The sequence below is a fragment of the Podarcis raffonei genome, chromosome 10 (genome assembly GCF_027172205.1).
Source record: "Podarcis raffonei isolate rPodRaf1 chromosome 10, rPodRaf1.pri, whole genome shotgun sequence".
Lineage (NCBI taxonomy): Eukaryota > Metazoa > Chordata > Lepidosauria > Squamata > Lacertidae > Podarcis > Podarcis raffonei.
The window spans coordinates 31015250-31303607 of NC_070611.1; the positions used below are offsets into that span (position 1 = coordinate 31015250).

A 288358-nucleotide genomic window follows, 5' to 3' on the forward strand; every position below is an offset into this window, starting at 1 on the left:
TGTGCAACTTGTTCAGAGGCGATCCTTGTAAGTTGATAAGCTGCAGAAAAAAAGTATCACTGTTGGTCAAAGCAAATGGTTGTGTACTGTTCCTTCCATTGTGTCAAAGAAAGTACCGTAATGTCATGTACAACAATATGATAAAATTCACACACACACACACACACACACACACACACACACACACACTTAATTAGAAGTACTTCAAATTAATCCAAATGGATGTTGTATGTTTACATGCAACTTGTGGCTCTAGCTGCCATAAGTGAAGCTATGCAGAGCATAGTTCCGCACAGTTAGTCATCACATTGCAACCAATACTTCAGGATCCCCTTCCCCCATTTCTGTGTTTTGCTTCTGTTTCTGTGCTTATACATGTTGCAGGTTTGCTTGCGTCTTGTATGTCATCCTTCGGGGTTTGTTTTAATTGTTATACTATTTGTGTGGTACAGGAATGCAGCAAATGATACACAAATACACCAGTCAGTTGATAAAATGTTCAATTTGGGGAATTTAGAGTGTGGACTTCAATGTGATTCTTTGTTTTGAAGGGAAAACTGTCTCATCTTTGAATTAGTACATTTGTTCATGCAGTTATATTAATGGTGATACGTGTGCACCAACTCTTGAGTCTTTAGTGCAGATAGTTGATAATAGATGAAAGCCTGATATACAGTAAAACAGTTTATGTATATACTAATCAATTGCCTCGTATCCAAAATTAGCTGCATGGTGTGAGCAGTCTGGGTAGAGGGCTTTGATAGTGCAAGGACCTGTCAAGGGTTTAGTGCATCTGAATGCATTCTGCATATTACACTCCTTTCTTCATTCCTGATCCACTGCTGTAAATGGACCCTGTTTTGACTACACCTTGCCTCTTAGGAAGTTGTGTTGTGGGACGTCTGGAAGCGATGCCTTGGCATGTGTGTATTCTGGAATTTATTTATTGCTTTTTCAACTGAAGCTGCCAAGAGCACTATGACCATTGTCAGTAAAATCAAAGCCTGCAAAAATAATAAAAGTAGAGTTATAAAGCTAGCTTCTGAAAAAAGCACTGGAAAAAAATAGTTTTCCATATGGACTTGGTACCTGGCTAACCATCGTGGAGAAGCTGTTCGGAGCTGGAGTGTCATGACAGAGAAAGTGCTGTCTTAACCCACCTTGCTAATGGTAGCAACAGAACAAGAAGGCTTTCATTAGGAAAGTGTTCCATAACTTTTTCTGCTATGACACCCAAACTCTGAATACTGTCCCCAGGATGGTTTGCCTGGGTTCAAGTCCATTGTATTTTAGGCTTCAGATGAAGATGGACCAATGTAGTACAGTCATACCTTGGAAATCGAATGGAATCCGTTCCGGAAGTCCGTTCAACTTCCAAAACGTTCGGAAACCAAAGCACAGCTTCTGATCGGCTGCAGAAGGCTCCTGCAGCAAATTGGAACCCGCGGAAGCTTGTGAGATGTTTGGCTTCCCAAAATAGTTTGCAAACTGGAACAGTCACTTCCTGGGTTTGTGGCGTTCGGGAGCCAAAACATTCGAGAACTAAGCTGTTCGAAAACCAAGGTACAACTGTAGTTTTAAAACTGGTGTTTTGTGTTCTATTCTCTTGCTCCTAGTTAATAATTTTGCTTCTATATTTTGAATGAACTCCAGTTTTTAATTGTCCCAGTTAAATGGAGTTCATTCAAAATATTGCCACCCCTCTCCCGTTACCTCTAGTATTATCAAGCAGTTAACGTCAACTACCATATTTTCTCAGCTCAATTCATGACAGTCAAAGCTGCATAAGAAATCATTCAGAGCTTTATTGTGCATGCATTAAATATGGGAAGCATGTTCTTCTACTATTTCTAAATCAAACTATCTATGCAGCCTGCATCTTTATAGACCTCCCCCCAAAAGGTTTCCAAAGATACAGAAGTAAAGCAAAATTCTGTTGCTAAGGGGGCAGAAGCAATTGTTAGTGGGGGAAAAATCATTTCCCACTTGATCACTAGATGCCACTATTGGTCTACACACAAACCACTTTGCAGTTGCAGAATGCTGGTGTTTGTTTGCAGAGATATGATGGAAGCTCCAAGAACATTTTCTATATGAGTTTAATCTATCTCAGGTGTATTCATGTGCTGCTATGAAAAGAGCTGGCTATCTTGAAAATTACCATACAGTGTTCATTCTTTCGTCTTTAATGGAAACAGTACGGTGAGACATTCCTTTGTATTGGATTCAAATGTGTCGGGGTGAAGGTGTTGGCTTCACTGTTCATGCAAACTTTTTAAAGGACCTCACAAAATATTGGGGGGGATATCATTCCATTGAGGCTGCAGGTTGTTGTGTTGCATGCTAAACACTTGTGGAGTGTGTGTGCTACAATTTTTCAAAAAAAAATTTTAAACTGTTGTAGCTCCTGCAATGTAGTTCCTTAAACAAGAAAGAAGAAGCTGTTATTGTTTACCCAAACTCCAAACATGCAATTAAAGTGCCTTCCACACTAGATTATTAGCTCCTAAAACTGGGTAGGAAAGATCATTTTCACTTTGAGAAACCTGCTTAGGCTGGGTGACGAGCAATATTAAGCAGCTCAAGCTGCTTCTAATAATTGTAGCAATGGAAAAAGCTTAACTTTCTCTTCCACTACATCCTTCTGTGTTAGACACTGCAGACTTTCTGCCAATTGACAGTACTCTGATGGGCTAAAGTAGATACCCTAAACACATTTAGTGGTGAGTAAGCCCCATTGCCATAATAGGGCATGTCAATGTAAATACACATAGGATTGTACTGTCAGTCTACGGTATTTTCCTTTAAAACCTTGTAGCGTAATCCTAAGCACGTTTACTCAGCTGTAAGCACTGAGATCAACAAGATTTTAACAATGTAATCCTAACATGCTTCCTCTGAAGTAAATGCCACTGATTTCTGAGAGTGGGAAACACAGACAGACCTGACTAATAGAATGTTTCTGCACTTTTTCAAGACTTGGAATCATAGAATTGCAGAGTTGGAAGGGACTATGGGTCATCTAGTCCAACCCCCTGCATTCAATGGGGCTTATTCCCACGTAAGTATGCATAGGATTGCAAACTAAAATATAGAATTGCAGCTATAATCTAAGCCACAAGGACTAATAATACATATAATAATTCATCATTTTATTATATATTCTGTCTTATCTGCAATGACACCTGCAATATTTAAGAACATTAAACTATTTTGACACACAAGAACCTAGCATTGGAACAAAACTGATCCATTAATTTCATTGAGTCTACTCAGCGCAACATTGGCTGGATGCACAACCCAATTAAAAGCATCACCATACCTCTGTAAGAAGTCACCAAATGAAAACCCCTTACAGTTCTGCCTAGAAATGTTTCTGGGCTTGGCCCCACATGACTTTCTTAGGTAGGTGTTCCACAGCTGCAAAGCTACTGCCAAGGGCCAGGTAGATGCCTTATTCACTACCCACCCTGACAGATGGTGAAATCCTTTTTGGGATGGCTGTTCTGACATTAAAGGAGCATAGGGCTGCCATATTTCAAAAAGTGAAAATCCGGACACAATAGCTGTTGAGGTTTTTTTGTGGGGGGTGGGGGTGGTAAGCAGGCAAAGTTGTCAAGCTTTTGTTTTTAAAGAGTTTTGCGCTGTGGGTTAAACCACAGAGCTTAGGGCTTGCCGATCAGAAGGTTGGTGGTTCGAATCCCCGCAACGGGGTGAGCTCCCGTTGCTCAGTCCCAGCTCCTGCCAACCTAGCAGTTCGAAAGCATGTCAAAGTGCAAGTAGATAAATAGGCACCACTCCAGCGGGAAGGTAAACTGTGTTTCCATGCGCTGCTCTGGTTTGCCAGAAGCGGCTTAGTCATGCTGGCCACATGACCCGGAAGCTGTACACCGGCTCCCTCGGCCAATAAAGCTAGATGAGCGCCGCAACCCCAGAGTCGGTCACGACTGGACTTAATGGTCAGGGTTCCCTTTACCTTTTTATAGCCTAGAGGTTAGGATCAGTAGCCCGAACAGGACCAGCGCTAGACCATGGTGGTAAAGGATGCAAGCAATTGAGTGCAGGTTTGGACCTACACAACCTTGCAAAGACCCCTTATAGAAATAGATGAGAACTGGAAAACCACAAACATTTTTTCCGCAGTGCAGAGGCAGTGGGTTTCTACTGCAGAAAAAGCATGAAAGTAGCAAAACAAAGGCCCTGCTTTCCTGCATGTGGTCTGTGTAAGTGAAGATATTTGAGAAAGCACCAGATAGTGAATTCAAGGAAATGGAATTTACTTCCATGTGTAATCATTCTCAGATTCTCTCTCTCGGTCTCCCCGCATCCCAAACCCCCCACCCCAGATGAGTCAGTATCTCTTTTAACGTTCCCGAGTGCCTCGGTGAAACACAGTGTTTATCTAAGTTCCCAATCCAAATCGGGGGGCCTCCCCCGCCAAACCAGAATGGCTCAGCCACGGATGTGATCTGTTCTATAATAAATGAAATGTCGAGCTGACACACTTGCAGAAACCACACCAAGATGAGAAGTGACTTCTCGCCTACTCCACCCAATACAAAAATGTCCGACCTATTATTCTAGTATATTTTTACCATATGTATGTGTGCCTGTATCTTTCGCTGCTGCCTGTTATTGCCATCTGTGATTCAGGCTGAGAGCAATAATATGCACTCTCTTATGTCAGTGGGTTGGTGGGAGCGTGGAAAAGAAATTAACATGTGGCCAGTTGCTATATCTAGAGACACGGGGACATATGTATTTGTGCCTCATTCCTTCTTTTGTCTTGCTCTGTGCCTGCAGACAGCTCTACCGTTAGGCAGAGTTGAGGCAGCCGCCTCAGGCGGCAGGTTTGGGGTATCATGAAAGGGCAGTGCATTGTTAGTTAATGTGCTATCATTGTATTTTGCATTGTAGCATTGCAGGGGAGAGACAGTTGTGCTTGTGGGATAGAAAGGTGACATGATAAAACTAGGCATGGCACAGAGAAAATGGATAGAGGGATGTTTTTCTCTGACAACACTAGAACTTGCGAACATCTAATGAAGCTGAATGTTGGACAGACAAAAGAAAGTACTTCACTTAAATAAACTACAGAATTCACTCCCAGAAGAGGCAGTGGTGCCCACCAACATGGATGCTTTAAAGGAGAATTGGAGAAATCCATGGAGCATAAGACTATCAATGGCTGCTAGCCATGACGGTTATTCTCTCTCCACTGTCGGGGCAATATACTTTTGAATGCCAATTTCTGGGACTTAAGGGAAGAGTGCTCTTGTGCTTGGGTCCTTCTTGCAGACTTCCCATAGGCATCTGGTTGTCCACTGTGAGACCAGGATGCTGAACTAGATGGGCCACAGTAGTAGTAGTAGTAGTAGTAGTAGTAGTAGTAGTAGTAGTAGTAATTATTATTATTATTATTATTATTATTATTATTATTATTATTATTTATTTATACCCAGCCCATCTGGCTGGGTTCCCCCAGCCACTCTGGGTGGCTTCCAACAAAACACTAAAATACAATAACCTATTAAACATTAAAAGCTTCTCTAAACAGGGCTGCCTTTAGATGTCTTCTAAAAGTTTGGTAGTTATTTTTCTCTTTGACATCTGGTGGGAGGGCGTTCCACAGGGAAGGCACCACTACCGAGAAGGCCCTCTGCCTGGTTCCCTGTAACTTGGCTTCTCGCAGCGAGGGAACCACCAGAAGGCCCTCGGCGCTGGACCTCAGTGTCCAGGCAGAACGATGGAAGTGGAGACGCTCCTTCAGGTATACTGGACCGAGGCCTGATCCGTCAGGTTCTTCGTAGTTTCTGCCTCAGGTGGCGAAATGTCTTAGGCTGTCCTTGTTGTTTATGCCTACATCACCACATGCCAAACAAAACAAACTGTGCCATTTAAAATATGTTCCTTTGTATATGTATCCCCTCAAAATTTAATTTCAGGGGCCATTTAAAGTAGACAGTGTATAAACAAGCCCTTATTTATGCCCCCATAACAGTATTCTCAACATTGGAAAGACTGAGATAGCTATTGTTACCACTAAATTGCTATTATGCTACTTGGACTTAATGTTTTTGATCCTGTCTTCTTTTTCACAGATGGTAGGCAGGTCTATGGATCCAGGGGCATGTGAGACGAGCAGAAACATCATGCCCACATCCATGGGGGAGGAGCCGTAGCTAAGCATAGAGCACATGCTTTTTACCTCCTTATATATTCAGGCAAGGCTGTGAAATACTTTGTCCTGAAAGCTGAGAACACCACTGCCAGCCAGTCAATGAAATATTGTGTCTAGATTCCACACGCACTATACCTTTAAAGCACATTATAAGCACACTTTCTCCCCTCAAAGTATCCTGGATATTGCAATTTATCCCTCACAGAATTGCCATTCCTAGCATCCCTTAACAAACTACAGTGCCCAGAATTCCTTGTGCTTTAAATGTATAGTGCGTACACAGCCCTAGGTGGTCTGACTTGGCGTAAAGGAACTTCCTGTGAAGCTATAGAACCCACAGATAAACAAACCCACCTGAAGGGTAAGTTGTTCTTCAGTTAGTGCTTCAGTTTTAAAGTTTTAGTTGTGAGAGCTTCAACCTAGAAAGTAGCATTATGGTAGTTGCCTAAGCTCCAAGTGTCCCGATTTTCCAGGGACAGTCCCGGAATTAGGAAAGCCACCCTGGCTTCTGATTTGATCCTGGAACGGCTCTATTTCCTCCATCTGTGCTGCCGCCACTGGACTTGGGGAGGAGGATGAGCTGGCATTGTCCCAATCGACAACGATGGTTGCTGCAGCGTCTGTGGGGCAGCATCCTGTTGCCTCTCCCTGGCCACCGCTACCGGCCTCCTCCCTTGGGCCACTCATAGCTGTCCTTGGAGACTGGGTGAGGAGAATGAGAGCCTGCCACACCCCTGAGGCCCAGCCCCAAGCAACACACTGGCTCTGAGGGGCACGCAGAGGGCAGGGGAGCCTTGGGCGTGAAAAAAGGGGAGCAGAGCGCAAACCATCTTGATTATTAAAAAGAAAAATGCTTTGTGCACCCGCGTCTAATTTTGCCTCTTTCTATGGGGAGTGTGTGTGTTTTGTAAATCTAGGTAAAGGTAAAGGACCATTAGGTCCAGTCGTGACTGACTCTGGGGTTCAGTGCTCATCTCGCTTTATTGGCTGAGGGAGCCGGCATACAGCTTCCAGGTCATGTGGCCAGCATGACTAAGCTGCTTCTGGTGAACCAGAGCAGGGCATGGAAACACCGTTTACCTTCTCGCTGGAGTGGTACCTATTTATCTACTAGCACTTTGACATGCTTTCGAACTGCTAGGTTGGCAGGAGCAGGGACCGAGCAACAGGAGCTCACCCCGTTGCGGGGATTCGAACCGCCAACCTTCTGATCGGCAAGTCCTAGGCTCTGTGGTTTAACCCACAGTGCCACCCACATCCCTTTTGTAAATCTACCAAAGAATTAAAACAATAAAACCAGGATTAAGGGGTTTTCTCAGAACGTTGGAGCGTATGTGCGCTGTGTCCCATTGATGAAGTGGTGGCGGCACTCACCCTTCTTTTGATAGAAAATGTTCTGTTTGGGGGGGGACACACAAAAATGTGGGGAGGGTTGAGCAGAGTCATTGGATTAGGGATGAGAAATGTCCTGAGGAACTGTGGAGGGCCTGTCGTTGCAATGCATTGTGGGAAAAGTGCTCAGCAAGTGTGGTTCTAGGGACACACATTTTGGATGCCCAAAATGAATGAGCTCAGAAACATAGCATGGTGGCATGTCATCTAGGCCTCCTAAGCTGCTGACGTTAGCCGCCTCTGGTTTAGATTACAGAACAGTTTTTTTCTGAGCCAGTTCACATTGTGGCAGAACCAACTGTACTTCCATTTCCATAAAGCTACGGGGAGAGAAGGCCTTGTTGCATACCAAAGAGCCACGAACTCGGAGGAAGTAAAGATTTAATGAGATGAATAGGGAATTGGCTGTGAAATACAAAATACAGGGGTTTTGCCGGCCAGGTATGTAATTCTCAGATCCAAAACTTCCCCTTGGAAAAGTAGCAATCATTAAAATGGCATGCTCTTGTGAGTAATTTAAAGATGATGAAAATTGCCAATGTACAAAGCTAAAAGCACAAAAAAGGAGGTGTGCGTGTCTGTGGGGAAGCCCTTTCATGTTCTTATTTCCTAGCACAATTCAAAGAGAGATTAAAAAAACTGTACACAGTGTTGATCTTGCTATATTAAACTTCATATGGCGTTACCATATAAAAAGGACACTTTTGAGTTGTAGTTTTTGATCAGAATATCAGACTCAGATGAAAAACAACAAGGCTGCATGTGAGATAGAGCACGAGATTAGGAGATAGTGCTCTATTTTTTCATGTCTAAAAGCAAATGCTTCTATTTGGCCCCATCTTTCCACCACAAACCATTGTGAAAGGAAATCGTCTTATGCCAACCACTTGCCATGACTTCAACACAAAACAATCTCATTTTCTTTTATGTACACATGCCTCTGGTATTCAGTGGATTATGCTTCTGACTAGAATCCAAGTATTTGTGCAGTTTAGTGCAAATTCCTGATGTGATTCAATATTTCACAATGGCATCAAAGGAAAATTCCCCAGTTAATGATTCCTCCCAATTAATAGGGAGATGGGAATTGCCCTAAAAGGCTACTGCAAATAATGGGCACCGAACAGACGGCAAAGATCAGATAGGCTTAAGACAGAGGAGGTAGCCTGATTCAAAGGCCTAGGGCAGGAAAAGGGGAATGAATTATAAACAAAGGCCACCACTGATTGTTAAAAGTAAAGGCTGTCATTAATGAAAAATTCAAAAATTCCTTGTTATATACGAGAGCCAAATTGCTCCCCATGTAAGTGTGTTCTTCAGCTTCAATCCCGCTGTTTTAAAATTCCTTCCTCTTACACCTCAAGGTAAATACTCATACCCCCCAATTAATCAGTGGAACATCTTGCTGAATATCTTGCTGCTTCTTTCTACATTTCAGTTTACAGTGGTACCTCGCAAGACGAAATTAATTCGTTCTGCGAGTTTTTTCGTCTTGCGAAGCACGGATTCCCTGGGTATTAACGGTTTTAAGAAAAAGGAAACGTTTTCATCTTGTGAAGCAAGCCCATAGGGAAATTCGTCTTGCGAAGCAACTCAAAAAATGAAAAACTCTTTCGTCTTGCGAGTATTTCGTCTTACGAGGCATTCGTCTTGCGAGGTACCACTGTATTATCATCAATCTTGATTGGATTTCTGTTTGGGCATGTGGGCTGCTTATTTTAATATATATGTTTATATCAGGACTGATGAACTATTCTTATTGTCAATGTTGGCTGCTGTTGTTGTTGTTTTCATTCAAAGAGAGAGAGGAACCCCCCCCCTTATTAATATGGGTAAATGCTGTGAGGAGAACCCCTCCACTATATTGTAGGTGACTGAAATGGTATCCTATGTACACTTGGGACTTACTTCTGAGTAGTCGACGGTACCTGGAGATACACAGAACTGAATCTGGGATCTACTGCATTCAAAAGATACCCCAGAGCCATTGGCTTTTCCCTGTAGCAGAAACAAGTCCACCAAAGCTTATAGCATAATGAATGTCCTAATCTTCAAAGTGCCAAAATAATCTTTGGTGTCTTATTTTTTTACTGCTCCCCATTGTTGGAAAAACCACAGCCCAGTTGTTGCTCATATGTATCCCATACATAACAGCAACACACACAGGTTCCTGGTTAGGTAGAGGAATAAAAAGAAACATGGCACGTTATGTATTAGCAAAGCTGCAGGTGAATTTTGGGTTGTATACTAAGTATAAGAATCGATTGAAGCCCAAAATGAAGAAACTATTGACAGCCAGTAGTATAGTGTCATCAGTGGTTGGAGGAGATGTAACTCTGAAACTCCCATTCCACATTGAGAACAATATACGTATAAAAAAATAAAACTGGGGAGATATTCAGGGGAATAATAGAACCATAGAATTGTAGAGTTGGAAGGGACCACAAGGTCTTCAAGTCCAACCCCCTACAATGCAGAAGTCTTTCACCCAATGTGGGGCTCAAACCCACAACCTTGAGATTTAAGAGTCTCGTGTTCTACTGACTGAGAAAGGGATGGTTTTCTAGCCAGATTTTGATAGACATGTTTTTACTCAGCTGAAATCCAAAAACACTGCGTTGGACTTTCTGAAAACTGAGAGTGATTCCACAACCTTGAAAGGAAGAAGATCAGCTTATTAGCCAGTACATGTAGTTGTCACATGTTTTCAGTTACATTAAGCTCTAAGGGTAGCCGGGGCTCCTTCTTTCCCACATCAAAAGAGATCCTGTTTCATATTATGGAGACAAACCTGATATGGAATGATAGATCTAACGGGATTTTTCTCTCCTCCCCCCCAAGATAGTGAAAATGAATTCCTAGTAAGTTTCACGTTGTTCAAGTGCCACTCTTGGGCACTGCAGTGATGACAGGTGCAGCGACTTGAGGGAATCTCTGTTGGAATGATTAAGCCCAATGGCATTTGCCAAATTGTATGTGTGTCTTTTGAGTTCTTTTAACCCTTGCCTTGGTAGCTACTATAAGCATACTGTTCACATACATAATTTCTTCCTGAGGCATGAAGCAAGCAGCAAAATATTCACTGTCGCCACCATAGGGTGGCTAGGGGCAAAAGAGGACCAGGCTCCTGGACCTTAAAAAAAAAAGGTAATCTTGTTAATTTTATAGTAAAATAAATTCCAACAAAACCAGGAACATGTGTATATCAGTCACTTTAAGAAAAAAACTGAGTGATGACACGGCCAGATAACTGAATCGTTGAATTATAATAATAATAATTTATTATTTATTCCCCGCCCATCTGGCTGGGTTTTCCAGCCACTCTGGGCGGCTCCCAACAGATTAGTAGTAATAATAATAATAATAATAATAATAATAATAATAATAATAATAATAAAGCAACAAAATATCAAACATTAAAAACTTCCCTAAACAAGGCTGCCTTCAGATGTCTTCTAAAAGTCAGATAGTTGTTTATTTCCTTGACATCTGGTGGGAGGGCGTTCCACAGGGCGGGCGCCACTATCGAGAAGGCCCTCTGCCTGCTTCCCTGCAACTTTGCTTCTCACAGAGAGAGAACTGCCAAAAGGCCCTCGGAGCTGGACCTCAGAGTCCAGGCTGAACAATGGGGTATACTGGGCTGAGGCCGTTTAGGATTAAGAGAGCTTGGACAGTAAACTGCCCTGATAAGTATGCCTCCATCACCACTGTGCCAGCAGAGTCTCGCCAAATCCAGCCTGCTTGCTTGCTTGCCTAGTCCTGTGGCTCAGGATATCAACTGCGTGAATTACTGTGCCTGTCCTTCGGAAGTATGTAAGGCATTAGGACCATGTCTTATCTTATGCCTAGCCATGTATCTGAGAAACTTACTGTGACTGCTGGTTTGCATACCCTGCAGACCAACTTACCTTTTATGGCACAGTAGAGAGTTCTGGAATAAAGCTTCCAACACCAAGAATTCGGATTCTGAGTCTGATAGTGGGAGCCAGGAAAATAAGTTAACCTACAAAAGTTTGCAGAGTGAAAGTTTCTTGCAGCCTTGTCTGTCTTGCAGTCACCTGCGCTCCCTCCCTCTCTGGAGGGTCCGTCCTGAAAAATATGAGACAGAACATGAGGCAGGAAGGATAAATCCAGAATCAGACTTGGCTCCTAAGAGCGCTTAAGGCACTTCACCAAAGGCACATTTCTGGTCCTCTCCTCTCCCCAGCAGCCCCTCCCATCCTGATGGGAAATTTTCTTTCCATAAACTTCCTCAAGTTAATTTAAAGTAGGTTTTAAACCTTGATGTTGATCCTGGATCACCCTGGGATAGAATTTCCCCCTTGGCAGAATTAGCATGCCACAATTTTGCCACAGTATTGGGAAAGGAAGTGAGAGTTTTATGAGAAGTAGCATCTGCTACTTCACTTAACATTTCCCACTCTTTAATAATATTTGGGCAATCCCGTATCACATGTCAATACTCATTTTTTCTCCCTGCATGCATCTCCACCATAAATCTCTTGCTATAATCTATCTCAACCCTTTGTAGTTCAAGCAGCACCAAGACGATTCTTCTCACCACCATTAAAGCGGAAAATATTTCCGCTTGTGCCTTTTTGTTGCTAGTTCCGTTCCGCATAGCTGCAAATGTTTATCGCATTTCTTTCCTGCAGAATGCGGCCAGATTTTAATCCCAGCTGAATTTATGAGACTCCTCACCACCCTTAAAAGTAAAAAGGTCTGAACATTTTTATGATCTAAGAACAAACTTTTTTGCTCCAATTCATATAGCAGATGTGATATTTTTAACACTCCATTTCTTGGGTGTGCAGCAAATTTCCTGTTGGTGCCAATGGGCATCATATGAAAGAAGTACTTTCCACTGAGCTTTCATGGAGTTAGAAAAATATAAGAGGTTCCTTTGACAAATAGAGATAAACTTTCATACAGCCTATAGAAAGGTATGAACATGTATAAACAAGTCATGAATTTCAATAGCAGGCATGGAAAGTTTTCTCTACAGAGTCAATAAACTGGTCAGATAGAAGAAATAAATTTTATTAATCCTGTTTATCATGAAACACTTCATCAGACTTACAACAAAACTGAACAAAAACGGTTCTAGTGCTCTCGGGTTTTGTTTTGTTTTTAGTGCCAAGCAACATTCCAATGTATTTGGGGGGAAATAAAATGTTCCAAAACCAAACCAAAGTGTAGAGTCACAAGAAGTCTGCTTTCCTGGATCCGTTTTTGTTTGAAAATCAACATGGGGCATTTTTCTACTAATACATTAAGACTGGCCAGCACACACATGCACAAACGCACAGCAAAATAAAATTTATTCAGGTTTATTTATTTATTTATTGTCCCAGGCTCTTGCGGGTTCACAAAAACACTCTATATATGTGCTTAAATTTGAATCATTGGAATGGTTTTTCATGGGCTCCACACCCCCCCCCCAGTATATTAAGATGGGCTATGACAAAAAAGTATATCAATGACAAAGTCAATACACTTCTTGAGGTAACTTTTTTAGTTCCAGGCAGTTTCTGTACATTTTTTCAGCTAGTGGTTGAAACTGGTGGACATTGTTGTTTATGTATTAATTACATTTATATCTCCCCCCCCCCTTCCTTTAAGGAGCTCGAAGTGGGATGCATGGTTATTCTCTTCCACATTTTCTCCTCATAACATCCCTATGATGTTAGAATGAGTGGTGGAAGACTGGCCCAAAGTCATCCAGTGAGTTTCATGGCTGAATAGGGATTTGAAACCCAATCTCCCTGGTTTATCTATTTATTTGGACATTTCATATATATTTAAACAACACACCCAGTAGTTTACAACATAGGTTAAAACATTTTAAACTTGAACAGCAAGTACAAAAAGTACAAAAAGAAAATTTCTGCTCCTGTACAGGCATAAATGTACTAGAAGAATTACACTGTAGGTCTATGATTCTATGTACTTACTTTATTTTATTACGGTCATAGACCAGCAGAAGCAAAACATCTAAATAAATAGCGTAACGGTATGAATCTAAGCGAATAATTATTAAATAAATAGGAGCAAAAACCAATCTTAGATTTAAACATATACATAGAATACTTAATTAAGCATAGATAATGGGTGAGTAAAAATTTATAAGAAAAATTAAAAGATTGGTTAACACAGCTATATGGGGTGGGCTTCAGAAGTGCGGATCTAACAATATGTGTCTTCAGTTTAGGATTGAATTGTAGCATCGACTATTCTTTGTTGAATATGATTCTATGTAAATTGTGCAGTGGAAAGTGCACTGGTGATATAATTTCACCTCAGGGTCTGAGTCAGGGTGTCTCATTCATATATATATATATATATATATATATATATATATATATCCTTTAATGCAGAAGCCAAGCATAATTTTGTTAAGCATCTGAAGCCTAGTTGACCAGTCAGATATACCAAAATATAATCCAACAGACAAAAAACCCCACTAACTAATAAATATAGAAATCTTCCACTGTTGCTCCTATTAGCGTAGTCACTTAAAGAATGCAGACAGAGCCCAGAGACAAAAGAAATCCTGATAATACTTTACTGAGGAATCTGAACAAAAAAGTGTATAATTGAGTGGAAAGGAAAATAGAGGTTTTGTTTTTCATACTTTAGGTCGTGTGCATAGCAAGTATTCAACCAAACATACAGAGGAAAAACTCCCCCAAATTTACACAGCCAATCAGAGCACATGCAACTTCAGCCAAGATCATGTCACTCTGCCTGGTTGCTAAGCAACACCTCCATTGCCATGACCCCCACTTGGATAGTTGACTGAAAACAGAATTAACTCTTTAAGTTATGCTTTCCACTTCTGCAGTTTCAACAGTCCCAACTTCCTTAGCTAATACTCTGAAAACTGCACTAATTTGACCACATTGAACTGATGTATATGGCTGAAGTAACATTCAGTGGCAGAAAGTGCTATGTGAAAAATCCATTTGTTTATTAGAAGCAGAGTGGGACACAGAAAATGTTCCACATTACCTGTGCTTTGTACATGTTCCTACTTAAATTCTCATTTCTTCATGTTCCATATAACGTTTCCATCTGCAGAATGTCTTTTGGAATAATTCCCACAATTACATATATCCTACAAGGGGAAATATTTTGTCAGAATGGGTCTGCAACATAATTCACTGAATGGTGATGATGATGAGGCAACTCTCATGGCCGTTTCTTTGAAGAAGCTGCATGGTGACAGATTCAGATGTTGACCCCTTCCAGAAACGTTTAGTACCAAAACCTTTTCCGCAGTAAGGGCAGATTAGGGGGTCAAGGACAGTCCATGTAGCAGCAGAGGCGAAGGGTTCTGGGGCTCAAGAGGAGCAGCCAAAAGCTTCTTCCTCCCCAGTAACTGACATCTAAGGCACTTGCCTCACTCTGCCCACTGCCAGCCACTCTCAAGAATCTGCTTCACCTCAGGAGGCCATGCCAACTGTCTGCCTTGGGCTCACTCGGACTTCCTGCAGGGAAGGGGAACTAGAAATTCCACTTAAAATTCCAGCCCGACTTGCCTCTGTGATTGACAACTCTGAGGAATTCCAGATGGCCCCGTCCATGCTTTTGAACAGATCGTTTGATCTCATTTGAATTTCCTCCTTGGTTCACCTGTTCCATGTTTATTGAATGGAGACTGGGCAGGTGGGCATATCAAGCTTCTTGCCATCGGGTTAAAATAGCTTACAGGAAATTGGTATACACAGCTGGAATAACTATAAATGGAATGATTCAGGATTTACGAGCGAGTGAAGTGATACAGAGTTTAATTACGCGAATTACAATGCAAAACAAAAAACAAAAAACCCACTCATGGCTGTTTGTAATGAAATTATCAACCCCCAAACCACCTTATTTATCTGCAATGTATATGTATTAAATATTTCATAAACTATGGAGTTTTACATGGCTACGTCCTTTGATCTAAAAAACCTACCTTGTAATTCTTACAAAGACAGAAGAGTCAGTGCAACGTATTAGATTCCATCCACACCTATTTCTCATTAATACTGCTTTCTTTTCCCTGTCAAAGTTTTATGAAATCTGTCTTTTGGTTGTTCTCTGTAAGCTCTGAGAAAAATAAGCACTTGATCACCTGGAAATATGTTTTAAAAGGTTGCATCAAATCATACTGAAGAAACAATAGCAGAAAACCATGGAAGTGCACTTAAAACTTTATTATCCAGGCAACCACAAACCAAATCGGTGTTTTGAGCTCACTGGATGTCTGTCCAGCAGAACTCTTTTTAAATGTACAAAAAACGCTTGATCAGTTGCCAATATTAGGCTGTAATCCTAACCCCATGTGCTGGGAAGCAAGCCCTAGTGACTTATTTCTGTCGGTTGCAAATAAAAATAGGTATATGAAAAGGACAATTCCTGGATACCAAGATTCAAGTTTGGGGGCAAGTACTCATTGGCGACAGAGGGACATGGGTGGTGCTGTGGTCTAAACCGCAGAGCCTAGGGCTTGCCAATCAGAAGGTCGGCGGTTCGCATCCCCACAATGGGGTGAGCTCCCGTTGTTCAGTCCCAGCTCCTGCCAACCTAGCAGTTCGAAAGCACGTCAAAGTGCAAGTAGATAAATAGGTACCGCTCCAGCGGGAAGGTAAACGGCGTTTCCATGTGCTGCTCTGGTTCGCCAGAAGTGGCTTAGTCATGCTGGCCACATGACCCAGAAGCTGTCTGCAGACAAACGCCGGCTCACTCGGCCTATAGAGCAAGATGAGCGTGCAACCCCAGAGTCGTCTGCGACTGGACCTAATGGTCAGGGGTCCCTTTACCTTTATACTCATTGGCGAAAGCTGCCCAGCAGAGATTTAAAGTCACAAAATAGGCAGTAAAGTAAACAGCAGTTTTGATTTACTCAGTTGGAGCTAACCAGAAGGGTCTTAAGACAGCAATCCTTTGGGACTCCACTGCAATGCAAGGAAGTTCATCAAGAGCAAAACTGCTGGGCAGCACCCATTCATTTCAGCAACGCTTGTTCTGAACTAGCTTACAATTGTGGTATGGGCTTTACCCTTTTACTACAATTTCTCCGTCTCTCTCTAAAGCATAATTGAACATATATTGGAGATGTGTCCCCCTACTGAGACTGCTAAAGTAAATTGTCTGAAATGTCAGCATTACTTAACCCTAGGAAAATAACAATAATAAGGGATCTTGAAATATAAGCAAACCACACGGCTGCATTTTGTTGTGTCAATTACTCTTTGGCAAACTGGGACATGAGCATGTAGAACTGTCTGCTGCAGCTTAACATAAACGTAGACTTTCATTATCCTGCCCTCATCTGTCTAAATTCACTTTGTGGACTGTTTAGTCCATGAGTTATTTACAGAGCAACCTTATGCACATCTGCTTAGAAGTAAAGTCCCATTGACTTTTATGGGCCAAGGAAGTACTATAGGGCTTGTAATTTTATTTTGGGGCTCAATCCAACCAAGTCCCATTGACCTCAACACCTAGGAGTTGGTGCCCTCACCCAAGACACATACATAAGCTGGTTGGATTGGCAGTTGAATCTTACTCCAATACCAATGAAAGTATATTTCACTGCATTTGAGGGAAGCCAGCTATTGTTGGGGGTATAGGGCAGGCTACATGGAACTCACAGCTCTGTCCTCTCCCCTCCCCTCAGCAACTACCACCTGAGGCAGCTGCTTCACTCTGGCTCATCGTAGGGCTGGGCCTGCCAGCCCCAAGGGAAAAGAAATGTCCCTGTTGCCCTTTAAGAGAGCTCTTAAAATGTTTTTTTGTTTGACCTGCTTTTAATTAATTGTCACATTTTGATTAATTGCTACTGTTTGTTTTAAAAGAGCCATAGCATGGTTTTAATCTGCGGTTTTATATATTATTGAAAGAGAGGCTGTTATAACTCTCTTGTATTCTATCATACACTGCTTTGTGAGGTCATTGTGCCCTGAAACACAGTTTTACAAACCCTCTTTAACAAAATAAATATAAACATATTTATTGAATGAAACCAGTCTTTTCCATAGCCCCCAGCTCAACGCCCATTCCCTTCCATTTTTGGCAGGGTGATGATCCCTCACATCTGCTTTCCCACAAACCTTTAGGTGTTCTTCAGATTCCTTATCCACTACAGCTGAAGGAAAATTTGCCTGCTCCTGGCCTTAGATGCAAAGTTGGTGGGGCTGACAAAGTAGCTATAGAATTTCTGACTAGAAAGTACTGTTAGCATCAGTTACTTGTGAAAGTGTCCCTAAAACATTGTAGTGTTTGCAGGCTCTAACAGCAACCCCAGACAGCTTATTTATTGAACATTCATCCTGATTGGCTTGTACAAAGTTCACATGGAGAGGTTTGATTGTGGCTGTGTACACAGCATACCTCTAAAATGCACATTCTTCCCTCAAAGAATTCTGGGCACTGTAGTTAACCCCTCACAGAGTTAAAAGTCATAGCAACCCTTAACAGATTTACTCTGGCTAGAATTCTCTGAGGGAAGAACTCTGCTTTGAATGTGCTTTAAAGGCATCTTGTGTATTGTTGGCACCTCGAGAGACAATGGAGTGTGCCTCCAGGGGTGAAGTAAAACTAGCAGTACTGAAGTGACTTCCCCGGGCCGCAAGCCTAGGGCAGTATGTAGGGAGTGTCCTGCGCTGCCCAGTCGACAACATTCGTCTTTTGGCCTTCCAAAGGAAAGCAGAGCAATACGTTTGGCACCAGCTTGGCTGCAGGAATTGCTGGAAGGAGGCATATAAGGCACCATCCAACCATCTTAAAAAGAGAATGTCTCAGACCTTGGTAGAAATGTATTTATTCACTGATTCCACTCTTCCTTTGCGGAAGGCAGAGCAGGCGACTCCCATGCAGCTTGTTAAAGAGCCGCTTTGTTTTAGTAGGTCGGGTCCTATTCGGAATAAGGGAATTTCCCTTTAAAAAAGGGAAACGTTGACAGCTATGTCCATCATGGAGGGCACGTGTTGTGGTGAGATCACCAGAAACTGCCTCCTTGTTGTGGGGCAGGACCATTTGGATGGCCACAACACCCCATTGGTTGCCCCTCTGTTGCTGGGGCAGAAATTTGGTCAGTTGGGTTGGCTATTGGCTGCTGAGGGGCTACTTAAGCTGCTGCACGTCGCTGGAGAGTTTCACTTTCTTGCGACGTGCAGCGGATCACCCGCCCTCCTCTCCCTATATTTTGGGTGGTTCTTATGGCCTTGCTATGCCTGTCTAGGGGCCATCTGTTTTGGAGCAGGGACCCAGTAGGAATTTTGCCATATGGCTGATTGGCTGGTGCTGCTTGGTTTTTGCGTACCGTGTAGCAAATCATCACAACTTTGTAAGGTTGGTGGTTAGGCATTTGGTTCAATGTTTTGGGGAGGGGACGTGGTTGGCTGTGCCTGCCCCTCCATTGCTGCTGTTAGGAAATTCCATTAAAGGAATCCAGGGCTTGCCTTGCTTTTGTCCGAACCCTGTCAAGGGCTAGGGCCACACCAGAGCCCCTGGGAGCATCTGGGGTGAGCTGTGAGATCGAAGGAGTTTTCGCTCCCCCAGGATGCTTTCCCTTACTGACATACGGTGGTGCCCAGTGTCAGTCCTGTTCCTGCCACTGTGCAGGTTCAGGTAGTCTGGAACCAATGCCTAAGCAACCACTCAAATGCTGCAATCAATAAAGTTGTGCCCAAAATTTAATGCCAAAAACCTTAAACTAAAATCTGTGTCTATTGTGTCTTCATTTGAGGGTAGTTTTGGGGGTCTTCACACGCACTGTAATATAATTGTGTGGTCATCCTTGGACCGTTTTTTTGGTTTGCAAATGTGCAGGATAAAACTTAGCTAAAGAGAAAGTACCCAGAGCAAACTATTCCTTCCTTGCTTGCTTTCAAGCTGCATTCGAGCACTTGTGAAACTGCAGTTTCCATGCCAAAGGAACGGTTTGCCAAAGGAATTGCCTCAGCGTCCTGTCAAAATCGTAGTAATTCGGGCTTTTCTCTGTGCTCATTTTAATTAGCAACATAATTTTAGTCTTGGCAGGGAAGCCAGCATCTTCTGTTTTCTCGGCAGAACTGCCTTCGCTCGCCCCCACTCCCTGAATAAAATCTCCCGCACTTATTTCGATGTCAAGGTAGAATACCGACTTTTGTCCTGCGTTTATCACTGGCCTGTGCTTGGTCTGCCCTGGGCTGAAGTTAGATTGCAGCCGACCTGCTGCAGTGCCTGCCTTGGAAACATCTGGGGATAAGTATAAACAGCGCTGGAAAGCGTGTTTGCACAGTTCAAGGTGTCCCACTTTGAAGAGGGGCAGATGTTCCTGAGAACAGCTAACGAGGCACACAAATATTTAGAGATGGAAGTTCTGAGCTAATCCCATTTTTGGCGCTTGCGGCTTCCAGGCAGGGGCTGAGCTGCTTGCTCCACTCCTTCCACGGCCTTTATCTTTTCTGTCCTGGCCCAAGCTACAACTGTGTATATTGGGGGAGCTTATTTCCCAACTGCTTTGGGTGGGCTTCTTTCCTTTGTGCTCTTCCCCCCTCAACAGCTTGTGGCGGTGGGGAGAAAGGCCATTGAAAGAGCTTGAGGATATGGACATTATTTAGTTACTGAATTTATATCCCGCCCTTCCTCTCCAAAGACCCTGAGCATAGCTTTCTGAGTTACATAAGCAGGGGTGTGAAACCTTGGGCCCAACAGCTCAATATTTATTTTGTTTCTTTATTAAATCTGTATACCACCCTTCAGCTGAAGATCACAGGGCAGTTTGCAATATAAATATGGCCCACCAGACCTCTGGCCCTCAGAATGCCCCCCCGGCCACTCCCCACATTGACCTTGCTTTGCACCCCAAGTGTTTTTCCCTTGAACTCTGGTAACACCTCTCATCTGGATGGAGTGTGTGTGTGTGTGTGTGTGTGTGTGTGCGCGTGTGTGTGTGGTAGTTAGTCTTGTGTACACTTTTACTTCTGCCCCATCCTGCCCACCTTAGCACATGGCCTCTGGAATGTTGCCACAAAGAGAGAGCAGCCCTCAGTCTCAGGATGTGCTGGGCCTGGGGGTTAACCCGAGCAACATGGTCCACGTCCAGTCCCAAATCCAAGGATTCCACGAGGAGTCAGTCTAACAGGGCCAAGGCAGGAAACCAGGCTAGGTCAGGCACAGGGTAACAGGCAGGTTTCAGCAAGCAGCAATGTTGCTCCCGCAACCTGGGGTGGGGTCCGACAGCCTTTTATCTCTGACAGGGTAACGGCTGGTCCTGATCCCCTGGTGACTCACCTCCCTGTTTCGCCCGAAGGCGAGCACTCCTCCTGCAAGTACTCGGGTCTCTCCTTCTCTCAGACCTTAGTCTCTGCAGCTTGGGAGATGTCGGTGGGTTACTAGACCCAGAGGCTACCTCAGCCTCTCCTGACCCAACTGGTAGTGGAGCAGCTATAAGTGATTGTCCAGCTGAAGGCAACAAGGTAATCCCTGCATCTGGAGCCAGGGCAGGCTCAGGCCCCTGACTCGGCCCAGCTGGTGCTTGTTGCAGGCGAACCTGTGCAGACTGGGGCTCTTCAGAATCAGGCCCCAGACTCGGTTCAGATGCCATCTGAGGCAGAGGATCCAGTGCGGAACAAGACTCCTCCGGTTCTGAGCCTGAGTCCCAGGCCATCACACAGGAAATGTATCCCATCCCGGTAGCTTAAAAGCTATTAAAAGAATATCCAATTTCTGGGAGCACTCTTTCTGAGGTCACATCCACCCAGTGCCAGATTTACGTATAAGCTAAACAAGCTATAGCTTAGGGCCCCACTCTCTTGCCCCCCCATTTAAAGGGGAAAAAACCACCTGGATGTACATTTCCAAAATATAAAATAAAAAACAAATAAAATAAAACCTTCATACAGCAACAGTGTTTTGTGTTGTGTAGGCTCCTATGATGTAAGTAATGGGCCCCGCCTGCTAGCCTGCCCCTAATATATCACTGCTTAGATACCTGTTAGGCCCATAAATTACCATATAGCATATATTCAACACACACAAAAACAGCGACAATTTGTTGTTGACAAAGGACAGCTAGACATATAAAGGGCCGCATTACCTTCAGTAGCTTAGGGCCTCATCAAACCTAAATCTGGCCCTGCTCCCCCCCTTCATTTAAAGCTGTGGTTCCCAACGTGGGGGCAGATGCCCCACATGGGGGCAAGTTTATTTTTAAGGGGGGCAATTTGGAAGCACGTTTAGACCAAGTTTAATGGCCTTTCAGGCTTCCTCCACGTGAATACGAGTTCACTTTTTGAATAAACCACAGTTCCCTGGGTTCTTTAGGGAAGCAACAAGAGTCATGATCCCGAATGAGAATTCTGTTCTGGCTTGCATTAAAGAGACCTGATTGCACCAAGGTGGCTTAGGAGAGAGAGCGTGTGCTTCATCTAGCTTTGCCTTCCTGGATTCTCTTTGTCGCATCGGCACAAGAAAGCTGGTGGTGTGGAGCTGCAGCTGCCTGTCGTGATTCCATCTCCCTGACGGTGTGTCCCACCCAGCAGGCTCCTACTTTTGTGCATCTGTTCTTGAAAGCAGACGCTCAGGACAGAATGTACCCCCCTCTGCCCAACAGTTTCCTGATCTAGCTGGGGACTTGACAGTGATGTTGACGTTTGCCATGTCTCTCTCAGGGACTGCGCTAAGGAGGGCTGCATAGATGAGGGCTGCACAGATCAGGAATGGTGGGAGCCTCCCCCTCCCCCACTCCTGATCAAGATCCTGAATCTTCCCAGAAGCAGTGGGACAGTATAGATTTGGAACAGTATAGATGTGGAGCAGAGGGACATAGTTCAGAAGACAAAAGTTGGGAAGAACTGGGTGGTGAACAGCTAGGAGAAGAAGAACCGGGAGAGAGAGAGTTAACAGACTCCAGTTCACTGGAAAGTGTCCAGCCAATTTGTCCAAGGCAGGCATAGGCAAACTCGGCCCTCCAAATGTTTTAGGACTACAACTCCCATCATCCCTGACCACTGGTCCTCTTAGCTAGGGATGATGGGAGTTGTAGTCCCAAAATATTTGGAGGGCCGAGTTTGCCTATGCCTGGTCCAAGGTCACGGAGATTAGATAAAGTAGCTGCGCAGAAGGCACAGTGGTTGCGAGATCAGGTTGCAAGACGAGGAAGTGACAAGGGTGACTCGGGGGAAAGTGGGTGTCAACCTTAACTGGGAGCACCTTTACTCTGAGAAACGACTCTTTGTTCTGTCGTTGTAATCATTAAATCTCTTTAAATGGTAAGAGACTATTTTTGCTTGGTTCTGCTTATCCACGGCCAAAGAGAGGGAAGAAGCCGCTTCCTGGAAGCCTGACAGTCTCATTTATGCATTTTGACATGTAAGTAGTATATAATTTATTATGACTACTATGCAAATCACTGAGATATCTACCACTAGATCCTGGTCCTTTTGTCCCTGACATAGCCCTGCCTACATTGCCTCTTCTACACAATTCTCTCTTTTTTTAAATGAAGTTTTATTAACACTTTTCACAATACAATAAAAGGACAAGCTGATCTACACAAAGAATAATGAAAAGAAAGAAAATATAAAAAGAAAAGAGACAGAAGAGATGGAAGAATACAAGATCATCCCTCACAAATATATCTTAACTTTTGTCCCATACAGAAAAATATGTCTCCTCCTCCCAGGTCTTACCTGGGGGCACCCCTGTTTTCTCCCAGCCTCTCACCCTAAGAGATGTCCCCTTCCCTGTCTCTCACACAGGGTCCTTCAGACCGTACATCACCTTCACCTGCATGTAATTCTTACCCAAATACAGCAAGAAACAATATTAAGAGAAATGATAATAGAATAACACCTCTTCTACGCAGTTCTTAAAGCCATAGGAGTCCTGTCTGTTGCATCTATTCACCCTAGTAGCACTGAGACTGTTCTCTCTACAGTATAGTGTTTTTTCTACCCCCAAGAAATGCCAAATCCTTTGAGAAGAATGGGGAGAGCGGGCGATGCTATTTCATTAAAGGAAATCTTGATGGCTCCAAAACGATAACTTTAATTCGAGTCTGCCAAAAAGGCTATCATCTTAAACATTCCAGACATGTTTTGGGTTCTTATTCTGGGAAGGGTTCGGTTGATCTGAGTGGAAGAGAGCAATTACATTCCCCCACGGACCCCGCCAACCAACACTGTCATTAAAAAAAATGGGACAAAATTTTGTTTACCATCCGAGGCCACACTCAAAGCTTTGCAGCATATATTGTAGTAGATATCTATTTTTGTACTAAAATAAAAAAGCTCTTACCACAAAACATGTTTTGACATTTTGTATACGACACCGTGACAGACTCTTAGTCTTCTTTATTTCACTATTTGCCCCGTCAAACCCAAGGAGGTTCAACAGCAGAGAAGAATGGAAGTTGGACTCAGATAACGGTACAATTTTTTTGCCATCTGATAAAAGTTCGTGAAACTACAAAGATATACCCTCCAACATACCCTCTGATGAAAATAGGGACGTTCTATCAAACCCTCCAACATCTGAACAATTTTTTTCTCTTGGGACTTTTCTGAGCATATGTGCTGCTGAGTACCATACAGGAGATTCAGAACACAATTGTGTCCCCCCCCCAGCAAAATTCTCCACCCAAAATATTCTTAATGGATAGATCACAAAGAGGGCTGGGGAAAACTTTGTTCTGTTCTCGTTCTTGCACACACACACACACACACACACACACAGCCATAACATTCCTATCCAGGCAGAATAAATCCTTCAGCAGCATTCTTTATCCATGGCTGTTTGATGTAGTTCCAGCAACTTCAAACACAAGAACCATCCAGACTGCTTAAAGTCAAAATGGCTGAGATTCCACTGTCAAGGGAACCGGCAATTGTGACAATGCAGCCTGCCTGACTGTCATGAGTAAAGTTGGAAGGGAAATGCGTCCAGCACAAACTAGCTATAGAGGCTCCCTCCCTGGCCTTTCTGCTTTTCAGCGGGCCTTGAGGCATCTTTTGTAAATCTGTTACCAACTAAACAAGAGAGAAAGAAGGGCGCAGGGCGGTGGGGCAAAGGGGGAGGGGAGACACCCTGAATAGCTTTACCGCTGTGTGAAAAGCAACGTAATGGGAACAGGAGCTCAGTGCAAGACCCACAAGTAAACTTCAAGGAGGGTCTGAATGAGAGGCTGAAAACAACAGCACGGTTTTGTGGAGGGGGTTTGGCTGCACTGAAGGATTTCACAGCCCTCGTTTTCAGCGCTGGAACTGCCTCACGGCTTCCATATGCCTGAAGGCCTAGCTAGTTCCTGAAGTAAACCTAAAGGCCAACTGCCCTCCAACATCTTGAGTCCCCCAACTGGGACGTGCATCTTCCCACCATGAGCCACACAACCCATGCGAGATCACGGATCCCCAAAGACTTGGGGTTTTTTCTAGGCCATGCTCACACGGCACCCAAAAATGTGCATTTTGGGGTGTCACATGAGATTGCAGCACCGGAAAAAAACTTTTTGGGGGGGAGAACACTTTTTGGGACGAGAACTTAGTGTGAAATTTCGCATGAGAAAATGGGTTGTCGTGGTCCCCCCCCCCACACTTTTGGGGTATGTTGCTCAGGCAATTTAGAGGCAGATCCCGTCATAAAAGCAACATTGTCCTGAAAACAAGACAAGGATCATTCATCTCTACATGACTTTCCTCTCTCAACCAACTCCCACAACCAGAGAGACAAACCACCGGGCACAGACCACCAGCTCCAGCCACTCTGGGCTTTGTAGTCCTCTGCACCCGTGAATGTACCACCTTGCTAAATTCTTGAGCATTTTTCCACACTGACAGGTGTGCTACCCAGCAGGCAAATCACTGAAGAAATGAAGGACAAACAAAAGGCTTGTGTGTGGCATAACCCTACTGCCAATTATTTCTCCTACAGCTGTGAATAACTACTGGAACTGGAGATTATGGCTTAAGTTGTATCCTTGGCATTATCATAATCGACAATGGAAAATACGTAGTGTTTTTTCAAGTGTTCCAAGATCTTCACATTACTTCAGTACAGCAGTTGTTGGCATCCATCAGTCTCAAGAGACAATGGCGTTTGCCTTTGGGGATGAAGTCAAACTGCACCAAAGTGACCTCCCCAGGGCGCAAGCCTGGGTAGTATGTATGGAGGTATTGGGATCTTAAAAAGATCCCCCTCTCGGCCTCTCTGATGTGGTCCAAAGGAAAGCACATGCGTTGGGCACCAGCTTGGCTACAGAAGTTGCTGGAAGGAGGCGTATAATCTTCACATTTTAAAACTTCATATTTTATGTGATCTTTCATACAATGCAAAAGCCGCTTCTGGAAATCTAGCGGAATCTAGCTGAAACTTAGTGCTTATTGCTAGCTTAATTATTTCCAGGAAAAAAATCATCATTGGCAGAACTTTGAATTGAAATTTCCCCAAGGTGTACACGAACACATCACTGCCACTCATGTGATGACATTTGGGGTGGCACATGGCTCTTTCCTGCCACTGAAAATTTAGCATGCCATGGTAGTGATCGAATAGATACAGTTCTATCATGCAACAGGCACTGCTGCGTGAAAGGAATGTTAGAAATCGGGACAGATGTGCTAGCATTATAACCAGGAAAACTAACGCAATAAACCCCACGCTTGAATTCCTAATCATAATCTAACCTCTGTGTAAGCTATGTGCAAGCAAATCAGCATGAATGCTTATTGGGGGGTACCCCAAAAGGAATTGGAGAAAGAGGAAAGATGACAAATCTCAGATAAACTTCTCAGTACCATCAGAGTTAGAAAAAATCCAGTTTAAGACCTTGTTGAAAACTGAATAGGTTGTACTTATTACATGTGGTTGCACTGGTCCAATAATGTCAAAAAAATGGCACGGCGTAGTGAATATATTGCAATACTCTCTGTTTTTGTTTGTGGTTTAGCCATCACACTTTCCAGGGTCTAGTTAAGTGATTTACTATACAGCTTAATGCCTTTCAGCTGTCAGTCAGATAAAAGAGATCCCCTGGAGCAAGCTGCCAATGAAGAAAAAAAGCTAATATTTTTCCAAGCGCAGACTTAGGAGAACAGTGGAAAACCCAGTTTGGCAGAAGACATAAGAAGGATCACATTAAGCTCTTCACGCCACACATAGTACACAGTACCAAAAAGAGAAAGGTCTGCCTGTTATTCTCAGACTTCCTTCCTACCCACCTAGGGATGGGAGGGAAATGTGATTCAGTTTGCATTTAAAGACCTATCGAGCTCACGATTTCTGAACCAAAACTCAGGTATCCATTGAAGTGTGCAGTTCTCCAACCAAATAATGTGTACAAAATGCATAAGGTAAAGGGACCCCTGACCAGTCGTGACCGACTCTGGAGTTGCGGCGCTCATCTCGCTTTATTGGCCGAGGGAGCCGGTGTACAGCTTCCGGGTCATGTGGCCAGCATGACTAAGCTGCTTCTGGCAAACCAGAGCAGCACATGGAAATGCCGTTTACCTTTCCACCGGAGCGGTACCTATTTATCTACTTGCACTTTGACATGCTTTTGAACTGCTAGGTTGGCAGGAGCTGGGACTGAGCAACGGGAGCTCACCCCGTTGTGGTGATTCGAACTGCTGACCTTCTGATCAGCAAGTCCTAGGCTCTGTGGTTTAACCCACAGCACCACCCGCGTCCCACAACGTGCATATATGGGGGTAAAATGCCCCTAAAATGCATATATTGGCGGAAATGCTGTTGCCGGTGGTAGGGGTTCTCATCGGCTTGGCATGCAGTCGCAATCGCCAGCATCTCCACATAGGGCTAGGAGATGCCGCTTGCCTGAAACCCTGGAGGGCTGCTGCCAGTCAGTGTAGACATTACTGAGCTAAAGTCAGAATTATATGACTTGATAGAAAACAGCTTCCCAAGTTCTCTGTTCCCTATGAAAGGGACAATTATTTTAGGGGCAATTGCTTTGCAAAAAAATAAATAAAAATGCTTTGCACACCGACATGCGAATATTGGGCCAAATTTGCACTCAAAGCAGTTGAGCTTTCGCTACGATTTTTCTAAAAGATAGCAAATTGATGTGGAAATATGGACAGCTAAACTTAAGCTTGGGATAATTAGAAACACAGGAAGATGGAAACTGACAGGTCTGTCCATCCTTTTACCCCACCTCAGTCTTAATTGAGAGCCAGTGTGGTGTAGTGGTTAAGAGCGGTGGACTCGTAATCTGGTGAACCGGGTTCGCTTCCCCGCTCCTCCACATGCAGCTGCTGGGTGACCTTGGGCTAGTCACACTTCTCTGAAGTCTCTCAGCCTCACTCACCTCACAGAGTGTTTGTTATGGGGGAAGGAAGGGAAAGGAGAATGTTAGCTGCTTTGAGACTCCTTCGGGTAGTGATAAAGCAGGATATCAAATCCAAACTCCTCCTCTTCTTCTTCTTCTTCTTCTTCTTCTTCTTCTTCTTCTTCTTCTTCTTCTTCTTCTTCAAATTGGTGTTTGTTCTCATTCTGCACCCAGCACTCAAGCCCAGACCAATAGGCGGAGGCCAGGATAGCTCCCCCTCACATTCCAAATACAGAAGCCGAAGAGACTGGCAGCTGAATCCGACTTCAGCACTGGCCGCGGGACAGCATCCTCCAGCACACCTGTGGGCAGCAGGCTACCTTAGGAGGTGTAGGACAGGCTTGTGTGGCTCCCAGAGCTTTGTGCTCTTTGTTGTGCAGATTGACATCAGCTCCAGCAAGTCCTTCTCTCTCTTCCTATACAGTGGTACCTCGGGTTACATACGCTTCAGGTTACAGACTCCGCTAACCCAGAAATAGTGCTTCAGGTTAAGAACTTTGCTTCAGGATAAGAACAGAAATTGTGCTCAAGTGGCACGGCACAGCAGCAGGAGGCCCCATTAAAGTGGTGCTTCAGGTTAAGAACAGTTTCAGGTTAAGAACAGACCTCCGGAACGAATTAAGTACTTAACCCAAGGTACCACTGTAGTACGTATCCAGAGAAAACTCTGCCCCACTGGTCCTCTCCATTCCAACCGGTTTCCATTACGCTTGCTATATTCATGCTTTACTTTGAAACCAAGCACTTCCTGGCTCTGAGGTTTCTGCCATTAGCATATAAACACCTACAGACAGTGTTTCTTTCCTAATCTCTTTGGCATGTTGTGCATATTGCCCTACGGCGTCTTCAGCAAATACCCACAAAAGCAAACAAAAAATTAAGCAGAGATAAATGTATCCAGCTATACCTTTTCCAAGACTGTTTCTCTAACAAAGTCCATGTTTCTCTGTTGGCATCCCTCACTTCAGTTTTTTTTTTGGGGGGGTCCATTTGTGGTCTTCTCTCTGCTTTTTCCTCCTGTGCTCTCTATCACTTTCCCACTTGTTCCAATTCTCTTCAAATGGTTCAGCCCTAGGACCTCCAAATATATCTGGAATCCCACCAGTCCCAGCCAGCTTGGTCGATCATGAGGGATGATGGGAGTTGCAGTCAAGCAGTGTCTAGAGGGCCCCAGGCTACTTAGTGGTACCATCTACTGAGTTCGCTCAGTGACATTTCATTCCACACTCCAGTCTTGAATGCTTTTTCCTGACATGCTCACTGACAGCATCGTTCTTCCTGGCAGGTACAAGCCCTCCTTTTATACAGCATTTACACACTTGACATTGAGTTACTGCACACCCGAGAATGTAAGGCCTAGTCAGGTTTTCCCAAACTTGGCTCTCCAGCTGTTGTTGGACTACAACTACCATCATCCCTAGCTAGCAGGACCAGTGGTCAGGGCTGCTGAGAACTGTAGTCCAAAAACAGTTTGGTATACCCTGGCCTAGATGATAGCCTAGACAGCATCTTAAAAAGCAGAGACATCACCTTGCCAACAAAGGTCCGTATAGTTAAAGCTATGGTTTTCCCAGTAGTGATGTACGGAAGTGAGAGCTGGACCATAAAGAAGGCTGATCGCCGAAGAATTGATGCTTTTGAATTGTGGTGCTGGAGGAGACTCTTGAGAGTCCCATGGACTGCAAGAAGATCAAACCTATCCATTCTGAAGGAAATCAGCCCTGAGTGCTCACTGGAAGGACAGATCATGAAGCTGAGACTCCAATACTTTGGCCACCTCATGAGAAGAGAAGACTCCCTGGAAAAGACCCTGATGTTGGGAAAGATGGAGGGCACAAGGAGAAGGGGAGGACAGAGGACGAGATGGTTGGACAGTGTTCTCGAAGCTATCAACATGAGTTTGACCAAACTGCGGGAGGCAGTGGAAGACAGGAGTGCCTGGCGTGCTCTGGTCCATGGGGTCACGAAGAGTCGGACACCACTAAACGACTAAACAACAACAACAACAACAGATGATAGCTCAGGTGATTCAAATAGTACATTACATTTAGTGAGAAGAATCATGAGCTGACAGTGCGGTCGGTTTCAGAGAATTAAGGAGATTTCTCCTTACCTCATGCCCTGATTCGTTCCCATATTGCCTTTTGCTGTTGCCTAGAATTCGGCAACAAGATGCTGACAGCATCTCTTTTTAGTTACATCCACGTCTTTGACTTTAATTATTTACCTCTGCTTTTGCTAATTAAAAAGAACCCCAGAGGGGCCGCATAAGGAACAAATAATGTTTTGTTACAAAAGCAAGGGCAATCAAAAACAAATGGCACGATGAGCTCTGATTAAAGTTTCCATTAGGATAGTGTGCCTCCCATTTGCTTTTCTGTTTTTGAAGATTCCTTTTTAAAAAGCCAAAACCTCTTGAAATGAGTAGGCAGAGTTCGGAGCTAAAATTTCAGTCTCTTCCTCGTGTTAAATGAGGATATTTCCTAGTCACTTAGCGAGTGAACATTTGTCCAAATATTTAATAAGCCATGTGCTCTGTCCTTGTCTTTTCTCCGCTTAATGCGTGTCTCCCTTTGATTTAGATGTTTGTTTTTTCGTTTGCTGCCAGAGAAAATTGATTGGTCCTTCTCAAGCAAAACAGAACTGTCTGAGTGATCAAAAGGAGTTTCAGTCTAAATACAAAGAAATAAACTGTTTTCGTATTGTTTCTCAAATCCTCAAGATACTGTGCAGGCTTAGCATAACTCATCTCTCTTGGTCTGTGGGTGGTCTCAAGAGATACTCCAACAAGTTTCGGTGGAAAGGAAAGACATCACCCGGAGAAAGACAGAGCAAAAGAATTTGCGGCTCCAGTACTGAATGTGTTCCCTTAATGAGCTGCAAAGTCTTGGACTGAGTTTTTCCTCCGTAAACAGAAAAAAGCCTTTCCCGTGTTTTTATAGAGTCTGTTCATGCACCTATCATGCCACTATCTAGTCATTTACTGAAGTCCCCCCCCCACACACTTGTGTTAACAATAAGGTAAAGGGACCCCTGACCATTAGGTCCAGTCGTGACCGACTCTGGGGTTGCGGCGCTCATCTCACTTTATTGGTCAAGGGAGCTTCCGGGTCATGTGGCCAGCATGACTAAGCCGCTTCTGGTGAACCAGAGCAGCGCACGGAAAACGCCGTTTACCTTCCTGCCAGAGGGGCACCTCTTTATCTACTTGCACTGGCGTGCTTTCGAACTGCTAGGTTGGCAGGAGCAGGGACTGAACAACGGGAGCTCACCCCGTTGCGGGGATTCGAACCGCCGACCTTCTGATTGGCAAGTCCTAGGCTCTGTGGTTTAACCCACAGCACTACCCGCATCCCTCTATGTGTTAACAATAGATTGTGCAATATATAATACATATACAGTACTTTAAAAAGCAAACAAACGCAATTTCAAAAGCCTGCTGTCTCTGAAGTAAAGGAACAGTCTCTCTCTCTCTCTCTCTCTCTCCCTCTCTCTCTCTCTCTCTCTCTGTGTGTGTGTGTGTGAGAGAGAGAGAGAGAGAGAGAGAGAGAGAGAGAGAGAGAGCGAGACAGACAGACAGACAGACAGACAGACAGACTGCCTGCAAGTATGGTGGGTGTGTCCATGCTACCTGTGCAATGGCTTCTGAACTAGCAGAGGTGTCCACTAATCAAACAGAAAGGGAAGATGGTTTTTGCCAGTTCCCTGATCCTCTTGCACTCCGTCTGTTCCAGGGGCCTGCCATAGTAGCGTGGATGCAAGAGGCTGCAGCGGGGAAGGAGAACTGGCCAAAATGGCCTCTCCTTCTCTTATGTTACATGACGTCTCTGCTAGAACAGATATCACCCCATAATGCACTCCACCTATTGACCCATTTACAACAATACCCACATAGAATTAACTATAGCACAAAATCTGTGTTAGACCACTGCCGTGTTTGTTATTTGTTTCATATAATTCGATAGATCTCGGTAAACTTACAAATTGTAATGCAGGAGATTAAATATGTGCTGTTCCATAAAACCTCCCCACAATCTGCTGGAATCCTGCTACTGTGGACACAGATTTTTGGAATAGTTTGCTGTCTAAGCCTAGCTGAGCAATGATTCCCCACTAGTGGCTAAGATCCCAGCAGTGGCTCATGGGAGTTTTGTGGCGAGATTACTCAATTGCCAGCGTTAGGAAGCCTAGAAATGAGGAAGCTTTTAGTCAAAAACACAGGACTGACTCACCGGCCTCAAACAAACCTAACAATTTGAGAGTTCATAGTATAGCAGTTTGGAAACCATTGACGCAGTCCACCAACGATGTTTGTTCCAGAGTACTCTGAGGAAGTGTTGTCAAGAACAGATGGTGGTTGGCTGCAGAATTTTCGTTAATGGTTTAATTCTCTTAGTGGAAGCGGAAGCATGGGGCTCAATAATGTGTTTTAGTGTGAGGTCATAAACCTCATGGCTTTTCAGCCATGGACCATGGGGCATTTTCGCCTCCCCTCTTCTATGACAGATAGTTAGTTTTTGGTGTATAGGTATCCATTGTCACTTGCGTGCCACTTCCTGTAACTACCAACACATAGTCCTATCTATGAAAACCACAGGGTACGTACACACTGTGCGATAATGTGCATTCAGTGTTGGATGCTGGCACCTTTTGGGGGTGCCGTACGCACAGTGTCATCCCCAGTGTTGCCCCTGTCCCACATTGTTAACTGAAGTTCATTCGGGGGGGGGGATATAATACATTTTGTACCAAGAATGCACTTCTCAAGTACCTGCTGTTTACTTGCTTTCTCAGGTCACCTCCTACTCATGTTGCAGAGCTGTGCCACTGTATTTACCTTGCCTATAAATGAAATAGGCAAAATAGGAAGTGGTATGGTACAGTGGTGTAACGTGGGTTGCCAGTGCCTGTGACCATGCAGAGGAGAGGGAAACGGACAAGAGTATGTATACACATTCAACTCCACATTCCCCAGGATATCACAGCTGCAGGGGTAAGGAAAGAAGAGTCACTCCAATGTCTGGAGAGCTCACTTCCTGGTTTGCATGGAGAAGCCGTTTTCAATGGAGCACAGCAACGGAAGCACGTAGCTGTATTCAGTACTATTTTTCTAGAAAAAGAGGTGATAGAATTCACCATGTGCACCTCCCCTGTTCTCTCAGAATGGCAATGGCGCCCACCTCAGAGATGCTGGAACTGAGCTCCAGTGAAAAAAACCACGGCTGTATTGAGGCAGCACCAGGTGTTGAAATTTTGCACACCTAACAAATGTTCACCCAGGACAATCATCCCTGTGCCTGAATACACCTAAGAAGTTTTTAAAAATAGGGGGTCTATTGTAATAATGAACTACTCTGTTCCCCATTGATTATGACTAACTTGTTCCATTGGTTTCAGTGGACCACCTATGACTCTATACTATACAGGTATTCTTGGAAATATTCCCCAATTAGTTCAATTGGTCTTATTTCCTTGTAAGGCATAGAATCTCAGCCTTACTCAAGGCTAACTGGGAGCAGGAACCACCATCTCAAAATACAGAAACAGGACGCATGGGTGCCTTTATTGCACAGGTGTAAATGCTTTCCACATAACTTCAAAAACATAAGCCTTAACAAGGGGGGGGGATTGCCTTATGGTATGTGTTAGAAGCTCAGTCTGGCAGCTCATCAGTTATAAAAGAGAACAAGACATTAAAATAAACAGAAAAAGAGCTGCTGGATAATCATGACTCAGAACAAACCAGAGCACAAATCACTCATACAGTAGCCAAGTTTGCTCCATAAAATGTGGCAGCCAACTCTCTGGGAAGGGAAAGGAATGCCAAGCCTCAGTTCCACCAGTGCCAAGTGTTAAGTAGCCATGTTAAGAACCACCATGTTAGAATGCAGAATGCCAGATGCAGAGCAGTGAATTCTGTGGCAAAAGTGATGCTCATCCTGTGAGGCTCAGTTCAAATATATGCAGGCAGATTGAGGCCCAGGTTTGTGGATTCCTCAGCAAAGTGTCCTGTGTTCAGCCCTAAATTGTTTCAATTGGCAACCCAATGAGTCTAACTGGTGGCAGTGGCGGAGGTCATAAGCACTTCAGTGGAGCTATCCTTTACATTTCTCACCACATAGCATCATTCCAGGGCATTGTGGGAAATAAAAATGGTGGATCATCCAGGAACCCAATGCAGAAAAACAAAACAACAAAAGTTTGAAGGAAAGCCCGTCAGTGATAAGTCCTACCAAGACACAAGGACTTTTGTTCAGGTATGATGCATGCCAATGTTGGGCCTATATCCATATTCACAGTCCAAGCCCCAATTTCATTTAAATCCACTCAACCTCTCACCAAAGCCGTGAGTTCACAAAATGGTCTTAGAGAAGTCACTGCCCTCTCTTCCAATACTGACCGCTATTTAGGAATAAAAATGTTGACATGTTTTACAGGATGCTATTTGAATGTTCTTATGCGAAGTCTTTGGCCACATCTTCACCACACATTTTAAAAGCACTTGGTTTCCCCCAAATAATCCTGGGAACTGAAGTTTGTTAAGGCTGCTGAGAGGTGGTGGAGACCCCTATTCCCTTCGCAGAATTACAATTCTCAGAGCGGTTTACCAATCGATTCCCCTTTCCCTGGGAACTCTGGGAAATGCAGCTCTGTGAGGGGGAAAGGAGTCCCCCAAGAACCCAGAACAACTGGCAGTTATCACATATGACAGGATTAGGGAACCTCTACCCCGTGGCTCAAATGCAGCCCTCCTGGTTGCTCAGCCTAGTCCTGGGGAGGCTTCCTCAACAGCCTTACTCTGCTCTCTCCTCAAGAACTTTTGTTTTGTTTTGAAAGTTTTATTGAACTAGCTGGAGCAGGGGGAGACTTTGATAATATGACATCCTGAGTGAGGACAAAATTTGCCCTGCCCCCAAATATTTCTTAGTCTCATGCCTCCCTCCCATGTCTTGCCTTCCATTCTGTGCAGTGCCAAATTTACGTATAAGCTAAACAAGCTATAACTTAGGGTGCCCTCCCCCCAAAAAAATTAAAGGAGAAAGAAACTGGGTGTACATTTCCAAAATATAAGATTAAAAAAACACAAATGAAATAAAACCTACATACAGCGGCAGTGTTTTGTGTTGTGTAGATACCTATGAGTAATGGGCCCAGCCTGCTAGCCTGCTCCCTAAAATATCACTAGTTTGCTCATTTCTATATACAGTGGTACCTCGGGTTACATACGCTTCAGGTTACAGACTCCGCTAATCCAGAAATATTACCTCTGGTTAAGAACTTTGCTTCAGGATGAGAACAGAAATCGTGCAGCAGCGGTGCAGCGGCAGCAGGAGGCTCCATTAGCTAAAGTGGTGCTTCAGGTTAAGAACAGTTTCAGGTTAAGAACAGACCTCCAGAACGAATTAAGTTCTTAACCCAAGGTACCACTGTATAGTGTGCCTACATTCTGCATGGACTGGTTGCATGGCAACAGGTTCAAATGGCTTTAGATACCTGTTAGGTCCACAAATTACCATATAGCATATATTCAACACAAAAAACAGGGGCAATTTGTTGTTGGCAAAGGACAGCTGGACATATAAAGGGCCCCATTACCTTCAGTAGCTTAGGACCTCATCAAACCTAAATCCGGCCCTGATTCTGTGCATGCTCTAACTTTGAGTAGCTAAAAAAGGGTTTAAAAAAACCCACAACCTATTATTTTGCACCCCCTTGGTTTGGCACCCTGTGAGGAGGAACTGGCCACACCACCCTTAAACTGGCACTGACTGGAAGTGCTGGACTGGGGAGGGAGACCTGGATTGCCAACCTTCCCCGCCACACAAACTCACCTCAGAGCTCCTGTGTCCATCAATGTCTCACCAAAATTTTTATTTCATTCAGAATAGGGACCTTGTGGCAAATATAAAATATGCTGGTTTTGTTTTGTTTTCATTTCAGTGAGTGTCCCATTGTGCTGTGTGATCATATCCTTTTCCATGGTATGGAAGTGTATGGAGAGTTCTCCTCATTTGTTGCTAATTTGAATACAAAAAAAATAAAATAAATCCTCCCCATATAGGGTAGGTGCAGTAGCACTTGGCAAAGAAATAAATTGTAATTAAATTTTGCATGAGAATCTTATATTTTTTGTTCCTAAAATGTCTCTGGGCAAATTGGCACTATGGTACCATAACGTACAAGATAACACATTTTTGAGAATGTACGTGGGAATGTTTTTTTGTTTTTGTTTTAAGCCACACTCTCATTTATATATAGCCAGCCTATTACAATCATTGGATGATGCCCATCAGGAAATACAGTGAGATAGGTGTTTATATCAAATTGTTTTGACGAAGCAGCACAATGGAGAAAAAGGCCCTTTTAATTGCTCTGTTGCACTAAAAAATCATACAAAGGCTGTTATCATTCTTTTCGGGTTCGATCAGCCACTGCAAGTTAGTTGCACTTAATGGGGTTTTTAGTTCTGGCTAGTTTTGCATATTGATTTCAGTAATTTCATGAGCATATGACTTACCGGTACTTGCTTAGGATCCAACCCCTTGTATTTACCCAGTAGTAACACTGACGTGTCTAAACTTATCCAAAGACCTTTAAGATCTTTCTCCATCCAAACATACAAATTTGCTTCCAGATTTGCTCTGCCTGTTGCACTGCATAGTTGCACAGCCAAAAAAGTTGGACAAGTTCCATGTGTTCAGTTAAAGGGGTGAGGGTGGGTTGCTTCTCTGTTGATATTTGCTGCCATTTACTTTCCAAGCAGCTAAACCAAATAGGTCAATAAACAGAGCTTTTGGAGTAATTTTAATATTACTCTAATTGTTAGATTTATCTACTTATTTAAATTTTTTATAGCTGCAATTGAAGGCAAGATCCTGCTCTCCAGGTAACATATAGTAAAATAACCTCCCACCTTGAAGAAAAACACATCATAATCAATTTTTAAAAAACAGCATGAAGATACTGCTGGATGCTAGCTGGTGTGGATTATAGGTATATTATATATGAAAATCTCTAATATATTAGATTGGTGCTACTTTGACAACTGCTGCAAACATGCCCACCATTTCTGCTGTTCACAGAGCCAGAGAGCAATGGTTCATAACTGGAATTTCCTGGCACACTCTTGCACCAATGTGAGGCAACCAAGGCTAACCTTTTGTATGCCAGTGAGGAATGGGTTGGCACATCTTCCACGTTAATAAAATGTCTTGGCGACTCTACAAAAATTTGTAGCCCTGCTCCTACCTGGACTAGTCAGATCTATAAAATCCACAGAACTATCTAGACATTTCATAGGTCTATGGTGCTACTGAGACTATAAATCTATAGGGGTGTGTTTTTTTTTTAATCTATAAGTCAGGGCAAGTCATATTGGGCAATTAAACATGGTGGGTGACCATCATGAGTGGCACCTGAGCATGGCTTCCATTCAAAAAGCAGGAGTTCTGCCTGTACACAGCTCAAATGACTCTTGGGCATGACAAGGAGGGTGGTGAGTGGCAGCCTGGAGAGAAGAGAAGTGGTAGTGTTGCTGCCCCTGCAGACAGTGGTGAGCAGGACAGATGTCCTGCACTGGTTGGAGGGGGTGTTGGGGGCAGAGCAGCCAGGCAGAGGGGATATGTGTGATGGCAGGCATGGGATCTGCCTTGGTTGGGTGGGTGACCCATCCATGGTGCAGGGCTGTGGGTCTCTTGAAGTTTGGCACTGACCATCCTGGGGAAAAACCTGTTCTTTAGTGCTCAATCGGAGCTAGCAGGAATCTGGGTTTCCCCCAGATTGCCATTTGTTCTGCTATATCACTGAAGAGTGGGTTTTCCCTTGGAAGGGAGTGGGGCAAGGGGAAAACTCATTGGACCTGTTATGTACTGAAGTTCTCACCCTGCGCCAGCAGGGGGATACTGTAGATAGTTTTCACTCAGGTCCACATATGCAAATAAGGAATTGAAAGTGACGTTCAGTGATTGGATAGTTACAGAAAGTTGTTACTGTTGCTTTGCAGTTGAGCTCTATATAAGCAGGTTGGCTGAACCCCTCAGTTCAGTTCTGTTCTGGCCTGAGCACTGTGAAGCCTAGTATCTTAGAACCACAGAGTGAGAAGGGCCTTGTAAGCCATCCCACCCAACTCTTTTCTTGATGCAGAAGTTCCTGAGCTACAGCATCTTCCGACAGTTATAAGATCAGTGCATCTCCTTCAGATAACATCTCAAGCATCTCAACACACACAAAACTAAAGCAGCATCTTTATTTCATACATAACAATCAGTATAAAAATGTTTATTACATAAGAGCTGTTTTGTGTACACAATATATTATATTGCTATAAGCCGATGCAAAGACTGCGCTCATACTTCATAGTTCCACTTTGTTTCCAATATATTATATTGTTTCAATGCCACAACTACACCGTATTCAATAGAGCATGCTGCAGAAATGGGAATTGGCTTTAAATTAAAAAAAGCTTTTGCCTTTATTAAACGGGACATGTAAGACTGCATCGTGCCAAAATAAAAAATAAAAATTTGTTTTTAAGGTATGTAGACACAAATCCAGGAAAAACTGTGGGTTCCAGGCCAGCGTTTTCAAAATCTCTCCCCAATTTTGGATAATCAATTTGTTCTGAGGAATTTCTTACAAGGAAAGGGGGGGGGAAACACTCCAAGTCAATAAAGAATTGAAATATAGTACAAAAAAGAAACCGGTCCAAAAAGCACTGAAAACAAGAAGCCTATATAACTGTGCTAGAGAAGTAAAACTTAAAAGGAATAGTAAATATCAGCTCAGTGGTTTATAACGAAGCTAGTAAAATTCAGGCCAGTAATCTTAAAATGTAATGAACAGCGTTTTAACATTCAACACATGAAAGGTTAATGAAGGCTATGAACTTTGTGTAACATAAAACGTTTCAGATGTTGGAGTTCACCAGATATAATTGGATTCAGGGAGCGCTTGCTTCTCCTCGGCCCTTTTCGGTGAAGGCGTGTACTGCCTGTGCTTGGTGCCTGTGGGCCTCAGGCCATTTGTCAGGTTGGCTCCGTACCCTGAAAAATGACCCAGTTCAAGAGTAAGGAAACTACAAATGCAGCCCCCCCCCCTTTTCACTGTGAATGTTTGACATGGAAATTTCAATATGGACTTCGCACCGGACTTCACACAGTACTACCATGAGACAAACATTTATTTCTGAAAGGTGATTTTTCTCGTTATATTTATGGATCTGCCTTAACATGTGTACCCTGCAGTAAGGTAAAGGTAAAGGGACCCCTGACCATTAGGTCCAGATGTGGCCGACTCTGGGGTTGCGGCGCTCATCTTGCTTTATTGGCCAAGGGAGCCGGTGTACAGCTTCCAGGTCATGTGGCCAGCGTGACTAAGCCACTTCTGGTGAACCAGAGCAGCGCATGGAAACACTGTTTACCTTCCTGCCAAAGCGGTACCTATTTATCTAATTGCTCTTTGACGGGCTTTCGAACTGCTAGGTTGGCAGGAGCTGGGACCGAGCAACGGGAGCTCACCCCGTTGCGGGGATTCAAACTGCCGACCTTCTGATTGGCAAGCCCAAGAGGCTCAGTGGTTTAACCCAGAGCGCCACCCATGTCCCTGTACCCTGCAGTACTTGGTCACAAATCTGCAGACAAGTAATCAAGAGGCAATTTGCTTGATTACCGCATTGGCCTGAATATAAGCCTCACTTTCCCCCCAAATTCTGACCGTGAAAAGTTAAAGTGCGACTTATATTCGCGACCTTACGGTATGCAGCCAGGAGCATGGGGCAAACAGCGCCAGGAGTGTGGCAAAGCAGTGCCTGACCCATGCGTAGGCCCCTGTCCTCTCCCCCAAGGCTGGGAAGGGAGAGAGCGAAGAAGGGAAACGCGTCAGCAATGCAGCGCAGCTCCCCTCCCCCCAATATGCAGCCAGGAGCAGAGAAGAATGGAGTGGCTGATATTTGGGTATTTTTCTCCCCCCCCCCAATTTTAAAGGTGCAGCTTATATTCGGGTGCGGCTTATATTTGGGCCAATACAGTATTCTACAGGGTTGCCAACTAGAATAAAATATTGGGGGATCCCAGGTCAGCCCCTCCCTGCATAATCAATCACATGATTGATTATCACTGCAATGTGCTCAAATGCACCTTTGAAGGTGGCCCGGAAACTATAACTAATCCAGAATGTGGAACTAGACTGGTGACTGGGAGCGGCCGCCGAGACCACATAACATCGGTCTTGAAAGACCTACACCGGCTCCCAGTACGTTTCCGAGCACAATTCAAGCTCACATAAAAAGCGGAAATTATCAGGTAAGGAAATGGGTGGATTAAGTGCTGTCTAAACGCAGCCAGAGTCTGCTAAATCATCTTGGATCTGAGTACACAGTGCCTAGTAGCAACCCTGTGCAATGGGATTGGTGGGGAAAGGATGTCAATAAACCCATTCCACAGAGATTGCATATTTTATGGAGGCAAAGAGTCATATTTTGTCAATGCCACTTACTTTTATTGCAGTGCCTTCCATGCCAGCCTTCTCGACACTGGCATGTGTTAGGTTCAATACAGATCCCATATGATCCACAACCAGGTTCACATACGGCTGCAATAAGACACCTACAGTTAATATCTAAACCAAGTATTTCCTTTTGTTTTAGGATCTTCCACAGCGGCACACTAACGCATACCCACTGTTTAGCACGAACGTTACAAAATCCCGAATCTGCTGCAAAAGCTTTTTTAGGAAAAGGTCGAGTTGATTGAGCACTTACGCTTTGAACAGAGATCTCCTTGGTAGCCTTTGGAACACTTGCATTTATTTTTACCAGTACATTTGCCTCCATTTCTACACGGCTGATGGCATTTGCCTAGAAATGATTAAAAAAAAAGGATGATAGCACTGCCTTTATTGCCTTAAGTGAAATCTGGCCCAGCCCCATTAGAGTTGATTACAGATTTAACAGCAGTTATTACCTATGAGATGCAAATGGGACCACCACCGTGATAAACAAATACTGACAACCCACACTCAATAGACTTCGTACCCAGAATAGAGGCCTGGCTTGCACATTATATTTATACCACAGCTTTGCAGGAGTGTGAGGGCTCCAAGAAAAGAGATCATGGCTGCTTTGCTCTTCCCCAGGTCATTCAGCATCAATTTGTCCTTATCCCATGACTTCTGTATCCTTAGTAAACACCCATCCACAAACCAACACACCAGACACCAGGCAGCCCGGTGTTGTGAAATCTAAAGCTCATTTCGGCTGCCTGTACCATCTTTTGGGAGTTAGGAACCTCAAGAAGAATCTTTTCAGTCTGCTGAAAATGGCATAATGGCAAAAAACTCACTGATTTCACACTGATCCCCCTCAAGTCCTGCAGGACAAATACATTTTCCTGGATAAAAACATGTCCCTCCATTGAAGCAGGTCGTTGTGCAGTTTGCTGGGGAAGACAAAGCAAAAGTATGAGACTGGATATGTAGGCTTTCACCACCAGAAATGGATAGCTTTGGCAAGGTGCAACAAAGTTTGGGGTCTTTTCAAAAGCCAATTAAACCAAAGACCCAAGGAAAGGGTAATATTCTGATTTAATGCACTCAAATGTGGATTCGTAGGTACAGCATCTCTTTCACATGCAAGAAACTGCCATGTTCAATAAAAGGACAGCCTTGAACGAACTGTTCATCAGATCCATAACTGTGATGGCAGGAAAATATAATTTTTGGTGCTAGGAGTGGTGCTCAGCCTTCGCTGAGGCTGGCATCCTAAAGGGCAAACGACAAGAAAAATGAAACTGTCCCAGAATCATTGGGGCACATTCTAAGGTTATGCTTTGCTGAGACTCAGGTAGGATGTGCTAATCAATTCTGGTTTCTCTCAGTTTTTCATTTTTCCAACCTTAATTTCAGTTCTCCATGTTTCTCCATCAGTTTGAGATTATTATTTTTTAAGTCCTCATGAAAATTCAGCAGGATTTTAATGTGAATTTCTCCTAATATACACATTTTTGTATGCAATCTTCTTTCCCTGCTATACTGCATTTTTTGTATGTTATTTTCATGAACGTATGCATTTTAATGCACATTTTTTCTGAGTATATGCATTTTTTTTTCCAGGCTAGAGAACAGTATCGCGGAAATCAGAGAAGCGCAGATTCCGAAAAATGGCTGTGTTTCCAGCTCACATATTGTTTGGGTTGGGCAGAGCTGCCTTTAAATGCTAACTGAATCAAATTCCTCCCCGTCCCTACACTGTCAGCTAGGCTGTGCTATCTGTTCTTCACTTTTCCTGCTCAAATTTTCTTGTTTGCAGTTCTCCCAATTAACTGGAGGTGATGGTTGTTTTTTTTTAATCTGCTGTGAAAGCTTTGGTGGCTTAGCCTACTGAGTGAATGGTTAAAGCTCACAGGTCTCATTGTAATCCTTTTTTTAAAGCATACCTTTGTCGCAGTTGATGCCATAGAAACCAGGTGGGCAAATACACAATCCAGGCATGACGCAGAGTCCACCATTCATGCAGTGAGGAGTACACAGAGCTGAATGGAGGGAATCAACACTATAGTGAGATGTTGGCACTGATGCAGAGAGGAAAAACCTTCAAAGCATAAAGCACATTTTATCTTGCAACTCATACGATTCCTTAAGATGAACTGTCTCTTCTGCAGGCAAAATGAACTCAGCAGTAGTAGAAGGTGCCTGAAATCTGGTGTAATAAAACCCTTGAGCTTTGATTTTCAGACACCTATTTCTGAAAATTACATTTATATATATATATATATATATATAAATTTGTATTGAAGATTTCTTAGTTTACAAAAATACACGCATTGTCACTTTTTTCACGTTGTGTTTTCTACAGATCAGTTACGTTTGTTGTGAGACATTAGTGTTGCATGCAGTATTAGGTTGGGAAGAAAAGAGGGAGAAAGAGGGGAATGGTGATTGGGGTGGGGTGGCAATGCTTTTATTTTTCTACGTAGCGTATGTGTGGGGTCAGCGTCACTTGTGTGGGTTCTCTTTCTATTTGCTTGTTATATTTCCTTGGTGGTGAGAGAGGTTGGGGGTAGCCTAGTGTTAAGTTGTGGGAGAACATATCAGACGACACAGTGATTCTTCAAACAGCTCTTGTTTATTCACAGGCCAGAATAGAACGGAACTGAAGGGTTCAGCCAGCCTGCTTATATAGAGCTCTAGTACAATGCAACTGTAACAACTTTCTGTAACTATCCAATCATTGAATGTCACTTTCAATCCCTTATTTGCATATGTGGACCTGAGTGAAAACTATCTACAGTATCCCCCTGCTGGCCCAGGATGAGAACTTCAGTACATAACACCTAGGGTGTGGTTGGTTGTCTTTGGTTGGCTGTAGTGAGATTTGTTTATGTGTGTGAGGAGGTAGCCATATTGATTTGTATGCTGTCATGCAAATAGCATTTTAGGCATCATGCTGCCACGGAAGAAAACTATGGGCTATATCCAATGTTAGCTGCTCACTAACGCGAAGGCTAACAGGTGAGTTTAAATGTTGCTCCACAGGGGAATCCAATGCAGCAAGTTTGCCAGCGGAAACTCATTGCTCAACAGATGGCACCGTTTACCGTGCAACCAAGTTACTCCCAACCTGCTTGTGCATTTTATTGTGTGACTATGTCTTGCAGGCACAAAACCTTTCACCAGAGGAACAAGTATACCACTAATTGACTTTAACTTAGCACTGCATTGGATATAAACTGGTAAATTCATAATCTCCAACACCACGACAGCAAAAACTGGTACATCATCTTCCTGGATACCACCTTCTCATTTTCCTCACTGGACATTTAGGGAGCCATGATTTTGCACCACGATTTGTTTTTTTTTGGGGGGGGTCATGGAGCCGCAAAACAGGCATTTTGGGATGGCGCATAAGATCGCAGTCCACTCAAAAGCACTTTTTCATGGGGGAAATTGCATCGTGAAATTGAGCAAGATCACAGCTCCCCAAATGGCTGCTGTTCCCTTGTGAGAGAAAAACAGGACATCCCATTCCTTCCCCCGCCCCCCGGACACTTGCGGGTTGTGTAAATTTGCTAATCCTTGTGCCTAAACACAACCACACCCAAATGGGAGAAGAGACTACCGGTCCCCAATGCATAGATACCAATGGGCTGTGAAGAGGAGACCTTTCTCATTATCATCACAAAGACCATCTATCTGGAATTTTTAGCTATGAATCCTGGGCCCCTTCCAACTCTACAATTCAATTATTCCCTATAGTTGCTGGGAATCGTGGTCAGTGAGTGTGGGCAGGTTTGGGGCAAGTGTAGTAGGTGTGATTCTACTTCCCCCTTCTGGCATGTAAATAATGTGTGAGGGAGTATGTGGGTCCAGCCAGGTTGCCCTGAGTCTATAGTGACATGGGCCTGGGCATGGTTAATCTTTTCATTTTCATTTCATTTACATATTTACACCCTGCTTACAGTCTCAAAGGCAAACCACTTCAGCCTCTAATAACGATGGAAGAATAACTCTAGGTGCACGAGTGCTTCACCTAAAATAAATAAATATCGAGATACCCAGAAATGCCTGCCAAAAGCAAAACAGGGACAAATTACAGGCAGGGATTTACTAGGCACAGATCTGAGGAAATCCGAACTGATTGTGGCAAACAGGGCCCGCTGGAAAGGAGAAAAGGCTATTGCGCTCTCTCTCCCAGGCAGACTGTGCCTCCGCACAGATGGAGACGCTTTCATGATCAAATTGGGACATTCTCTTCAGCAACAATAGCTGAGTAAAATAACTGTGGTACTTTTACAGCTAGTGTTCATTAGCAACAGCCTTTTACTTAATGTTTTGCCAGATGGACGCTCATTCAGTTGTTGGTCAGCCCTGTTCCGTCCTTTAAACCATTCAGCGGAGACTTCTTTATCTTTTTGTGTAAACAATCTATGTTTTCTGAGAAGCCACAGCTCGTAAAATATTTTTCTTATGCGTTTAGATTTAATTTTTGGAAGGGGCCTAAGCCACATCTGAAAATCTCTACAAAACAATATTTTGAAAGGCAGCGACTGCTTGGCTGTTCTCGCAGTGTAAATAAAAGCGCATGAAATAATTGAAGCCTTTCGATTACCTTTTTCGCAGTGAGGACCATAAAATCCATCTGGACATTCGCATACATGCCTTTCATTGCAAAACCCGCCGTTCCTGCATCCTCCAGGACATTCAGCTTCAAAGAAGATGGTAATAATTATTGGATGAATTGAATATGTGTTGTGTGAACAGTCTGATTACAGTCTGAGGTAAGAGCATCGTAGTCTGCTGGAGATGGAACAGTGGGAAATGCCCAGAAAGTTAATCCCAGTGTCCAAATGATGGACATTTTGGTAGTATACATTGACTGAGATGCTCAAATAAAATGTACAAGAAAACTAGATATTCACAGGCTCGGATTCTGAGGCAGAAGTCCTAAAGGAGGAGAACTGAAGGCAAATGAGCTGCCACACCGAACATCCTGCTGGGCTCTTTGACAGGGTAGACGTGAAAGGAGAGTAGGCTTTTATTTTCTCTTTAACGATTTTCTCTTTAACGATTCTCCTCACATTGGAATGCCCTGATCCATTCCCTTTTTGCCCCACCAATGTAGGAGTTCAGATATTGATGAAGCTAGGGCCAGTGATGGGATTTCAAACTGTGTGAGACCAAAATTCGGGTGCCCCCTGCTTCTCATCTTCTGCTCTAAGTCATTGCTGTGGCACCTCCTGTGGCAACCCTCTCAGCTTGGTGCCCAGTGTGGGTGAACTGGTTGCACTTACCTAAATTTGCCTCTGCTAGAGCCAGAGATGTTTCCATGGAATGGGATCTACAAAGTCAGATTACTCTCAAAGAGGACGGTCTGATCTATTCTATTGCTCCGGCAGGGCCCACTGCCCATGAGGTGAGCTGAGGCAGTGCCCCTGAAGGTGCCACAGCTGCTCCACCATCTCCAGTGGTGAGGAGAAGTGGTGGTAGCAGTGGTGGCAGCTTCTGGCGAGATTTCACCAAAATCTCACAAAATTTTGCTGGAACCCACCGCTGCCTTTGGGGGAGGGGTGGAGTGGAGGAACCTTCCTATGAAGCCTCTGGCTGCCCCGGACCTCCCGAGATGCCCTCCTAAAGACCGTAGAATTGTAGCACTGAGGAACTTCCCACCTTTCCTCCCTCATCCCTGTAACCCTCCCCAAAAAACCTCTCATCCTCATCTGTATTCATAGTAGAAATGGCGTCTCAGCTTGTTTCTGGTCTGACAAATGTGACCTGCTATTCCCCAGATGTGTGAGGACAATGACAAGACAGACAAACTTCCCTTCCAAGGGCAGGTTCTGGTTACCTTGCTGACAAGTCTTAAAGAAGATGGCGTTCTGTGGCGTTTGGAGTATGGTATTGCCTTCTGAATTCATGATAATGACTGTCACCTCAAATGCTGCCACGCCATCTTGTTTCCCAAGGCAGGGAAATCCAACCTGGACAACTAAAAAAAAGGGAAGGGGAGAAAGTGTGAAGAAAATAAAAGACGGTCTTACTGATTATCTGTGAAATCCAGAAATTTTTAAAAAAGACATTCCACACCAATGATAATCTACCGATAAATAAGCAAAACAAGCACAGTACTATGATCATATTGCAAAAGTGCTACAGTAGGTGCTAATGATTCAATTATCTTGTCCAATGCACTGTGGTACCCTGGTGATTTTTGAGTCAAACAAGCTGCATCTACACAATTCACGGAACTTCTGTCTCCGTCCGTCCCCCAACTAATTGTGCCAAGGGATGTCAGTTATCAACAAGGCATGTGAGGGTAGTGGCACTGCTTTTAGGCACTGTTTTTGTGGCACTTATGTGCTGCTTATGTACACCTAACCAGTGTCAGAAACAGGTATCGGTCTGATCAAGGAGAGCTTTCCTTGTGTTCTTATGACTGCCTTGTGCACCAGTGTGAGCAAACCTTGGAAGTTACAATCAATAGGGTAACCCTATAACTGGATAAATGGATTCTTGCTGCCCACCATTAAATTATTCTGAGTTCATATTCCCATTCCTAAAATAAAGAAATGGACCGGTCAAGTCTCCTTTTAAAAATAACATTTTCAACAACACTGACAAAATTCTTCACACTCTGCACTCATTGAGCGAATGATCTTAGCCTTCCATGTCGGGACATTTCCAATCTTGTTTGCAGCTGGGACTTGTCTTTGGCTGTGGCTGACAGATCATTTTCTTTTGCTCTGAGTGATGCTTAAAGAGAATTGGTCAGGGCTGCAACATCAGATCCCTCCTATGTCCCCGGATAAGCAGGCAGCTCTGTCACACGTGGATATAGATGTTTTCTAAAGTACAATCCTATACGTATCAGAAGAAAGTTCCATTGAGTTCAATGGAATATATTCCCATTGAAGTTTGCAACTTTCGTTTCTTCAGTGCAACCATGGCTGCAGGGCAATGGTTTGAAGATGCAGGATGCAGCCACTGGCAGAAGAAGAGGAGTGCGGGGGGAGCACACCGCCCCCAGCAGCGCAATCCTGATGGGGTGCCATCGTGACTGCCCCCCCATGCTGGGCGCCATGCCCCCGCAGGCAGCATGCCACAGCCCTGCCTGCTCTCCACCCCCAACCCCGGTGCTGGAGCATGAATCTCCACCACTGGATGCAGCAAACCTTGCTGAAACTAAGCAGGTCTGACCAGTCTGACACCAGGATGGTACATAGCCTAGAAATCCTTTGTATGATGCCCTGGGTTGCATCATGGAAAAATAAATGCAGTAACATAATCCACACTTTGCTTTAAATGTAAATATCAATGTAATAAAAGCAATAATAATAATAACAATAAGGGGACGCGGGGGGCGCTGTGAGTTAAACCACAGAGCCTAGAGCTTGCCGATTGGAAGGTCGGAGGTTCGAATCCCCGCGATGGGGTGAGCTCCCGTTGCTCGGTCCCTGCTCCTGCCAACCTAGCAGTTTGAAAGCACGTCAAAGTGCAAGTAGATAAATAGGTACCGCTCCAGCGGGAAGGTAAACGGTGTTTCCGTGCGCTGCTCTGGTTTGCCAGAAGCGGCTTAGTCATGCTGGCCACATGACCCGGAAGCTGTACGCCAGCTCCCTCGGCCAATAAAGCAAGATGAGTGCTGCAACCCCAGAGTCAGCCACGACTGGACCTAATGGTCAGGCGTCCCTTTACCTTTTTAATAATAACAACAACAATAATAACAATAATAATTTTATTATTTATACCCTGCTCACTCTGGGCAGCTCCCAACAGAACACCAAAAACAGAATAAAACTTCAAACGTTAAAAACTTTTCTAAACAGGACTGCCTTCAGATGCCTACTAAAAGTCAGATAGTTGTTTATTTCCTTGACATCTGATAGGGCGTTCCACAGGGCAGGCGTCACTACCGAGAAGGCCTTCTGCCTGGTTCCCTGTAACCTCACTTCTCTCAGTGAGGGAACTTCCACAATGTTAACAGAGAAGAAGCAGCAGTGAAGTCTAAATGTTTCTATTTGTATTCGTATCTTTTAGCAAAAAAATGGCTACGTTAAGTGATAGTTCTGTCATTTCCCCAAGGAATTGGAGAGAAAAACCATAAAAGATACCGATTTAAACCAAAGGTGTTAAGTGTTCTAAATGCAACAAATAGATGGGGATGGCTGCCTTTAATGCAAACTTTCTTTTAACTACAAAGAGCCAATGGAAGGCAGTAAATCTGGAGTATTTTAATGAGGAGAAAAGCCTGGTAACCCCAAAGCCTTGGAATGCTGTTTTGTGGTTGTTTCATTTGAACGCTGCTTGAGATTAATAGTGACATTTATCTGCTTTCTTTATGACCAGCTTCTCATTGATGCTTTTTGGAACTGCACCTATTAGGTCCCCCTCCCTCCTTACAGCACATTTTGAGGATTTTACTGCAAAATACTCTGCTAATAAAGATATTCTGCTAGTAAACACCAATCTATTTTGGGGGGCGTGATCAGCTCACTGTTTCTGCAAACAAATTCTAATCGCAAACAGACACAATAGCATCATCATACGAAACATAAACCGTTCTTCATTATAGATGCCATTGTCTATCAGTTCCATGTCATACTTTTATTTGGCTCAAAGGAGCCATGAGGTAAAGTGGTCATAGCTGTCAAATCCTTGGGTGTTTCTTTCCCACTCATAGGCAACAGAAACCTTATTTGCTGAGCTGCATTGTTTCAGAATAACCGGCTCCGCTGAGACCTGAATTACTAATGTGTCATGTTGATGCACACACATACATTTCAAACTCAGCTTACTGAATAATACTACTGCAAGCCATATGTATTAACTTAGCGGGCGCTTATTATGCAGCGCAGCCTGTAAGTATATTTGTATGTCTGCACATGCTCGCCATATGGAAACAAAGTCTACATCTCCAAAGCAGTCTTGGAACTCAAGTCACCAGAACTACAATTATAGCGAGCCTACTTTCATTCCATTCAGACCTCCCAAAAGGAGAGGAACAAGGAACCCCTTTCCTAGACTGGATGAGGAAGAGAGCTGAGACTGAGCACTGGGCTTCAGCATTCCAAAATGGTCAGTTGCTGAAGCAACTTCAGAACGCACAAAACCTGATCCTTCCACAAGTCTTGCCCGATTTGCATGGGAAATCGTGTTTCACAGCTCCGTGATTTTGCTGCTCTGCAGGCCTGAAGCTCCCTCGCTCCTTCTTTCATCCCTTTCAGATGTGGAACATGAGATAACTTTGACAGCAAAAGTTCAAGAGCTTTTTGCGGTTACCAAGCTATCAGATCATCTGACACAAACAAGCTTGTGGGGGTAGATGCAGCAACGGCAAACGACCTTTCCCATATGTATCTCTCTCGATAAACTTGCAATTTGGGGGAAGGCGTGCAGTCTACACAAACAAACCAGCACTGTATGGATGCATGCAATGGTTGCAACGCCAAGTTAATGGCTTGCATGTGGGGAAAGGGCTCTGGCAGATCCGACACCAGACACAGACCTTTCCCAGAATCCCAGACACAAAGATTCGCAACTGGAGGCAGTTCCCACATTCAGCTGAGAGCCATTAAGTGATATAAATCATGGAGCGATGCAGTTTTAAGCGATAAACATGTATGTGTGAATCAGCCCTTGTGGGATGGCCATCAAGTGGGAATCTGCCAGATTCCTCCTGAGGGGGCAACAATTCTATGTAGCAGCTGCAACATATGAGATTCGAGATGTGGGTTGTCTCCATTGCAGATACACTTTTGGCCTCAGTGCAAGATGCATTGTAACCTCTGCGCATGGCAACTTCGCAGAAGCATAGCCAGTATTGCACTAGTGCAGTCTGCAGGTTATGTGCCTCACCAGTATTGCTGTTGTATTTTTGTATTTCATTTTAGATCTTGTTGTGATTTATGTGGAAATTCTTCAATTTGGTTGTGTAATTTAAAAAAATGTTTTATTCACTATTTATGACTCCTTTTGTTTTGTTGTAGTTACGTATTTTATTCATGTTCTAAGCCACCTTGAGTATGGTTTGAACCAGGGCTGGATTTAGGTTTGATGAGGCCCTAAGCTACTGAAGGTAATGGGGCCCTTTATATCTCCAGCTGTCCTTTGTCAACAACAAGTTGTTGCTGTTTTTTGTGTTGAATATGTGCTATATGGCAATTTATGGACCCAATAGGTATCTAAAGCCATTTGCACATAACAAATAGGAGCCTACACAACACAAAATACTGTTGCTGTATGTAGGTTTTTTATCTTATATTTTGGAAATGTACATCCAGTTTTTTCCCCTTTAATATTTTAGCTTGTTTAGCTTATACGTAAATATGGCACTGGTTTGAACTGGGGAAAGTTGGCATGCAAATAAAATTGTGTCTATTTGTGTGTATTTCCCTTCATTCACTTGCTCTGCCTGCTGTTGTCAGTGTGATCATTTGTTTTTCTTACAAAAATACTATACAGTAAGAAAACTAAACTTTTCCCTTGAGCACTCCCCCCCCCCCTGGGCCCATGAAGAACCTTATTGGTTGCCAAAGTTTACTTGTTACTGCCTTTTTAAAGTTTGAGGTCTTTGCCACCTGGCAATTAAATACTTAATCACTAATTTTGAAACACCCACACCCACACACCCTTTTCAGTCTGGTACATCAGTAAAGTGGATAGAAACCACCTTGAAAACCATTTTGCTCCCGTCATCGTTCACGTCCGCTGACTGGAACCACCAACTGTTATTTGGCTACTGCTACGGAGATGCCGAAAACTCATAATAGTAACGCCTTTGTAAGCATTGATAGTAGGAGTCACATTTAACATACATATATTTTATGCTTTGCACTTTGGACTGGCTTTTGCTAGACTGCACCCATGAGCAATACTAACAAGGTGAGCTTGTACGGAGAAAATACATAAAAGATGCTATTCATTAGCTATTTCAGAGGAGAAGTTACATTCTCTTGATCACATATTATTTATACAGAATAAATATTCAGCTTTATAGCAAACCTTTCCCCTTACAGATCAGTTTGTCCTATAATATTATTTTTTATTCATTATGAACTGTAAAATTACCATATTTACTCGAATTTAATGCGACCTTTTTTGGCCAAATTACGTCATGGAAAAAAAAGGGTGCACGTTAGATTTGATGGCTCTTTAGATTTATGTAAATATGGTATTTCCTTGCAAAACCTCCCCCCCCCCGCACAATCTTTGAACTCATAAATGCATACAGATCCACAAACCTGACGCCTGATGAGGTATTGTTCCAAGCAGAGGGATGTTCACAGTTGGGTCAGCCATTATGCCTTTATCCAATGAGCGCAAGGACAGGAATTCATAAAAGTATTCAGCCTGCAAGAAAACGAATGCATAAGAGAGGTTAATTTTTATCACATCGGGCTATTTGTTCGTCATGTTCGTCTAAGGCGAACAATACAACTAATGCTTGCAATCGTATGTATCAGCGAGTAAGCTCCAATGAACATAGGAAGACGTACCTCTGAGTAATAGAATTGGAGATTGAACGTGAGTAATAGAATTGGAGATTGAACATTGGATTGGATTTTTGGCTATTTACAGATATTGTAATTTATTTATTTTTTTGCATTTCTACTGTATTGTTGTTGTTTTTTTTAAATCACACCATTTAAAGTAAGAGTACAAAGGAACAGAAGAACACTTATGCGAAGGAAACTACTTTGTTCATCACAAATTATATTCAGCCAAGTCCTTCCCAGACTAGACCCTTTGAAATCAACAAACCTAAGTTAGTCATGTTGGTCATGAATGTTTTGTTAAGTGAACTTGTAATGTCAGTGGAGACATCAATCCTCAGTTGTTGTTGTTTTTGGTAGATCTGAAACAGATACTTGAAGGGTCTTAAGAGACTGAGGGGTCCATCACTGCATCTGTAGCCCCATGCCAGCCGGGGCAGAAGGCAGGGACAGGTAAATCATTCAGGAGCTGTGCAACAGGGCCCAAATCGGGTCCCAAGCCATCCAATGATGCCAGTGGGGCCACCTCAGAATCCAGCAGATCCCAGGCAGACTCAGACCTCCCCATCCCCATCCCCAGAATGCCATTCATATATTGAATAAAGTACTTCGAAATTTTAACGAGACATTTCCTTCCTCAAAAAAAGATTTTTTTTCATTCACCCTTCATTGTTGTTATTTTGGTAGGGATCAAATAAGAAATCTGATAAGCTGACAACTGTCAGAGGCTGCAATCCAAATCCCTTGTGCTGGGCAGTAGCAGCACCAGAATAAAACGGGGTGGGGCACAGAAGGAGCAAAGTATATTTCTAAGCTAAATGTAAAAGTAGAGGACCCCTCGACGGTTAACTCCAGTCAAAGGCGACTATGGTGTTGCAGCGCTCATCTCGTTTTCAGGCCGAGGGAGCCGGCGTTTGTCCACAGATAGCTTTCTGGCTCATGTGGCCAGCATGACTAAACCGCTTCTGGCGCAACGGAACACCGTGATGGAAACCAAAGCTCACGGAAACACTGTCTACCTTCCCACCACAGTGGTATCTATTTATCTACTTGTAGTGGTATGCTTTCGAACTGCTAGGTTGGCAGGAGCTGGGACAGAGGAACGGGAGCTCACCCCGTAATGGGCATTCGAACCGCTGACCTTCTGATCGGCAAGCCCAAGAGGCTCAGTGGTATAGACCACAGCGCCACTTGTGTCCCTATAGTATATTTCTAGGACCCAGGTGGTCGAGAAAGAAAACAAGGGCAAATGTTAACGACAGGAGTTCAGACATGAGGGGGAAGCAGGGAAAGCTCATTGTTTGGTATGGCACTCTGGTAAAGGAGAACTAGACTGGACAGGGGTGTCCCTCTGTGCATCCCTGCAGGCTTCTACCCATGAAGCTACGCTGCCCCAGAGCTCCTATTCCACCAAATGTTGGGTGGGAAGAAATACTGCTAATGGGGTCCCTGCTGCTGGCAATACACATCTAAACAGGACATTCTGGGGGTGGGGATGGGGATGGGGAAGGTTGAGTCTGCTTGAGGTCTGCTGGATTCTAAGCTGGCCCCACTGGCATCATTAGATGGCTTCGGACCCAATTTTGGCCCTGCTGCACAGCTCCCGACTGATTTACCCACCCCTGCCTTCTGCCCCAGCTGGCATGAGTCTACAGACACAATGGTGGACCCTCAGTCTCTTAAGCCCCTCTGCTTCCTGGCTGGTGTGTGGATTGCAGTGAAAATGTCACCAAATGCCAACTATTAAGTACTGTTGAATTTCAACCATCAGATGTTAAATATTGGTTGGTGTCCCACCAAGTCATGCTCAGAATGGCTGAAGTCCACTGATTTCAATAGGTCTACTCTAAGTATAATCATCAGTTACTGAAATACCAGATATTCAATATCTGGTGAATAGTTGGCAAGCAAACTGCAGAGGGATTTAAAAACTATACAGAAAAATTGGCACATATTGAAGTGGAAAAGGGAAATAGAAAAATAAAAACTGTCAATTGTCCCTCACTCAAAAGATCTACTCTTTTGCCCCTCTGTGTGGCACTGAAGCCCTTAAACTTTTTGGTACTTGGTAAGCAAGTGAGAATTTGCCTAATGGAGGAAGAATGCTCCACTCAATAAAGGACATTTGAGAGAAATACAGTGCAGAATAGAAAGGTAGCAAAACAGGAGATAAGAGGTGAAAACTACAGCTAAATTTCAGGGTAGGTTTTAATAAAAGGCATGCAGTTTTTCCATGCAATGTGGAATAAGCAAACTATCCAAATGGTCTGTACAACTTTGTTTATGAACACTTGTTTTAAAAACAAAATAGTCTGCTCAGAAGAAAAATAATTGTTTTGTTTCCTGACGATCCCTACGAAGCCATGGCATCAGAGCTACGGCCGTACTGTCTGTTTCTCATTGTTTCAGCTTTGATGTTTTAATTATATCAAAACCCAGGTTATAATGGGCTTTGTGATTAAAACAATGTGTTCTTCATCGTTTGAAAACAACAATTGGTGAGTCAAACCAGCAGCTCTCTGCTCGCCTCTCCATCTTAGCGCTGCTTTCCACTGTGTAATTCTGCCGTCGCATTTTGGAAGGTAGCTGGGAATCCCAACATAAAATAGGCGAAGATCCAGGCTGAGTCATTCTTAAGGGAGAGCCGTGGGACTCATCCTAAGTTGCCAAGCTTATCTGTACAACAACCCTGTGAGGTAGGTTACACTGAGAGCTAGGGTAAAAGGATGATGAGTTTCAAGGCTGAGTGGGGATCTGAACCCAGGTCTCTGTAGTCCTAGTAGTCCTAAGGGAATGCAGCCCTCAACAGAAAAAAAGTTTGCCCACCTCTGTAGCTTGGGCTAGGGGGTTAGCTCAGCAATTGCTTTATTCCACGCTTGTGGCTATTGTTACCCAGCTGTAAGAGGAATGGTGCAAGGATCTTCCTGCTCCAGACTATGGCCAGTAGATTCTTTCCACCTCAGAGGCCCGTACTGCAAATCAGGAGATGCTGTTTTCTGAATATACCCACAGCCACTTGTTGTTCCTTTCAGGCCAATTGGGAGTGTATGCACTACAGATGTCTACAAGCAGGTTTGAGATGTTGTTGGGAATTAGTGCCATGCCTGCTGATATCACAGTAGTATTGAAGGCAGAAGTATTGAAGGCTGCCTCACAGAGTTTTCATTCTACACAATTCTTAAGATAGAGGAACATCGGAAGCTGCCTTATAATGAGTTAGACCATTAGCAAAGCAGCGTCTGCACTGACTGGTGGCATCTCTGGAGGGTTTCCCAACAGGATTTCCCCAAGTCCTACCTGGAGTTGCCGGGACTTGAACCTGGCATCTTCTGCTTGCAAAGCAGATTGTCAGTCCCTGAGCTATGGCCCTTGAAAAATAAAGGAGTTGCCTCCTCCATCAAAGTTTGAAGGTTTCTCACACACAATTAAACTATCACTTCTTTTGCACATTCCAGATTTTCTTCCGACTAGGTGTGCCAATAAAACAGTAAAAGAGGGAAAGGACAGACTCATAGGCACACAGAACATTTTTTTTCTGGGAGCGTACCAAATTGCAGTTTTATTTTGAAGAACAAAAATACACATAGAGATTTTATTCTGAAAGGCAGGAGAGATCATATTGGGGGATTGCAGCTGGGAAGTAGTTTATTACTAAACAAGCACATGCCTGTCTACTCAGATGTGAATCCCATTTATTACCACAAGGCTTACTCCCAGGCAAATATAGCCTTAAGGATTGTAGCCTTAAGCCAGCAATGTTACTTGAAGAAGATGATGTGCAAAACCCAAAAGATGGATTCTCACCTATTTATTTATACTTTTTCTCTGCTGCGGAGAAAAACAAATCATGTCAAGCCTGCTGCAATTTTCTTTTCATTTGCAAGATTAAAGGGAACGAGCCTTTGGGGCAAAATAAATAAACACGTCTTTAGAACCGTGTGTAAATATACAGGCTTCCGAGTGGCATCACTGTAAATTAAAAATGTATACTTAAAGATTTTCATCTGTCAGAGGCAGAAGTTTACCTGATGTGATGAGAGAAGAGTTCACAGCCGATGGAGAGGAGCCCCGACCCCTTTGAATGGTAGGAAGCACGAATTGAACATGCAAGGTCATTTTGGCCATGCTTCAAACTAGGGAGGCCTTTGTTCTTAAGGCTCAGAAGACAGCTTTGAAGTTTGGGATAAAACTCCTCTAGCACACCATTACCAAAGAACAACCTTTTGATTATGATCTCATGAAAGTATAATCAATAACTTACATAAGTGAAAAGTGTGGCTAGAAGCAAAGGTTTTGTAATTGGACCTTTATTGGTCCCACGTGCTGCCCTACAGCTTGCTGCCTTGCACTGCTTTATAATAAATAAATATCTACCTCCCACCCCTTGCAATTTTTCTTTTAAACTCTCTTTAAAATGATGAAACTTCAGCAGCTACTGTCAGCCTTGAACATATCCAGGCCATAAGTGCAAGGCGCTTTTTTTTTAGATGTGAAATACCCTTGTCGAAATCTAACCTAGAGTAGATAAATAAAAAGCAAAATGTGGGTACCGTATTTTTTGCTCTATAAGACTTACTTTTTCCCTCCTAAAAAGTAAGGGGAAATGTGTGTGCGTCTTACGGAGTGAATGCAGGCTGCGCAGCTATCCCTGAAGCCAGAACAGCAAGAGGGATTGTTGCTTTCACTGCACAGCGATCCCTCTTGCTGTTCTGGCTTCTGAGATTCAGAATATTTTTCTTCTTGTTTTCCTCCTCCAAAAACTAGGTGCGTCTTCTGGTCTGGTGCGTCTTATAGAGCGAAAAATACGGTGTTTTCTCCCAAACATTGGCCATGTATTATGTCACTGAAGAGGTGCTCTTGTTTCGTGAACAGACATTTCGATAGATATTATGGGCATGATCCAGTCCAGCATGAGCACAGCACGCATGCATGGAGGATCCTGTTGCCTCAGGAGAGCCTCCCTCTTCCCTTTACTCCACCTACAGGTAGACAGACAGCATGGGGGGGGGGTCATCCATCTAATAAGGAAGCAATGGCAGGTAGCTCAGCAGGAGGAGGAAGTGGCGGATGGAGCAGTGCAACGTGGGAAATGGAGTCAAAAACATGAACCAGAGGTAAAATAGTCTTGTTAGGATGGAAAAGAGCAGAGAAATCAGGGAGATGAAGGACAATGGACCAGGGAGACAAGGTGAGGGAGGCTGAAGAAAGGTAGCAAACCTTGAGGTCCAGAGAGTTGCATGCTATTTTGCAACTGAGTTTCAAGCCTGCACCAAAATCAAAGGAGGCTGCATATGTGAGACTAGTGGAGAGGTGAAGAGCTATTTTTGAGAAGTTGTTCATCTCTTCCTTCTCTTTCGACACCTTTTCTCGACTGTGCCCTGTTTCGTTTTTCTTGTTTACAGTTGCCGCCATGGTCTTAGACAGCACTGATTCAATCCACACGGCCAGTTGAGGTGGTAGCTGCTCTTGCTGTAATTTTAATCCTTCCCCAAGAAATAGGAATGATAAGCATCTCGCTTGATCAGCTCACCTCCATTACTCTGAAAGTTAATGAGCAATAACCATTTCACACACCCAAACAACACCCTGAACTCAGCTAGCAATATTGTGAATCTGTCCAGCCACACAGGCAGAAGAGCCTTTCTTTCACGGGGACCTGCCCTTCTGCCTTACTTAATCTACACCTATGGTGCAATTCTGTGGTGACTTAAGAGGGTTTTCTCCATTGTCTAGGACTCAATGAGTATTTCTTTCATGATACCGACCAGTGCATCAGCACACAGCCACAATCTTCCCTGCCCACTGCCATAGACTGCACTGACTACACAACAAACATGAATTCTGAATGGATGTCTTCCAGTTAGGGGTTCATCACTATGTGGATGATACCCAGCCCAACTCTCGTTCCAATTGGAACCAGTGAAGGCGGTGAAGGTCCTGTGTGAGTGTCTGGAGGTGGTTGGAGGATGGATGGCAGCTAACAGATTGAGGTTGAATCCTGACAAGACAGAAGTACTGTTTTTGGGGGACAGGAGGCGGGCAGGTGTGGAGGACTCCCAGGTCCAGAATGGGGTAACTGCGCCCCTGAAGGACCAGGAACGCAGCCTGGGAGTCATTTTGGACTCACAGCTGTCCATGGAGGCGCAGATCCATTCTGTGTCCAGGGCAGCTGTCTACCAGCTCCATCTGGTACCCAGGCTGAGACCCTATCTGCCCGCGGACTGTCTCGCCGGAGTGGTGCATGCTCTAGTCATCTCCCGCTTGGACTACTGCAATGCGCTCTATGTGGGGCTACCTTTGAAGGTGACCTGGAAACTACAACTAATCCAGAATGCGGCAGCTAGACTGGTGGCTGGGAGTGGCCGCCGAGACCATATAACACCAGTCTTGAAAGACCTACATTGGCTCCCAGTATGTTTCTGAGCACAATTCAAAGTGTTGGTGCTGACCTTTAAAGCCCTAAACAGCTTTGGCCCAGTATACCTGAAGAAGCATCTCCACCCACATCATTCTGCCTGGACACTGAGGTCCAGCTCCGAGGTGTTAGGATATTTCCGTTCCACCTTAAAAGGGAGCAGGATGTTTGTATAACAGCCTGCGTAAGTTCCTGTCTCACAGGATGTTTATGTTGTAAGTTCGTTTCGTTTTTGGCTGTTTTTGCCTGAGCAGTCAGAGCAGACGGTCATGCCTTCTCATGTTCTGACCTACGCCAAATAAAACCTGTAAATATGCTGTTCATGCTCTCATGCTTGTGCAACTTCTTGCTGCGTGAATTCTGCTGTTATAGTGTGCACTAAGCCTGAGGCTTAGTGTCGCTGAAATGCTGATATTGCCTGACTACGGGAGGTCGATGGATCGTCCGGCACCGAGCTTGGGGGCTCAGATGGACTTTATCTCCCTGGCAGTATCCCAACAACAGGTTATGGGCCCAGATTCACGGCACTTGCAGAAGAGTAAGACAGCGACAGACTGCAAAAAGGTATGTGCTGGAAAAGCAAAAGCAGAGGCTTTTCTGAATGCCGGCAAGAGCCTTTGATGTCCGGCAAAACTAATTGGCCTGGGAGCCGAGCCAGAGGCATCGTGATTTATGAGCTGCCGAGATAAGAAGTCTTAGAAGGCAATAAAGGCTAACGGCTCACGTAAAAAGCCGGAATGGAGTTTTTCCAAGCTTCAGAGGCCACTGAGTGCCCAAAGTTAAATCGGCACAACTATCAGACCTGGGCAAAATGGTGTGAGAGTTTGCTGCGTCAGTTTGGAGTCTGGCATACTGTATCTCAAGCCACTCCAGTTCCTCGGACAGAGAAATGGCAGGGCCAGAATTTGAAGGCCGTGGATATTATTGTCTTATCCGTCTCTCTGGAGGAAATAAAGACGCTTGCTGGAAATCTCACGGCACGTGACATGTGGGATGCTTTGAAAAAGGCCCACCAGCCAATAATCCCAGCCCAGTGTTTGAATGCATCGGAGGTCCTGGCTGTTTCCCAGAATGCTAGTGAATGCAGGGATGCTGAGGGCACCGGTTGCAAGCTGCAGGGGGAGAAGACTGCCACGTCATCCCAGGCAGCATTCCAGCCTCCAGGGAATGCTGCTGAGAGCTCTGTTTCTCGTGAGAACCAAGGTCAGAGTCTTTGCAGAGGCCGGAAGACCAGATGTAAACAGAGCAAGATGCTTGCAGGTGGCCAGGAGCGGGGGGGCAAGTTGCAAAAGCCCACGCCAGTGGAAAACAAGGCTATGTTTGCTGGCACAGCTCCACCAAAGGCTAAAGGCACGTCTGATGGCCAGGAGCAGGGGGGCAAGTTGCATAAGCCCTCGCCAGTGGAAAACAAGGCTATGTTTGCTGGCACAGCTTCACCAAAGGCTAAAGGCAAGCTGCAAAAGCCCACGCCGGTGGGAAACAAGGCCAAGGCCAGGTTTGTAATTGACTCAGGTTGCACGCGCCATCTCAGCAAAGACCGCCATCTGTTCATCTCCTTCACACATCAAGATGGAGAGGTCCAGCTGGCTGATGGAAGGACTTTGCAAGCTACAGGAGTTGGAACTGTGAAACTTGCAAGTCTGAATACGACCATTAGCAATGTACTTTTTGTTCCAGGAGCTGCGGACAATTTGATTAGTGTACCACAGCTGACTGGGCGTGGTTTTGAGGTTTCCTTCAAGAGGACTGTCTGTGTCATCAGAAAAGGCAAAGAGGACATGTGGCATGCAAAGTTGATGGATGGTTTGTTCAGTCTAACTTATGATGACAATGCTGTTATATCTAATGCTGATACTTGTTGTGTTGCACAAACTAACAAGGTTCTTCATGCAGGATGCATTCATGATGCACATCGCAGATTTTGTCACCTCTCTTGGCAAGCGCTAGCCAAGATGCCTGAGTTGGTTGAAGGTTTGGACATCAAACCTTGCAAATTTCACATGAAATGTGTATCTTGTGCAGAGAACAAGGTGAAGGTTGCTCCAAAAGGCAAGGAGTCTAGCAGGCAGGCTTCCAAACCCTACCAGCTAGTTCACGCAGACCTGGTAGGTCCTCTAGCGCCCTCTTTGGGTAGAGCAAGGTACTTCATGGTTCTAATTGATTCTTTTTCCAGGTACATTCATGTGTTTATGCTCGAGCAGAAATCGCAAGCATTTCCTAAGTTCAAGGCATTCTGTGCTTGGTTGGAGAATGCTCACGGTAAACGTATTGGTTGTCTGTTTACTGATCGGGGCGGGGAGTTCACTTCTCAGCAGTTTGAAGCTTTCCTGACTGAGAAGGGAATCCAGCATGACTTGTCAACGCCTAGATCGCCATGGATGAATGGGCTTGCGGAGAAAGCAAATCAAACGTTGCTGCAAGGGATAAAAACCTTGTTGCATGATGCCAATCTCCCTGAGAAGTTTTGGGGGGAGGCTTTGGCAAATTTTGTTTATACTTTTAACAGGAGACTGTCATCACCTATTGGCTGCACTCCCTATGAGAAAATGTTTGGTAAGCAACCTAATGTCAAACACATGAGAATCTTTGGTTCTGACATGTGGGTACACACCCCACAAAGCAACAAGCTTGGGAAGCGTGGGGCACATGGTCTGTTCATGGGGTACGAAAAAGGTGCATACAGGGTATGGATGACTAACTCTAAATCCATAAAGTTCACAAGGAGTGTTGAGTACAATCCTAAGTGGGGGGAAAATGTGGGAATTTTCCAGAGTTACCCAGAGGAGGATGAAGGTGATGTGAAGAAAGCAGATCATGCTGAGAAAGCTGAGGAAACTGAGGAGGAGGATGATGATGATGATGATGATGATCAGAGTTCGGATTCCAGTTCAGTGAGCGGCGCTGCTGCTGCTGTCAGTGACAGTGATGACACAGCAGACTACAAGAGCGCAAAGGCCTCAGTCAGACCATCTGATGAGTCTGACAATGAACTGGAAGAACCACTGTTCACCATTGGTCGTTTTTCTCCTAAGAAGGAGGAGATGAGTCCAGAAGACTTGCGTCTGGTTCGCAGGTCTGAAAGGGCGACCAAAGGCAAACCTCCAAAGAGATTTGCTGATGAGTTTGCTAAGACGGCAACTGCTGTTCTTAGTAGCTCAGAGAAGGTGTGGGAACCTTCAAGCTTCAAAGAGGTCCAGGAGTTAACCTCTAAAGATGCTGAGCCTTGGCTTAATGCCATGAAGGCTGAAGTTGATTCCTTGAACAGGAACCAAACTTGGGAGCTGGTACCGGTAGTCCCAGGGATGAGACTGGTTGGCAGCAAATGGGTCTTCAAGGCCAAGACAGACCAGAATGGCAAGGTTGTCAGACACAAAGCCAGATTGGTTGCCAGAGGTTTTTCACAGGTACCAGGGCAGGATTACCACGAGACCTACTCACCCACGGTCAAATATGAGAGCATTCGGCTGATGCTCAAGATCGCTGCGGAGGAGAAAATGCATGTTTCCCATCATGACATTAATACAGCTTTTTTGTACGGGATTTTGGGGGAGGAGCTGTACATGCTTCCACCTGATGGAATGCAGATACAGAAGGGAATGGTCTGTAAACTGCGGAAATCCTTATATGGTCTCAAGCAGAGTGCCAGGTGTTGGAACACAAAACTCACTGAAACGTTGCTTTCTCTAGGTTTTCACCAGGGCAAAGCTGATCCATGTGTGTTTGTCAAGGAGGAGGGGCAAAACAAACTGTATTGTTTATGTTTTGTTGATGATCTTCTGATGTTTTGGAAGAATCAGGCTTTTTACCAAAGCACCCTAGCTCAGCTGAAGGAGCACTTTGACATGAAGGATCTTGGTGAGGTATCCAACTATCTTTCTCTGCAGGTGGAGAGGGACCAAGCAGGTAATTTTCTGGTACACCAAACACAGAAAATTGCTGATGTATTAACCAGGTTGAATTTGGTTGATGCAAACCCAGCAGACACACCGATGGTGACAGGTTACCAGGTAGATAGTACTGCTGAAGCGTTTTCTGACACAACGCTGTACAGATGCATTCTAGGCAAGTTGAATTTCATTGCTAGATGTTCGAGACCTGACATTGCTGTAAGCACTAACCTGCTTAGCAGACATGCTAACAATCCTACTGTTCAGGATTGGAAAGCTCTGAAGCGCATAGCCCGGTATTTGAAAGGGACTATGCACTACAGGCTGAGGTTCACCAGTCAGAAGACTGGAGGTCTTGAAATCTTTGCAGATGCAAGTTTTGGAAGTGACACCACGGATGGTACAAGCACTTCTGGAGTATGCTACATGTACAACCACTGCCTGTTTGACTGGTTGTGCAAAAAGCAGACAACAGTTAGCCTAAGTTCCTGTGAAGCAGAACTCAATGCTCTGTCATTTTCACTCATGGATTGTGAATGGTTGATGCAACTGTTTAAGGACATTGGGGTTTCTGTGAAATGTCCTATACAAGTGTATCAAGACAATAGATCTTGTTTGGCTTTGCTGAACTCGGAGAGTTGCAAGCAAAGGACCAAGTACTTGCAGATTAAGCTACATCGTGCAAGAGAGTGTATTCAGAAAGGACTCATTCAGGTGTCCTACATGCCAGGAAATGAAATTCCTGCTGATCTGTTGTCTAAGGTTGTTAACAGAGAACAACTGAAGGTTTACGCACAAAGGTTGCAATTGGGTTGAACCACAGGTACTACAGGTTACACGGAAAGGGGGAGGATGTTAGGATATTTCCGTTCCACCTTAAAAGGGAGCAGGATGTTTGTATAACAGCCTGCGTAAGTTCCTGTCTCACAGGATGTTTATGTTGTAAGTTCGTTTCGTTTTTGGCTGTTTTTGCCTGAGCAGTCAGAGCAGACGGTCATGCCTTCTCATGTTCTGACCTACGCCAAATAAAACCTGTAAATATGCTGTTCATGCTCTCATGCTTGTGCAACTTCTTGCTGCGTGAATTCTGCTGTTATAGTGTGCACTAAGCCTGAGGCTTAGTGTCGCTGAAATGCTGATATTGCCTGACTACGGGAGGTCGATGGATCGTCCGGCACCGAGCTTGGGGGCTCAGATGGACTTTATCTCCCTGGCACTGAAACACGAGGGCCTTTCAGTTCCCTCACTGCAAGAAGCAAAGTTAAAGGGAACCAGGCAGGGGGCCTTCTCAGTTGTGGCACCTAACCTGTGTAACGCCCTCCCACCAGATGTCAAGGAAATAAACAACTATTGACTTTTAGAAGACATCTGAAGGCAGCCCTGTTTAGGGAAGTTTTTAATGACTGATGTTTTAATGTATTTTTAATCTTTTGTTGGAAGCCGCCCAGAATGGCTGGGGAAACCCAACCTGATGGGTGGGGTATAAATAATAAATTGTTGTTGTTGTTGTTGTTGTTGTTGTTGTTGTTGTTGTTGTTGTTGTTGTGATTCGGTTTTTACAGACAGTGTTTCAGCCACCACACTGAAACTGAGGTAATCATCAATCAGCATCATTTACCACATAGTCTCAGTCATGCAAAGTATGATGCCACACACAGCCTCCAAAAGAATACTTTTGTCATAGTTAAAAAGACCAGCAAAGGAGACTCTGTCATCACTGGGAACAAATCCGACTACATACAGGAGGATGAGGAGAAGCTCTTCACCACATTTTACAGGGCCCTTGTCCCCAAGAGTAACTGAGGGAACTCCACAATGTCCTTCTACATTCTACACAGGACAAATCTGACATCAGAAATCACAACATTCTTTCTCCAGTGGCGGAACATTTCAACCTTCTCAAAGATTCTGCAAGTGACATTTAAGCGGCCATCCTGGAACAAAGAAACTTCAAAAGGGAACTTCAAAATGAAACCACTGAATTACAATGCACACAGGGGTTTAGTGCTATCACTTGTAGACAGAACTGAGGCAAAGGATTTTCAGCACATTGTATGTGTTAATTGTCTTACCAATGCCAGACTGTTTATGGCAGGCATGTCCAACAGGTAGATCGTGATGCACTGGTAGATTTTGGGGTGTTCCTGGTATATCTTGGTATATCTTTGGCCCCTCAGTGATCTCCCCCCAAAAAGGGGGGGGGACAACTGTGGCTTCCTTAAAAAAGCACAACAATTTTGCCTTTCCCCAAAATGCTCAACAACCTTGGTCCATCCAATGACAATGGGTAGATCACTGCCAGTTTTTTTATACTGTGAGTAGATCGCAGTCTATTGGGAGTTGGATGTCCCTGGTCTATGGCATCAATAACGGGTGGCGCTGTGGGTTAAACCACAGAACCACAGGACTTGCCGATCAGAAGGTCGGTGGTTCGAATCCCCACGACAGGGTGAGCTCCCGTTGCTCGGTCCCTGCTCCTGCCAACCTAGCAGTTCGAAAGCACGTCAAAGTGCAAGTAGATAAATAGGTACCGCTCCAGTGGGAAGGTAAACAGCGTTTCTGTGCGCTGCTCTGGTTCGCTAGAAGCGGCTTAGTCATGCTGGCCACATGACCCAGAAGCTGTATGCCAGCTCCCTCAGCCAATAAAGCGAGAGTCGGTCATGACTGGACCTAATGGTCAGGGGTTCCTTTACCTTTACCTTTAAGTATCTAATTATCACTGTTTGTACTACTGAGTATTTCATTTTCCTCTGACACACCCTAACCATGCATGCATATACAGTACCTGCAACTCAGAATAATGTTTCATACATCTGATAAAGAGGACAGTAATCCACAAAAGCTTGTGTCATAGCAAATGTGACAAGACTTTAAGGTGTCACGAGGCTCTTTGTTGTTTATGACAGCTGTAGTCAGCACTCAACAAACATGATTGTGGGAAGTGGCTCTTAGAGCAGAGATAGGCAACCAATTGTGGTTGATCTACAGCTCTCACCAGTGCCAGCCAGTATTGCCCAATGGTCAGGAATTAGAGCAGTTACAGCAGAGTAACATCTGGAGAGCCACATGTTCCCCATCCTTGCCTTCGAGGCAACAATCCCATAAGCCAGCCTTCCCCCGCCCCCAGGCTAAATATAATAGTCAAATCCAGAAACAAGCTGCGTTTCAGCCAATGATCTCAAAGATGGAAAAAGCCTGTTTCTCAAGGTGAAAACTCCAGACATGGAGGAATGAATGTGCATTTGAAAAGGAAGACCATTTATTTCGTGCCAAAAAACGAACTTTTGAAATATGCCAACTAGTCTGGATACTGCATGTTTCTGTCTGCTTGCGAGTCGGAAGAAAATTGAGGAGAGGATACGGAGACTCAAAATCATTGCAAGCTCCTCAGCGTTTCGTGAGACTTTAAAGAGCTTCTGATAGCACTAGAAGACTGAAAGGACCTGTGAGTAAATAGGCACTGAAGTGTAATCCTTTTCATGAATGGATAGATGAAAACCTGCCCTATTCTAGGATTCTACATTCCATTCCCCTCCCTCCCTCCACCCTTGCCAGTTTTCTGGTCTCCCCCAACATTCAGCCAGCATTCCATGCCCCCCTGAGCATCCTCACTGAACTATTTTGAGGTTTCCACCAAAGAGGGGCAGTTCTGAAGATGCCTTACTTTGGCGTTTTTCCAAGCCTGCTGGCGTTTCCATTCCCTTGTGCATGGATGTTGCCCATAGCTGTCAACTATGAAAATAAGGTACCAGCAGCCTCGAAAATAAGGGATCAGCAGCCAAAATAAGGGATTTTCCAAACACAGGTATGTTCAACTTCTGAGCCCCTCCGAGCCCAAGGCAGAAAGCCCAGCCAGCAGCCAAACGAAGCCTCAAGAGGTGGTTCCCACAGCGTAGCAACCCGGCAAAGGGGATGCACCAAGGAAAAACACTGTCACCTCTCCACTAGGAAGTGCTGAGCAAAGGCGAGTCCCCAGGCAACGCGGCCGATTTGATTGGCACAAGGCATGCAAGCTCCACCCCCCAGTTGTTCTTAGACTCCTTATTGGGTGACCAACGCAGCCAAGCAACACAGCTGGAGCCTTCCTCCTCCCTGGCCGGCAGGGAGGGAGGGAGAGGAGCTGCTTCCTTTGAAACCCGGGAAATTTAAGGGACATCATCAATAAGGGGCAGCAGCAGGACACAGCGCTGGGATAAGGGACTTTTCCGCCAAATAAGGGACGGTTGACAGCTATGATGTTGCCATTTTGGCTGCATAAGAATGGGCAGTTGGAGAACGGAGATCACGGCTAGTATATATTCTGGAGCAACCAACATGGAGCTCTCTGAATGTTGTGGGATTGCAACTCCCATCAGCCACAAGCTCACTTGATTGGAGAACAGCTGTGAGTGTTGAAAATGGAGTCAGACCGCAGAAATAAGTTGATGTTTATGTGAAGCCCCCTGCCCCATTTCCCCACCCCCACCCCCACTGCTTGACTGATCTGGGAAAGGGCAGGTTTATGGGCCATGAAAGTGGGCCAGAAAAAGCCCAGGGAACAAAGACCATACCTTCTGAGCAGGAAATAGAGAAAAGGCATTGAAATCATGGAGTTCGAGGAAGGAACATGCAGGGATTGAACCTGTAACCTTGACGTTATCAGCACTACACTCTAACCAAATGGGCTACCCATGCAGGGCAGGTTTCTTAGTGACTATGCACAATGACTGGAGAATTTGCACATTGCCTGGAGAATTCAGCAGATCTAATAGGCATATTCCCCAAGGCCTGCCAGAGGTTATGCATTTTCACCAGGAAATGTGCACAATTCCTTCTTTGTGGAAGGGTTTTTTGCACATTCTCTATGAGGCCTGGTGAACGTGTACAATGGATAGTTGTGGTGCACATTATACACTCAATTTGCACACACCCCTAACTATATATAGTATGGGTTTTTTATATATATGCACATTTACACACAGAGGGAAATTACATTTGTGCTTTGCATAGAATTGCCAGGGAGGGAAGCTATAAAGATTTAAGCAGGACATTATTATGAAGAGGTGTTTGGGATATTTTTTTAAGCACTAAATAAACTATGCACTTGGGAAAACAGCAAAAGTTCTATCCATTTGTCTTCGATACATTCATCGTAAAAGCTACTTTATTATCATTCTTATTGATATTTGAACACAAAAAGTCAGTTTAGGGTTCTCGTAAACATTCAAATAACTAAAAACTTGTATCAAGCTACCATTTGACAAATCTACACGGATGGGGTTTTGTTTTTTAAATAGAACTATATTTATTCTCTGTTCATTTAAGATGATGAAACAGTGGTTCTTGTCTGACTCAAGCTTGGAGTTTTTGATGTATATATTTTAATCCATGTGGTATACATTCTGCAGATGAAATGTGTGGGAGATCAAACTCCATTATCACAGCCCACGACTATGAGAGGGCAGGGGGATGAATTGTTAGGATTACTGGGTAGTAAACCATAAATTACCCCACTAAACCCATAGCAGAGGGGGTGGATTTTGAAATGACAACTAGACTGGCGCTGCCTTTTCTCTCTCAGTACCTAGTCTTCAGAACTCTTTTGACAATAAGATAGTAGTCCTTCAAATTTTGGGATGCAAATTCAGGAGGGGCTTATGTAAATATGTTTAGGATTAATTGCTGGTATCCAAATTATAATATCCATTTTATGTGGCTCACACTATATTGCTTCTGTTTAGTTTTTGCACTAACTGCGTGATATTAACTACAGTATAAGCTTCAATTGTGCTACAACTACTATTCGTTTTCCATTGTGTGATTTGTAACATTCGCACACCTGTTATCAGAGGAAGTACTGCCACAGCAGAGTACAATTTTACAAAATGCTATTACAAACTATTTTTAAAATGGGTATATGCTGGGGGGGGGGGAATCATTTGAAAACTAAATGGATTTTTCTCTCTCAAAAAACTGAAGGGACAAATGAAGGGAAAAGAACCTACAATCACATAGAGAAAAACTGCAAAAAACAAAAAAACAAAGCAATCATTTTGCATTTAGTATTTCTAAGTGAGGTACATAAAAAATAAATCATATGGAAAACGAGGCACTAAAACTGAACATAAACCAAAACACTATCATGAAATGCCTGCTGGAATAAGAAAATATTTTCCTCGTGCCTGAAATTCATCACAGATTAATATAGAAATGAGCTGGAATGGGTTTGTGAATCAACACATTCAAAATTTACACAGAACAGAGGTAGACTGATCCTCCATCCCTACAGAAGTCACTTATGGTTGCCATGGCAGCTGCAAGCAGGTGACCTCCTATGTGCCACACAATGAGTACCACAAGAAGTCACCTCAGTAGGACATCCTAACGGCCTCTTGGTACTTTGGAAAGTTGCATGTGCTATAATAATAATAATAATAATAATAATAATAATAATAATAATAATAATTATTATTATTATTATTATTATTATTTATTATTTATACTCCGCACATCTGGCTGGGTTTCCCCAGCCACTCTGGGCGGCTTCCAACAAAACACTAAAATACAATAAAAGCTTCCCTAAACAGGGCTGCCTTCAGATGTCTTCTAAAAGTTTGGTAGTTATTTTTCTCTTTGGAAATCTGGTGGGAGGGTGTTCCACAGGGCGGGTGCCACTACCAAGAAGGCCCTCTGCCTGGTTCCCTGTAACTTGGCTTCTCGCAGCAAGGGAACTGCCAGAAGACCCTCGGCGCTGGACCTCAGTGTCCGGGCAGAACGATGTGCTAATGCAATGATGCACCTTGGTCTGCCAATGGTATTAAAGAAGGAATTGTGTTTGTAGCATATGCAAAGCACAGGAGGCTGTGTTCAATGTGGCAGCCACACCACCTCTCACTTGCGCCGGTACGGCTACCCCTCATACCATTTTCTCCCGTGGCTGCAAGCCTTGAAATCTAAATGTTACCAAAACAAGAAAAGCAACTACACCCTCCCCACCGCCAGGTTTAAGCACTTTCCCCCATTGGTTTGGGAAATGCGCCCGCCAAAAAAAGCCTAAATCTCACTGAAGCCGGTATTTGCCAAAAGTTTATGTTACCGTGAAGAAGGAGGGTAATTCTGCAGTTTACAGATATGCCATGTAAATGACTGTGCGAACCAGATGTAGCTTACAAGGTACCTAGTAACTCATCTCTGCTGAGCAATAAAGCTTTTCTGGCAAAAGTTTGAGAAATTTACTGCTGTTTTCTGTCAGCAGCTACAACAGATGGCGGGCACATGCCTGCCTTGCTAAATGAAGTGGGATCTCTACAGCACGATGCTTTGATCTCCGGTGGCAGGTCCACAACACCGAAATGCAAAATACCACAGCAGAAGCAGAATCTAAATATTAGAGGTTCAGAGCTTCGCTTTTGATACAAAGACCCTCGTTTCTTTCTTCCCTTTTTAATTGTGTCCATAAGCATGTTCACATTCCACGTTGCCGCTCAAGTATGGAAGTCAGAAAAGATTATATTTTTTTCTCCCTGTCTAGTGACAGGAAAACGGTGAACATACCATTCAGGCACAACTGCCCCTGCCATAACTGTCTGTGTGTAGCTGCCCGAGTTGGCTGTTGGATAAATGGTGGCAGAAAAATGCAAGGAATAAATATGAAACATTGAGGGAAATGTTATGAACGAAAGGGTGGCTTCAGAAAGGAAGGACTCCTATGCCAAATCCACTCAAGGAGGAGGGTGGCTTATGTTCGTTCACACTTCCTTTGGAACAAATATTTGAATCGAAGCCCACTGCCACACTTTTGTTTAAATGTTAACAGCACCTCTGGATGAAATTTTTAAAAATGGAGAGGGGGAACAACGGCCTTTTGTGCCAACAGTGCATTATAATAAACAATCCCTTTACCTTTGTGAGGGAGGCTAGGATAAAAGGAGTCAACAGTGGCAGTCAAAATTCCTTTCTTCTCCTCAAACTGATTTCTGATCTAAATAATGTACACGTCCATAGAAACTCAAGTCGGGCGACATTTGTTACACACTTGTTGAAAGTTGGGTTTGTTTAGCCTAGGTAAGAAAAGTTCGGTGGCAGGCATGATAGCTGCCTTCAAGTATCTGATGGGCTGTCAAGAAGAAGATGGAACAGATGTATTCTCTGTTGCTTGAGAGGGCAGAACTGGAACCAATGGATGGAAATAGCAGAGAAGCTGCTCATTTAGGGTGGAAGGATCTGTCCATTTTGGATCTCTCCTATAATTTTAAATATGCCTAAACTGACAAATGTCTCAACTGTGCTGCATTATCTTCAGTGGTGTGCTGTCAGTGGGCTAGGGGGAATAGGCCAGTCCCCTAAATATTCCTGGTAAATTAGAGCATTAAAGTATTAAAGTCTGGCACCTCCTTTTTTTTATTTATGTATGCCACTATTGTGGCCCGTGTTTTGTTAGCCCCAAAATGGAAAGCGAGCGAGGCCCCAACCAAAGAAGAATGGCAACTTAAGTTGACAGAATATGCACAGCTTGCAGACTTAACATATAGAATAAGAGAACAAGAAGAACATACATTTAGAGAAGATTGGAAAACGTCTATTGAATATATGGGAAATAACTGTGTATAGCTGAAAAGGCTGGCAGCGTTAAGATAAATTCCAACAGTGTAACTAAGTTTTGATGGATGTAACAATGGATTACTGAATGGTATAGTTTTTGCAAAATATGCAGGGATTTATGATATGCAAAATGAACCATGGAAAGAGAAGAAGGGGAGTCATTGATATCTTAAGGATGTAAAAACGAGTACTTTAAATTGTAAAACAGAAAAATTAATAAAAATTATATATACATATACATATATATATATATACATACACACACACACACACACACATATATATATATAAGCTTCTGCCCAGCTTAGGGAGGGAGGCGGAATGCTAAGACTGAGCCCAAGAGCTCTCTTGTCACCTTCCCAAAGCCCACCCTGCTTTGGGAAGCTGGCAGGAGGGCTCCTGCATTCTGTCAGAGACCTGGTGCCTCCTCCCCAAAACCTAGTTTAGGGAGGGCAGCACTATGCCCATGGACATGCTGTTGGCCCCCCACATTTGCCCCTGGCCCTAACTGGCGCCTCTGGCCCTAATTGTTTCCCTACGAGAGATTTCACCGCATGCTAATGATTATCTTCCTTGGATGAAAAAGTGAGAGAGGCTTTGCAGCAAAGAGAGCCTCATGCTCTTGACCCAGGGACAGGGAGCTCCCCAGGCTGGTAGGAACAGACGCTTGCAGGAGACAGGATACGCTCTTTTCCTCCCGGTACGGCTAAGCACAAGACAGTTCAAGCTTGAGTTGGGGCACCTGAGTGATGTTTGTGGTTGGGCAGTCAGACCGGTACCTCAAATATATACAGTGGTACCTCACGTTAAGTACTTAATTGGTTCCAGAGGTCTGTACTTAACCTGAAACTGTTCTTAACCTGAAGCACCACTGGGTCAAGAGCTAATGGGGCCTCCCACTGCTGCCGCGTCACCGGAGCACAATTTCTGTTCTCATCCTGAAGCAAAGTTCTTAACCCGAGGTAATATTTCTGGGTTAGCGGGGTCTGTAACCTGAAGCGTATGTAACCTGAAGTGTATGTAACCCGAGGTACCACTGTAGTTGTTATGTACTGAGTTGAATAGGATTCAAACTGCAGCAGTCTGATTGGTCCTAGAACAATAGGATCCAAAAGGCAGCAGTCTGATTGGTCCTAGAACAATAGGATTCAGAATGCAGCAGTCTGATTGGTCCTAGAACAATGCAGCAGTATGATTGGTTGGCAGGAACCACCCAATCATGCTCCAGATAGAAGTGAATCCACAACCTGATTGGCTTACAGTAGAATTCCGGAATTAGCCAATCATGTGCAGCCCATTGTGTAAAGAATGTATGTAAAGGAGATACTTTGAGGGGACATTCATTCATTCCTCCTCACCACTATGAGCTGAATAAAGAGCATAAAATCACTTTGCAACTCGGAGTATATTTCAGTAGTCAAGAAGAGAGAGGTGTTCCATTCATCCCGCACACATATCTATCCCAGATGTTCATTTGATTAAGAGATGGGGAACCTCAGGCCTGGAGGCCAAATGTAGTCCTACAGGCCTCACTACCTGACCAGAGGAGCATCCCCTAGGCTGGGATATTTCCTTTGGGGACTCACCTGTCCAGCTCTGGATTCTCTTAAACCCACCCAACAAGAACACCGCAAGTACTAGGACCCAGTGACAGAGAGAAGCTAGCAGCAGTAGGTCACACTTTGAAGGAGGTATCATTATCTGTCTCTACAAGGAGAACTTCAGATCATATTTCTAACCACGTTTAATGGAACTCTTTGAAATAAACACCATCCCTGAAGTACCTCGGCCAATTATCTGCAATAAGCAAAATCATACATGAGAAAAACTATCATTCAAAATGCTTCAGAATTCTAAGAATAAACAAGAATTGCAGCCAGTAAAATAGATGATTGAACTTGTGTACCTTCATAAGTGGGATCAAACAGTATATAGAGTCATAAAATGATAGAATTATAGATTTGGAAGGTACCCTGAATGTCATCTAGCTCAATGCAGGAATATCAACTAAAGACATCCAGTCTCTGCTAAAAACGGAGGGACTCTGAGGGAGTCCTTTCCACAGTTAAACACCTCTTACTGTCAGACATTTCTTCCTGAGGTTCAGTCAGAATCTCCTTTCTTGTAACTTGAATCCATCGGTTTGGGGATCCTACCCTCTGGAGCAGGAGAAAAAAAGCTTGCTCCATCTTCCATGTGACAGCCCTTTAGATATTTGAGGATGGCTGTCATATCTCCTCTCAGTCTCCTTTATTCAGACTAAACATACCCAACTCCCTCATTAGGCTTGGTTTCCAGACTCTTTAGCATTTTGGTTGCCCCTCTCTGCACAAGCTACTAAGGAGCCAATGTGAATACTAGCAAAATTGGAAACTAGAAAACTAAAAGTATCTTCTCAAAGATGAACTGAACATGTAACAGACTTCTAAACTTTCATGTGGGAACTTAAGGAGGAGCAAAAGTAGAAACTAGTTCCATGAATCACATACACAATATCAAAAATGGCACAAGAAATAGCACAACAATTTCAGTGATTCTACCATGATCTTTACTCATCACACAATCCTTCTGAAGCAGTAATTAATAGGTTTTTCACTGCAGTCTAGCTACCAAAATATAACCGTACCAGATTAACAATTCTAGAAGCTCCATTTACAGAAGATGATGTAATTAGAACCTCAAAACATGAGGACCTGATAGCTTCACCACAGAATTTTACAATAAGTTTAAAGAGTAGTTAAAGACAAGTAGAATAAATGAATTACTTAACCTAAAAATCAAAGACAGACGCGTAGATAGTAGAAATGATTCACACTACCCTGCGCCTAACATCTAATATCACTCATCAACCAGGACTTTAAAATATGGACAATTATCACTGGAAAATTTAAAGAATAATATACCATATGGACTAAGACCAAGCATCTTTATTAAAAACAGAAAGACTTATAAATTGTATCGCGATAAGCCCATTTGCATCACAAGCAATTTCGGGTGACAAAAAAACACACCTTTGATTAAGTGGAATGCAGTTTTTGATACAGAACCTAGGAATAATTTAATCATAGAATTGTAGAGTTGGAAAGGACCCCAAGGAATCACATCTAAGGAATCCCTAAGAGATAGCCGTCCAACCTTTGCTTAAAAGCCTGCAATGAAGAGGAGTCCACAAACCTACTGATGAAGCCTGTTCCGTTGCCAAACAGCTTACTGCCAAAAAGTTCTCCATCATTCTTAAGGCAGAATTTCCTTTCTTGAAATTTGAATCCTTTGGTTTGGGTCCTACCCTCTGCACCAGCAGAAAACAAAGTTGCTCCATCCTCCATGTGACAGCCCTTCAGTTATTTGAAAATGGCTCGAATAATAATAATAATAATAATAATAATAATAATAATAATAATAATTTATTTATACCCCACCCATCTGAGATATCACATCTCATTCTTCTCTTCTTCAGGCTAAGCATACCCAACCCCCTCAACCATTCCTCATAAGGCTTCTTTTCCATATCCTTTAGAATCTTAGTCACTCTGCTCTGCACATGTTCCAGTTTGTCCATATCCTTATTTTAAACAGTGGTGCCCAGAACTAGACACAGTAACTCTGTTTTTAAATTATCCCTCCCCAGTTCATTTCTCAAGCACCCTAATTATGTCAACATATCAAGCAATATTATATTGAAAGTATTTTGTAGTGCTTGTCTGATAGTATCAGAAAATGATTAATTGAACAACGCATTTCTATGCAGTCTCCATTGTAATAACGTTGTAATGTTACTCAGTCTCTTAATGTTATTTGCCTTTGAACTTAATAAAAATGGAAAATAGGACAATGGCATTTTAGGGGAAACTTCTCAAAGCTAATATAGTTTAAACCACAGTGTTCAATACGTAAGTCTATAGTCAACAGCACTAAAGCCCTGAATTATCACTGCTTATCTTGGTAATATTTAAGACGTGAATAAAAAAAACCAACCTCATCACAATGTATGAGAGGTTTTTTCAGTTTCACATCAAAAAATGATTTTATCAATCTACAGGTGGATTATCAATGGTCATGTAATCACAATGATCTTGTTATTCTGCTGGAAGGTTAGCGGTAGTCTTTCAAATTTGGCACATTGTTATACATTTGATAACTAAACGCAGCCACCTTCATGAAAAGCCAGTGATAAAGAACTGTATTATCAACCCTAATACTAAAAGACTGGTCCATAAAATGTTTGGTTTTCTATCTGACAAAAAGAACTGGATCACAAGCAAACATCTTTGCCGAAAAAATGTGGGAAAGACCCAAAGAGTCTAAGCTTTATGGGAAAACAAGAACGGAATTGATTGCTCAATAATGTCCCATCAGCATTAATAATGACAAACCAGAGGAAAACTGTTTTAAAATATCTACCAGTGGCACCGCATTCTGTGTAAACGAAGCAAAATGTATCACTCAGCCTCAGATTTATGCTGTTGATGGCAAGCATCAAAGGCAGATTGCATGCATATTTTTGGGACAAAATTTTTCAACTATTATACAAGAGGTTACAAGTTACCATTTTATACCCAATCTCAAAGTGGCTCTTCTGTGTTATTTAAAAACCAAAATTTTACAAGCCGGTGCACCTTTTGTTTTATGTTTAATCATTAGTAGCTATGGACAATATTAGAAAGTATCAGAGAATAATTAAAGAAAGTTTGGGAAACTGCTTCGTTAACAAAAACCCCATTCTTCTTCATGGCCAGGTGAAACATATAAAATTCACAAGACAACAATTTGACTGAAGAAATGGTCTTTATTGTAAATTACTGGAACAACAAATTTCAGGACAATTTACAACTGTCTGTCTTTTCTTTCCTGTGTTTTGATGACCTTGCCTTTTACACAACTATTTCTCATATTTCTCTATGCTAGCATCAGTCTGATCAAACTCACATGATCTCTGTGCCCAACATTTTCTATTTTTTCATTACCAAACTCTCACTTTTAAAGAGTTACTGTATTCATGTATGTGAGTATATTTTTCTGTTTCTACTGCTTACACTCTAAGATCCTGTAAATTTTCTGCATTTTTGAAATAATATAAATATACTTAAAATTATTTATAAAAATAGAAAATAAAACCTACAAACTAACACAACAAATTACAGCAACATTCAAACAGGGAGATTAAACTGTTCTTATTTAAGAGCCTGGGAAAACAGAAAATGTTTTGGACTGGTCCCTAAATTATAATCACGAGAGCATTGGGTGGGCATGGGAGACCCAAGTGATAACCCATAAACATTTTTGCAAACCGCTTGGAGGTTTTATTACAATTAAGTGGTATGTAAATGGGATGCAAGTGGCGCTGTGGGTTAAACCACAGAGCCTAGGACTTGCCGATCAGAAGGTTGGCAGTTCGAATCCCCGCTACGGGGTGAGCTCCCATTGCTCGGTCCCTGCTCCTTCCCCCCTAGCAGTTCAAAAGCACGTCAAAGTGCAAGTAGATAAATAGGTACCGCTCTGGTGGGAAGGTAAACGGTGTTTCCGTGCATTGCGCTGGTTTGCCAGAAGCGGCTTAGTCATGCTGGCCACATGACCCGGAAGCTGTACACCGGCTCCCTCGGCCAATAAAGCGAGATGAGCGCCGCAACCCCAGAGTCGGTCACGACTGGACCTAATGGTCAGGGGTCCCTTTACCTTTACCTAAATGTTGTGAAATTAAGAAAGAGCACGAAGTAGGGCTCCTTCTCAACAGACTTCTAAGGGTCCTCACCAGATTGTGGAAATGAAGCAGAAAAATACTCATTCGTGGGAAACTTAGAAATGTGATAGGAATGATCCTAGACAGCAGTCTCATTCAAAGATGAGGCGAGCAGCTTTAGTGCAGTGGTGAGAACATCTGCTTGGCATGTAGAATTCAATTCCCAGCATCTTGAGATAGGCTGGAAAGGACTCCTGCCTACCACCCTGGAGAGCTGCTGCCACTTATAGAATTGTAGAGTCGGAAGGGACCAGAGGCTCATCAGCTCCAACATCTTGCAATGCAGGAAAATGTAGCTGTTCCATAGGGGGTTCAAACCTGCAACCTTGGTATTATTAGCACCATGCCCTACCCAACTGAGCTACCTCCTTGTAGGATGTGCAGGCCATTTGGCCTCACTCCTGGCACTCTGTGTGCTAAGAGACCCTCTCCTGGCATTTGCATGGATAGCTGTTCATGCAAATATTTTCCCTACAGACATTTATGCTATGTGCACAGATGGCAGGGACATGGCTTCCCAGTATGCACGGCATGGGGGGGTAGCAGCTCAACATGGCATAGCTTCCATGTTGCACAAAATGTTAGAGGGCAAAGGAGAAGGAAGATGGTGATGGGGAGAGCAATTACGTCTGCAACGAGTATCTGAAATTGCCAGAAATGGCTCGTGCTTTTCAACGCTCACAAAAATTGAACATGAATCGAGGCAGTTCCAAAAATAAACGTGCTGTTCCTCAACCTAGCTAGTCTTCATCTAATGCTCTTGTGTGTCCAAGCCCACTGACGTGTGAATCCATCGAATCAACTTGATGGACATTTGGCAAGGGATCCACATGAAAAAGTGAGCTTAGAGCAGAACGCTATAGAAGAACTATGAGAATTATGTCACACCCCGTTGAAATGGATGGTGATATCAGAATGCATGAAATCTCACGGAGATGGTTGCTCATTTGCTTTAGAGGAATCATAAAAGCATGAGAGTGCTTAAAAGGGAATGAGATAAATGCATTTCTGCATTAAGGGGGAAAAAAGGATCAGCCAATCTTATGTGCATCCCATTTAAATAACGTCCTTGAGCCTATTCTCAATTAATGTAGGGTTAGCTCCAGAGCCAAGTTGCAACCCTAAACACATTTAGGAAAGAGCAGGTTTCACTGAACACAGTGAGGCTTACCTCTGAGTAAATGTGCATAAGATTATACTGCATGTTAGCCATGCTTTAAGGTAAAGGGACCCTGACTATTAGGTCCAGTCGCGGACAGCTCTGGGGTTGCGGCGCTCATCTCGCTTTATTGGCCGAGGGAGCCAGCGTACAGCTTCCGGGTCATGTGGCCAGCATGACTAAGACGCTTCTGGCGAACCAGAGCAGCACACAGAAACACTGTTTACCTTCCCGCTGGAGCGGTACCTATTTATCTACTTGCACTTTGATGTGCTTTCGAACTGCTAGGTTGGCAGGAGCAGGGACCGAGCAACAGGAGCTCACCCCATCACAGGGACTGCTGACCTTCTGATCGGCAAGTCCTAGGCTCTGTGGTTTAACCCACAGCACCACCCGCGTCCCTATGCTTTAGATGCACTTTAAATCAATGAGACTTCCATTAAGCACAACTAGCTTCCCCCATTGACATCAATGGATCAGAAGTGTTACTAACTTAACATGGATCCAACCATTGCAAACAATGTGCTTATTAATTGTTTGGACGATTTCTTCTTTTTTTATTCCACCTGAAAAATGTGTGTCTATTCCCAGAATTTTCCCCAATGCCCTTAAGGCTTTTATGCAGATTCACCATATGTTGTCATGATGTCAAACTGCACATGTGCGTGTTCATACCAGGCATTCCTACACAATTTGTAGAGGTTTGCCGGGTGTACAGATGCCAGTGCCCCAATCATTTGCAAACAGCGCTTTGCAAATTTGCCTGGGCAGAGTAGTTGTCTCATAGTACCTCCCTCGGTACAAACATATCGAGCGCATAGTAAAGTTTGAAGGTCTTCATTTTATCTAGGGGTGCCATATTGAAGCCACATGCGGACAGGTAACAGCAATGAAATCTAAGAGCTAGCGCAACGTAGTGAGTAAGGTCACAATTCTATGTGTGCTTTTTCCTGGGGGTAATCCCCACTGAAGACAGTGGGGCTTGCTTTCGATTCATGGAACAGACTCCCACAAGTGGTGGTAGATCCTCTTTCCTTGGAGACTTTTAAGCAGAGGTTGGGTGGCCATCTGTTATGGATGCTTTAGCTGAGATTCCTGCATTGCAGGCGGTTGGACTAGATGACCCATCCGGGTCTAAGATTGTATGATTAAACATGCATGGGTAGGTTGGTGCAGTATGAGACTGAAGCAGCAAGGGCTTCAAAGCTTGCCTCTGCCACTCGCTAGATAGCTTTAAGCAAGGCACTTTTTCTCAGCTCCAAGCTCAGATCTGTAATGGTGGGTAGCAATAGGCTTCATAAGTCAAATAATTAGCCAGTCTACTTCAGTAGCGTTTATCCTAACTGGCCACCTCTACCTGAAGCTGTGCAGTCTGCCGCCCATCCTGATTTATTACAGGCGACTTGCAAAGATGATTAATATTACTTACATGAAGGGCCAGTAGTGATGTATGGAAGTGAGAGCTGGACCATAAAGAAGGCTGATCGCCGAAGAATTGATGCTTTTGAATTATTGTGTTGGAGGAGACTCTTGAGAGTCCCATGGACAGCAAGAAGATCAAACATATCCATTCTGAAGGAAATCAGCCCTGAGTGCTCGCTGGAAGGACAGATCGTGAAGCTGAGGCTCCAGTACTTTGGCCACCTCATGAGAAGAGAAGACTCCTTGGAAAAGACCCTGATGTTGGGAAAGATGGAGGGCACAAGGAGAAGGGGACGACAGAGGACGAGATGGTTGGACAGTGTTCTTGAAGCTACCAGCATGAGTCTGACCAAACTGCGGGAGGCAGTGAAAGACAGGAGGGCCTGGCTTGCTCTGGTCCATGGAGTCACAAAGAGTCGGACACGACTAAACGACTAAACAACAACAACAACATGAAGGGCCTTGTGCACTGGAAAAGCACCTTATGAATGGCAAATGTAATTGTTAAATGCTTTCAAGAATGGAGTGTTATATAAAGCATAAGATCAGCTATCTTACAAAGCTCTGGGCCGCTGAGTATTTTGCCTGCTAAACATTCTAGTTGTGTGTGTGTGTGTGTGTGTGTGTGTGTGATGTTTTCAGCACCTTTCCATATGCACCTGATAATTTCTGAATGAGATTGTGAGCTATTTTCCACTTTAGGAATAAAGTTTCATAGAAGATGGAGAGGAAGAGAGAGAGAGAGAGAGAGAGAGAGAGAGAGAGAGAGAGAGAACACTGTATACTTGTGCGTGTCATAGATGTGATTTATTAATATTTCTTATGACAGGTGATTCAAGGAACCACTTTGTAGTGACTTTTTGGCACATCATTGAAATATTTTCCGCGAATATTTTCATAAACTAAATATTTGCTCCAGTTAAACATGCAGCTCTTCTCCCCTCACCGATCAGAAGTTGCGCTGCTCTTTGCCAACTTTTCCCAGTCCCAGACTGTACCTACCCTTCCAGTTGCTTGCCAGGTAAAATTCATAGAGTGAATATTGACCGGGATGGCAGGCATCCTTTGCTGGGCTTTTCTGAAATCGTGGGTGAAGGGGGCCATCTTCCCCTCAGAAACAATAAGAATATCCTCTTCAAAGCCTGTAAAACAAAACCAATTAACTCAAAACAGGTGGGAGATTAATCGTAATGGAGGATGAAAAGCAATTTTTTTTTTTCCGCTGAAGCTTTCGCAGACAGGCAAGCAAGACTCCTGTGGGGAGGGGCGGCGCTTCTGAAATTTCCTACACGGAAAGCACTTCTTTGGAGGGAAAAGGGGGCAAACCTTATGCAGATCGCCATGCGTGACAACGGATACACACATATCTCCGCGTACACAGGCAAAGAAGCCGCAGCTGGCCACAGCACACTGACGCTCTGCAACAGGTCCATGTGAGTGGGAGCACCGTGACAATGCGTACATGTGGCTTTGATTGTGAAAGCATGGGGCTGCTTTCGGTGCGGGGGGGGGGAGATGCACTCCTGCAATCATCGCACATGATCTAGTTGCTCTCTCCCCCCCCCTCCTTGAGCTGCACAGAAGTGCTTTACCGTGCAGAAAATGTGGCACAGATGAAGAGGCCCTGAGATTCCTCCCTCTTTCGCCCCTTCCTTTTTTTTTTCCAGGGCACATATAAGAACTGGAACATTTAAAGAATTCGGCACAAGCTCATGGGCTGTTTCTTCTCTCCCCCCCCCCCCCCGCCAAGTCCTTAATGCTAATCCATTCAAACTGAAGGTCAACATCCTATGCACATTTATGGGGGAGTAAATCCCACTTAATACAGTGGAAATTAATCAGAACTACCAGACGGGGAGAGGGCAATTTAGCCCCCTTGGAACCAGACAGAGGGCCTTCTCGGTAGTGGTGCCTGCCCTGTGGAACGCCCTCCCTTCAGATGTGAAGGAAATAAGCAGCTATCTTCTCTTTAAAAGACATCTGAAGGCAGCCCTGTTCAGGGAAGTTTTTAATATTTAGTGCTGTATTGTTTTTAACACTTGATTGGAAGCCGTGCAGAGTGGCTGGGGAAACTCAGCCAGATGGGCGGGGTATAAATAATAAATTATTATTATTATTATTATTATTATTATTATTATTATTATTATTATTATTATTATTTGTGATGGCTGCCTTAGCTTCATTTCCAGAACTTTGCTTGGGAGAGACAGATTGGGCTAAACTTTGGAGGTGGGTGGGTGAATCAGGAGGGGACTGACAGGTTTCATTAAGGCTCCCCACCCACTTTCTCCTTCATCCTTCCAGGACTGCCTTGCTTCCAAGTAAACTGAGCATAGGATCGCTCTGAAAACAGACTTGGATGCCAAGTGGCGCTGGACAGACCTATGTCCAGCTTTAATGTGAACAGATGAAGCTGGCATCCAATTAGGCAGACTTACGACGCTTCCAGATGAGAGTGTTTATGGGGAGATCACAGAATAGTGGAGATGGAAGGAACCACCCCCAGGGTCATCTAATCCAGCCCCCTGCAATGCAGGAATCTTTTGCCCAGTGCGGGATTCGAACCCACGACCCTGGGATTAAGAGTCTCACGCTCCACTGATGGCACTGCAAGACCAACGCTCCTCCTCGCAGCCTCCACTCCATGGGCGTGGCGGGGAGGGGGCAGGCAGGAGGACGGCTGCACTCCCCTAAACCAAGCAAATAAATAAAAATAATGCTTAAAGCAGAAATTGCAGAAAGAGATCGACAATTTTTTTCCTGAGCACTTGGAGTCAAAAGAAAGCAATTCAAAACAACTGTTGTGGAGGCCATTCATTCTGAATCTGCTAGACAGAGCCACGCAGAGGATGGTGGCAGGTGGGTGTCCGCCCCCCCAGCCCCCAACATAAAGCCCGGCTACGTCTATTCCTGCGTTTGGCGTTCATGTGAATGGATGAAACCAGCATCCGATCAAGCAGACTTTCGCAGCTTCCAGACTGGGGGGTGTTTATGGCGAGGTCATAGAACGAGAGAGTAGGAAGAGACCCCACCGGGTCATCTAGCCTGACCCCGCTGCAACGCAAGAAAAACTTTTTTTTTGCGCAACGCGGGGCTTGAAACCCACCACCTTCTCTCCTCCTCGCATACCACGTCCTGGCACCCTAATGCCACCCCCCCACCGGCTCTCATTTACTCCCCCCCCATTGAAAACCCCCATGACTTTATTGGTGCTGCTAATGAACCCGATTGCCAAACAGCAGCAGCAGCAGCAGCAGCGATAATAATAATAATAATAATAATAATAATAATAATAATAATAATAATAATAATAATAATTACTATTATTATTATTATTATTTATACCCCGCCTATCTGGCTGGGTTTCCCCAGCCACAACAACAACCTGACGTCTTTTCAGTTGTCACAAAACTGTTGCGTGGGGGGGGACACCCCGTGGCTGTTTTGCCCCCCCTCCTCCCGCCGGGCGCCTTACCTATGAGCACGCGGGCTTGGTGCGCGTCGATCCACAGGTAGAGCGTGTCCTCCTGGCGCGGGGCGGCGCGCGCAGGCGGCGGGCTCCCCAGGCACAGCCACAGCCAGAGCGCCCAGCACAAGGCGCCGCCGCCGCCGCCGCCGCTTCCCCTCCTTGCCCCGGCCATGCGGACGGGCAAAGTCCTGCTTCGGAGAGGTGCTGGCGCGCTGCTCGCTCCGTACTTCTTCCAGCACACGCTTCTCCCAGCGCCGAGGCGAGCTGCTTGCTTGCTTGCTTGCTTGCTTGCTTGCTTGCTTTCGCCTGCTGCTGCTGCTGCTGCCCGAGGTGGGTTTGCCTCTTGGCAGGCGCCGCAGTTGTGAGCGGGACTCCTTCGAGAGGGGGACGTGCCCTTGTGGGGGAGAGAGAAGTGCGGGGGGGGGGGACGACGGGAGGCGGATCGGAGCGGTGCTGCTCAGCTCCACCAGGGGGCGCCGTGGCACCGAGGACGGAGAAGCGGCTCTGGCCAGGGCGAGGTATAGAATCATAGAACGAGACCCTTCAACAGGAAAATGTTGTTTAGTCATTTAGTCGTGTCCGACTCTTCGTGACCCCTTGGTCCAGAACACGCCAGGCACTCCTGTCTTCCACTGCCTCCCGCAGTTTGGTCAAACTCATGTTGGTAGCTTCGAGAACACTGTCCAACCATCTCGTCCTCTGTTGTCCCCTTCTCCTTGTGCTCTCAATCTTTCCCAACATCAGGGTCTTTTCCAGGGAGTCTTCTCTTCTCATGAGGTGGCCAAAATATTTGGAGCCTCAGCTTCAGGATCTGTCCTTCCAGTGAGCGCTCAGGGCTGATTTCCTTCAGAATGGATAGGTTTGATCTTCTTGCTGTCCATGGGACTCTCAAGAGTCTCCTCCAGCACCATAATTCAAAAGCATCAATTCTTTGGCGATCAGCCTTCTTTATGGCCCAGCTCTCACTTCCATACATCACTACTGGGAAAACCATAGCTTTTACTATACGGACCTATAGGGACATCCTATTCCATCATCCCCCTTCATGGATCACTGCCTTGCCATGGCGAAGGGGCTTGAATAACTCAGAGAAGCTATGAGTTATACCGTGCAGGGCCACTCAAGACGGGCAGGTCATAGCCGAGAGTTTAGACTCAATGTGATCCACCTGGAGAAGGAACTGGCAAACCACTCCAGTGTTTTGCCAAGAAAACTAAAGGTAAAGGTAAAGGTACCCCTGCCCGTACGGGCCAGTCTTGACAGACTCTGGGGTTGTGCGCCCATCTCACTCAAGAGGCCGGGGGCCAGCGCTGTCCGCAGACACTTCCAGGTCACGTGGCCAGCGTGACAAAGCTACATCTGGCAAGCCAGCGCAGCACACGGAAACGCCGTTTACCTTCCCGCCAGTAAGCGGTCCCTATTTATCTACTTGCACTTTGACGTGCTTTCGAACTGCTAGGTTGGCAGGCGCTGGGACCGAACGACGGGAGCGCACCCCGCCACGGGGATTCGAACCGCCGACCTTTCGATCGGCAAGTCCTAGGCGCTGAGGCATTTACCCACAGCACCACCCACGTCCCATGCCAAGAAAACTCCACGGACATAAAAAAAGGAGAAGCTTTGAGAAGAAAGTGAGAGTTTCCAAGGCATGCTCTGGTTCATGGGGTCATGGAGAGTCGAACAGGACTAAGACGACTAAACAACAATTCCATCATCATCATCATTTTTACTATTTACACCCCACCCATCTGACTGAGTTGCCCCAGCCCATGGGTAGGCAAACTAAGGCCCGGGGGCTGGATGCGGCCCAATCGCCTTCTAAATCCGGCCCGCGGATGGTCCGGGAATCAGCGCGTTTTTACATGAGTAGAATGTGTCCTTTTATTTAAAATGCATCTCTGGGTTATTTGTGGGGCCTGCCTGGTGTTTTTACATGAGTAGAATGTGTGCTTTTATTTAAAATGCATCTCTGGGTTAAATGTGGGGCATAGGAATTTGTTCTTCTTTTATTTCAAAATATAGGCCTGCCCCCCCCACAAGGTCTCGGGGACAGTGGACTGGCCCCCTGCTGAAAAAGTTTGCTCACCCCTGCCTCTCTGGGTGGCTTCCAACAGATTAAAAAACACAATATTAAACATTAAAAATCCCCCAAACTCCCCTATGCCTTCAAGATGGCTATAGGGTCTGGTCTGTTAACTCCACACCCTCCAAAATTTCTCCTATGAAAATAGGGACGTCCTAAGGAAAAGCGGGACATATCTGGGGCATGGGCGTAGCCGGGGAGGGCAGGGGGGCAATTGCCCCCCTAAATCAATACAAATAAGAGGTTCTGCCCCCCCAAAAAAGCCTGTCCCCCACCAACAAAAATTCTGGCCATGCCCATGTTCCAGGATCAAATCCGAAACGGGGAGAGCTTCTGTAAATCCATGACAGTCCCTGGGAAATAGGGGCACTTGGAGGGTCTGTAGAATTGTAGGGACCTCAGGGGCCATCTAGTGTCCCACAGCAGTCCCTGGGTGGGCTCGAACCACCAAACCTTCTGGTTAACAACCAGATGTACTGAGCCATTGTGCCCCTGGATAATACAATATTATCATAATAAAATTTCCTCGGGCCACAACGTAAATTGTATTTTAGTGTTTTGTTGGAAGCCGCCCAGAGTGGCTGGGGAAACTCAGCCGGATGGGCGGGGTATAAATAATAAATTATTATAATTATAAAGACACCGTGCTTCCACCCCTCCTCCTCCCACAACACGTGCTTGCAGGCTTCTCTGAGTAATTCGTACTCAGAGACGCAGACCCGTTAAAATCCATGCCCTTAGTTGAAATCCTTTTATTTCAATGGGTCGGGTCCGGAGTATAACATCTTCTCCACCCCCGGCAGTTAGGAAGGGGAGGGGGACACCTCGCGGACGCAACAGGGAGCTGGAGCTTCCAGGATGAAGTTTAAAGCCGCTCGTGACAGGTGTCAATCATCAGGGCCATTCCGCTCAGTCGCTGGGGCTGCGGATTGTCCCTGGGCTTGGAGGGAGAGTTTGTCACTGCACCGTCCAGATTTTCAGGTGGTCTGCGAGCGCAAGCAGTTTGGGCTTCCCCTCCATCAACTCTGCTAAGTCTGCCCTGGAGGTCTGGAACCCCCAGAACAGATTTTAGGGAGGCGCAGGAAGCAGAAAGACGAATCCCATTGCACAGCCCTAAGGATTTGCGCTAAGGGGAATCCTTAGCGGGATACCGACCTTGATTTTCCACATACATTAAGAAGTTGACAAATGGATGCTCTGGTGCATGCCATTATTTAACAGGCGTTTATGCACGCTTAACTGCTGTTGGTGTAACGTGGCCCTCTAGTGGTTTATATTCCTAATGACACATTCTGAAGACAATTATTACAATCTTACGCACCTATTGAGGCTCAGCCACGATAAAATAAAGCTGTTTCGTGACTATGTTACTCATCAGTAGATATCTTGCATTTCCCCCGTTTAAGAATGCTGCAAGTTTTTAAACATCTAACCATGGAGTTTTCTTTTTAGCATAGGAAGCTGGCCTAGACTGAAAATCACTCTTGTTTATAAGGAAAGTCTCGTCTGAGCCAGCTACAGTTTGTAGCACTGAAAGGGGAGCATTTTTATGAACAAGTACAGCCACACCCCTAGAACTCTTAGAAGGACTACTATATTTCTCTTGCTCAGTGTCTACATATTCTGTCCTAATCATCCACTAAAATATGTGTCTCTTGCAATAACGCCACATCAGCTTTTAAGTATTTTCCGTCTAGAGAGCACCTGTTACCTTTTCCTAGGAGAAGCGATGCAACATTTCATGTAACAAAATTTAAAGTAATAATAAATCTATTACTGTAGCGATAAAGTATCTGTCAACTGCATGTGTAGAATATCTTTTTACAGTCACGCACCGCAACATACTTAACATCTCCTAATGCCCAGGCATATAACACAGCTGCTAAAAATCCATATACATCATAAGTGAAAAGGCATGTGATTAGATACTTGTGGGCAGTCAAACTAAACAGGGAGTGCTGCCCCAAAATTTATTTTGCGCATGCGCCCGCAATAAAGTGCTACTGGGTAGTCACACTGGTGTTTTGCAAGAAAAACAACAGAGAGACCAGCTAGACTGGTAAAGAGAAAGGGATTTATATGCATTGTATGTGAGATACAACATTGTGCCACCAGATGGAGACGCGGAGTCCCATTTTTCTCTACCTGTTTTCCCTGTTTAAATTTACTATGCTTTGAACTGAAACACTTCTTTGATGTGTCTAGGTCCAGCCAGAGTCTTCTGGCATCTTAACCTATTATTTGTTGGTTTTAATTTCTTTATCTAGGAATGAACTTGTTAGCTGCTTGTTAGACAAAAGGTTTTCTGAATGACCTGCATCATATGTAAGAGAATAAGCATGAGTAAAAATATATTATAATAAAAGCATATTGATAGAAAACATATGTACGCCAAAACACATGCAATTCATTACACACACACACACACAAACACACACACACACACACACACACACAAAGCAGCCCCCAATCCCAGCAAAAAAAGAGGTCAAGGTAAAGGACTCCTAGACGGTTAAGTCCAGTCAAACGCGACTATGGAGTGCAGCACTCATCTCGCTTTCAGGCCGAGGGAGCTGGCATTTGTCTACAGACAGCTTTCCGAGTCATGTGGCCAGCATGACTAAACCGCTTCTGGCTCAACAGAACACCTTGATGGAAGCCAGAGCACATGGAAACACTATTTACCTTCCCGCCACAGTGGTACCTATTTATCTACTTGCACTGGTGTGCTTTTGAACTGCTAGGTTGGCAGGAGCTGGGACAGAGCAACGGGAGCTCACCCCATTGCGGGGATTCGAACCGCTGACCTTGTGATCAGCAAGCCCAAGAGGCACTGGCGGAGGAAGAGGAGTGGGGGGGAGCACACTGCCCCTGGCAGCATGATCCTGGTGTGGTGCCATCGCAGCTGCCCCCCTGCCCGCACTGGGCGCCATGGCCCTGCAGGTGGCATGCCCCACCCCCAGGACGTGCACCCTGCCCCCAGGACACATGCCACGCCCCTGTGGGTGTCAGCTCTGCCTTTGAGCCGGTGCCAACAACTGGGCTCAACCTCTTCAGCCCCGACTGGGCCAGGCGAACTGGGAAAGCACTTCCAGAGACCTTCCACTGCAGGGAAGCAGGTCTAAGTGCAATGGAGTCGCAACTTAAGAGCTGTGAGCACCAAACTCAGTTCCAAAGTCAGCAGAGCACAGCAGAGTATGAACTACACGAACAACGGCTCTGAAGCATAACTTCTTTATTCTTTTACAACTACTGCAAAACTAAAATAAACTAACTAAAAACTATCGGAGGCTACCGGACTGCATGAGTGTTACAGTTGCTTAAGCAGTCATCTTATCTCTCCACAGATAACACTCAGACTCTTTTTGAGTCAGGCTGGAGCAGAAGAAGCGATGAGCAGATTCTGCCCCCTCCTTTCTGGAAACATTGTCAGTAGATTCTTGCAATGGGAGGGGTGAAATATCCACAGCGGGTGGCGCGCCACACCCCCGGGAAACAGGCCAGCCTCACCCCAACCTGCTCTCCGCCACTAAAGCTCCACCACTGCCAAGAGGCTCAGTGGTTTAGACCACAGTGCCACCCACTCCCTGCTCCCAGCACAACATCATTGTTGTAGTCAATCAAAAGCTTGGAGCGGGGAGGGGGGGGAAACATACCGTATTTTTTGCACCATAACACTCACTTTTTTCCTCCTAGAAAGTAAGGGGAAATGTCTGTGTGTGTTATGGAGGGAATGCCAACGGGTGGCATGCCTACGGATTTTCCTCCTCTAGAAACTACGTGCGTGCTATGGTCGGGTGTGTGTTATAGAGCGAAAAATACGGTATATTTTTTTACCTGCCACTCAAAAGACGTCAGCAAAGGCCCCAGGTGAAGCTCTCTCACTCCACAAATGGGGAGCCACAATTGCAAAGGCCACACCCTGGAACAGTTCAGTCACCAGAGCCCGAAACTCTTAATCTCAGAGTCATGGGCTCAAGCATCATGTTGGGCAAAATATTTCTGCATTGCAGGGGGTTGGACTAGATGCCTGTGTGGTCCTTCCTAACTCTGTGATTCTATGAGTGGATCCTTTGTCATTATCCTCCAAGCATCCTTCAAAGCAGGAATCTAGAGAATGCCTTCATTAAGATCTAATGGTCTAAGAAGGTTCATATAGGCCATGGCTAGGCAAATTAAGGCTCGGGGGCAGGATCCAGCTCAGTCGCCTTCTAAATCCAGCCTGCGAACTGTCCAGGAATCAGCGTGTTTTTACATGAGTAGAATGTGTGCTTTATTTAAAATACACCTCTGGGTTATTTGTGAGGCATAGGAATTCGTACATTCTCCCCCCAATATAGTCCGGCCCCCCTCAAGGCCTGAGGGACAGTGGACTGGCCCCCTGCTGAAAAAGTTTGCTGATTCCTGATATAGGCTAACAAATCTGTAAGCCTTTGTAGTGGCAAAGCACTCTTTGTTGTTTTCAGAAATCTTATGTCCTACGAAGTTCTATCTTTGCAACAGCCCTGTGAGGTAGGTTAGACTGAGAGTCACCTAGGTTTCAAAACGTCACATGCTTGGAGAGTTTTCTGCCTGCTATTGTTGCTGTCAGCGTTGCCCAATCAAAACGTATCACCACAAATCTGGTTTCCTCCTTCAATATCATGTACATCTGAAAGTATGGTAGGTGGAGAGACAACCTCTCTCACCATTTTATGATAAACGGGGCAGCTATTTGGGTGGGTGAGTTCAGAGGGCTAGTAGACACCAGAGGAAGCCCTCAAAGGTGTTACTGCGCCACGTTGGCAACCAACCTCTATCCACTCATCGCGTTCCTTCTTCGAAGACTTTTTGTTGCTAAGACACAGCAACTTGTCCAACCTTTGATCGGAGCTTAGTTCAGATTGGTCGTATTTCTTGCCTGCTGCCGATGCTTTTTAACGATGTTGTAAAATGTGTTCTGTGGGACGCAGGTGGTGCTGTGGGTTAAACCACAGAGCTTAGGACTTGCTGATCAGAAGGTCTGCGGTTCGAATCCCCGTGATGGGGTGAGCTCCCGTTGCTCGGTCCCTGCTCCTGCCAACCTAGCAGTTCGAAAGCACGCCCAAAAAGTGCAAGTAGATTAATAGGTACCACTCTGGCGGGAAGGTAAACGGCATTTCCGTGCACTGCTCTGGTTCGCCAGAAGTGGCTTAGTCATGCTGGCCACATGACCCGGAAGCTGTACACCGGCTCCCTCGGCTAGTAAAGCGAGATGAGCGCGCAACCCCAGAGTCGGCCACGACTGGACCTTATGGTCAGGGGTCCCTTTACCTTTGAAATGTGTTCAATCTCTACGTTTGTTTCTGAAGACCAAACACCAGAAGCAGGAGAAAACACTGCAATTGTGCGTTGTTCCAATTATGATGTCAGCCACTTGGAAACAGAGACTGAGAAGTGGGACACACATTATAAAGTAGTAAAATAAAAAAGGTCTTCTCCGTTTCAGCTGTAAAAAAAAAAAAAAAGGTTGCTACTGCACTTGAGCTTCCCATGTAGCCGACATATGAATTCTACAAGCAGCTGCCTATAGGGATTGCAGCTGCAATCCAGATGTGGGTGTCAGTGAGTGTTTTCCCTGTCAGCATCCACAAGTGAAGTGCCTCGAGTGCGCTGGACTTGTGACTTGGGTTTCAATCCCTTGCTTAGCTGTGTAGCTCACTTTGGGTGGCCTTGGATCAGCCCTATCCTCTCAGCCTAACCTATCTCACAGCGTCATTGTTAGAATAAAAATGGGAGAAGCCTACATATTTCACTCTGAACTCTTTTCGTGGAAGAGCAGTCTGAAAACCTAACAAATAAAATGTTCTCCCTAAACCCCCAAGCTGTTTCTGAATTGACTCCTTCCTTCCGCCTGGGTTGTCCTAACCCTGGTTTGCCTTCTGGGCTAGGCCAAACAGAGGCCCTCTACTTCCCTGGAGCAACTAAAAAGGCCTTCAGAAAATATGCCGCCTCTGAGGGAAAAAAATGAAAACAAAAAAGGTGGGAAGGGAGATTGAATTTAGTTTCTTGGTTCACTAATGTCTGCTGTCCTTCAAAACTTCAAGACTTTGCTTGCTAGGCATCATGACCAGTTAGAAGTGGGTAGAGAAATGAGAGACACTGCTGCGATCATTTCCCTGACTGGGCCTGATAGTTCAATTCACTCACCATGTTGATTTTTAATGGGTCTGTGCAAACAACATAAGGTTCCTAAGATTCAGGGAGAAACTAACAGCATCTGTTGCAATGGCTGACTTGTGAAAATGCTTTTTTTTAAAAAAAAAGTTTTGAAAAATATATCAAATTTGCCATCAGCTCACCATTGCCATCTAGTGTCACATTTGTATAATGCACTTAAAACACACTTAAAACGTTATACAGTATATGCAGCTGTATAGCTGAGTCCTTTGTGTGTTTGTCCTCTGCAGGGTCTCCAACTCTTTTTGGACCACAGCTTCCACCATCTCTAGCTAGCAGGACCAGCATCAGGAATGATGGGGATTGTAGTCCAAATACAGCTGGAGACCCAAATTTGGGAAACTCTGCTCTACTATACCATAAGGTGGTACATTGGCGCCCCCTGGTGAGGAAACAGCTAAGCATGGTAAGTGTATAGGAAAATTGGTTGTTGCACCAGCTCTGTTAGTCTGTTGCAGCAAAAACAACCAAGGATCTCGTGGCATCTTAAAGAATAATTTACCATGTTGCAAGAAACCACTCATCAGGAACAGAAAGTGTTATCCTCAGTTGACAGCTTTCATGCTAACAATGCAGTCAAGTGACACATTAAAATTTACATCTATGCACAATGACCATCCACAATTGTAATCATTGGTGGTAATGCAATACCTTAACACTAAGTTAATTACCATTAAGAAACGATTATCATAGCTGCTAGAACTGAACCTGATGACTGAGTTGCAATTTCACATTTTTCACACTGAAGTTTCTCTTTGAAGATTATTTTGTTCAAGTACAGCCATTTCCAGCAGCAGAACGGAAAACCTTCTGTTTCTGAAGCAAGGTTTGGGATGGGATTTCATTCAGCCCAAGTCCCAAACTGTCTTCAGATCTCTGGGGAACAACCTGGCTGGCATCCAAGCAGAGAAGAGAGCCGGCTGCTGTGGACATAGGAGGCTTCTGTTCTCTCTCAACAAGCTTGGGGTGGAGAATTTATGGCTTGTATTTTGCAACTGCTCTCTCTGCTCAACATTTCTCTTCTTTTCAGGGTGTTGGGGTTTACGGTGTAGGGCTACAAGCAAAGAATGCAAGTCACCCTGGGCTGAGGAAGGGTTTGTAGCTGTTTCTGAAAAACACGCTATGGGGAACTTCAAGTTAGAGCCGTATTCTAGACAGGGTTATCAAATGCCGTGATGATGGCTAAATGGAATGGGGTTTCCACATGTAGGGAGCCAGCTAAGCCCCAGATCTGCCAGGATGAACTGAGTTTGGAATAGACTGGATTGCTGGCTGAGTCTGAGCTCAGTCAGGCAGAGGGAGACATCCACCTGTTGCAAACTCTACTCCGCTGCGTCATGTGACCTAGCAACCCAGTAGAAGTTACAAAAAGGCTGATGTAAGTCAAGCTCCATTTTAAAGGGTCGTTTTCCCTCCAAAAGGCTAGGTGGGGCTGAATTAGCTGGCAGCAGCCACACTCCTGAAAGGAGTTTGCTACAGGTGTAAGTTACACTGGCATAAATTGCCCTGGCGTAAGTTACACTGGTTTCCTGCAGCTTAGATTGCTCTGCCCAGGGTAGTATATCTACCACAGAGTATCTGGTTGCCAACAGTTAAGAAGGATCTCCACAAGTGACTGGCTGCTGTGGAGCTGAGATGGACGTCTGCTCTGATCCATCAGGACTTCTCTTATATTCTTAAGGTAAAGGTAAAGGGACACCTGACCGTTAGGTCCAGTCGTGACCGACTCTGGGGTTGCGGTGCTCCTCTCGCTTTATTGGCCGAGGGAGCCGGTGTACAGCTTCCGGGTCATGTGGCCAGCATGACTAAGCCGCTTCTGGTGAACCAGAGCAGCACATGGAAACGCCATTTACCTTCCTGCCAGAGTGGTACCTATTTATCTACTTGCACTTTGATGTGCTTTCGAACTGCTAGGTTGGCAGGAGCTGGGACCTAGCAGCGGGAGCTCACCCCATCACGGGGATTAGAACTGCCGACCTTCTGATCGGCAAGTCCTAGGCTCCGTGGTTTAACCCACAGCAGCACCTGTGTCCCATGCACCACCCATGTCTCATGCGCCACCCATGTAGGCTCTCTTGTGGAATCCTCACTGCCTCCCCAAAGTGATCTTTCCCTTCACTTGCTCAACCCCCTCACCTCCATCAGCTATGTGCCATTGCAGGAGAGTCTTCTTTTTCTTTGGCAATCACTCGTAGCTGTCTTCCATGAACACAGTTTTAACAGTGAGTCCATAAGTGACTGTGGAGGCCAGTTCTGGATCCACACTTCCTTCCACAGTGGGGACATAGCTTTCTGGGCGGGAGTTGATCACGGTGAGGGTTTGCCAAGTGTGCCTTCCTCTTAGCACCTTTCTCTCTTTCATCCTGAGTTCAAGCATCTTCAAAGCCCACAACACCTTTGGTAAAGGCTGTTCTCCAATTGGAGCACTCGCAGGCCAGTGTTTCCCAGTTGTTGGTGTTAATACTATATTTTTTTAGATTTGCCTTGAGAGAGTCTTCCAACCTCTTTGTTGACCACCAGCATTACGCTTTCCATTTCTAAGTTTGGAATAGAGTAGTTGCATTGGAAGAGGATAATCAGCCATCCGAACAACATGACCAGTCCAACAAAGTTGATGTTGAAGAATCATTGCTTTTGACACTGATGATCTTTGCTTCTTCCACTACACTGGCGTTCGTTCTCCTGTCTTCCCAAGTGATGTGTAAAAATTTTCAGAGACACTGTTGATGGATCTTTTGAGGAGTTGGAGATGGCCTTTATAAGTGGTCTACAAGCTGCTGGGAGGAATGTAAGTGATGAAGAGGGGCACTGTAGGCCTCGCATCTCAGATTGCCTATGCTATGGTTGCAGTGCCACTGCTTTACAGGGATGTTGCGGCTGCTGCCAGAGGCTGGGTGAATGGCTTGAATGTCCTTTCCCATGTGGTAGCTCTGCTAATGGCAGAGGTTCTCTAGGCTAGCCTTATCCAACCTTGAGCCCAAGTGTAGGTGAACTACAGCTCCTGTTGACTCCGGCAGCATGGCTAATGGTCAGGGATGATGGACGTTGAAGTCCAAAGGCATCTGGGGACCAAGGCTTGGAGAAGGCTGCTCTATGCTCTGCTTGGTGGCTTGCCCTTTGACCTAAGGTGGGTTAGAACAGCAGCATGCCAGCCACAGAAGTATATGGTAAACAAATTAAGGAGTAGGTCTCCAAATGTATGTAGGTCATGGGGTATGAAAAGGCTAAACACTGTTGCTTAAGCCATTGATGTGGTATGACAAGGAATGTCGACCACCCACCCACCAGGAAAGGATGCAATGCATGTGTCTGGGCTAGCTGCAAAGCCAAAGTTTATTCTGAACTTAATGCCTGTGGAGAGCCAGTGTGGTTTAGTGGTTACAGTGTCTGACTAGGACCTGGGAAGCCAGGGTTCATAATCCCCACTTGACCACAAAGCTCACTGGGTGACCTTGGGCCAGGCACTATCTATTAGTCTAACCTACCTCACAGAGTTTTTGTAGGGATTAAATTGGGGGGGGGAGGAGAGAACCATGTATGCCACCTCAAGCTCGTTGGAGAAAAAGGTAGGATATAAAAGCAAGCAAGCAAACAAATAAACAAATAAATGTCACCAGCTGCATTTTCACATAATTTGTCTTATACATAAAAAAGGTAAATTATTTTAGAAATGGGACTTACAGCAAAACACTGCTGTGTGCAGTGCTTTTGTTTAGGCTACTCCATTACACACGCGCACACACAGAGTGAGTCAGCATCATTCCATGCGTGCTGAGTCTGCTGTTCTGGAGAATCTTTGCTTCCTTAGGGTTTTTTACTTGAAATTTCCACACCCATCTTTCTGCAGATCTTGAAGTCTCCTTGAGGCTGCTAGCACCTCCCTCTTGACACCTCCCATTTGGGTGACATTAGCCAAACTCATTGGAGATAATCATTAGTATATATACATACAATTCAAGAACTCCCCAGAACTGTGACAGACATCCTCTTAGAAAAAAGCAAACATTTTTCTCAAATGTATTTTATTCATATGCAAATCTGTGGATTTAACTGATGGATGGATCAATTCCTGAATGAAAGCTCCTATGCTGAGCTAAGATTTCTGCAAACAGTGACAGCCCAATATCTGTTATTAGCATTTTCAAAGCAGCACACAAATGCCCAAACCCAGACCTGCTTAGCTCCAGCAAGGTGGAAGCCTCATATACCTTCAGGAGATATCCTGAGACCTAGCAGCTAATATAGATTTATAAACAATGCATCCTATTCTTATTCCTTCTTGTGGCTGCTCTTTCTCAGATCAGGAAAACAGAAAGCTTTGCAGACATGGAATAATCTCCAATCACTGCATAACAGAGGACTATTCACAACTGTCATGTAACAACAGCATCATGGAACTGGATGACTTGCTTCTTGACAAGAGTGTTGATTCTTGGGTGCTGTGCATATTCTAAACTAGGAAACAAACAAACAAATTAGATTAAATATCTGGGCTGAGTAGGGTAGGAAGCTAACTTTGGTGGCTGCTGAATGTTATGTAAAATAAATGTAGTGCATAATTTATATTTTCTCTTGCTAACCAAAGCTTGCTTGCCATCCTCCTCCTCCAACTGGCATGGGAGAGAGGCCTTAAAAATGGGCTATGGAATGCAGTCTTTGTCCCTCCCATCAGGATCTATTCCATCCCTCATTTACCATCCTCACTGTTACTCATGAGTAAACTAAAAAGCCTTCTTGTAAGTAATTAGCATAGGGTTGGACAGAGTCACAGCAGTCCTCTTATTTTTAACCTGCTTTATCCATATGCCTTATTCCCCGCCTTCTCATTTTTAAAAAACAGTCACAGTCTCTGATCATGTGGATACCTCCATTTCTGAATTTGGTTTCAACATCCTATCGGCATTTGCTATGTTCATTATTAAAAGGAATGTGGCAAAGTTCACCACTTCGAAGTAGGACATGGAGCCCATACAAAATGACTGGAAATTATCCCAGGTGAACTGGAGGAACTCAATTTTGTATCATTGTGTCAAGCCCTAAGGAGTGTTTTATCGCACTTTTAGGGGATGACTGAGTAGTTAAAGGCACACTGAGGTCACTTGGTATTTGGTAAGTCAAATCAAATCAAATCAAATTTATTAAAACGGTCACAGACCAGATTAACTCGTACAGCTAGTCAGCAAAGCATAACACCGGAAAAAACAAAGGACAATTTCAATACAGATTAGGCCATAACAGCAATTTAAAATTAGACAGCATAAATAAAATTAAGTATTTGCCTTTGCCTGCATATTGGCATTGGAAAGCTCTTGTTTCCTGCGCCTAATAGCGGCTACACAGAATTTGGCAACATTGATCGTAATTTCAGGAACCTTATCTTCTACCAAGGCTCTCATACGTTGGAGTTCTGGTTCATTTTTAAGCTTTTGTAGAACTGGGGCAATAAAGGTCAGGCGTAGATCCTCGTAGTAACTACAGTGCAGCAATACATGCAGACTTGTTTCCACTTCCGATGAGCCACATGGGCAAACACGTGACTCATATGGTTTGCCCTCATATCTGCCTAGCAGCAGGGCAGAGGGCAGAACGTTAAATCTGGCCAGGGTAAAGGAGTGTCTGTACTTAGGTATTTGTAAATCAGCCAGATAATTTGCGGGTGAGAACCCTCTCCCAAAGTCTCTAATTGTGGCATGTTTCTCCATTTTGCCCATATGACATTGCAGCTCTATGTCCCTAATGCGTTGAAGCACTTGACTTCTGGCTCTCTCATATCCTGCCGCTATCAAGATCTGCGGGGAGAATCCCAAGCTTCTTATCTTTTCAAACAGGGAAGCTTTCCAGGTAGAATGAAAGGTGTCTAAGAGTGTTAAAGGAGCCAAACCGGCCGGGAAAAAAATAAGTTTTAACCAGTAGTGTATCTTTAGAATCCACAACCGCGCGTTAATGGGTGGTTGTCCAACTTCTAAGCGGACAGCTATATTAGATACACAGGGGGGGATCCCCAATAAACACCGATAGAATTTTGTTTGAAATGCCTCCATAGGCGCAAAATTTTTAAAACTGCAAACCTGGGATCCATAAGTGAGTTGTGGGAGTATTTTTGCAGCAAAAACCTGGGAGGCCGCTGGAATGTATTTACCCCCTTTCCCGTGAAAAAATCTTATAAGGGCTTTATTGGCCCTTCCTGCGTTGGCAATGGCGTTTTTCATCTGTTGGTGCCACGAGACCCTTTCCTCAAAAGTTATTCCCAGGTATTTGAAAGTTGCTACCTGGTCAATAGGTTGACCATTAATTCTCCATTTGTGTTTCCTTCTTTTTTTTGAAAACACCATAATTTTAGATTTGCTGTAATTTATTGATAGTTGTTCCGCTTGACAATAGTCAGCAAGTGATCTCAAAAGCTTCCTCAAGCCAACGCAGGAAAAGGAGAGTAGGACTGCGTCGTCCGCATACAGAAGTACCGGGAGGGGCATACCTGCCAGATTGGGAGGGTGGGCATTTTCTTTCGCCATATTTACTGCTAGAGAGTTGATATAAAAATTAAATAGCGTTGGATGTGAGGGCGATCTGGCTGCGACATCTGTCACCCCATTGATCGCCAGGGTTGATTCGGCTGATCTGGCTGGCTAGGCGGGTGTCCCCTTCCTCCCTCACCGCTCCATGTGCGTCCCTCCCGAAGCTGCGCGCTCGGTGGAAGAGGACGACCATCCCAGATAGAAGGGTATTTGGTAAGGTAAAGGAGCTGGTAGCATCAGCCACGGTGGTGAGAACAAATAGTATCTTGAAGCAAACCCATTTTTTGAGGGAGGTTTTGGATCTGGCTGCATTATGGTCACGCGAATAACGTTTTGAGCTGGGCATCCCACTGCAAAAGCTGTTACAGGATGAAGGATATGAAGCTGCTAAAAGTCTTTTACAGCTGTTCCTTTAAAGAACACAGAGAGAGCTCTTCAGTTCAGGACGTTAGGATTCCCCCTACACGTGTAGGGTGGCCCCAAAACTGAATTACAGCCTCTCTCCGTTTGGACTTCGTGCCCTTTGTACAGGAAGGGAGTGTTTGCTTATTAAGTTGCTATTCCAGCCACATGGAACAAAAACGTCCCTAATAAGGAAGACACACGTACGTGTGTGTGTAACACTGTGTGCTTTTACATGACACGCCTAATGCTTGTACTTTGGGGTCGTGATGCGAGTTTGCGGTCTCTCTGTCCCAGAGAGAGAGAGAGATCTTGAATTTAGGAAGCCCACACAACCCGCCTCCCTCCCTGGCGGGCAGAGCGGCGCTTCCAGGGTGACGGGCGGGTCTAGGCCACAGTCTAGTGCGCACGCGTCAGTTCCGGCCGGCGGGGACCAAAGGGAAAAAACAAAAATCCCGAAGCTTCAAAAACCTATCGCTTCCTTGTTCTGATTAGACTTCCCCAAGCCAAGCAAGTGCGGATTGCTACCTGGGCGAAGGAAGGATTCCATAGGATTCCCAGCACAGTTGCACACTGTGTGTGCAAATATACTGACGGCCGTATCCAAACACGGAGCAATATTTAAATCTGCATCTCGCCCTTCCTGCCAAAGGAGCCCAGTAAGCGCACTTTCAGGTGGGCGTGTACAGGATCGCAGCGCCAGGAGGATCCATGTTTGATACTTGAAGCAATGGTTTTATACAAGGGTGAAACTGGTTGAAGTCCGCAGGGCTTCCACTGGGAAGCCTGGTGCCTTTCAAAGTTGGCAGCAGGCAGAAATTCAACAGGTGTGGATAATAAACGGAGGTGCGCTGTAAACTGTTAAACCTCTGGCTGTGTCACAGAAAGTAAACACAGAATCTGATTCCATCAGATAAAGACCGTTTCCTGCTTTGGGGTGTTTGTGCAGAAAACGCCACACACCTGAAAGGTTCTCTAAAAAACCAGGTGCGGCACAGAAACGCAGCGAGTGAAACCCACCCCATCAAGAATTTCCGTCCAAGCCAAGGTGTGAATCCTGTCAGGAATAAAAAAGTCGCCCTTGGAGATTGGGTCGGCTTTCCCCTTTTTTCGAAGCTATGAGCAGAGCGCGCGTGCAGCGCTTAACTCTCCTTTTTTACCCCGCACATGGCAGGGCTTCCATCGGCGAACCGGAACTCTCGTCAGAGGAACCTATAAGACCGCAGCCCCTTGGGCGGGGACCGGAGCTTCGGCGCGTGGGTAGGAAGCGGCCGCGGCGGCTGTTGAGGGAGGAAAATGGCGGCTGCCGCCGCCGCCGCGCAGCTTACCGACGAGGAGCTTTTCTCCGAGCTGAGGCGACTCGGCTTCTCGCCGGGGCCCGTCACCGAGAGCACACGGCCCGTCTACCTGAAGAAGCTCAAGAAGCTCCGCGAGGAAGAGCGAGCTGGCGGGGCCCGAGTCGCCGCCGCCGCCGCCAGCAAGACCCGGAACAGTAACAACAATAACCCCGGGGCAGGCGGCGGCGGCGGCGGCGGTTTGGCGTCTCGGCTGGCCAGCGCCGACCTCTCCTCCTCCTCCCTGTCTGGGGCGGCGGGCGGCGGCGGCGGCGTCCGGGCCCGCGGCGGCGGGGGCGGCAAAGTGCTGCTGGGCTTCAGCTCTGACGAGTCGGATGCGGAGGCCGGTCCCCGGGGCCCGGCTGGCGCCGCGGGCAGCCGGCGAGAGCGGGGCTCAGCCTCCCGGCGGGACGCGAAGCCTGCGGCGGCAGCCGTGGGCACTGGCTGCCTCCCCAGCAGCGCGGCGGCGCCGCCTCTTCGGAGGAAGCCCCATGCCTGGTGGGGGGCGACGGCCAGGCGGGCGGCTGGAGCTCGGGAGCAGATTCCGGGCGGTGGAGAGGACGACGACGACGGGGACGACGACGACGAGGAAGCAGAAGCCGCCGCCGTCGAGGACGAGACCCAGGAGGAGCAGCCGCAGCAGGAGCGCTGCAAGAACCGCGCCGTGAACGGGAGCCGGTTCCTCTCCAGCAGGAGGGACAAGTACTCGGACTCGGAGGAGGAAGAGGCGGCGGCTGCGGTTGCGACGGGGGCCAAGCAGCAGGTGCTGAGAGAGGAGGCGCTTACCCGCCACTACCTGGCCCGAAGGAGCCTTAACAGACCTGCCTCGCCGTTCTCGGGCCAGGCAGGTGCAGCAGGGGGCTTGATGGAGACTGGCCAGGGTGCTGGTGGTGGCCGTGCATTGAATGTTAGGGTGGCTGCTTCTGGCAGGAGCAGTGACAGGGGGAGAAGTCGAGAGGAAGACGAGGAGGAGGAAGAGGAGGAGGTCGACCTGGTGAAAAGGGGCGGGTATCTGGATTCCAGTCCGCCGCTCCTGCCCAGGTACCGTGGCGGCGGTGGCGGCTCTGCAAGGAAAGCCCACCAGCAGCTGTTTCTTCCGCCGCTGCTCAGCGGCTTGGACAGTAGTAGCAAAATGACTGATTCCTTGGGCGGGGACAGGAAACCAGCCAACAATCATATCCTCACTGGTGGCTACAATGTGGAACCTAGGATATATACCGCTACCACCAGCCTCTCTCCAGGTGCTACCACTTCCTCGTCCACTAGAATCAATCACTCCAACCACACAGGTTCAAATCATACTTATCCGAAAAACACCTACAAGCAGAAGGTTTCGGAGCCCGAGGAGGATCTTCTGCAGCAGTTCAAGAGAGAAGAAGTATCCACCACAGGAGGCTTCAGTGCCCATTACCTATCTATGTTCCTCTTAACTGCTGCATGCTTGTTCTTTCTGATATTGGGGCTCACGTACCTAAGAATGAGAGGTTCGGGAATAACTGAGGATGTGGGAATTGACAGTAAGTATTGGGAAACGGGGCAGAAGCCCTTTGCTCCACTTAATGACGTAAATAAATGCGTGAAGTATGTCACATAAGGAACCCAGAAGCTTGAGTTGCTGCTTTGTTTTCTGTCAACCCTAACAACTGCTTCTGTAGACTTGTGGATGTTTTTGCTTATGGAGTGGAACGAGAAACAGCTTTTGGGCAAACCACAGAGACCTCTCTGTTCCTTAATTCAATAGCCTTTATGTAGATTTTGTTTCCTCTTAACTTTTTGCCATTAATTTTGTTAGAACGTCTCAAACGTTTAAGGATATGTCCTTAAAGATGGATTGGGGTCATTGGCCAGGAGTTGGTGCACTTGACTATCTTTCTTCTTCTCAGTACAGAATAATTACTGCTATGCCTCTTAGATTTAAAAATGGGAATCTTATTCTAAGCTTGTGATTTGTAGCTGTGGTGTTCGTGGGGTGAATCAGATTGTAAGTGATGTTTGAAACTCAGGTACTCATCCAACTAATTGACAAAATTCAGACACAGGAGATGCTTCTGTTTAAAAATGAATGAGTTGCATAGGGTAAATTCATTCTGATGCACATGTTGTATGTTAATTCCTACATGTAAATCTTATTATGTAGGCATTTATAACATGTGAGTGACACCTGTGTTTAAATTTAATTTAAATTCTAAATTTAAATTTAGGATTTACTCTTAGGATTCTGAAAAAAATACTAATTGTCAGTGACTCAAAGTTGGCTTAGTTACAGTGGGTTCTGACAGTTGGAAGGAACAGTGGGAGGAAATAGGTGTTTGAGTTCAGCTGAGGGGGGATAGGGTAGTGGGAGATCTTGAGCAGGAAAAAATAATTAGTTTAAAGTGGTTTTAACAAGATGGTTATCTTGTTTAAGGCATAAACACCTTGGATTTAATATGCTGTGCAGAAAAAAGGGGAGCTTAAAGGCCCCCTGAAAATCTGGCATACATACACCTTTTGCTAAGCAAATCAGCACCTTTAAATGATTTCCTGTAACTTGCGGTTCATTGACAAAGCCACAAGGCTAGATTTAGAAGATCTTTCCATCTTAATGCTGTGTTTTTGTTGGTTTACTCTTGGCACTTTCATGGTGACCTGGTTTTCATGTCACCCTAAGCCAAACCATAGCTTAGCATAAACACACAGGTCCCAGGAGACAGATTTGTACCTACCTTACTCCTCCCTAGTCACTCTGCTGCTATGCTAAGTCAGCGCTTGACTTAGCATGTGGTCCTGGGTTTGTGGTTTAACTGTCTCCATACTAACCATTAGATGTAACCCAAATTTGTCCCATGGTTTGTGGCTCATTGTTTGTTTGGAAGAGCTAAACTGGGAGCCTGGGTTCAGACAACATGCTGAATCAAGCTATGGCTTAGTGTAACACAGCAGCCAGAACCACTGGGGAGGCCATGCTCTTCTCTGGAAACTTGCACTCTCACATTTGACTGAGCCATGGTTTGGTTTGGTTTGGTTTGGTTTGGTTTGGTTTGGTTTGGTGTAGTGTAGTGTAGTGTAGTGTAGTGTAGTGTAGTGTAGTGTAGTGTGATGTATGATGTATGAACCAGGCCAGTGTTGTCCTCCTGGTGAAGATGGAAAAACAGAATATGGTGGTTCCCCCAATGGTAGTTTTGTGATTTATGAAAACATTTTTACTAGGAAAACATGGATAAAAGACTATTTCATACCTGGAAGCTGCAGTCTTCCTTGGTTTATTTAATCAGGCAAAGTGCTTCTTGCATACATTTGAATCCTTCTAGCTTAGGTGTATGTGTTCATTTTTATTAATCCATAATTGCCTGCCTGAAGTACTGTTTGGACAAAAAAAAACACCTTGATGGATTCTAAAAACTAGGTAGATAAGTAATATGTTATCAGAATTCTGAAATTGTGCTGCTGTATGATGAGGTTCAAAAGTCAAAAAGTACGTGCTACTGTTTTTATCGGCCTGGTTTTTGTGTTGCTTCATATACCATGTAGATAACATGTGAAGCAGCACCCAAGACTTGAAATTCTTGGAAATAGCAGCCATATAAAGAGAGAGAAATTGGTGCCAAATCATAACATTTCCCCAGAGTTCTTGTGCCTCAAGCTATATTCCTAGTGGTTTGCTGATATGCTTGGCTTTTGAATCTCAAGCCTCCAGATTGCGTGCACACACATTCACCTGGTGGTTTTGGCAGGTGGGTACTGCATATTGAGTCATCTTGGCCCTTTCCTTGTTAATATGCTATATGTATGCCAATTGCAATTTATATTTGCTTCTGAAGTTCTCTGTGGATGTAATCTTACGGTCTCTGAGAGAGTGTATCATGGGCCATACAATAGATTGCATTGATACTGAAGGCAGAGATCTGGACAGGGGCATCTCATATGAGCCTCTATCTTTGCTGCTGGCTTCAGTTCCCTGCTTGAACTAATGTCAGAGCTCCAGCATCTGTAGGGCCAAAAGAGGGACATGTCTGGAGCCTCCCATGAAGCAGCTTGGAGCTCCAAACCAAGGAGAGGAAGTTAGACATGTTTCTAAGCATGTCTGATGAAGCAAAATGTCCTTTAAAGAGTTGGAATGTGTATAATTCTAGCAAGGCTCAGGTGAGGAGAACCGACAAATGTGTCTTGTCCCCTATTTCTAAATGTGTGTAATAACTGTAAGCTTAGGGGGTTTTTGGGGTGTGTGAAATTGAATAGTTGGAGGTTGTGTGCAGCAGCTTCTGAACAAGTGGATCTTGAAAACTGAAATTTGTATCAAAACTGCATACTTTTTCAGGTGGGCAAGAATGTTTGTTGTGTTTCTGAAACTGAGGTGCACCCAACAAAGTTGGGGAGGAGCTGTAGCTCCTGGGTGCTGCACATGCTTTTGTACGCAGAATTCCCCAAGTTCAGTCCTTGGTGTCTCCAGGTGTGACTGGGAAAGGCCATATCTGAAATCCTGGAGAGCTAATGTTAGTAACCGGGGACAGGGCTAAGCTGGATGGAATAGTGGTGAGACCCAGTCAAGGCAGATACTTGCCCTACAGCTCCCACAGTCCCTGACATTGCTGACAGGCACTAATAGGAATTGGAATCCAACAACATCTGGAGGGTCACAGGTAGGCCACACCTACCTACTCTGCTGCATTTGCCTACAGAGTGTGGAAATATTGTTGTTGGTACGTAAAGTGGACTTGCGTTGCATATAGCAACATGCTCCTCTGTGACATGGGACTAGTGATCTTGGCAGCAGCCATGTGATTCTAAACAATAGCTACGTTGAGGTACAACGTATATGATCCTCCAAGCAACTTTCTGTTGCTTGATTTAAAAGGTTTGTTAAAGGTAAAAGTTTCTGTAAGTGGTTAGAAACTTGACTGCCACTGCAGGCTTTCAAAATAGGGCTGGAATGTTCTTGAGCAGGAAGCTATGTGATGTAATATTGTTTTCAGGGACTTGGTACAGGGGGAAAAAATGGCTGCCCCAGGCATAAACTTTTTCTTTTTAAAAGCCAACCACCTTGTAACTGCAAGTTGACTAACTGCTTCCCTCACTCACCTCAAAGTCAAATAAGCTTTGTTCCCCCCAATTATTATTATTTTATTTCATAAAATTTATGCACTGCTTGATTGTAAAAAACACACACACCCTCAAACTGGTTCACAAAAAAGTTAAACCAGTAGGATTATCAATAAGAAGAATTAACAACAATTTAAGACTTTCAAAAGTTAAGATAATAAAGCATATTAAAACTTGCACCAACTTTCTTAGTATCTGGGCAAGCAAATGTTTCCAGCGGGCACTGAAAAGAGTGCAGTAAATGCACATGTCATCGGCCTGATATCCATAGGCAGGGAGTTTCAAAGTGTAGGTGCTGACACTATAAAAGATCAAGTTCTTACAAATTCAGAATGGGTATTATGTGCACCTGTAACAGTGCTGGTTCCGCTGTTTGAAGTGGTTGTGTGGGTGTTTATTTATTCATTTATTTACAGTGGTACCTCGAGTTACATACGCTTCAGGTTACAGACGCTTCAGGTTAGACTCCGCTAACCCAGAAATAGTACCTTGGGTTAAGAACTTTGCTTCAGGATGAGAACAGAAATCATGTTCCGGCAGCAGCAGGAGGCCCCATTAGCTAAAGTGGTGCTTCAGTTTAAGAACAGTTTCAGGTTAAGAACGGATCTCCGGAACAAATTAAGTACCACTGTATAGCATTTGTACCCCACTCTTCAGTCAAAAAGGCTCCCAGAGTGGCTGACAAGAAATCCAAACAAGCCATTCCCTACCTGCAGGCTTCCACTCTAATAAAAGGAAGGCATGTCCCTGAAAGCTCCCCTAGCCCCAGGCTGGGAAGAAAAATTCAACAAGGGGTGGTGGTGGTAGGGATTTCTGTCCAGCTGTACTTAAAAGCTGGGCAGGCTTTTCCACAACCTGGTCAGAGAACAGTTGGCCATACCAATAGTTGGAATTGTGCCTGAAATGAACTGCTAGCTGGTGAACTTAATGGGTGTGTGTGTCAAATGCTCTCTCAAACTGGTTTCAGACCAAGTTCCAAGTTTCCAAGTTCCACTGGTTTCAGACCGTAACCTGGTTGTAGCCAGTGTTAGAAACTCAGATATATAAGATAGGCACCAAATGGCTCTTTAAGCCCAGGGTTACAGTCACCAAACTGGAATGTCTCTTTGCCATTTTGGGGCCAGATGGCTCGAAAGTCGTATTTTTCAATATGACTTTTTGGTTCCTGAAATTCATTCTAATTGTGCAGATAAAATTTTAAAGGATGTGTTGTTAGTGTGTGAAAACAGGCAGGATTTAAGGATTTCCAGGAATGCACCTCCAGATAGTGGAGACATCAGGCGCCATCCTGGCGCTAGACATCTGCACTTGCTTGCAAGTGGCCAATAGTGCATGGCGAGTGGCAAATTTTGAATGCTGGTTTCAGCATTTTGCAGCAGCTGAATCTCATATACACAATTTCTTCACCTGCTACATTATCCTCACAACATCCTTATGCAGTAGGTTATGCTGAGAAGAACAACCATCTCAGTGAATTTCATGGCTCATTGGGAATTCTAACCTGGGTCTCATTGGTCCTGGTCTGTCACTGAAACCATTCCAAGACATGCTTAAAATATATTATGTGTACACCTAAACATAACATTGGATAAGTTTTTCTGCTTTCTTCTCAAATGTAAATGCTTGACTTTATGAGCACTATCAGTGTAGTCAGCAAGAACTGTTCTTGTATACTTGTATACGGCCCAGTATACCTGAAGGAGCATCTCCTCCCCCATCGTTCTGCCCGGACGCTGAGGTCCAGCGCCGAGGGCCTTCTGGCAGTTCCCTCATTGCGAGAGGCAAAGCTACAGGGAACCAGGCAGAGGGCCTTCTCAGTAGTGGCGCCCGCCCTGTGGAACGCCCTCCCATCAGATGTCAAAGCGATAAACAACTACCTGATATTCAGAAGACATCTTAAGGCAGCCCTGTTCAGGGAAGTTTTTAACGTGTGATATTTTAGTGTATTTTTGGTTTCTATAGAAGCCGCCCAGATGGGCGGGGTACAAATAATAAATTATTATTATTATTATTATTATTATTATTATTATTATTATTATTATTATTTCATTTGGCAATACTTAAGTCTTCAATTACTGTTTGAGGGTACCAAACAAATTGGGCTGGCTGCTGAATTGTGCTTAGTAGAGCTCTGCTGTAGAAGGTAGGGGGGGTGAGACCTTTTTTGCCAATTTCCCCCTCTTCCTGCAGCCCCCTGAGCCTCCCAAAAGTCTCCTCTGACAGGTTGGTGAACCCTTTGAAGTCCGCATGATGGGTAGCATTGAGGAAGTGGGCATCTGTGAATATTGTCTTCTTGCCCTCTTCCTAGAACAGGAAGTCTCTGCTGAATCTCTGTGCCTTCCATACGCAGAATAACTGTTTCCATTTGTGGAACAGCCACTCTGTATCCAACTAAAATCTAGTAAGTTGTTGATAGCCTGCTCAAATTCTGCATTTTAGCTGTTTAGGAGCAAGCTTATGCTTTCAGCAGTGACATGCTATGGTAGCCAAGCAAGTCAGGTGGACAACTTCCCCACTTGCTTCTAGGTGTAGTAACACTATCATACACAAAATATTATGAATGGCATGATATTGTGCTAGTTGTCACATTGTAATTACTGGATTCCTTTGTAATATGTATAATAATGTAAGCTGCATTTAACCTAGTGGTTTTAATTTTTGCAACATGTAAGATATTGGTATTGAAATGGTATTAAGTAAATTTCTTTTTCCCCCCTTAATAGATAAAAATCTTCTCACTGGGATGGTTAATAGAAACGTGAGTATGTTCTTAGTATCTATGTTGAGGGCTTGTCTTTGAGCTGTATTATGTCCTGATAATTTTGATTAAATAGGTTATTGACAACCTTAAATCTTGGATAATCTTAATGCAAGAGTTTTGTGTCTGCAAGCTAGATCTCCATTTTACTAAAAATTTGTGTCCTAAGAATTGTTGCCGACTCTGAGAAGTCCAGTTTGTAGGCCTCTTGATTATAAGGCTGTGTTTGAATTACTTGTACACAAACCCTACACTGCAGAAAAAAAATAGTTGAATTAGGGGAAATCCTGTTTTGCTAGCTTAAGCACATTAGGTTCTGAAACCATTTACTCTGATGGCCTTATCATTTCCAACCACTCACCTAGAAGTGAGGGCACTCAGTTCCTTGTATTGCTTTGCTTTCAGTATGCAGTAGCCTCACAATTTTTGGCAAGGTAGATCAGTCCCTATATGACAAAACTACCATCCAAACGTAACACAGCATTTCATATAACTACACTCTTCTTTGAGCCAGTATTGGAATAGTGGCAGCTGAGAGAGAGAGACTCATGGGAAAGTAAATTGTTCGTTCCTTTTAATTAGAGCATTGTGCCTCTCCCAGCCCCTGGGTTTCCTTGCTGTTGAGTGATGTTTCTCAGAATTTAGGATGGTATACTTTTAAGTCTGTGGCACTAAAGATGTGAAAGCCCAGGGGGCAAAAACATATTTTCCTCCCAATTTTGAAGAGAACACACACTCCTGTGAAACAGTTTCTCTTTTGGAATGAGTGAAATTTTATTCATTTGGAATGTCTAGTGTGAAAATTTCTATTAAAGGCATTCTGAAGCTTTAGAAACTGATAATTTCTATCTATAACAATGTAGAAATATGCAATGCTTGGATCAGAGATGCATTTCTGCTCCTAGGGCATGCTGCCATCTTCATGAAGAACATACATTGCTTTTGTTTCCTACAGCTTTCTTAGTTTGTGCATCTCAGAAGTAGGAAAAAATAAGATAATGTGTGTAGATAGCACAGGATGCAAACATTTGCAACCCTTTAGTAATTAGCATGCTTACCATTTTGTAAACTTATATAAGGATTGCTCTATGAATTTCATAAGTATGCCATACTTAGCATACTTACCGCTTTGCTTGTAGAAAATGAAGCCATGTGTCATATAGCAACATGTTACATACAAAAATGTATCATTTATATTGTTTGTATTTCCATAATTTTGTATTTGTGTTATTGTATTTGTATTTATCTGCTTATTCTTGAGTCACCTTGGAAGCCGTTTTGGCTGACAGGCGGCATATAAATAATAACATAGCGACATAATACATTTTATATTAAAGCAGCAAAGTAAGTTTCGTTTAATAAGAATGTATCTATTCGATATATTTTCATTTTCCCCAAAATGGGGGGAAACAATTTCCCCCCACTGCTTCAATTTTTTTTGGGGGGGGGAAATTGTACATCTCTGTGTAGTGCTATCTAGGATATATGCTATTTCCATTATTTCAGACTTTGTTATAACACTTCTTAACTGGCTTATTAAATTTCTAGGTAAATGAAACAATTCTTATGAACAGCTTATATAAACTACATGATAAGCTGGCACAAATAGCAGGTGAGCATTTAAAGCCAATATTAAACTGTTGGATTTCAAAAGAATGCATGTGTAAAGATTTATAGCAATAAGCAAATTTTGAAGGTGCTTTGTGATTGCAGGAATAAGAATAATTATTTCATTCGTATGGATACAATAATTATTGTATTGAATCAGTGCTAATATCACAGATATTATGGTAAAATACCTTGTCTTGACTGTTGAAATATGCTTATAAAACAAGAGAGATTTTAAAACGAGAACTTAAACATTGCATTAATTAGCAGGGTAACTAATTCCCTCAGAAAAAAAACATAGAAAAAGCTGTGTTGGCCCATTAGGGGAAAATGTAAAAGGTAAGTACGTTTATTGGGACCAGGTAGAACAATATGAAATAGTGAGCCAACTTTCAAGCTGTCCAGAACTCTTCATCAGGCAGACATTAAAACAAAATTTGACAGGGCAAGGGTGGAGTAAGTGAGGTTTGGGGGAGGCAAGAAAAAGCAAAGAGTGGTCTACTTTCTGAAGTCTGCAGTTTATAGCAATCCTGAGCTGGAATACAGGCGTTCTCCAAGGTCCAAGACAGATTGCAGGTTGCATTCATTACTGTTGGGGCTGAAAAGCAGAAATGGATGTTACCCTTGTTTTTAAATATATATAAATGAGTCATTTTCCAGTTTTGTGTCGGGCTCTAACTGGAACACACGCGTGACTTATGAGGCAAAGAACAGAAAGGAGGAGGAGTCTTTACATTAGCAAAACTTTGGATCATTTGCATCAGTCCCCCAAGGTCTTCAAATGGTAGAAGATTAGCTATGAGAGACTACTTCAGTTAAATCCATCTTGCATTTGGTTTTGATTTTTCGTCAGAAATAAAGTTAGTAAATAAAAGTCAGCGTAGTGGTATTCCGTTTCATACCTGTCTTTCACCATGAAGTCCAGGGGAGAGCCTTTACAACAGCTTAAAAATACAAGATTGAAAATATTTAAGAGAGTACCTTTGCAATATGTGTGTCAGTAGGAACTGTACAGAAAACCTATTTTAAGTCCGATAAATTTTAAAGGTGTATATACTGTAATGGTTAAAGTACACAATATCATTGAACTTAAAGATTATTAGACTTTATTCCATACCTGAATAGAATTTGACACTTAAGTTAATCTTGAGAATAAGCTCCAGTGAAGAAAAAGGACTCTACTTCTGTGTATACATGTATAAGATTGTACTGTCAACTGTTAGTAGAGTCATCTAGAGATTTATACACTATTTATCTTATAGGATACTTTTCTATCAAAGCAATATCAAAAATAACTTACAACATTTTCCCTCATGTATCCAAAGTTAGTATTAATATATCCAAAGTTTATTTAGTCACATAACTGTGAGAAATACATAAAAATACTTTTCATTGTACTAGGAGATCATGAATGTGGCAACTCTATCAAGAAAGGTCTTTCTCTCCAGGAGGCAGATACATATTTAAAAGTAAGTAAATGCTCATCATTTTAAATATTGCAATTAACTTGGTATGAATGTTACATTGACTTAGCTTTGTGTTCAGTTATTCCTCTTATTTTTGTTTTGTTTTGTCAGCAAAACAGAAGCTTCAGTGGTAGGTTTCTTAGCATGTGTGATTTAATAGCAAAAAAAATATTGAGTGGGAAAATGTAGGTTTTTGGTTGTTTTTTTAAAAAAAGCAGGGTTCTGTTCTTGTTGGTCAAATTACTCATTATAACCTATATATTTAAAATACATTTAGCTGTCCTTACCTGCTCCACTATTGATCAGAAAGCTCTCTAAGAATGGGAGAAATCCTCACTTGGAGGATTGTAGGAGACCATAAGCATCAAATTGAAATGTTTACATGCTATGTGCATTTTCAGTTGAGAACAATGTAGCCAAACCTTGAGTGTTTTGGTCTTTAGAATAGAGGGATCAAGCCCCAAGCACAATGGTTTCTCTTCATTAGCTGATGAGGGTTTTCATACATTTTTCAGCAGACTGTTGTTTCTCTGCTTTGGGGTGAATTACTGTAGTTCAGCTGACACCTCTAAATTTTTACTTAATATTGTATGGCACCAAGGAAGGAAGTGCACTCTACTCAGTTGCCACTGATTAGGCAAAAAACTTAAGCACCATACCCTGCTGTTCTGGGGAGAGAATTGTGAAAGTACGACACTTGAATACAAGGTTTTACAGGCTACTGGAGAGTAGTCATGAGCAAAGAGTAGCATGGAGCTCACAGATTTTAAATTTGGAGTAGGTATGTTGTGGAGAAGATTCTTCTGTCTTATTTCTTCATATACTGCTTGTTCCTTTTGCTCATCTGTGTGTACCTGTGTCATGAGGGAAGTCCTTTGGGAGTTTGCCAATCTTCTACAAAGGAGAATTTTTTGCAGTTGAGAAGCATGATAGTTTGACTTTTATCTAGCTCTGGACAATATGAAGGCTTTGGGCCTAATCTGATCTGCATGAACATGGCAATATTGCTAGTAGAAACATAAGTGTTGAATTTTGTTGCTCATACATAAGTATGTGAATGTCATTTTCTGCAGTTTGTTATATAAATATTTAGCTGTTGTATTCAATAGCCCGGGAGGAATGTTGATGTGGTAGAGAGAGACTGACAACCATAGATACTCCCCCCCCCCCAGTTAATTAACTTCATAAAAACTGGTTCTGCCAGATTTTTTTGTCCAAATTCCTGCATAGCTACTTATTAACTAAATTCTTCTACTCTGAGTACAGGGATTTGCATTGTTGATTATCAGCTTATTTCAATAGCATAGCAACATCTCAGTCCTGTGTTGCCTTATTAGACATTTACTAGCAACAAGAATAGTTCTAAGCTAAATTCTCTTTGGCCCTACAGTGGTGATACAATACATTTTTCTGTTGAAATATGCACTTTATCATTGTTGGTTGGTGTATAATATGCAGTCTGGGGCTATTTTAAGACCTGTGTGTTTTGAGGGAATGCAGAAATAAGGAAGCTAAGGCCAGGGAGATTGTGCCCCCAACTCTAAAGGTACTGTCAGTTGGCCTGGGAGGTCTCTGTTGCTCTATATTTTATACCGTTCATGTGTTTTAGTGTTTTAAAGTTGTAAACTGCATTGGGTTCTTGGGCAGAAAAACAGCATAAGCGCAGTTAATTAAACAATAAATATACGACTTTAAAAAGCCTTACATTATAGTCTCACGTTTCACAGGAAAGGGGCAATATTGATTTGCATTCATGGAATGGGAAGTAAGCAATTAAACTAGGATAGAAGTATAGAGCAGGGTGCAATTTTCTTTACAAAAGTAGTAGAACTAATTTCCACTGAACAATTCAAACACAGAGGATGGCATTTGTGTGTTCTAACATGCTTTAAAATGGATTTAATACTTTGAAGATTAAAAATGGGTAAATGCATTATCATTCTAATGCACTGCAATACTTTCAGTAGTTTGTACATGTAGTTTTTCAAGCAGCACATCCCAGTGCAAATGACCTGATTGTGTTGAGTAGTAGCAGATTGGAAGAGCATTGGTTGCAACCAGGCACAAATAAGTGTTCAAAGGTGCAAAGGAATGGTTTTTTAAACAGTATTTTGCATCCACTGGAAAAAATACTATAGCAAAAAAATCAAACTTCACAGAAATTAGCAGAGCACGAGTATTACTTTTAAAATGCATATATTTGTAAAAGATATCTGGAAGCTAACCTGTTACCAGTCTAGACATTTTATAGCTTTGTATCCTCGCACTACAATGTAAAATCATCTGTTTACTGCATTTTATTCTGCTATTAGTTTTTCTGTTCCTCTTTGTGAAATGCACATGGCTGCTGCCATTTGTGATTACCGTGTGGATTCATTGATGTAGTTGATTTGGTGAAAAAAGCCAGGAAATATGGTTGCATTTTATTGCACAGCTATTATTAGCATTTAAATATTACTCAATGCTGAACACAGAATCAAAATAGGCAGAATGGCTTTTGATCCTATCAGTATGGCAAGGGAATGGAAGGGGCGTGGAGGAAGCACATTTAGAGTCAAAGTCTGGTCGCTTGACAAATGTAAAAAATTTGTTCAAAAGTGAAGAGGCCAAGCCAAGTGAGGGCATGGCTGCATCTCCAGTTGCATCAGACAGCAGCCTGGTAAAATTGTCATAGTGTATTGAATGCTATTGCAGGGGTTTGAAAGGGTGGCGCAAGCAAATACTTCATTTAATTTTCCTGCATTTGATAGACAAGTTCTGACTATAAACCACAGAATTTAATATTGATAAACCAAGCTGAATAAAATGTGGTTGGCTTTGCATGTTCCAGATGTTGAGGAAGGAATTGATGGTTGAGGAAGAATTTATATATAAAAATGTGGTGGTGGTGTTCCTTTTTATTACATTAAAATGCTTTGGATGATATTGTCACATTTTTGTAGCATTTATTTTGGAATTTCTCTTGCAACAACTCCTGCCATTGAACCTTTTGCTTTGTTTTCTTTGTTTCTCTTTAGAGTTTAGGTCCAGAATACGAAGGTGTATCTAATGAATCCCTGCAATGGATTCTAAATAGTGGAGAAGATGTTGGCATAAAGTAAGTCATTTTATTTTGTAGTCTGCTTTCACACAGAAGCTCAGTTCAGGCAACCTTTTAAATAATGGTTGTGTATTATGAACAAACGCAGGATCCATATTGCTCCCTGCCTCCCCTCAAAAATTGGTGCACTTGCCCTCCAAAGCAGAATAATACGAGGTTTCTGATTGGCTGAGGGCGGGGATGAATGATAAGCATAGGTTGCTGATTTGGTTGTTACAACAATGTATACTTAGTATAAAACAAGAAATGGAGGGGAAACCACAGAAGAAAGGAGGCATGTGTGCATTTGTGACTCATTCATGTCTAAGCCATAGCTGTCATAATATCTCTTTTTAAATAGGTTTGTTGACAACAGCTCTGATGAAGATTCCATAACCAATACAACTAATGTAAAATACCTGGTATCAACTAGGCCACAGATGTCTTTTACATGTCGTTTTCGCCGTGCATTTATTACTGTAACATGTAAATCGTTAATTCTGCTTTTGGGTGAGTTTTCCCCGCTGTCAGTTTATTTTAATACTTGTATATCTCTAGGGAAACTGCGAGAATGATGTTACCAGACAAGTGCTTAAGATTTTGTAATCTACTTCATGGTAGATTAGTCTATGGGAAAGAGGAGAAAATAGGCAACCACTTTCTAAAAACATTGTGTAGGCAGGACATGTTGGCAACATCAAAATTCTGTAATGCAAGAAACAGTCTTTATCTTCTCTTCATTTACAATGAGATCTTAGCAAAGTCTGTCCCTTTCTCAAGAAAGAAGCACTAAAAACTACAGGCATTCTCACCTTGTATAAAAAATTGTTACTGCTCCTATAGTTCAGTAAAAATTATTCATCAACATTTGGTATAAAGCAGAGGTGGGAAACCTCCAGACATTGCTGGATTGCAGCTTCCATTGTCCCTGGTAATTGACAGTACTGAGGATGATGGGAGTTCTAGTCCAACAACATCTGGAAGGCCACAGGTTACCTGCCCTGGGTAAAAATATTCTTCATAAAAGATACCAAGAAGTAGATGGAAGTAGTAGATGAATGATGTTCCTCCTTAAATACCTTTAAAATGTTAGTTTTGTGTAAAACATGTCTACTGCATAATGACAGCCAGTGATTTTTTTTATAAAATTTGGATTATTCAGCTAAGAAAATATTTCTATTTGGCACAGGTATAGGAATGGCTTGGGGAGTCTTAAGGTATATGAAATACCGATGGTCTAAGGAAGAGGAAGAGACCAGACAGATGTATGATATGGTTGTAAAAATTATAGGTAAGTTTTAGCTAAATTTGGCAGTGGCTGGACTCAAACACAATACTAAACTTTGGGTGTGGGTGTGTGAATGAGTGAATGCGGCAGACTCCCTCTCATTCTCCTTTCTCCAGTTCAACTGCAAGCAGATGAGAAACTCTTGCTTTCATTTTCGGTAAACTGCAGTTAAATTTTACTTGTGAACCCTAAGCAGTGGTTAGCTTAACTATGAATCATCGAATTTGTAGAGTTGGAAGGGACCGTGAAAGTCATCTAGTCTAACCCCCTGTAATGCAGGAATTTCAACACCCGGTTCCCTGAAGCAGGCCAACTCCATTAAAAAGCAGTGTTGAAGCTAGCTTTTTCATTATACCATAGTTAAGACTAACTACTATTTGCCTGGGTTCAGAAATGCTGTTAGTTAAAAATAGAAGTGAAGGCTTCTGATTTTCTCTTTGAAATGGAGTAGAGGGAAGCAAGATGCTGATGAACTGTAGGCTTGTGTTTATAATGCTAATCCATAGTCTAGCATTACATGTGAATGAAGTCAACGTCTCGCCAGATGACACTGTCAGGGGAATGTGCATCATTTTCAGTTTTGTGTACTGTATTGAGAAATTAAATGCTATTCAAGGATGGAAAATGGAGAATATTTCATGCTGGAAGATCTTTGAATAGCTTATTATGCTGTCTTCTGATATATATCTTACATGTTAGAGGGGCAGTATCTTGAAACATTTTTTCTTTAAATGATTTGTAAATGTGATTGATTCCAGTTCAGATTTTACAGTATTGTTAACTTGGTGCAATTATTTCAGATGTTTTAAGAAGCCACAACGAAGCATGCCAGGAAAACAAAGACTTGCAGCCATATATGCCTATTCCACATGTACGAGATTCCTTGATTCCACCTCAAAACAGGCATGTACAAGTTACATTATAGTCAGTTTATACTGATGCATGTTCTGTTTTGCCTTCAGTGGGAGAAGTACACCACACTGATAAGTAACTTTGCTTTCGTAACTTTTGAAAACTTTTTTTGGGTTTGTTTTTAAATATAGGAAAAAAATGAAAAAAGTATGGAACCGATCTGTTGATTTCCTTGCTGCTAATGAATCTAGAGTTCGCACAGAAACACGAAGAATAGGTGGTGCTGACTTCCTGGTTTGGAGATGGATACAGCCATCTGCACCATGTGATAAAATATTAGTTATACCATCTAAAGTATGGCAAGGGCAAGGTAAGTAACTGTTTATTTATACATCCCTTCAGTTTGCATTTACCCTAGCTGAGGTCTGTTACCATTTTAAACTAAGTTTAATACAACTTAATTGTAGCCAGAAAATTGTGCTTTAAACAGAATTTCTTTATCATTGCTTCTTGCAACATCTAGAGCTATGTACGTTCTTTCTAATACAAGCGTCTTGTACAGTTATAAAAAGTGAACTCTTATCCCTCAGGGCTGTTCCTTGGCTTTTGAAATCTTCTTGTCTCAGTGTGCTCTAAAAGTTAGTTTATCAGATTCCTACCATGAAAGCTAGTAGTTGACCCAACACATAATGCACACACATGTATGCTTTTATAACTTGTGTAATCTACAGGAAACTGATTAATATTTGAAATAAGTGGACTAGAATCAAATCCTATTTGCTGATTGAACTTTTTTTCCCTTGGCAGCGTTCCATTTAGATAGAAGAAATTCACCACCAAATAGTTTGACACCATGCCTAAAAATCCGCAATATGTTTGATCCTGTCATGTAAGTACTTTTTTTAATTCACTGCGAATAGAAAACATTGAGTTTATGTTTTGTCTTGACAGTACAGATGCAGAAGGAATACAAATTCCCTTTCTTTTTTCTTTTCCTTCTCCTCCTGCGATGAGGCTACATTTTAATATTTTAATGTTCCATTATTTTAATGTTGTATTTTATTTTTGTTTTTAAGTTGTAATCATTCATCTTGTTTTTATTATTGCTTGTAAGCCGCTCTGAGCCTGGCCTTGGCTGGGGAGGGCGGGGTATAAATAAAAAAATATTATTATTATTATTATTATTATTATTATTATTATTATTATTACTGTCTTAGCTGGTATAATGACACTGGGCAGCTGGAGAGGGAGACATAAGAACAAATTGCCTGAATACTGTTTTCATTTTTAACTTCATGTGATGACCCAAGCAACTAGGGCTTTTTCTTTGTTGAGAATCAGCCTTTTACTCTGACTCCTCCACTATTCATAACCTTATATTTTTAATTCATATTCATTTCAGAGAAGTTCTCTTCCAAGGAAGTCAGTACTTGTAGACCTATAGGCCATATTTGCATGGATTGCTAAACCAGGGGTGGGGAATATTTTGATCCTTGTTGGACAATAATTCCCATAATCCCTAACCACTTATGTGATGCTTGCTAGCGTTCATGGGAATGGGACTCCAACAACCTTTAAATGTCCACAGGTTAACCATCTCGATCTAGAGAAAATGTTTATTTCTGTGTTTCCTAATAAGTTTGTATCGTTATTTTTTTTAACAAAAATCAAATTACTAATAATGATATGCAAGTTTTGTTTTATGTGTGTGTATTTTAGGGAAATAGGTGACCATTGGCATTTGGCAATTCAAGAAGCGATCTTGGAAAAATGCAGTGATAATGAGGGAATTGTCCACATAGCAGTAGACAAAAATTCACGTGAGGTAAAAAAAATGATTTAAAGTCGATAGTTAGTATACTCAGTTTCTCTATTTGATACAAATCAAAGCTTTATTTCTCTCCTCAGGGTTGTGTATATGTCAAATGTTTATCTCCAGAATATGCTGGAAAGGCTTTTAAAGCATTACATGGATCTTGGTTTGATGGTAAGTTGTTCTGATTTACAATTAATTTAGCAGGTTGGTAGTTGGCTATACATCAGTCTCAACAGCAAGAGTGACTAGCTTCTAGATAAAAGTATTGCATGTCAAAGTATTCATCTCAGTTATATGCGCAAATCATATAAAAATTAAAAATCTTAACATTCTGAACTTGCTTTACTATAGGGAAACTGGTAACTGTAAAATATTTACGGCTAGATCGATATCATCATCGTTTTCCCCAAGCTATTACTTGCAATGCTCCATTGAAGCCATCAAATACACGCATGAACTCAATGTCACATCTTCGTCTCCGAACAGGCACAACTAACTCTCAGGGAAACTCCTGAGACATCTTACTGCTACCAGAACTGTTGACTTGCAGCAGGAAAAATTCCTGTCTGGTCCCGTCTTCCACTTTTAGTACTTTTTGTATGTAACATTTTCATTAATCAATGTTCCAGAGGTCTCATTTTTCAGGATTTCTGAGCAATGAGGCAGTAATACTGAACAATTGCTCTATGAAGTGTTTTGGAGCTCAAGCAAACAAACACATTAAGTTTTGCATGACAGATGTTGAATTTATTAAACATTCTCAGATGTGGCTGTATTTTTGCACCAACAAGTGTTTGATAACAGTCTAAAAGCATGGAGATGTACTGTATTTCCATAGTTCCTGTGAAATAATCTTGTGGGTATTTTGTAACACAACCACCTACAGTTTCTGATGGCAAGTAAGTAGAAGTGTTAGTTTTTTGTCTGGTTTTTGGCTTCTGTTGCTGTAAAAGCTTCATCTGTGTCAGCCTAAGGATGAGAAAGGAATTATTTCTTGGTAATTGCTGAGAGAAAACAAACCGAATACAGGTTTACTGGTTTTGTATATAAATGTAGATGCTGGTGGCGGAGGCAGCAAAAGTAATCTTGTTTTGTGAGGATGTCTGCATTAAAGCAGTGAATAAGCTTCCTATTTTATTCATAACCTAATGTTTTCTATGTTTTGGCTGTACCATTACATAAAGGCCAAACACCTTGAAGTATTAGATACAAGTTAAATATCTTTTATAGGTTTTATATTAAAATATATGGTTATGATTTTTGTGTGAATGGTCTGATATTGTAACTGTGATAATGGATTCAAAATTATGTGAGCAATAAAGACGCAATTGGCAGGTACTCAAACACTTTGTGAAAAGCTGTTATTTATTACAAGGAGAAGCTCTGACAAAATTGACCACTGGGGAATATACTTTCCTACATGGTTTTGCTACCTAGGCATGTGTGAAATTAAACAGATGCACATATTTTTGGAAACAAAAATCTTGATTGTTAGAGCTTAGAAGTGCAGAACACTTACAGCAAGAATTTATCTTCAATATTAAATGTGTGCATTGTTTACACCTAAAACTACAAAAATGTTGACCTTTAGTTGAAAATATCAAATAATTGGATTCAGTAATTCCTGTTGAAGCAGCATAATTTGTCAATCCACCTGGATATTGCATAAGTGAAGAGATGGGAAACCAGCCAGTTTAAAATACATTTATTAAAGCCCAGTTTCTATTGTAGATATGGATCTGCAGCATGAACTTGCACAAATGCACGTTTTCTTATGGTTAAGTGAACATGATGCACACTTCTGTAACAGAAAATCCTATTGTGCCTTACCTTTGTGCTTTTTTGTGGGCAACATGTTTAATAATGATGGACGGTTTCTTATCTTTGAAAAAAACTTGGTCTATGTCCTGGATGCTAATGAACAAGTATATGTAATATAATCAGCCATGCAAAAATCTACTCACCAAGAACAAGTACATATTTTTGACCAGCGAGTAGATTTTTGTCAAGTCTGGTAAATTTTTCATGAGAATTACTATATACATATACAAATATGTACAATATATATGTATATGTATTATATGTATATAATCAGATTTTGCTGTATTTGTGCATCATAGTGATTTATTGAGCTGAGTAACCATCTTGTGACCTGTTGCAAGTGTGAATGTAAAATTTAGTTGTGGCAGTTTAAAAGGTTGCCTTTTGATGCAGTCGCATCGTTCTTGCTTCTAAACTATTTGTAAACACACTGTACATTTATTATAGTAATCTGTACTATTATGCAGCTTATTTTACCTTTAAAATGTTGACCAATATTCCTCCCTGCAAGACAGATGGGAATGTGTATAATACCTTGGACATTTGAGAAAAATCAGATGTTTGTAATTTGTAATTTGTCCTGTAAAAACACAAAAGCAAAACTAAACTAATTAAAGATTTATTAGGGCTTTTTACACACGTGTCAGTTTTTGTGACATTCTGGGACTTATGACAGCTCTTGTTTACTTCTTTTTTGGGGGTGGAAGAAGGCATGGAAGAGGGTTCAATATAGACTGCAGCACAAAGAGCCACACTATACCACATTCCACATAAACAGTGCTTTTCATGCTGCCAGTTTCTGCTAAAAGTACTGAAAAATGGAGAGCCTTAGTTTGACACCAACTCCAAGTTAGATACCATTGGTACATTATGTGGCTTGCCATCAGAATTCCATAAATATGTGTGCTTATAGAAGGTGGTGAGATAACTACCATATACAAAAATGCAATTGCAAGAGAACCTGTTTGGCTCCAGCCATTTATTTAAACCTTCTTTGTATAGTGAGTGGAAAAGACAACTTTAGAAGATGCTCAACTCCTTGTTTACAAGAAGCAAAATGGAGAAAGTATAGGAACACCACAAAAGGCATTCGTTATTTTAAAGATTCTTCAATACTCTATAAAGACCCCAAGCATCATGCTTTTATCAGTTGCCTTTATGAAAACTCTGTTGGGTGAACCTGGAAAACATAGTACATACCTACTGCCATTCAGAGACCTTGGTGCACTGCTGCTGGGAGTTCATGCTCCCACTGTCTCTTGGTGGTGGGCTTTTCTTTTAAAAGCAGTGTTTTTAATGTGAGCTTTTTCTAGCCTTATGATTCACTCTGCCAAATGCGCCAAAGCTGAACAGCAGTGAGCCCTTTGATTTCTGTGTCTTTGTGAAATCTTTTAAAGTAGTACTTCTTTATTTCTCCCACCAGATTTTATGAGAGGGGAAACAATGCATTTGTCTATGTTGATGCTTTTGTTTTAAGTCATTTCAGCATCTGAGAGAGTAGACTCTCTAGAAGCTCATGTCCCTGAAGAAAGCTGGAAGTTCCTATTTTAATAAGCTGCAGACTAATCCAGTTCTGCCCTTAAAAACAATTTTATTGTGCCGTCTTGAAGCTTCCTTAGGAATTATGCCTCAAAGTGGGTGGGGCTGTGTGCAAAAGGTCCCGCATTCAATCCCCAACATCTCTAGGTAGTGCTGGCAGAAACCCATGTCTAAAACCCTGGAGAACTACTGCCAGTCAGTGTAGTAAATACCGACCAACCTTAGACTTGGGTCCCAAGCTGCTGGACTGCAAATCCCATCATGCCTGGCCCATGGGTCGCCCTGGCTATGGATGATGGGAGTTGTAGTCTTAACGGCTAGTGATCCAAGTTTGAGAACTACTGAATTCTGATCTTTTTGCTGCACCACTATGCAGCTCTGCCATGGATTTTGTAGGCTTCAAGCTTGCTTTTTTTTTTAAAAAAAAACAAAACAAAACCGCCCCCCCCCCCAATTACTTACTTGGACCTAACAAGGCAAGAGGTCTGATGACTTCTTTCCATCCTGGGTATGGGTGGGATGCTTATCTGTATTACACTTTTATCATGTTCTGGTCTTTTTCTAAATAGCTCTATGAAGAGCACTCGTATTTTAAAAAAGTCTGACCCTACCCAGCTTATGCCTCATAGTAGATGCTGAAGAAATGCAAATGGAAAGGTTAATGTAGCTAGTGCCTGAGTTTGCTTCCACGCCCCCGCTCCTTCTTTTGCATCTGTCTTTTAGGCTGCGATCCTAGGAGCGTGGAGATGCGGATTGCTTTCTTTACAGATCTTTCTGCAAGCCTGTCTTACTTGTTTTGGACTTGGGAGAAGCTGGCTGGAGGAGGGAAGGGGGGAAAAAAGCCAATCAAATAAAACGCCGTGCTTGCAGCAGAGCTCTGAAAAGGCACGCGGCCAAATTCCAGCTGGAAGCAGAGCCATAGGGACCCATCATCACCCGAGGACTTGATTTTGAGGCGAGTCAGGAGTTCGCCTCCCCGGGAGGGTGGGTGGGGGGCGGAGTGAAGCTCACCCCGAGGTGCCTCAGGATAACCACAGCCCCTATTTATCCCCCCTCGGCCGGCTTCTCCACAGCTCGCGCTCTCTATGCTCATATTTGGAGTTGCCTGGGCAGCCGGTGCCCAGGAATTTCCCGTCATGCCTCTCCGAGAGGCGGCTGGGCCTGTCATTTCGCCGGGCCGTAGGCGGGCGGCGTAGCTGAGGGGGAGACGGTGCCTTCAGCCCCGGCTGCTGCTGTTTCTTCTCCTCCTCCTCCTCGTTCTTCCCGCGTTTACTTTCCGCCTCGCCGCCCTCCATGCGCGCGGAGTTTCCCTCGCTGCTGCTCAACTTCCTTTGCCTTGTGGCGGCCGCTGCGCCGGTGGCAGGTAAGGGAGACGTCGTCGCCCGTCATTGCTGCAGACCGGGCAGCCTGCCTTGCCCTGCCTGCTTGCCTCCCTTAGGGTTTCTAGAGCTTTCCATCCCGGCCCCGCTTTCTCTCTCCCCCCCCCTCCCGCCCAGACCCCACACAACCTTAAAAGTCTAGGGAAAGGAAGTCATGTCATCCCTTCCTGAAGCTCAGGCATGTCTACTCGGGAGTAAGACCCCACTGAGTTCCGTTGGCACTTGTTCCCAGGTAAGTGGGCACAGCAAGAAGCACTCCTAGCCTAGGAGTCCTAAATCCGAAGGGCTGAGGTGTCTTCACCTCCCTTACCCCCCCATAAAATATTTGAGGTCCCCCCCCAAAAGTTGATAGACATTGCCATTCAAATGTGCACCCTGAATTGTTATCGATTTTGTGATGGGCGGGGCTTACTCCCCCCCCCAATATTTTGATCAAGTTGCACCCGGACTCCTAGACTGCAGCCCACTTAACCTGAGAGCAGGTGCAATAGAAACTAAAGGAATTTTCCTATGAGTAAAAACCAAAAACAATCCACAAATGTCTTCAGAATGGTGGACAGTATGCTTATCTAAAAGGAAAAGCCTTTACTTTTTGTTTCAGGGGGTTAAGTAATTGTGGCCATAAAACCAATGGCTGGTAATGATTTCTGGGTTAAATATGTATGTAAAGGTTGCCCTGCTTGGAGGATCACAGGGAGGCCCTAGTATAATGTTTCCAATGGCGGGTAGCCACATCACGGCCTCTGGAAGCTCCCAACAGGAGCATGACGTACAAATTTGCATGTTGCGTATGTGCAGTTAGCTAACTTTAGCATCAGGATTTAAGGATCTTGTGGTGAGGTGTCATCTTAGATAGCGGTGTGTGTTACAAACTGTGTTAAACCAGCCCCAGCTGCACTTAGGGACCCTGCTCCTCATTCTGAGTGGGACCCTGCACTTCTGTCCCAAAGTCCTGCCTGGACGGCAGCACTGCTTATGTGGCAACAAAATCCAAAGGGTACTGTACTTTATTTGGTTTGCTTTTGGCACCTGCAGTAGGCTGGAGGGTAATGGGAGGGGGGAACCCTCACCCGCATAATACAGGGTTGCCTCTAGATCCTCTTTGTAAGGATCCTATACTGGAGGAATTTACAATTGTTTGCTCAATTTGGGTGTAATAATTCCCAAAGCAAATCGTGTTCTAAAGGAGAAGTTATTTAATGGTCCAAAGTGAGCTTATGACTCGTGAATAGGAATAAAGCTGTTGGCAACTTTCTGGACTCTTGAGAATGTATGTCCTAACTGGCCATGGAATGTTGGAATGCTAGATATAAGTCACATCCTACTGAGGGCTTGGAAAATAGTTTACTCTTTGTTTTAATGCTGTGGAACCATGATGCACAGGTGAAATCATTTCAATCTCTGTACACAAAGTACAGAATAGATACAGAGGACCAGGAGGAGCTCCTTTTTTGAATTCATAAATGAGGGTTAATATTTTACACACAGAACTTATTCACATATAAACGGATAAATGAATCCTTGCAAAAAATAATAATAGCAGACAATCTTTTTATCAGCTAATTACTTTGAAGGTTGTGGGACTTCAGATTGTAAAACTTCCCTTTCTAGTTGCTGATATTGAATTCTCTCACAAAAAAATAGCATGACCTAGAACAGAAAGAGGAAGACTAAGATACACAATATATTAGAGTTAGCAAAGTTAACGGACAAACTGTGTGAAAAGGACAATAGTGATTTTGAAAAAGAATGTGAACCCTTTACAATATATTTGCAGAAACAAAACAAAAAACATGGACTCGATGGCAAGATTTAAATAAACATTTACAATTTTATTTATAGAGAACAAGAAGTATAACAATATGATAACATAGTATTATATACAAACAGCAGAAAGTATCATTTGATGTAATAAACCAGAAATGGAAGCTAAGGGAAGCCAACAGGGAGGGGGGAAATTGGAAAATGGATGTTTTGTAATGATATTGGATATTTGTTACAAGAAAAGAAAATCAATAAAAAATATTTTTTTAAAAAAGATACACAATGTATTAACATTTAGGTCTTTTCCTAAAGTTTATTGTAAGATGGAAACAAGGGTGTAAATTAGTGCTGTGAAAAAGTATTCTGTCTTGGAACAAGATCAGAAAGATGCTTTAGTCTACATTGAGAGACACTTTTTTGTTGTTCATCTCCCAGAATCTTGGGCAGGCATTCAAAGCTGCAAGGTAGTCCAACAGATATTGCCTCCTAGTGTCCTGCCACCACCTTTGCCTAGTCAGCTGGAATTCAGGGAAAGGACTCCGCTTTCTGAACAGTGTTGACAATTCAGGGATTCCCTCAAGCCTATCAGCTAAGCCATGTCAAGGATCCCAATTCCTTTGGATGATGTCACTGGAAATAGTTCCCTGTTTATGGAATGGTGAGATGCATCTGTCTCACTCATTATTAACTTTCAGGAGGAATTTTAAAACATTCCTGTTTATGCAGGCATTTGATTGCAGTAATATACTTGGCAACCTTGAAATTATTAGCTCTGAGGATAAGTGACTTTCATTTTTTAAAATGCCTTAAATTTCTTAAAAGTTATAATTCCTATCCAGTTTTGGAATGCTGAATTCTCATTTCTTATTCTTAAATACATTCCAGTGTTCCTTCAATGCGCATTGGAATTAGCAGTAGCATACTGCTCACAAGATTACATAGATAGAATGACGTGTGCCTTCCCCATATTCTAGCTCAGGGTGGCCCAACTTTTCATCCTAAGTGGGCAGCAAAAGTGTTTTTACACAGAACTCGCAGGTTTCACTCTTCCTTTTCATGTGGGGATGGGGGGGAGCAAGGTCAAAGTTTGATGCCCCCCCAGCCCTTGCACTGCCTTTGCAAAGCTAGCCAAGCAAGGCACAGGGCTTTGGGAAGGAGGTATGAGGCTCTGGCAGGATCCTTAAGCCCTTCTACCTCTTTTCCAAAGCTGGGAAAAGTGCTAACTAGGCTTTCAGAAGGAGGCAGGAGGACTCTAGAGCCCTCATTCCTCCTTCCCAAAACCCAATGCCTTGCTTACCTGGCTTGGGGAATTATACATCTCTGCTTCTTGGGAGAAAAGCAATGACAAACCTAGACAGCACCCTAAAAAGCAGAGACATCACCTTGCCAACAAAGGTCCGTATAGTTAAAGCTATAGTTTTCCCAGTAGTGATGTATGGAAGTGAGAGCTGGACCATAAAGAAGGCTGATCGCCGAAGATTTGATGCTTTTGAATTATGGTGCTGGAGGAGACTCTTGAGAGTCCCATGGACTGCAAGAAGATCAAACCTATCCATTCTTAAGGAAATCAGCCCTGAGTGCTCACTGGAAGGACAGATCCTGAAGCTGAGGCTGCAATACTTTGGCCACCTCATGAGAAGACTCCCTGGAAAAGACCCTGATGCTGGGAAAGATGGAGGGCACAAGGAGAAGGGGACGACAGAGGACGAGATGGTTGGACAGTGTTCTCGAAGCTTCTAAAATGAGTTTGACCAAACTGCAGGAGGCAGTGGAAGACAGGAGTGCCTGGCGTGCTCTGGTCCATGGGGTCACGAAGAGTCGGACATGACTAAACAACAACAACAAAGGTGACAGTTGCATAGAATATATTAGGAGAGGAATGAAGCTTTTTGTATATCAGTGGAATATAAACAGGTGATGAATACGAACTTGTAGTGTACCAATAGAGTATCGGGAACTCGGTAGCTCAGCCAGTGGGATTACTTTCACCACCCAAGCAAGCCTCCCTTACCAAAGAAAACTGGGAATGCACATTTAGGGCCCATTGGCAGTAGCATCTCTACCTGCTCCACAACTGATGCCACATTTGACCTTAGGTGTGGTGCAAGTGAGTGTGGGTTTCGGAAAATGGCCTCTCAGACCAAACTGGCACCAGTGCTGGGTCTAATTATGCCCATTGGCTAGAGGTTCTCCATGCCTGGTTTAGCTCACGTTCTATAATAGTAGATGTGAATCCACCCACATTGTGGCATAGTGCAGATCACTTTGATTCCAACCTAGTGCTGAGAATTTCTACTTGCTTGCTGACTCACTACTGTTTCTTATGGGATGCTTTTTTATGCTTGCTTTTATAGTTCTGTCCTAATGCCTAGAGTGTAACTTCCTTCTTTGTGTTGTTGCTGTTGGAGTTTGCCAAGAAATGTGAGCAAGAGAGCCCTTCAAGGCTTATTTCCAACAGAATTTCCATGTGACTATTAAACTTAAACATTTGTTCCTATATTATTTTAAAGGTTTAGTGCTCTTGAGATTATAATATTTGGTTTAACGATATTTATTTCTGCACTTGATATAAAAGTATCAGATGTCCATGTCCTAATGGCAACCTATGAAAACATAATTAAAGATTTGAAAAAGCTCTGCAAAGTACTATAGACTCTGCCATAAAAGCTTATGCCACAATTCATTTGTTAGTGTTTACGGTGCTGCATGACTTCTTGTTAATATTGTATGTCTCTCTTATCCATCTTAACTATTAGTTTCCCCAGGATACAATATCTGTCTGCTTATATAAGAGGAAAAGGTTTGTGTTGGGCTTTTTATTCTGAACTGACAAAAGACTTCAAATACTCTTACTGATTTTTCCCTTGAGTTGAAGGTTAGAGAGATGGTGAATTGGAGCAGACAGCTTCAGTATCTGCTGTTTTAGTATTTGTTGTAGCATAGTCACACCTAAATATCAGAACGTAAATCCTTACAGCCAAAGAGTGCCACCAAATGCAGTGCTTTAATTTTTTGTTAGAAGTTAATGGTAACCATTCATTTATGGGGAAAAACTCCTGCTCTAGTGCATTTGGGGACACCAGTGGTGCAGGGACTGGCCCTCCAGATGTTTTGGGACTACAACTCCCATCATCCTTAGCTAACAGGACCAGTGGTCAGGGATGATGGGAGTTGTAGTCCCAAAACATCTGGAGGGCCGAGTTTGCCTATGCCTGGTCTATTTACTGCCCCTGGTTATCCGGGACTGTTCATATCAGCAACACCCTTTGATTCTGTTAAATACTGTTCATCTACAATCTTTCAAATGTTGCTATCCATCTTAATACCATGGTTATTTACAGTTATGTAAGTTTTATAAATTGGTCAAACTTAAAAATCAGGTTTAACTGAATTAGGGGAAATGTTTGTGTGGGAGTGTTTAAATTGGCTTTATTCTAATCTTGTTTAAGGTGGCAAGGAATCAGATTAAACTAAGCCAACTAAGGCGATTTTAAAGGAGAATAGGTGTCTCCACTAACTGGATTTTCACCTATTTAATTAAATAAGATTTCAAAAAGATTTTTGTTCAAACTAGGCCAGAATCATTCCTTTAAACAGAGAATTGGCTCATGCATTGAGTGTTTAAAAGCAGATCTGCAGTACTGTACAGCAGAAAGTAGATCTTGCCTGGCAATGTAGCAGCCTCCTCTGGCACGTACAGAGTTTACCAAGGCACTAGTTTAATCTACTGCATCCAAAAATGCTTAACTGAGCACCTGTGCCATCTGTAGCCCTTTTCTGGAGTGAAGACCCTGGAACATGGGCCCTGGAACTTTGACTATAACATCAGTTTTCAGGGACAAGAAGAGACTAATATAATTACCCCCATGATTGTATATCTTTTTTGTGCACATTTCTGTGGATTGCCTTCTAATTATAGATCCATTCTCTGTTACAGAAGTGGTGATCCATTTTCAGTCTGAGGGCCATATTTCCTCATGGGCAGCCACATACCAGTGGTGGGCAGGGCCCAGGGTCAACAATTCTACTCTTCTACTGGATTCTACTCTTACCTTTGTCCAGTAGGCTATATTAAAGGTAAAGGTAAAGGTACCCCTGCCCGTACGGGCCAGTCTTGACAGACTCCGGGGTTGTGCGCCCATCTCACTCAAGAGGCCGGGGGCCAGCGCTGTCCGGAGACACTTCCGGGTCACGTGGCCAGCGTGACATCGCTGCTCTGGCGAGCCAGAGCCGCACACGGAACGCCGTTTACCTTCCCGCTAGAAAGCGGTCCCTATTTATCTACTTGCACCCGGGGGTGCTTTCGAACTGCTAGGTTGGCAGGCGCTGGGACCGAGCAGCGGGAGCGCACCCCGCCGCGGGGATTCGAACCGCGACCTTTCGATTGGCAATATTACAGCTAACCAAAAGTCAGGCATTTCTCCACCCTCAACAACGCTCTTCATCCAAACAAGCAAGAAGTATTTTTACCACAGTTCAAGAACACATTCCAGCCAGGCGAAAGTACCTGAGGAGGGTGCAGAGCAGGACCAGTGATGGGTATCGCCTGGAGAGAATCTTCAGGAAAGCCAGAGGTCCATAGAGGGCCACATTTGTATCCCAGGCTGGTTATTCCCCACCTGAGCTCTATTACAACACCAGAATGTGCTCACTACGCTTCCTTGGGCACCATCCTTGATCTCTGAAAATTTCCTACACTAAATGCCTCATCAACAGGATGCCTATGGATGCCTATGCATTGCCTGACCTCATTTTATGAGTCACATAGCCCTGCTTGATCCTCTAGTGTGTATCACCCTTTGCATACTATGACTCTGGCACCTATATTCATTTTCCATACTCTCTACTGGATGAGTTGGTCTTTTTATATATTCTGCCAAGAGTATGGAATACTCCCTTTTCCTAACTCACAGCAGCTATAAGCAGATGGAGCGTAGTTTCTGGGAAACACAAGGAAGTAAGTCTTCCACTGTTGTCTTATTACTTGCACATTGAGTCTAGGGGATTCCCCAGGATGGTTTTAGACTCGCCTTTTGCAAGAGTTTTAAACTGGTGTTTATTTTCCTTTATAGAGAACTACTGTGCTCATATCTTCTTGCAAGGAAAACGCAGCTACGTTAAATCCTCAGATCAATAGCTGGGCAAGCGCGCACTGTCATTTGGTTGTTCCACTGACATCAGCTGGACTTTTGTAATGAGTGCAATAACAAAGCAGAATTTACTGTTCTGTCCTTCTCATCAATCTGGCCCTTTTAAAAACCCAGCAATTTTAAATAAAAGTGGGGAACTACTAAAACACCTCCAACAATTCCAGGCCTGTACTAATATTATAAAAAATATAATTACCATTTGAATCTGGCAGTTGTGTCAAGTGCTTGTATATCTATTTACTACAAGCACTCAAATAATAAGAAAATTAGATGATAATCAATAATAATGATAAATGATAATATTTGATTGATGCCTGAACATGGGTGAGATGTTAGGAGGTTTGCGTTCCCTGTCTGCAAGGTGAGATATGATAAGAAATTCTCTTTGTCACCTGGACTGCACTAATAAAAATGACACTTCATGATATGTTGTGTTCTTTGGGGATTGGGCTGGGCTACAGAGGCCACAGAAAACAGAGAATTTGGGAATCGGTTTTGGGCCTGCATCATAAATGGAATGCCTGACTTCATGGGAAGCAGGGAAAGGGGTTTAAAAGAAGACTCAGTAAATCAATTTGGTATTTAAATTTTCAGACTTAATTTATGTTCCCAATATTTTCTTCTTCTTCTTTTTAAATGCACAGTTGTGTTGTTGTTTTCCTTCTCCTAACTTCAGACTTAGGACAAGGGAGGATATGAAATCAATATTTCAGCTTTAATAGTAGCCCACAAAAGCTTCCATGACATAAGGAGAAGAGTTTTTCTCTCTCATGGTCACAGGCTGAACTTTTGTGACACATAGTGAAAACCATTAGGAGGTAAAAAAACATCACTGTGGCATACATTTTTACTTTTAATGTCTGATGAAAATAGTATTTTATACATTATTAAAGAAAATGAGAAGACTATGATTGCTGCCAAAATGACTTTTGTAGTTACTGGCTTAAGTGTGTAAATTGTGAGAGACCAAGTTCTTTATGTAATTTTCACTCTAGTCATGAATTTGCTAGGTGCCCTGAGGCAAGCCGTTATCTCTTAGGCTCTGCAGTAAGAGGGTAATATTACTGACTACCTGTAAGGTAGGGTTGTTGTAAGGTTTACTAAGATCACATGTACATAAAGCATTCTGAATGAACTCTAAAGAGCTATATAAATGCTAAGTGTTAGCATCATCTAGATTTTTAATGCAGTAATTTAACATAGATGTGGCTGCTGCGTATGGTTCTGCACCTACAATTCTGATGGTTTAAAAATGTTTTCTTTGTGTGGGTATTTTATGGGCTATTGACTCCCAATATGTTGTATCAGCAAATTCATTGACATTAAGAATTTACTGCAGCTTTGAGTGACTGTCAATTCTCTGCTGTGCTAATGGCTTGTTAAGAAAGACATCTAACGACTTAGAACTGAATACAAGCCATTTCTATTCTAAGAAGCAATTATGTATGCTGACACAGCATATGCTATTGAAACAGCCGTTCTTACATGTTGTTCCAGCTAACTATGTATTTCATCTCATAACTATTAAATGTTCAGGTGGAAAGCCCTGCTTGGTGACATTTTGTCCCCCCCCCCCATTTAATGCAGCCACCTACTTTAAAGCAAGTTCTTCAGTTTTAACCCTTCCATTAATTTGTTGACAAAATGTATAAATAAGGTATGACATTATAGGTTCAGCCAAAACTGACTTAGGAGGTGGAACCCTATTAACATAGAGGGGGTAAGTGGGATTACTGCAAATTGAGCTTTTCCTATGTTTCTCCATTGCAGACATTCCATTACAGTCTCTCAGCATTCTGTCATATTCCTTAATACCGATTTGTGCCTTCCTCTCCTTGTGCTAGGGACGCGGGTGGTGCTGTGGGTTAAACCACAGAGCCTAGGGCTTGCCCATCAGAAGGTCGGCGGTTCAAATCCCCGTGACGGGGTGAGCTCCCGTTGCTCGGTCCCAGCTCCTGCCCACCTAGCAGTTCGAAAGTACGTCAAAGTGCAAGTAGATAAATATGCACCAAGCCGGCGGGAAGGTAAACAGCGTTTTCGTGCGCTGCTCTGGTTCACCAGAAGCGGCTTAGTCATGCTGGCCACATGATCCGGAAACTGTACACCGGCTCCCTCGGCCAATAAAGCGAGATGAGCGCCGCAACCCCAGAGTCAGCCACGACTGGACCTAATGATCAGGGGTCCCTTTACCTTTACCTCTTTGTGCTAATGTAGCCAAAACCATATAAGCTACACACAAGAGGGAAGTATTGGCAGACTCAGGGTATCCCAAAGTACATACAAGTACGGAAAAGCCTCCTGCTGAAACAAACCTAAAGGAGAACAACAAAGAAAACAAGTATCAACAGACTTGATGCTTATACTAATTACAAAAGAACACAAGTTTTTGTGGAGCAATTACATTGTTGTTTCTGTTTTTAAATGAGTTATTTCGTTTTATATTTATTCTGGGCTTCCCTGAATAAGCTATGTGTGGTGCACCTAGTTCCCCCATTTCATGGCTGAGTGAGGATTTGAATTTTGGGTCTTCCTAATTCGCCCCTTTGCCTGTGTTAACCATACCAATCCTTCCTGCTCCTGGTCATCAAATAAGGCTGACAATCTCACCTGTACCTTGCTTCCTTCCCAGGATCCCCCTTCCGCCCATTGTTGCAAAATATCCCTGTCAATAACTCAGGCAGAGATCTTGCAAAAACAATCAGTTTTCTTCCTCTGAAGAGTTGCTGCCTGCTGCCCATTGGTGGCCTAAGAGCCTGCACACCTACTATGTCTTTTGTCTGAGACCATGCTCAGTGTTCCATTGGCATTGGAAACTTGGTTAGTGCCACAGGGCTTTTTTTGGGAAGCTCAGTTGGCCCCCCTCATTGCTTTTCTGAAGTTCTGTTAATGCCTTTCCCCCTTCTTGTTCTGAGCTATATTCTACTTGTGCCTGTTTTTTCATATGATTATGTGTTGATTAAATTATGTTTTTAACTTGTGATTGTGAGCTGCCTTAGGGACTCCACGCGGAACCCCATGTGGATAAATTATTTTATATTCCATGCACCTGCCTGTCAATTTGACTGTTTACTCGAGGGAAATTGTGAAAATAATAGGCGCTTTCATCACTGTAGACTTCACTTCTGCTATGCAGCTGCAATACACCAAGGCAAGATAGTGAGCCATCTGTCTTTTTTCACCCGCCACCCCAAACTTTAGGCGATCAATGCCTGATTCTTGGGTTTTATGCAAGATTCACACTTTGATGCCTTAGTATCTGTGGGTTTTTGTCAAGGGTATTTTAAACTTGTGGTATTACCCACTCCTCTGTTTGATGAAAGGTTGTTCCATATGTCTGGCAAGGCCTACTTTTTATTGTTAAGATGGTTTGAGCATACTTATAACACCAATCCTGGCTCAATTACACTGGCTTCCATTTAGTTCTAGGTCCAATTCAAAGTGCCTGTTTTGACACATAAAGCCTTAAATGGCTCAGGACTGCAATGTTGTTGTTTAGTCGTGTTCGACTCTTCGTGACCCCATGGACCAGAGCACGCTAGGCACTCCTGTCTTCCACTGCCTCCCGCAGGACTGCAATACAGTACCTCAAAAAACTGACTCTCCCCATATGAACTGACCCCAACCCTGTGATCATCATCTGAGGCCCTTCTTTATGTGCGTCCTTCTCGAGAGGTCTGAGGGTGGCAATGTGAGAAAAGGCCTTTTCTGTGGTGGCTCCCTACTTGTGGAATGTTCTTCCTAGGGAGGCCTGCCTGGCGCCTTCATTATGTATCTTTAGGTGCCATGCAAAAACTTTCATCTTCTCCTAGGCCTTTGGCTAATTAAACAATATATGGCATTTTAAGCTACGTATGTGGGTGGAGTATTGTTTTTGTTTGTTACTATGTTATGTATTTTTGTGCTTTTATATTGTAAACTGCCCTGTGGTCCTCAGATGATGGGAGGTATAGAAATTCAATGAATGAATGAATGAAATATGTTGTGAGAAGCTTAAGCACCCTCTTTTTCTAAGCATATTTGGGCCTCTCCCCCTTTACCTCTTATTAGCTGGATGACAATAAGTGTCAGACTCCTGAGATGAGGCAATCCTTTCTGAATTTTCAGTGAAATCCCAAATTGCATGTGTTCACTGTGTGTACCGTTACACAAAACAGATGGACTTATTTAGTCTAGAGCACTTAATTGCTTCTTGAGTGTGAGCCAACCTACACTTTTATTCCTAGTTGATATTAATCTTTTTAACTTTCAAAAGTTCTATCATCTGGTTTAAGCAACACAAGCCATTCCTTTCGCTCACACTATTTTCCTATGCTAACCACTAGGTGGTGCTCTGCTCCTTAGCTAGTGGAAAGAGCAGCATTAATCATAAATCACTAAGCCAAAGCATGCTAGAGGCCTCTCTACTCCTGGGGCACCCAGTTTGGTTTTTTTTAATGGTAGAATACATCTTTGTTCTTTGCCTGACCTGAAGAGTGACATCACTGCCTTTCTTCCTGTTGCACTGTAGCTGCTTGACTCACAGTCTTTGACACAAGCCAGATGGCTGCAATTGGTAGGCGCACAGGCTGCCTGGTACTACAGTTGATGAAACAGAATAGGAAGACGTTTTATGATCAGCTGCGGGAGCACAATAAGACTCCAGCTTTGCTAGGTAATTACGTTTTCACTGCACACTTTTATTCCTCATGGTGAAGGTTGCTTGGGAGAAAAGATTACATTTTTATTTGTGTGTTTGGAATGCATATACCTTTGATCTTTTATTAGTCAGTAGTCTGCTCCAGAGGAATGTTAGTTGGGTGTTTTTTGGTGTGTTTTTTTTTAAAGAAAGGAAACAAAAAAGCAGTTCTGCAGTCACTCGTGGAAATGACATGTTTATTTATGTTTAATGGTTCTCTCAGGCTATTCATTGCGGTACTTACCTTCTCACTCTTCCTCCCCACCTCTCCATTTAGGAACTCACAAATGTTTCATTTCCATCGCTTTCTAAGTCAGCGTTCAGCCATGTTAATTCAAGCAGGGTTTTTATTGTTATGGTAGTTGTTGGTACTTCAAACTGATTTAATAATACATATATTGATGCTTCTTATGTAAAGGGACTGGAAGAAGCAACATGCAACTTCCCCTTTGCTTGACGTAGGGGAAGTAAAAACAGTCATCCTTCTTGTACAGTGGTACCTCGGGTTACATACGCTTCAGGTTACATACGCTTCAGGTTACAGACTCCTCTAACCCAGAAATAGTGCTTCAGGTTAAGAACTTAGCTTCAGGATGAGTACAGAAATCGTGCTTCGGCGGCGTGGCAGCAGCAGGAGGCCCCATTAGCTAAAGTGGTGCTTCAGGTTAAGAACAGTTTCAGGTTAAGTACGGACCTCCGGAACGAATTAAGTACTTAACCCGAGGTACCACTGTATATATTTAGGGTGCCCGCATATCCTACTTTAGAGGACAGTTCTCTGAAGAAGTGGTCAAAATCCAATTTTAAGGATGGAGAAGGAACAACAAGGGACCCTCTCAGTTAGTTCATGGAGAGCAGACTGCAGGCACCACAGGTCACCTGGTCACTGTAACAAGATGTATTTCGTTTAAGCTAGGAGATGCCTCTAAATTTGCATCCTAGAAAATTTCACACCAATAACATATCCTCTTCTATCCACACCTTTGGTGATGTGTAACTAGGTAACCTACATACCTTTGCATGCCTTTTACATTGCATAACTAATGCGTGCGCGCACACAATGCAAATGGAAAGGATTGGATCCCAAGGTTTGTGTGAGTAGAAGGCCATTCATGCAGCAGATCTTTCCTGTCTCATCCAGACCATGCATCTCTAGAGCACAGACTGTAGTGTGGGGTGGGAGCTACTGCTGTGGGGAAAGGGAATCACTGACAATTGGGAAGATACCTGTTGCATGAGTGTAGTTCTGCTTTCACAAGGTGCCTTCTCTTGCATAACTTTTGGATTCAATCTCATGTTTTTCAGAACTTAAAGAGGGAGCAAAGAAGATATAACTGTTTCCCACCAGGGCCTTCCTCCTACTCTTTCGATGTTTGCACACAGGTTTCTAGGCTGTTGGTGTGCCCTGATTTAGTGCACACATGATGCCCACAAGCCAAATGAAAATGGTGTCAATTTCCATGTTGATCCTGTTTGGCCAAATTACACATCAGGGAATTAGCATGGAGGCCATAGATGATACTTTACAAAAAAGGAATTGCCCAGGTTCTTGTACAAACATCTGCGAAACTTTGCCTCCCTTTCTACTGCTTCCTGCAACTTTAGTTTACCTTCAGATTACAGGCGGATGAAGTTGTTGTCACGATGCAAAATTAGTGCAGCTAATAAAATGTTTTATTATACAAAGTGTGCAATCTATTGCAAACTCCTGGATATTCAGATGAATGGGAACAGCAGAAGAGAGATGCAGCCTTGCACAATCTGTTTTATTGCAGCCTGCCAACTAGAAGTTTCTTTTTGGTTTGCATTGCAGAAACTTAGGAAAAGATTCTATGTTTATTTCATAGGGTAACTGCACTTTGCCAACTCTTGTAACAAATTTCCAGTCCCCTCAGATTAACTTTGCTCTCTGCATCTCTTGCTCTTTGACCAAAGGCCTCAGTACAGTGTTCATGGGGTTACACCATTTAAATATGATGACAGGGAAATTGTTAAAAGTACTCAACAGTTTCAAAGTGCCTATTATTTGTGTAACACTATCTGCCCCATTATTTTGAAGGGACCTGGAACATTCATGTAATCTCATAATAAGTGAAAAAGAAAAGTTCTGTGTTTTATTTTCTGAATTTTTCATGAGATCATTTCCCAATCATCCTTGAATTCCCTTTTTTTTGTGTGTCTTATATTTTAGTAAGGTACATCAACGCCTGGTGCAGTCAGTGTGTTTGCTTATTATGTTATCAATCATGCTAATGTAATCAAGCATAAAAGCCTGACGGCAAGGAATTAGATAAAATGACTTATGAATGTGTATTTGGAATGTTAGTCTTGTATTTTCCTTTCATTTAAAGAAAAATCATAACCACCAGTTTTGCTGTGAATGTATCTAACATTTTTGATGTTTTAATTTTATTTTCATCTTTTTTTTCTCCCTTACTCAGCTCTTGCCCCTGTTCTTTGCCTCTGGTTGTGTTGGTGAGGATATTACAGTGATGTCTGCATTCAACCTTCTGCATTTGGTGACAAAGAGCCAGCCAGTGGCCCTGCGAGCCTGTGGGCTTCCCTCAGGTTGAATGGCTGCTACTTGTTGTGGTCATGCATATGGAGGTCCCTCTTAGTGACGTGGGTGCCTCTGCTACAGTAAATACTATGCCATGCTTTGCTAAACTGCTAGCTATCTAAAACGCCTGAAGCTGAAAGTATTTGTTAAAGAGACACCATGTTTTACAGCTATGTTGAAAAATTATTTGAGAAATGTCTTGGAGGCCCATACATGACACAGTTCCTTTAGATTTGACGTTTCTCAGTTCACAAAGAAATAAAAAAACAACAACCCCAATATATTTGTCCTGTAAATAATAGTCACATTAACTACTCCCCTAGCAATATATAAGCAATACAGTCGTACCTTGGAAGTTGAACGGAATCCGTTCCGGAGTTCAGCTTCACTTCCAAAATGTTCGGAAACCAAAGCACAGCTTTTGATTGGCTGCAGGAAGCTCCTGCAGCCAATCGGAAGCCCCGTTGGATGTTCGGGTTCCAAAGAACATTCGCAAACCGGAACACTCACTTCCGGGTTTGCGGCATTCGGGAGCCAAAACGTCCGAGTAAAATTGACTCAATAAGTGTCATAGTTTCCACTTCAAAACACTAGCACCTACTTTCCAGTCTAGATGTACTTAAGTGTACATTAATGAGGGAGAATGGAATTAGTAATATGGCATATATATCTATAAGTAGTCACTGCCTTCTGTATTAGAAATTAGAGCTGGTCTGACTTTTTTTGTTCACCTTTTTGTAACAGATTTGCACTTTAAGATAGTTTATGAATATCTTCAGAGCAATCTGCTTCCCCTCTCACCCAATACCCTCCCTTGTTCCAAGCCTATCACAGTTTATGCCACCTTATTGGTCTCTTCCTAATATTGCTATTCATCTGGAATACATCTTGTTTTTCTGTAGGAAATATTAGAAGTTATATGTTTATATAATTGAGGTGTTTTTATTTTTTCCCCAATGCACAAAATTGGGCTTATTTAGAAACGACTTAGTTTTAAATTAACACATGTTCTGTAGAGATTTCAGCCTAAAAGTTAATTGCTCCAGATTGCCAGTAGATGGCACTAATTATGTATTCTTTTGAATATTTTAAATAGAATTATCCCCCTTCAAACAAGAAATCTTTCACATGCAGACTTAATCTTGTTTGAAAAGCAATTCTAACCTGGAAAATATATGAATAGTGTTCTACTTGACAATTGAATAATCTAACAATATTTGAGAATTCATTACACTTTTGTGCCCCAACATTTTCTGTGAATATGCAGATAAATTTTGTTTTATAAAAACTTTAATCTAAATTTGTAAGGATAAAATCAAACCTTTCTTCATATGGATTTATACAAAACTTTAAAATATATTTTCTGTAGCAGAGCACCATATTTATATAGGGGGAAACTGACTTTGCTTTGCTGTGAGTTTGCATTTTATAAGCTCATTCATCTCTTTTTCTCATTCACACTTTATGTTGCTTGCATCACCTTTTGCATGTAGTAGAAAGCTATTCTTCTTGCTCTTAGAAGTCTAGAAAAGTAGAATTACATGTATAATTTTAGTTACATTAATTATTAAGATGTCTGAAAGACATGGATGATTCTTAACACTAAAGTTTTTAAATACTGTGCAGCGCTTAATTGCTACAATATTTAAATACCATTTATAAAATATTTTCTAAGTTCACAGTGGAAATTACCATACAGGTATTGGGCATATCATGTTATTTTTTTGGTATGTTTTTAATGTTGAATTTTGTTTTCTTTTAATTGACTTTAATAATAATTAGGCAGTTTTAGTGTGAAAATGAACTCTTACAAAGTTGTTAAGTAGCTTGTTGAGACTACTTTAATGATAATGGGAAATACAAAATTCAGCCACTTCTGTCAAGCACTAAATATGTTTTGAGTATAATACCTATCAAAAAGGAAGATGCAAAACTGTTCAAATCTAGTGGGGGTTTTTATACAAAAGTCCTTTAGCAGATAGATTTTTTAAAAAATCCTAGTAAGATGTATAGTGAACCTATTTGCCTCAACTTGAGCGTCACAGTTTTAAACACAGAATTCAAATTGTTGGATATTTAAAGTAATTTCAGTCTTTTCCTTGCTGTGAGTCTGTTTACTGTGACCACAACTTGAGAGCTGAACTTGTTCCTGTCCTAGTTATTTAACACATTTTAAAGAGTTCTAGACAATCTCTCTATTAAAAACAACATCCAAACTAGGAGATGAAGGGCCCTTTACTGTTTGAGGTCATCAGTGAGGTGTTTCAGAGAGGCTAAAGTACAGTCTCATATCTTCTGATCTAAAAACGTCCCTCCAATTTGTCCTTCTTGAAGATGGGTCACTGAGTAAGCAATGGTCCAGTTCCAGGAACACATGGTTACATCTGTACCAGTTCAATATTTGGTCAGGAAATAACATTAAGACTGTGCTTTTGACCTTGATTGTTTGTCTTCTGGTGTCTATGTTTGGGAGCTGGATATGGGTGAACCAAGTGAAATTAACTCCAGACACTATAGAAGTAGTAATGATTGGGAGGTTTCATAATATAGAGCATGTTGGCACTCACATCATTGTTCAGAGTGTCAGCAATGTACATCCTCTGGTCACTTAAAGATAAAGGTAAAGGTACCCTTGACCGTTAGGTCCAGTTGCGGATGACTCTGGGATTGCATGCTCATCTCGCTATACAGGCCAAGTGAGACGGTGTTTGTCCTTAGATAGCTTCTGGGTCATGTGGCCAGCATGACGAAACCACTTCTGGTGAACCAGAGCAGCGCACGGAAATGCCGTTTACCTTCCCGCTGGAGTGGTATCTACTTGCACTTGATGTGCTTTTGAACTGCTAGGTGGGCAGGAGCAGAGACCGAACAACAGGAGCTCACGCCGTCGCAGGGATTCGAACTGCCGACCTTCCAATCGGCAAGCCCTAGGCTCTGTGGTTTAGACCACAGCGCCACCCGCGGCTTGCAGTGTTTGATGTGCTCCTATATTACTCTTCATTGAGTCCAGATATTCAGGTCGCAGTGGGTAGGCATGTACATTGTGGCCCTCTTTCAGAGATGGACCTCATGGCCATCATGCATAGCTTCATAATCCTGACATGATCCACCCTAAGGCACTTTGTGTGGCACTACCATTGGTAGTGGTTCAGAAGCTGCAGCTGGTGCAGAGCATTTGACCTTTCTTACGTGGAGAGCCTAGTCATAATGTATTGTGATCGACAGCACTCCAATGCCTGCACTGGCTTCCTGCTGCCTCCCAGACTCAATCTCAGGTGCTGCTGATTATTCCAACGGACCTAAATGATCTTGTCAAAACACACCCCACTGTTTTATTATATCATGACCTTTTTCATTTGAACAGTTCAGTTAAGCCCAACATCTAGTATGTACAAAGTCACGATTGCCCAGGAACTTTGGCAAAACCCAAGTTTCTACACCTGCTTGAAAGTCCAGAAAGACCCCAACACGGCTTACAAATAAGGAAACAGAGAGCAAAACACTATGTAGCAATAAAGTGGCATCAGATACTGTATATATAAATACAGAAAAGTACATTTAAAAGTTTTAGAATGCCAGAGCTTCCCTATCGTTTCATTCTAGAGTAGAAGTACTCAGGATTTGCTGGAATTTTATTTTTACATTTGTTTGTATTATTATTATTATTATTTAAGTCGTAACTAGTTTTGAGTGATGGAGAGGTAGTGTATAAATATTTGAAAGAAGTGTGATTTAAAAACAAATAAACTCACTCTTTGGAGGCTAGTTGTTCTTCCACAGTTTTTAAAAGATTTTTCACCCCAAAGAAAAGCCTGACTGGAATATTGGTAAAAAAATTAGTGAATATTAGAACAGTAAAAATCAGTAGAAAAATACTGGGAAGGTTGTACTGAAATTAATAAAGAATCAATCTACAAAATGTAAGTATGGCAACAATAATAATAAATTTATAAGATATTTTGTAATTTGTTATGTTTTATAAAAACGATACAAATACCCTCTGAAATGATATAATGGATGAATGCAAAGATGAAGTGCAATCCTTCATCTTTTAATTCTTATAAACAAATTAAAGAAGACCTTTTTGTTCAATCAAACTTTTGGTAGCCAGGGACAAATTGAGATAAGACAAAAAGGGTTTTTGGTTTTTTTATTGGACTTTGGAGCTTTGTTCTACCATTGCTACCTATTATGAACCTCCAGAGATGGAAGTGGGCCACGTAAAATAAAATAAATAGTCTTTTTGTAGCCCTGGATTTAGATTGGAAGCTATGGTAACTTAAATGATAAAATTAAGAGATTGCATAGGGCAACATTGCCTTGTCTGTGGGTTTTTAACGTTGATCCCCAAACAGGTCAAAACAGTGTTGCATGCATGAGTAATGTAGGTTCTTATTTTGCTTTTAGGTAAACTTCTGAAAGACTTATTAGTGCAAGAAAACAGCAGAGTCTGTGAATGTAAACCTCCACCACTTGATTTCTTAAAATAATCAACATAACGTTGTAAAGCACAAACCTCACTCACAGTTCGGAAACAATATTTATATTTAAGGTTGAGAAGCCAGGATGTAGGAAAATCTTGCTAATTTGTAAGGTGACCTTTAAGTGCACAAAACCCAAATAATTTGTCGCTTATGAAACAGGACATTCCTGCAAAATTTGGGTGAGTACTTACATAGTGAATCTTGTAAGACAAAGAAATCTGGAATAAAGTCTTTATCCTCCTCCAAAATAAGATTTAAACCAACAATGGGGTTAACAACAGTGGTCTTTCAAAGACTCCTATTAAAATGAGGGCTCTGCAGCCGTTAATGAGAGAGCTCAAAGTAGAAAACTTGAGTTTTTAAAAGAATCGCTAGATCAAAAGTAATTTCTAATCTCTGAGATAAAAGTTTCTTTCTAGTACCTTGCAAGTTAATAACAAAGCTTGCAATGTCTACTGTTTACTCCAATCAAATACTTTTAAATGTTCTTTCTGCCTGCAAAGGGATAATCAGTAGTGACCAGAAGTGTGTATGTTTAAATTATATATGATGGAAATGGAATAAAGGGGAGGGGAAAAAAGAAACATCTTTCCTTAAATTATTTGAAAGCATCTGTTCTTTAAGCTACTTTTTATGAACACTTCTTAGTAATGACTGAAGGTAAAAAAGCAGAAAAGCATCCAATGTTAGGAAATTGCAATCCAATACCATGTAATTTAAACCTGCCGTTTCTTCTCTTGTACTAAATGACATACAGATGGATAACTCTGGTCACTCTACTTTGAGAACACAATTGCTTTCTTTATGAGCATATATCTATTACTAACAAACTTTTGTCAAGACTGTTTATTTCTAATCAAGCATAACTCCTTCAGTAATTAGAAAAACTCATTTTGAAAAACATTAGTTTTTCAGGCCCAGGCTAACTGTAGACTCTTCAAAAGTTTTGATTTTCCTAAAACACCTGTGTGGCTTTTGAATATAATTTTAAATACATGTATTTGTAGCCTAACTTCAGTAGTATATGGCCAAAAACTAAAGTTTTTATAGGTTATTTAATGCCTTCCCTCCCCCATCTGTCCATCCAACAACTGGATTCTTTAAAATATATATTTTGTGGTGATTTTGCCTTGTCAAACAACCCCATATTCATTCTGTTAAAAATAATTAAGTTAGATAATTAAATATATTTTGAAAATTTTGACATCTCTATGGTAGCTTTTGTTACGGGAATGGGGCACAGACCCCCTGGGTGGGCTACGTGGAACCCCAGTTGGGAACCACTGGTCTAGCGCAATGTGAGCAAGCATGAATGAGCCACAACAAACCTTGGGCAAACCTGCCTTCTTCCAGCAGAATAAGTTCAGAATCTTTCACTTCTGCTTTGGTGTTGTTGAAATTATGGTTTCTAGTTGGCTTGTGTCAGACAAACTATACTTAATATTAACCACAGTTTGTTGGCTCTGACAAAACAACAAAGTGAGGTGTTGTGTTGTCGTTTAGTCGTGTCCGACTCTTTGTGACCCCATGGACGAGAGCACGCCAGGCACTCCTGTCTTCCACTGCCTCCCGCAGTTTGGTCAAACTCATGTTTGTAGCTTCGAGAACACTGTCCAACCATCTCGTCCTCTGTCGTCCCCTTCTCCCAGTGCCCGCAATCTTTCCCAACATCAGGGTCTTTTCCAGGAAGTCTTCTCTACTCATGAGGTGTAGCAAAAGTCAAAGATTCCGAGTTCCTCCTCCTAGTAAAGAAGTGCATAGGGAGAGGCGAAGGAATGCGCAAGGGCTCATTCATGTTGTGCTAAACTGTGGTTTTGAGTAATGTCCAAACACAGCCAATGGCTCTTCCAAATTCTCCCAAATCCTTCTCTATCCTCCTGCCTTCGATAACCTGCTTTTTATCATTTAACATAGACTGGATCATTTTATTTTGCTTAATCATTTTAATGACTCAGAAGACTGTTAATAAATCACACCACTGCCACCAAATGTATAACCACTTCGAGGTTTTATTACAATCAAGGGGTGCATAAATCCTGTTAAATAAATAACAACATATTCTATAAGTCAAGGGTCGCCAACTTGGCATCCATGGCTGCAGGGGCACCCTTGAGGTCTTCCCCGGAATCTGCAAAGCCCCTGAGCTGACCCACTCACTGCCCTCTTGGTGATGAATTGGTCACCTTTTTATCTTTTGAAAAGTACACGGAGTGGAAAGAGGAGGTGGTTCAAAGAGTGGTCCTTTTTCACTCTTTCAGCTTTATGTGCTTTTCAAGGTTCAGATTAATTTTACTGGATCTAATGGACTGACTAAAAGTCTTTTTCAAGCAGAATATTTTAATTTCTAGTACAATATACAGAACAAATAATAAAGTAGCAGGCATGCTACTCCATGTAGCAATAATTTGCAGATTAATACATTAATTCTAAGAGATATTTCTTTATCTCTCTCAGCAGTAGCAGGTAATACTTTCCAATGCCATTAATATTTTGGAAGCTCCTAAGACACAAGAGGAAGTAATCAGGAGCAACCTCCAGAGAAAGTATTTCGAGCTTGCAACAGATTTTACAAAAATCAAATTGATGAGGCAGGAAGGCTTATCTGTTTCTTATCAGCAGCCGGCAATCCTTTAAAATACTATTCATTTAGATCTAAAATGCAAATTACAGCTTCCAACTGAAGTGCTGTCAGCTATTCTCTTTGATGCAAAGTAAAATTTTAAACAAAGAAACATTTGTTTCTAAATTAACGATAGCTAGTTACAAAACTTTCAAGTTTCACCGAATTGTGTTTAAACATCATATGCCCATTACCTTTATATCTACAATTTCTTGCAAATACAAAGGCTGTGCTTCTAAGTGTATTTAAAGTTCCATTATGTTTAGGCTCAGGTTGTCGCCTTTTTGTGAATGATTGTGTGAATGTAGAATCTTGCCGATGGTTGTGACTTTTCTGCATTCAGAAGGCTTTGGCTGTATCACATGATCACTGTTCCAATGGAGTCACCCCCCCACCTTGTGAACAGCAGACTTTATTATTATTATTTTAAAAAAGTTGGATTTGAAGAAGCCACCAGCTGAGGCACTCTAATATATTAGAAGCTGATCTGGTCACTGGGAAAGTAAACGCAGAAGCTGTGTTTTGGCTAGAAGCCAACGCTATTGTTCAGGATTTCAACTAAAAAGACCCCTTCTCCTGTATCCTCTCCCTCTGCAGGGTCACGTAGGGATAAAAAGAACTGTAAGGTGGTCTTCTCCCAGCAAGAACTGCGGAAGCGGCTGACACCTTTGCAATACCATGTTACTCAGGAGAAAGGGACTGAGAGGTAAGGTATGGCCATGTGGTCAATGAGAAACGCAGACCGCTCCTCTTTCAATCTGCTGCTGTTTTTTCCTCAGCTGACAGCTTCAAGAAATTTAGCACTTGTTTACTAACTTATACAAATTAACACCACCAAACCAGACAGGAATTTGCGGCGGGGAGGGCAAGGTCACGGACTTCATAAATATAAAAGGAACGCTATTCTGTCCCTTAGCTTCTTCTTGGGGTCTGTTTTCAGTTTACTACAAAATGTGTGGAAGTAATGGCAGTTAAGAGAGTCTTTTGTTGTTGTTGTTTTGGGGGAGGAGGGTGGAGACACCACAGTAAGCAGAACCATAAGGAAAATAGCCCTGTGCCATTTAAAGGTGAAGTTTTGAAGGTGGTCATTGTATGTACAGACAGTTTGGCTGGGGGTCTGCGAGAGTAAGAAGGTAGCATATTTTCATTCCTTTTCCACTTTCTGTATTGAAGCACATGTGGAGAAAGTATTTATTGGCTCATTTGTGGCTGGAATGTCAAATATTTTCAATAACTGCCCTCACATGGCTTTAGACCTTGAAAGCAAGCTCTAAATCCTGGAGAAGGTTTGGGGGGGGGGAGAGACAAGAGAGCTAATTCCTAAGGCTCTTGCCGTGAATATAATTTATCTCAGCTTATTTCTAGAATGAGGAGGAGGTGGCAGTCACCTCGGTCAATGTCTAACCATTTTGCTGCATGCAGGTTTGATCCCCATTTGGCACAGTTGCATATTCCTGCAGGGTTGGACTAGATGATCCTCAGGGTACCTTTCAACTCTGCAATTCTATGATTCTCTGTTTCTTCTGACCATGGAGTTTAAAGTCAGGCCTGCTTCCGTTCCAATAGCAATAGTAGTAGTAGTAACAACAACAACAACAACAATTTATTTATACCCCGTCCATCTGGCTGATTTTCCCCAGCAGCTCTGGGTGGCTCCCAACAGAATACTAAAAACACGATAAAAGATCAAACATTAAAAACTTCCCTAAACAGGGCTGCCTTCAGATGTCTTCTAAAAGTCAGATAGTTGTTTATTTCCTTGACATCTGGTGGGAGGCCGTTCCACAGGGCGGGCGCCACTACCGAGAAGGCCCTCTGCCTGGTTCCCTGTAACCTCACTTATCTCAGTGAGGGAAACGCCAGAAGGCCCTCAAAGCTGGACGTCAGTGTCTGGGCAGAACTATGGGGGTGGAGACACTCCTTCAGGTATACTGGGCCGAGGCCGTTTAGGGCTTTAAAGGTCAGCACCAACACTTTGAATTGTGCTCGGAAACGTACCGGGAGCCAATGTAGGTCTTTCAGGACCGGTGTTAATATGCAATCTTTCATTCTACTCCCATTTCCAAAAAACCTCCTTTGCCACATGTGGGGTCCTGTTTAATTGGCAACAGTCTTCCTGTCGGAGTTGCCTTTTTACTAGACTTTCTGAATGGGGATCACTGGCACTCGGTTGTCTGTACCCCCACAACAAACTGGTGGTGGTGCTTTCCTCCGGCTCAGTAGGCCTTCCAGGCAAGTCGTTTACTGTTGTGTAGAAGATTAGCAAAAATGATTTAGTGTGCACAAACAACCAGGGTTTAGGTCATTTTTTAAAAATCCTGTTTATAAAAAAATATATTGGACCCCCATAAAAAGGGTGAAAAGATAATAAAAACAAGCTGCAGAGCACATAGACTTTTTGTTGGAATAGCACAGCTGAATTGTATTAGTTGAATGACCTCCTAGCCTTTAAGATTGTTAACTTAGAAAAATATTCCCTTAAAGCAGTAATATTCCTTTTCAAATAAAAATATAGAGCTCACACAGCTTGAAATCATGGGCCAGTTTTCTTCTCCTCCTTTTCTGTTTGATTCTCTTGGTAGTCCTGCTCAATCTCCCACAAAGATCTTGCACTACTGCATAGTTTAATGCAAAAGATCAAGACTATGATATGGAAATGTTGTTAAGATGTTTAGTATTGAGATGTATTTTAAAATTACCATAATGTTCAGGTGCAAAAAAAGAGAAGAGCGCTTGATCGAAAACGTCTAGCTACTTGTAAGCAATTCTGTACGTTGACATCTGAACAATAGTTTCTTTTCATAAACAGGACACATTTATGTTGCTGTTCAGATTTTAATATGCACCTTTTTTGTTTCTGAAGAAAGAACAATAATTTGCAAACCATGAAGTACCATTTATATTGGAACATACCGTATTCGCCTGAATATAAGCCACACTTCCCCCCCAAATTCCGACTGTGAAAAGTTAACGTGCGGCTTAAATTCGCAGCCTTACAAAAATTGGCTTTTACAGTATTGCTGCTGAAACAGACATCTGGTAAAATGGAACGGGTGTGAGTGCAGGCGTAATTTTAAGGGAGCGGCTTATATTCAGGTATTGTCTTTTTTTCTCCCCCGCCCTTGAATTTTAAAGGTGTGGCTTATTTGTGGGTGCGGCTTATATTCGGGCCAATATGGTATAAGAGTTGAACATAACAATTTCAGTGTCAACGCAATGAGAGTTCCCTGTCTGGGTGTCATAATTTTGTTTGATATGCATTTTGTTGTAATGTTAATGAAATGAAGTTCTAACAAAAATTCTTTCAAAGCGTTAATTCTATAATGCAACTGCAAGCTATCACTCTACTTTGGAACACATTTTTAAAATAAAAGCCTGACTAGCTTTTCAGATACCTTTTAATTGCATAACTTTCTAAAGAAATGCCTGAAGTAACTGATATTAGAGATATTAGAGTTTGAAGTCTTGTTTTTTCTGTTCTATTTTACTCCAAGAAGACCCATTTATCCTAAATAGAACCCAATAAGGCAAACATGTATGTACAAAATATTTTTTTCAATGTGTTCCCATTAAGATCCCAAGATGAAATTTTGTAGGTAGATCTTAGAAATATTAAATAGGCAATACATTTTTTTAAAAAAAAACTTTAATCTTTTTTTTTAAATTGTAACTTAAATTTAAAATTTTAAGTAAGTCCATCTTGTGGCATATCATATTAAAGTCCATGAAGTTCTGAAGAGATTGGTGTTTTTAGTTCTGACGTATCTCAATGCTGGGCTGAGCTTTTAAGGTTTCAGTGTAGTCCGACAAGGCCAAAATTGTCATTTTTTTTTGAAATTTCAAACCCTCAAAACTAAAAAATGGGATGAGATAAAAAGCTAAAATTTTAGATTTAAACTTAGTTTTAATATTTAATATTAAGAAAATTGGATGACATGAGGTTATAAAGTTGGACAACTTGATACGAAATAACCTGTTTGCTAAAGTACTGTGTTGCTGTTTTGTTCTAGTGCCTTTGAAGGAGAATACACACATCACAAAGCTCATGGAATATACAAATGTGTTGTTTGTGGAACTCCTTTGTTCAAGTGAGTAAATTAAACATAGTTACAAAATAATGGTGGCTCTGGTTTTTTGAGTGTTAAATATGTGCTATAGAAGTGGATGTTAAGGTCTAGCTACTTCATACTGATCTCACTATGGCTGATGCGAGTTGTAGTCCACAATGTGTGGAGGACACCAGGTTGGGAAAAGCTGCCCTGAACTCCTTGTTGATGTAGAATCTCAAGGGCTACGTCAAAACTCAACTGTAGCCCTTGCAAGTAAGACTCGTCTTGAATTCATAGTGGATCAAGGTTCACGCAGAGCAAATCAGCAGTGCAGACACTTTGTAATGGAACCAAAAACACTGGGCTTTATGTGAGCATAGACTAAAGGATGATATAAAAAGCATCAGTTCAGGGGTTTGCCAATTCCTTACCATCATAAACAAGAATTTAAACCTATGTTGGAAGTTCATAGTCTAGCATTCATTACATTTCTCCACACAGAGTCAGGGTCATCATTACAACCTCTGCTATATTTGAAGAACCATCACAATTGTAAAATATGGGTAGCAGAATTTGACTTCCTTCCCATCCCCTGAACTCCATGTTTCTGAGAGTTGCTGTTAATTTTTTGTTCTTTGCACCATTGTAGTCTGTAACTATGTCATCATGACCTGTGAACCAGCTATTTTTGCCAGGAAAGGGAGAATGGTTCTTCAGCACTAAGATTAACAAACTTCACCTTTAATAGATCTGATTTATGCTGCTTCATTACTGTGTGGCACGTAAGGTCAAGGAACACATGAATTTTGCTCTGCAGATGAAAGACCTGAGGTTTCTTGGTACACGTTTAAAATAGAATTCTACCCTTATCAGCAAGGAACCAGTGAAACTCAATCTCACTCTTCATTTAATTTGATCGTTCCAGCAACTTGAAAAGCTACAAGGTATTTAATTGTGACCACCACCACCACTTTTCTATAATGAAATGTGGCATAGTCTTAAAATTATTGCCCAGAAAAATACAGCTTTACATTTGCAAAAATGCAACTGAGTCATTTTGCTTAGGAAATTTACCCACATCTGAAGTGGGGGTAATCTTGGCTTTCCCTGTAATCTTCCTACAGGTAGTTGTGTTATGAGTCCCTGTTACAATAAAAAAAAAATGCTTTGTTTCCTAATGAATTGTTTTATAGAAAATTGCAGAAAGAGCCCTTTTCTTGCAGAAAGAGCCCTTTGCCTGAGCTTTGTAGCTGGTGGACTGGGGGAATTGCAGGACCTGAGATGCAGAGCGGGCCATGCCCCTGCCTGACTTGGGAGGGGAAAGTTTGATTTTGTAGTTTTAACTGATTTTTATCTTTTATACCTTTGCAAACTGCTTAGAGACTATTGTAGCTGAATAGTATATAAATTGTTTAAAAACACACACACACACACACACACACACACACACACACACACACAGCGGGAAGCCTGACTATTTAAACCATCCATGCCCTGAGGATCAGGCAGTTAGGGGTTTCTTCTGCACCTCATTTGATGTGTCGTTGTGGGGCATGGTTTTCACTTTTCGCAGGGCAGTGGACTGGGGTGGAGGTATGTGGTAGATCAGGCATAGGCAAACTCCCGCCCTCCAGATTTTTGGGACTACAATTCCCATCATCTCTGACCACTGGTCCTGTTAGCTGCGAATTGTAGTCCCAAACATCTGGAGGGCCGGAGTTTGCCTATGCCTGTGGTAGATGTCTAATTTAGCTAATTTAACTTTTATTTTCATCACAACTTGGCCTCTGGACTAGTGGTGAAGGAAGAGCCAGTTAGAAGTAGGACATAAGAAATGTAACAGGATTCGGTAAGGGAATTTAGCAAAGCTAGGATAGGGATGGCAGTGTCTATTTAATACTTAACTTGTTTACAAAATAACAGATATATATGAAAAACTGTGGTACAGTGCCATGCAATATTAAGCAGAACTACAATGCAGTGCAGTAAAATAACAAGTTTAACCCCCTCCGTTCACCAGCCCCGCCTACCTGCCAACCCCTCTTCCCTTTACACCTGACCAAACCCCTCTACCTTCATCCTTCATCTATTATCCCCTCAAAGTTTCCCTATGCATTTGATAAGAATGGGCAGAATCCAGCTGCCTTTTGTCTGCTCCCTACCACCTTGCCCACATGCTACCCCCTGCACAGGAGCTGCTTGCCACCAGGGGTGACAACTTGGAAAAAAAAAATTTTCGGGGGGGGGTAATCCCCGCCCCACATTATTGATCACATGATATGGTGCATGCACACTATTTGAATGACAATGCCCATTAACTTTGGGTTCCCTGCCCCCCTCAAATATTTTATGGGGGGGCAAAGACCCCTCAGCCCCTAGGTGTTGGCTCCAATGCAAACCACCAGCCACCTTTCCCCATTGGCAGCCACCGGCTTTCTTTTGTATAAAGTATAGAGGTATATACTAGCTTTCACAGCAGGATTAGCCCCTAAAACACTGCCTATGGTATCTGCCTATATACTAATAATGGCTCTATTAAGTTGTCAGTCCTCATGTTGCAAGCGTGACAGCACTAGGTAGGCATATTTGTTTAGGAAATATCTGATACACAAATGGGAAATGAGGTAGCCTGATTTGAATCAAAATTGCCCTGCTTGTGGGAGAGCTTACAAACGAATTCTGCGGGGCTTGTACAGGAAAATGTCCTGTGGATTGTGCCCAAAAGAAACAAAAGTTGGCAGTAAGATTGCTGTCAGAATTCTTTTTATTATTATTATTATAAAAAATACACTATTTATACCCTCAGAGTAATGTGTGAAATTTATGGCCATATAGCAGGCTCACTGAGTTCTGTATACCCACTCACCCGTTCGTGGCCTTGAGCAGGCAATATTCTCTTTACTGGAAGGGTGTTCACTTGTAGTGGAGATTAATGCTTTGATTCATGCTGCTGGTGCACTATTCAGTACTATTAGAATATATTTTTGGCTGAAAATCTTTGCTTCTTTTCCCACCCTTTGAACTTATTGAGAGTTTCTTAGTGGAACAAAGCAACCATTTTCCATATATACTGCCCCTTTTTTCCCTTGGCTTTTCTGACTCTTTCCATCGCCATCTAATGACTTATTCCAGTTAACTTGAAGTTATGGGTTTTAAAAAATAAATTTATAGTGCTTTGCACTAATTTGTTTTTGGGTGGGGGATTTTTATGTTTAACACAGAACAGTTTGCAATTGTTGCTTTGGTGAAAGACCTGTACAACTCCCCAAAGCGCACCAATGTCTTCTTGTGGATTCAAGGAATCTGATATTTCCTACATGGCTTGGGTGCACTTCCATATATTCTATAGGGCAGGGGTGGGAAATCTGTGGCACCTCCAGGTTGTGGGTCTCCCATCAGCCCCAACCAGTATGGCTTGTGGTCAGAGATGTTGGGGGTTGTAGTTCAACAATATCTGTAGGGCCATAGATTCTCCATCAACACCTTACTAAATACGGCTACAGAAATAACAGGCTTTAGGAAGATTCCTACCAATCAGCACTTGGAACTTGCTGTGGCAGGGTGTGTGGGTGTGTGTGGGTGTGTGGGTGCGTGCACATATGTGTATAAACACACACACACACACACACACACACACACATCACTGATGGTTAATTTGTGATATAATTCTGGCTAGAGTATGCCCACTAATTGGTTTGAGAGTTAGATCTAGACAATGCTTCTTATAGCTGTTCCTTCGGATAGGACTAGTCATAGGGTTAATTCTGCTTGACAGCACTTCAGCAGCATCTTGAAAGCAATTACCCAACTTGCGTTTTCCCACAGCTGAATTGAGAGCTTCAAAGGCTTCTGAGTTTAGAACTATCATTAAGCTATATCTGAAACATGATGTTCCCACAAAGGCTAATTTCCCCTCTCTTCCCCACTCCTCCCCCTCATTATTAAATCTACAGCCTACTGAGTTCTTTTGTGGTATGCTAAACACATAAGATATCATGTAATAAACAGGCAAAATTGGTAGTATAGAATGGGCATGGTAATTGTATGTTTTGTGTGTACTAGTCTCTTGTTCTCTGGGATTTCCAGCCTTCCCTGTTCTTAAGGGAAACAACCATTTATTTACTGAGGAGACAGATTAACATGCACATTGATTGAAACCGTCTTATGATGCTTTCCAAAGAAATAAATCTGACAAGTGTGATGATAGAGGCTAAATGACATGGTGTTTGTAATTCTCACAATGTATTTCTTCTATTTTTAACTTTATGGAGAGGGGTTGTGGGTTTTTTGTGTGTTCTGTGATTATTGATCAAGGTTTCTAATGTAAAAATACACTGAGAATATGTTTAGGAACAAATGTGTTTACAGGTGAGGTGCATTCATATATAAGTTTGCTATTTGTACTTCAGTCATGGGTTTCTCATGACATAAACAGTTCTTTATCATTAAAGGATTCCCCCCCCCCTTCTCTCTCTATTTTAGATCAGAAACAAAGTTTGACTCCAATTCAGGTATGTTTAGGTTTACATTTTTATGTTGACTGTATGCTGTTTTCATGTTGTTCCCCAAAGAGTAATTTATCAGTTCAAGTGCAGTCTTAACTTTAAACAGTCTGGAACAAGCCAATCTTTTGAATAATCTCAGGTTTCAGATTGCCTTAAACAGTGCTATTATTGTGAATGGCAGTGCTTTTATTCCTTTCATAGCTTCAAGTCTCTTTAATTTTACTCTTTTATGTTAAAATGATTGCAAGGAAACCATGTCAGTTCTGCATTAGGTTTTGAATGATATAGCAGGCTGAGAGAAGTGGACTTTGGGAATATTGACTGTTTTAAAAGGATATTTTTCTTCCTGGAGGACAAAGCTATTTCACGGGCATGAAGTCTGAGCAGCCAATACATCAGGAAACAGGTTATTTGTCACCAAATTTTCATGACATGTCCATGTATACTTGCATGCCAGACAAGACTATAGATTTCTCTCTAGGTGGTTAATTTAAATGTCTGTTTCTTTTAGATATATAAGAAATATTGATGTCATAGGCTCTAAAAAGCAAAACATTCCAAAAGTTAATTTAAATTGAGCAGGAGAAAGTATGCATTCTAGCAAACTGGCTGACTTTCTTAAATCAAGGGTGGTGGTAGAAGAATCTGAGTTGCATTTCCTTCAGCAAAGTTTAATGGTAAAATCTTCTTTCCTGCTGAGAAGTTGAAGTGGCTTCCCTATAATTAAAGCTCTCTGAATTCTTTGACAGAGGCTTTCCATTTAGATTTTTCAGTGATTCTGTTTAGCCTTACTATGAGAATTAACAGGCAGCAGCACCTTGATACAGTTTACTTGTGTCTACATATGTTAATTCAGAACTGAGAACACTGTGCTATATCCTATATACAATATGTAGAACAGACTTGCCCAGTTAAAACGTTAAATCTTTGTAATGCTGCTGTAAATTCATTGCATTTTGTGCCCAAGGGGTGAGTTAGCGCTGCATAATAGCCCTTAATTATGGGAAGGATCCCTAGATCTGTGGAGATCTGAATCTTCAGCCATCACAAGAACTCTGGGATTCTGGAATATGGCTGTAGACCAGGGACAGGCATAGGCAAACTCGGCCCTCCAGATGTGTTGGGACTACAACTCCCATCATCCCTGACCACTGGTCCTGTTAGCTAGGGATGATGGGAGTTGTAGTCCCAAAACATCTGGAGGGCCGAGTTTGCCTATGCCTGACCTGGGATGTGGAAGAAGTCATGGCTCTCTTAAAGTTATTGAATTCTAACTCCCATGAGGCCCAGCCAGCATGGCCAATTGTTAGGGATGATAGGCACTGCAGTATCCAGAGGACCGCCAGTTCCCCACCCTTGATTGCCAAGCTTTATAACCTTTAGTGTATATGTGCATATCTTACTGGGAAGTACACCTGAAACATAGCCATGCATCATTACCTGTTCTTGCATCCCCCTTCTTATAATTACGTGGTTGTAGTAGTAGCTGCTACAACATGGCTGTTTCCTTTGACATTAAGGTAATGAAGAAACCCCAGGGCAGGTGGGAGGAAGTGACAGTAGATGGAAGAGATGCCTAGTAGCTTCTTCAAACATGGCCTATGGTCTTCTGTGATACTCAGCAGGGCACAGGGCCATCTTTACCTGGGGGTGCAATGGGTGCGAGGCACCCAGGTGCCGAATTTTTGGGGGCTCCAGGGCCCCCCGCTGAAACTGCCTAAGCTCTTAACCTGTTATGAAATAATAAATAATTTTGATCAAGCTAGAAAAAATACATATATGCCTAGGTATTACTGAAATGTATACCTACTGTTTCACTGAAGGACTTTCGACTTTGTGTGCTCATTTACCCAAGACGCACTGCACCAGCGGCGGCGCTTGTCATTCACAACGGCGCCGTGCACGCGAAATTAACTCTTACATCAAAATATTATGTAACGTATTGTATTGAGCTGCTATGCGGCAGCGGGGGGCAGTGGCACCTTTGACACGACTGATGTTTCCCCTAAGTAGGTGCCTAAACAATACTTATAAGTTTAAGTGTGGTGGTGTTGTATACTTAAGCATAAGTGTATTGTAAATAAATGAGTAAATAAAAAAGTTTGTTTCTTTTTCCTCCCTTCTTTCGTAAACAAGAGATAAGGCGTAAGCGTGGTGTCTGACATAAGGATAATGCAAGTTAATTTGGGGGCTAAACTAAATTTGGGGGTGCTGGGCGGATCTTTGTACCCCGGCGGCGCATATGCTGAAGACAGCGCTGGCAGGGTAGGTGGTAGCTGTATTGCAGTTGTTCTGGTGCCTCCACAATTTACAGGAAGAAGTGGGCTGGAGACCACATTTAGGTTTTATCATAAGATATGGAATAAACTAGAGAGAGAGAGAGATGCTTATTATCATTGACCTCAGAATTGTGTGAATATCCTAGCAGGTTCTCTCAACTCCTGGATAGAATATGACAATTTTGATGAATAAGTCTACTTGTTTTACTTTTTCTTGGGTCTGCTATTACAATTTCTAGCTCATTTAATTAAAGAGGCTCATTTCTTGAATACTGTTTTTGTTGCTCTGCTTCTGCAAACTAGTCTAGAGCACACATTTCTCCTTCCTTGGACAATTCCCTCTGTTGGAGAGGAAATGTATTCGGAAAAACCATTTATAAGGCACAAATAGCTTGATAATTTCTGTGATTTTTAAAAAAATTTTGTGGTGAAAATAACATGAAGAATTACACAGATTTATTTCCTTGTAATAAAAGCAGAGTCTGGCATGCAGTTATGAAAGGAGCAATTTATTAATTTCAACTACAAAATCTGGAAACCTCGTACAGGGCTGAAAGACTGAGGAAAACATTGTCTATGCAACATGAATTTGAACCGAACATTTAACTTCAAAGTGAAACAAAAATTTAAATTAATGTTTGATATTCATCATGCAAATGGCTATAACATCTGTACAGAAATGCACATTCTTCACTTTGATGGCCAGAAGTTTATTTACTTTAGTAACACGGTAATCTTTTGCTGAAAGAAATTCGCCTCTCAATGTAGATACTGCTGTGTAAGAAAACAATTGTATTATTTTCTGTTTTTGAAACTTAGTGTCATAGAATAAACTGATGCATAGATTAAAATGTTGCACTATACTTTTAACTTTAAAGAGGTAAGAAATTGAACTAATTGGATTTCATAAAAGCTGATTGAAGGGAAAGAGGTACTTCTATGGAAATCCAGCTTGCCTTGTGGGGAAAAGATTTAAGAGAACGAAGAGTAGTTGCTGGCAAGCAGGAATCATGCTAATATTCAATAATAATAATAATAATAATAATAATAATAATAATAATAATAATTTTATTATTTATACTGGGCTGAGGCCGTTTAGGGTTTTAAAGGTCAGCAGCAACACTTTGAATTGTGCTCGGAAACGTACTGGGAGCCAATGTAGGTGTTTCAGGACTGGTGTTATGTGGTCTTGGTGGCTGCTCCCAGTTACCCGTCTAGCTGCCGCACTCTGGATTAATTGTAGTTTATGGGTCACTTTCAAAAGGACTGTGTCTCATATATATTGTACATACGATATTAATGCTTTATTATTTATTCCAGTAAAAGAGACGTGGGTGGCGCTGTGGGTTATACCACAGAGCCTAGGACTTGCCAACCAGAAGGTTGGCTGTTCGAATCCCCGTGACGGGGTGAGCTCCCGTTGCTCGATCCCTGCTCCTGCTAACCTAGCAGTTCGAAAGCACGTCAAAGTGCAAGTAGATAAATAGGTACCGCTCCGGTGGGAAGGTAAACAGCGTTTCCGTGTGCTGCTCTGGTTCGCCAGAAGTGGCTTAGGCATGCTGGCCACATGACCCGGAAGCTGTACGCTGGCTCCCTCGGCCAATAAAGCGAGATGAGCGCCACAACCCCAGAGTCGGTCACAACTGGACCTAATGGTCAGGGGTCCCTACCTGTTTATTCCAGTAACATCTTCTGTCCAGTATTCTGCAGCTTACATAGGTTGGCTTCATATGTTTGGGTTTCCTTGTGAGTGATGAGAGAGATATCTTTCTTTAGTAGCATTATCTATCTCAAGTAATGTGCTCCAGCTTCCAGAGCTATTGTACAGTAGGGAGCGCATTGCTTCCAAGAGACCACAGTGGAGAAACAAGTGGTACAGTTCTTACAGTGGAGTCCTGTGTTTGTTTACTTGGATGTATGTCATATTGTTCCAAACTATGAAAGAAAATGTTTATTTAGTTTTTGATGACTGCATCTCTACTTTGATCAGAATTTCACTATGTTAATGATGATATATGCTTCTTCCTTCTTTGACGACAACTCATAGCTGAGTAAGATTGTCTTCCACGAACACAGTCTTAACGGTATATCCGTAGGTGACTGTAGAGGCCAATTCTGGATCCACATGTCCTTCCACAGTAGGTTGCCGGGCAGGAGTTGATCATGGTGAGGGTTTGCCAAATGTGCCTTTCTCTTAGCTTGTTTCTCTCTTTCATCCTGAGTTCGAGTGTCTTCAAGTCCGTGACACCTTTGGTAAAGGCTGTTCTCCAGTTGGAGCTCCCGCAGGCCAGTGTTTCCCAGTTGTCTGTGTTTATACTACTTTTTTTTAGGTTTGCCTTGAGACTTTAAACTTCTTTTGTTGGTCACCAGCATTAAGCTTTCCATTTTTAAGTTCAGAATAGAGTAGTTGCTTTGGAAGACAATAATCAGGAATCCAAACAACATGACCAGTCCAACGAAGTAGATGTTGAAGAACCATTGCTTCAGCACTGGTGATCTTTGCTTCTTCCAGTACACTGGTATTAGTTCACCCGTCTTCCCAAGTGAAGTTGTTGTGTAAATTCAATTCCTCCCACTTTACAGACTTCCGCAGGTATCCCATCAGGTCCACTGGCTTTGTTGTTTTTCATTTGGTTTGTTGTTTTTCATTTGGTTTCATTTGGTTAATATGAACAGCTCTCCCAGATTTGAAGATCCTGCAAGCTCATCTCTAATTTGTTTTTGTGGAATTTGTGAGAGGACCTCGGCTTGAGTGTTCATTCGCACCTTGGTTTCCTCACTTGAAGCCTGTGTTGAGGTATAATCTTGATAGCCATCATGATATGTATTAATTGGTGATCTGTCCAGCAGTTGTTGGCACTCGTCATAGCTCTGGTAAAGAGCACATTATGGCAATCTTCAGCTCAATTACATAGTCTAAGAGGTGCCAGTGGTTTAACCGAGGGTGCTTCCATGATATATGCAGAAGTATGCTCAAGTGTGTTCAGTGGGACTTACTGCAAAGTAAGTGTCCATAGGACTGCATTTTTGTTGTGGCATAAGTGCTTGTGAACTGGAATCCACTTGGAGTTAACCTACATACAGGTGCAAAGGCCAGGAACTATACAGCATAGAAATAGGCTTGTGGTATTTCTGTGCAGAGTGTATTTTTATGCAAGATAAGAACAGAGTGACCCATTCACAACAGCAGTGCTTGGGACTGTTTCCATAATATTGTTGTGAATAGATCACTCTGTTCTTAACTTGTAGATGTTTGGGCTCTACATAGAAATACGACGTATCTCTTGTTATCCTTTGCATTTTTCTGTACCTGAAACCTTTTGTCTGAATCCCAGACATGACTACTTAGCCCTATTGTGTCCAGCGAGGCTTACTCTCAGACACATTGATCATACTGGCTACAACCTTCCTGCTTCACAATGGGTGCTTTTTTTATACTCTCTTGTGTGACTGCAAAATTAATCCCCATACCTTTTTATGAAAAAGCAGGATCTTGTTCTGAGATCTGAGAGCTCAGGGTGGAATATATGGATAAAATTAACAATATAATATCCCAACCATCTCTTTATTGTTAGAACTAATAATGTCAGTTCTGGGATGCAGATGGGGATCTACCTTTAAACAAAAATGTGGCGTGGATTGATAGGTTTCTTGAGGTCCCCAGCCCTTTCATGTATTTTTAGACAATAGGGATGTGTGGCATAAGGTGTGGAAATTTGAATCTTCAAGGCCTGTTTTGAGTCTCGCATCTGGACAGGCTTGCAAGGTGTTTTGAAGGCCTTCTGTGAGAACTTTGCCTTGCTGGTGTTTGGAAATCAGGCATTTCCCCTGAAACAGATTGTCTTGATGGCTCCTCACCCTCTCCCCTGCGGAGATGTGGACTGTGTGTTACCTCTTCAGTAGTTTTATAGAGGGAATCCTACTGAGTGCACCTGGCATTTATGGACAATTACATCAGGGGCATGTGCAAACCTTTTGGTATGCTTGAGTTTTTCAAGGGATGGAAATGCATCACTCCTTTTTGGTTTGTAGAGGAGTTTGTGCCTAAGAAATGAAACCGTTTCCCATAGTGGAAACAAGTGTGCAAAAGAACTGAAGCCCAAGAAGAGAACCTTGAAAGATGGGCACCAACTTTGTGAGCATGTGAACAAAGACAAAAGTTTAGAAGATAGTTACATGTGGCTGGCATGGAGATGCTCAAGAGATGGTACTGGGGCCAGGCCACTTAGTTCCTTCTGAGTCCCCTGTAGGACAGAGTTCTCTAGGGTGAAGGCTTATAAAGGAGAAACTTGAACACTAACAAATCACAATTTCCTTTGGAGCCCTTGCAAGTGGGTACAGAGTAAGTAAACTGAGGTTGTGAGCAAAATACAAAAATTGAGAACACCAAAAACTGAACCGAACATCAGTTCTAATTGGAGATTCCTCTAAAAGTGTGTGTCTGTGAGGTTGTAATTGGGGGTGGGGGGGCACTGTTCTCTGGTGCATCTTTTGCCTTTTAAGGATACCTATTTATCTTTACCTATGATCCGCTTGGGACGCGGGTGGCGCTGTGGGTAAAACCTCAGCGCCTAGGACTTGCCGATCGTCAGGTCGACGGTTCGAATCCCCGTGGCGGGGTGCGCTCCCGTCGTTCGGTCCCAGTGCCTGCCAACCTAGCAGTTCGAAAGCACCCCCGGGTGCAAGTAGATAAATAGGGACCGCTTACTAGCGGGAAGGTAAATGGCATTTCTGTGTGCTGCGCTGGCTCGCCAGATGCAGCTTGTCATGCTGGCCACGTGACCCGGAAGTGTCTTCGGACAGCGCTGGCCTCCGGCCTCTTAAGTGAGATGGGCGCACAACCTCAGAGTCGGACACAACTGGCCCGTACGGGCAGGGGTACCTTTACCTTTACCTTTATGATCCGCTTCCTTATTTGTAAATAATACAAACATTACAAAGGCACTAGAGCTCTGCAGCTTGACTTCTGGATTCTGCACACAGGTCTGATGCTGTCTCACCTTATATTTTGTTTCTTTATATTGGAAAACCTTATTTAATGAGTAAAGGAAGTGAAGATAATGGACGCTGATGGGTGAAATCTAAAGACCTTTTGGTAACTGTGTTTAACTGTGGTTTGAATTAAACAGTCTTCTTCCAGCTGCTGATATTCACAACATTTCTGACAGTTAACTATACATCACACATTCTCATGTCTATTTAATCTAAACATTGCTGTTTTAAGGAGAGTCCAGAACTAAACCACAGTGCCGGAAGCAGAGTAACAATCTAGCACCTCCACCCTTAACACATTTATTTGCAAGCAATTCATACTGATTTCATTGTAATCCATTTCCAGGTAATTGTGCTCAGAATCTCAGCCTAATGTGATATGGACCTCAGTTCTATGCTCAGTATAACCCGGTTCTCATTCAGGTAGTAAACCTATGCGTGGGGTCTCCCACTTGAGGCAGCAGGTGGGGGCTCATATGGCTGCATAAAAATTTACCTTGATGGCCAGGAGCCCTTTCAGCCAGAAACCTTTGCGCTGAAAGACCTAAGGACAGTTCACTTTGAGCCAGATTCTCCTGGTGCAATGCCAAGGGTCTCATTTTCTCTAGTGCTTGCTTGCCAGCATATGAAATGCACCAGGCAGGAATTGAAAGAGGGGCTTTGAGTCCTCTTCTAAAGCTCTTCAGTCTTCAGGAAGGGGGCAGAGCCTGGGAGGGGGTAGTCAGGTCCCTTGAAGGTAAGAACATGTTGGAACTAGTCATGTGCTCTGTGTGATCTGTCCAGAGTACTGAAGGACTCGCTGCAGATTTTCCTTTCCTTTCAGTTTAAGGATTATTAATCTCAACATGTAGATCCTGGCTGTTTTTTTGCCTGCTTTTCATTTCTGCTCCAGACGGTTCTGTTGGACTGCTTCCTGCCAACTCTTCCCAGTCTTGGCAGGCTAGGACACTCCTTAACATCTAGCATTTTTGTTTTCTGAGAATCATGTAAGCCCTCACCCTGACTGCAGTCAGAAGTAGTCCAGCAGACACATAGGTTTACTACTTCAGTGAGAGTTAAACTTTACTAAGGAAAAGTCTAGAGACAGTTTTATAAATGATGGTGTTTTAAATTATTCCAGGTGAATCAAGCTAGATGTGATTTTGAGGATCCTTGTTTCACAGCTCTTTAAATTTATTTTAAAAGTAGCCCTTGAAGCAATACCATGGCACCAGGTGTTTTTCCCTATCCCATTTTCCTGATCTGAATTTGGCCCAGTACATTGTGGAAAACAGCACAGGAGAAAATACTTTTGACTCTGCCCTTAGCAGCATGGCCCTGCTGATCCAGAGGGGAGGACATGGACCAACAGATTCACATTACAAGGAAGGGGATTCTTGCTAAACACTGGGAAGAACTTTCTGGTGGCAAGAGCCATTTGACAGTGGAGCAACCTCCCTCAGAAGGTGACAAACTCTCCTTTCTTGGTGTTTTTTAAGCAGTGGTTGCATGGCCATCTGTCAGGGATTCTGTCACTGTGATTTCTGCATTCCAGAGAGTTGGACTCGGTGACCCTTGGTGTACCTTGCAACTCTACAATTCTGTAACTTTGGGGATCCCACTTCTTAAAGAAAGTTTAAAAGAAAAAAAAATCCACTTATGGGTTTCTAGCGTCTCATACAGTTGGTCCTGAGTTTCTAATCTGAGATCCACTATCAAATTAATTAAGATTCAGAACACCAAATGGAAACTCACAATTTAAATATCCAAAGTTTTGTGAGGGGATTAGAAAACAAGCACATTCCTAGATGATATAGAAGCATATTTCTATCACATTCGTACACTACTTAAGTGTCCTTGTCTTTTTGTGTGTCAGCAGTTGGGGATTAATTTTGCGTTGTCTTCAGAAGCCATACAGTAGCCAAAGAAAAGCCTATGACATGACACTTCTAACCTTTGATTATGTGGCTTCTGCTCTCCTGGATTTCTGAGCAAGCGTGTGAGTGCTAACTTCATCTTTCATTATTGCAAATAATTGCATCATTCTGTTTATAGCACAGGTGCTATGCAGCAGCTACTGCGTGGCTCCCAGGTTACCTGATTCCACCATTTGTATGATCTTTTTCTGTGCATGGATCAATGAGTAGTTTCTCAGGCAGTCTTGGCACTGTTTTAGGCTGTAATCCTAATCCCGTTTACCCGGGAGTAAATCCCATTGAATTCAATTGGATTTACTTCTAAGCAGACATGGTTTGGATTCCACTCTTAGTTGTCACATTTTATTGGCAGTTGGAATTTACAGTTATTATATTTTTTGTTGTAGTCCAGCTTAGGATCATGAACTGATGAAGGGTGAGACAGAAAGGGAAGCAATAACAACAATAATTTATACTTAATTGGACGCAGGACATCTTCCCTATAATTCAGTTATGCTACCAGTTTTACCACCATCACAAATAAACTCCCTGAATCGAAAAGCTACCAAGGGTGAAAGTTTCCTTGTGAAAGAGATAAAGGCCAATGAAAAGTGGCTCAGGTTGGTCTGATTTCCTGCTGTATTTCAATTCTTACTCCCCTGCACTAAATTCATCAACCTCCTTTCCTAGCGACAATAGCTCATTAGATTAGTTGAGTATTCATGGAGATTTTCATCTTCTGAGTCATACAACTCTTTTATTCCCTAAAGAATTTATTGTGTAAGAAAGGAATTTCATGTCTTTGTAGTTTTAGCTGGGTTTGTTGAAGCAGTTTCTGAAGTTTTCTTGTAATACCTGGGGAGCCAGGTCACAGATTTACTCCCGTTTCTCAAGAAAATTGATCCCTTTTGGTGCCTCTCCCATGGTGGTTTTATTCAGATATTTTCTTAATCTTTTTAACCTCTTCCTTTCAATAACATCTTCACTTGGCTGCTTAGCGTGTTTCCCAGAAGCTAGATGTGCATATTTTAGTTTAATTCTTTGAATGAAGCAAAGTCATTTACTATTAGTATGTGGCTTCCAGGCTTGTCCCATCAGGTTTCCATCACTCACTTGTTATATAAGAGAAAGCTAAAGTTACAACTATATTGGCCCATTTAGCAAATGGTGAAGAATGCTTTTATGCCCATTATGTACACTCTTTTTCTCTTTCATGACATTTTTCAGGGAGGGGGGAAGCAGATAAAATTCAGATAGGTCAGAATACCAGAATTTTAGTGTGTTTTTCTTTGCAAGGCTGAGTGATTTGAGGATGATACATCTTGACATGTGAGTTCCGGAAATGTATGGAGTGATTGTAATGTGAGCAAGGCTGGCTTATGCAAGGAATTTTTCATGGATGTATATCTCCGGTTGTATAAGGTGACTGCACTTAGCTGTTATTAGTTATCAGTTGTGTGATATATTTGAACATCCTTGAGTTTGAGATGATCATGCTACAGGTAACAATATTTCCAGATGTACTTTTAACCCTCTGTTGAAAGTGCCGATAGAAAAATTTGCTGTATCAATCTGGTTTGGGGCTCAAATATACCCCAAGAAAGCCATAAAAATAAAATAACTGAGGGAAGATATTAAGCATGCTACCATATGCAAGAATGATAGTATGCCTTTGCTGAAAAATGTCATTTTCCAGCAAAACAAAAGAGGGAAAAATAATTGGGTCAACTGTATCTCACCTACAAGAACAGGGTGTGATCCCATGGGTTATCAAAAACATATTATAGCCTTAACATACATATAACATAACAGTTACATAAGTATAACTGCAATAATCATGACTTGCAAATTACTTGTAAGAAAAATAACAAAGCTCACAGACCTTGCAACCAACCATACTGTTCAAGTCACTAACACACAATTACCACACTTCACAACTGCATGAGTAGGAGATACAAAATAGGTTGAATGAAGCACGTCATTGCAGCCATTTTCTGTCACGGAGATGATATCCTGACTGATGGTCTACTGGTGATCAGTTGTTTTATTCTGTTCAGAAGCCTGGAGGCCACTAATATATAACCCAGTGCAAATGCTGGCAATTAGCTGATTGTCCAGGCTTGCAGAGCGCTATAGATCATTGTGATGTCAGGTGACTGACGGTTGTGTGGCCCGCCCACCTGTCAAACCTGACCTGTTTGGGAGATAAGGGTCCCTTCTGCCGGCCAGCTAGACCCACTTTCACACCCCTGTTTCACACAGATCATTTTGTGCAAAGTAAAAGGTAGCCTTTCCCCCTACTCCCATTCCAATACTTGGATGAAAGGCTGCTTTTGACTCTTAAAGAGCAGGCAGACTTTGTTATCTCTGATCTTAAAATGTCTCTCCTACTGGTTTTTGTTTTTTTACAAGCAAAGGAATTTTATCTCCTGATCAAATTAGGAGATAAAGCTTTAGGTGCTGGCAGGCCACTTCCTGCAGCTTGCTGGGCCATATCCAGCTGCCCCTGGACTGAAACCTTCCATGTTGTACATACCTGCATTCTCAGTAGATATTTGCAGGAAAAATCTAAGTCATCTGGGGCCAGAGAGCTTTAGGGAACAACTTCTCCCATATAAATCCTTCGTACAATAAGATCATATGATGGGGCCCTAGTCAGAATTCACCAAAAGTTTGGGCCTGATGTATACATACATGTGGGACACGGGTGGCGCTGTGGGTTAAACCGCAGAGCCTAGGACTTGCCGATCAGAAGGTTGGCGGTTCGAATCCCCGTGACGGGGTGAGCTCCTGTTGCTCAGTCCCTGCTCCTGCCAACCTAGCAGTTCGAAAGCACATCAAAGTGCAAGTAGATAAATAGGTACCGCTCTGGCAGGAAGGTAAACGGTGTTTCCGTGAGCTGCTCTGGTTCACCAGAAGTGGCTTAGTTATGCTGGCCACATGACCCAGAAGTTGTACGCCAGCTCCCTCGGCCAATAAAGCGAGATGAGTGCCGCAACCCCAGAGTCAGCCACGAATGGACCTAATGGTCAGGGGTCCCTTTACCTTTATATATACATGCAGCGAAATATAGTGGTTCACGCTGCAAGGTGATTCATTGGGCTGCGTTGTTTCAGATGGTAGATAGAAGTTCACATTTCTTTTCAGAGCTCCTCTATATTAAAGAATCCTCTCAAGTAGAAAGCTAGCATGGCAATCAAAATATTAGGCTATAATCTTTCTCCCTCATGAGCTATTCTTCAATTGTAGGGAGTTTCCTATGTGGAACAGCATCAAGGGGTGTATCTGCCGCCTTGGTATATGCCATTCTTCCACTGCAAATCTAGACTTAGCCACAGGTAGTGGTAATAAGGATCAGAGTATCCTTGTGGTGGCGGCTTCATCCCTGAGCAATTCCCTCTGAAAAAAGAAAACAGTGAAAGCTGTGTTGTTTGGGGTGGCTTACTATATCAGGAGTACTGTATTTTGTGCATGCGGCTGCTACATGTTCTATTTGTTTTTAATTGATACCCTATCTTTTATGTGTATATGTGTGCGTATTTAAACAGTTTAAGTTATTTTATATGTCTTTGATGGATCTGCTTTCAGAACAAAAGGCAGGTTTTTAAGGTTGGTTTTTTTAAAAAATCCATGTGGAATTTTCATTCTCCTGTTTACACTTTTTTACAGATTCCTCTTTGAGTAGCCTCTTATAAGAGACTAATATTACTTGAATCAGATACAAACTGAAATGTTTGAATCTGGGAATGGTATTACATACAAGTCTAGTGTTAATTTCTTATTTTTCATGGTTAATGTTAAAAAAAATCAGCTGAACCAAAAGCAGTTAAAACAACTTCAGTTGCAACAGATAATGTTCCGTTTCTTGAAGCTGCAGTTTAGTGGTGATCTATCTTTAAAAACCTACATTGGCCTGGATAAATTGATTTTCTTTCCCTATCAGCAGGTGGAGACAGGAACATAGACAATGCACATCAGTCTTTTTATAGCATGCGTGCTAGCTTTCGTTTAAAAATGTAGGCAGTTGCCACCAGATGGAAGCAGCTCCATGCTAGCTATTTTGAGATTTTTCTAAAGCTTCCAGATTATGCTACATAAATTGCTCCTTTACCTAAATTCTGCTAAGCCCTTCATGTGAATACAAGTTGTTTATTTGAACAAGTCCATCATGGGAATGGGTAACCAGCATTGTATGTGATAACTCACTTTTGGAATCCCTTCTCTGAAGTGATACTGGGGCCATTACTACATAACTCTGTAGAAACTCTTCTGTACATTTTCATTTTCTTCACTCCTTCAGGGTAAGAACAGAAAAATGGATAAGATTTTTAAAAGCTTGATGATGTTTCATGTTTGACAATGGAAAAGAAACTGGGGAAAGAAATGTTCCTCCTCGCTTTGACCTCTAGAAGTAATCCAACTGCCGTAGATAAAGTTATACAATCTTCTTTAATAATTAGTGCAGAAAATTTATCCATTATTTTTTACACTATTATCATGTGAAGTGGCTTTTTCTTAGTCCCCTCATGATAGCCACCTTCTGTATTGCAAGTAGCAATGACTCATTTTCTTAATTTTTAATTAATGTGGTTGACTTCCATAATCAATCTTGACTACAGATGTCATCATCTACTATTCTCCCTTGTTAATTTTTGGGAACCACATTTGCTGAACTGTTAAACAAAAAGAGACAACACTAGGGTTGCCATACGACAGGAATTTCCTGGACATAGCCAGTATTTGGTCGTGTCCAGGCAGAAATCACTTAAATGTCTGGGAAAATACAGGCGCATGGCCACTTTAACCTTTTGAAATACAGTGGTACCTCGGGTTAAGAACTTAATTCATTCTGGAGGTCCGTTCTTAACTTGAAACTGTTCTTAACCTGAGTTACCACTTTAGCTAATGGCGCCTACCACTGCCGCCGCGCGATTTCTGTTCTCCTGAAGCAAAGTTCTTAACCCAAGGTACTATTTCTGGGTTAGCGGAGTCTGTAACCTGAAGCGTCTGTAACCCAAGGTACCACTGTATGACAACCATTAATTGTTGGTTAATTGTTATTAAGGGTGTTGGTGGTAGTATGATTAGCAGGCAACATTGTCCATTGTATAGACACTCACTACTTTTGTTTCTTTATCATCTATCATCACCACACTTAAGAATTCATTGGGCTAACTATTCTTACTCAGTTTGCATGTTTTTGTCTCTGATGCTTAGAATTCAATTTGAGATTGCAAAGGTGTGCACATATGCTTGAAATGATTCCCATGGAACTCACTGGGACTGCCTTCTGAATAAAAATGTAATGGGCCACTTGGCCTAGGACCCAGCTAACACAGAGTATACCCCAAACTCAGCCCCTTCCCCTTTCCCCCTAGCTACCACCAGACAAGGAGTCAAATATTTCCACAAGGCTTCCCCTTATCAACTGGTTTCCAAATATCCCTGTGATTTCTCTAAGTAGCGAGTTCTATAGCTTCTACATGTTATATATCCCTGTTACATGAGGAGTACAAAGAGAAAAGTAGCTGCTTCTTTAAAATTGCACAGGGTTCTCTGGGACAAAAGGCACTGGAAATCAAGATTGTCTCTGCTAAATTAGAGGACAGTTGGAGAGTAAAGAAAACAGCATTTTGAGAAGCTATATTTTTTGAGTTAGATGGGTTTCAAGTGATGAATCCATGTATTCTAAATGCTTTCCCTTTGAATCAGTATGGCTAAGAAGTGCTTGACTTTGGCTACTGCATACACCTAGTGGCTGTGCCGTGTGATGGCAACATGCAAAAGAATCTAAGGTTGCATTTATGTGAATGAGAAATTTACTTACAAAATTAGGTTTGTCATTGATTTGATTTAAATGATAGGATTTCATGTTTCACATGTGTTGTGTTGATAGGGTAGTGTAGACTAAGACTTAAATATCTGCAGAGGGTCCTATAGATGGTGTTTTAATATGGACAATATTAACTATAGAAGCTGCTGCAGTTTTATAGCATCCTGGAGCTAGTGAGTAATTCATTAAAAAAAAATAAACATGGGCAGCGTGACAGGTTTTGTTTTGTTTTTCAGTTGAACTGCTTTTTGGGATAGTAACAAAACTATTATTCAACACTGAATGTTTTTGGATTGAGGTTACCAGGTCACCAGTAAATTTTTAAAAACTATTTCATACATTTTTGAATGGCACTTCAAAATTACAGCTTAGGGTTATACTTCTACACAGTGCCATTGGGATCCTTTGATATTTATGACCTACAACTGACTTATATTTTAAGTTCTATTTTCAAAAATCTTCCCTGTGATTTAAAGTAACACAAGAGATAAAACAGAAGGGGACGAGGTGAATATAATGCTTTCGCAGAAATGAAGCGGGTTCACCCTAAGCTGTAAAGTATGTAATTAATGGTAGAAACTTCACTGGCAAGATACAGTGGTACCTCAGGTTAAGTACTTAATTCGTTCTGGAGGTCTGTTCTTAACCTGAAACTTGTTCTTAACCTGAAGCACCACTTTAGCTAATGGGCCATCGGAGCACAATTTCTGTTCTCATCCTGAAGCAAAGTTCTTAACCTGAGGTAATATTTCTGGATTAGTGGAGTCTGTAACCCGAAGCGTATGTAACATGAAGCATATGTAACCCGAGGTACCACTGTATTCCCTCCCAACAACAGGATTAGTGCATTTGTATAATAAATAGAAGTTAATATATTGGGGTGAACATAATTTTACTGTCACCAGTTCTGATACATTTTGAAGACTGGCAGATGCTGGTAGAGTTTATTAAATATATTATAATTGTGATAGTATTGTACGTATTGATGTGTTTAATCTCTGAAAAGAATCAGAGGATATTTTCATTCCTCAAGGGTGTCTAAATTGCTCTTGTCAATCTCACTTTTCTGAGCAAACCACATGTAAAATCTTGCATTTTTAAGTCCCTTTTAAAACAAGTGTTATCCTACCGAGAACTGAGCCAAAGAAATGAATCCTGACAAACTATTTTTGTTAGATCTCTTAGCACATTCATCAGAAAGGGAAGTGAAGAAAGAAATATAATCCCTACAGTTTTTATTTCCTTATTATTGAAAGGAGAGAGAGAGAGAAATGGGATTTCCTCATAAAGTTTGAGATTCAGAAATGTAGCTAAAATTTATGCAGGTTGTCCCCACTGCCCACAAGTACAATTCCCAATTTTGCCTCCTTGTGCTGCTTCCAATGTTGTCAATTCATCTCCAGACATAAACTACCTTCATGTTCTTAGTCTGAAACCTCTCAAGGCAATTACTTTGCAGCATATTTTCCAGTGGTAGCCATTGACAGTGCTGTTGCTGGAGAGATTAAGAACCTTGTTAGATCAGAGCAAAGGCGTCTAGCCCACCATCCTATTTCCTGCAGTGATCAACCAAATACCTTTGAGGAGCCAGCAAAGAGGACAGGGACTGATGGATCACCTTTTTCTGTTTTATGCCAGACAGTTCCATCCCATTTTGTTGCTGGTTGATTTTTTTAAAAGCTATACAAAAAAGTCATGAACTTATGAAGGTCTTTGAGGATCCCATGGAGGAGGCAACAGTTATGTGCTCTCACTTGTGTTAGGTCATATTTACTTCATGACTTGTTCCACTTATCCAGCACGCTTCTTCAGCAAACCACGAGTCATCTCACAGATGAGCAGGCAAGCAAGCCATGGTTTGTTTCTCCCAAAAGCTTATTTTGTTTTCTAGCTACTCTTCTTGACTTGTGTTTTTGTAGCCTGACAAACAGTTGTGGCCAGGTGGTAAAACAAACCATTGTTAAGCAAGGCTGTTGGGTTTGGACATAATGCCAAACCATAGTTTTTAAAAAAGCTATGGTTCATAAGACAACAACAAACATCATGGTTTGTTGCCATAAAACAAACATTGATTAACCTGCTGGACTGAGTTTGCATATTAGTGCTTTCCTCACTAAATGTACTGGAAAATAGATTCACAATGAGACAGATTACATTTATATGGTCAATATGGATTCACTATTCTATATTTCCAAGCTGTAATGCAGTCCATGCCTTGAAAGAGCAGTTGCCTTACTGACAAAGAAACTGAATAAGAAATAGAAAATGAAATAATTTTTTTTGCAGTGGAGTATTTTCTGATAGTTCAGTATATTTTTTCAGCTGATTTCATGTTCATAATGTGGATGGGGTAATATATGTATATTCCTTTATGCCTTTGCAGGGGACAAAAGTAAGAGGCTACAAGTAAGGGGAATGAGCAATTGATTATCAGTATCAGAACTGGAAAGAAACTCATCCATCTTCTAGTTCTTTTGAACAATATAACTTTTCCCATAAGACAGAGATTGCTCCAGTCTTTTCATTTCAGCCTTTGAAGTTTGCCTCTTGTTGTGTGGTGAAGGATGTTCTCTTTGAGGATTTCTTCAGCACTGAACTAGTCTTCCTCCCCAAATGATAAAGGCATTCTTCTTCCAAAGTGCTGTTGTCAGTTTATAGCAATAAAGTACTGGTCCAAACCAGAAGCAATTATTAGGGATACTTTATCCTCCTGGAAGATGTGAATGTTTGTGGAAGATTATGTTCTCTGGCTCCTTTCCATTGGCTTGGCAGGAATAAAGGAATCTTTAGAGTTTATGTTTCAAGATGTTTTGTGTTGTCCAGTCATTTTGGTCTGCATCTTCTTCAGAGAGCCCAGATGACCCTGCTCTTCTCATTCTGATGTAATTGGTAGATACTCTTAGGCTATGATCCTAAATAATTAGTTTTACGCAGCTGGGTAAGAATGAGGCACAGTCCTTCCATTAGTTTCTACACATGGGCTATATTGACGCCCCAGTGAGATTTTTTGGTCTTATAACACTCTGCATGGAAGTGGCTGGAAGATATGAAACTTAATTTAGTGTGTTTCTTTATTCAAGTTTTTTTTTATGAGTCCTTTTAAAATACACTCTCTCAGTTTTTCATCTTGTTTTAACTTGCTTTCAATTACATCTGAAACAGATTGTATTCAACCTATGTTGAGATCTTTTGATGACTTTTGCACCATTTTGCTTTAAAATATTTTTTAAAATTAAGCACATCTGCAAAATACTTGTCTCTGAAAGCAGCCCCTCCCCTTTGTCTTTTGTATGGCATAATTTCATGAAGTCATTAGCGGCATGTCTTTCAGGAAATAGTGGAGACTGGATAAGAGAGTTTGATTAACATTTTTCTAAAGTAATATGATTGCAGGCTCTGAGTGTATACCGTATTTTTCGACCCATTGGACGCTCCGTCCCATAGGACGCACCTGATTTTTTTGGGGGGGGGGAAATAAAGGAAAATTTCCCCCCCTTTATTTCCCCCCCCAAACCAGGTCGGGGAACAGCGGGATGGCGGCGCTGCGCCTCCCCGCTGTCCCCCGAGCTTGTGGGGCTGGCCGATGTCTGCCCAGCGCGCGGGGCGCTCTGCTTCAGGGCATCTCGCGCGCCGGGCGGCAGGCTGCTATCCGCAGCGTGGGGAGCCCCGCGGGAACTCCCGCGGGCTCCCCAGGCTTGCTGATAGCTTCCTGAAGCCTGGAGAGCGAGAGGGGTCGGTGCGCACCGACCCCTCTCGCTCTCCAAGCTTCATCAGCGAAAGCCTGTATTCGCCCCATAGGACGCACACAGATTTCCCCTTCATTTTTGGAGGGGGAAAAGTGTGTCCTATAGGGTGAAAAATACGGTGTATATATATATATATATATATATATATATATATATATATATATGAATGATTGGATTATATCTTTTTTTTAAAAAGTCATCTCATTTTCCCAAGGCCTTCTACTTCCTCAATGGAATTCCTCTTCCCACTCCTCTCCTTGTGTGCCCCCTAGCCCCTCAATCTTCAGAAGGAGAAGCCCAAAATCGATTGAGGGAGCATGGGGGGAGGAGAGAGAGAGAAAGATCCATTGAGCAAGCAAAAGTCCTTGTGTGAATAGGACAACCTTGCTGGATACAAACCCTAAAGGCTGATCCACACATCCTCTTTCCCCCTGCCCAGAAAGCACAGGCCCATGTGGTTTTCCGCTTGTCCCATGCTTTCTAGGCACAGGTCTGAGCAGTTTTCAGTCCCGTTCCCCCCCACTGCTTTCCCCTGGAAAAGCTGCTCTTTAGTGCTGATTCAGAGCAAACGTCAATTTATGGAAAACCCAATTGACATTTGCTCCAATTCAGCGGTAAATAGTGTTTTTTTCCCTGGGGAAAGTGGGAGGACAAGCAGAAGTCTGGCTGATCCTTCAGTCTTTGCTGCCTTGACAGCAATCAACTACTTTAGAAAACAAGGAACTTTGCTGACTTATCACTCTGCGTGGAAGTACCAGTTGGAAACTGCACTGGATCAATTCTTCATCTGGTTCATTGGACCTCGAATGAACTTTACATCCTGAGACTATTTGGAAATAGTAGGTCTTTGCTTAGTACAACTATGATCTGCTCAAATTTAATTTGTTCTCCTCAGTGTTCTTATTGACAAGGAGTTGCTTTTATAGTAGGGATGGGAAAACAGTAGCTCTTCGTGTCTTGTTGAACTCCAATTCCCATCAGGACCAGGCAGCATGACCAATAGCCAGGGATGATAAGAACTGTAATCCAACAACATCTGGAAGGCAGAAGGTCCCCAGTCCTGTTTCAAAGCATTAACCTTAGCATGACACAATAGCAGTAGGTGGAGATGGTTGTAGAGATTCTCTGATACAAGATCCAAGTGTTCCTACTTTCTGGGGTAAAGCTGGTTTTACACATTTTAATACCAGAAAGAAAATGTCAGAATGGCTCATCCACTGCTTTTAAAAGTGGAAGAGGTCTTTAAACAAACAAACACACACACACACACACACACACACACACACACACCAAGGAAAATTAGGCCCTTCTGTAATTTGCTTGCAACTTATTAATTTAGCTCCATGATAAAGGGACCTGTTAACTTCCTATTTTAGGTTTACGCTTGTCAAGAAATTCAAAATTTCTTGAATTTGGGGAATGTTCTACTGCAGCCTTCCCCAACTTCCAGATGTTTTGGACTATATTTCCCACTGTCCCATACTACTTTCCAGATTTGGAGAAAACTGTTCTATTGGACAGAGTGTATTAGCACACGTTGTAGATTTGCACATTTTCAGGTTGCATAGGATTCTGTAGGCAAAAAAGAAGAGTATATTTGCAACTTGGAAACTTGCTGCTTTACCTTGCCAGCCAACGGACATTATCATCTAGAGCTTGTTAGATCACTGACAATCCTATTTGTGATTGAAACTTTCAAAATCCTATCTGATGCAGAAATTATCACAGGTTGTTGCTGCTATTGTTCATCCTTTTGTTTTTTTCCAGGTTGGCCTTCATTCTATGATGTGATGGCTTCTGACAGAATTACATTCACTGATGACTACTCCTACGGGATGCACAGGGTTGAGACAAGCTGCAGTCAGGTCAGTTCAGACACAAAGAGGTCATTCTCATGTTAAAAGGTTGCCGAAACCGTAGTGTGTGTAGTTTCTTTACATCTGAAGTTCTGCAAAATTCTTAGTTGCCAAAAAGACTCATTAGGGTTGCATGATGAGCCACAGGCATGACAGCTGGTGGATAAAAACGAAAGTCAAAGTGCTAATGAGAATCTGTATTGTTATCTAGGTTAAGCATTATTTAACAGAGCATGTATAAATGACATCAGAGGGCTGTAGCCTACAGAAATGGTCTTCCAGGAAGACATCTCTTCAGAGTTCACCTCTGAACTCTGTTCTCTTAAGCCTAAATGCAGATAGTCTAGACGAACATTGAATTGACTCTATATCTGCCGATTGCATCACAGAGCATTTGCTGAGGATCACTAGTGACAATGGTCAGGGTATCTTTCCGGCCACCTCTACGTCCCATCTGCCCAGATAAGCAAGTGAATAATAATACCAGACACTTGTCAGTTTCCCATTATCTTTCTCATTCTGACTCCTTTCATTCTTTGTCATCACCAGCCTTCTGTGGCCTTAATGGCTCAGTTCTAACTAACTTATCAGGGGAGAAGGGTTGTTGACCTGGCAGTTAGTGGAGGAAACGCTTGGCTAACTTGCAGCTAGTTTCTTCCACCGAGAATGCACCAGTTTTAATCAGAACTTAAAGTCTGATCTCCTGCTTTGTTTGCTTTAGACCAACTGGGAATCTGGAAGAAAATTGGTATAAATGAGCTCTCTGAATAAGCAAGGGGCCAACATATTGTGTGGCCACTTTCAATTACTCTTTCCAGGAGGGTTTTTTTTGGGAAGAACTTTCAGTCTGCTGCAAAACAGTGTTCAATAGGTTAGTGCCCAGCTATATCTAGATTGAAATGTTATCTGAGATCAAAGCCATAGTTGTATTTGTATTCTGTGGTATACTGCACTTAAACAGGTAAACTTTTAATCATACAGTGGTACCTCAGGTTAAGTACTTAATTCGTTCTGGAGGTCTGTTCTTAACCTGAAGCACCACTTTAGCTAATGGGCTGCCGCTGTACGATTTCTGTTCTCATTCTGAAGCAAAGTTCTTAACCTGAGGTAATATTTCTTGGTTAGCGGAGTATGTAACCTGAAGCGTGTGTAACCTGAAGCGTATGTAATCTGAGGTACCACTGTATTTGTATTAATGTCACTTTATAATTAGATGTTTGCCTGTTTCTGGGATTTGTATTTTGCCTTTCACTGCAAACAAGTCCCGAGGCAGCTCACAATAATATCAAGTAGTAAATGATACTAAAACTTTTTTTACTTTTAACAACAAAAAGCCCTTTAGTGATAAGCATATATTTATTGACGATCTCTGGAATTTCTGGTGCTGGTCTGCATTTGCCATTTTTATTTTATTCTCTGTTTCTGGTTTTATGCTGTGTAACATTTTATGGTTCTGTTATATTATTTGCATATATGGCTTGCAGCTTTTATTGTAAGCCACCCAGAGAACTTTTTTTTTATGGAGGAGGGGGGCTTGAAATACAACAAATAAGTAAATAAATAAAATACAGTATTAACAACCGGTGAATAAAAGCAGCATACCAGTATACCAGTATATGTGGCTTGTGTCCTCCCCATAGTCATTACCACACCATACAATGCATCCATTATTCAGTCATTTATTCCCATATCCATGAGTCTACAATATGAATCATACATCCAGCTGCAAAATGCTATTGTTTTATTACAAATCAGAATTGCATTGGGAGTTTACTTGGTTAAAGCGGAGAGCAAAATCCTTTTATTTTATTTTTTCCCCTTTTAGGGGTGGGGGGCCAGAATCCAGCAGATGAAAGATTTAAGTACGCTTCCCATAAACATTCTAACACCTGTTTTGCTCCTGTGCGAAAATCTTCCTTTGGAATGTCATTGATTTAGGATACAAATAAGTGCTTTGGAAGAAAATTGCCTCCCTATAAAACAAAAGCATCCTAAATATTGTCTGTGAAACAGCTTTCATGGTTTTGTTAGAAATACATCACTGTGGAAATATGAGAAAAGTCAAATATTTGTGACAAGAAAATGTTAATTGCAGGTGCACTTAGGGAGTAATATTAAATTGTTTGCACATTCTTCCTTCCTTTCCTATTCAAGGGCTATTTCCCTTGGAGACCTCTGCAGCTATTACATTGTACCTGTAGAAGCCAATAACACTGTTTAATCACAAAAAAATGGGTTGCACATTGATGTGCTGTGACGAAATCACTGGCAACCATCTGCACAGATCTTTCTTTATCTCATAGTAATGGGATTATTGTGTGTATAGTCAGGAACTCTGAGAGTTGAAATACTCAGTTCTCAGCTGGCAGACAGCTAATTTCCATGTCCAAACCGGCATGTACAGTAGACAACGTGGTTTGAGAACTGAATTCAGAATATGGCACAGTAGTCATATGCTTGTCTTACCAAACCACTGTTCAGCTCCTGTCTGGCAGCTTAGCAGTGGCACAGTAAGTGTGGGACAACTTGCACACTACACACTCATTGAGATATTCACACAAATACATGTGCAGAATTCTCTGCAGTTCCAGATCCACTCAGCCCATGTCTACAGCATGCCACTAGGGTTGTATGAGTTGAGCAGTGACACAATTATCGCTCCTGCCATCAGTCCAGTTTGCAATCTCTCTATTTTCCTGCTTATGGTAAAGGCTGAAATTTTTGCAAACTCTCAGTATGGTAGTCAACTAAGGTTTACTCAGGGTAAAGGTAAAGGGACCCCTGACCATTGGGTCCAGTCGTGACCGACTCTGGGGTTGCACCGCTCATCTCGCTTTATTGGCCGAGGGAGCCGGCGTACAGCTTCCGGGTCATGTGGCCAGCATGACTAAGCCGCTTCTGGCAAACCAGAGCAGCGCACAGAAACGCCATTTACCTTCCCGCCAGATCGGTACCTATTTATCTATTTGCACTTTGACGTGCTTTCGAACTGCAAGGTTGGCAGGAGCAGGGACAGAGCAACAGAAGCTCACCCTGTTGCGGGGATTCGAACCGCCGACTTTCTGATCGGCAAGTCCTAGGCTCTGTGGTTTAACCCACAGCGCCACCCGCGTCCCCTTTACTCAAGGTAGACCTATTGAAATGACAGAACATGGCTAACTTAACTCCATTAATAGCATTGGGTCTGCTCTGAGTAAAACTTAGTTGAATAGCACTCTGCAGCCCATTTTACAAGAATTATCCACCACCATGGTGCAGACCTAAAGTTGTAGCTGCTTGGAGAGCTGTAATGTATGAGCCCACTGCCCCATCCACACAGTTTCTCTTGAACATAGTGGTGCATTGGTGTATGTATATGCGTGTAGTGTAGTGTAGTGTAGTGTAGTGTAGTGTAGTGTAGTGTAGTGTAGTATCCTGTGTTCCATGATCACCCCTGGGAAGCTGCATGTTCTGGTCCTCCCTCCATGCAGCTGTGACTACAAGACCTCTCTTTGCATACGAGATTTTAGCAAGTATGAACTGAGCCTTCAGCGGAATTCCAGTGTGAAAATTCTTTTTTGTGTGGGCTACAAACGCAATTGATATAAGACTGACCAATACGATGAGGCATCACATTTCCGGGTTGATCAAGCTGATCAAGTTGAAGCGGGCTGATGCAAAGAGTTATTTGGAAAAACTTATTCTTTTAAGAGGGAAAGCTAAATTGGTCAGGCATCCAATTGCTGCTTAACTTCTTTCACATTGGAGTGTCAGAAGAAAATTATGGTCATTAACTTTCTGCAAGGAAATGTAGGTGTAGTAGAGTGAAACCACACTTCATACATGTGTAATTGTCTGCCATTTCAGAAATTCCCTTCTGTTGTGATTCTTGCTTTGTTTCTTTATTCCTGATTGATCACTTGTTTGCCCTGGAATCATCCTGTGGTATCTTCAGTATTTTAAGTTTGCTTCACAGTGTCATGTTACTGGAGTTCAAAGGCCCTGGAGGGAAAATGACTCGGATAACAACACCTGGGAACTCTCTTCTAAGAATTTGCTTACAGATGTACAAGGTGTTTCCCCCCAACATGAGTCACAGAAGCATTAATAAGTATTTGTAACCTGAAAGTTACATGTTTGATTAGACAAATTCTTTTTGCCTAGCATGTGTACATAATTCTTTGGATTCTTCTTTCATGACCTGAGCTGACATCAAAAGCTGTTAAAATGTTTTTGCTACAAGGAAAAGATAAAGCCCGTGCAAACTTGCTCCTTTCTGGCCTTGTAGGCTCACTCTTGCTCCCGCCTTTTATTTCAGTTGCCAGTCTTTTTTAAAAAAATGTTTAAACAATTTTATTATGAAGAATTCAAATCATTAAACACATTTGCATGCATACACGCACACACCCTTCAATATTGTGTGAATTCAATTAAAATTAAACACATAATTCAGTATGTTCAGTCTTAAACACCAATCATCAAAATCTTTCTACCTTTGATTTTTTTAAAGATTATGACCAATACTGATGCATTTACTTGAACAAAATGGGCAGACCACCTCAGTTTTATCTGAATTGAGCTTCAGATTGTTGGCTCTCATCCAATCCATTACCGAGGCAAAACAATGGTCCAGCACATCCACTGCCTCATCTGCAGATGTAAAGGAGAAGCAGAGCTGTGTGTCATCAGCATATTGTGGACAATGTACTCCAAAATGCTGAATGACCCCACTCAGCAGTTTCATGCAGATGTCAACTTGGTTGGCCTAATAAAGGTATTGCTATAATAAATATTTTGGATTTTTCCCCCAAGAGTGTTTAATCAGAATATGTTGTTCAGGCCTCAACCTGCCTTTTGGCATGTTCAGGTTTTGATACCACAACTTAGCATTGGTACATCACATGCTTTGGTGACCCTAAGCCTGCGTGATAAGCACATTCTCTTTTCAGATGTTGGCATCAAACTGTACATGTCTGAAGACCATTTGTAGAAACCAAACTTCTCTTGGATGACAGCTTATATTTTCACATTACTAGCAACTGGAAAAAAGGCAATGGTTGACCCTCAAATGCTTTACCTCCTGATTAAATTTAAACTTCAAAACGAAGCCCGTATCTGTGACTCTCAAAGAGAAGCCCATATACTATTACAGGTTGTTGTAAGTGTTTTCATTATGCTTATTGATACTTACTAATGAATACAAATTATGCTCTTCTATTTCAGTGTGGTGCTCACCTTGGACATATTTTTGACGATGGGCCTCGTCCATCTGGCAAACGATACTGCATAAATTCAGCTTCATTGTCTTTTGAGTCTGCAGACAAGAATCATGCTGAAGAAGGAAGCATGAGCGCGACTTCTGCCCAACCAGACAAGACAGAGCTGTAGAAGGAAGATGGTTTCTCACAAAGCTTATTTTCCTAGATGACTCTTAAAGAATGTTATTCTAAATTGCCTTCTACCTTATATGTTAAAAAAAAAAACACCACGGAACCTTTTAGGGATATTCTGCACTATCAGTTTTTTTGTGTATCAAAATGAGGCCTTGTGTGTGCCAATGTATTTTTGTTATATAATCACACTAAAATAATTGTCAACTTACATGCAGTGGGGAACCTCATAACAAAAGGGTATTTAGCACTATGGGTTATTAATCTCCACTTAGTGCTTTGTTAAAATAGGTTTGAATAATATCCCTCCTTCTTTCTGAGGGAGCAGGCTGTAGTTCATTCATTGCAGAACTGTACTGTATATACAGCAGTCTCCTAATATCTCATTACTTCAGTGATTTTGCTCTGATTTACATGACATGTGTACTCGACCATCTTTCCATTTGACACATCACCCAACCTCCATTATGGAAGTGTGTGTTAGTTAAAGAGCGGTGGGTCATATCCAGCCCATCCTTTTGCTGTGATAGGGCCAGCTGGAGTGGATAGCAGGCCTTTGCCCCTGAGTCTGTTCCTCCAAGTTGCGATGAGTATTTAAATGAATGTGGATGGAAACCTGTTTGTTTTAACCAGTAGCAACCAGCACTTTTACCGGCCTGGTCTATCAGCCAGAAGTAGGTGAAAGCAAATAGTAGGTCACTTGTTTTACTATGCCCCTAATGAGGGTCCTGCAAAAACAAAACATCAACGAGCCAAAGAGGATTCACAGTGTAGCATGGACTAGTTGTTTTGTGGGTCGCGCCTTGGAGCATGCAGTAATGTTGCTAATTACTGCTCCGCTTTCAGGTTTTGTCCTGGGAAAGTGAATACCTCATTGAAGAGGTACAAACTTCCCTACAATTCCCCCTTACAATGTTTGGACAGGCATTAGAAGGGATGCAGTTCCCTTTCTTTCAAGCAGTTTCAATGTGCAATTATAAGCACCAAGTGGCTGTGCCTTCTCATGTGCAAATTTACAGCAGTGTGCTGCTTGAAGAACAACCTTACTATTTTCCAGCTTGTATGTGTGCTCAGTCTTATTTTCTGAGCGCATGTATGTACAGGAAATGCACAAAGCCGACAACCAAAACATTAAGAAATGCAGCAAGAAGTAGACATGTCCACGAAGACGGAAGAGTTTTAAATGGAAACTTGTCCCAAGGCCTTTAGTGAGATCAGATTAGACGTTTTTAAGCCTTCTAAGGATATGACCATCTACTTTGTGCTGAAACTTCCTTTTTTACACTGCAAGAAAACTCTATAGGTAGTGTGCGTGCATATATATATATATGGTTGAAGCAGAGAATAGCTGCATTTTCTAAACTCGATACAAGTACTGTACTGTTTAAGATAATTTTGTTGTAGAATATTCAATTTCAATATCAATAGATACTACCTGACATATCTAACACCGAAGCCCTGTACAATAGGTTGAAATTGCAACCTTTATAGCCTTATAGCTCAAAAGCGAGAGAAAAAACTTGTTTGCTAATATAATTGAAGAATAGACAGATGTAGAACTTCAGAATGCAACCGTATGCATAAGAGAACAATTACTCCTGTTAGCCTCACTGTTCATGTATGCAATTATGTACTTTCCAGTTTGTGCAGTCCTTCCTTTACAATGGCAGAGAATTTTCTATGCTTCATGTCATTCTTTTGCTTATTTCCCTCTCCCAAAGGGCTGTTCTTATTCCTTGCCTTTGTTGGAAGAGAAGTGAGTTTTCTCCTATCACATTTTCTGCCATAAATCTCTAATATGCAACATTTGTAAAAATGTGGAGCCTACATGCATTTTGTTTTTCAGATCTCTGCTGTAGTTAAGGGTTATCGAGTTTCAGCATATTTCTGTCTTGCATTAAAGAAATATATTACTAAAACTTCAATGAGCAATAATGCCAGCTGTCCATCGGTAGATTTATATTTGCAGGATATGGAATGCAATGAACTGAATCAATATGGCTAGGTGTATGTGATCTGTAAGAGTGGAACACTGTTAGCAGAAGAAAGCCATTGTTCTTTCTCTGTACGGAACACTGGGCAACATTTTTCACTATTAAGGCTAGTAGGGGATATAAGTATGACTGGTATTGCAGAACTCAAATGCAGGTCATCTTGTTTATGTCCTTGGCAGAGGATCTCAGAAGGTGAGCACAATAAATAAGCAGGGAGCCCATTGCTTGGACTTCATTCTTTGTATTGTATGGGTGCGTGCAACTACTGAATGCAAATTATATAAGAACAGAGAACTGTATTTTATAGTATCCAATCTATATTATATAGAGATTTGCAGAGCTTAATATATAAATATCAAAAGATACTTGGAAAAAAGAGAAATATAAAAGTATTTTATTCATTTTGAAAAAAATCGAACTTTTCCTCAGAATTATGGTTTGCTTTTGAGACAATAGTGTTGGATTTTTCAACGAAGGGTATCTTTTAATATATTTCTTGTACGCTGGGTATATAATAAAGTTAATTTATAAATAAATGCCTCTGTTTTTAATGGTTATGATATTGTGCCTGCAGCTGCATTGTGCCCCAGCCCTTTTCCTCACCTGTCAGTAGTGGTGACACATCAACATTTGAGCTCCAGCATCCTTTCCAAGATGAATAGGTGGAGCAAAGGGATAAAGCACACCCAAATTCCCTGCATGTGGTTATGACCCTGGGAAAATATTTTCAAGGATTCAGATATAACTTAGGGGAGGGAGCACTGACAGAAGTACTCAGCCTCCACCTTAGCAAAAAGACAGAAAGAAAAAGATCTTAGCTTTTTGTGTATGTTATTGTGTTCTTTGGGTCTGTTCCATAAAGATAGCGCATTGCTTATTAAAAGGAAATCTTGCCAAAGAAGTTCTAAACTACAGCTGAATAATTTGGCTGGAGATGTTTTCTTGCGGATTGGTGTCTAGGGAAACAGATTTGGAATGCCCTATTGTTTGCAGATAAGCTCAGTTTGAGAAATCAGCAACACAAAAATTGGGTGAAAAGGGAGCTTTTGTGGTGGTCTCAACTCAGCTGTCATGTTGACATTCCCTGAGAACTGCTGGTGCATCCATTAAGTTGTTAATTGTCAAATATTAGGAGGACTATCTAGGGGCATCGAGGGGCAGTGGGTGCAACCGATGATGGGAATGCCAGGAGGCGGTCTCGCTTTTGTGTTGTGGTACAACTTCTTAGTAACAGTTCTTGCACAGGAGATACTGGAGCATGCTTGCCTCTATTGACAAAGAATCTTTATATAACCCTTTGTGCTTCATACATGCTGTTTAAAAAGAACATAATTGCATGTTCATATTATGAGAAACTCTGCAGCTATGCACAGCAGATAGAGTTGTTTCCAGCTATATTATACCCAGAGTATACCCATTGAAATTCATAGACCTAGGTTATTAATGGCCATTATTTTCAAAGGATCTGCTCCTAGTGGAACTACAATTGGATATAACCCAAAAAGGAGTATTCAACTATTGTGTCCCGTGTCAGCACACTGATTTCCATTTGCAGAATGGGACCCCCCTCTTCTCCCCGCCCCTAACATGCCCTGCAACCTACCCAAATCTGCTCCACGGGGTTGGTGGAACCCCTAGAACAAATGATAAGGGGATGGGGGGCGGGACTTCCATTATACAAGAAGAAATCCTTGTACTGGCAGAATTAGAGACAGCACTATGATGGATGATTCCACCCATAGAGTATGCACTTGCTAAATTTGTGGGAAGCAACCATGTAAATTTCTGAATGCACAATCCAATAATTCTGACCAGGGATTTTAAAGGAGATGCGTTTGAGGTTGATCCGTCTGATCACCTCTTCCAACAGCCTGAAACCTTGGTTGTTACCTGACTAGTTTTCAGAAGCAGCAAGCTTTATCTTATGAAATAAAATCTCTTCTGCCTATTTTTCCAAAGAGGATACTTTTTATCATGGATTAAACCCCCCAAAACGGGCCTTCAGACAATGCCCCTGCCCCCCCCCCCACTTCACTGGAATTGTAGAAGTGATAAAGTGGAGTTTATTGTAGGGTTACCAGACGCCTCCGTTTCCCGGGGACAGTCCCCGGATTTGTGAATAAGTCCCCAGACAAATTCCATCCCCGGAATGTCCCCGGGAAACGCAGCAGTGGCAGTCTCAGCAGACCGGAGCAGTTGGCTCTGGCTGGCTTCAGGATCTGCTCGGAAGCCCCCATATGATGGTGGTGCAGGGGCTCTAAGATGCAGCTTCTGGGCTGCCTCCACCTTCCCTGACCCCAGCAACTAAGCTGTGCAGGGAGGCTTCATGCTGCCCATCAGAGGAGCCGCCCAGCCCTTCTCAGCTGTGAAGGGAGGCTTCACAGGAGGGGGCAGAGATCTCTCAGGCAACGGGAAGCCTCCCTTCTCAGCTGAGGGATCCCTGCCCCTTCTGGCTTGCATGCAAGTAGGAGTTGGGATGGGGCTGCTCCAAAAGACAGTGTGAAGCCTCGCTTCCCAGCTGAGGGATCCCAGCCCCCTCCTGCTTGCACGCAAGTAGGAATGGGATTGGGGCTGCTCCGATGGGAAGGGAGGCATCACACTGCCCCAGCCTTGCCGCCGCTGCTGCTCTCGGCCCTCCTTCTCCGCCTTCCATGCCTGACCCACCACCACCAAAGAACCAACAACTCAGGGGCTGCCCAGGCTCATGGAGAAAGGAGATAGAAGCCTCAGAGGAAGGGGAAACGTGGCAGTTGAGGTCAAGGCAGTAGCCACCCTTCTGCCACTGCCGTTGCTGCAGCATCAGCGTCCTGAACGTGTAGTAATTAATTAAAGTGTCCCCAGATTGATTGAAAAAAATCTGGTAACCTTAGTTTATTGATTCATATTGTTACAAGCAGGAAGGTCTACTATCAATTGCTCTCCCTAAAGAACACCGAAATTCCTTTGTTCCTGGAAGAGAGATTAAAGCCTAAAAGCCCACTTTCAAAATAGCCTTGTTTACATTACTCAGGTGAGGCTCTCCTGGCCGTAAGGTCACAAGATGCCAGACCCTGTTTACATTTTAAAATGACGGCAGGCAGGGTGGGCGTCGTCAGATCACTGCATCCAAACAAACAGGATGTCCTAAACCAAACAGTGACCTGGCCAAAGGGCAGTTTTGTCCATCCCAACTGATACTCTGGGCAAGATAGGGAGCAATTCCAACTACTGAATGACGTACATAGAATGTGAAAAATAATTGGCATTTTCAGTCCATGAGAGTGATGTGGAGCAACAGTGTGTATTTGCCTGTTGGAGACATTTTACAACCATGGTCAATTACTGAAAGTTAGGTTGAGCATAAAAGGCTGGTGAGTTTCCCCTAGTGATAAAACACCAGAAAGAAGTAATATATCATTGCACTCACTATATGCCATAAAAATAGGAGTCACCAAGGCTGTAATCCTACACATACATATTGAGGCATAAGTCCTATTAACTCAGTGTGGCTTGCTTCTAAGTAGAAATGTCTAGAATTGCACTGTATAAGAAAATAACAATTTAGACTTGTTTTCCCTATTTTGTTTGCTTTTTTAATGTAAAAAATATTTAGGGTCTTTCCAGCTGATCAGTTCAAAGCACAACAAAAGCTCAGCTACTGATTCTTGTTGCTGTGGATCCAGATGTCTTCCTCCAGAAAGTACTCCTGCTGGGGTGAGTGGGGAGAGGAGAACATTGCCCCCCCCCAGTAGTACCTCTTTTCAAGCATGCTAAACATGCAAGTGGTGGAAGGCGTGACCATTGGGCAGGATGCATGGCTAGCCAACAGAGCAACATGGCCCGTCTCAGGAAAGGGGGGTGTCATTGCTCTCAGGCATAATCCCATTGTCCTTTGAATGCATATGGTGTGCCGTCTAACCCACCTCCGTGTGATGGAACTTTATAGGAACTAGCTTTTATAGCCATTTAACATATGCTTGTTCCAGAGAACACCACTGTTCCTTATTATCTTTTGTGATGGATACATACTGGTTGCTAAACTCCCAGCATCCCACCCTTTTTGTGGTAAGATGCAGCTGTACCTCTTGCCTGTAGGGAATCTATGCATTGCTTTTTTAAAAGCTTGTGGTTGGGTTTTATGTTTCCTTTATTCTTTAGGTCAGGTCGTTTGTTTCCAGGAGAAATGTATCGCAGTCTGGATGAGTACAGTTGACCAGCTTTCCATGTGGGAAAGGTTGCCCGTTTCTCAGGGTGTGCTTGTTTGCAGCAATCAGGCAGCTCGCACCTGGCTTTCAGCTTTTTCTGTGGTTGCTATTGCTCTGCGACTGGTTTCGTTGCTAAGGGATAAAGACCTTCCTTCAACCTAGTCCCTCAAAGCATTGCTGTGCTGGGTTGGGTAACTGCATCTCAATGGTCCTTGACCTCATTTCACATGGCTGGGAAGAGCCCGGATGGAGCAATGGAAGAAGCGGGGCAAGCTTTCTACAAAAAATTCAGACCTCTGGCAAGAGTGACCTGTTCTGCTCCTGGAAGTGTGCTAAGGGTAGGGCAGAAACAACAACAACAACAACAACAACAACAACTATTATTATTATTATTATTATTATTATTATTATTATTATTATTATTACTATTATTATTATACCCTGTCCATCTGGCCAGGTTTTCTCAGTCATTCTGGCGGGCTTAAAGGTAAAGGGACCCCTGACCATTAGGTCCAGTCGTGGCCGACTCTGGGGTTGTGGTGCTCATCTTGCTTTATTGGCCGAGGGAGCCGGCGTACAGCTTCCAGGTCATGTGGCCAGCATGACTAAGCCGCTTCTGGTGAACCAGAGCAGCGCACGGAAACACCGTTTACCTTCCCGCTGGAGCGGTACCTATTTATCTACTTGCACTTTGACGTGCTTTCGAACTGCTAGGTTGGCAGGAGCAGGGACCAAGCAACAGGAACTCACCCCGTCGCGGGGATTCGAAGCATAAGATATGCTTAGAGCATATCTAAATAAAAAATAAAAACATCAAGTGTTAAAAACCTCCTAATACAGGGGTTCCTTCAGATGTCTTCTAAAAGTTGTGTAATTCTTTACCTCCTTGACATATGAAGGGAGGGTGCCACTACCAAGAAGGGTGGCAAAGAGAGAGAGAGAAAGAGAGAGAAGGTGTTGCCTTGCACCAATGCTCACACAACAAATCGTCCCTGAGGGCATGCAGCTCTCCTAAGTAAAAGGGCTTCCAACCCCTGCTGAAGAGGCCACAGTGTAACAGGAAAGTGGAATTCTAAAAGCATGATTTGATGGGTGGGTGGATGCATTGTTGGGTGGCACTGTGGTCTAAACCACTGAGCCTCTTGGGCTTGCTAATCAGAAGGTCAGCAGTTTGAATCCACATGACAGGGTGAGCTCCCATTGCTCATTCCCAACTCCTGCCAACCTAGCAGATTGAAAGCACGCCAGGGCAAGTAGATAAATAGGTACCGTTGCAGTGGGAAGGAAACAGCTTTTCCATGCAATCGGGCACTCATCACTGAGTCCTGTTGTGCCAGAAGTGGTTTAGTCATGCTGGCCACATGACCTGGAAAGCTGTCTGTGGACAAATGCCAGCTCCCTCAGCCTGAAAAGCAATATGAGCGCCACACCCATAGTCCAGGGGTACACAGGTCCTTTACCTTTACCTACCAGATCTTTGTTTACAGACACAGATGGTTAATCTGTTCTCACTATCCTAAAAGCGTATTCAGACTGATAATGGTGATGTTTCAAAGAGGTCTGCAATGACATTTCCTGCTCACTTTGCAGGATTCCTCTTTCCGCCATGAAACATGTATTCACAATGACTAGATGATTGGGCTGCATTCAACAAAGTCATCCTGTCTGTGCAAGGGCCTTTTGCCCACACAACGGGACTTCCTCTTCTCCCTGCAGGCCCCTCATGCACCACAAATCTATTCCAGAGGGTAGAGGGACTCCCCAGAACAGGGGTGGGGAGACAGAGAGGAGAGGAGGGGAGGAAGTCTCATTGCATAACTGAAAGTCTTTGCATGAACGTGATGACTTCGTTGGATATAACCCATTGTTTTTAAGCCTTTGAAGTCATCTTTTGCCTGTATAATTCTTCACTTTGAAAAGAAAAAAAATCTCATAACACATGCACATACAACCTTCTTCTCATAGAACACACGAATCTCATAGAACTGTAAAGTCAGAAACATTCTCATTATTGAAACGTGAAAGCATTCCAGCTTGCCAGATGAAATTACACCCCCCCCCTTTCCTTGCATGCTCTTCTGGGGGTTCTCTCACCCCCCGCCCCCCCTGCTGCTGCCAATGCCAAGTGAAAAGGAGCAGGGACATGCAGAGAGTTACAGCACCTGATGTGGCCGTAGAGACATGTTTTGTTGCAGGTAGGGTAGATGAAGGCATTGTAATTGTTTTCAGTCAAGCTGAAGGCTTGGGAAAGCAACAGGGAGAAAAATGCGCCAAAGAGAGTAGGGGCAAAACACAGCCCTTTTTCACATCGTTCTTTATAGGGAAGGCGGCCAAGGATGATCTGTCATCCTGGACAGTGCCAAAAAGCTCCATTAAGTTAGTGGAAATCCTTGCATGGGCTTCTGTTAGTGGGACTTCCTCCTTGAATCTGGCCCTATGCCTTTAAATCATGTTTGGAACACATTCTTTCCCTCAAAGAATTCTGGGCACTGAAGTTTCCACCTCACAGAGTTGCGATTCCCAGCAACTCTTAACAAACTACAGCGCCCACAATACCTTAAGGGAATGAATATGCTTCAAATGAGCTTTAAAGGGCTGGCGTGTACACACAGCCTAAATTAATTGCACTTAGTTCCTACTGAAATCAATGTGAAAAGTTAGCCATGGCTTGAAGTCTCATTGATCCGGATCCAACCCATTTGCTGCCGGTTATGTCAGAAACACAATTTTAAACGTAAGACCTAGACATTTCTTTCCAAAATGCACCATGCTTCCCTTTGTAATATATAATCGCAATATGTTTACCATTATGCAGAGAAAACTCTGAGCGTTACTGCACTCCGCTCAGGAATCAAACAGCTTGTTTTTATCAGGGTCAGTAGAGTAAGGAGCCAGCTACACGAGGCTTGTAAAAGACCAAATCTGGGATTGTTTACAAGGTAATACATTGAGATCCCCTAGAATCAGCTGAGGGAATCGCTGCCTTAAAAGGCTAGACATGAGGTAAGAACACACTTTTTGAGGAATAGGATAACTTAGGCTTTTATATTGCCTCCAAGCTGCAAAATGTTTTTCAGCTCAAGATAGTATTATTACTTCAGAACCTCTGAGGGAAATTGCCAGCTTTATTTAAAGATATGCATGAAGAATTGTACTGTGAAATATTTCATTTTTGGCTGTTTTCAAAGCTAATTCCAAAGAACTAAAATGTCAGCCGCAAAGATGTACAACATTTTTCAAGAAGCCCGGACCTATGTTTTCATAAAAAAAATAGTCTGTCCTTCATAACCACTGTTATTGAAAAGACCTCCCAAGGTTGCATAGACATACTTTAAATACTTTCTGAAATTCAATCTAATATAATTTATACATTAGGACTCATTCATAATCTTGTATTAAAAACCTATGCAATTTTCATGAAATATATCTGCTGTTTAATCATGAATGCTGATTTTTGAACCACAGTGCTCTTTTTTTCCTTAACACCCTTCCAACAGGTCTTAAAAAACCCCCAAGAAGAAATAACAGTTTAAATTTTAAATAAACATTTCTGGAAAAATAACGTCCTTAAAAAGAGGCTGTAATCTTAATTTACTGCTCTTTTGAATGTGCCACAGAGTCCTTGGTTGTGTGAGTACATTAAAAAACCTCTTGCTTTATATGGACTGCAGGCACACAAATCCATTTGTAAAGAATCTGCAAAATAGGGTAGAAATTATATGATGTTATGTAGACAAGAATTAATCTGAACAAGCATATGATCTAAAAATTATTTAAAATATCAGTACATTATCCTTTACTGAAGTTATTTGAGCTATGAAAGGAATTAAGCTCATTTTCCTCAGTAATTACAAATTAGGTCTTATTTTTAAAAATATCAGAGATCATCTAAACCTAATAATTGTGTGGCACAATTCTCCACATGTTTATTCAGTGTTGTTGCTGCTGCTGTTGTTGTTGTGATGATGATTTTCTGTTCCCTGCCCAGCCACTCTGAGTGGCTTCCAGCATAAAAGAACAACAGCAACACAACAGAACACCACATATTTTAAATTTCCCTATACAGGGCTGACTTCAGATATCTTCTAGAAGTCAGAAAATTGTTTATTTCCTTCACATTTAATGGAAGGGAGTTCCATAGGGTGGGTTTCTTCTTCTTCTTTGGCAATCACTTGTAGCCGAGTAAGATGGTCTTCCATAAACACTGTTTTAACAGTGAGTCTGTAAGTGACTGTGGAGGCCAGTTCTGGATCCACACGTCCTTCCACAGTGGGGACATAGGTTTCCGGGTGGGAGCTGATCATGGTGAGGGTTTGCCAAGCGTGCCTTCCTCTTAACACGTTTTCCCCTTTCGTCCTGAGTTTGAGCATCTTCAAATCCCATGACAGCTTTGGTAAAGGCTGTTGTAAAGAGTGGACATGACTACTGAGAAAGCCCTCTGCCTGGTTCCGTGTAACTTCACTTCTTGCAATGAGGGAACAGCCAGAAGGCCCACAGAGCTGAACCTCACTGTCTGGGCTGAATGGTGGGGGTGGAGATGGTCCTTCAGGTATGCAGGGCTGAAGCCATTAAGGCTTTTGAAGGTCAACATGTTTCCACAATACTTCAAACTTTTAATTAAGACCATCATATGCCAGCCAGTTAACATCTGGATCAGAAAATGATATTTTCAGGTGGATCTGGCTTAGGCCACAATTATTTTTTCCTTGACATTGCTGGGTTTCTAAATGGAAGTGGCTGTTACTCTAATTATCTAATCCCAGCAAGCTGCTATTTGCTCATTTGTCTTAGTGTGAAATTCCCTACATAGCATAAATCCAGATCTGAGAAGCTGAAAAGTAAATGGAAACTTCATGCTCCAACCTTCTTTCCCCACCACACAAATGTTGGTGGGTCTTTAAGTTCACTGCCAGAGCTGTTCAGGAACTCTCTAAGGCTAAATTAATTGAGAATATATATATATATGCAGTGTGCCATGTGTTTTGCTTTGCATTTTATTATTTTTTAAAACAAGTAACTCCAACCAGTCCTTTCACACAGACATATCTTAATTTTTTTTTTCATGCAACGTTTACCATGATGTCCAAATATGATATAGTTTCTGGTTTGACTCTTATAGCTGCTTTTCCCTCATGGCTCAATTCCATGGCAGTGTAAGAATTCAAAAAACATGTGAGATTTCAAGGGAAGATCTATGCTGGCACCAGAGGACAGATCAAGAAGAAGGTTGTTCTTGTTATCCCTCCCCTCCCCTCCCCTTCCAACCTGGTTTCCGTTTCCGTTAATGTGAGCAATGAGGGAAGGAGCCATAGATAGGGGAAGGCAAAAATGTTCTGTGAAGCTGCTGGGGCAAACACGGAACTCCTGAATACAGTGGTACCTCGGGTTACATACACTTCAGGTTACATACAGACTCCGCTAACCCAGAAATAGTGCTTCAGGTTAAGAACTTTGCTTCAGGATGAGAACAGAAATCGTGCTCCGGCGGCGCAGCAGCAGCAGGAGGCTCCATTAGCTAAAGTGGTGCTTCAGGTTAAGAACAGTTTCAGGTTAAGTACAGACCTCCAGAACGAATTAAGTACTTAACCTGAGGTACCACTGTATGTGTACAGAAGAATGCAAATGTGGCCTATTTAAGTTGATCAGAATGGTCCTTTGGTTAAGTGTCCTGAGCCCGGCGTACCCAAAGATAAGTCCTGGGCAACACTAGAGAGTAGTCGGACAGTCCAAACGGCCAAATACCAGTCCAGGTCCAATGCAAAGAGCAATGTCCGAAGTCAATCTGCAAGGTCAGGTTCCTGCCTCTGCAGAAGATCCAGGGTTGAAACACCCAGGATCAGTCCCAAAGTCCCAGCCCAGTGGAATCCCTCAAGCAGCCAATCCATGGTCCATCAATAGAGAAAGTTGAGCAGAGACAGAGTTTCTGCCTTGCTTCCTTTTTCTCCTTCACAATCTTGATTGCTACACCTGAGTTGGCTTCAGCTGAGCAGCCATGTTGTGGAGACTTGATGAAGCAGGTGATCCTCATTTGCCTTGAGCCTAATCAAGCTGAGTGACCACAACCTCCTCCCAGACCTAATGAGTCCAGTGATCTCCACCTGGTCCAGTAGTGAGCTGGGCTGCCTCAGTCTCCTGCCCAGCACTTCCTGCTCTTCCTGACACCTCAGAGCCCACCATGTTTGGGAAGATGTGGGCATGTCTGGTCCTGGCGCCTTCCCCTGGCTCCTGTGAACTATCAGCTGCCCCTTTGATGTCTTCTGATGTCCTGTGAGTACCTCCTAAGTCCCCAACCTCCCCTTCCCCATCTTCAGCTTGCTGCTACACCCCTCTCCAGAATCCTCTTCCCCTTCCTCTGTGCTCTGCCAGTTCATGACATTAAGGGCTGTTGTATGGGCATGAATCTGAGTGCATGATTTTGCACTTGCAACAAATTGCTTGATGGAATATGACTATATCGGTGTTTTATAGCTTGCTGTTATTTGGTGAAGTGAACAATGTGAATACAGAACCCTTTGTTTCAAATTTTGAAATGCCACTTGGCAAGAACTGGTATATATTAGAACCTTTTTTCTTTTCTTTTCTCTCTTTGCTTCTCTTGGAACACCGTACCAGCACTTTATGCCATTATTTCATTCTGGTTGAGTCTTTAAAGAGTGCAATTCAAACCAAGGATTGTTTAATAGGAGGGTTTGAGTGGTGAACAGTTTGTCAATTGGCCATTTAAATCATATTTTTTTTAAAACAACAGCAACAGGTCTACGTTTTATTAACATAAAATTGCTGGAACTGCAGTACGAAGGCAAAAGTGACAGGAGAATTTACATAACTGGGATTGCAGTTATTGTGCAGAACTATTTTAATCCTTAATGTTATTTGATTCCATAGTGGGGGCAATGTACAAATCATTTCATGCTATGTTCATGTTATGCCAAGTGCAGACTTCAGCGATTGCCATAAGTCAGGAATGGTGCTTTTTTTTTGTTTTTACTCAAAGGTTGCCATTCATACAACTCTCCTCGTAGACAATTAAATGGAGTAAACTGTGTGCAGTGTGAGTCCCATATGTATCCAACAGCAGCAGCTGGGAGCTGCTGGAGGGGCAGATTTCTGAGATGTTTCCCACCCTTTCTGGCTAGTTACATGAAAATGTTTGGGGATGGATGGATGGATAATGCACTGCTGAGTTTTTAAATTTTGTTTTAGAATTCTAACCCTATCATTTTGTGATGGCTTGGGGTAGGCTAATGAATTAGTAGTTATTTAATCAAAACATCTATATCTCTCATTTTGCACCAAAAGCACTTCAAAGCTACTAACCTTAAAACCAAAGAGAACCAGGGCTCTGTACACACAGTACATTTGAAAGCTGATTCGAAGCCTGTATTCCTTCCCAAAGAATCATGAGAATTGCAGATTGTTAAAAGTGCTGAGAATTGTATACAGTTCCTAGGATTTTGTGGGGGTGTGGTTTGAATATGCTTTAAAATAGGCAGTGTGGCCTCCTGACGGCCAGACAAAGTCACAAAATGCAACTCTATGTTTGCTAAAGGTGCTTGGAATTGTCTGGTAATACGAGTCTTACTGATGTGTCTCACGATCTTTCAGGGAGTTTGAAGTAAAGAAAGTGAATAGCAAGTCAGCAGAAAGGCTGCAGATTTTAGAGGGTCCATCAGAAATTTTGGAATATTCTAGGTCACCAGGTCTACCTGGAGGACAGCAGTTCTGATGTTTCCCATGATGATTTCCTCTTTTTTTTTTTACATTATCAAATGCCAAATTCTTCTTTTTAAAAAGTCTCTCTTTAGTAGGGGGGGGTGTGCCCCTGCTTTGCTGGTGCCCTAAACATGCACTTAGTCTGCTTATTGGGTAGTCCAGCACTGCCTGGAGATCTTTAGAAGTTTAGGGCTGAAACAAATTTCCCGGGTTTCAAAGGAAGCAGCTCCTCTCCCTCCCTTACTGTTGGAGGGAGGCTCCAGCTGTGTTGCTTGGCTGCGTTGCTCACCCAATAAGGAGTCTAAGAACGACTGGGGGGGTGGAGCTTGCATGCCTTGTGCCGATCAAATCGGCCGCGTTGCCTGGGGACTCGCCTTTGCTCAGCGCTTCCCAGCTGCATCCCCTTTTCCAGGTTGCTGCGCTGTGGGAACCACCGCTTGAGGCTTCGTTTGGCTGCTGGCCGGGCTTTCTGCCTTTGGCTTGGAGGGGCTCAGAAGTTGAACCTACCTGTGTTTGGAAAATCCCTTATTTTGACTGCTGGTCCCTCATTTTTGAGGCTGCTGGTCCCTTATTTTCAAATCTGTAAGTTGACAGCTATGGGCTGAAATGGCCTGTGCTGCCTGCTGATGATAGGAGTTACAGCTTCCCAAAATCTGGAGGGCACCACATTGGCAAAGGCCGTTCCAGGTTGTCAGAGCCTCTTTGTTTTCATCACCAATTCTGCTATTTTCACATTGCAGCAGCAGCAGCAGCAGCAGCAGCATTACTCGAAACAAGCTCTGCCATCCAAAAACCCCGGCTGTGCTTCCAAAGTTTCACCTAATAAAAAGTGAGGCCAGGGCAAGCATCACACATTCAAGAGCTTTACATTTAGTCCTCAGATTTCATGTAGGTTCAACTTTGAGATTCCGCCCTACCAGAGAGTTTGGAAAGGGTGGCCTTAAGATGTACACACACACACACACACACACACACACACACACACACACAATAATTAAAATGTGCATGTTTGGCAGCTGACTCCTGTGACCTCATTTTCTTCTCTTGCAAGGGACCAGCTAAAAGGAAGACAACACAAGTCTTAGCCCTTGCTCTTTCAGAGATGATCAATAGCTTTCTTTTTTTATGATGCGGCTTAGGATCCTGCTAAGTGAAACAGGAACGGTTCCTGCATGGTCATAGTCTACATTAAACACTAGCTTTATAGCAGAGCGGGTTTTTTTTTCCTTTTTCTTTTTTGACTAGGCTGCTTTCAATCAAATTCTTTCTGCAGAGGCCAGCCTCAAGTATAGCTCGGAGCATGGAACAATGAACACTAGTACACACTTGTGTAGAGTGTTCTGAGCAAGGGATATAAATCACCAAATGTCATGTTCATACCTGAGCATGCCAGCATTGTATTTACTTTACACTTCTGGAATCTGGGCTTGATGTTTCCTCAGCAATGGCTGGCTTGTGCTGGAGAATCAAAGGACCAAGTCACTTGGGGCAGTGTTTTTAACTGTTTTTATCAATGAATAGCTTTATTCCAGCTGGCAGATATTTGAACTGATTCAAGCAATCAAGCATGCAGTACATTGCAAGAGGAGGAAAGGGGTTTCTCTCTCATCTGACAGACTGCCCTGCAACTGGGGAGAAGGGGTTGCCTTATATGGAGGCAAATAAATGTTCCATCTAGTCCAGGACTGTCAAACCTGAATGGCCCATGCAAACATATTTCTGAGCCCTAGTTCATGAGTATGCTTAATTGGAATTGCCAGAGATTCCGCAGAGGGTTTCTATAATAGTATCAAGTCACACACAAGAGTTTTACTCCACATAACTAGATTCTGAGCTCTGACATATTTTCACCCAAATTGGCTTGCAGAATTTGGAAGCAAAGATGACATACATGGCGGCCACATCTTGGCACTTCCCTGGATCTGAGAAATATGTATCAACGAGTCCTCGGGAAAATTAAGGCTAATAAAACAGAACAGGTGGAGGAAAGAACCAATGAGAAAGGAGCAGGAGGCTGTAAGTTTTCTGAGGTGGTTTTGTTTATTGGTTTTAGCACGAGTAGCTCCATGGGGTTCAAGTGATCATCACTGTGGACGACATCATCTGCCATGTTGGCGCCATTCTGCGTCCACACTTGAATTGGCTGGTTTGTTTTTCCTTCCTGTTTGTGGTGGTAGTGGGGACTTCAAAGGCTGCCACAAGGAAAACACACATGAGGAGAGAGCTGTGCTTCTCCTGTTCCTAGGGAGGAGCGGCCCGGATGGAAAGTTTCCAGAAGAGCACTGTCATAACCAGACAGGTTTTACAATTAACAAAAGGAATGTAGTGAGAAGAGCACTGGAGGATTCTCCCCCCCCCCCCAGGTTCTTTCTGCAAAGGCATTCACAGTGGGTGGCTTAATTTAACAAGGGGGGGTTGGGGGGCTGGGAAGCTATCAAGTGTCTTTGCTACCAGTATATCACAGCTTAAAGCTAACAGCATTATGTTCTTGCTTTGTATACTGTAGCTCCCAAACAGTCGCCCCCAGAATGAAAGGGCCCTGTCTTCCATCAAAGTGTATTTAAAGTTCAGTGTACAGTCATAAGCAAAACACTGGGAGATATGCCTTTACACCTATGGGGCACACACACACACACACACACAGAGCCTATCTTTGCATTCCTCTCACACCATTCATTGCCTGTCTTCTCCATTTACGACCGCGCCAATTGCCTTTCCGCATGAAGACAAAAACATTTGCAAGTTAAGACTCTCCTCTCGAAATCCTTTGAAGGCCTCAGGAGATGCAGTGTTTCTTCAGACAGCAAGATGGGGAGCCTGGTTCACATCATAGCCGATATCTTTCTAGGCAAATCCTGTTAGCTTTGCTGTGAGGTAACTGCATATACATTCTGCGGGACAGGGACAGGCAAATCAAGAGAGGAATTGGCATTGATGATAGATTTCTGTCACTGGCAGGCCCAATGCCAACAGTTGGCCAGTTCAAGCACTGGTCATGGGTCCCAGAAGCTCAGAAAGGCCCCTCATTGGCCTTATTAGGACTCTAGGCAGCCATTTTGCCAGGCCAGAGTCCTGCTTGTGAATGGGAACCAAGCTGGGTTTCATCCTTGGTACTGGTGGTCACCTGTCACCTTCATTTATCCAAAATGTAGAATTCCAGGTTATATACAGTGGTACCTCTGGTTATGAACTTAATTTGTTCTGGAGGTCCGTTCTTAACCTGAAACTGTTCTTAACCTGAGGTACCACTTTAGCTAATGGGGCCTCCCGCTGCTGCTGCCATGCTGCTGCCACGCAATTTCTGTTCTCATCCTGAGGTAAAGTTCTTAACCCGAAGTACTACTTCTGGGTTAGCGGCGTCTGTAAACTGAAGTATTTGTAACCCGAGGTACCACTGTATCTATGAAAGAAAATGTCCTTGAAAGTGAAGGAGGAAGTTTTACGTATGGAACGTATCCCCATGATCATCAACCTACGTTTCTAATACGCCTTAACCACCCACTGTGAATACTCCCTCATCATTCTCTTGACCCCCCCATTGTTTCTTCCAAATTCTGCCAACTCTGCAGGACCTTTTTAAAATGGGAGTAGATCCTGAATCAAGTCTTTAAATACAGTGGTACCTCAGGTTACATACACTTCAGGTTACATAGGCTTCAGGTTACAGACTCTGCTAACCCAGAAATAGTGCTTCAGGTTAAGAACTTTGCTTCAGGATGAGAACAGAAATCGTGCTCTGGCGGCGCGGTGGCAGAAGGAGGCCCCATTAGCTAAAGAGGTGCTTCAGATTAAGAACAGTTTCAGGTTAAGAACGGACCTCCAGAATGAATTAAGTACTTAACCCGAGGTACCACTGTATATACCATAGGGAGAAATAACAATGCGTGCAGAATAAAGCCATGATAACCTCCTTAACTTGTTTCACTGAAATGTCTTGAATTGTGAAATGAAGTCGCTCAGTGTGCTTTCCCCAATCCTTCACCGTGTTTGCCAGATGCAGACTTTTTAACAGCCCAGTAAGCAGGTGTGAACCTGTGTCAAGGGTTATAATAGAATTAAAGTCACTTCCACTGAGATTAAAGTGTTGATGTGGTGAAGACTGAAGTGTAAACAGCAGACTTGGCTCTTTCGGCATCTCGCTGCAAATGTGTGGCTTGACTAGGGTTGCAGGACAGAAATGAAAAAGTGCCCTTAAATTGGATGTGAAAGTTGAGAGGAAGCTAGTAAAAGGGAGCGAGCAGCTTTAGAAAGGGTGGCAGGAGCTTAGCTGGTTCAGAATTCTACATCATAAAAATGCTGTGATATAATGTATGTGCCAGCCCAGAACTGAGTAATAATTTGTTTGCATTAAGGAATTGCTTCCCCATCACTATTCCTTATTGCAAGGGAGATCCAATATTGGAGGGGGAGGGGTGGGTTTGTTTTAACTGGGCAAGCCAAAATTGCCTCTTTTGAAAACAGCTACAGTCTGGAAGCACCTGCCAAGGCCTCAGAATATAGTTGCGGTGTTTAACTCTTCCACTGCATTCTCTTGATCTAAATTGTCTCCTCTTTGCAAGCTGCTGTTAGTCCCACAGCAGGGGGTGGGTGGGAATGCAGGCATAATCCAGGTAGTGTTTTTTTCTACTGTGGTTCTTAGAGCAACTTTGGGTATATAGGGAAATAGTTGGTTAGAAGAGGAGTTCTGCTGGATCAATGGCCCATCTAATTTAGTTTCCTGCTCTCACTGTAGCCAACCAGATACCTATGGGAAGCCAAGCTCTTGAGCACAACATCACTCTCCCCTCCTCCATTTTCCAGAAAATGGTATTCCAAAGCATAGTGTCTCCAGCAGTGGAGGTATAACATAGCTACCAGGATTTGTAAGCATTGATAACAATTTTGCTAGAAATGGGTTAGCACACTGCTGTTGAAATCAGATAACCCTCCCCCTGCCCAAAGACAACTGTTGCTGCTTTTACAAGGGAGATTGGAACACAGTTTTCCTGCACCGTGGAATGTTATTTGGCCTGCAGGCTGCAGAACACGAAGGAATCAGGGTAAGAAAAATTTGTGAACTGGCTCCTAAAAGCAATATTACGTGTGTGTGTGTGTGTGTGTGTGTGAATAACCAGTAGACAAGATAAGAAGGAAATAGAATACATAAAACACAATGAAATACATTAAGTATACAATTAAATATAGAGTTTAAAACAATGTAAAATATTTTTTAAAAAATTAGAAATATAAAATGATTATATTAAAATGGTAAAAAAAAACCCAAGGTAAGTTGTTAATAGTTTTTAAAATTAAGACAATAAGGTCTTCTCGGTAGTGGCGTCTGCCCTGTGTAACACACTCCCATCAGATGTCAAGGACATAAATAACTCTCTGACTTTTAGAAGACATCTGAAGGCAGCTCTGTTTAGGGACGTTTTTAATGTTTGATCGTGTTTTCAATCTGTTGGGAGTCACCCAGAGTGGCTGGGGAAACCCAGCCAGATGGGCAGGGTATAAATAATAAATTATTGTTGTTATTATTATTGCTGCCACACAAAAAACAGCTACCTTGGCAGGAATCTCAGGAAACTGGTCAGCCGAAAGATAGCTGGTATAAAAAACTTCAGATCTTCCTGGTATATTTTGTAAAACTGGATTAATAAAATGGTGGTGGGTATCAAAATAGAAGGGACAATGCAATAAGACATGCCTCACAGTTTCTATTTTCTCCGCTTCATGAGGGCATAAGCGTTCACTGTAATGGTACCTTGTTGTATGTACAAAATAAGCAGAGTGGGTACCTTTGCTTAATTTGCACCTTCCCTTTGGATTCCAGCCCTTAGGTTTGGGTTGTTTTTTTTCTGATTGGCATAACTACCAGCTCCCTGTATGGGATCTGTTCTCTAACCCGATGACTGGTAACCCACACAAGAGAGGGAGCCTTACAGGAAAGCTGGAGCCAAGATAAACAAACACCACACAACAGGGGGCGGTGTTGAAATACCCACAGAACTCGTAGAAAGAAACAAGTGGAAAAAAACCTCTAGCTCCAGACAACCCTCTACAATCATTTCATGAAGAAAAGGAAAAGAGGAAGGAAACCAAATGCCTGTGGGGTTAAAAAGAGGGAGGAAAAAATACCCTGCAGTTAGCACAGCAAGTGTGTCGCTTGAGATTGTAATCTTTCCACTTCTGGCGCGAGGGCGATGGAAGGAGGTGCCCGCCCCACCTGAGAGAATCACTCAATCTGCAGAACCAACTTAATTTCTTTGTCATGGTTCCTGCTGGGAGGGTGCTGCCTGGGAATTATATAAGGCTGAAAGGCGAAAAGAAAAGAGAAGGGGGGGGGGAATTGACAAGGCAATTTCACTTGCTTTATTTAAAATGTAGTCTCACAGAGTTAAGCTACAGGACTTTGAAATGCATTCACATTCATTGTGCCAAGTAGCTTCTGGCTAGGGGTGCCAGAAAATTCTGACAAAAATGGAAAAGGAGGAAGAAATTGCTGCACTTTGTATGTTTGTCTGTGGTCAAGAACAGAAACAAGTCAAACAGATATGATAGGTATTCACTGTTGGGTGGTTGTGCCATACATTGTTTTAACATTTCCTTTACACTGAAATGAATCTAAGTTATGTAGGTTACGTAACCTGCATTAAAATGGAGGACAGAGATACAAACAATATAAAATTTTGCAGAAACTGAACTGCAGTGGAACAGAGACAGGGCTGATTTCGCTTCCTTCTTACACCCCTACTTCTGGTACTGTATTGCAGACTCTGGAAAAGGCTCAGTTCACAACACTCAGGAAATGAGGTTTCTATCCTGGAATGCGGATTTTATTGCAGCAAAATACCACCAAATGTGGAGAAAAGTGTTTCCCTGTATCCCATCACAGGGACTTACAGATGTGGAAGATGTGGTGGTTTGTTTGTTTTTGTTATTTTATTAATGTTCAATGCAACTATCTTGATACCAGGATAAATGTTTTGCATTGACTTGACACCGTTATGGCCCCCTCACTACAGAATTTCTGTCTATGGACCCAGTTCCACCAGAAAGCTCAGCGGGAGGCCTTGTGGCTCCTTCAGCCTAAACTGCCTTTGTATGAATCAAATGTCCAGGAGTGAGAAGACAGAAAGGACTCTCTTGATTCCGGGGAGTTTACAGAGAATTTGCACAGAAATCCATGTGGCTAGCCTCAGCCCCCCCTTTTTATTATTGTGAAAAGTTACAAAACATATAAAATCACCGTCACCTTAAAAACAAACCCCAACAACAACAGTTGAAGCATTAAAAAAAATCTAGAGATAAACATGCAGCCGTCGGGACGTGTTCTTGTAAGAGCCTAATATTCAGGGCTCTCTACCAAATGTACTATACTTTTAACATCAGCCACTTCAAAGTGCTCTTTTATGAACTACATATTTCACACAGCCTTCTGATTTGTGTGCAATCAGAAGGCAGATCTGGCAGAAACTAGCCTTTGTGCTGTTTGCAACCTGGTCAACCTTCACTTGAATGGCCCCTGGACTGCACAGACATCACTGCTGGGCATATATGACAAATATGAGATCAGCTGTGTACCTGAGCTGCCGAGCCAATTTCCCCACAATTGTAAGGAACTGATCTTATCTTCCGATGATTGGGACTGCAGTTGGATTTTATTTGGGGCGAGCCATTGGAAAAAGGAGAGCTGGGCTTCTTCTATCAACTCCTGGTGTGCTTGAAAGAGGAAATTTCTGGTGTCAGGTGAAACTTCTGATGAAGGGAGATGCTGAGAAATGCCAGAGCTCTGTCAGAATCTATGCTTCTGGTCATCCTAACCTGAATCAATGGCTCCTGTTTTTCCTGCCTGCCTGGAACTGCCAACAAAGGCAATACTGAAGCAGGTGGGAGTTAGCTGCTATAATCTTGGTGGGCCACAAGGCATGAAGCAGACCAGGGCCAACTCCAAGGTTGAGGGCCCTCTCTCTGGTGGTTCCCTTGCATTGGTGAGCCCTGCAAGTGAGCAGCAATGCTCCAACCAGCACCAAGTTTTTGGATCCAGCTGCCATTTGCAGTCCCCACAGTGTTGCTGTTGTAGAATTACAGCCTTACACTGAAACGTGGTGGTCGCATGGTATGGGTTGTTTTTCCCTACTGTGGAGGGGCGGGGGCTGCCAGTTCAGTTTTCTTCATTTCTCATTTCCCCAATTTTAATCCAGTTCTCCCCATTTCTGAAGCAACTGGCAATCATGATGATTTTTTAAAAAAAGTTTTCATGAAAATTCTTCAGCATTTTCATGCAAATTTCTCCTCAACACATTTTTGTATGCATTTTTGGCTAATGTACACATTTTTCTCCTGAAGTAATGCAATTTCTTCTACCATAATGAATCTGCAAGTTTTATTTCCATTAATTTATCCATTTTTCTGCACATTCCTCCATAGTATATGCGTTTCTGTAAACATTGGTTGGTTGGAGAACTGCATTGCAAAATTCAGAGAAGTATGAATTTCTAAGGGTGGCAGTGTCTTGCTTCTTTCATTGTTTTGTAAAGTGAACATTTGATAGATTTGGCTTTAAATGTGAACTGAATCAAATCCCCATCCCTGTCCTGCTATAAAGTTTGTAAGTGTACGTCTCTTTCTCTTGTGTTGGGGGGAAAAAACCACTGTAGAAGAGTAGTCTGTTAATCTCAACCATTAGCTGTACAAACAGACATGAAGATGAAGAAACGAAAGAGCTTACTCTGGAGTTGCTGTTCATTCTGAGATACTTAACTTTCTGCAGACTCGATTTAGGGAAGGAGTTGTCAGAATGTAATTGTTTCTCAATTTGATCCATGAACAAGAGTCTAGATTTCCAATGGATCTTGGTCACCGGTTCAGCTCTTGGGAAAGTTAAGTGGAAGACTCATTCCCATGTGATTGCTTTAAATCCATTCACTGTAGTGAGCAGGAAATACTATGTCAGAGACAGCTCCAGAGCAGGTCCACAGATGCGCAGGTTTTCCTGCAGTTGCAAAGACAGTGTGTTGCTGCGGACGTATTAGTCTTCTTCCCACCATCTTTCTGGCTCTTGCCAGTGATGTACAAAAACACTTTTCACAGCACTGCAGGGACAACCACATGCCCCATCTCCATCGCAGGTCCTCTCTGGCCATTGCTATGTCATCACAACTTGTACTGTTGAGCAGTTCCTGATCCCGTTCACTGCACAGCCAGTCTAGCGCTACGGAAGCCTGAGCACTTAAGTATATGTTCTTCCGTGGCGAAAATGAGGTTACCATAACAACATATTGTTTGTGAAATATTTACAGTGGTAGTGGGCTGTTCTTTGTTTTAATTTTCTTATTTCCTGATCATTGTAGACCAGGTTGCAAGTAGGAACTGATCCCTTAGGGGCACATATATTGGCTTTTACTATCCGGCAGAAACCAGGATGTTTTCCTTAGAAGCAGCAGATCTCTTTGATTTCATGTGGTTGCACGTTTCTCAAATACACCAAACCTGGAAGAGGTAATAGAATCACAATGTGTACAGCTCATGAATTGCTGTGATCGTATCCATTACCAAAGCCACCTGAAGTCTGGTCAGAAAATGTGCATTCTGAGCCAAAGGAAAGCTTTTTGCAGACCATTTGCTCTTTCCTTTTTTTTTGTTACATGATAGGAAGCTTTTTTCAAAGTCTGCCTGTGCTCTGTTTTCTCAAATCCTCTCCCTATTTAATCATGAAGGAATGCTTCTCAAAAGAAGCCAGGTCATAAGTGCTCAATAAATCAATCCAGATACACCCCTAATGAGTGGCAAATTAAACAGCATTTGTTTTAAGTTCAGAGGTCCTCCCGGGAGATTCCTTCTTAGTTGCAAGCAACATTTCTCAGTTGCAGGTATGTGGAAGATGGGAATTCTGGAATGCTGAGCCTGGGTTTCAGCTCACTAGATAATGCCACATTTTTTCACCCAGCTGGGGCTACTAAAAGAAGATCCATGTTACCACCAACCTATTTACCGAGGAATTTGTGCAGATTCAGGTTAGCTTCGTTATAGCCCTTCTTCCCCCACCTCCCATTATATTAAGCTTCTGTCGTAGCCAGGGTCCTCTATCACCCTACTGGTTTGCTTGGGCATATGTTACACTTATAGGCAGTGCTTTTCCCCCCTAGAAAAATAAGTGCTGGTATTCACGATGAAGTTGTTACAGTAAGTGCCACACTTTTCAACAACAACAAAATGAAGTGCTGGAACTGCGTGTCCTTGAGTACCCCCTGAAAAGAAGCACTGCGTATAGGACATTTTGTCCTATAAATCATGTACAGTGGTACCTCGGGTTAAGTACTTAATTTGTTCTGAAGATCTGTTCTTAACCTGAAACTGTTCTTAACCTGAAGCACCACTTTAGCTAATGGGGCCTCCTGCTGCTGCCGCCGCGCCGCAGGAGCACGATTTCTGTTCTCATCCTGAAGCAAAGTTCTTAACATTTCTGGGTTAGCGGAGTCTGTAACCTGAAGTGTATGTAACCTGAAGCGTATGTAACCCGAGGTACCACTGTATTTACATGGTATTTTCATCCGTGCATGTTCATGGAATAAAAATTGTATCTGTAAGGGCTTATTAATGTGCATTTAACTGTTAGCTAACAGTTAGAGTGATCTGGGGAAAAACAACACTTGAATTCTATACTAAAACAAAACATTTGAGTATCCGACTTTCCTACATTTTAATAGGGCTTTGTTACATAAACATCACTAGTAATGGGTTGGCATCATGGTAATTCCAGCTGATCTGAAAGGTTTTCAGGTAGTCCTCTGCAGAACCTTTTGTTAGTGAGTGTGTTGTTTGAGAGGTTATGCTGTCAATTATGATTTGTTCTGGGAACTACAACTCCCGGGGTGCAAGAAATTAAAGAGCACCATTAGCATGCACACACCAACATTCGAAGCTGAGTAAGAGCTCGGTCCCATTCAACACCCACTGAGAAAGCTTGGAATTACTGAACTGATTCCAGACTGAGCCTACGGCACTTCACCGCAACTAGATCCAGGGTCAGTAAGGATCCTAGTGTTTGCCCCAGCATTGATACCCAACTGCAAATCTCTGTGGAGCCCCTTGTGTTTTTACGTTGCAGATTGCCCTGTGATTCTCGGATGAAGGGTGGTATTGAAATTTAATAGATAATATAATCCCAGTTTTACCCTACCCCTTCCTTTTCTCTTGCTATTTGCAGCTATGTTTACCCAGTGCTGTTGATTACACTTTCTTGCTGACTTCTCATTCAAGCTGAACTCACATTGCTGTCTTACAAAAAAGGCAAGAAGTAGTTAGAAATATGAAGCAAATGAGAGAACTGGCAACCCAATCGATAGAAAGTGAAAGTTGCAGGAAATAAAAGTGAATGCTTCACCAGCTAAAAACAATGCCCCACACTTTAACTTTCCTTTTGCTGCAAACTTACATAGATTCAGGGATTATTCCACATTCAAAGCAGCCTGCCTCATGGAAGGCATGGCAGAAGCCAGCAATTTTGCACCCTGGACCAGCAGTGAGTTGAGAGAATTCCATATTACTCAGTCTTCTAATATGCAGTTGTCCCCAGCTAACAGCTTGGTGGCAGTAACTAGAGCCGGGTTTTGAAAAATGTTAAGAAAATGTTAGTAGTAGCCAGGGCATTGAGCTGTGTTTGTTTTGGAGCATGTGGACCACACGGATAATCTGGGAAATGATGGCAACTGAAAATGGGGAAATGAAAAACTGCAGCTGCAAGGCGGAGCTTTTTGCAAGACCCAGAATAACCGACACTTTCTAATCTTTAAAGCAGAACAACCAGGGTGTGGCCACTTACATACAGCCCCCGAAAAGGGAGCAAATGTATCACTGCAAAAGAATGCAAGAGAGGTTAGTGATTTGCATAAAATGCACCTATGCTAATTTATATGTATAGACATAACAACTATAATTTACCATGAAATAAAATATATCTCATCATAAATGGAAAGAGTGTGATCTGTGTGCCTGCTCAGTCTGCTAAGAAAGAAAGAAAAGAAAATTATGTTTTACATTCCACTGATTTAATTCTTAAATTGAGCACCAGCTTTATATAATTACCTAATGTCGTATTTTACATTAAATTGATACATCATATTAATGACTGGTCCTTCAACCATCAGAAGAAACTGAGTGTTAGACCCTTTCCAGTCAGTTTGAGGCAAGACCTCACCAATGGAACAGGCAGACCATCCTGTAAGTTCAGTTGTCTTAACACAAGTAATACAAATTGTGATCTAGAGGGGGCCCTACCCTGCAAGATGATTAAGTCCCAGGTCTAAAAGTACCCAAACACAGGGCTCCCCCCCCCCCCAGCCGTAACTCCATTCCAGCACCTCTTTTTGTGGAAAAATAGCACTGTCTAAACATAATCCTGGGCAAAGATGGAGAACAGTGTTGGTCAGGTGTGCGTAACCTTTGGCCCTGCAGATATTGCTCAACCACATTTCCCATCAGCCCCAGCAAGCACAGCCTACGGCCAAGGATGATGGGTGTTGCCATTCAATAACATCTGGAGGGCCAAAGTTCCTCACACCTGACCCTAGTACACTGTTCTCCATCTTTGCCCAGGAATGTGTTTGGGTACAAGCCAAAGAAACAAGGTTCCGTTCATTCATTTCTTTATTTCTCATGGCTTTTCTCTTCAGTAGTGAGAACTGCAAAGCCTATGACAGGACATACATGAGTCTCCACACATGCCTATCACTGATTCCCATCATGGCCGTATATGGCAGATAAAAGCCAAGAAATTGGATCAGTGGTGGAGCCTGAGAGATTATACGAGATAGATCGGAACACCCAAAGAATGTACTGTGAGTCACTTTATTACAATGAACGCCTAAAAAGTAATAATCATTTGGCACTTGTTTAGAAGAGTTGGCAGGAATTATTGTGATTTTTAATTCCCGTGTCTTGTGTTTGTCTTGCTTTGAGAAAGAAGCATTACATATCTTATCTGTGGAGGAGTTACTCGTAAACCTCAGTAGATGGGCACTCAAAACTTTTATTGTTGGAAAGGGGGTATTATAAAAGAAGATCAAGGATTTTATTTTTTTAGTCATGTGTCCACACCAGTTCCATACTGGGAGATGAAACACATACCTCGGGGATTACAGAATCAGAAAGCACCTTTTATAAGGAAAGCCAGCTGAGTGAATCATTTTAAGGGGGGGGGAGTGTTGACATGCTAAACAAGTGCTTTCTTGATAGAGTGCTGTTGTTAATTATAGAAGGATTCCATGAGAATAGAGACAAGTTAAGGCTCATAGTGTTGTTATAGGGCAAATTGTTAAAAAGAGAATAATAGAAGTCACTAAAGTTCATTGACCTTAACTGAATTTAAAGGCAGCATTAAAAGAACTTGGCTGTCCCCCGCCCTCCATATACTCTGAGTAATCCACGGGTCCAGTTTTGTTCTGTCATATATTTGACTCTAAATTCTACTCTTTCCATTATTCAAGAAATTCCATTCCAGCTAAGTTGTCTCTGCTATGACTGCTTTCTAAAGCCACAACCCACACTAACCAGTTGCTTCAGAGTAGATCTACTGAAATCCGACCTACCGTCATGTAATCTTGCTGAGGACAAACATGATTTTCTATAATCCAGAATCATCATACTATTTAGGATTTGTCTGTAATTTTGCTCTCCTGTTAGACGACAGACCACAAGTTGCTTAAAAACAAAAACAAACCCCCAACAACGACACACTGTCTTGGATTTAGCAATGGAGACTGAAATACTCTATAGCTTGAAATTGTAAAGAGAATGGTTTGTTTCTCATTGGAGGAAGGAGAGACCCTTTGGATCCAACCCAGTGTCTTGAAAATGGATTATCAATAGTACCCGATACTTTATAAACTAAAGTTAACTATGGCGGAATCTACACACATATTAAAAACGTTCTGAAAATGCTTTTTTTAAAAAAGTGTTTTAAAAAATACATTGAATTTTCCATAAGGCTCACCACCACCACCTAGCGTCACATGATATATTGCACTTAAAACACACTTAAAGCATTTTACTTGCAGCTGTATAGCTGAGTCCTAAGTAATCACGATAATAATCTTTGTTGGTGATTTCCCATTCTGGAACTCTGACAAAATTAAAAGCTTTTGGAAACCAATCCTTTATTACTGTATTTTAATGTCTCTTTCATTTTTACATCAGTTATTTCAATCCCTGTTTAATTTTTATGGTGATTAGTTTTGCTTGTATGGTGCTCTGTTCTTTGTTTTTAATAAGTTGTGCCAGGGTCTAAATTGTTCTCCATGCGGCTTATCTTGCTTTATGTGTGTAGTTGTATATTTTTATTTGTTTATGTTTTATTCTATTTCGCCTGGAGGCTTTTGCATGAACCAACTAAACAATATAATAAATAGCATTATATAGAGCGGATCACAGGATATAGAATGCTAGAGGGTCCCTTGTGAATTTCCTACCTGACAAAGTGGGCCCTGACCCACAAAAGTTTATACTGTAATAAACTGGTTAGTGTGTTGTTGTTTTCTTCAGATGCCACATGACTCTTTGGGCTTTCAGTAGGATGAGCAACTCACCCAATACAGTGGTACCCGGGTTAAGTACTTAATTTGTTCCGGAGGTCCGTTCTTAACCTGAAACTGTTCTTAACCTGAAGCACCACTTTAGCTAATGGGGTCTCCTGCTGCTGCTGCTGCTGCTGCTGCTGCTGCGCTGCCGGAGCACGATTTCTGTTCTCATCCTGAAGCAAAGTTCTTAACCTGAAGCACTATTTCTGGGTTAGCGGAGTCTGTAACCTGAAGCGTATGTAACCCGAGGTACCACCGTATTCGACTCAAAGAAGATAGCACTTTTAAGGGTGTACATTTTGGATGCCTTGAAAAGCTTGTGTTTTTTTGCAAATGCCCAATTGAAGGCTCACAAAGGTTTCAATGGCTCTCTTGGCGTGCCACCTTCGTCCCAGCAACTGAAAACACAAAAACAGCCCTGCTTTATTGGGCCAATGGCCCATCTAGTCCAGCACCTCGTTCTCACAGAGGCCTGTCAGACTCTATGCCAAGCCCCCACAGGGAAGACCTGACTGCAACAGCCCTTTCTCCCCACTAGTGATTCCCGGCAACTGGGAAACGGAGGCATGCTGCCTCACTTACTGGTGGAACATCTTCTCAAGCCATGGACTGGACTGGGAGCACCTGCTGCTGCCGCCACAATTTGTTTCTTTTCCATGCCCCAAAGTGAATGCCTGGGCCTTCGGGAAAGGGAAGGTAGTGGTGGTGCTTGTGTGATAGGAAATTTGAGGTCTTAGATATATGGTGATGTTCATAACCACACATACATAGATCAGCACAGGAAGACCAACCTGGAACCATTTTGATTCCTAAACTGACCAAATGTTTTCTCTGCGAGGTCAAAGTGGGAAACCTCCCCATTGTCTCTTTCCTCACAAATCCTGTCTTAAGGACACATTTAAGATATGAATAGGGTGTGAGCCTGTGACCTGGCCCAGGAACTAAGTATTTATCACTACAAAAGAATGGTCGGGCTCCCCAGGCAATCCAATCAAGTAACCTGCCAGACAGGAGATAACAACAGGAGAAAAACAATATTAAAATTTCTGTTTTAGACCGCCTTTTCGGTGATGTAGGTGTGATGTATCTGAGGGGTGGTCTTAGGTTACACCCCTTCTGTGATGTATGTATGATGTTTCTGGGGGTGGTCTTGATCTACAGAAAGTCTTTATAAGGCCTTGCATGCAATTTTTCTGGGTCCCTCCTCTCTCCTGCGGGTGAGGGGAGCACCCTGTTGCAACAGATCAATAAAGGCCAAGCCTATAGGCTGCTGTTTTGCTCCAAGTTATCCTGGTTGGTGTCTTTGTTTTTGTCCAAGGGAGCCCTCGGATTTTTCCATTAACACTTGTAATTATTGACGAAAACAGGGTTCCACTCACCTTGACAGTGCTCACAAGCCTTTGACCAGGGATACTTAATTTTTATGAACTTTGGAGTCCCGGGTGTGGCTAATCTGTACTATTTACAGCTGAAGGCCACCTGACTAGCCAGGGCTGACCCAAATGCCGCAGCAAATATTCATTCCCACTTCTACCTGTGTGGTATCTTTGCTCAATGCATCATTCCTGTCTGCAGTTTAAAAAAAGAAAGAGGCCCTCCCTGTCCATGCATTTTCTTACACCGTATTGCATGTCTATGTAATGAGATCACTACTGACCCAACAGAAACATTGCTCCAGTTTGCAAAAACCTGGATAGCACAGGGCAGTATAATCAAGTTGTCTTTAAGAACCTGAGAAGTGTTGGCTAATTCCTATAGCCTCATTTGAGAAGAGCAATCGATAGGGCCACCCAAACTGAAATGGAACGCAGTGAAAGCGTTCCAAGCCCATTCCTTCAGCAGGGCACAGGCCAGATTTCAAATTCTGCTCAAGTGACAGCTGTCAGCTCCGCAGACCAATTAGGCTATAAGTGCCTCCAGTTACAAGGAAGGTTTTGGCTGACTATACAGCCTGGCATCAATTTCCATGGGCTCACAGCCCAGGCTTTTGCCTTTTTATTTCAATGACAAGGCCTTCAAAGGTCCTTGTGTTTTTAAACTGTTGTTGTCATCACTCTAGGATACGGTATTCTGCATTTTGGCACGGTGTGCTAACTCAGCTGGGCTTCTCTACAAAAGGAAGGGGGGGGGACCCAAGATACTTACCACATGGCCAACTGGCAGTGGCCAAATATGCTGGATGACAGTTTGGAAATGGAACAAGAAGCCATATCTGTATGTTTCTACTCTGTGTGCAAACAACAACGTGTAATCTTGGGAAGCTGGTTGCAGATGCTGAATAAATAAGGTGACAAAATGTCAGATGCCAAGCCCCTTTCTCTCCTTAAAATAAATAAGTAAACCCTTCCCACACTCAAGTTCTGGCCCAAGACATTTTGCTGCCCGAGGGTGAAGAACAAGATGGCTCCCCCATTCGACTTACAGAAACCAAGCTGTCTCTCTTGGGGCCCCAGCACTGCCTTAAGCAGCCTGTTCCCTTGCCTAATAGTAGGGCTGTTCTCACTGAACTCTCTTAATAATTGACTAAAGCAGTGTAATGAGGGGACCACTTTCTTGGTGTTTGCTAGCAGGCCGTGTTTGCTAGCAGGCCCTGCCAAAGAATTTAGAGAAATATAAATTTCTCAGCATGAGGCTAGGTTCGATACAGGAGCATTGTATTGCATGCATGTCATGTGACATCTCTCTTGAATTTGCTGCTCTGGTTACCAATTTGCTACTGAGTTAAGTGTAAGGTTTAATTTTTTTGACTGATAAGACCCTTGAACAACTTGCGACCTGGTTACCTGAGAGGGTGCCTTCTGCATTTCTAAGTGAAACCTGCCCATTCATCGATGTGTCACACCATGGCCACTGGTATGAATGAAATTTAGTGCAACATGTTGGCATATTGGTCAGAAAACCATAGCAGAACAGGTATCTCTGTGTGAAAGGAATGCTAGAAAACAGAACAGAAGTGCTAGCATTATGACCACATACCCTCAGAGTGTCTTGATTTTCCAAGGACAGTCCTGGAATTATGAAAGCCACCCCAGCTTCTGATTTGATCCTGGAATGTCCCTGTTTGCCCCGCCAGCGCTTGTCCTGAGCGACGGCAATGGCAGCTGTGAAGAAGCATCCTGTTGCCTCGCCATGGCTGCCACTGCCAGTAACCTCCATTGGGCAGCTTGTAGCAGTTGCTGGAGAGCAGGCAAGGAGGAGGAGAGGCGGCTGCTGCTATGGCCCAGCCCCATGTGATTTGCTGGCTCTGAGGGCAGGCAGGGGGCACGGCTGCCCTGGAAAGAAAGGAGGAATGGAGCGCAATAAGTCTTTATTTTATTTTTCATTTAAAAAATGCTTTGTGTGTCTGCGCCTGATCTTGCCCCTTTGTAAAAATTTGTGTGTTTTTCTTTTTGTAAATCTACCAAATAATAAAATAATTTGGGGATTAAGGGGTTTTCACAGCATGGTGGAGGGAGTGTGTGCTGTGTCCCGTTGGTGTGGTGGTGGTGACACTTGCCCTTTTTCTGATAGGAAATGCTCTGGAGGGCACAGAAAAATGGGGGGTCGGACTTCCGGTGCTGCCGTCATGGCGAACAGCAGCTCCCACAATAGCGGATGCTGGCCATGCAGCTAATTAAGGATAAGTAATTATCCTTGCAAGCCCCCCCCCCAGGGTTGGGGGGATCTTTCACTCGCAGATCATCCGATAACTGCCTCTCGCTCCAATGGAATGCAGGGGGCAAGGGCGCTTAGTGCATAGCACTGCACGTATCAGAAACTCTCCAACATGGTCACCATGAGTGGAGGTATTTCTGTTTTTTCAAGTGGTTCTGAATTTGGACTTAAGAAACAGGCATGTTATGGATGAAGGACAATACGATAACCTGCTAAATGAATCAGCCACTGAGTGCCAAGGTTTTAATCTGGAGAGGGTTTTCGTCATAACTGGATTGCTATGTAAGTGAAGGGGAGCCTTTGTTCTCTTTTTACATTATATTTGCTGTTTTATGATTCAGCAAGCCTTCACTGAAGAAGAAGAAGAATTAATTACTAATGGAATGAAATTATTAATGGATTACAACTATATATGGAATGCAAGAGGGATTCAACAAGAACTTTATAATTTTCTTTATGGAGTACTTGAAAGAATACACTGTGTGAAATACTGTGCTGATTTGTGACATTACCTTCTAAAGAGGGCTCTAACTCTGCTTTATTATGGTTTTGGCGAGACTCCAGCTTGTTAGAAGATCAGAAAGGATTAAAGAAGGCAAATACTGTAAGTCCACCAGGAGTCACGGCCGGACACTGGAATACTTTCGGTTTAGAAAAAGTAAAATGGAGACGCTGTGGCACAATGATAATTGAGTCCTTGAAGGAGGGGTAATGCTGAAGAGCACTGATTGATTACAGCATGAAGGAAAGGATGAAAGTAAACAAATATTTCACACAGAAAGCTACAGGATATAAATTCCCTTTGCAAGTTAATGGATGTGGATTTGTTAAATATGAACGAAAGTCATCATACCAGTGGCTGTTAAAATAAAGGATTAAGATCAGAATTGTTGTATTTGGACTAATTAAGAGAATTGGAGCAGGACCAAGGAATAACATCAACTCCTGATAACCAGAACACAGGAAGTCATCCAAAAATGTTTAATTTGGAACTGAATAATTGCCTCTTTTGATTGTATTATGATTTGGTATGATTTGGTATTGTATTAATGTAGCCTGCATTGGATTGTTATTAATGAAAAATTAATAAAAATTATTTCTAAAAAAGGAAAGGAAAATGGAGGGGGTCAAGGAGGGGGAGTGAGAAATGTCCTTATTTTCATCTGAGAAATGTTGGAGTGTATGCACCCAGAGAGCCTTCAGCCATTGGAACTTAAGGCAACACAGGGAACCTACATTGTTGAAATACAGATTTTGTTGAAGTACAGTTTTGCATTGTCCCTGGTCCTTGGTCATGCTTCTTGGAGCTGATGTGAGCTGCAATTCTGCAACATCTGGAAGGCCAAAGGTTTCCCACGCCTGGATTTAAGGGGGTTGCTTCTAGATCAAATGAATAATTTAAGGCTCAGCATCTCTCTCTCTAAAAATTGCACAGTGCATGGGGGAAATTATCTAAATCCAGATAACAAAGTTGGTGGGGAGGGAATTCAATAGTTCCATGTGGGGGCCATAATCTTGGGGAGTCAAGATTAGGGAAATCTCTGCATGGTACCATCAGTGGCCTGTCCATACAACTATGCTAATCCATGCATGTGGTGAGTAGCTTGCAGTGGTTCTGGTCCCCACCTGGCAAATTCCCAACAGTCTCCTACCTGAGCACTGAAACATGAGAGCTAGTCTTAAGAACTCAAAATCAGTACTTTTAATTTTAGTCTGGCCACCTATGCCTCATAAAGAATGTATTATGTATGATTCAAAAGCTTGTAATTTATTTAAGCAACTGGCAGTTCTCCATGGAAGGATATCATCTGAACTTATTTTATGGCTATAATTCTTTCCATACATGAATCATAGGCCGATATCCTTACTGGAAGGAAATACATGACTGTAGCAATTATCATACCTTTAGCCTTTTGTGGATTTTCTGTGATCTGTGTGCTGTATGTGTAAATAGAAGACTACAGCCAACCATACAGTTTGCCAATTTGAATCCTGGTGAACAAACCAATCCTGAGCTCCCATATGACTTTCGGGCTGTGGTGAGATGGGGGGGAACTGTCATGAAAGTGGATGGCTTTCTTTCGTGCTCTGAACAGTTCCTGAAGTGCCAGTCAGTGACTTTGTAAGCCTTTCTCACTTTTTTGACAAATGGTTTTGAGAACAAATTTATTGACTTCATAGATCTGTGGGCCAGGGCAATGCATTTTGGGTAACTTAAGATGGCGGGCAGCCACCATAGGTGGGAGCCAATCACAGCTCCCATTCAGAAGTTCCATCGCTGAAGTGTGTTCAGAGGCCTGGTGGTAGCAGGTGGCTACCAGCACTGCGGCCATCACAAGCAGATCTGGGTCCTGTCCTGGTTCAGGCGGCATTAGAAGGATGGGTGCCCATCACTGCCAAAGTGCCAAGGCCCTCCATGCCTTGAAGGCAGACGGTTCCGAAGCAAGTGAATACAGTCAGCATAGAAACCTCTTTGACTATGTCTAACCAGAATTCTCAGGCAATGGCTTCTAGTGTGAGAAGAGGGAGATTTCAAATCGAGCGAGTAGGGTGTCATCTTTGAAATGTTGGTGGATAGAAATCTAGCACTAAAACCAGCTGCCCCTTATCCTAATGGTGGTGCTCAGATAAAGCTTGTCACACTTTGTTAGCCAAGTTTGATGGATTAGCAGAAAACAAACAGCCTGCTTTGTTGCCTGATGTCTGAAAAGGAGAGATACGGGAGGCCACTGAAGGTCTCCCATCTTCTGACCACTTGTTTCCTCTTAGAAGTGGTGAAAAAATGTTCTGATGACTGAATGAAAAAAGGAAACAATTGAAGCAGGAATTAGGTCTTCATCACATAACGTAACCGTTAACAGCAGGCATTTTGAAATAATCTTGATTTTTATCACTGGACTCTATAGCATTCTTTCTGTGTGCATGTAATCACCATATCCTGCATTTAGTAGTTAACATATGCTTTCACATATTTGTCCCTATATGTGTGTCTGTGTGAAAGTAGGCTTATGTATGCACTTGGCTGGACAGAGAGCTCTAGGTACATCTCTGGCCTAGTCCCAGCAGCCAGGGCTTGATGTTACATATAGCAAGTTTACAGGGGCCACATGTCAGTGATGTGCAGGAGCAGAGGCAAAAGTAGGAGAAGAAATACATACAAATTTTAGCTTTAATTCCTACACAGTCTTCTCTCTTCTGCATCCAGGCAAGCAAAAAGCATTAACAAGAGTTCAGCGACACATTCCAGCCAGGGAGGGTGCAAAACAGGGGAGAGGGGGGATACAGCAGAGGTGTGATGTGAGTAGACACTTGAGGACAAGGTAGAGAGTCTTGCCCACCTTGCCTGAGGTTTCCCAAGCCTGGTATATAACCTGGGTAAAAAGGCAAAACTTTACTGGCTTCCCCCAAGGAATTCTGGGAACTGTAGTTAAAGTGGCTGAGTATTGTTGGAGAAGACTCTTGAGAGTCCCATGGACTGCAAGAAGATCAAACGCATCCATTCTTAATGAAATCAGCCCTGAGTGCTCACTGGAAGGACAGATCGTGAAGCTGAGGCTCCAGTACTTTGGCCACCTCATGAGAAGAGAAGACTCCCTGGAGAAGACACTGATGCTGGGAAAGATGGAGGGCACAAGGAGAAGGGGGCGACAGAGGATGAGATGGTTGGATAGTGTTCTCGAAGCCACAAACATGAGTCTGACCAAACTGCGGGAGGTAGTGGAGGACAGAGGTGCCTGGCGTGCTCTGGTCCATGGGGTCACGAAGAGTCGGACACGACTAAACGACTAAACAACAACAACATTGTTAGGAGACCCCTGTTGTAGCTTCACATAAGCCACAGTTCCCAGAGTTCCTTGGGAAGAAAGGCTGGTTGTTGAACTACTCTGAGAATGGTAGCTCCTTGAGGGGAATAGGGGTGTCCTAAGAACTTTTGGCACTTTTAACAAAGTTCGCAGGATTCTCTGGGGAAGCCATGGCTGTTTAAAGCAGTATGATACTGCTTTAAAAGGTTAGTGCAGATGAAGCCTTAGTCAGAACCACGGAGCAAACCAAGATGCAAGGTCAAGAAGCTGGGTGTCAGGACCAAACATCAAGCCATAACTGGAGGACAAACCAGGAGGCAGGATCTTGTGTGAACAATAACTAAGACTATTGGAACACCTAGGAAGCCCTTCCTGCCCCACAGGAAGTCTCGAACAGGAAGTCTTCCTATAGTCCTTCCTGTCCAGGAGGATCCACTGACCAGCCTTGGTGGGCCAGGGCCTGAAGATACATAACCAAGGTGCTGTCCGCTGTAGTTCAAAGGTTGACCACACAGGGGAGTAGCAGCGCACTCAGATCCAGCAGTTAGTAGCAGCAGGTTTGCCTGAGTTTTGTTGGTCTGGAGCCATTTTGTAAGCCTGGTGACAGATTTGTGTTCTGTTCTTTGTGTTGTGGTGATGTTCTCTTCACGACAGCTGGCCTTAGGCAGAAATAGGATAAATAATTTTAGGATGCCAGATGATGGGCGGCAGGGGGAGGGGGTAGTTCAGCCCGCAGAGGGTGTTCGGATAGGCAGAACAAGCACAGGTCCAGGAAATTAGACCTAAGAAGTAGACCTCTGAGTTCGGAAAAGTGTGTTCTTAGAGGTGGGGCAATTTGCAATAGGCTACCTAATAACTCTGTTCAGAATGAGTGCTGAACTGTAAGTCACAACTTACGCAGGGGTTAAGTTCCAGTGATCATGTCTAAAGCCAAATTGTGTATAGTCAAAACACATTGGGTCCAATGGTGGGTGGGATTGCCAAAGTCTGTTCTCCTGCTCCCTTTTAATTTTAATTTTTTTTGCCAAGGGTTTAAAGCTGAAAGGGCACAAGCTACATGTGCATAAGTTGTGGACTTAGTGTACCAAACCTCTCCTTTTTACCGCTCTACACCAATTAACGAAAAAGGAAATTGCATTTGACAATTCTCAAAGTTGAGAGGAATTTTTAGTGAAATTGTCATGAGTCAGGTGCAGGGATTTTGCTGCACTTACCATACTGTCAGTGTGGCGAAGGGTTGAATGTGAGTGCAGCTGGCCAGGTTGAGCACCGGCGAGGGCCCCAGGGGCATAGGAAGGCCCCCGCCCAGCCCAGCCCAGCCCAGCCGTACCACCATTTTTCACCCTGCCCACTATGCTCCAGGTGTTTTTCATTTGTGAGTAGCAGTGCTGCATTTGAATGGAAACAAGTTCAACTCCCATCTGCAGTGACTGCCCATTGTAAGTTACCTAAAACATAATGCCCCCTGCCTCAAGGCATTATGAAATTTATTGATTTATATAACTCTATACATTTCATATATCTATGGGCTGGGCCTTTGCATTTTGGGTGACTTGAGATGGTGGGTGGCCACCACAGGTAGGAACTGAACCCTCCCCTATCCACTACTGAACCCTTGTGGAGGGAGTTGCGTAGCCACTACAGTGACTGAGGAGATGCTGGGAGCATTGTGCCAAGGGCCTCACAGAGTCTACTGCCAGCTCTGTGGCAGACTGCTGGAGAAATGTTTACTGGAAAGAAAAATGAACACACAGTCCACAGTTTTTGTGGATCTAATAGCGCCTGAGAGCCAATTCAATTGCCAAATTATTGATACTGTACAGAAAGGACTGTGCTTTTCTTGCACTTGGGGAATTATGATAAAGAAAGAGGTTGCTTGAAATTGTCTCTGTGTCAACATCTCCCTGAGTGCAGAAAGCTAAAACATCAGGGATATGTTGCTTTCTTGCAGGAGAATGGTGAGAGTGGGGATACATGGCGAGAGAACTGCCCCATGGACTTCTAGTGTGAACCTGCCCAACAAGCAGTCTCAAATAGCTAGCAGTACTAGCTGCTGCAAAGCTGCTGCAATGCAAACACCTTACGTGTACAAGGAAAACTGGAATATATCTCTCACACTCAGCTGATGATACCTGCCATATTACTGTGTATCTAGACAATAAATAATGTCTTATTCTCAGTGGAACAAATGTTCAGGACTGTGTCAACGGCAAGATTCTGGGAGAGTCAGCAATTGAAGAAAAGCTTTTACTTTCCCTGTTAACAGTTACATAACAGAGAGAAAGGCATTCCGGGATACAAGGGAATGAAGCATCTGCCTGTAAGCCCTTGATAGCTCTGTTCCTCTAGGACATTGTCAAGGAGTGAACTCAACATCAGTTGTGAGGAAGTAATCCTAGTACGGGAGAGAGGATCTGCTGTCCATATGTGCCTGCAGGTGATTGAGGGACAACACCTGAGCCTTTGGCTTAGCTCTGCAAAAGAGAGAGTTCACCCAGGTGGAGTCAGCAGGGAAGAACAGGCAAGTGTGCGAGATGAAGATCTGACATCCCAATGTAGGATGACTAAGACTAAAGCACAGGACAGATAAAGAGAGAGAAAGAGATAGAGAAAACAGGAAAATTGTCTTTGGGGCTTAGATGCAATGCAGCACAATCTATTCACTGCCATAGGCTACACAATGCGGCACAATCCTAGTCAGGTTTAGCTAGAAACAGATCCCACTGAATTCAATTACGCTTACTCTCCAATAAGTATGTATAAGATTGTAGCCTAAGTCACATAAATGTGAACACCATTCCATTTTCCTTTTGTGCTGTATCTATAAGAAGTGGCATAGTGCAGGTTGCCAGTGCCTGGGGCCACGCAGAGGGGTGGGTGGGAGGGAGGGAAATCCATGCACATTCAACTGCCTAATGGTGTCCATGTCACCCAAGAGATCGCAGCTGCAGAGATAAGAAAAGTAGAGTCGTTCCGTTGTTTGGAGAGGTCACTTCCTGATTTGCATGGAGAAGCCATTTTCAGCAAAGCCCAATGACTGAAGCGCGCAGCTGTACTGGGGCACCAGCGGGTGTTTAAATTTTGCACTCCTAATAGTTTTGCATCCGGGGCAACAGCCCCTGTGCTCCCCACCCCATGCTATGCCACTGTCTATAAGATTGTGAACCTACAGGCAGGGATTGTTTTTAATCTTTCCACAGTTTATAGTATTTTACACCCTTTATAAATGAATAACAACAAGAGAAATAAAAACCAGTGGAAACACATCCATAGGTAAAGGGTAACGGGGACCCCTGACCATTAGGTCCAGTTGTGGCCGACTCTGGGGTTGCGGTGCTCATCTCGCTTTATTGGCCGAGGGAGCCGGCGTACAGCTTCCAGGTCATATGGCCAGCATGACTAAGCCGCTTCTGGCGAACCAGAGCAGCGCACAGAAACGCCTTTTACCTTCCCAACGAAGCGGTACCTATTTATCTACTTGCACTTTGATGTGCTTTCGAACTGCTAGGTTGGCAGGAGCAGGGACTGAGAAATGGGAGCTCACCATGTCACGGGGATTCAAACTGCCGACCTTCTGATCGGTAAGTCCTAGGCTCTGCGGTTTAACCCACAGCGCCACCCGCGTCCCGCATGTATGTATACACCAGGTTCAAACTTCTGATGAATTCTGACTAGGGCCCCATCATATGATCTTATTGTACGAAGGATTTATATGGGAGAAGTTGTTCCCTAAAGCTCTCTGGCCCCAGATGACTTAGACTTTCTGATCGGCAAGTCCTAGGCTCTGTGGTTTAACCCACAGCGCCACCAACACATCCATAGGAGGCAACTAATCAAAGGGAAACTACACTGGCCCGTCAATACTGATGAGCGGTGCTGCTTTTTGAGTGTGGTGGGGAGCTTGATCCAGCATAACATTCCTCTATATCCCCTCCTTTCCTGAATCATTTGTGCAAGGCTAACATAACTAGAAGTGCCTAAAACACTGGATTGGACATTGTGCTCCTATTGTATTAGCCATTCAAATGGGAAACACAGGGATTTGTCAGGGCCTACAGTTTTGATGAACTTTTCTCTCTCTCACTTTATGGACCCCTACGTTTGCTATTTCTTTCTTTCTGTTGATGTAAAATCATCTTTGGAAAAAGATTCCCCCACCCCCATTATAGACAGGGTCTTCTAAGAGTTTAGCACGATTGCCTCCATTTCTGCCACAACCGATATTTTTGAATCACGTGAATCTACAAAGTCCTGAGATCTGAGTAGAAACCCAAGAAATGGAAGAAGAGTATTAAAGGATTGCAGACCTTCATGTCGCTGCCCATACAGGTGTTCACCTTATGTACCGTTGCACTGCGCATACTTTGGAAAACTCTTTCATATTGTAAGGCCTCTGTGATGTAGATCAGGTACTTCTTGCTACAGACTGGATTCATTTTAGCCTTCTTTAATCTCTTTCTTCCAGAATGATCCCAGACTTCTTTCTTCTTTTGAAGAACAAAACCATTTACAAATTACGGTATATCTGTAGAAATCCTCACACGAACACACATGATTATGGAAAGGTTAGTTATTCCAAATGTAAACCTCACAGGTCTATTTCCAAATGAAATTGTGCTTGGCCAACCCACAATTGTTTTATATCAGATCATTTTAAAAAATGATTTACATTTATCGATAACAAGGTATAGTAACAGATGTCAAATAAAATAAAAGGGATATCTAGAACTAGAACATTCCAAAATCAAACATAATAAATTAATATCACAAGGCTCCAAGTAGCACAAATGGGTTTACATTATCCTGTAACTTATTACAGTGGTACCTCTGGTTATGTACTTAATTTGTTCTGGAGGTCTGTTCTTAACCTGAAACTGTTCTTAACCTGAAGCACCACTTTAGCTAATGGGGCCTCCCGCTGCTGCTGCGCCGCCGTCATGCGATTTCTGTTCTCATCCTGAAGCAAAGTTCTTAACCCAAGGTAATATTTCTGGGTTAGCGGAGTCTGTAACCTGAAGCGTATGTAACCCGAGGTACCACTGTACTACAATACATTATTAAAAGACTCCGTTTCTTGATAAATACATTATCTTATTGTCTTCCCTCTCTGGTTCTCATCATGTATGTAAACTCAACCATATGCACACTGTGTCCAGGTCACTGCCCTCTAACTTGCATCACAGGGTTATTGTGTGTGGGGGGGAATCAGCAGTGGTGCATGATGGGATGGAGCAACCATGGCAGCCTCTCACCAGCAATGCTGTATTTACTGGTACAAGATGGCAGCAAGGTCTTTGGAGCTCTGGGTTGGTGGTGTCCATGACCCACAGACTGCCACCCACCCACCCCATGCTGCATTCTTGCAAAAAAAGGGGGTGAGGCCAGAGGGATAATATCAGCAGGGCTTTTTGTAAACTTTGTACAGAAAGGTACATTCCAGGCATGCAAGAATGTGAGGTTTTGACACCCACAACTCTCTATCCTCTACCCAGGCAGGCAAGAGGCAAGGTCAAGGCTCAGAGAGACCTTCCAGTAGAACAAATGTACTTGAGGAGCAAAAACAGTGAGGAGGGTGGCCTGGGGAAGGTTACAAGGACCACATAATGAGTCCTCTAGAGCTACATCTGGCCCCCAGGCCTGAGGAGCTCCACCCCTGAGCTGAGACATGGATGACTAGCCCATCCCAACTCCATTCGGAGTAGTTTAGTCACTAAAATGGGGACGCGGGTGGCGCTGTGGTCTAAACCACTGAGCCTCTTGGGCTTGCCGATCGGAAGGTTGGTGGTTCAAATCCCCGCGACAAGGTGAGCTCCCATTGCTCGGTCCCAGCTCCTGCCAAGCTAGCAGTTCGAAAGCACGCCAAAAAGTGCAAGTAGATAAATAGGTACTGCTCTGGCGGGAAGGTAAACAGCGTTTCCATGCACTGCTCTGGATTCAGTGTTCCATTGCACCAGAAGTGGCTTAGTCATGCTGGCCACATGACCTGGAAAAATTGTCTGCAGACAAACTTTGGCTCCCTCAGCCAGTAAAGTGAGATGAGTGCCGCAACCCCAGAGTCATTTGCAACTGGACTTAACTGTCATGGGTCCTTTACCTTTGTCAGTCATTAAAATGACACCATTTATAGGCACTATCCAAAATGTATGTGCTAGTAATGCATGGATGTCAACCATGGCCACCTCTGTGATCTTGGATGTATCCAATGGCATATCAACAGACATTATGTTTCTCTTTAATTAACTTGGATCCTTTAGGATACCTGCATGTAAACATTAACAATGAAGCAGTTGGCGTAACAGTTCCATTCTACTTTAAAATAATTCAAGGAATGATATAAAACCATCTCAAGAGAAAGCAAAAATGTTTCCCCTCCACACAGCAATTCCAAAATAATGTGTTTCGTAGTCCTTTTTGGCCCCTGTGAATTTAGACATATTCAAGGACATGCTAACTGCAACACAATGCTGGCACACCTACACATAACCTTGTTACAAAGGCATATTTTATTTTAAAACCCGTTTCATATTCCAAAATGTTGCAGCCATGAAGAACAGAAAATGTCAGGAATCCTTTCTTTCAAACCCTACAGTATGTTATAGTTCAGGCTAGGGCCTTAGCCCTGCAGGAACACCTGCAGAAAGCTTGACACTCACACTGATGTCACAAGTCCTGTTATTATACGTGTTCAACTTTCCTTTTCCTTTCCTTTCCTTTTTAAAAAGTCTATCTCTAGCCTTTTTCTTGCAATAGTTTTCTATCCAATTGCTTGCTTCCAGCTTCTGGTGGCAATGCCTAACAGTTGATAACATCTTTCACCCTTAGCATGTACATTTTAATTTTTTTAATTCAAATTCTTTAATAAATAGCATGCCTAAATACTGTTTTCTTGACTTTAGGTCTCTGGTCTTTTAGCGGATTTGCTCCCCTCCCTAGCTGATGTTTGTGGCTTATTTTTTCCCCCTCTTGTGGCTCTGGAACTCATTCCACATCGGGCCCCTTCATATAACCCAATTCCACATGGATTCCACCATCTGTGATTCCAATTTTAATCTCGGCATGCATGGGAGATGGTGCTCAGAATCCATGCTTTAGATTGCTTCCTGATTCAGGATTGTTACCAGCCCGCACTCCATCTTGTTTATTTATATACGTACTGAATTTACTTCATTAGGTTTTAACTGAATTTCTAAAGCCTTTCTCCTGGCAAGGCCTCTTTATCTTTGTCAGCTGACCAATAGGTAAAGGCACCTATGCAATCACTTTGTTGCACTAGTTCCTCAAGATTACAAATGAGGGCCATCTGTAGTCCCAAGTATTTGCCGAGATGAAAAGAAGGCTTAACTTAATGTACTCTGGCAGAGTAATAGGAAAACATCAATCAAAGGGTGACATGTTAGTTCATAGGCACCAATAGGCTCATGTTTGTGGCTGAGAACATTAAGTGGATCTGCTCCTTTACCGACGAGCCCATCACTTAAGGATGAGCATTCAAAATTATGAATACAAGGCACTTTTAAGTGCGACTTCATAAAGAGTTTGAAAATGCTGGTCGTGGCAAGAATCTAAGCTCTTCCTCAGTTTCCTTCAGGTTTCTTATTAAAATGAGCTTCAGAGTTGAAACTGGGGTCAGTTGGACAGTAATTTTAGCTAAAACAGATGGAGTTCCTGTGGTTGCTTCTAAAATGATGGTTTTTTATCAGTGTCTGAGATACAAGACTATTTCCTACAGAGTATTAGGGTTATGTTGTGGGCTGCCTGTGAGAGCTGCATTTTTAACTAGAGGCAGACAACACTTTTATACTTTTCTCTATTGCTGAAAGCCAGGCCCAGGCCAGATGGGAATTGTAGGCCCTGTTTCAATCATATTTGCCAAAGGGTCCTTCAGCTGTCCCACTTTGAGAGGAACACCCTGGAATTACAGAAGTGATCCTGGCTTTTGATTGGATCCCAGGATATCCCATTTTGGCTTCTGTGAGAGCACGACTCAAAAAAAAACGACAACATGGGGGGGGGGTCCATGCTCTTTTGCAAGCCACCTGGCTCCTGCAAGAGTGCAGCTCCAAAAGATGTATGCCCCGATTTCCCTCTGCGGCATGTTGGAAAGTATGGAATCCCCCTTTGCCTCTGCCAGGGGGACTCTGAGTGGTACCTGTCAAAATTGTAGACTCATCCCAATTGGCGAACCTGGTCTCCCCCTTCTGTTCTGGCCTGCTGAAAGCTAATTATGTAGTTAAGTTATTTTGTTGCTGTATGGGCATGAATGGATAGAGACTGTGTACATGCCTCTATGGATGCTCATGAAGCAATCTTTCTGTCAGTAATGTTTTTTCAGGCCCAATTCTTATGCTGAATTGAGTAGTTGCAGCATTTGGATTGAGCTACACATTATTTAGCTGTTCAAAAATTTCTTCACTGATCAGGGTTCCATTCATTCATAGCCGGTGCAACACAAGGACTGCTGCTAATCCTGCTCAGGTCCATGGAAATTGATGAAGTTTACTACACAAGTAAGAGCAAACTGTGTATAAACAGCTCCATCTTTCCTTTCCCAGACAGGCCAATGAAGGCAGAGAAGCAGCACTTCTTTTTATTATTGCCAGAAGTCCAGAAAATGTTGGTGATGGGGTCCAGTTGCAATCTAATGTAGCCTATCCATAGCCAGCTAGCACAATGAAAACCAAATCTTGGCCCCTCTAAACCTATACTCCATTATTATAGCCTATCCATGCCCAGCAGAGAATCAGAAAAGAAGCAATCCTTGCTGCCTGGGAATGTTTTCAGCTGTGGTTACCACATGCTGAAAGCCATTATTGAAAGTCATTTTCAGGCAAAGCACTGCAATTCTTGAAAGTCATTTGCAAGGCGATGTACTTCTCTGCTAGCTGTTTTATGAGAACTAGCGCCATGGCATACCAAGTAACTGTGGGCTGGGTCTTGGTACTGCAGGAGTGAGGTCTTTGCTTAATTGTGTTGGCATGGGAAAGACCCTCCTGCAGTCTCCACCTGCCATTGGTACCAGCGCAAGTGCTTTTTTAAATTGTTGATTGCAGTGTGGGACAGGTGCTTTTTGCAGAAATTGCAGTGGCATCTGTGTATAAAATCTCCCTTCTCTGTGTGCTGACTGTGAATGCCACCTTATGAGAAAACAAACACCTGAGATATATTTCACACAAAATGTGCACACTCTCCTCCCCACCGGCAGATATGGAGATTATATTGGTATAAAGATACGGGCCTTAGTCCTGAAGGAAGCTAAAATGTATTTTTCTTAAAGATAGTTATGACCACTATGGCAGGCTTTCTCTGCCCAAGCAGAAGTTACAGGTCACTGCAAAACTTTCTTTTGGCTACCTGATGAAAATATTAAAAGCTGGACAAACATACATTCATTTTTATGAACAGGGAAAAAGAGGACCACATATTGGAAGTAGGGAGGGGAGAATCTGTGTGTTTTGGTTTTGCATTTTCCTTTACATTCAATTCTCCATAGTCCCACATCATTTGCCTTATTTTAAAAAAGTCCTCCTGAATATTCACCAGCATTTTAGTGAAAATTTATCGAAATATGCACATTTTTGCAGAGCAATTTCCCCTAGTATAACACATTTTTGTACGTTACTTTGCTAATATATGCCTTTGTATGCATCCATTACCCTGCTATATGCATTTTTGTACTTGTTGCTTGGCTGGAGAGTTGGTTTGCAAAATTCGGAGAAGTGCAAATTTCAAGGGATGGCCAAGTTATGCTTCACATATTGTTTCAGAAAGTGCAAATCACCTAGGTTCACCTTTATAGGTGAAGTGAATCAAATTTATTTAATCTAGAAGTAAATGTTTCCAAAACACAAATGAGGAGTTCTTAGTGATATTGCCATAACTGAGAGCTGTTATTTGATAAAGAGAAACCATGGAGCTTTACTAACTTGTTGTTGTGATTTTCAGTCTTAGGAACAAACAGCATTCCAGCTCTTAGACAAAAGGAACAATCGCAGCACAGTTTGAAGAAGTGGGCCCAGAATGTACTAGCGAGGAGGAAGCTTGTCTCTAGATCTTAAGTTACGTAGATCTATAGGGAAACAGTTGGGAGTTAAAGTGTAATTTAGTGGCCCATCAAAACACACACCCTTTTTGTTTGTTTGTTACAAGACAGTATTTTATTATTTCTGGAAGTTAGTCTCTAAAGTAAGCTTCAGCTTTAATAATAGAAGTAAGTCAACTTGTTTGGGGGTGTTCTGAAAGCTAAATGTCAGAAAATAAGTAATTCTGCCTACTGCAGTTTCTATATTCCAGGGACAAGGAGCAGATGTGGTGATGAAAAGCTACAAGTTACTCTGAATATAATGTATGAAATGTCTCTACAATGATTTTGGGGGAGGGGGTGGAGACCCACACATAAAAAGCTTGACATAGGATGCCTGGGATAGGCTGGATATCATGTTGCTTTACTGGCTACTCTTCGGTTCAGTGGGCTCCCTGAACTCCGCTTATGATGTTGATAAACTAGGAGTGGTATTGAGGTCACCCAGACTTACTGATCTGGGTGAGTTATATGGATGTACTGGCCGTCTGAACAGCTCTGCACCTCCTCTATCATCTGTATTTGAAGGGCTCCCCAGCTTAAAAATAAAAGAATCAGAAGAACAGAGAAGAGTTGCTCTTCAGCAATTAGCACCAGACTGAGCAGGCACATAGGTTACTGCTGCACAATCTTCCCTACTTTGGTGTGATGTGTTGCATTTCAATTTATAGTAAGTATTTCTAAATGTGTGTCTTTATATAGATACATGCACATAAATTCACCAAAGAGAACAGCAAAACATGGAATGGCTGTTTACAAGATGGTTGATGTAATGAATATGCATGTTCACATAACAGTTTCACTGTTTGTAATTGTGCTTGCACAATATCCTGTCATAGGATATTTCCAAAGAGGGTCCCACTGTAGAAGATAAAAAGCAATATAACATCAATGTAGCTAAGATATAGCAGAATGCCGTTTCTGAAAGGATTGTGTTCCACATTTAGAAATGGTAATTGACTTTGTCCTCTCTTGTCCACTTTTTTGTCAAGGCATAGAACTGATACATGTGGAAAGACATGTGTTGGGTTGCATGCTTACATAGACCCGGAAATGGATGCTCTGAAATTGGCCTGGTGCCAGGAAGCCATTGCTGTTGCGGTGCAACCATTTGCTCATGAAGGCTCAGATGCTAAGTTACTACCAAGGAGGTATCTCAGTTATGATTGCTTGTCTTGTTTGTCCTCTGACAAAACTATCTGGGGGAAATGCCTACTGATCTTTACAGATTGTTCCACCAGTGCTGTGGCTGAATCGTTGGCATTTAGTGACCTGATTGCTCTCAAAGGCCATTTATGGCTTAGCAAGCCCACACTTTTATGTTTCCCCTTTAGCCATCTAAAGTTGCATGGTTGCATTGAGAGGGAGACAAAGGTCAGCTGAGTGCATCATAAATAATTTTGTGAAGGACTATGCTTTGTGCCGGTGGAGGCCAATTTATTCTCTAGTACCATTTCAGTTTAAAGAAGGCTGATCGCCGAAGAATTGATGCTTTTGAATTATGGTGCTGGAGGAGACTCTTGAGAGTCCCATGGACAGCAAGAAGATCAAACGTATCCATTCTGAAGGAAATCAGCCCTGAGTGCTCACTGGAAGGACAGATCCTGAAGCTGAGGCTCCAATACTTTGGCCACCTCAAAGACCCTGGAAAAGACCCTGATGTTGGGAAAGATGGAGGGCACAAGGAGAAGGGGATGACAGAGGACGAGGTGGTTGGACAGTGTTCTCGAAGCTACCAGCATGAGTTTGACCAAACTGCGGGAGGCAGTGGAAGACCTGCCGTGCTCTGGTCCAAGGGGTCACTAAGAGTCAGACACGACTAAACAACTAAACAACAAAACTATTTCAGTTGTAGAGTGTAGTTCAGCAAAGATGCTTCCAGGGACAAGTGACCTGACAAATCTAGAGTATGTCCAAGTAGGGATTGAATCATCCTGTTCCTGTGGACCAAGCCAGCTCAATCCCTTGTATTTGCTCCAACACAGGAACCTCTTGCCCTGTTGCTGCATCCAAGTCTGAAGTTTAGAAGATTTAGTCATCTCCTGTTTATTTGGATTCATTTTAATCTTGGTTTCCCACTGGGAACGAACCGTGCACACTATACTTGTTCAACGCAAGATATCAAAAATCTGTCTTACTCTTAATATGTGGTTGTACTGTATTGGGAGGGAATGGTCACCTTTTAGTCTACAATGACTCCTTTCCCCAATGAACTGTAGTGGGATAGAGAGAAATCATAGAATCACAGAGTTGGAAGAGACCACAAGGGCCATCGAGTCCAACCCCCTGCCAAGCAGGAAACACCATCAGAGCACTCCTGACATATGGTTGTCAAGCCTCTGCTTAAAGACCTCCAAAGAAGGAGACTCCACCACACTCCTTGGCAGCAAATTCCACTGTCAAACAGCTCTTACTGTCAGGAAGTTCTTCCTAATGTTTAGGTGGAATCTTCTTTCTTGTAGTTTGGATCCATTGCTCCGTGTCCGCTTCTCTGGAGCAGCAGAAAACAACCTTTCTCCCTCCTCTATGTGACATCCTTTTATATATTTGAACATGGCTATCATATCACCCCTTAACCTCCTCTTCTCCAGGCTAAACATGCCCAGCTCCCTTAGCCGTTCCTCATAAGGCATCGTTTCCAGGCCTTTGACCATTTTGGTTGCCCTCCTCTGGACACTTTCCAGTTTGTCAGTGTCCTTCTTGAACTGTGGTGCCCAGAACTGGACACAGTACTCCAGGTGAGGTCTGACCAGAGCAGAATACAGTGGCACTATTACTTCCCTTGATCTAGATGCTATACTCCTATTGATGCAGCCCAGAATTACATTGGCTTTTTTAGCTGCCGCGTCACACTGTTGGCTCATGTCAAGTTTGTGGTCAACCAAGACTCCTAGATCCTTTTCACATGTAGTGCTCTCAAGCCAGGTGTCACCCATCTTGTATTTGTGCCTCTCATTTTTTTTGCCCAAGTGCAATACTTTACATTTCTCCCTGTTAAAATTCATCTTGTTTGTTTTGGCCCAGTTCTCTAATCTGTCAAGGTCGTTTTGAAGTGTGATCCTGTCCTCTGGGGTGTTAGCCACCCCTCCCAGTTTGGTGTCATCTGCAAATTTGATCAGGATGCCCTTGAGTCCATCATCCAAGTTGTTGATAAAGATGTTGAATAAGACCGGGCCCAAGACAGAACCCTGTGGCACCCCACTAGTCACTCTTCTCCAGGATGAAGAGGAACCATTGATGAGCACCCTTTGGATTCGGTCAGTCAGCCAGTTACAAATCCACTGAGTGGTAGCATAGTCAACACCGCATTTTACCAGCTTCTTTACAAGAATATCATGGGGCACCTTGTCAAATGCCTTGCTGAAATCAAGGTAGGCTACATCCACTGCGTTCCCTTCATCTACCAGGCTTGTAATTCTGTCAAAAAACGAGATCAGGTTAGTCTGACATTACTTATTTTTCAGAAATCCATGCTGACTATTGGTGATCACAGCATTCCTTTCTAGGTGCTCACAGACTGTTTGCTTAATGATCTGCTCCAGAATCTTCCCTGGTATTGATGTCAGACTGACTGGGCGGTAATTATTTGGGTCCTCTCTTTCCCCCTTTTTGAAAATAGGGACAGCATTTGCCCTCCTCCAGTCTGCCGGGACTTCGCCTGTTCTCCAGGAATTCTCAAAGATGACTGCCAGTGGTTCTGAGATCACATCTGCCAGTTCTTTTAATACTCTTGGATGCAGTTCATCTGGCCCTGGAGACTTGAATACATCTAAACTAGCCAAGTATTCTTGTACTATCTCCTTAGTTATTCTGGGCTGTGTTTCCTCTGCTGAATCATTTGCTCCAAATTCTTCAGGTCGGGCATTGTTTTCTTTATCGGAGAAGACTGAGGCAAAGAAGGCATTGAGGAGTTCAGCCCTTTCTGTGACCCCTGTTGCATTTCACCATCTTCTCCTCTGAGTGACCCCACTGTTTCTTTGTTCTTCCTTTTGCTACGAACATACCCATAAAAGCCTTTTTTGTTGCTTTTAACCTCTCTAGCAAGCCTGAGTTCATTCTGTGCTTTAGCTTTTCTGACTTTGTGTCTACACATGCTGGCTATTTGTTTGAATTCCTCTTTGGTGGTTTCCCCCCTTTTCCATTTTTTTGTACACATCCTTTTTTAATCTTAACTCAGTTAAAAGTTCTTTAGATAGCCACCCTGGCTTCTTTAGGTACCTTCTATGTTTCCGTCTCATTGGTATTGCCTGAAGTTGTGCTTTTACTATCTCCCTCTTAACAAACTCCCAGCCATCATGAACTCCCTTTCCTTTTAGTATTACTGTCCATGGGATCTCACCCAGCACTTTCCTAAGTTTTATGAAGTTGGCTTTCTTAAAGTCAAGAAATTGAGTCCTAGTATGCTTGGCTGCTCCTTTCCGCTGTATAGTAAACTTCAGAAGAGCATGATCACTCACGCCTAATGATCCTTCCACTTCTACCCCACTAACCAGGTCATCAACATTGGTTAGGACCAGATCTAAAATGGCTGTTCCTCTTGTTGCTTCTCCCACTTTCTGGACAATGAAGTTGTCTGCAAGGCCAGTGAGGAATCAGTTTGACCTTATGCTCTTGGCTGAGTTTGACATCCAACAAATATCCGGGTAATTGAAGTCCCCCATTACTACTATCTCCCTTCCTTTTGCATGCTTGGCCATCTGTTCCAGGAAGGCATCATCTATGTCCTCCGTTTGGCTTGGGGATCTATAGTAAACTCCCACAATGAGGTCACTGTTATTCTTCTCTCCCTTAATTTTGACCCAAATGCTCTCACTTTGGCTTTGAGGTTCTAAATCTTGGATCTCTTCACAGGTATACACATCCCTGACATATAACGCCACTCCTCCTCCTTTCTTGTCTGGTCTGTTTCTCTGTGCAGGCAAAAGAAAGGAGTGCAGGCAAAAGAAAGGAAAAGAAAAGAGTGCAGGCAAAAGAAAGGAACTGTTAGGGAACCCTAGAGTACAATTTAGCACAAGGCCCCCCATGTATTTTAATCCAGTCTGCGTTCCTGCAGCTGGCAACTGCCTACCCAACTTTCTCCAGCTGCTGTGGATTAGCATTTTAACTACTAGTATTACCTCTGATGGCAGATAGTTCTTTCACAGGAGGTGGCACGATAGAGTCCCGTGTAAGTGAAGCGAGCCTACAATACTGACCATGGTTGAAGGCATATTGGTATTGTCATGTCAGATACTACCTTAGGTTTTCAGACAGCTGTCGTTTTGCAATGATGGTGTTTGCATAAATGTCACCCTTTTTTCCTTTAAAAGCTTAAGATTCTCCTTGGTGTTCTGCTTCTCAAATTGCTTTCTATACTCACACGGTGCTCTGGAATTGCCAACATTTGTCCACTCGCTTTTTCTCCGGACAATGCCATCAGCCCATTGCATATTAATGTTTCCTGTGCTTTTCTCCTAAATTATTTGAAGTCTGATTTGCGGTGATGTGTTTTCTAATTAGACTGGGTTTTAATTTAGAGATCCCTCTCCGGAAGGAAAATTGTGTTCAAGGTGGCTCACAATATGATTACGATTACGATTACGATATCTTTATTGTGTGCAATACCTGAAAGTAACAATAGCAATATATTTCTAACATATCAGCTTTTCAATAATATCTCAGTAACCATTAAAAGCAGTGCTTTTTTCAAAAAAATGTTTTGGGGTACTCTCGTTTTGACTCAAAAAAAATCACCATTTTATAGTTCAAATTGGGGGAAATAAATACAGTAAGTGAACAAAAACACAATGATTCACAAAATGTTTAGGGGTATGCGTACCCGACATGCTGTTGAGGTGGTAAGGGCTCCTGTGCCTTTAATTAAACACTTCCTCTTTGCAAGTTCAGCTAATTGCATTTCTCTCTGATGAGCAGGGAAGTTAGTGATGGACAGACCTTTTCTTTCCTTGGCTGCCTACCCTCAGGAACAGAAAATGATATCAGGGCAAAAGACAGCCTATGCCAGGAGCAACTGATAGGATATTCATCACTAATTTCCCCACCTTCACCATAAGAAAACATGAATGTACAGAGATGAAACTTCCATTTATGTTGCTGGATGCCTTCCTGAATGGTGCTTCTTAGGGATGCCACATTTCAATAAGTGAAAATCTGAACACAAAAGTTACTGAGGTTTTTTTTTTTAAGTTTTGCCCAAATTTGCCAAAAGCTAGACTTCCAACATGGGCTGCCATTCATCTGGATTTCCCCAGACCTTTCAGCTATTTCCGCCCAGACACTGTTTCCGACTGTCATATTTCGGCAATGTCCAGGGAATTCCAGGCATAGGGCAACCCTAGAAACTTCATAGCGGGATCCTGTTCATGAGAAAGTGAATAAAATGGCAAATTTTTATTCTAAAAGTATGTTTGAGAACCACTGTCTTAGCTGATTGTAGTGCAATCACTGGGCAGTGAAGAGGCAGACTTTTTTTTTTAAGTAACCTGCTCCAGGGCTATTCAGAGCTTTGCATATAAGTGGTAAACCCTAAAACCCTAGCTTGGTGGCTAATAGACACTCAGTACAGATATCTCAATTCTCTCTGGTGCACTGTATTGCAAAATTCATAGAATTTCAAATTTCAATGGATGGCTGTGTTTCAGTTTTAGAAAATGTGAATCCAGCCTGTCTGCCATTAAATGCAAACTGAATTTCAATTTCCCCTCCATCCTAGTGAAATAGCAATTCAGAACGAGAAGGTCCTGATGGGGACTACTGCATCTTCCTGCGTTTGGTCTACAAATCTTGCAAAATCGAAGCCAGTTAAGGTGGGGTGGGGTGGGGGTTAAGAGGCTCACCTGGCCCAGGCCCAACAGGCTATGATTTCAAGTCTCTCACTCCCCAGTACTTGATTCCCCATCACACAAACGGTGAGCACTTCAGTGAGGAAAATTGTGTCTGCTCTCCAGGAGAAAGGCAAAGTTCTCAGTTCAACTGTTGTTACGGGAGAAATATCCTCTGAAGCACTTTTAAGGTATCAAATGGGGAACACTTGGAAAAGCAGAGCTTGATTAAAGACAGCTAACCTCAATTCAGGAAAGGGAGATCATGCCTAACTAATTTGTTGGAATTTTTTTGTCAGGAAATTACTGCCACGGTAAAGTAAAGGGAAGGATATTATGCACTCAGTTTTTCAGAAGGCATTTGCAAAATTCTCCACTGTTGGTTAAAATATCTAAGGTCTGAAGTCATGGAGTAGCAGGACAATGGGCATATTGGCTCAAAAACTTGCAAGGAGAAAGGAGGAGGAAAGATTGCAGTGTGTATGAATGCTGGTTATTTTCAAGAGAAGGAAGTTGCATGTTGAATCTGAAAACAGATTTCCAAGGATCTGGAGAGAGACAAGTGTGTTATAAAGCCAAGCAGTGCATGATTTCAAGAGATCATGGCTGTCTCTTCTGCTTTTTTCAAAGAGATATATGTCAAAGGACATCAAATCTGAGTGGTGTATTTTCCCCCTGGAGGGCTAGCAGTAGGCTTGGGGGAAGGGAATTTAGATCTGGAAAAGAGTACAGGTTCAAACATAAGTGCTGCTAAACCACTGAGAGAATCATTCATAGGTTTCCTGTGTAGCATGGTATGACCAGATTACCTATGTGAATATTCAGGAACATGAATGACACCCTCAGCAACCTTCAAATGTATTTGATTGATTTGAAATGCTCAGTTATGTCACTTCATGAATTTCTGCCTTCAAGCATTGTAACAGTAGTAGTCAATCATCTTCTTTGATCGGCTAGACATATCTGAAACCTAAACAAAGAAGCAAATGATTATTCCATTATTGTTGGCTGCATCACTATGGTTTTCCATTTACATACATTCTTTTCTTACCTTGCCCAGGGTCACTTTCCTTTATTTGTTATTTTTTTTACAGTGGTACCTCGGGTTACAAACTTAATTCGTTCCAGAGGTCTGTTCTTAACCTGAAACCGTTCTTAACCTGAGGCGCGCTTTCGCTAATGGGGCCACCGGCACCCAATTTCTGTTCTCATCCTGGGCAAAGTTCTCAACCTGAGGTACTACTTCCGGGTTAGCGGAGTTTGTAACCCAAAGCGTTTGTAACCAGAAGTACCACTGTACAGTCATACCTCGGGATAAATACACTTCAGGTTGAGCACTTTCAGGTTGCGCTCTGCGGCGACCCGGAAGTAACGGAGTGCGTTACTTCTGGATTTCGCCCCTCGCTCATGTGCAGACGGTCAAAATGACATCACGCGCATGTGTGAAAGCGGTGAAACGCGGCATGTGCAGATGCACTGTTGCATCTTACGTTCTGTTCGGGATGCGAACGGGGCTCCGGAACGGATCCCGTTCGCATCCCAAGGTACCCCTGTATAAGGAATATTGTAGTATTATTATTATTATAAAATATTATATCTATATCTGTGGATGGATATCAGGGGCCATTTAAGTTTTAAGTTATTTAATTTTTTAAAGTTTTATTGATTTTTGTTGTGTTTTTGCATACCACTTGGAGATTTTTTTAATATACAGTGGTTTAAAATGCTTTAAAAGGGGGCGGTGCTTACTCCAAGGTAAAAAGATGCAGCTCCACTGAAAGAGTTATCAGGATCTAAAAAGGTCTTTCAAATTAGCTGTGATAACTCTTAATAAGTCATTATATCCAGCAATTTAGACAATTACTTTACAAAATAATTGCTGGGCTGTGCAGGGGAACTCAAGTGTATTGCAAGTGCATGAAACGTGTAGACTAGAGAGTTATATCCCCCTGTCTCTCCCACTCCATACTCACCTGGTCCCTGGCTGCAGAGCCGTGCTGCTGAAGGTGAAGCGGAAACTCAGATTTGGGTGCTGTCATATACCTCTGCTGTGTGAAATGTCTGGTTTCGGCCTTCTTCACTCTGCAGTGTTTATTAAACAGTAATTAAAAGGGCAAAAGGGACGCGGGTGGCGCTGTGGGTAAAACCTCAGTGCCTAGGACTTGCCGATTGTATGGTCGGCGGTTCGAATCCCCGCGGCGGGGTGAGCTCCCGTCTTTCGGTCCCAGCTCCTGCCCACCTAGCAGTTCGAAAGCACCCCTAAGTGCAAGTAGATAAATAGGTACCGCTTTATAGCGGGAAGGTAAACAGCGTTTCCGTGCGCCGCGCTGGTGCTGGCTCGCCAGAGCAGCTTCGTCATGCTGGCCACGTGACCCGGAAGTGTCTGCGGACAGCGCTGGCCCCCGGCCTCTTAAGTGAGATGGGCGCACAACCCTAGAGTCGGACACGACTGGCCCGTACGGGCAGGGGTACCTTTACCTTTACCTTTAATTAAAAGGGCATTATTTCGAACCTTATTTAAGAAAGCACAACAGGGCTTTTTCCAGCTGCGACTCACCAGAACTCTCTTCCAGCACCTCTCAAGTGGGCGCCGTTGCCATTATAAGAGAACAAGGGAGGTGTTTGTGGTGAGTTCCGGCAGCTCTTTTTTCTAGAAGAATAGCACGGCACCACAATATTCCCTCACCTCCTGTTTCAGTGTTGAAATCCAAAATAAAATATTCCAAGGAGCTTCTAACCTGCTAGCCATTCATTCGTTTCCCATTTACAGGGAGATCATTATTCCTGCCACACTGCAGAGATCATGAATAGACACTAGGCTGATTAGAATAAAATAAAATAATCCCAACCCCCTCATTTCTCTCTCCCCCCCCCCAGTCCCTCCGGTGCTTCAGGAAGGTGAAAAGGGGAGAATGGTTTGTTTTCTGAACCTTAACTGTAGCCTCTGTTCTTATCAGGTTAATTAGGCTGTGGTAATGTCTGGCTGAATATCCTGCCCAGAGGTGATTTCAAAATGGCAAATGTCATGCATTCCCCCCGCCCCCCATTTGCTTAATGCTGGAATGTCAGCTTTTCTATATAAATCAGAACAATTTCTTTTGCCTCTGTGACATAGGTATTTCTGTAACAAGGATTCTTAGATAAATAATCAAGCTGCTACTGAGAACAAGGTAAATGTAATTTCTCTCTCTCTCTCTCCACACACACACACACACACACAGAGTCCAGGAGCTTTATTATCGCACTGGCAGTGGAAAAGCCCTTTGGTTGGGAGCCAGGGTTTAGGATGTTACCCACGTGCTTCTACTTCCACTGAGCTCTAACGGCGGAAGTTTCCCTGGCACATTTTCAAAACAAATATTGGAAAGTGGGCAGAGTAACACATTCCACTCCGGAACCTTTTGAGCCTTTCTAATTGCACAGTGGCTTCCAGTTGAAAAAATGAGTAACAGGACTCCACAATACCCAAATATAATCCGCTGAGGCTCGGCAACGCCCTAACTAGATTAAAGGCAGGTGTCCAACCAGAGAGTCTGGGGTGCTGTTGGAGGCGGCAACACAGAATTCTTCAGGATAGAAAGACTTCTGCTAGGGTTAAATATTTTAGGGGCTGATAGCCAAGAAGATGACCATGAGGCAGAGCGAGAACAGCCACCTCAGCAGGCAGCTATATCCTGGGTTCTTATAGGTGAAATATGCAAGAAGAGGTGAACAGTCTGAAAAAGGAGACCTCAGAAATGTCCTGGAAACTGAGGCAAGGCTGGAGACTGGGGTGGCGTGCAACAGTATACATGGTACCTTGGGTTACATACGCTTCAAGTTACATACGCTTCAGGTTACACACTCCACTAACCCAGAAATAGTGCTTCAGGTTAAGAACTTTGCTTCAGGATGAGAACAGAAATCATGCTCCGGTGGCGCGGCAGCAGCAGGAGGCCCCATTAGCTAAAGTGGTGCTTCAGGTTAAGAACAGTTTCAGGTTAAGAACAGACCTCCGGAATGAATTAAGTACATAACCAGAGGTACCACTGTATAGCAAGCATCATTTTAGGAGAGTGATTTCCCCATAAAAATGATGGAAAACCCCTTTTTAAATGACGTTTCCCATGTGCAGCTTTCCCAAGTCCTTGCATTTAAAAGGATATATATATATTTTAATAATCTGTGCTACTTGATTAATTGCCCATCCCTGGTTTCCGCCCTCCCCCTGAGTTCTGAACAACAAGCAAGCATCTTAGACCTCCACATGACTGCGCTACTACCTGTGACTGACTGTTCATTGTATTCACCACTCCGCTTCTGGCAGACGCACGGTGTGTTAGAATTACAATATGTGATTATAAAGAATGAAGTGCTCCCATTGGATCAGCCTCTCCAAACAGCGCACACTTGACAAGCTCCTTCCCTCGCAGCGATACAAGATCTGACAGTTTGCTGCTTGAAATAAGGGCACTTTGTGAAGGCTGGTCGCTGGGAACGGAGAATGTTCATTTCCCACATCTGGATACCTGAAAGAATGCATCTGTTTACCGCATTCGTGTCCTGCCTTCCTCTGGGGAGCACAGGGTGGCATTCATAAGTGGAGATGCAGTGAGAAAGGTCCAAAGGGTGATATAGGCGACGGTGCTCCATGCGGTTGAGTTTGCAAATGCACTGTGGTGTTTATCGGCTTAAGGAGACTATCAAAAGAGATCATAAAGAAAAAAGAGAAAATATATGAACAAGATGTGATGTGGAAACAGCAAGATAAGACTGGATAGAATTATGAACTCTGTTTGGACTGATTTGGATTGATTTGGACATTAACGCAGTAGCAAGAAGATGATCAGAATCCCCCTTCGGATCTTGAAATATGGGTCCCCCCAACTAAATTTAAAATTCGGCTTTGTAATTCGGAATTTATGTGATGTGATTTAATTTGATTTGATTGGCCGGTTAATAAAAAATATTTTTTTAAAAAAGAGTTTGCAAATGCACTGTGAGACATGTGCAACAGCATGTCCCAGAACATCCTTGCAACATCTAGCCACGAATTATCTGTAAACCGGGGTGGGAAACTGCAGGAAAACACAGAGACATTGCAGAGCCTCAACCTAGAAGACAGTTGTATATCAGCATTGCTGAGCTTCAGTGAATCAAGGCCTTCTGAGAATTCCATCCTCAAATCTCTATAACTGCCACTTCGGAAACCAGCATCATTTTTATCAGAGGTGTATGAATCTTCCACGTAGCAACACAGATCCTAGGGCTTGCCGATCAGAAGGTCGCGGTTCGAATCCCCGCGACGGGGTGAGCTCCTGTTGCTTGGTCCTTGCTCCTGCCAACCTAGCAGTTCGGAAGCACGTCAAAGTGCAAGTAGGTAAATAGGTACCACTCCGGTGGGAAGGTAAACGCCGTTTCCGTGCACTGCTCTGGTCCGCCAGAAGCAGCTTAGTCATGCTGGCCACATGACCCAGAAGCTGTACGCCGGCTCCCTTGGCCAATAAAGCGAGATGAGTGCCGCAACCCCAGGGTCAGTCACTACTGGACCTAATGGTCAGGGGTCCCTTTACCTTTACCTTATGAATCTTCCACGTAGCAACTACCTGACTATTCTCAGTTCAGTTTCTTTCTCCTGGACACATGGTTTCCATAGCAGGAGGAGTGTGTCTCCTTTACTTTTCCTTCATATCCTGACATTTCCTTTGATGCAGCTTACATGAAACAAATAATCCGGAGCTCATTAGTGGGGTTTTTTTGGGGGGTTGTCTTATTCAGTCCCTAAAGACATTGTTTATTTAAAGTACTTGCAAAGCTAATCAAAACTGATCATCAAATATAATACAAATCAATGCATCTCTTCCCTTAAAAGCAAGCCCGTTGTTCAGAAAGTTAACTTGACTGGACTCAGATGGGGTTTTCCCCCCCTGTGCTTACAAGTATTTGTTATTCTACCATTAAAGGGATCGCAGAAGGGGTGCTTGGTTTTTACAAGGCAATAATCTGGGTTTGTGAATGAGCAAGCCATGAGGCCGGAGAGAGACAGAGTCATTCATTCTCGTTGGGGAAAGTGGATTATTCCTGCTGGAAAATGTGACACTCCTTCCATTATAGCCTAAGCCTTATAGTAGAAGGCAGACAATAACACTTGCCTTTTCTGTGCAAATCAAGCATTCCTCCTTGCCGTGGGTGGTTGAGGGATATTTTCCTGTTCCACCTGCACTTCTTTGAATGTATCCTGAGCAAGCTATCGTCAAGATCCGCTAAGGACTTTCACCAGCAGTCACTCTCTGCCCTTGACTTTTTTCCATGGCTGATTTAGCAAAAGGTTCCGCAGAATCAATCTAAACTTTCCTTTCTCCTCCTGGTATGTCTGTTGCTGCCTAAAGCCGAGCTCAGCTGTCAGCTTGGGCCCTGACTAGATCAGACCACCCACGTTACCAACAAGCACTCTGAGCTGCTCAGGACTGAAACTTGACAGTTGGATGTGGCGCAAAGGATGATATCATCATTAGAAGCGGGAAGCTTAGCTGGCAATCATCAGAAGTCACATACAAAATTACTTGGCAACATATTATGTGTGCGTGTGAAGTCTTCCAGGTAAATACTTCATAGATGGGGATACTACATCATAAGATTTCTGAGGTCCTTTTGCAGTGGTCCAAATCCTGGTATATACTTTCCAAGCCTTCCCATTATTGCTAGGTCTGTTTGTGGCTACAGTAAAAGAATACTAGTCTGCAGTTAATATGCAAGCTTTTGAGTGACCTTTGGTTCAAGGCAATTTGCCATCATTTGGCATACCAGTATTCCAAAGTCCTTCCAGTAATAGGCCACCCCAGCTGGCATGGTCAGTGATGTTTTAAGTGGAGGTATCTGTGCTTGAACGTGGAACCATATGAATAAACAATAAGGCTCTTATATCATTTAAGGTTTTGAATTATGGTGCTGGAGGAGACTCTTGAGAGTCCCATGGACTGCAAGAAGATCAAACCTATCCATTCTTAAGGAAATCAGCCCTGAGTGCTCACTGGAAGGACAGATCCTGAAGCTGAGGCTCCAATACTTTGGCCACCTCATGAGAAGAGAAGACTCCCTGAAAAGACCCTGATGTTGAGAAAGATGGAGGGCACAAGGAGAAGGGGATGACAGAGGACGAGATGGTTGGATAGTGTTCTCGAAGCTACCAGCATGAGTTTGACCAAACTGCAGGAGGCAGTGGAAGACAGAAGTGCCTGGTGTGCTCTGGTCCATGGGGTCACGAAGAGTCGGACACGACTAAACGACTAAACAACAATCATTTAAGGAGGACTGTAAACAAAGCGTTGGCATCCATATACCTGCCACGTTCATGACATTCATTTATGTATGTTCTCCCTTACAATCACACTTAACTATAGTCCATCTCTCTATCCACCACAACATCATGTGTGACTCGGTCCATCATCCCTTACTGTCTTCGTCTCACCCTGTTAAAATGAACAAATACAGCACAGAATGAAAGTCCAAAAATGCAAATGGTGGAAAATGTCTATTTGGGACAAAAGGCAAAATTGTGGAAATGGGTTTCCTGAGCGGGATGCTATGTGATACACAAGTTTGTTTCCTAAGAGAGATGTGGGGAACCTTTGGCCCTTCAGATGTTATTGAATTACAACTCCCATCATCCCTGGCCACCGCCCATGTTTGCTGGGGCTGATGGGAGTTGCAGTTCAGCAACATCTGAAGGGCCAGTGGTTTTCCCCTTCTTTAAGGCATGAAGTGATAGTTGCTACAAACAGGAAACACTTGTATTCTAAACTGTAATTCATGTCTTCATCACCCAGGCATTTGACTCCCCTCTAAGTATCTTCTTGGTGACTCCTGTTTTTCAGTTATCAGTCACTGTAAATATATACCAAGTAAGCAAATGTAAGATGGAAGGTGGAAATGAGGATTCTTGCTTAAAAGTTGTCAACCTGAGACCTCCAAGACATGGCCATGGACAGCCAACTGCCAGAATGTGTGATGTCACATATGTAGGTTTGATTTTTTTTAAAAAAACTAGCTGTGCAATGTGTTTCTGACATGTTCAAGTGCCCTTCCCAGAGACATGGGATAGTTGCTGTAGCTTGGGCAGGGAAAATGGTGCCCTGAGAAAGAAGTTACTATTCACAGATATACATACCTTGTCATGTGTGAATCTGAGCTCCTCTAGAATAGATTAAGTAGGAGAGGAAACCTACCACTGCATATTCTGGATTTGGGTGGATATTTCAGGTGTAAGTATAATACCCCTCATAGCATTACAAATCCCCGAAAGCTTTGACAAATGACAGCGCTCAGAATTCTTTGAAGGAAGAATGTACTTTGGAATGTGCTTTTAGGGTGCAGTGTGTACGCGCAGCCATAAAATGCCCTCCTTGCCTCTTTTTGTCAGTAAGGGATGCTAACTACGTGCTTTTAATGATTTTGTACAGTGTGAGAAAAGTTGTTTCCCTCTCCACTTTCCCCTGGCCTGTTAACTTGCTTTTCCCTTGTTAGCAAGTTGGTTTATCCTGTGTTAAAATTGCGAATCAAAAGCAAAACTAAAGGGTGAGTGAAGTTCAATGAAAAATACTAATAAAAGCCTTTCATGGTTCACGTGCTCAGCCTGAACTATGTCGGAAAAAAGGCTGACACTCCCCTCCCCAACCCAACAGCTTGAATGTAAATTTAGCTTGTGAAAGAGCAGGTCTGAACTATCCCCTGGCCATTTATAGTATGCAAGGTTTTATGCGACTGTTTACTCTCCTGTTCAATAAAAGAGCGAGGGCTTACAATGCTCAGAGGAGAAAAAGGATCCCTATTTTTCCCACCTCATGCCAAGTTCTGCTTTAAGGAAGCATTCTCGCCCATCCGTAAGGTGAACATCTTGTGCTTCCCGAAAGAGATGAACAGGATTTCCAAAGCCTAGAGATGAATGTTATAAAAGAAGGAAATGCTGACAAACAGAGGTGGCCCATTTGTAAGCCTGTAGTTCTAAAGCTCTTACAGTATAGGCTTTGTTCAGGCTGAGGTAAATGAAAACAAATGCTACCTGCTTTACTGCCAGTTGATTAAATCTGTACTTTGTCTCCACCCTACCTTCCTTTTTCGTGTGTGTGTGTGTGTGTGTGTGTGTGTGTGTGTGGCTTTTCAGATGAGAGTGCATAAAAGAAGCAGTAAAGTCTGGATGAATTAAAAATAAATATATAGATGAACTGACTAGAGAAGAATTTTTAAAAGAAGTCGAACTTCCTATTTATATTCTAGGCCTAGACCATAGCTCAAATTACAGGAAGTTGGGGAGGCTTTTGTCATGATTTCCCAGCTGCTCTTTTAGAAGGCTTGAGGCGGTTCATGATTTGTCTTCTACTGAAGGGCCCTAGTGCCACTTCCATCTCTCCACCTGGTCCTTCCGTGGTAATGTGCCCACCTGAGGAGAGCAGCCTGGTCTCCGGCTCTGCATTGCTCTGTTTACTTGGGCAAGCTCAGATTCATCCATTTCACCTCCTCCTCTTCTAATATGACTCAACTCCTCTATATATTTATCAGAGTCTGCTGCCTGTGGGATGGGGGAATCTGTCAATTTGGGTTTCTCTCAGTTGCTGATCTTCCCAGTCTTAAATCCAGCTCCCCAAAGTTTTGCATCAGGTTGTGACCTGCTGCCCCCTACTCTTTTAAGTCCTCGTGAAAATTCCTCAGCATTTTAATGCAATTTTCTTCCAATACACCTTTGAATGCATTTTTGCCTAATGTACACATTTTTGCAAAGCAGTTTCCTCTTGTATGATGCATTTTGTGTGTTATTTCGTGGATATGTGCATTTTTATGGACACATTACTTGGCTGGAGAACTGTGCTGCATAATTCAGAGAATTTCAAACAATGGCCGTGTTTAGGTTCTCGGATCGCTTCAGAAAGGGTCTCCTTTAAATGCAAACGGAATCCAACCTCTCTCCCATCTCTTCGTCTGCCACAGCAAAAGTCCCAGCAGCCTTTAAGAGTATGGTTGAGGAATACCTCGTGGTAATTGGAACAGCTTTGTCAACTGCTTCAAAACTTACGTTTGGGGCAGTGTTCGGATCCAAAACAGTCCTGGCTCCAAGCTGAGCACATTCTTGAACTCCAGCAGGCGAATGAGTGGGAGAATATTGTGGGGAGTACAACTCTAGCGGTCAGCAGGAAATGCAGAGAAGGGTCAGATTCTGCCTCTTTGGGCTGGAGTGTGGAGACAGAGTGCTGCAAAGATTGTAGTGAAATATATTTTAAGAAAATAAATGGAGTAACAGAGCTGGGGCTGGGGCTTTTGAGAACCAATGGGCAGGGCTGAGATTGGTGAGGGTCAAGTAAGGGGTGGGGCTTGTGGATTTCATTACAAGCCTCTCTACCTTTCCCTCTATGATCTGAGCACTGGTATGCCACCATCATGTGTGCTTTGAGCTTTGAAGTCAGGAGCCATTAGACTTTGGAGATCAAAAGAGTAAAGCCCACTTGACAATACCGTTGTCTTTTAAAACATGCTTTCAAGGTTTAAATCCACTCACAAGGAACTTTTTTCTTTTTTTTAAAAAAGGAAGAATTAAAAATTACACCCATAAACAAAGGGCTTTACTTTTCAGCGTTTCCCCAAGTACCTTCTATTTTCTGCTGGAAGTAATTATAAAAGACCAGGCTGGACTATATTAACATAATGAAGAGTGAAGTTTTCACTGTGTTCCCATTTAATCATCACCTTACAACTGTACATTGTAATGTCTGACCTTAGGATATCCTCTTCCATGATCACATTAAGAATAATTAAAAGGAAACAGGAAGGTCCACGAGTGATATGGTTTCCTCAGAAGATCAGTGGCTATCGGCTTAATGGATTCTGAATTTCGCAGATAAAGAGCAGCAGCAGTAGCTTAGCCTTTAGCCAGATGTAGCCAATGCTCACACAATGCATTTTCTTGCTAATTAGCAGAATTGTCTTAAATAATGAGGAATTCCTCTTTTTGTGTGTGTGTTACGTTAATATAATCCTGCCACACATTTTGACCAGGGAGAGAGAGAGAGACCCCACTACAGCTATACCCCAAACAAAATCCATCTGAGTACACAGAGAAGACATTTTAAAAATAAAGCTGGACCATGCATTTGAAAACTGTACTTGGCCCTTGAGCATTTCGACTGTGGTTCAAAGCCCAGACTTGAAGTTAACTGCAGAAGTCATTAAGCTGACCGTATATGGCAAATTTCTGGATGTCATTTGTATAGCAAGAAGTTCAGTGTTGCTGAATGAATTGTGTGGATGGAAAGGGTGGGAGGAAAAGACAGGGGGAGAGGAGCAGACCAGCCGGGCAGTCATAATATGAAAATTGCAACATTTCCAGGGGGCAGGAGAAAAGGAATTATAATGGATGAAAATAGGAGATGAATTATTAAATAGAATCCTTTCATCAAAGAGCCTGATGTTAAAACTCACATATTAAGGGTCATGGAAGTTAGTGGGAGGGGGGGGGAATCACAATCATTATGTACTTTATTCAGGATCAAACCTGGTGGGAAATCTAGAGTATTGCCTTAAAACAGTTCCAAATGTTAGAAATGTATTGTTCCGTACAAAACTGTTCACTTTTAAGTTCACATGCATAAAATCATTTTCATATGTGCGCTGGTTTCTGTGTGGATGAGGACACACATTATGGAAGAGGTGGGGGGGAGTTTCCTCTTCGATGGCCTCAGTGTTTTGGCTTTAGATGAAAAAGTATATAGAGCACAATCCGGGGAAAGTTAACCACTTTTGAGCCCCGTTGGTTTCAATTGGGGAACTTAATGTGTTTTTGCAAACCCCCTCTCTTTCTCCTATTAAAAAGTAAAAGGATTTTAGAAAATCTCATCACTGGTTGGGACACGTCCATGTTAAAGTAGTTCTCATGGGAATTTTGCAGCAATGAGCAAGTAGATGAGGGATGATATTATTTGTATTCCAAAGCAGTTGCGTACAATTTGGTCATTTCAATGTCTTTGTATCTCTCTGCTCTGGTGTAGGAGGAGTTTGGATTTAATTTCCCACTTTATCACTACCCTAAGGAGTCTCAAAGCGGCTAACATTCTCCTTTTGCTTCCTCCCCCACAACAAACACTCTGTGAGGTGAGTGAGGCTGAGAGACTTCAGAGAAGTGTGACTAACTTGCCAAGGTCACCCAGCAGCTGCATGTGGAGGAGCGGGGAAGCAAACCTGGTTCACCAGATTATGAGTCCACTGTTCTTAACCTCTATACCACACTGGCTCTCAGTTTTGCTCAGTTTTGTAGAACTCAGTTCCGTACAACTCTACCTTTATTCTAGATTCTCCAAAGGGCTGAATATGGTGGTGACTTACCTATTTGTCTTAGTTTGTGCTACCATAATAATGGATTGTTGCTGTATTGGCAAAGTTGAGTATTAACAATAGCGATAAAAGGGCAAAATTTGCACATCTGGCACTGAGTTTATCTGCAGACTAGGTCTGTTAGTAGACAGTAACTAGCTTTTGGTGGGACTCTGAAATTATTGTCTATGAAATACTGCCACCACCCCTTCTTCTTCCCTTTATCATAATCTACTTCCTGTTCATGGCATTTGAAAGTACAGTGCATCAAAGTTCTTTCTGGAATCTACAGCACCACTGAGGTTAATGGATCCACTGTGGGTGTTAGTAAAAGCAGAGGAAGTGAAGAAGGTGAGGTGACCTTGCAATGAATTGGAGCTACAGATGGATGGAAAGTGCTCAGGGGAACATTGTGGTTTTGACATATTCACAGCACTCCAGGTGCCTCTGTTAGCTGGGCAAGAAGGCCTTGCACAAATGCACCAGCACCGATGAAGTTATGTTGTATAAATCCCATGCACATTAAATCAAGAAGCTGGGAACTGTTTTGCTAGAAGACTTTTGGGGATATGCCTGGTTCTTTCAGCATTCTGCTGATTATGTGGAAATCTGCCCTAGTGCTCACCAAATGATGATGATACTACTTATACCCTGTCCATCTGACTGGGTTGACACAGCCAATCTGGGGGGCTTCTACAGAATAAAATCACAACAATGCATCAAATATTAAAAACTTCCTGGAAGAGGGCTGCCTTCAGATGTCTTCGGAAAGTTGTGTAGTTGTTTATCTGTTCGGCATCTGATGGGAGGGTGTTCCACAGGGTGGGTGCCACTACTGAGAAGGCCCTCATACGTAGCCACTCAATCAATGACCATCATGCCAACCAGCAACTAAAAGTTGGGAGATATGCCCACATTATTCATAAACTCCTTTGCCCAGGTGATCAAAGCATTTCAAGTACATTATTCTTACTCACCATAAAGCAGTGGTTGGGGAAACTCTGGCCCGCAAGCCCAATTCAGCCCAGCAGTTCTCATTAGGCTTGCGAAGTCACGTTGGCCAAGCTGTGCCCCCTTGTCCTGACGTCAGGTGTGGCATATATGGCATCAGGTGTGAGGCAGGTAAAGCCATGGCTGGGATGAACAGTGCTTAGTAGGCACTGCAGACCAGCTCATCGGCAGCACCCACCAGACCCCACACTCAACATTGTGCAAACACCAACTATCGGCCACTTGTAAGGTGCTGTTTGCCTTGGAAGGTAGGCAAATATTGTTGCATTGTTCTGTATTGTTGCATTGTAATGTATACTGCAGAAAGGGGGCCAAAATGCCTAAGACCACTCAGTGAGTTTGTGGCAAGAGTGAAGCTTAAATGGTAGGGCATCCAACTCATATCTGAACCCTTTCCTGCACCAGCTCTGACCCCTGACTAACCACATTAGGGGCTCTTGGAACTTTTATTGTAAGTCTTCACCCATGTTTCTCACCAGAGTTGCAGTTTCACAATGTCTGGAGTGCACTGCACTGACTTGGCTACCTCTGGCCTCAACCTCTGTCACTTCAGGTATGTAATGCTATAGATAGTAAAGTGAGTACTGACTGACCATATGATAGGAACTCTTGAAACACTTTCCTTGCAACTCTTCATCCATGTTTCTAAAGCTATGTTTACATTATAGTAACAGCTGTGTTTAGCAGATACATGACAGAGCAGACCAATTTGTAAAGCTAAACTTGAATCTTAAAGTGAGGATGCTCATGTTTGGGGGGGGCACTTCAAAGGAGGACAAAAATGATTAAAATAGACATAGCCATTTGTTTAAACTATGGCTCTCTCCAGAAAAGCCTGCATAATGTAAACTAGCCAGGCAAGGTCTGAGCAGCTGTTCCATGTAGTTTTATCCAGGACCTCTGTTGTGTAAAGAGGGTGGAGAGAAAGCAGGTCATAACAGGGCATTATACCTTTAAATAAATAATTATAACTTATAAGGGTGTGTTTGTTTGTTTTTAAAAATAGCCATTAAGGTGTAATAACTCAGTATTGTGATTCACCTGTTGTAGATTTGGTGCCATTATTCTCATGTATTGGCTGAAATAGCTGAAAGGCATTTATGGTTGTTTTTATTGCAGAAATGATTAAATACCAATAAGAACAGGGGGTTTGTTTTATAGGTTTATAGCCTCATCACAAGCAATCCTGTGGAGGGTCCCAAGAGTATAAAATACAGACAAAACATACCAGGAACACCATCTGCCACCCAACCTCCAATATCCTGGCATCAGGATGGTCCATGATCCACCTGGCATCAGGAATGGATTGATGCTGAGCAAAGACAATTACCCTGGATGCAGGCTATACAGGAGTGTGTACATAGCCTAATTTTCACTCTCTTCTGATAGACAGTGAGTTCTGATAGACAATGTCTTCTTCCATCTGCTTTTGTGACTATGGATTATTGCTGTTCTTTATGGCTCTGTAGAGCTCTCATTCAATTCACATCAAGGGAATCTTCTAGAGGGAAGCCTTCACCACGAAATCTGAAATGCACCCCAGCCACCCACCCTTGCTTTCTTTCTGAAAATATTTTGCTTGGAGCGATGTTACATTTCTCACAGATAACAAGTTGAGCATTTTGTCTAGAGGAAATGCAATTATTAAATATTATTGGTTGTTAATATTAGTGCACTAATTGCAGGGTGTGTGAGTGAGAGACAGGGGGTGGGGTGGGGGGGGAGTTTCTATCCATCAGTCAGTCAAGTAGTCTAAACAATTTATCTGGAAGTCTTCCAGATTTTCTCCGTCAATGATCAAAGCCCTTATTTGGAAGACAGCCCAATACTACAATCTTAAGCATACTTACTGGGTAGTAAAGTCACTCTGAACTCAGTGAGACTTGCTCCGGTTAGGGCCAACATGCACATGCAAAATTAGGCTGGGCTCAATCTGTGTGGTATTCCCTGCTTACAAAGACAGGCACATGTTTGAAGCAGTTGAACACTTCTAATTTTGATAATACGGTTAATGAGACTTCAGGAGCAAAAAAAAAAAAAAAAGGAGCTGATTTATCCCCACCAGACATGGATCCATCAGTGCAGTGGTCCACACAAAGCTAAAGTAAAAAGCCCAGGGATAAAACTGCCTTTATACCAATTATAGAATTCTGTGTCTCTGGTTCTTTAGTGCCTAGGGAATTTCCAAGAAAGAGAGGCAAGGGATTACAGTGGTGCCTCGCAAGACGAAATTAATTCGTTCCGCGAGTTTTTTCGTCTAGCGATTTTTTCGTCTTGCAAAGCACGAAATCCTATAGGAATGCATTGAAATTCAATTAATGCATTCCTATGGTCAAAAAAAGTCCAAACAAAGCCAAATTTGGTACAACAAGAGTTTATTAAGTGCTCTTTAAAGTCACGCATACTGTAAAGAGCATTTCAAAATTCAAACCCAGAATTTTTTTAAAAAAACAGCAGAGTGGCCCAATGGTCACAGAAAATCATAAAAATGCAGAAAAAAACACACAAGCTTCCAGATTCTTGCAAACCCCTCCCCAACACCAAGTCCTTGAATTCCAAACACCCCAACCCAAAATCCAAAACCCCCCAAAAAAGTTGTAAAAGTTAAACTTACCAAATGGCTGCAAAAGAAGTTTTGGAAAAGCTTCAAAAATCACCAAAGTCTTCAAAAACCTCAAAAAAGGCTACCACACCGCTTGCTATGAGTTGCTCCTCGAAGTCAAGTCGCAACTGTACAGTATTAACGGTTTTAAGAAAAAGGAAATAAACTTGCAAGACGTTTTCGTCTTGCGAAGCAAGCCCATAGGGAAATTCGTCTTGCGAAGCAGCTCGAAAAACGGAAAACCCTTTCGTCTAGCGAGTTTTTCGTCTTGCGAGGCATTCGTCTTGCGGGGCACCACTGTACAATAGACTGAGAGACGCAATGCCAACTTCCCTAGAGTTCCCTAATTGCAACTCAGAAGATTTTAGCCCTGATATGGGGCCATGTTCAGGTTTATGGAGGTTATCCGTGTTGGAGTAATGCAACAATTTTTGAGATAAACGACCTGAACCAGCTGGGGACAGAAAGGCAACCTATTCTTCCCTAGCATCCTCTTTTAGTAACTACTTGTTTGTAAAGCAGATTACTTCCCTTCAGGCTTTTACTTGCTTCCTGCTTCATTTCTGAGTTTAGTTCATTCAAGGCACTCTAGATGAGCTAGCATGTGCTAGTGTTAACTTGGCCACATGTAAAATCTTTACTTAAAACTGACTTTCATCTCTGGTGGTCCCTCCCTCCTTATCCGTCCTGCAATGCAACATTGAGCCTGCAAAATAATAAACTTTCCTTAATGTATTTTCTATTATTTGTTTGCTGGGAGATTAGACAACACTAGATATTTAATGAGTATGGGTTCTGATTTGTTTCTGGGAATTGCAACTGAAATTCCACACTTCCACATCACTTTCTATATAGCAAAAGGTCCAGTGTTTGGGGGAAATGGTTTGGTTGTTGTTTTTGTTTTTTGCGCAACCTGAATTTGCCAGGATGTGATTGAATCCCATGCCAGAAACTCCCAAAAAGAGCAACTGTCTGGAAGCACGTTCAGAATGACTTCCATCCTGGTGCTCACCAGAACTGCTTCTCTTTATACATGAACTCATAAAACCCTTTAGTTCCCATCATCATTGCATCCACCCTATCCCCCCCCCCAGCTTTTTAACGAAGATAAATAATTATTCTCAGTATCCAGTAGTTGGTTTTATAGAAGTAGGGTTTGGTTTCTCCTCTTTCCAAGTGGCTGGCTCATAGAAAGTCAGAACTCAGAAAAACTCTGGCATATCTTCAGTGTGCACAACATGTCCTAGTTTAGCAAATCTTACAAATGCTGCGGCTTCATAGTTACATTTATTATTAGCTGTTATATATTTCAACGCTATTATCAACCAGACACCCCCGGTTATTTTTGTTTCCCTCTTTGAAAAATTCCCTCCATAAAATCTCAGTCTGCCTTCCATGCTCCAAGTCATGGATCTCTTCACAAGTGTACACATCCTTTACGTATAATGCTACTGCTCCTTTCTTCTTATCTATTCTTTGAAATAGGTTATACCCCTCAATTTCTACATTTCGTTCCTGAGTCTCATCCCGCCAGGTTTCAGTAATGCCTATTAAGTCATATTTGTCATCTTGTATTAATAGCTCAGGTTCTTCTTGCTTATTTCCCATACTCTGTGCATTAGTGTAGAGACATCTGAAACTATGAGTCATTCCTCTGCACACTGCTGCCTCCATCCCCCTCTGAAGGGAGTCATTGGCCACCATCACATGTTCCTTTCTCCTCTGGTTGTCAAGAATCGTCCTGTACACTGTACTGGGCACTGTACCTTCTACTTCCACCTTACTGCAATTCTGAGGTCTACAACTGCTGTTTTTGAATTGGTGTCCAAGGTGAGGGCTTGGAATGGATTTTGCAATTCCAGGAGCACAGCATGGCTCCTGTCAGTCCTGCTTTCTTGTGTCACCTTCCTCCAGTGGTTTGTCTCCTGCACTGGGTGATCTTCCTCCTCTCTAGGGGCACCGCATCTGGATCTCTGTTACAGGACAGTCCATTCTGATCTAGCGAGAATTGCCCAAGTGTGGATAGGCAGGCCTCAAGTTGCTGAACATTCTCTCCCAGCAAGGCAACCAGTTTGCACTTGTTGCTGGTGCACAAGACAAACATGGCACAGGTGTGGCAAGACAGTACAGCAGCTACCTCACCATCCATTTCTCTTGGTCCTACATACACTGTGACACAGCACTCTGAGTTTCCCCCGAAGGTTGAAAGTTTCTTTTGTCCCATAACCATGCTAGCTTCTTGATTTAGAAAAATAAAATCACTCTGGATAAGGAGGCAAATCAAATGAAGAAATCTTTGCTGCACCAGATATCCTGCAGTTTGCCAGACATCAACCTATCTGCCTATATGTTATAGAAGTACCAATGTGTTATTCTTGCAAGTAAACCCAAAGATTACTGCAATTCCTTAGGGTTTAATCTCAGCCTTTTTTTTGTGTTGTTCCTCTGATTGGTTGAAAACTCCAGCAGGTCAACCAAACTCTTTGAAGAATGAAGGGTCCCATTACAGGGTGAGCCCCACTGAATTTGTGAATGAATGAAAAGTTAATTGAGGAAAAGGGTAGAGCATATTTCAGTCACAGTTAATTTAAACAATGCTGATAAGCAAGTAACTGGAAACAGTATGCTACCAAAGTCGGGTTCTCTGATAGCATCAGTATCTTTTGTTTTCATTTTTTATTAGGGTAATTTTAAAGGTCAGTGTTTGTCATAAACACTTTATTATCTAAACCTCTGCTAAGCAGAGCTGCAACAATGTTGATATAAAATACATGATCTGAATGTTTATCTGTGGTGTGGTTGATGCATTCATGAAAACCACATTAAAATGTAGTAAATAATGTTGTTTTTATATTATCTGTGTTGAATGCAGAACTGATTAACATTTCCTTTTTCATAAAAATTGGCAGCTTTATTTGAAAGCATTTGAAACAGACATATGCTTCATTTTGGGACGTTTATTGAAAAACACTTTTTTATTTAACCACACACAAACACACATTTCAGGGTATAGTGGGGAGGAAATAAGGCTCATTATATGACAAAATTATTCATGGGGCTTCAGGAAAATATTCTGGTTTCAGGATAATACAAATGGGATTCATATAATGGCAAGTGAGCAGATTTAGTATGAGTTATGGTGTCAGACCAGATATTGTATTTACCTTCCTATTGCGATTATATCCTGGAGTTCATTATAATGTTTCAGAAATTTCAGTAATCTTGCATTCCGATCCACTGCTTGTTTACTCAGTTTAAGACATGAGCAATCCCTTACTTGTCTATAGGCATTTAACAGAAAGTGTAGCCTTAGTCATATTCCCTGCTCCCATATACAGTAAGTGTGCATAGGATCTCACCCTGAACATTACAATGATAATTTATAAGCATCTTAAACACAGAAGGTGACAAGGGCTGTGTAAACACCATATATTTAAAGCACCATCGCCCCCCAAAATCATGGGAATTGTAATTTACCCCTCCCAGAGCTGCAATTCTCAGCAACCTTCCCAGGATTATTATGGTGGGTTGTGTGGGTGTGTTTTATTTTTTTAGGATGTTTTCTTTTTTAAAATATAATTTTTATTGGGTTTTTTTAACATATCATTTTCAACAGTAATTAAACATACTTTTACATCTTATTCAAATTTTTGACTTCCATCAATCCTGTCTGAAAATTTTCCAATCTAATCTCTCAGTATGCATTTCTTATCTTCCCTATTACATTTCAAACTCATAACCAATATCTCTATCTTTTTCTACTTTGTAACACTTCGTATATTTCTCCTTACAAAACTTCTTGTAGTCCTACTAGCGTAATTTGTTGATTACAGTTGCTCTTCAAATAATTCATATACTTCTTCCAATCTTCTGTAAATCTCTGGTCCCGCAGGTTTCGAATCCTTCCTGCCATTTTGTCCAATTCTGCATAGTCCATTAATTTCGTCTGACATTCTTCTTTCATCAGAATTTCCTCTTGTTTCCATTTCTGGGCTAACAATACTGTTGCCGCAGTTGTTGCATATAAAAACAATTTAACATCTTGCCTATTAATGTCCTGACCTATAATACCAAGTAAAAATGCTTCTGGTTTTTTTTAAAAATGTATATTTCAACACCTTTTTCATCTCATTATATATCATTTCCCAGAAGTTCTTTACTTTTTTACATTCCCACCACATATGATAAAATGGGTGTGTTTTAAATTTGCTTGAAATGAATGGCGTGTACACAGCCAATGTTATTTATTAGGAAGCAGAGCCTGCAGTGATGCCACAGCACCCTCAGTAGCATAGCAAGATATTTCTACTTGGATCACTAGTTTGCTTGTGTGCATTAAATATTGCTACCCATTGAACTTGTTCACTGCTTAAAGTGTTAAAGTCCACCCTGTTGGAGCATCACGCCTCCATCCCTAAGCCAGGCAGAAGCTTCCCAGGCTTTGGGAAGGAGGTGCCAGACTTTAACACTTTAATTTACTGGGAATATTTAGGGGAATAGCCTGGTCCCCCTAGTCCACTAACCACACACCTCTGCCTGTACTGACGATCTCCTCCCCAATCCCAGGTCCAAACGTGGTGGCCATGGATCAGCGATGAAGCAAATGCTTTGCTTATAGGAAGTCACAGGTTGATCGGGAGTCTGGGATCTCCAGGCAGATCTGGTAAAGACTCCTCTGTCTGCTAATTCTGGAAAGACACTGCCAGGCCACACAGAGTTCAATGGGCAGCTAATATATGGTAGCTTCCTATGTTTTGATGGCTTCTCTTAAAACTAATTTAAAATCCCAGGAATGGAACACATCCAGAGATCAGTTGGAGGAGCCCTGTTATTTGTTCCCAATAGGTATTTAGTGTTGTTTTAACACTCCTCCAGCAGAGATTTGGTGAGCATCCTCACTTTTGACTTTCAGGCTTTCTCTTGAAGACCTTTTTTTATCCTGGCAAGCCTTTTATTTTTATTTTTATTAATATAAACCAGCTCCTTTAATGATGTTTTAATGCTGTGCTGACCGTCCTGATATTTTATGAAATGGCAGTATAGAAGTAAATACATAAATAAGGAATAACGTATGGGATCCTGTACCTTTCAGAACTGTGTAGAAGGAGACATTTCAGGAAGCAGAACTTGTCATATTTTGGTGCTGCAGCTACTAAAAGGTTCAGAAAGCTGACTGTTACCAGCCATAGTTTAAATTCCAGTCCTCTGTTTTAGCTGGTGATGGTGGACCTGGACTATATCTGCTGCTGAAATCGCCAGGCTTAAATTAGTTTAACTCCTCTGTCATAATTGGTTTGCGTAAATCACTTTCCATTATCCATTCAGGGCTGCAATCCACGAGCCCTTTGAAGTCTTGCTGATACGATTAGAATTATTCTGGAGGAAATGGGTTGTGGACTGCAGTGTCTGGCTGCTACAGTTTTGCTTTGTTTTTTTAAACCCACCTTCCCAATTCATTGTGAACTTTAAGGAATTTTCTACGTATTCAGTAACAATGCAGTAGTAAGGAGTTGGTGCCTCCTATGTTAGTTTCCCTCTTCATTTTATATCATTCTTTTCCTTCTTCTGTATTAAGAATTCTCTGTTTTCCCCTGCCAGTTTCTGTCTGTCTGTCTATCTATCTGTCTATCTATCATATTTCCAAGCCGCCTTTCTGAGCAATATCCATCCTAGGTGGCGTGCACAATTAAAATTAGAAAATACCAACACCACAACAGTCATTAAACCATCAAATCCCCCCACCAGAGAAAAGCCAATAAAAATTATCAACCAGACAATTAAAACACTTTCCACAGTAATAACAAACCACAATCCATATAGTGTAACATCAATCATGCACAGGCCAGTCAAAAGAGGCATATCTTTAGGGCAGTTTGAAAATGTTGAAAGCATGGGAGTCTGCCATAAATGCACTGGCCACGAGGTCCAAAGCCAAATCGAAATGCAAGCTGAGGTTTAAGGTTCCCAGTACTGGTCCAAGGAGACCACTGTTTCCTCCACCTCATTGCTGTTGCTTAAGCATGGGATGAGGATAAGGGAGAGCCTTTAAGCAGCCCAAAGGTACAGCTCCTATAATGCCGTCTTCTCCCATGCCAGGTTTCCCAGAACAGGTATGCGCCAGCTTGATACAACAGCATGGAAATTTCCCTTTGTTGTTTAGAGGTAATCGGAGCAGGGCTCTCCTGCTTTGCCCTCCTTGCATTGAACAGTTTGTATATGGTAGCCATTGACCTGAGCCTCTATTTATGCTGCAAGAGAGCTACATGAGGAAACAGGACTGGCCTCCCCAAGGGTGTTTTAAGTTATCAATCTCGCATGACAAGCCAGAGTATTACATGCATTCTGTGGTTGTGATATACAAGGAACGGCTCTTGATTAAATCAGTAAGGACACTTGGTAAACACAGTTTTCATGTACAGAATTAATTTTATTTTGGGGGAGTGGGGTGTACTGGCTTAATCCTAAAAACAGAACAAACTCCTTTACTTGGAAGGTTTTAAAAACAGCAACAGATCTTTTTTCCAAATTTAAGCAGAAGAGGTGCTTTTTGTTGTTTTTCGGGAAAGCGAGTGCCAAGGTTCAGAGCAGAATGTGTTAGCACATTAACAGATGGCAAACAAAGCTGTTTGTTTTTTAGTCAAGTACTGTTTGTAGAGGGATAATAATTGGTAAATAGTTTTTTTTCTGTTTTCAGGGATAGGATGGTGGCTGGAGGGAGGGAATGGGGTTATTAAAATAACTCCAAGCCCCAAACTCAAAATTGAAAACTGCTGCTTGTTTTCTAGGGAACAGATACGTTCCGACGGATTCCAGCACTTTTAAGAGCGGAGAAAGCTGTAAAAGAAAGGAAAATAACAACTTAATGGCCCCGCTTAGTACAAACAACCTTGTGGCTTGCTCTCTCTTTTTTCTTGCAAGGGAAACTTTGTGGCTTCTGGACCTCTGGAGTTGTCACATCTCCCCCCCCCCCCCAATGTAAAGGAGAAAGGAAGTGTTTCATCTTGGGAGAAACAAGGTTGATTTTGTACACTCCTGTTTTCCCTCCTCTGTCTCTCCTCTGCCTGATCAATGCGGGTGGGCGCAGAGCAGACTCCCACAAGACCCCTCCTTCCCTACTCAGCCACCAGATCGCATGCCCTGAGCCAGTTTCCTCCGTTGCTGCTCTCTGGGAGGAAATCGACCGCTTTTAAATGGCTGAGGCCATCTCCACTCCAGTTGCCCGAAAGCCTAGCTATTAGGCTGTCCTCCTCAGCACTTGTGGTAACGCAAAAGGCTCTCCCAGGAGGCTCAGCGTAACTTTGTACCCACCAGCATAATGGGAAACATTTTTATCGATTTTATTTTAAAACATCTTTGTTGCCCCACCTCCCCTTTGGACTTTTAGGTGGTTTACAAAAATGTTTCAAAGAAATAATAATTTTTAAAAAGCAAATTTGAATACAATACAGATGGAAATGTTAATGCAAACAGAAAACAGCAGCAATAAAAGTATGTATTTGTTTAAAAGCATTTCTAAATATCCCTAAGGTGTTAAAACCTCTAAGTGGTTATATAAACAAAATTAAAAACTATTTATCTATCTAAGGTAATAACAAAAAAAATCCGTTCTTTTTATTTATGGTTAAAAATGAGCACTGGTATTCATCTTTTGGCAAAAGTGCTATGAGTGACAGCACACGGAAAAAAAGAGGTGATGATACTCTGTACAACTGCTCACCCGCTCAAAAAAGCACTGAAAACTGTATCATAAAAAACAGCAAAACATTACTACTATAAACACAGATAAAAATAAAAGGTAAAGGTAAAGGGATCCCTGACCATTAGGTCCAGTCGTGGCCGACTCTGGGGTTGCGGCGCTCATCTCGCTTTATTGGCCGAGGGAGCCGGCGTACAGCTCATGTGGCCAGCATGACTAAGCCGCTTCTGGCGGACCAGAGCAGTGCACGGAAAAGCCGTTTACCTTCCCACCGGAGTGGTATCTATTTATCTACTTGCACTTTGACGTGCTTTTGAACTGCTAGGTTGGCAGGAGCAGGGACCAAGCAACGGGAGCTCACCCCGTCGCAGGGATTCGAACCGCCGACCTTCTGATCGGCAAGTCCTAGGCTCCGTGGATTAACCCACAGCGCCCCCCGTGTCCCTTCAGATAAAAATAGGAAGAGGTAAATGGATAGAATGTCATATAATAACTAAAACCCTCTAATGACTTCAGTAGGAAGGTAAAGCTCCAGCCATTCAGACATTAGTGACGGGTGTGATGGGGTGGAGCCTCCTGAGATTGGCACTTGCTTCCGCTTCCTGGATGACGCTGGGCTGGGGCAAGGACATGGCAAGGTCAGGCATGCACAGACGCACTGGCAAAACATCTGTGCATTCTCAACTTCAGTGCTGCCCAGAATCATCCAGGTAAGGTAGGTGTTTTATGTGGATTTTAACTATATGTGTAAATTTGGTGTTTATTATAGTATTTTAGCGTTTTATGGTGTAAAGCACTCTGGGGTTGTTGTTTTTTATGAAGTGTGTTATATAAATGAAATAAATGATAACATCTGGAGGACAACCTATTCCCCCATTTCCGCAAATGGAAGTTTTCATCTGATGGCTACAATAATGGATGCCAGACATCTGAGGAGGGCATTTCACTGATGAGGCACCACAACAGAAAAGGCCCTGTGTCCCTGGTAGCCACCATGTGATCTCTGAAGATGGAGGCAGATAGGACAGGGCCTCAACAGAAGATCTCACGATGGGTGAAAGCCCTCCATCAGAGGCTCTGGTCTCAGACCAAGTTTAGGGGGTTATAGGTCAAAATCAGCACTTTTGAGTTATGTCTGGAAACAACCCCAAAGCTAGTTTTTTCAGATATGTTCAGTGATCAAAGCAATGAAGCTGAGGCCATTAGTGGAACAGTCTACATCCCTCACCTAAAGCTACATCACACAGTTATGAGAATAAAATGGGACAATCTATGAGCTCCCTGAAGACAGGTTAAATACTAGTTACAGGCAGGTAGCTGTGTTGGTCTGCCGTAGTCGAAACAAAATTTAAAAATTCCTTCTAGTAGTACCTTAGAGACCAATTAAGTTTGTTATTGGTGTGAGCTTTCGTGTCAAAAGCTCATACCAATAACAAACTTAGTTGCTCTCTATGGTGCTACTGGAAGGATTTTTTTTATTTTGTTTCAACATCAAATACTGTAAGTGTTGTAAATTCCTTAATGCTAGTACTGAAGTCTTGGGTTTGTTTCTTCCTAGATATTTTGAATTTGCACACAAGTGAGTATAAAATACACATGCATTGAGTCAATTGGATCAGTGCAAGTTTGAAACATACCCCTTTCCCTTCAAAATACTTTTTATTTCCCTATTGTTACTTTGCAGTATGTTCAAGGGAATATCCACACTAGAGATGTGTGTCCTTCCTGTGAACATTCAAAACCTGCTGCTGTTCCTTAATGACATATTTCACATCACAAGTTGTTTGTCCCTGAGGCATTAAACGGACAGAAAAAAACAAATAGGGAAAGCTCTTTTGGATCATTGGGGGGATTGGAACTAGTAGGAGGAATAATTGTAACCATCCTAGGATCCAAAGTAGACTTTCCTTGTGTGACTAGCTGCACATCTTCTTTTTTGTATATCCTTCCTTTTGCAAGTTTCCAGAACATCATTACAACACAAAAGATTCCTTTGTTTTAGGCATACAATATGGCATTCAAGTTCCCTTGCAATTCCCTCCCCTTAAATATTTGAGGCGCTGTCTCTGTTGTCTTTTCGGCACCTACTGAAGACCTCTCTCAACAAGATTTTTAAGCTGAGGTCTTTCCTGGTCTGCACCTGTATTGGAATTGTTTTAAAGATTTTTTGTTTGTATCACTTGTTGTTTGCCACCCTGGGGTTCTTTTGAAGTGCAGCATATAAATGAATGAATGAATGAATGAAAATAAAGGAAGCACCAAAGACATGGGCATCTTAGAAACAGTTTCCAGCACCACTGATTGCCTGTATGTTGTAGCTGTATGTATGCCTTGTGGAAGGAAAGACTAAGGGCAGACAGGACAGTGGTTTTCTCATCTCTAAAGTGCTGTCACACAGAAGATGGAGCAGCCTTCTTCTCTGTTGCACCAGAAAGCAGGACAGCACTAGAACCAACGGGTGGAAATGGTAATGGAACAGATTTTTGCTCAACATTTAAGAAAGACTTCTGAACATTATATATTTTTATATTTATCCAGGGGGTTTTTCCAGCAGGAACTCAGTTCCGGCACCTCTCAAGTGGGTGCCATTGCCATTCTAAGAGAAGAAGGGAGGTGTTCATGGTGAGTTCTAGCACCTCTTTTTCTAGAAAAACAGCATTGTGTGTATCCCAGGGGTGCAGGATAGCGTAACAGTTCTCCCTCTTTCTTTCTTTCTCCTCGCAACCACCTTGCAATCTAGATTTGACCAAGTCTAAGAGATAATGGCTGGCACGTCACCCAGGAACTTTCATGTCAGTCAGTTGGTAGAGCATGGAGATTCTTAATCTCAGGGCCATGGGTTCGAACCACATGTTGCAGGGGGTTGGACTAGATGCCCTTCAAGACCCCTTCCAACTTTACAATTCTATGATTCTGTCTCTGAGGCTGGAAGCCCAGTGATGCTGTAGCCAACACTGCATTGCGATTCCTTCCATTGCGGTCCCTGCATTGAACTGGGGGGTTGGAATGAATGACCTCTTCCACCTCTTAAATTTCTATGAACCTAGGAACTCCACGTTGCCATTTTCAATGAACCAATGCAATGAGTTTTGATCATTTCCTATACTCCCTTAACGATGCCCATTGAAGTTTGAAGCATTTTCTTCCTCCTTTCCCTGCATTCTTCTAAATTGCCTTTAAGGATTCCCTGGCAGACAGGGTTAATAAAGGTAAAGGGACCCCTGACCATTAGGTCCAGTCGTGGCCTACTCTGGGGTTGCAGCGCTCACCTCGCTTTATTGGCCGAGGGAGCCGGAGTACAGCTTCCGGGTCATGTGGCCAGCATGACTAAGCCGCTTCTGGCGAACCAGAGCAGCGCACGGAAACGCCGTTTACCTTCCCGTCAGAGTGGTACTTATTTATCTACTTGCACTTTGACGAGCTTTCGAACTGCTAGGTTGGCAGGAGCAGGGACTGAGCAACGGGAGCTCACCCTGTCACGGGGATTCGAACCAAGAGCCACCCGTGTCCCTAGCGGGATTAATATGCTCCCCCAAAAGGCGGGATATAAAGAATTAAGAATGCGTAATAGAGCTTAGACTGAACAAGCGAACTAATCGCGAGGCGGGAGCCGCCGCCTCCCGTGCAAACAAAAGAAACAGGCCAGCGCTAAGGAGAAACCATCGCTCTTGTTTAGGGCTTCGTGAATGGCTAACACTTCCGGCTGCTTGGCGGCCAAGGCGACCGAGACGCTTCACGCGATTCGCTCTCCCCGTTCTGACGCCAAGCAGTCTGCCGTGGAGTGCCGAGGGGGCGGGGAAGGGGGCGTAGCTCCCTCTCTAGAGCGGGAGGGGGCGCGTCCCTCCGTCTTATTTTAATGAATGAACCGAAGGCCCTCTGTGACAAATCCAGAAGCGTCGCTTCTGGGCGCGTGATGAGTTCTCCCCTAACAAAACCAATCCCAGCCCGCTAAAGGGAGCAGCTCCAGAGTTCAGCTGCCCAAGCAAAACGGAGATCAGGGGAGATCGTGGTCGGCATTAGTTAAGGAAAGGCATTTCTGAGCAGGGAGTGAGCGCGGCGGGGAAGGAGGATTTGCGCGCAGGGGAGCAGCTTACAGAGAGCGGCACTCCGGCACTTTTTAAAACGTTACCCCTCCAAACCCTTCCTCCCGCACCGTGTGTGGTTCATATAATCCAGTTAACACCAGTCATAGGAGCCAACTCTTAGGGGCCGAGGGGTCTTCGCCCCCCCTCCATAAAATACCAATTACTGTAAGTCTCCGTTCTCCAAATCAGACCAATTTAGGCCTTAGGAGAATCCCGACGTTAAGGGTGGCATCCAGGCAAACCTGTTTGCGAGCAAGTGGGGGTTGTTATGGGGGACAGTTTAAATTCTCACCCACGCTATGATGGGCCAAGGAGCCTCATTCAATCAATCAATCAATCAATCAATCATTCTCTCATTCATACTCTGTTCGGGAAGGGAAATCAGTTCCGGGTGTGCGGGATGTGGGTCCTGCTGCGAAAGGATTTCATAAGTCTTTGTGCTCGGAGGTCTTGCTTTCCTTCTCTTCCGCGCCGCCTCTCCCTCTCTCTCCCCCCACACCCACCCAGCAGCGCCGCCGAGGACACAAAATACATTTTCTGGGCGTCAAGGGAGATGGCGTGTCCTGTTCCAGGCCTCCACACACGCACGTACGTGCCCTTGTACTGTGAGCGCCAACTGCCACCAGCTCGGGCGCCCTCCCCTAACCGGATCGTACGCTGCGAATGAATGAATGAATGAATGAGTGTGTTTATGTTACACCCATGTGACCCAGAGCCCCGAGTGAGGCGGGGCGGGGCTTGTCTTAGCTAAATTTGCCACTTCCGGGCGCTTCAGAGGCTTTTCGGTGCACTTTAAAATGCCCTCACTGTATTATAATAATTTTAAAATATATTATCTTATTTGCACTTGGTTGCTTCCCAAAGACAAAACCACGGTGCCAATGTTGCCGCTCTTGTCCAAGTTGATCAGCATTTTTGAAATAAATCTGCAGAGGGAATCTCTTTTTTCCGATTCCACTGAAGGGTGAAGGGGTGGCAGGAGGCGTGATAATTTAATGTGTATTTATTTACTTAATGAGGGTGAGAATGAGCGCGGGGGCGGGCGGGGGTAGAGCGGCCGGCCGTTGCTGCTGCTGCTGCTGCAGAGCTGGCCTGCTCTGATCGTGGGAAAGTGGCCCGCCCGTAAAAGCCGCGGGTTCTTTGTGCCTGTTGTTCTTCTGTAATCGATCTCCCTTCAAGTAGAGGAGCCGAGCACTTCAAAGGCAGGCGAGGCTGTTGGGGGTCGAGGCGGGAGCCGCCAGAGCGCTCGGCCGGCCCCCTCGCCTTCCAGGAGGAGGAAAAGGGGAAGGAGCCGAAAGCGGCTCGCCTCCGGGCTCCGAACAGACGATCGCAGGCAGGCGGAAAGAGACGAGGTGGGGGGAGGGCTTCAGGGATTTGGGGGGGGGCGCTTCCGAAAGGGCTGCGCCTTGCAATTCAATGATCTCTGGAGCGCATGGAAGCAACATCCACCTCCCCCCCTTGCGCGCGCACTCCACACAGAGACAGAGGCGCGCGCGCCCCCGCGTCGGCCTGGGGGTTGTCCCTTCCGTGGCCCACTTGGCAAGGCGCGCCCAGACCGCCATGCCCAAGGCGCGGGGGCTGCGTGGCGCCAACTGGAGGTTGTCCAAAGTACTTTACACACACAGATCGATCAGCAATGACGCGGAGCTGTCGTTACATGCAGGGAGGGGAAACGGCTGCGAGCCACACACAGACCAGAAGCGCTGAGCCAAATGTGCGCTCGGGCCAGCTGTCCAGGGAGGAGAGACTTTGGACGTGGCTGGCCACCGCGCAGCTGCTGCTGTTGCAGTGATCTACCCTACTACCACGCCGGGAACGTTGACTGCCCAGGCTTTAGTCGGTATTTTTAAGAATGCATCCATGGTTCTGCTGATTTTGCAGTTGTCAGCGGCGCATTCTAGCTCCCGTCCCACCTCCTGCTTTTTGCATGGAACCTGGAAGCGTCCAGTCATAAACCTAACATTTATGTGCATAATTTATATCCTGTACCTGCAACCTAATTTTATGGCCCTGGGGAGGTCGGGGACAGAAAGAGTGAGAAGCTTTTAACATCTAATTGTGCTTCTGCTTTATAAACTAATGCAGCTATTTCCTTTGAGGTTTGTGGGGGTGGGGGAGCTGTGCCAGTCAAAGGTCTTTTGGATTCTAAATGAGTCTCCAATTCCTAAGAGGCCTGATGTGAGTTTTCCTGGGGTACCAGCCTGGAGATGGCAAAGCAACATTTTTGGAAATAGCCTCCTTCCAAACCCCAAATACACACACCTTCATAGGAGCCAACTCCTAAGGACTGAGATCCATTCGCCCCCATTAATAAAATATTTGAGTGGCTGGGCTCCCCTGAATGGTTGTTTTGCCACTTCGTCCCTCTCTAATGCTCAGTGGCCAGAGTTATGGTGGTTCTGTTTGGCTTCGACCCTATGCAGACTTGCCTTGTTGAAAGCCTAACCAAAGTTAGTGTGACTTACTGCTGAGTAGATATGTAAAGGACTGTGTTGTAAGATCCGGAATATGTCAGATTATGCAGCTACAACAAGTCCCTTTAACTTCAGTGGTACTTATTGCAAGACTAGAACTTTTGAAAATAAGGATATTAGTGTCAGGCTTGTGGTTAACTTCTGGCTTAAGTTCTAAACACTTTCTGTTTTAAAAAAGCTACTTCACATTCTCTGCATTTGTAATGCTAGAGTATAGCAAAATAACTTAATACTGTTATATGCTGCCACCCAGATCTGTCAGAACTTGCGTCAATTTATGAAAGCCCCAATAAGCTGCTGACTTCAGAGGGTTTAACCTGTACTCTTGAGCTGCCTCACAAGTACATATGTAGCCAAGATGGAGCTGCCTTAGCAAATGGGCTTTTAAGCAAATATATTTCATAAAGTTATAAGCTTCACACACTTAACCTGCCTCATGTTGTTTTCATTTATCACTTCCTGGGGGAACTTTTGGCTGGTCTGTTCCTTCATGTGGGATACACCCAAGGTATGGATGTTTGAAGGGAGACATTTGTTTAGTAAAAGCCAGCATGATGGAGTGGTTACTGAGGGGTTAAGACTAGAGATCTTCCAAGTTCAAATTCCTAGCTGGTCATGAAGTTCACTGGGTGGTCCTGAGCCAATCGCTTTCTCTCCACCGAACCTAATTCACAGGGTTGTTGTGGGGCTAAAACCGGGGAAGCTGAGCTCCTTGACCTCCTTGGAAGAAAAATGAAAAATAAGTGCAATGTGTTTGTTTGTTTATTTATTTGATCTATAAAGTTTGATACCGAATTACATCTGCTCACTTGCTCAAGAAGAGCTCTGAGTACAGCAGGAGTTCTGGTTTCTCCTCTAAACGCCCAATTTGTTTCAATGTACCCCCAATCCTCTGGAGCAATTTATAGGGACCGGGGGTTGTAGCAGGGAGCAGAGGATGGAGAAGTCCTGAATTGATTGTGGCCGCTATGGTGCTGGAGGAGACTCTTGAGAGTCCCATGGACTGCAAGAAGATCAAACCTCTCCATTCTTAAGGAAACCAGCCCTGAGTGCTCACTGGAAGGACAGATCCTGAAGCTGAGGCTCCAATACTTTGGCCACCTCATGAGAAGAGAAGACTCCCTGGAAAAGACCCTGATGTTGGGAAAGATTGAGGACACAAGGAGAAGGGGACGACAGAGGACGAGATGGTTGGACAGTGTTCTTGAAGCTACCAGCATGAGTTTGACCAAACTGCGGGAGGCAGTGGAAGACAGGAGTGCCTGGCGTGCTCTGGTCCATGGAGTCATGAAGAGACGGACACGACTAAACAACTCAACAACAACAACTCTCACAACACTGAATTTCATCAACGATATTTGAGTGCCTTTTTCTTAGCACTCAAAGTGATGTGCAAATCATGGTTTTGAATTACAAACCACACCCGTAGGTCCTTTCACTAGCATACGGTGGGGAAGGGATAATATGTTTGCTTGGTTAATTTCCCTAGATTTTTCCCTTCAGGTGAATTGAGTCTGAGTGAAAGTGGATGAAGCTTTCAGCCACTTTCAAGCCCGGCAGATTGTAGTACTGTAAATAATTCCCTGCATAATAATAGTTGATCCGCTAGGTAAAAGAGTTATTCTTACACTTATCTCCCTTCAGTTCAAGGAACTCTTGGGAATGTGTCCATCCCTAGGGATTTAGGAACCTCTCCCCGTTGCATTTCAGGCATTGCCACTAAGTTATGGTTCCCAGGGTCCCATGGGAAAAGCCACAACTGAAATAATTCCAAGCCCAATTTAAGTTCTGTTGCCGCCACCCCTCCATGGATTGTGCATCTTAAGAGTTGAACCACATGCAAGGAGTTCGACATGTGAAGCTTGCTACTTATCACCTCCCATCTGTCCAAAATAGCATTGTAAACTATCAGTGCTAAATACTACTTTGTTTGAGTCTCTTTCATCTTACAGGGAAAGGGAGTAGCTATCCCTTCACTGCATGGTATCATGAAGGCTGTAAGTGGAGACTCTATATTACCTGTTTATTAAGCATTTATCCTGATTTATTTGCACAGAGTTTGTGGGGAGGTTGTACAATCATGTCTGTTATTGACTGAGCATTTGTTCTGGTTCTCGTGAGAAGCTTATACATCATTCCCTATTTATTGTGCATTTATTATTATTACTTTTTAGGGAGGTTATCCAATGTCGAGCACTTTCCAGTGTTTTTCCTCGTCTCTTTCCTTACTGCAAAAAAGGAGGGGGCACTTGGGGAGTGGCTTTGTTGTGCAAGAGTGTGAGAATGCCAAATCCACTGTCACCTGAATTTGCCAGTATGCGGTTGAATCTAATCTGCAAAATAGTGACAGTCTGGAAACTGCCCCAGAGTCTCAATACCAATATAGTTATCAGCCTTTGCCTCCAGCTCCTTGGAATTCCAGGACTAAAGAGCACCCCCCCCAAAAAAAAAGCAACAGATCTGGAAATATGAGAGCTGTCCAGACGTTGATACAACCATCTGATAAGCAAAAACGATTGCAGTTCTTATGTAAGCAGTCTGATGTTCAATATAGGAACTTGCAAAAAATGTAAGTGGGGGGGGGGATTATTGTTGCATTTTTTTTCCTGATCAGGGAAGCAGCTGCTGAGATTTCCCACATGCCCCATGCTTCAAACCTTAGTGTATACACACAAAATAAAACAGGGTACTGTATTTGCTTGCATGTTGTTACATCTTATGCAACACCTTATTTATACAGTTAGGTTTATGTTGCCTTAACACAGAGCTTTACAAACTGTGTGTCACAACATGTTAGTGTGTTGGCTGCAGTGTTTAGATGTGTTTTTAAATCTCTGGTTTGGTAGTAAAACTGAATTAAAAAGGTAAAGGACCCCTGAGCGTTAAGTCCAGTCACGAACAACTCTGGGGTTGCGCACTCATCTTGCTCTATAGGCCGAGGGAGCTGGCGTTTGTCCGCAGACAGCTTCCGGGTCATGTGGCCAGCATGACTAAGCCGCTTCTGGCGAACCAGAGCAGCGCACGGCAACGCCGTTTACCTTCCCGCCGGAGCGGTACCTATTTATCTACTTGCATTTTGACATGCTTTCGAACTGCTAGGTTGGCAGGAGCAGGGACCGAGCAACGGGAGCTCACCCCGTTGCGGGGATTTGAACCGCAGACCTTCTGATCGGCAGGTCCTAGGCTCTGTGGTATAGACCACAGCGCCACATCATGAGCAATGAAAGCATACTGCAAAAAGCACATTCTAAACAACACACAGCACCACCAAGCGTGTGCTTGCTATTATGGTCCATTCAGAAAGCATAGGCTGGATGTGCATATTTGTGCCAATGCTTATATACATATTCTTTCTCTGTTGTTCCGTGACTGTCATGCATAACTCCTTGCCTCTTCCTTCTCAATATATGCATCTAAATGTGCATTGATATCCGTTTTTACCTCTGACACGCGCAATGCTTTATCATTTTCCTCTTTAACTAGCCAGTCTCTCCACTGTATTTTCTCTCTTATTGTGTCCTTAATTCTTTGTGTCAGTCCTGGTGTATTGATGCATCCATACCAATGAGAGTGCGCATATTTTATTTTATTTTTTAAAAAAAGATTGACCAAGTTTATGGCAGGCATGGCCAAACTCAGCCCTCCAGCTGTTTTTTGGGACTACAGTTCCCATCATCCCTGACCACTGGTCCTGTTAGCTAGGGATGATGGGAGTTGTAGTCCCAAAACAGCATCAGTTCAGGTTTCATTTATAGTGGAAACATATATCAGTGTTTGATTCAAACTCAGGACACATAGAGCCCACTGGACAAAGGAATCAGGGCAAGTGATTGCAGCCCACCAACCCCTTGTGTTGGACTAGATTGGTGCATGCATTAAAAACAATATAATCCACAAAATTAGGGTTTTCCACAGTGCCAGATTGGTCTTTATAGCTGCCCAGGGTCATGGGAAAACATAAATCTCAAAATAGGGTCACATTGGCAAAAGGCTTAGGAAAGAAATCTTTGAGCAGCATTTTGGATTTTGCTCCTCTTAGGTTACAATCCAATAAAAATAACAGGATCTGGCCAGGATTACAGTAAACAGAAATATTTAAGGGGTTTGAAAATATGAAAACTACCCAATTTCACCTTGCCCCTGTTTTATGAATGGAAAAGATGGCAGCACAATATTATACATATCCATTCAAAAGTAAGTCCCGTTGAGTAAAATGGGTAAAGGATTGCAGCCAATAAAACACAATATTTAATATTATTTTGTTTTATGATTTTATTTGGATGCCAAAAAGAAAGTGCAACTAGCAAACCGTTGAAATAAAACATGACGTCTTGTAACTGAGTTCCGTTTTTCAGAGGAGGGTTAATTTTCTCACATTAATTTCCATTCGTTTCAATCCATTGCACTTGAGATGTGTGTGTCTCTTTCCCACTGAAACTGACTTTTGAGGCAGTCTGTTGAACACCTGGTGGGGGAAATGAGCTTTGGCCACACAAAGAAAATGAAAAAAGAAATTAATACTAAATGAATATATTGTCTTTTTTATTTCTTTTCTTTTCCTGTACAGTAATTAAAGAAAATGACCCCACCCCCAGATTTTCAGAACTAGATAACTTTCATGATGTAAATGGAAAGTTTATCCACTTTTGCATGAATAATAATTTCTACCTTTATCTAAATTTAGATGAATAATAATTTGACATTTTTATTTAGTGCCAGGGGAGACAAGGAGAAAACATACTTTTAACAATGCAATCCTATGCATGTCTACTAAGAACAAAACTCTATTGATTTCAATGGGTAAATGTATTTATATTAAATTGAATCCTATGTTGATTTCCAAAAAATTGTGTCCATATATTATCTCAATAGGTTTGCCAGCTTATTCTCAGGTACATAATAAAACTTCCATGATTTGAAAATGAATGTGGATGCCAACTTAGCTTGTGTTCTAAAACCTGGGAGATCTTGATTTCTCCCAACTTTCTCCAGTGAGGTACTTGGAGCAATGCCAACATAGACTTGTGGAGGATGGCTTACAGTGGTCTAGAGATTCCATCTCCTTCTCCAGGCTTCCTGTCCAGTTGGTCTCTGCATTGAATATTTGTATCAGTGTTGATCTGCGAGACATATTGAAAATTCTTCTGGCTCATCTCCAGGCTAGAGTGAGCTGTGGGACCTCAACATTCATTCCAAACCTGACTTGTCTGGTGCAGCCGAGGACTTCATGGCTGCTGTGACAACCATGGGGCTGTTCAAATGGGCCACCAGTCCATCATATATAGCAGGTCACATTCTTAACCAGGCATTTCTGACCGGAAGGTATGTGTTTTAAAAGGTGGTGTGGCGTTTGCCTCCTAGGTAGGTCAGAAGGAAAGGGTTAAATGAGTGTGATGTGATTGGCCAGTGGGAACCTGAGGGGAGGAGTTAAAGTTAGAATTGGAGGTGTGTGGAAGTTAGTTGAGAGTTGGGAGTTGGAGAAGGAAGAGGGAGGATAAGTGTGTGCGTTGGTAGAGTAGTGTGGTGAGAGAGTGAGAGGAACTGTTAGGTGGAGTCAGATAGATAGTGGGATAATCAGTTTGAAGTTGTTAGTTGAAGTTGCTTATACAAATAAACTTGATTATTTGTTAATGTTAACAACTGTCTGGACTCCGTGTGTACCCGAGGGAAAGGGGTTGGTGGCAGCGAAGAAGGCAAACACAGTGGTGGCACAGGGATCAATACACCGTCAAACGTCTGGGGACCCTGTGTGATCGCCACAGGTGGCATCATTGAAAAAGCAACCTCTTGCATTTGTTGATGGGGCATCTGAACTCTCCCTATACAGAGCCAGATGTGAAATCTTCCCAACCCAACCCCCCACAGATATGGCATTTCTCTTTACATAGCCTATCAGCTGGACATGTAATGAAACAGATTGTTATCTATTGATAAAAACAGATATAATATCTTTATAACTGTAGAAGCCTCTCTGCACTCAGGAGTAAAATGTACCTTTCCCTCTCCCTAAACTATGGTAGGAAAGCTGTAGCCCTCTACTTTATCCCTGTGCTTAAGAAATCCCATTATTTTTTATCGTCTGACTTGGCTAATACAAACTCCTCCTTACATTTGATCCTCTGCCTATGTTCTCGAGAAAAAAAACTCTTTTTTTTACCGCAAAGATTATTATCATTTTGCTTGAAGACCAACTCTTAGTTAAAAATTCCAAGTCACCTGCTTTCCATATTATATACATTTTAATACTCCTGACCCTGCCAACATTTTTCCAAGATCATCATCATAATTAAGAGGAATGCTGGAGAACTAAAAATGCACCACAGATTGATTATCCTTACTAAGAGGACACATCTGTTGCTACAAATTCCACTTTTAAAATTCTGCTTCAACCACTTATGTGGAATTCCGATGTCTTGTTGGACATTGTTTAAAGGCAGTCTATTACTTTTCGGGGCTGATGCCACAAAATACAAAATCCCCCAGTATTGTTGCCTAGAGCTCTGTGTGTGAAATGTGTATTAAAATATAGAGGAAGCTATCTTTCTAATGCGTTTTAAAATATAGAGAAAGCAGGATCTTTGCAATTACTTCGCCTTTCAGATCATAGCCAATGAATAGCATTGAGGTACAGTGCTGTAGTACTTAGACAATTTAATCAGTCTATTTAAAAAATAATGTGAAATACGCAATAATATGGAAATACTATGTTCTCTGCTTCACCCCTAATATTCCTAGCACAATACTTTGCCCCTGTTTATGTGGAATGGTTACTGGTATGTATAATATTTATAGGAAAATTATAGAGATAAGATGACAACTGTGGTTTTTTTAAAAAAATTACTATACAGTGGTACCTCGGGTTACATACGCTTCAGGTTACATACGCTTCAGGTTACAGACTCCGCTAACCCAGAAATAGTGCTTCAGGTTAAGAACTTTACTTCAGGATGAGAACGGAAATCGTGCTCCGGCAGCACGGCAGCAGCAGGAGGCCCCATTAGCTAACGTGGTGCTTCAGGTTAAGAACAGTTTCAGGTTAAGAACAGACCTCCGAAACGAAATAAGTACTTAACCCAAGGTACCACTGTATTCTCTCTCGATTGGGAATGATCTTGTAGCTTGTCTAATATGTAGTACAGGATTCCAAAATCAAATAGATTGTATTGTGAAACAATGCTTTGGGCAAGGAAAATCTCTAAAATTCCCTCTCTCCTAAGGTGGGTCTGGCCTCCATTTTATGGTATGACTTTTGCTGGCAGCTCAAGAAGCACCTGCGTCTTTCAGGGTGAACGAATTATGTAAAGATTTTTCTCTGACCCCTCCCTAACACATTGCAGTGTGGGCTCTTGCTTAAACTAATTGTAATCCTAAAATGTATGGTGGTGTTGTATGTATCCCATTCTGAGACCTTGTGCCAAAGGGCAGTTTATGCTGTTAAATAAATGAATACTGTAAACGGGGTGCCACATAAAACAGTATATTTTCATTTACCCTAAATGGAAAGGGCGAATTACATGGTAATTCTTCTGGCCAAGTGTCCTGGACCTAATTCTTTAATACTGGAAAGCCTTTGTCTGTAGAATGGAGTTTTGATGCCAAATTACAACAAATAAAACTTGGTTTGCACAGTTATTACTCCTCCTGCAGCAGTACTGCAATATGGATATTCTACACCAGGTTCTTCATCACAATGACTAAATAAATATTCCGATAACAGTTATTTGGCTCCATTTATAGCAGGCATGGGGAACCTTCAGATCTTGTTGGATTCTAACACTCATCAACTCCGACCACTGGCCATGCAGGCTGGGCCAGATGTGAGGAGATGGAGTCCCAACCACATCTGGAAGGCTCCAGGTCCCCCATTCCTGCTTTATGGGTACTAAGGGACTGATTCACATAATGCCTTTTTTGCCAGGCATGTATAGTTTCCCCTTAATTTTATAGATGAGGAAAGTTAGTTGCTGAGAATTGTGTTCTGTTCGCCCTTTAAAACACATAAACGAGGCATCTCGAACCACACTCTGGAGCCTCTCAGACCTCTAACCTCATAAACCACATTTTCTCATCTGCCAGGAGTAAGGAAGGCCACACAGATATAGCCACACACATTTAGGGACCTTTCACCACTCTTGTCCAGCCCCTTTAACAGTGGCGGATTTATGGTCTCCGGGGTGCTGTGTGCATGCAGGGGCTGCTTGTTCACCTAAATAAATGTGACTACGTTGAAATTAGGGGTGTATGAGGAGATGATGATGATAATAATAATGCTTCTGCTTTTGCACTGTGCTCTGCTCCCCTCAAACAGCTTGGAAGCAATCCCTGCTCTGGGCCAGGCAGGAAGAAAAGGTGCTGATGATGATGTTGCCTCTGAGATGGAAACAATCCAGAAAAAATGTGATGGTGATTATGCCTCTGCACTGTCCCCCCGCCCACCCATCCCCCACAACTCTGGAACAATTGTTTAAAGGGAGGTGATGATGATATTGATGCCCAGTACTTTCCCCCCACCCCAAGAAAAATAGGTGTTGTCAGGCAAGTCTTTAGCATATGCGCTGCCGGGGTGCAAAGATCCGCCCAGCGCTCCCAAATTTAGTTTAGCCCCCAAATTAACTTTTGTGCCGCCGTTGTGAGCGCCGTCGTTGACAAGTGCCGCCATTGTGAATGACAAGCACCGCCGCTGGCACAGCACGTCTTTGGTAAATGAGCGCACAAAGTCAACAGTCCTTTAGTGAAATAGTAGGTATACATGTATTTTGTTTTTCTAGCTTGATCAAAATTATTTATTATTTCATAACAGGTAGATAGTTAAGAGCTGAGGCGGCTGCAGCGGCGGGCGCCTGGTACCCCCCAGAATTTGGAGCCCGGGTGCCCCACGCCACTTGCACCCCCGGGTAAAGACGGCCCTGGGTGTTGGAACTCACCTTGAGGTTGTTACAGTAAGCCACTGGGTTACTCGGGGCAGCCACTGGTTCTGGTGTAGGTGAATTAAATGCCTTCCCCGCCTCCCTCATTCTCTTAGATTCAGGCGGATGGCTAGGGCATCTCAGAAAGGCCATCGTGCAAACCTGGTAGAGGTCTGCCTGGAAAGCTTAAAGCCCACCGCTGAAGAAAATGAAATACGAATTGGCCCCACCTGATAGCTTGACCAATCATGACTAGGAGTGGCTAGGAGCTAGGTGGAGTCATAGATCTAAAAAAAAAGTATAGACTCGCCCACGCTGGCCAGCTTCCGTTTTGACTTGAAATGTTCATTTTGGACTTCTCGGAAGTACATAAAGATTTGGGCCGGGGAACGCCAGCCCACAATGTTGCCCAGGGGAGAGGTGCTGGAACTGTGCTCTGATGCACTCCAGGTGAAAAAAAAAGAGCACTGATGGTGCCTCAGCACTGAACTCAACCCGGCCCCCCCAAAAAAAACAACAACACCACCTTGGCAACAATCCGGGGAAGGATGTGATGCTGGGGCCTCTGCACTGAGCCCCTTCCCCTCCACAACAGCTTTTGAATAATTGCTGCTGTATGGCATGCAACAGAAACAAAAAAGGGTTGCTATACCCTCCCCTCACCCACAGATTCAACTGAGGCTCCTCTCAAGTAGCTGAAGTATGGTAACAGTATAACAAACTACAATACTAGAATGCAACCATTGGAATTCATTGTCTGTAGTCAAGTTTCAAAGGTATCTTCTCAGTTAACAAGGTATACTTGTGGACACCTCAACCTCAGGTGGCCCTAGTTCAGCACACACGACAAATACATACAAATCTGTCACTGCCATTTAATATTCTGCAATCTTCTTTTGGACAGGCTGCCAAATTTTCTTCTTGCTGTGGATAACCATAACAGTATATATAGACCCTTTCCCCACAGAAGTTACTCTTGAAGAACCCTGTATAAGAGGCGGTGTAGGGGTTGGTTGGCACTGACCGAATCCCTAACTCTTTGCTTAGTGAAACGATTAAGCCAAGCTTTGTAAGGATAGTCAGTATGAGTCTAGTTCATGTTGAACTATGGAAAGTTTTCTCCAAAATAAAGTTAGCAGTGCGTTGCTCTTTAAGAAACAAAAGGGTAGCTCATAGAATCCTAGAACTGTAGAGTTGGGAGGGACTTTAAAGGGTCACAGAACTGTAGAGTCAAATCTACAATTGTCCAATCCCCTGTTATGCAGGAATATGCAGTTGTCCCTTACGGGGATCGAACCTGCAACCTTGGCATGATCAGCACCACACCCTAACCAACTGAGCTATCTAGGTCTAAACCCCTGTAGTGCAGGAATCACAGCTAAAGAACCCCTGACAGATGGACACCCAACCTCTGTTTAAAAACCTCCAATGAAGGGGTGTTCACTACCTATGACCAGGAGAGTCGTAGGTGTCACAGTGGCCTCCACTGACAATGCTGAACACACAGTGCCCCAAAACTAATGAACTTGGTCCTTTGAAGGGACCATGTCCAAAAGAGGATGAATCTTACCTACCAACAGAAGCTCTCCTCTCTCAGGATTGAGATTCAGATTACTGGCTATCATTTGGTTTATTACCAGTCTCAAGAAGTGGTTCACCACCTCAATTTCATCACCTGAATCTGATTTTTTTAAAAAAAGAGAAGCAAAGCTGTATGTAATCAGCATATGGATGACCTCACTCTGGACGGATTCAGTCAAGTTCATGCAGATGTTTAAAAGTAAGGAGAGATCAGATGGAATCCAGCAAAACTTCATAGCAGTCAGAACAAAATTATAGGTGATGTTACAACAAAGCAAAAAGAAAAGAGACAAGGAAAAGTATGCTTAACCAAAGCATGCTTTACTTTGGGGGTGGGGGGTGGGGGTGCTCCCATCAAGAACATGCTCCCAATCTAGATACAGGTCTCACAACAGTTTTCTGCTGAGAATGACTCTTTGTGCTGTTTTCCCCTGAAGTGTATAAATAGCAACCAGGATTTTCAGCAGATCAGGAGTGTGTTACAAATGATGGTCCTTTTACTCAAAATAAAAGTGATCAGGTTAAGCGTGCTTTTTAAAAGTATGAACAAAATTCGGAGTTGGCCAATCTTCCCAGATCTTACTCAGGGCTTTCAGCCATATAATTTTCTCCTTCTCTGACCAGCCGTTCTGGTTGAAATCCTTCGCAGTAACCTGATTAAGAACCCAGCTGAGAGGTGTGTCTTTGCCCTCTTTGAGACTCCAAGACACAACAACAAACCCCAAAGGATTTAACCCCTTTGGGTCCCACCTCTTCAAAGTCGCCTCTGCCAGGTTTGACCCACCGTTTGTGATCCACCACCTGCAGCAACTACAAAGATATACCCGCCCCGCTCCAAAAGTAGCCAATGGCTGGATGAATTTATCTCCCAAGGACAGGCTGCTCCTCAGCACCAAGTTGTTCCTCCGCCACCCCTTGTCCTCCTCTCACTCTGCTCCCTGTTGCACCATCACAGTATTCTTAATTTTTGTACTTTGGTTTTACGTTGTTTTTTTCTTTTCTGTGCATTGCTTTGGATTATATATATATATATATATATTTAGTGGCATATAGGCGTTCCAGAAGCATTTCCCATTATCTTTCAGGCAGGACAGGGTGCAGGTGATGTGTGTTGTAAGACATGTGTTCACTACTGAAAACAAAGACAACATGTCACACATCCCCTTAGAAATTATTTATCAAATTCCCTTTCCCCCTCAAATTATTGCAAATATATGCAGGTGAAAACCATTGGTTAACTGCCTAAAACTTGTAAGACTAATTAACTAGGTTTCTGGATTTATTTAATGGGGGGTGCTAGTAGAAGTCCTAGTGTTTTGCTTTGTTTTTTTTAAGTAGAAACTTAGCTTTTCTCAGCCATTCATCAGCTGTCACCACATGATAAACTGAGCCTTTTAACATACCTGCAAGAGAGACTTTTTTTTAACTGAGTCCAAAAACATGGGGTCAAGCAGGAAAAGTAATTCTCCAGAATCATATTGGGATTTGGTGCCAGGAAGTTGCATGCCTGTCTGGGAGAAACAATGCATTTTTCAGGCTCTAATACGAGTCCATTTTTTCCTATACTATCATCGCTGATAAATTTTTGGAGTAGCTGATGCGGGAAAAGAGCATGATAAGGTTTCCTTCTGGGAAATTCTTCCATGGTTCCACCTAACCATTACATTAATTGCAGAAGGGCTCTGCCTTTCTCTAAAACCCAATCCAGCTAACCCCCCCAATGAGATTCTCTGCTGAAGATGGGTCAACTTGTGAGGTCTTTGTAAGGAATGGCTTTTTGCTGGACGTGCTCCCGCTGTTCATAAATGACTCCAATGGGAAGGCTAGGCCGTTGACTCATTTGACATACTCAAATGGAATCTCAATTTTACAGTGATAGATCCTCAGAGCTCACTCATCTATCAGACGGGGGGAGGGGGGACGACGAGAGAAGAATAGAAAACTGCACAGGGGAAAGGAGTGTAGCAGTTACGATTTCTTCCTTAATTTTTTGCTATTGAGGGCAGTGTGTATACATGGCAATATAGATGTCATCATATATTTCTAGCCTGTCTTTGTTTCCTCGGGTATTAATAATGGGTTACCATCTATCTCAGAGAAAAAGAAAAAGGTGACAGCTGGAAACTACAACAGGCTCACTCCATGTTGACCAAAAGCCTAGGAAATGTCCTCAAATAAATACTGGACAGGTTTTACAGAATATAGGGCCTCAACTGGTTGTGAATACCACATGCAGTTGTAGTCCATACCATAAGGCAAATATCACCTCAGTGGTATCAAATACAAATATGGTATCAAATACATGTGAAACCATAAGGCAGATATCACTTCGGAAAACCTTCAAAATTCTCACAATTTGCATTCACTTTTTATTTTATGTATTTATATATTAAAAAATATATACTATATAAAGTATACAGCAACAGTTGAGGGAGTTGGGCATATTTAAACCTCCATAAGAGGAGCCTGAGAGGAGATATGATAGCCATCTTCATATCTTAAGGGCTGCCACATGGAGGATGGAGCAAGCTTCTTTTCTCCTGCTCCAGAGGCTAGGACCTGAACCAATGGATTCAAGTTACAGGAATGGAGATTCCAACTAAAGAAGAACTTTCTGATAGAAAGAGCTGTTAGACTGTGGAACCCTTGGAAAGTGGTGGGTTCTCCTTCATTGGACGTTTTTAAGCAGATGGGAGTTTAGTTGAGATCCCTGCATTGCAGGGATTGGACTAGATGACTCTCAGGAACCCTTCCAACTCTTCATTTCTGTGATTCTGGACCCTTTTGCCCTCAAAAGGGCCCCATAGATGGTTCACAACAAATATCTCCATACAATTAAAACTATTTTAAAAACAAAACAAAACCATGACTTAAAAGCAACATGTGATTAAAACATACTTTAGATAGCATCTGCTTGTCATCTAAGTCAAAAAGCACACTATCAGTACATTCCTATATATGTCTATTAAGTAATAAAATTAGTTCAGTTGAGTTCAATGGGGTTTACTTCCAAGTTAGTGTGCCCTTATGGGCATTTGAGAGCACTTAAATTCAAAATTTGTCCAATACATATTTCTGTATTCAGATTTTCCTTTCTGAAACAAACATTCCTACATAGAAGTTAGCATTGAGCAAACTTTTTTGATATTTGATGACAATGTTTATCCTTTTTTCAGCACTTAGGTCCCCCCACCCCATGTACTGAGTAAAAAGTTACTTTTCCTTCATTCTGATTCCATCCAGTTTTTCTTAACAAGAAAAGAACTATGGAACAATATCTCAATATATGATCATAGCGGAGAGACTCTTATATGGACAAAGACTTGTTGTTTAATAAGGAGGAATGGCTGTTTAAGTTTGATTGGTTGGGGACCTAAGCATGTCTGTGAAAACACGCTTCCGCTGTTTAGTGTTGCGTGTACTGTATATATGAAGGGTGGGGGTGATGTAGCAAAAGAGAATCAGTAACACTTTCCCCAAAGCTTCAGATATATGCAGTGGTAGCAAACTGTAATTGTGTTGCACTGCAATAAACAACTCTGTATTGGTGCATTTACTCTTCTGTGAGGCCAAACCTTGATCTATAATTTTTTAAAAAATATTTCCCCCTTTTAGATATAATCAAGTATGGCTGGAAACAAGGAAGTCAGATCAAGCCAAAACTCAGAGGTCAGTTTTGAAAGCTATCAACTTTCTTTGACAATCTGGGTGGCCCTTGCCATGTCTAGGAAAACATGATACTGGTGCCCCTGGTTGCATCAGCTGTTTCCTCCCTCTGACTGCTGTGACCAATTTGTCAGTATCCACAACATTTTAAAAATATGTTATTAAGCTTCATACCTATGCATTCTCCCCAGAGTATAAACCATTAAAGAGAGTATGGGCTTCAGAAGTTTTTTGGGGGGGGGATGCAAAAGGCTTTAATTGCATTATTTAAATGGAATCAAATATCTTCACTGTAATAATTTCACATGCATATATACTCGGGAATATTTTGCTTTCTAACATCCCAATCTAACCCCAATTTACAAATTAACACTCTTTCGTACACTTTCTTCAACCAAGGCACTTAAAATAAAATAAAATAAATCGAAGAGAGCACTGCCCTTAATTGGAACTGCACAAATGTTTCTAAAGCGGCAGCCAAGCTTCAGTATCAATTTTCAAGGTGCTCCTGAAGGAATGTTAGCCTCAAGGCTTTTGAACGTGAGAATACGAAAGAAGGTAATTGGAATATTCCTTAAGGAGCAGCATTGAAAAGCCTTTACAAAATGAAACATTAGTGTGGGGAAGTATTTGGCCTGGGAAATGAGTGAACACCAGCATTTTAGTAGCATGATACCATGAACAGATGAGAGTTCTCTAGATTTTGGAGATCAGAGGTGGTTGTTCAATGCACTTGATTCCCAGAGTATATAGTCACAAGAGGCCCAGCCAGATCAGTATGGGCAAATGCATATTGGAGCCATATTCCACAAGAGGGGTGGGAGGGGCAACGTGAACCAATGTGATGGCAGGGGGGGAATTATCTGGAGTTGGCCTCCAAACGTTTATTGGCATTTGATTGCCAATGTGTATATAACATTGGTCGTATTAGAGCTCAGTTAGTAGAGCATGAGACTCTCAATCTCAGGGCCATGGGTTCAAGTCCCATGTCTGGCAAAAGATTCCCATGGGCCCTTCCAACTCTTCTATGATTTTTCAAAGGGCTTCACAGTCTCTGTTATGTTTATATCAACCTTGTGAAATATATTGCTGTTTTTGTCGTCTACTATCCTACCATTGAGGGACGTGGGTGGAGCTGTGGGTTAAACCACAGAGCCTAGGACTTGCCGATCAGAAGGTCGGCGGTTCGAATCCCCGCGACGGGGTGAGCTCCCGTTGCTCGGTCCCTGCTTCTGCCAACCTAGCAGTTCGAAAGCATGTTAAAGTGCAAGTAGATAAATAGGTACCGCTCCCGCAGGAAGGTAAACGGCGTTTCCGTGCACTGCTCTGGTTCGCCAGAAGAGGCTTAGTCATGCTGGCCACATGACCTGGAAGCTGTATGCCAGCTCCCTTGGCCAATAAAGCGAGATGAGCACTGCAACCCCAGAGTTGGTCACGACTGGACCTAATGGTCAGGGGCCCCTTTACCTTTACATCCTACCATTATTTATAATAATTTATCATCATCATCATCATAATTCATTATTTACATGCCACTCAGCCACTTGGGGTGGCTTCCGACAAATTAAAACATAAAACACAGTAAAACATCAAACATTTGTATATTTGTTCATTGAATTTCCAAGTAACTCAAAGGGGTATACATTAAGACCGATTAAAAATAATTACAAAAAGCTAAAAACAGAGCAATACAAGTAAAAAGCTAAAAACTAAGCAAAAAGGAGAGACTGCAGATTCTGCCCCACTAAAAGAGTCAAGTCCACCCTTCAGATACAACTGAAAGTCAATGTGACTTGCCCTCATTTCCCATGACTACACTCTGCTTCCAGGGTAGGAGAGAGCAATGATTCTAAATACTAGTTGCTAAGATCCTCAGGAAGGAAGTATGCTCTTGTGGTCAGGTCCTGCTTGCACATTTCCCAAAGGTATCTGGTTGGCCACTGTGGGAACAAGATGCTGGACTAGGTGGGCCACTGGCTTGATCCAGCAGGCAAGCTCTTCTGGTGACTGTGTGGCAAAGTCTTGAATCCAGACCTCCCGAATACAATTGCCCTGTGCTTGCCATTCAGTCACACTGGGCCTGTTAAATGTGAGATGACCTTCATCTCATAAAGATACCACTTTTCCTTCAAGGCATGGGATTAGTCTATATGGGTTTCAGGAATTTAAAGCAGCGTAAAACAAATCGCTGCTATGGTTTGCCAGAAACGGCTTAGTCATGTTGGCCACATGACCTGGAAGCTGTACGCTGGCTCCCTCAGCCAATAAAGCGAGATGAGCGCCTCAACCCCAGAGTCGGTCACGACTGGACCTAATGGTCAGGGGTCCCTTTACCTTTTTAAAAAACAAATAGCTATGATTAAAAATAATTACTGAAATGCAGAGCTTTATTATATTTTGTATTTCGTTTCCATTTGTAATGTTTTATTTGGATATTTAGTAATGTTGCCTTTGATGCTGTAGGGATGACGATGGCGATTTTTTTTGAAATGTAAGCGGGGTATAGAAATGATTTAAATGAATAAAACATTGACATTTTCGGCTGCCTTGAAAGTCCAACCTTGGACTTGCATGTGGAAGATAGCAATAGGTAATTTCTCAAAGGTGGGGGAAATTCCCCAAGAAGCCTTAAATGTGTTTAATATTCTTGTGACAGAATGAGAGAAGGTGGAAAGAAACGAAACGAAACAGAATAAAAATGAGTAAATTAATACCAAAACCATATGGCAAGCAATATATAGAAAGCGCCTTGTGGAGTAACAGTGGAAACTGTCAGAAACAGAAGAGCAGTTTTAACCAGTCGCTTTCCACCTGCCACGCTCTGGGTCTTTCAAATTCCTAGGGGAAACCCAAGGGTACTTCGTGTTGTGAGGCTTTGCTCTGATCCTATGGAACCCTAGGAGAAACCTTTATGCAAATGTGGTTAGGCTTTTGCCAGAATCCCATTTTACGAACTTTTTTTTATTACTACTTATAATATTACATTTCCTGTAGTGAATACCTATATGCCCGCTGTGTTTTAGTTACCATAGTTCCTAATGTAACTTGACTATTCTCTGCAGAGTTTCTCATAGGAAAGACCCTCCAAAGTAAGTAGGCTTGCTTTATTTTATACTTGGTACATTGTTTGGTGTGTTCATAATGGGTTCCTGCAATATCACATAATGTCAGCTCAGGGCCTTATTATAAAAAGGAGGGGGGAATGGCTATGTCCCATTTGTTGCACAGGGATACTGTGGTATTTGTTTTATGCTTGCCTCCAGGTGATGGTTTTCTGAGATTTGAGAGAAAAACAACATCTCCCTCACAAGCAGAAAAAAATAAGCCCCCTTCCAAACAACTTTAGCTTAGGAACAGCCCCCATTTTCTGGTCTCTGCTGCAGCCAATTTGTGTTCAGCTTGTGACCCCAGGGACTGCAGAATAAATGCTATGAAGACTGGGAAAGCAGCCTTTCCCAAAGTAGCAGGTGCTTAAGGCTGGCAATACAATTCAGGAGGCCAGGAGGATAGAGACTTCCTGGATGCCTCGAAAGGCCTTTGCACACATCCCCCAAAAGCGAAGGAGGACAGTTTACCTTTGGGATATTGGGCTAGGTGCGAAAATCAAAGATATAGCTACACTTTTGCAAAGTACGCAAAAATAAATGTGCTATATATCTACCAATGTCCTAATGATTCCAGGATTTAAATGACTTCCTTTCAATAGAAGCCTCTTACAAATTCACTTGTGCTTTTATGCATGGGTGTTGTTGTTGTTGTTGTGTGGGGTCTGATGTTGTCCTGGTCTGTTTCTTCCCTGCTCCCCATTTACAAGTCATGTTGAGGAGAATGGGTGATGTGTGTACTTCAACTCACAGCATGATTAATGGGGGGTTGTGGGGGGGCATAAACATTTGTAGGTAAGAATTTGCTTGATGTGCTTCATGCAGCTGAGAAAGTCGTCCCATGCTTACAAAAGCAGGCCACAATATATTTCTTAGTCTTTTGTTGTTGTTTAGTTGTTTAGTCGTGTCCGACTCTTTGTGACCCCATGGACCAGAGCACGCCAGGCCCTCCTGTCTTCCACTGCCTCCCGCAGTTTGGTCAGACTCATGCTGGTAGCTTCAAGAACACCGTCCAACCATCTCGTCCTCTGTCGTCCCCTTCTCCTTGTGTCCTCAATCTTTCCCAGCATCAGGGTCTTTTCCAGGGAATTTTCTCTTCTCATGAGGTGGCCAAAGTACTGGAACCTCAGCTTCAGGACCTGTCCTTCCAGTGAGCACTCAGGGCTGATTTCCTTAAGAATGGATCGGTTTGTTCTTCTTGCAGTCCATGGGACTCTCAAGAGTCTCCTCCAGCACCATAATTCAAAAGCATCAATTCTTCGGCGGTCAGCCTTCTTAGTCTTTAGTCTTAGTCTTTAAAGTGCCCCCAAAACACTGAGTGGTATCTGATGTTTCTGTTTCACTAGTGCAAGGACAGAATTCCCCCCCCTCATTCAGCCTACCATGTGCCTTCAAAATCAGCTCCAGGGGGTTGGGGGACCCCCTGGAGCAGATTTGGGGGGCACATGTGAGAAGTGGGAGGAGAAGTATAGTTGCATGAGAAGAGTTCCACTCACAGAGCATTGGATACAACTAACTAGTTTTGATACAACAGATAACCTAGCTCCTCTTTTGAATTTTATCTGAAGTTTTATCAGTCATTAAAAAAAAAAATTTTTTTTTTGAATATCAGTCATTGTTGCCTTGAATATGAATATGAATTACTTAGTAACCTCATTTTTCTTTCTAATGCCCTCTTACATAGATTACAAATTTATTACTGTACAATTTGTATTTTTAAAAAAGTGGCACGGGAGGCAGATATATTTTGCAACTAAATTTCTCATATAAATGTTTTTTTTTTTAAAAAATGTTTAGGTAATGTTCTGAAAAGAACAGCCCCCCCCCCCGGCTAGCTCACTTAAAGTTCAAAGGGGGGGGGGGGAAATGTCACAATGACAAATTGAAAAGTGCTATTCATACAGTTAGGAGGGAAATGTGCCCTCATTTGCTGGCATTTCACATAATTTGTAAAATCGTTGTTTCCAAAGAAAACACAGAACTAAATGATTTTTGATTAACAGTACATGTATTATTAATTAATCTTAGTAGAAATGTGTTTTACCTTTAAATAAATACACATGCATGTAATATATAGTCTAGTACATATTTATTCTCTGTAGAGAGATGCAGCGAGTTCTTGTCTAGAGAAATATATGTCGCTTCCTTCCACCACTTCATCATTGTATTAGCACTCCAGATGTTGAGCTGTGGTTTGCATGTTCGTGAATGTTGAAGCATGATTAATACGTTAATATAACTACCTGAAGTTACAAGAATAGGTGTTGGCCTTCCATGGGCATCAAAAGGTTTCGTGTCCATGCCCCAGTCCCCCTTTTTCTGCACACAGATAACCACAACCACAAAACAGTTCGGTATACCATTGTTTATTAGGAACAGGGTATTAGATCACCACTTTCCCCTAGTGAATACCCTTCGGCATTTTCCTGCTGTAGCACCAGCTGCACACAGGTTGAGGCCTCACATGGTGGCCTGCCAGTCTCTTGAGTGCCTTCCCAGCACCTTTTATTTGTTGGGCTTTGACACAGCTGGAATTCCAGACAGGCCCACTCTGTCCCAACCCTTCCCTACCTCCTCAACTATGAGGGAATCTGACGCCTCAATGTCAGCAGCTGTATCTCTCCCCAGCTGTTCCTTATCTACCTCATCTCCCAGCCAATCTCCACAAGCAAGCTCTGGTGATGCCTGATCTGCATCCATAGGAGGTAAGCACCAGAGGGGGCAGTGGGGCAGGCCCTCACAGTAAAGAGAATTGGAGGGTGTGTGGAAAGCCAAACACAGTGGTATCTCTGGTTATGAACTTAATTCGTCCCGGAGGTCTGTTCTTAACCTGAAACCATTCTTAACCTGAGGTACCACTTTAGCTAATGGGGCCTCCCGCTGTTCTCATCCTGGGGCAAAGTTCTTAACCCGAGATACTACTTCTGGGTTAGCAGAGTCTGTAACCCATGTTTGTAACCCGAGGTGTTTGTAACCCGAGGTACCACTGTACCCCAAAAAGCCCACTTTATGCCCTTGTGTTTCTACACCAATGGGACCATAATATGAGACTATGAAGAACCAGCAAAGTCCCTTAGTTCACCAGGAGACCCAACACTGACATTGCGTCTGTGGATTAAAACTCTGTAGGAATTACTCTTTTTTTTTAAATAAATTTTTATTCATGTTTGCACATATATACAGGAAAAACATAAACAAAAAATTACTCTTTTGTTCACCTCCAGCTTGCGGATGCTGCGGATAGTGTCATTATAGAGATTAGTCACTAGGTGGTACCAGACTTAGTAGTATCTGGGCATGGGCGGACTTTGGTCTTTCAAATTTCAGCGGCACCCTGTACGAGACCAAAACTTGGTGCCTCTCAACTCTTGCCTTCCATTCTGCACAATTCCCTATGTTATGACATCCTGCAGCGCCCAGTGCAGTGGAACTGGCCATGTTGCCCTAAATCTGCCTCTGATCTGGGTAGAGACAAGCACTTCATTTGGTGTGCTGTTCTTGTTTAGGATAGAGAATAAAGTTGTTGTCTAGCTTCCAGACTTGGGGTGTCCTCTAAGCCATTCATGACAGACTGTGTCTGTTGCCTGAGAGTTGCAAGTAGAAAATAGATGCTTTCTTATGTGGTCTACCAATATCTGAAGCACATTTGTCTTGGGCTAAGGTAAGGGACGTGGGTGGCACTGTGGGTTAAACCACAAAGCCTAGGACTTGCCAATCAGAAGGTCAGTGGTTCGAATCCCCATGACGGGGTGAGCTCCCGTTGCTCGGTCCCTGCTCCTGCCAACCTAGCAGTTCGAAAGCACATCAAAGTGCAAGTAGTTACCTTCTCTGGCGGGAAGGTAAATGGCATTTCCATGCGCTGCTCTGGTTCTCCATAAGCAGCTTAGTCATGCTGGCCACATGACCCGGAAGCTGTACGCCGGCTCCCTCAGCCAATAAAGCGAGATGAGCGCCCCAATCCCAGAGTCGGTCACGACTGGACCTGATAGTCAGGGCTCCCTTTACCTTTAAGGAGAGGGTCTTCTCTGTGGATGTGCCTTAGCTCTAGAACTCTTCCTTGAAAGCCCACTTTCCTCTATTGCTGATGGCCTATTATTGCAGGTGTTAATAGCTCTCATTTCAGAACATCTTGGGGCAGTAGGAATCACTTTTGGACCTCTTGGTATTGGATTTTGGAGGTGTTCTGTGAGAATTGCTTCTGAAGATTTTGTGTGTGTGTTTTAGTGATTGACTTCTTAGACTTTATGTGCTGTTTTTCTCTTTGTTGTTGCACTGTTGTTTGTTATATTGGTCTTGGACGTTGTTAGGCGCCTTGGACATTTCATGGGAAAGTTAAAGAAATGTAAAATAAAGGACCGACAACCAGGAAATCAGTAGCATTCATTGCTAAGGTCCATAACATTTATCAGGTGTTCGTAGAAATGGTTTTAAGTGATTTTTTTATTTAAAAAATGCTTATTTACAAGTAGATATGATCATGCCATGCTGTTGCATTATTCTAGAAATACTTATTTATAATAAAGACGACTTAGGGTTTCCACTGGAAGTAAGGGGTGAGATATAAGGACAAGGAAACAAAGAACGAAACAAGAGTGTTTTTAGACAGCCAGCTCTTTGTGCCCTCCACTGAGCAACAAACAATCAAATGAAGGTGAGCAATAAACAGTGACGCACCATTTGCAGGATGCAGGGCAGACATGAGCATCCCTTTTGAAAACTATATTTGTATTGATTTTTCAGTGTTTACCCCAACAACAACATATTCGCCTTGCAGCAGGGTAGACATGTGTTCTTAAACATCAGCAGAGACCATTCAAATCATGTATCGGGTCTCTCTCAAAAGACAAAAATCACCACAAGGTTAAGTACACCTGTCCAAAATGATTAATGGCTTTCAGTAAGAAGTCTGGCTGAAAGGTCTTTGCTAACATGTGGAAGGAATGGATACCATCTTTTTCTGAAAATATGACTAGGTAAGACCATTGGCCACACATATTTGCTGCATTAATTTGCCCATCAAAGCCAGTTTCCATAGTCTTTGGCACCACTGATTATGGGCAGGTAGCCGGGTTGCTTCCCAACTGCTAGCTATTTCCGGAAGGAGGAGTCTGAACCTGCAAGGCTTTGAGGCAGACGGGACGAAGGGACCTTCTCTTTAATAAATATAGCTACTTCTACCTAGTCTGCTGTTCAGCACCCTTTGAGGGTTTTTCCCCCCCTGTAAAATTTTTAGGTGAGAAGCCATGATATAATCATAAATAAATGAGCAGCTCTGCAGGGCATATGCTCATTGTGTAATTAACAGGGGTGGATGAAGGAACAAAGTGAACCCGAAGCAAAATTTGTACTAGAGCCACACCTCATTGATGTTTTGCTGCATAAGCCTGTAATAAAGACATGTGTTTATTGCACATCTGTGCAGTTCAAAGTATATTATACAACATATATCATTTTCAAATCACAAAGATGACAAGATGTGTTGTTATAGTACAAACTGTACCTTTTGGGGAAGTCCGGAGACAAACAATTTAATATAATCCCCAGAAAGTATTTTAGCGTCACTGTTACCAAATCACTGTCATAGACGTGAATCTGCTTTGCAACGGACTTATTTGTACATGAGTTCAAGTTATTTATTTCATTTAAGTGAATATAAGAAATATATATATATTTGCAGTCTTGAATGGTCCCTGAATTCTGTATGTTTGGATTCCCAGGAAGTGTGGATTCCTTGGAAGAAGTTTAGGAACTATTAATTGCATCAGAATGTTCCAGCATCTTCGCGTAACATTGTCACAGACTCCCATTGGATATGAACAGGAAGTGCTAGAGCCAAAGGACTCCCAATGTTATTACTAAGACTTGTAATCACCCCACGCGCTATACAAATCTCTCATGTTCATAATGTGCACAACTCCAGCCCATTCTCCTCTCCCCATAGTTTTTAATCTGACTTAGATTGCAATTTTGGAGATGAAGATGATGATGATAAGTCCTCTAATATCACTCTTAATTACTGGTCCCAATACAAATCAAGTCCAAGTGGGTTTGCTCATCATCACTAGATGTTACAATATTTACAGACTAAAAGCAGTTCTGAAATGAAATACCACACCAATGAGAAATGTTGGGTCAGCCATTGTTAGGACAAAATGGTCTCTGCAATCCTGCACTCACAGGCCTGCAGTTTTGCTAATCCTTTCTGGTGAACAACAACAATTTAGGGCTTGTATAAACCAGAATACAGTCATACCTCGGGTTACAGATGCTTCAGGTTGCGTGTTTTCGGGTTGCGCACCGCGCCAAACCCAGAAGTACCGGAACAGGTTACTTCAGGGTCTCGGTGCTCATGCATGCGCAGAAGAGCTAAATCATGCTTTGCGCATGCGCAGAAGCACCGAATTGCCACCTGCATGTGTGCAGACGTGGTGCTGCGGGTTGCAAATGTGCCTCCTGCACAGATTACATTCACAATCTGAGTGTCCACTGTAATGCAGATTTTCCAAAGGCACCCAGACCACACACCCTGCCCTCTACTATCATTTCAGGAGACCACCTGATCTCTCTTTGGTAGCCTTACATGACACTAGAAGGTCTGGCTGAATCCCTGAATAAAAACTATCCTCTTAGGGGATTTGCAACATTTTGTTGCAGAACCACAAATGTTGTCAACTTAGTTTGAATATATGTTCTGTGAGCCTAATAAATCCCATTGATTGCAGTGGAACTTGCTTTTAGGTAATTTTGCTCAAACCAAAGTCTTAATGCTTCTGGGACTCAGCTACACCTACACCTACCTGCAAATAAAAGGTTTAAAGTGTGTTTTAAGTGCAGTATACAACGTGACACTAGATGGTGATGGTGAGCCTTATGGAAAATTCAATGTATTTTTTTTAATGCTTTTTAAGAAGCATTTTCAGAACAGTTTTTATATGTGTGTAGATTCCACTCTGGGTGTATTTAAATGCACACTCTCTTTCTCTCTCTCCCTCTCTGTTGCATTCCTGTGCAAAGGCAAGAACAGATACGCCCCTTGAATTTCAGTAGGCCTTCTGTGCATGTAATGGCGAGCAAGTTCACAATTCTAGTTGGGATGCTTTTATCTCCTAGCAGCAAGCAGAATAAACACTGCTAAGTAGTAATCATTTATACAACCAAAAACAATAGTAAAATTTCTATCCCACCCCATGAGTCATATCACAATGTACATTTTAACAATTGTCTGAACAAGTCTCATGCCTATAATTCTTTTCTTCCCTAAAGTTCAGGCTATCCTCTGATAGAGACAGGCTATTGCCATTAGCAGAATTTATTTATTTCGTTGGGTTCATTTCCCACCCTCTGCCATGAACTACCCCAGCGTCAGTCACAGCACAGTAAATACATCAAAACAATCAGTAAACTCTTTGAAAACACAAGATCAAAATCGGTAAAGAACAATTACTCAACTGTCATATTATGTTGCATAGATTAATGCTGTTAGTTCAAAAAGCCTGGTATGGGATAAAGTGGTATCGGGAACTAGCCAAAATTGGAGCCAGCCCAACCTATGCCTCCTGATATTTTGGTACAAAAGTAGAACATAAATATTTTGGGGAACAATATATTTGTCAATATAGCATTTTTAAAGTTAAAAGTGAAGCCATGTTTCGGGTTTGTGGTTTTTTTTAAGGGATTTCAAAGAGAAAGGAGAAGAAATAGAAAGTTCATTTTGAGATTTAAAATTCTGTGAATGACGCCCTTTTTCCTGTTTCCACAGCTAACCACCACTGCCAAATTGGTGATTCTATGCCTTTTGCCACTTATCTAAATAGTCACATACAGGCAACTCGCCATTTATGTGGAGGATACATTCCGAGGCACCATGCGCATCAGTGAAATCGCATATATTTGACACCCCATTGGAAAAGCCTGAAAACACCCCGTTCCACCTCTTTTTGTGACTTTTGGGGTCACTTCTGGGTTAGGCACGATGTGTGTGTGTGTGTGTGTGTGTGTGTGTGCAGTCACACACATATTGAATGTGCATAAATGGGAGGTTGCCTGTATTTTAAATTACCCGGTGACAATGTGACGACATCTTTGTGTAACGATAGTGAAACACGTCTCTAAATGGCACTAACATTTCGCAACAGGGGGATGAAAGGGGGTTGAAAATCAACCTGATTTGAGGGAGTAGTGAAAAGTCTCCAGTGGTAGCCTCAAATTTGTTTGCTACCCAGGGTTTCTGGAGGAAAGTACTATGAGGATGGCCTGGGTGAAACATCTGTTCTATTTTATAATGCATCTTAGGTTGAACATAGCATCAAATCCAGAGATGTTCTAGGTCACTGCTCCCAAACCTGTAGCTCATCTTGCCCACAAACTCTTCTGGCTTAATGTGTACCAGATTCACAGGAGAAGTGTATTAAAGTATTAACTTTTCAGAGTTCTCAAGGAAGTAGGCTAGCAGTGAGGGACAGGAGAGAATTTTGATTTTGTTTGCCCTTTATTGAGAAACTTCTCAGTTTGCACTTCTTGAGCCAGCATACCAAAACACATCTATCCTCCTGAATTTGCACTTTGTGATGTGGTTCAAGTACCAATGTGCACAAGAATAGATATGTCCATCACGGGAAGTGCATTTAATGAGAAACTACCTAGGTTTGCACTTCTTGAACCAACATGGGAGACCAAAACACAGTTTTCCTCTTTAAGTCATACTTATCTGAATTTTGTAATGATGTTCTTGTACCAAACAATGTTTATAAAACTTTACTTATTTGGGGAATGTGTGTTATTAGTGAAAATAACATACAAATATCCAATGTAATAATAATTGTTGTTGTTGTTTAGTCATTTAGTCGTGTCCGACTCTTCGTGACCCCATGGACCAGAGCACGCCAGGCACTCCTGTCTTCCACGTAATAATAGTAGTAGTAGTAGTAATAATAATTCCCCGGCCATCTGACTGGGTTTCTCTAGCCACTCTGGGCAGCTTACAGAATATATAAAACATAATAATTAGGGGAAACGGCTTTTGAAAAAATATTTTTGAAGTGGGTTTTAAAACACTAATCAAAACAAAAAATATGTTGGTTTGGTGAAATTTCCACTGAATACTCGTAAGGATTGTTAAAAGTAAATTGCAAATTTCTGCAAAAATGTGGGGACCTTAAGGTTGGAAAAATGAGATACTGAAACTGATTCATCCCTACTAGTGGCTAACCCCACCAGGTGGGAAACATAATCCTTAAGAGTTTCTCCCAAAAACCTGTGTTCATTCTGCTCTGTCTTTGAGGTCCCTCTCCACACCAGGTTTTCACACTACTTCTTAGTCTCATTTTAAGCCCATTTTGCTTCTTTTTACTCATTTGGGAAGATTCCAGGAAACTCAGGTTGCTTGCTTGGGAACAAGCCGAAACTTAAACCAGGTAAGATGGAGTTGCTTTGGGTGGGCAAGTCACTTAATTTAGAAGGTGATGTTCAACCAGTTCTGGATGGGATTGCAGTCCTGCTGCTGCCCGACTTGTTATCCTAGCTCCTAGACTTGTTATCTATAGAAGCGCAGGTGATCATGATGGGTAGGAGCCCCTTTTATCAGCTCAGACTGATACACCAGCTATGGTCCACTGCAGGTATGGTAGTTCTGGCCTTATTTATCAATTCCCTGGTTACATCTAACCTTGACATCTGCAATATGCTTTATGAGAGGCTCCCTTTGGAGATGGCTTGGAAGCTTCAGTTAGTGCAAATTGCAGCTGTCTAGCTGTTTTGGAGCCTATTGCTCTGATATGGTACCAGTGGCATGAGCTAGCTGTTTGCAGGCCCCATTCAAAGTGCTAGTTATGGTCTTAACAGTTTAGGACCAAGTTATTTTAAGACTGACTGCACTCCTATGAGTTTCAGAAGCCCTGATCCTGGAACTACCAATGGCTAAAATTGGTGGATACAGGAAATGCCACCTTTTTGATGGTGCCCTGCCCCCCACTTTCTCCCTCAAGATTTGCATGAGACTCTCACTTTGACTTCCTTTAGATGAGGTGTAAAGATCTTCATTTTTCAATCGGTTTTTGGCTGAGACAAACTGAGCTGATTGTGACATATCACATGTGATCCTGTCTTGGGAAGAAAGGACTGCAGTGGCTGAACATTGGGCTGTTGTTGTTGTTTATCTACTGCCTGACTGTTTTCTATTTACTGAGTTATTTTAACTGATTTGAATGATTATTTAACAAAGTTGTTTGACTGTTAAGCCACTTTGGGAGGAGCTGATTCTGAAAAGTAGCATACAAGTCATAACAATAGCAACAATAATATAAGAAACTATGCAAGGCTCCGGAGAAGCTGTGAAACTGCTTATCTTCCATTCCCCATCATAACACTTTCTGTGGTTGCTTCTGGAGGATATCTTGTTTTTGGAGGTCCAGTCTGACCCCGCCCCAAGAATTCATACCAGACCACTCCAAGGACCACGGGCATACCTTACGTTAGATGTCAGGTCACTGTGAATACCAGAGAGAACACTTATGTTCCTGCTTCCTACAGGTACAGGTAATCATCAGCATCTTAAGGTTTTCCA

At 42.8% G+C, this 288358-nt stretch overlaps 3 protein-coding genes across 7 annotated transcripts; 2 read left to right on the top strand and 1 right to left on the bottom strand.

Moving 5' to 3' along the window:
* Window positions 1–38122: 38122 nt before the first annotated feature.
* WIF1 (WNT inhibitory factor 1) lies at window positions 38123–82899 on the bottom strand. Its single transcript, XM_053405976.1, has 10 exons — window positions 82547–82899; window positions 80074–80213; window positions 51620–51728; window positions 46228–46368; window positions 44992–45087; window positions 42320–42415; window positions 41228–41323; window positions 40648–40743; window positions 40383–40478; window positions 38123–38932 (listed from the first exon to the last, which is right to left on the bottom strand). The coding sequence occupies exons 1-10, from the start codon at window positions 82710–82712 to the stop codon at window positions 38811–38813; spliced, it is 1158 nt and encodes a 385-aa protein (XP_053261951.1). The 5' UTR covers window positions 82713–82899; the 3' UTR covers window positions 38123–38810.
* A 16053-nt stretch (window positions 82900–98952) lies between these two features.
* LEMD3 (LEM domain containing 3) lies at window positions 98953–119474 on the top strand. The gene is made up of 13 exons (XM_053405122.1): window positions 98953–100589; window positions 106875–106909; window positions 108458–108521; window positions 109919–109986; window positions 113001–113080; window positions 113424–113572; window positions 114252–114353; window positions 115151–115253; window positions 115394–115572; window positions 116010–116091; window positions 116922–117027; window positions 117111–117189; window positions 117370–119474. The coding sequence occupies exons 1-13, from the start codon at window positions 99035–99037 to the stop codon at window positions 117531–117533; spliced, it is 2766 nt and encodes a 921-aa protein (XP_053261097.1). The 5' UTR covers window positions 98953–99034; the 3' UTR covers window positions 117534–119474.
* Window positions 119475–121418: 1944 nt separating this feature from the next.
* On the top strand, window positions 121419–180064 carry MSRB3 (methionine sulfoxide reductase B3). Of its 5 annotated transcripts, none has more exons than XM_053404723.1 (7): window positions 121419–121741; window positions 133179–133322; window positions 143608–143716; window positions 147021–147098; window positions 151542–151570; window positions 172077–172174; window positions 177368–180064. In XM_053404723.1, the coding sequence occupies exons 2-7, from the start codon at window positions 133211–133213 to the stop codon at window positions 177530–177532; spliced, it is 591 nt and encodes a 196-aa protein (XP_053260698.1). In that variant the 5' UTR covers window positions 121419–121741; window positions 133179–133210; the 3' UTR covers window positions 177533–180064. The 5 variants fall into 5 exon arrangements, with proteins under 5 accessions (XP_053260698.1, XP_053260702.1, XP_053260700.1 ...); XM_053404725.1 differs by lacking the exon at window positions 133179–133322 and adding an exon at window positions 135788–135914 and having other exon boundaries at window positions 121425–121741; XM_053404724.1 differs by lacking the exon at window positions 121419–121741 and adding an exon at window positions 127977–128478.
* Window positions 180065–288358: the final 108294 nt, after the last annotated feature.

Excerpts from the sequence above, each read along its gene's own strand:
- WIF1 (XM_053405976.1), bottom strand. The coding sequence starts at position 82,712 with ATGGCCGGGGCAAGGAGGGGAAGCGGCGGCGGCGGCGGCGGCGCCTTG. Across the intron at positions 80,214-82,546 it reads CCAAGCCCGCGTGCTCATAG|GCTTTGAAGAGGATATTCTT; the intron begins GTAAGGCGCCCG and ends TTTGTTTTACAG. Across the intron at positions 40,479-40,647 it reads AGGAGATCTCTGTTCAAAGC|CCGTATGTGAACCTGGTTGT; the intron begins GTAAGTGCTCAA and ends GTCTTATTGCAG.
- LEMD3 (XM_053405122.1), top strand. The coding sequence starts at position 99,035 with ATGGCGGCTGCCGCCGCCGCCGCGCAGCTTACCGACGAGGAGCTTTTC. Across the intron at positions 109,987-113,000 it reads AGGCAGATACATATTTAAAA|AGTTTAGGTCCAGAATACGA; the intron begins GTAAGTAAATGC and ends GTTTCTCTTTAG. Across the intron at positions 115,254-115,393 it reads TTGATTCCACCTCAAAACAG|GAAAAAAATGAAAAAAGTAT; the intron begins GCATGTACAAGT and ends TTTTAAATATAG.
- MSRB3 (XM_053404723.1), top strand. The coding sequence starts at position 133,211 with ATGGCTGCAATTGGTAGGCGCACAGGCTGCCTGGTACTACAGTTGATG. Across the intron at positions 143,717-147,020 it reads CAGGAGAAAGGGACTGAGAG|TGCCTTTGAAGGAGAATACA; the intron begins GTAAGGTATGGC and ends GTTTTGTTCTAG. Across the intron at positions 151,571-172,076 it reads AAAGTTTGACTCCAATTCAG|GTTGGCCTTCATTCTATGAT; the intron begins GTATGTTTAGGT and ends GTTTTTTTCCAG.